At 37.3% G+C, this 288,358-nt stretch overlaps 4 protein-coding genes and 1 non-coding gene across 10 annotated transcripts; 2 read left to right on the plus strand and 3 right to left on the minus strand.

Moving 5' to 3' along the window:
- Positions 1-57,371: 57,371 nt before the first annotated feature.
- LOC115935644 (U6 spliceosomal RNA) lies at positions 57,372-57,475 on the minus strand. The gene has a single exon (XR_004071270.1). It is a non-coding gene; the product is annotated as a U6 spliceosomal RNA (small nuclear RNA).
- A 1,083-nt stretch (positions 57,476-58,558) lies between these two features.
- OSGIN2 (oxidative stress induced growth inhibitor family member 2) lies at positions 58,559-83,650 on the plus strand. Of its 4 annotated transcripts, XM_019032904.3 has the most exons (7): positions 59,781-59,934; positions 61,252-61,316; positions 66,256-66,410; positions 70,795-70,931; positions 71,273-71,464; positions 77,797-77,888; positions 81,304-83,650. In XM_019032904.3, exons 1-7 carry the CDS (start codon positions 59,920-59,922, stop codon positions 82,334-82,336), a joined length of 1,689 nt encoding a protein of 562 aa, XP_018888449.3. In that variant the 5' UTR covers positions 59,781-59,919; the 3' UTR covers positions 82,337-83,650. The 4 variants fall into 4 exon arrangements, with proteins under 4 accessions (XP_018888450.2, XP_018888448.2, XP_018888449.3 ...); XM_019032905.3 differs by lacking the exons at positions 59,781-59,934; positions 61,252-61,316 and adding an exon at positions 58,559-58,821; XM_019032903.4 differs by lacking the exons at positions 59,781-59,934; positions 61,252-61,316 and adding an exon at positions 58,844-59,533.
- Positions 83,651-90,292: 6,642 nt separating this feature from the next.
- NBN (nibrin) lies at positions 90,293-159,227 on the minus strand. 2 transcript variants are annotated; one of them, XM_031013729.3, is made up of 17 exons: positions 159,011-159,227; positions 141,397-141,605; positions 139,587-139,720; positions 138,241-138,389; positions 137,600-137,759; positions 135,093-135,196; positions 128,049-128,166; positions 127,233-127,426; positions 121,270-121,367; positions 115,580-115,709; positions 112,114-112,386; positions 110,059-110,506; positions 104,632-104,700; positions 102,956-103,111; positions 100,069-100,182; positions 93,835-93,884; positions 90,293-92,428 (listed from the first exon to the last, which is right to left on the minus strand). In XM_031013729.3, the coding sequence occupies exons 2-17, from the start codon at positions 141,431-141,433 to the stop codon at positions 92,398-92,400; spliced, it is 2,265 nt and encodes a 754-aa protein (XP_030869589.2). In that variant the 5' UTR covers positions 141,434-141,605; positions 159,011-159,227; the 3' UTR covers positions 90,293-92,397. The 2 variants fall into 2 exon arrangements, with proteins under 2 accessions (XP_030869589.2, XP_055204666.2); XM_055348691.2 differs by lacking the exons at positions 141,397-141,605; positions 159,011-159,227 and adding an exon at positions 138,819-138,868.
- DECR1 (2,4-dienoyl-CoA reductase 1) lies at positions 157,971-208,760 on the plus strand. Of its 2 annotated transcripts, XM_019032380.3 has the most exons (11): positions 158,299-158,410; positions 171,104-171,223; positions 173,852-174,054; positions 175,635-175,692; positions 175,812-175,898; positions 177,632-177,779; positions 193,584-193,683; positions 199,469-199,541; positions 201,591-201,737; positions 208,433-208,495; positions 208,594-208,760. In XM_019032380.3, exons 2-11 carry the CDS (start codon positions 171,161-171,163, stop codon positions 208,651-208,653), a joined length of 1,002 nt encoding a protein of 333 aa, XP_018887925.2. In that variant the 5' UTR covers positions 158,299-158,410; positions 171,104-171,160; the 3' UTR covers positions 208,654-208,760. The 2 variants fall into 2 exon arrangements, with proteins under 2 accessions (XP_004047307.2, XP_018887925.2); XM_004047259.5 differs by lacking the exon at positions 171,104-171,223 and having other exon boundaries at positions 157,971-158,410.
- A 6,318-nt stretch (positions 208,761-215,078) lies between these two features.
- On the minus strand, positions 215,079-239,365 carry CALB1 (calbindin 1). The gene is made up of 11 exons (XM_004047261.3): positions 239,104-239,365; positions 238,511-238,587; positions 234,846-234,920; positions 225,638-225,721; positions 225,482-225,538; positions 222,378-222,455; positions 219,881-219,936; positions 219,756-219,795; positions 219,575-219,628; positions 217,100-217,171; positions 215,079-216,757 (listed from the first exon to the last, which is right to left on the minus strand). Exons 1-11 carry the CDS (start codon positions 239,180-239,182, stop codon positions 216,644-216,646), a joined length of 786 nt encoding a protein of 261 aa, XP_004047309.1. The 5' UTR covers positions 239,183-239,365; the 3' UTR covers positions 215,079-216,643.
- Positions 239,366-288,358: the final 48,993 nt, after the last annotated feature.

Here is a 288,358-nt window from a genome sequence, read left to right on the forward strand (position 1 = left end):
GTGGGTTTGTAACTATGCAGAAGTATGACCATTTGACTTGCTAGGCCAGATCATAAAAGGCCATACAACTTCTTCCCAGTTCTCTTGGGATACTCACTCTTGAAATCCATGATGTTACATCAACAGCTCCAATTGAGGTCTCAACTGACAGCCAGCATGAACCAGATATGTAGGCAAACAAGCTTTCAGATGATTTCAGCATTACCCATTAAGTCATCCCAGCCTTAAAATGTCCCCAGCTGAGGTCCCAGAGAGAATAGGCAAGCCATTCTTCTGTGGTCCTTTCAAATTCCCGACCCACAGGATCTATTTGCAGAAAAAAATAGTTTTTGTTTTATGCCACTAAAATTTGGGGCAATTTGTTACGGCAGCCATTGATAACTGGAACAATAAGGAAATAGATATGTAAATTGTGCTGTATTTACTCAATGAAATATTATGCTGCCACAATTAGAAGAGTTCATATTGAAATAGAATGTTTTTTATTATTATTATTCATTTATTCATTAAAGAAACATTTTTGAGCCTACTATGTGCTAGGGGATGTCTGAGGATACAACACTGACCCAAACAAAGTCCCTACTCAAAGTCCTCTCCCTGGCCTGTACATTTTGATGTCTCTCATTATTAAGTCCTCAGTTTTTGTGGTTTTAACCACTGACGATGTTCAAAATTATATCTTCAGCTCTGACCTCTATCTTGAGCTTCACATCTGCATATTAAATGCTTACCTGCTGTCACAAGTTGGCTATCCCACAGGCACCCTAAACTTTAGTCAGCATCACTAACACCTACACATGGTCCTGCACCAGCAACCTGGGAGTTATTGAAGATTTCTCTCTTTCCTCTCATCTCCCACCGCGTGACAACCTTGGCTGTACAGCCACAGAAGCCACTGAGCTTACGTCCACATTATCTGAACCCATCCCCCTTTTCCATCCCACTGCCACTGCCTGGGTCTATGTCATCATTTCTTTCTTGGGTCCCCAAAACAGTCTCCTAATTAGTCTTTCCACCACCAGGAGCCTCAAATTCCTACCATACAATGCTGTTATAATATTTTTTCATAACATACAAATATAATTGTTACTATCATGTTTAAAATTTTTCACTTATCCTTCTTCAGAATAAAGTCCAAGATTCTTATCACTAACATATAAATAGAAGGAAGTTACAGAACAGCATGCAGAGTATGATCCCACTTTCTAAACATATATAAACATACTCCCACATATATGGGTATATGTATGTTTATATATGTACAAAGTTACTGGATGTTCAATAAAATGTCAACAGGTGTAATCTCAGAGTGAAAGATTTCAGATGATTATTTTTTCTTTGTGCTTGTATGTATTATTTTAATACATACAATATCAAAACCCTTATCAAAAAATGAACGTTTCATTTTTACAGAAACAAGAAAACATTAAAAATATTAAAGAAAGAAACTCTTTGATATCCAGTGTTGGCCTGTGCAGCTTTGCAGTTTCCCTTTCTTCTCCCAGTCCCTGACATCATGTTGATCACTTTCATTATCTCAGCAAATTTGCTCTCCAAGAGCCTCCAGTCCCTCAGACATCCAGCTTCTGATCCCTACACACTTACCAGAGTTCAAGTCAGTTATCACTTACAAGAAGCTTTTTCTACCCAGTCTCTTCTCTAAGCTCCTATGTTGACTTCTACCACCACCTATTACACTGCTCCATAACCATCTATTGGCCTCCATCATTATAGTCAGTCCTACACACCAAGGTATCCACAGAACCCACCACAAGGCTGGCATACTGACAGCATTCAATAAAATGTTTCTTAAGGAACTCAGTGAAATACTATTTGGGGGAAACAAGAGAGGTCAGTGGCAAAGGTTTTGGCATTCTACTGCTTGGGTTCAAACTTCTAGTTCTGTCACTTTCCAGCTGTGTAACCTTAGAAAAGTTACTTAACCTCTTTGTACCTTAGTTGTGACATCTATAATATGAAAATAGTAACTATGTCATAGGGTTGTTGTGAAGATTAAGTGATATAAAGTGTAAACAAGTTCCACTGATGGCTTCACTACTGAATTCTATCAAACATTTAAAGAAGAACTAATACCAGCACCACTCTAACTTTTCCAAAAAATTGAAGAGAAGGGAAACTTCCAAATTTGTTTTACAAGGCCAGCGTCTTCCTGATACCAAAGACCAGTAAAGAAAATTACAGGCCAGTATTCCTGATGAACATGGATGCAAAAATCCTCAACAAAATATTTGCAAACAAAATTGAACAGCACATTAAAAGGAGCATTCACCTTGATCAAGTGAGATTTATCCCTGGGATGCAAGGATGGTTCACCATATGCAAATCAAAAACTGTGATATATCACATCAGAATAAAGGACAATAACTATATGATAATCTCAACAGATGCAGAAAAGTTATTCAACAAAATTCAACATCCTTTAATGATTAGGAAAAAAAACTCTCAAAAAATTAGGTATAGAAGGAATGTACCTCAACACAATAAAGGCCCAACAGGACAATCTCATAGCTAAAGTCATACTCAATGACCTATAATCTTCTATGAATTATAAGGAAAATTTCCACACAATGGAAATCCTATCATCACGTCATTTGTGAAAACATGGATGAACTTGGAAGACATTATGTTTAGCGAAATAAACCAGACACAGAAAGACAAATACCTCACTTATGATCTCACTTATATATGGAGTATAAAAAAGACAAACACATAGAAACAGAGAGTAAAATGAAGGTTACCAGAGGCTGGGGTGGAGTGGCGAGACTGAGGAGATGGCAGTCAAGAACGCAAACTAATAGAGCTTGAATATTGTCTTTTTCACACTCTGCTGTACTCACACGAAATATTTTCAGTTATTGTAATTTCTGTTTTTAGTGATCCTTTAGAATTATAGTTTTACTAAATGTTTCCTTAGAAAAATTTCTGACTTGATAAATACCTGTTATATAAAATGAAAGGGAAATGAAAGCAACTGAATTTAACAGAATTAAACAAAATTGAATTGAATTGCAAAATATGCAAAGGTATTAAAGTACTTAAATGTACGTATATTATTGTCACTAGGGGGAGCTCAGCACTTAATTTGTATTCTAAAAGCGTCCACCCTGCTGGCAAACAAAACAGCAGTTTGTATCCCATTGTGCTGTGTGAGGGGCTTCTAAATAAACTAACAGCATTATTTTCCTAGAAAATGAAAGCAACTGAATGCATTAGCTCTCATGCTTTTCACGGTATTTGGAGCAAGTATAAATGGTTCGTCTCTGTGGCGCCACTGTCAAAATAACACATACACTTCTTTGAATGTAGCTCCAAAATGGCTCATGCTTTTTGCAATGGTCCAAGATGGAACAGAGGAATAAAGATTAGAACACGATGCATGAAATGTGCTTCAGCACATAGTTCTCAGTGGGAGAGTCTATGCAGGTCAGACAGCAGAGTAACCACAGGAACAAGATCTGAACCTCAGGAGATTCTCCACTTTAAATCTGTATCATTATTACATGTGAACTTCTTATAAGTATACTTCTTACAATAGGTGCCTTTTTTATAAGCAAGGGAGACCTCTATTTTGTCGCCGCTCCTTATGGCCAAAAGCCATGAACTTTGGACTCAAGCTGTTCTTTAAAAAGATTAGATGAGATGTTTAAAAGACAGTAAACCTTTGCCATGTCCTGGGGCTGACAGATTTTGAACAAAAATAAAAGACAGAACTAGTTTTCACGGGAATAATTGAATCAAATGAGCCTGTAAATAAAATTAAAATAATAACATCACATATTTTTTCACAAGCCTGATTTCTAGTGAAGAAGTTAAAACATAATAAAAATAAGAGATCCAGGCATTCCTTTCTACTTTCCCAGACAAGAGCCAGTGAATACGAGCCTCAAGACACCCCAAACATGGCTATGTGCAAGGCCTGAGAGGAGGTGTTGAAATTCATGAAATCACAGACGTAAAATCTGGAAGGAACTCCAGAGTAACTGTCTAACGCTCACCTACACAGAAGTCCCTCATGCCACCTCTGATCCCTGTGCCTTCTTGGGCAGTTGTGCTGTTCACATAGTGGGAAGGGGATCCCACCCTGTGTTCAGGCAGCCTCATCCCATTGGATGTCTCTACTTCTGCCAGAGAAACTCTTCTGTCTTCAGAACTGGAATTTCCTGCTGTACAACATCATACTTTTATTCTGATTCTGCCTTTTAGCAGAAGGTTAAAAAGTCTCTTTTGTTCTCGGGGAAAGTGTTGAATATAAACATGGACACAAGTCCTCCCCAGCTACTACTTTCTTTTCCCCAGTCCCATGCCCCCTCTCACCAAGACTTTTTATATCCAGCCAAAATATTACAGGCTTAATGACTTTTTAAAATTAAAATGTACTTTTATCATTTTTCCCTTGGTACAAACTTTGGAGAAAAATTAGAAAATTCAGACGTGCCAAATGAAGAAAATGACCTTACTGCTCAGAAGTAATCTTAGTTATCTGATTTCCTATGTCAACATATATCTCTTTATTAAATTTTTTTCATAAAATAGGATATTATTGTTTTCAGCTCTTTTTCATATAATCAATTAATAAATTACCTACAACCACATTTTTAAAGCTGAATAGTTCTCTACTGGGTTTTGTACCATATTTATTTAAATAATTCACTACTGTGGGATATTTAGGTAGTTTTGAATTTAGGCTATTAGAACAATCACTAAAAAATTATTGTAGATGCATTTTTTGCAAGACACTTGTATTATTTTCTTCCATATTCATTTGCTAAACTAAAATTTCTAGTTTTTAGCAGTTAAACGTCTTAATTCAAAAGTAAAAATATGTTCTTTATTTCCACAACAACTTCTTATGAAACGTAGTCCAACTCCATCACTGTCCTCATTGACTTCAAAATTGTAAAAAGTGTACCTCTCTTTGGACACTTTTTCTGAAAAGCTGCCTCTCTCCTTCAATATCATTTTGTCAAAGAGGTTACCTGAGCTCCTGGATTAGGTCTCTGTTATAAAGCCTCATCACACTTTTTGCTTGTCCTTCATGGTATTTTTCATTATTGTAACTAAGTAGGTGATACTATGATGATTTATTTAATTCCTGGCCTGTTAGAGTCACAAAAGTAGAAACTATGTCTGCTATTTCAGTGACTAGCAAAAAAAATGTACTAAATAAAACACTTATTGAATAAATGGAAATATTTCTGTATTTTAGAGCAGAGTGTATGTAGACCAATGAAGTCTACCACCTCTGGTGAATAAGAAATATGATTTAATGTTCTATATTCACAGTCCTTATTCTGCAGGGCTGGCAGAAAGTTATATTGAGGGTTTCTACATCTTGTCACCTCACCTCCAGATGAGTCATAGTTTAGGGATTTTTCTACACAGGGCATTGAAGAAGTCCTTCTGGTCATTGACCATCTGTCCACAGACATTACCTGGCCACTTTTCCTCTCTACATGGCCTCTTTAGGTCTGTGGCTTTTCACAGCTTCTGTGATATGTCTGGGACATGCTGGTGGGGATGCAGGTATTTTATTTAAGGTAAATAAAAGCTGGCTGAAAATTTTTTGTTATCACTCCCTAGCTGTTCTAGCCCAGGTGCTTAATATATGAGTGAAAGGTCTTCAGATGACTCTTCCCTCAGCAACCATCCAAATGCAGGTATATAGGAAACGTTAAGCAGAAACCACCCAGCTGAACCCATCAACCCCCACAACAGTGAGAGATAATAATAAGTCACTAAGTATGCAGTAGTATGATATATAGCAAGAGACAACCAGAATACACCACTTGGGAATATAATTTGACAATGTTAAAATTTTTAATTAATACCCACTTTAACTCCAGAATTTCATATATTTACTCTATAGATATACTGAAACACATACAAAGTAACATGTCACAAGATATACACTGTAGCTTTGTTTACATTAGCAAAAGACCAGAAATAATCTATATGTCTCCACAGAGAACAGGTGAAATACGGTCTGGTAAAGAGAAACAATGGAATATGCTATTTAAAAGAATGATGAATCACAGTATACACTAATATGAAATCATATGGAATAATCCCCAAGTTATTTGTCATTTTCACAGCAAAGTGCAGGACCATATCTTTAAGGTGCAATCATTTGTACAATAAAAATAATATGCATACGTCTACCTTTGTAAATGCATGGAAAATCTCTAGAATACATAAGAAAATGGGTAACTATTGTCTCTGGGAGGGGGACTTGGACATCTGAAGGACAAGGAGTGAGAGAACAACTTTTCATGTAAACTTTTTCAACTCTGTACTATCAGCACATATATATTACCTGTTCAAATAACTTTCACAGAAATGACCTAGTTACACCAGTACACTATCTTCTTCTTTTTCTTTTTTTTTTTTTTTGAGACAGAGTCTTGCTCTGTCACCCAGGCTGGAGTGCAGTGGCTTCTGTCTCAGCTCACTGCAACCTCCGCCTCCCAGGTTCAAGAGATTCTCCTGCCTCAGCCTCCCAAGTAGCTGGGATTACAGGCATCCGCCACCACGCCCAGATAATTTTGCATTTTTAGTAGAGATGGGGATTCACCACGTTGGCCAGGCTGGTCTCAAACTCCTGACCTCGGTGATCCGCCTGCCCCGGCCTCCCAAAGTGCTGGGATTACAGGCATCAGCCACCGTGCCCAGCCACTATCCTCATTTTAAAGATGAGAAAACTACGCTTTGAGAGCTGAGGTGATTTGTTCCGCGTGTGAGAGCTAGCCAGTAACAGAGCAAGGTCTGGAAATGACTCCTCAAGTGGAGCTCTTTTGCTTGGCTAGAATCCCTTAAGTTTATCGCTTTTTAGTAAGTCATTTCTTTTAGCATTTCCAAAAAGTACATTTTTCAGCCTGTTCTACTTCCAGACTAAAGTCCCTTAGAACTAAATATACTTGTGTTGTATTAGTTTCCTATTGCTGCTGTCACAAATGACCACAAACCTAGTGGCTTGAAACAACTCAAATTAATTTTCTTACAGTTCTGGAGGCCTTAAGTCCAAAATGAGTCTTACTAGGATAAAACCACAGCATTGCTAGAGCTGCATTCCTTCTAGAGGCTCCAGGGAAGGACCTATTTTCTTGTTTTGCCCAGCTTCTAGAGATGGCGTGCATTCCTGGTTCACGGCCCTGTTACTCCACATTCAAAGTGCATCACTCTGACTTCCACTGGCCCATTTCCTTCTTTGATCATCTTTGATCTTCCTGCCTCCCTGTTTTAAGAATGCTTGTGATTATATTGGGTTTACGTGGATAGTACATACAGGATAATCTTTCCATGTCAAGATCCTTAATTTAATCACACCTGCAAAGTCCCTTTTAAGATGTAAGGTAACATTCATAGGTTCTGAGGATTAGGATATGAACATGTTTGAGAAACCATTATTCAGCCTACCACATTAGACCTAAGTTTAGGGAAGTCTCATAAATGCTGTCTCAGTTTCTCCATCTATAAAGAAAGAATAAGAATGCTACCTATTTTGTATGGTTATTTTTCAGATTACATAAGTTAATATATTTAAAGAGCATGGAACACTGCCTGACACATTGGAAGCACTGGATATATGTTATCTGTAATAGTAGTTATTGTTTACTGACCCTCTAGTTGATAGCATGTTAGAGCCTTTCATCAAGAGGATTAATAATCTCTTATTTGTTCCTTTAGATCTAACATGTTAAGCATATTAAAAAGAGGCTTTTACTTAATTTTAGCAAAACACAGTGTAACAAAGTCAGTTTTGAGGGAAATAACACACTCAACAGATGAATAGAATTAATTTAGAATAATAGCTAACATTTTAGATCGTATCTTCCATCCGTGCATTTTCAAGTCTATAACATACACAGGGAGCCCTTGTAATCAATCTGAAGTGTTTGTTGAGATTTACTACTTTCAAGGCTCTGTGCAACAGGGATACAAAAGGCAGAGACATTTCAGGTTGTCCTGGATTTTAACAGCTGAGATAAGTGAATCTCAAGGAGACCAACTTGCAGAGTGTCACACAGCCAGAACAGCAGCTGAGAATGTGACTCAGAAGATGAACTATAAACAGAAAAAAAAATGGGAAAGACACTGCACTATATATTATATGTGCTAAATGACTATAAGTGTGAAGAGATTTCAGATTAGGAAGAATCCATTAAGATGGATGGATCAGAAAAAGCATCATTAAAGAAATGCATAACTTTTGGATACAGAGAGTAAAGAGAGAGAAGGGAAAAGATAAATTTTGAGTGTGAGCCAAGACACAGAAGAAAATATCCCAGAAATGTGCTGGAGAAAGTGTGCATTGAGTATTTATTTGTAACGGAGAGCAGAGATGGAAAGCAAATGACTTCTCCATAACTTACACTGTGGGGCGAGGATGGAAGAGAACTACATGTGGGAAGGGAGGCTTTTGGCCAACTCTTTCACAGTGCAGGGTAAGGTCCACAGGATGTCCCATCTCCCAAGCCATTCCTGATGCAGCAGGAAGCCAAGCAACAAGTGGCCAAAATAGTTCATTTTAGAAGACCGTAGAGACAAAGTTGTCTTTCTTGAAGCTTGAGACATTATGTAAGCTCTGCCTCTTGATATTACAAATACATGTACCTGGTCAGGCGCAGTGGCTCACGCCTGTAATCCCAGCACTTTGAGAAGCTGAGGCAGGCGGATCACAGGAGGCCAGGAGTTCAAGACCAGTCTGGACCACATGGTGAAACCCTGTCTCTGCTAAAAATACAAAAATAATTAGCCAGGTTTGGTGGTGCATGTCCGGAATCCCAGTTACTCAGGAGGCTGAGGCACGAGAATCACTGGAACTCACCAAGTAGAGGTTGCAGTGAGCTGAGATCACGCCACTGCACCCCAGCCTGGGCGACAGAGCAAAACTATGTCAAAAAAAAAAAAAAAAAAAAAAAAAAAAACAAGAAAGAAAAACAAAAACAAACAAACAAAAAATCACCCCCCAAAACAAAAACAAATACACTTACTTACAAGGTAAGGTTCAACATGAAAGCTAAGGCCAAGGAAAGTTTGATAACTAATCTTCAAAAGACATGTAATTACTATGATTATTGGACATTTAAAAAACGCTGAGAACTGTGCTATCACTTGCTTTACATATATTAAGCCCTTTTAAAACCCCCCTGAGGTAGGCATTATTATCTCCATTTCACAAAATGAGAAGCCAGAAAGACAGCCAAGAAGTTAGCGTTCATCCTCTACACAACTGCACTGAGCACCTCATATTTCCCACCCATGGCAGCCTCTCTCCATTCAGTGGTGGATTCTGGACAAATGAAATAAATTCTTCCCTGGCTTGTTTTTGGTTCTTGAAAAATATTGCAAGACATTTCTGTAAACTGACTGACAAAGTCCCAGAAAGAGAAATGTAATAAATGCTAGATAATCTCTATGTTGAGTAACCTCAAGACCATGAAACTTGATTCCTCTACATCTGTACTGAGAAGATGGCAAGGAGAGGGGAGAATGGCGGCAGCATTTCCTTTTCTTTTTGCTTCCTCCAATCAGTTATGGCTGAAGCAAGCAATCTTTCTCTGAGGTGCATACCAAGAAGTTGGGAAAGGTTTGGGACAGATCACAGATGAGTCAGGAACAATTCTATCTCTTATTGCCAGGAAGAAATAGCTGAGCACAGGTGGGCAACCTAAGCCCCATGTAATTCTGTTACAGCTAAGAGGACCCAGAATGTCTGGGCCATCAGCTTATTGATTGCTACCTCTAATTCTAGAAGAAATGAGTGTTTTCTCTTTGAAAAAAATTGTTGAAATGCATTTAAAATTTTAAAGAAATTCTTCCCCACACTACCCCTACCCAACTCCTTCCCTTCCAAAGCAAAAGTTCCCAAAATACATGGCTTTGTGATACACTTAGTGTCTCAGTATTTTTATCATATGCCTCAGGCCAAAAGAAATACCTAATACGCCAGGTGTGGTAGCTCACACCTGTAATCCCAGCCCTTTGGGAGGCCGAAGTGGGCAGATCACCTGAGGTTGGGAGTTTGAGACCAGCCTGCCAACACAGTGAAACCCGTTGCTACCAAAAATACAAAAATTAGCCGGGCATGGGGGTGCATGCCTGTAATCCCAGCAACTTCACAGGCTGAGGCACAACCATGGCTTGAACCCAGGAGGTGGGGGTTGCAGTGAGCCAAGATCACGCCACTGCACTCCAACCTGGATGACAGAGTGAGACTCTGTCTCAAAAGAGAGAGAGAGAGAAAAGAAATACCTAATAGTTAGGTTTATTAGGAAGTTAGGGCCAATTTAATTTGACAAATAAATACATATGTCTTATCAAAGTAATGGCCATTTGAAAAAAAATCAGATACATAAATAAAAGAAAAAATTATACTGTCATTTTGCTCCTAAAGGGCCTCAATTACTTACTGAGGGGATATGTGTGCTGGCTGGGGATTGGACAACTTCTCAAACCTCAGACACCACCACCCTCAATTTCTGCGTACACATGGATTTTTCTAAGGGTAACTACTTTTTATCAGCAATTGCTTTTGTTTCAGCAACAGCTGAAAACCCAACCTCACGAAAATATTACAGGAGGATTAGCATGAACTAATTTTAAAACTGAACTATTTTGAGCTTGGAATTTACAAATAACACTGTGATCCCCCGTGAGTTCATTGAGGGTGCTAAGGCACACAGTTTGGGATCTGTGATGGAAAGTTAAGCTACTGAGGTTGAAGTCTTAGAAGAGTACATGAAGTGGAACTTCCCCATTTTCTCAGTATTTGCTCGTTTGCCCCGGGGAACACATGTTCTAGAGGAGAACACAAAAAGGAAGTAGCAGCCAGGGGCTGAGATCCACCACGTGCTGTTCTTTTAGTCTGATCCTTAGAGAACCATCCCTGCCAAGCTCTCAGAACCACCACTGCTTGCCCCTGTCTAGCATGGAAGTGGTGATTTTTTAATCAGGCTGTCTCTTTTCATTCATATAATCCTTTCTCAAAAAAACAACTTGATGTTGTAGAAGGAGAGCTAGATTTACAGATGACTGGATTGGGGCCCTTTTTCTACCACCTCATAAGTAACCTTGGGCAGGTCACTTACTGTTTCCAAACTTTAGTTCTGAAGGTAATCCCTTTCCGCATGCAAACCAATATTTTAGTCATAACTATATAACACATTTGAATGAGGTAAAATTTCTCTAACTCACTGTGTATAAGAATCATTTGAGAGCCATGTTTAAAACGCAGAAACCTAGGCTCAATTCTCAAATATTCTCATATAGCAGGTCTAGGATGGGACCCAGGGATCTGCTCTTTTAACAAGCAGCTCCCCTCCACCCCCCAGTGACATAGACTCAGGTAGGTTAGAAGTTGAGAAACATTAGTAAAAGGCATCGTTTATTTAAATAGTTGCATGTATATAATTTCATCCTCTCAACTAACCTTTTAAAGTAGCTGGACTGGCATTATTTTCATTTTATAGAAGAAGAAACTAAGGTTGTAAAAGTAGGATGATGGTGGCAGCCCCAGATCTTCTGTGCAGGTAGGGCGTTGGCATGGCAACCTGGCCACAAAGCTGGAGAACTGGTTTTGTAGACACCATTGCATAGCAGGTACACTATTTCACTCAGATTGGATGGAGCTTGAGGCTGCTGATGGCCTCTCCCAAGGCCCCACAACTCCCAAGGTCCTTGGCCCTATTCCATTAAGAGGCTTACCTAACTTTCTGTCAGTCACTGTGAGGCAGAGTTCGAACCAGAGCCAGAACTCCTAGTCTAGTTCTCTAACCCTTACTGCCTCACATTGACACTACATTTGTTTTTGGAAATACAATATCTGTCTGAATTTATGCTATCTTTTTAGTTAACACTCTACACTTAGTAAATATAGAAAAGTAATGTATTCTTCAAAAGTAAAGTATTTAATCAAGGCTTAGAGAACTTTTTTCCTAGACATTTACTTTGCCTACCCTAGGAGGACTCACTAATCAATATTATTGTTATTAAAGTAATAGGATTAATACAAGACCCACTTAACTGATCTTTCACTCTGGGCCAGGGAGTATGCTAAACCCTTTACAAATAATATGTCTAATCCTTACATCAGCACAATCAGAAAAATGTCATAGCTTCATTTTAAAGATGAGGGACTGAGACTCAGAGACCAAATAACTTAAATTCACATGGCTTGCTAACATCCACAGAGTCATCATTTAAAACCAGGTCTCTGGGATTCTAAATTCCTGATATTTCCTCTGTATCACTCCGCCTCCTTGTGTTAGTAGACATTATTCTAATGATCAGAGAGACTGAACTTGTCTTATATATAACATACCGAATACATAAATGTCTGTCCACTAAACTGCATATTCCTTGAGGACAGCATGTCCTACTCATTTTTGGATTTTGCATACCTAACAAAGTGCCTGGCACACAGCAAATGCTCAATAAGTGTTTAATAAATTAAAAAAAAATTTTGAGTATATAGATATATCTAATATTTCAAACAAAGCGTACTTTAAAACATTTTTAGTTTTTCTCAGTCAATAAAACTCTTGACCAAATAAAATCTCTGTCAAGCTACGGTTTTCACAAAATATAAAACTTTCTTTGTTTCCTAATAGCTGAGCTACAAGTAACTTTCTCACAGTTGGGGAAGGATCATGAGGTCACTCAGTCCACCCTGGAATGGAATGCCCACTTGTTGCTTGTTCAGGGAACTGATGATGCCAACAATTCTTTGTCTTTGGTATAATCAGACTCTGAAGTGGGTCCAGCCCTCTCGGTACAGGCTGCCAATGCAGGCAGCATCGCTTCCAGATAATTTCCCTCGGTTCTGCTGACTTGGAAAATCAACTCCCAGTCAGACAGGGTGCCCCTATTCAGATGGGACCAATGTTTCTTAACCTTTCTTTTTAGGGGTTGGGGGGTGCTGGAGGAGATGCATGAAACATTTTGAAATAAAAAAGGATTCATGTGAATCCTGAAGCCAAGGTCAATCAACACTTAAAATAAGATTTAAAAGTAAACTATTTTGCAAAACCAAGCATCTTCTTTTCCCACTTCTAAAATATTTTCTAATGGCAATGATTTGAGTTGGGTAAAGTATAGCTTTCAGTGGCTTATCTAATAGATGGAGAGACATCAGAGTGATTTCTGACACTCCTTACGACCCAAAACATTATTCAGCAGCAGCTTATCCTGGCTATTTTTTCATTCTATTGTTGGCATTGGCACATCTGGGGAAAGTTCATATTTCCATCAAAGAAAAACACAGGTTAAAAGAAAACTACATAGTATAATTTTATTTCCACTGAGTGAGCTTGGCAAGCTATTACAACTTTCACTCGTAAGCTCTATGTATAAGATGTTAGTTATCTAGGGGTTATACTCACTTCTCACACATTTAAAGGCAGCAATACATGCTGAGTTATGGCTATGAAGAATCTCCCTACAGCTATTCTCAGAGTCAAGACAGGGCCCTGACCACTATGTTTACAAGTGTTTTTGACTTTGCAGTATCTGCAACTACAGATGGCACACACAAAGTATCCCCAAACACTTTCTTGGCAAAACCAGTTTGGAAACCTTTATCTTACTCATGAGGCATGTTTCTGTTATGTAATACAGCACACTGTGAAGAATCACAAGGCCTGGAAGGACTGTACCCTCTCCAGCATTTCTAGATCAGAGGTGAAATAACAAAAGAATATGAATTGATAAGACTATAAAGAGAAAATGTTTTATCAAGCTGTAGTTGAGGGAAATTGCAGTGATCCACCCAAAGGCCTGTTATTTGCTCTGGTAAACATTATCATTTTACTATTTTACAACTGAGGAAGCCAAGTTTGGGAGAATACAACTAACTTTCCCGGTAGCACTGCTAGATAATATGACAAAGGTAAGATGACAAAGTCAAATGATCCCATATTCCAATACCACATGGATTCTGACATCCTTTCCTTAACTGAATACATGTGAAAAATACTATTGTTTAGTTATTTCAGATACTATGGGAGGCAACATTAATGTGAATAATAGAGTGTAAATAAAAGAAACATTTTCTTAAACTTTGATATGTGTTTCCATATCTTTGTTTGAATATGGATGTTGCTAAAACCCTTAAAATTCATAAAACTGCCTCATTCCCCAAAGCCAGGGTAGAAATTTAGCTATCTTGATTTCAAAGCAAACCTCATATTTCTTTCCCTTTCAATGACTTTTGGATTTGGAATTTCCAAGGCACAAAATGAGATTAATGTACTTACAGGGATAAAATAACTGATTTGAAATCAGAATTGTTTGAAACACATGGTTACTGTTTTTGCAAAATATAATCTAGGGTTATACACAAGAAAGGTGATAATGTTAACAGAGAAGTTACTAGAACTGAGCTAATGAAAATGTCATCGGAAAGTTAAAGACAAAATTTATTTTAGATAAATCTGTATTGTTTACGCATTCACAGGACTAAGCAGGTGATACTTTAGTAACATGCCTTGCTATTTCTAAATCATGGAGAGACAGAAGAATGCTTGGAATTAAACAGGCAGTTGAACTAATTAATCTGCAATGATGTTTTCAGACTGAAATGTTATATTCTAAGTTTCTGAAAGAATTACACTTTGTAGCCAGCTAAAGATCTTGGAAAGGAATACACATATTAAACATCCTGACAAATATTTTCCTATCTACAAGGTTTTTAAATTCCTGCAGCATATGATAACAATGGAAAATCTAGATAACTAAAACTGTATTATATGATATGGGGTTGTGGTTTTCATTAATAATAATAATACAACATCAAAAATATTAAATCAACAATAAAAGTAGTATATACTTTTAGAAGTTAAAAAAATGGAAAAGAAAATTTTAAAATATACTGAAAGGTAAAGAGCAAAAACAAATACTAAACCATGCCAAACACAAATAAAGATAACATGTTGATGTGTTTTCTTCATATCTTTTTTTCAAACATAAGGCTTGGGCATTTTTAATACATACAATTGAAACCATACAAATCTGTACACTTGTTTTGCATTCTGTGTGATTCTACCCCATCTTATTTAACCATTCTTCTATAGTCAGACATACAGAATATATTCTTTTCAAATATAAGTAACATTGTTACTACAATTACATTGAAAAAAAGATTGTTTCTAACAATCTTTTGTTCTAGCAAAGATGGTTGCTGGCAAGACGATCAAAATATATAAATCATTTAAAATTTTATTCAACATTAGTTCTATGATGCACATTTTTAAAAATTTTTAAATCTCTGAATTTGTAATGCAACATACAACAAATGAAGTCAAATTTCACTTTTGGCTAGGCAGTAGTTTTCATTGCCTTCGTGTGTGTCAACTCAGTGGGTACACCTGGTAGCAACAACTGGATCACGGTACCCCCCACATTTTGGTTCACAAGCTCTAAAAGGGATCTTTTGAAGAAAAAATAACAGTCTTGGCTATTCCCTGAGAAATTTATATTGACATCCTTCTGGCAAGATCAAGAACACACATGTTTCAAAACTTACTTACTGGGATTTAGCCACTCCCACTGAAAGAAGAACACACATGTTTCAAAACTTACTTACTGGGATTTAGCCACTCCCACTGAAAGAAGGACATAACGTTTTATCCTTGATAGCACAGGAGACAAAATTATGTAGAGAAATGTGGACATAAACAACTCCAAGTAAAAGAGTAACATGGAGATTTGGATTCTGAATATAAAGTGGTTTGCTTGTATTTTTCTTTTTATACAGGCATTAGAAATATAAATAATAAAAATTCATGTCTAAAGAATTCTAAAATAACTAAGTATAAAACAAATATTATAAATGATAAGAAATCATTGTGTTAAAGTATAGGCAGCTTTATTTCTTCCTTAGCGATAAATAAAGTTGCATCTTAAAATTAAAGGAGTTAAAAAAAATTTGACATTCTGACTATTGACTATTTAGATGAAAGGCATTTGAAAAACAGCAGGTGCAAAAAGATCACTCCGAACTCTGTGCTGTTTCTTAAACGCAGAAGATGAAATTCCCATGTGAAGGATGCAACATCCTTATCCTCAAGGACAAGAAGTCAAGACCAAGAGAACTATATACAGACGCATTAAAATAATTATTATCTTTTAAGCTCCCCACATAATTTAGTTGCATCTTCACAATTATTCTTTGTCCAATTCAGTATGTAAGCAACTGACATTTAACTGATTCTTTAGGTCTTCATGTCTTTATGAAGATGCCAGTGCAATATAAAACTTGTATTAAATAATTTGTGTGCTTTTCTTCTATGATGTATCTTATGTCAATTTAATTTTCAGACTCAGCCAGGATCCTAAGAGGATGGAGATAGAGTTTTTCCATCTCTACAGTTTCTTGGAATAAAGATGGGAATCTAAAAGATGGGAATGCCTACTTAGGAGGCTGAGGTGGGAGGATCATTTAAGCCTGGGAGATCAAAATCAGTCTGGGCAACAAGGCAAGACCCCATCTCAAACAAACAAACAAACAAAGACTGGCTTGCTCCACTTGCTCTGGAGCCTGAGGAGGTGATCCTGGGAGAACTGACAAAAGCTGGCAGAAGGCAGGAATTCTTAACAAAGCCAGTTATCCTGGGTCTCTGTCTATAGTGTCTGGTTGAGAGAGGAAGACAAAAAACTTTTCCTTATTCCTTCCTTTCCGAATTCAGATTGGCAGAAGAAAAATGTAACAATTGGTTCTTTGAATTATGACCCTTTTGAATTTGGATCTGGCTACTCCTTGGTCACTGATCCACACATTCAGGAATGGTTCTTGTTTTCCTTGTTTCTCTTTTGTATTATTTGTTATAAGGAGCAAATTCACAGTAAGATTCTCCTTTTATTTTCTTTTATGTCTTGAGAGCTCAGCTTTGTGACTAGTGAAAATATTGTCTCTGGTCTCTGCCAGCCACTGGGGGTGCAAGTTGTTAGGCTTGCATCAGGCAGCTCAGCTAGCCCGCTGGCTAGGAGTCAAAAACACAAAGTGTCTCTTACTGTGACTGACAATGCCATCTCTCAGGGGAATTTGTCTTAACTGTCTCTACCTTCCATGCCTTGTTAACAATGGAGGTCCTGGCTTTCTTAGGCTATTTTTGGGAGTAACTTTGGATCTTGAGGTGGACTGCATCTTCTGCACCCTCTTTGGAACATGCTCTTGCATCTAGGATGAAAAGACTTACTGATTTTAAGCCATAAAAAAAGCTTATTGGTTTTTAGTCAAAATTAAAGTAGGTATAATTAGATTATGTAGTAGATTTGCTTTTTCCTAACTAAAAGTATTTTTATGGATAGCTCTCATTCCAGAAACAAACAAAAAACCACCAAAACTGTCCTATTGGTACCTATGGGAAGATATGGTTTAAAGCAAGAAAATAAGTGCTTACATAAATAAAATATTATCTCAGGACAAATAAAAACTAACTTAAATGTTCTTTAAGGTCATGTGATCTGAGATAATCCTTCAGTTAAAAAAAAGCTAGTTTAAGGTTAGTGGTTTAATTAAAGCAGGCATACCTTCAGAATTGTCAACATTAAATATAATGCATACAACTTATTCTACCTGGATTTACTAATCAAAAATCTTACATATGTTTAAGATTGTAAAATTATAAATTCAATCTAAGAATAAAATGTACAATAAAAGTAAATTACCTAATGTATGTCAAGCATGACAGTAAAAGAGAAAAAGAAAGGCTGAATGTTTAACTTTGTAGGTGCTTTATTTCGATAGTGTTTAATACTTGCCTAATATATATAGATAAGGATAAAAATGGTCAGCAAAACAATAAGTTAATGATGAGATGCAATGTCTCACGAAGTTTTCATGAACAATTCAAGTATAATTGTTAAAACATAATAAATGTTAATGTAAATAGAATAAGTTTATAAATAAACTTTTCAACACTGATACGTTTTATAAGCTATGTCTATCTAAACATAGTTTCCAGAATCTTTTTGGTGACTTAAAACCTTAAGTTATATTAACTGAAATGATGGATATTCATGGAATGCCTAGATCATTTCCAAATAAAATATAATACTCAAACATTAATTGCTGAAAATAAGTTTAAGCTTGTTTATGTTTGACTTATTGTTACAGAGGAACAAAAAATATTTGGGTCTATTAATAAACACGTCCTGTGCCACACTGACAAATTGTGCTATAAGATAGCATATATTTCCAGAAATTAAGAAATAACGTATTCACTGATTTATGAAAGACAGTGCTTGCTTCCGAGTTCTCACCAGAAACCGAAGTCATTAGGAGTTAAGAATCTAATTAATGTATATACTCAAAATTACTAGAAATAATAGGGGAAACAACTTTGTATACAAAGTACACAAGGAAAATAAGATATTTTTGGTAAGAAAAGTTATAAGATATGAAAGATGTATTTTTGTTATGGAAAGAGTAATTTTGTTTTAGTTTACAGCTATTTCAAAGGTTGTTTCAGAAAGAATCAATGAATAAAGGATAAAAACTGAAAGGATACAGAAAGTCAAAAAGAGAACAAAAGAAGAAATCTTATATAATCAAGCTGAGTAAATTGAATGAATTTACTACAAGATTTTTTAGAATAAGCCTTAATATAAGGAGTAAACTGATGCAAAACTAGAATTTGGTCTTCTCTATTAAAAGAACAAAGTTTTCTTGGAGATTAGTCTGATGTTGATAAGAAAACTACAAAACCATTTTACTTTATCTTTTAAATAATTTGCCTAGAAAACAAAGATTCTGTGTTTTACCAAAATAATTTCTTGTGCTTCATGTTGTCTTTTATCAGGTCTCAATAATTTTTAAAAACTGAGCCCTGTTAAAGAAGCTAAGCTTTTCCCTACAACCTTTTTTAAGTTTCCATATTTGCCTTTAAAATCTTTTGTTACTCTGGCATGGTTTCACAGTTAATTGTGATCCTCTTTAATCAAGTGTTTAAACATTTTGACATTTTTGACAACTTTCTGAAATCAAATTTTTCTTTTCTTTTTCTTTTGAGAGGGAGTCTCGCTCTATCGCCCAGGCTGAAGTGCAGTGGCACAATCTCAGCTCACTGCAACCTCTGCCTCTGGGTTTAAGGATTCTCCTGCCTCAGCCTCCCAAGTAGCAGAGATTACAGGTGTCCACCACCACACCCAGCTAATTTTTGTATTTTAGTATAGACGGGGTTTCACCATGTTGTTCAGGGTGGTCTCGAACTCCTGACCTGAAGTGATCCACCTGCCTCAGCCTCCCAAAGTGCTGGGATTACAGGCGTGAGCCACTGCACCCAGCCAGAAATGTTCAAAATGGGATCCTGAAATGTCTGAAAAGCATTTATCCTCTCTCCTTATAAAAAGAGAGATCCTAAACTAATTAGACTTATTTGGGATGCTAAATGTACATGGGACGCACTGTTAAATAAGAGATTATATTTAACCCTTCTTTGAGCTATATTTGTTATGTTATTAATATGACTATTTCCAAAATACTCATATTACTAGATCATGAGTTCTTCCGGTTTCCTCTAATATTTGACTACAACTCTCCAAATTAATATTTCCAAATTTCTCCCATCCTTCTGACTTGAAATCTCTAAAAAATTAAAATTGCCCTTTTCCTAAGACCCTGAAAGCTGAAACTGGACAACCTAATATAAACTTCAGAGAAATCATTCTATGAGATCATGTGTGAACAACTTTCATGCCTGCTGCTATATAGATCACTTAGAAAGTTCATCAGCACACCCAGTGGCATTACCAGAGATATTCAGACTACAAACCAGGAAATTCATCACAATTGCCACTACTTGTACTCACTCCTCTATCTAAAGATGCTTAAGAGCCCAACATCTAAACATCTTCTCAACTGACTGCCCACTGGACTAAAAAATTGGGTTTACAACTTGCTCCAACTATTATACTTTTTCCTTTTTTTTTCCCCCAAAGAAATGCCTCTTATATAGCACTGTTTGCTTACATCATCTAGAGGTCTAACTTAGATGGGAGCCCACCTACAACATTGCCTCCTAATATGAGATACAACTGCTTAACCGGACTGAACTATTCTCGTAACTAAGACTGATCCATTAAGATTTGGGACGATATACTTAGAATTGTTATCTTCTGCTTGTTCCAATTAATGTTCTTCTCTCCCTTTGCAGATATTTTGCTACTCATTTGATTTCTCTCTTCACAGCTAGCGACTCAGCTTTTAATATGTGAAACTTCTAGGGAAGTTCCCGACGGAGGAAAATGGAGTTAAAATACTGACTATTTAAGTTAAAGGCATTGGAAAAACAGTAGCTGTACTCTGACCTTTGTGCTGTTTCTTAAAAGCAGCAGATGAGATTCCCATGTGAAAGATGCAACATCTTTATCCTCAAGGACGAGAAGTCAAGACCAAGAAAAGTTTACACATAACTTGATAAACTAACTTTCCTATCTCCCCAAATAATTTATGGCTTCTTCATAACTTACTATTCTTTATCCATTAGTAAGTGACTGTGTTTCTTCTGGTCTTTGTTTCTTTATGATACCTCCAGTGCCACCTAAAACTTGTATTAAATAATTTTGTATGCTTTTCTCCTATTGATCTGTCTTATGTCAATTTAATTCTTGGACTCAGCTGGGACCCTAAGAAGATGGAGGTGGAATTTTGCTGCCCCTACAACATCAATGACGTTTTAGATCCAACAAAGCACACTGTATTGCCGAATTGCTCTTCAAAGGCGTTACATAAATTTACAAACCAGCAAAGTGTGGTGGTGGCCAAACAGTTAAACATTTTTAAATTATATTAAAATATTTTAAAATTCTATATTACATACAGAATATATTAGGAAATAAAATAAAATAGAAAAACTTATTAAAGCATTTATATTTATGAAAGACTACTTAAATATAAATTTCCACACACCTTTCATCTTGTGCAAATTAGGTGCATAAGAAATATTTGTTGATGATAATGTGCTTCTTAATGCTGTAGTAGCAGTATCAAAATATAATATTATTGAGGTAATAGTTAAACATGAAATATTTTGACATTACAATAGTTTGCCGTTTGGCCAGGTGCAGTGGCTTACGCCTATAACCCCAGCACTTTGGGAGGCCAAGCTGGGCAGATCATTTGAGGTCAGGTGTTTGAGACCAGCCTGACCAACATGGTGAAACCCTGTCTCTACTAAAAATACAAAAAAGTTAGCTGGGTGTGGTGGTGCACGCCTGTAAGTCCCAGCTATTTGGGAGGCTGAGGCAGGAGAAACGCTTGAACTAGGGAGGCAAAGGTCGCAGTGGGCCAAGATCGCGCCACTGCACTCCATCTTGGGCAACAGAGTGAGACTCTGTCTCAAAAAAAAAAAAAAAAAACCACACACACACAAAAAAACCGTCTGCCTTTTAAAAGATATTTATAGTAAAGGAAAACTTATAACAGATTCACCCTCATCCCCTTCACAACTAATACATCACAGTTTTTCTAAAACTGTGTTTCTTTAATTGTCAGAACAACAGCTGGATTTAAATTAAGATGAAACAAGATCTGGAGGATCTAGAGAATAATAAAAACATAGAATAAAATAACTTAAGCTTTCGTTTATTAAGTATCTATAGAACCAGGCCAAATACACACATCCTATCAAATAAAAATTTCATGCGGTAGGTATTATTATCCCTAGTTAACAGAAGATGAAACTAAATCTCAGGCCAAGTATTTAGAGTGAAATCACAGTGGCAATGGCAGAGAGGATTCAAATTTAGGTCTCTCTGACTTTGAAGCATTTTACAGTTTATTTTAATCATTACATTCCCAATTTGTAACTAAATACTAACTCTCCTCTGTACCCAAGCAAAATTCTGATCTCCAAATTACAGACACAAGACCTAAAGAAAATACTTCCAACATATAAGACAAATGATTCACATCCCTTATAAACAAATCGCTCCCACAGACAAGGCTAATGATAGTCATAGATATGACCAGGCAAGTCTAGGAACATAAATACAAATTGCTAATAAATATTTAAGTAAATATTTAAAAACACTTTATCTTACTAGTGAATGGGGAACTGCAAATTGAAGTAAGATACCATTTTTAGCCGGGCGCGGTGGCTCACGCCTGTAATCCCAGCACTTTGAGAGGCCGAGGTGGGCGGATCACGAGGTCAGGAGATCGAGACCATCCTGGCTAACACGGTGAAACCCCGTCTCTACCAAACATACAAAAAAAAAAGCCGGGCGTGGTGGCGGGTGCCTGTAGTCCCAGCTGCTCCGGAGCCTGAGGCAGGAGAATGGCGGGAACCCGGGAGGCGGAGCTTGCAGTGAGCCAAGATCGCGCCACGGCACTCCAGCCTGGGCGAAGAGAGAGACTCCAACTCAAAAAAAAAAAAAAAAAAAAAAGATACCATTTTTATTTATGAGATAGATAAAAATTCAAAACACCACAATGGAGGACAGGATTTGTGAATTAGTACCTATAAAAATATTTATTACTATTTTTGGGACTATAAAATAGCACCTATTTTAAAAAGTCAAGACACACATACCTTTAGGCCTATCGGGACTATTTCTTAGTATGTCTCCCATACAAATATTCACCCAAGCGGGCCAGGATATATGTTTGATTTTTTTTTTTTTTTTTTTTGAGACAAAGTCTCGTTCTGTCGCCCAGGCTGGAGTACAGTGGCACGATCTTGGCTAACTCAACCTCCACCTCCTGGGTTCAAGCAATTCTCGTGTCTCTCGAGTAACTGGGATTACAGGCATACGCCAAAACACCCGGCTAATTTTTGTATTTTTAGTAGAGTAGGGGTTTCGCCATGTTCGCCAGGCTGGTCTGGAACTCCTGGCCTCAGGTGATCCACCCCCCGTCGGCCTCCCAAAGTGCTGGGATTACAGGCATGAGCCACTGCGCCCAGTCGTATGTTCGAGAATATTCTTAACAGCAGTGTTGAAATTATAAAGAATTAGAACAAATTTAATCAGTTGGGGACTGATTAAATTGTGGCACATTCATTAGAATATAATTCACACTTTTAAAATAATGAAGTAGATGTACAAGTAGTGGAAGGATATCTGTGATATGTTACTGAATAAAAAAGCAAGTTGCAGCATAATGTATTAGTTATGATACAATATGGTTAACAAAAATAACGTATGTCTGTATTTTACAATGAAAGGTATAGCAGGCTAGAAACTGAATTGTTAAAAATGGTCACATCTTGCTGGGTGTGGTGGCTCACTCTTGTAATCCTAGCACTTTGGGAGGCTGAAGCGGGATGATCACTTGAGCTCAGGAGTTCAGGACCAGCCTGGGCAACATAGTGAGATCCTGTCTCTATTTTTAAAATAAAACAAACAAAAAAAAATTAAAGAAAAAGAAAAAAAAGGTTACATCTAAGGAGGGAAAGTTGCAGGGAAAAGTAAAGAAACATCATAATTTTGGTAAAATTTAATAATTTTCAACTATTTTCATCATCATAAAAATATTTTAAGTAAAAAAGATAAACACTTTTATTATTTTATTTTTTATTATATATTTTTTGAGACAGGGTTTTGCTCTGTTACCCAGGTTGGAATGCAGTGGCACGATCTCAGCTAACTGCAGCCTTGACCACCTGGGCTCAAGTGATACTCTTGCATCACCCTCCTGAGTATCTAGGACTATAGGCAGGTGCCACCGCGCCTTGCTAATTTTTGCATTTTTTTTTTCGTAGAGACTGTGTTTCGCCATGTTCTCAGGCTGGTCGTGAACTCCTGGGCTCAAGCGACCGGCCTATCTCACTCTCCCAAAGTGCTGGGATTACAGGCGTAAGTCACCATGCCCGGCCTGACAGAAACATTTTTAGAAGTGAGAAAAGTACATTCTTAAATGTGTTGCATGGATAGAAATTGATTTGAGAAAAATCTCAAGAAGATCAAGTTAAGGAGACAGAGTTGCAAACCATGTAGTCCAATTGTCTCACAGTTAAAATTCTTCCCATCTGAAGATGCTATCTTTTGTTTACCTGATTTTCTCATTGAAATTATTGAACTGTAATTTATATATAATAAATTTCAATCAGTTTTAAGTATACAATAAGTTTTTACAAATGATAGAAACACCACTATACATTCAGTTTTAAGGCTTCTGTGTCACTCTTGCTAATAATCAGATAACTCATTATTTCAGGCACATTTACACTTTAACAGAATTCTGTTCACATCCTTTAAACCAAAGGGATAAAACTCTTGTTAGGATTCTTCTACCAAAGCACTTAATGTCAGGACAAACTATCCATGTGCCATAGCCCAGGCCACTCATGAAAGCAAGATACAAATAAGTATCTGTGAGATCTCTAGAGTCTAGACAAGTACTCAGATTCTAGAAGATAAATTACCCACTGGAATTCCCATTCATTTCCTATTTGTTCCCAATTCACTTGCGCCTGTCAATTCTCTATGCCCCAGCTTCTCGGTTCAGTCGCCTCAGTTTGATAATTCACTTTTGGCTCCCTTTGATTTTGCGTAAGCTGTGAACCCTCCACCTATTTGCTGTTTTCACCTTGGCCTTGGCTCGCTTCTACAGTATTTGCTCACTTCATTCACAGTTGCATCTTCTACTCCCACCTAGCCACTTGGAATAAACTGTCTAACCCCCAACATGGACACTTAGAACTTAGCTCAATTTTTTAAGGATAAAAAATATTTGGGGACTTTTCCCTGTCAACTCACATTATACTTTGAAGAACTTTCTCCTGTGTTCATGGTTAAAGCTGGTCCTCTGTTCTTCCTTTTACATCTTTGAATTTTATATTTGGTTTGCCTCTTAATTTTATATTTGGTTTGCCTCTTAATTTTGACTAGGCTCTTTGACCCAATCTCTGAGCAATCTTTAAACTTAAATTCATATTTGGGGGTAGAGATATAATATTATTATCATTTCTTAGACAGGGTCTCACTCTGCTGCCTGGGCTGCAGTGCAGTCATGAGATCCTGGCTCACTGTAGCCTTGACCTCCTGGGCTCAAGCAATCCCTCCAGCCACAGCCTCTCAAGTAGCCAGGTGTGGTGTTTCACGCCTGTAGTTACCCAGTTAAATTTTGTATTTTTTGTAGACAGGGTTTTGCCATATTGGCTAGGCTGGTCTCGAACTTCTGGGCTCAAGTGTTCTGCCCATCTCGGCCTCCCAAAGTGTGGGGATTACAGATGTAAGCCATGGCACCTGGCCTAGGAAATGACATTATAAACATCTATTTCAGTTGACCTTTTTTCCCCAAGCAGCCTGTATTACTTTTGCAACTTTCTGTATTAAAAAAATCACTTTAAGACAAAAAGAGTAAGATGGAAAGTCACAGCTATTTCAAGGGAATCATTTGCCAGATCTTGACTTTATCTTCATGTGAACTCTTTCCCAAGAGATCTTTACCATGGCTCATCTCCCTCATTACAAAAGAAAGGCAAATTTCTCAATCATCCTGAACTTTACTATAATGCTTCAAGTATAAACACCTCCAGCGTACAAAACGAAGGGAAAAACTGAAGTAGTAAAAGTTGGCGTTGAGAAAGTGAATTATTCTAATGACAGGGTAACAATAATTTTTGCAAGTGAGGGGATTTCCAATTCCCTTTTTTTTTTTTTTTTTAACAGAGTCTCGCTCTGTCACCCAGGCTGAAGTGCAGTGGCACAATCTCAGCTCAGGGCAACCTCCACCTCCTGGGTTGAAGTGAGCACACCTAATTCTTGTATTTTTAGTAGAGACGGGGTTTCACCATGTTGGCCAGGCTGGTTTCAAACACCTGACCTCAAGTGATCCACCCACCTCAGCCTCCCAAGGTTCTGGGATTACAGGCATGAGCCACCATGCCTGGCTGGGTTTTCCAATTCTTTGCTTTCAGCAGAACTGGAGGAGGACATAATCCATTACATCAGCCGACATATATTAAAAATAACTCTTTTTCCTTTTTTTAAAACTACATGTTAGAGTTGTGAGAAAAAAATTACTTAATAATAAGTCATCATGTGGGTTTTCTTTTTGATGCATAACCTGGAAAGACTTCAAAATGACGTGGCTACAGCAAAACTTTTTACATTTGTATCTACTTATTTATGTAAGCACAGTTTCTCAGGATGTAAAATATGCATATTAAAAAGAAAGAATGGAATTTATGCTGAACCTCGTCTCATTCTAGCAGCTAGTAATATTCATCAAGGTAAAATTATCCTAATTTGAAATTAAAAAAAATAGATCCACCCATCTCCTTAAGGGTGCAATTCCAATAAAAATTTAGCTTTTGTTTCTAATAATTGCATACATTTTATGTACTATACTTCTTTTATGTACCATACTTCTTTTATGTACCAATGTATTGTTTCATTGAAAACTGGAGAAAGAAACTTTAACACTCAGAGCTTTAGGATCACAAAATGTCGTTTTATAATTCAATTAATATGGATATTATTGTTACAGAAAAGTATGATAGGGTGATCAAAATAACATTTTCAAGCTTAAAAACTACATTAAGATAAAAGTATAAAAGGAGAGTAGAATGAAAATCTGAGTTCAAAGAGAAGGAATTATGTGGTAATTAGCACTGTTAAAGGGGAAATTGTTCATCCATATATAAAAACACTTTTATTATGGAAAATTTCAAACATACACAAAAACAGAGAATGATATAGTAAACCCCTACCACCTGGCTTTAACAATTACTAGTGTTTTGCCAATATTATTTCATCTATTCCTCCTTTGTTTTTTTGGCTGAAGTTTTAAAGGCAAATTTTAGATATCTGTTTATAATAAATCATGTATTTGCAAAGCAAATGATGATAGGTATCAATTTAATATTGTACTTTGAGTTAATCAGAAACATTACAAAAGAGTAACATTTTTTAATGTCAATTTTTTTTTTTTTTTTTTTTTTGAGATAGGGTCTCATTCTGTTATCCAGGCTGGAGTGCAGTGGTGCCATCTTAGCTCATTGAAATCTCTGCCTCCTGGGTTCAAGCAATTCTCCCACCTTAGCCTCCTGAGTAGCTGGGACTACAGTGCGCCTGGCTAATTTTCTGTAGTTCTTATCAAGACGGGGTTTCACCATGTTGGCCAGGCTGGTGTCAAACTCCTGACCTCAGGTGATCCACCAGCCTTGGCCTCCCAAAGTGCTGGGATTACAGGCATGAGCCACCACACTCAGTCTAATGTCAAGATTTTAAAATGTCGATATTTAAAATATATAATATACAAAATTTATAATACACAATAATTATAATAGACTACTTTGTTGATTCTAAGAAGGACATTAATAAAAAAGGATAAGTATGACACATTGCTTTTCTTATTTTGTTTTAAAAAATGCTACATTTAAAAATACATATTTTGTTTTGGACATAAGTATATATTATAACAAGAGAAGAATATAATATTTTGCAGCTTGGCTGGGCGCGGTGGCTCACGCCTGTAATCCTAGCACTTTGGGAGGCCGAGGCGGGCGGATCACGAGGTCAGGAGATCGAGACCATCCTGGCTAACACAGTGAAACCCCGTCTCTACTAAAAAATACAAAAAATTAGCCGGGTGTGGTGGCGGGCGCCTGTAGTCCCAGCTACGCGGGAGGCTGAGGCAGGAGAATGGCGTGAACCCGGGAGGCGGAGCTTGCAGTGAGCCGAGATCGCGCCACTGCACTCCAGCCTGGGCGACAGAGCGAGACTCCGTCTCAAAAAAAAAAAAAAAAAAAAAAAAAATATTTTGCAGCTTTAGATGCCTTGTGACATCATTACAGTCTGTCCCTTCTTTACAATTCCAAAATACAAGAATTCTGAACACTAAATTTTTCATAAATTTAGTGTATGCTTATTGGGCAGCAGAATCTACCAGAAATGATGTGAAGTTAATTTGCTTAATGTGAATATATTTTTTACTGCAAATATATTCACTATGTTTGATTAGAGAGTGCTGCCTCAGACCCTGATGGAATATTACATGCATGATGAAAGGCAGCATGTTTTTAAAAAAAATGTCTGAAACATTTTTAACATATGACCTCAAGGGTTTCAGGTAAGATGTTCTCACTTGTAAGTGGGAGCTAAGCTATGAGGACGAAAAGTCATAAGAATGATATAATGGACTTTGAGAACTTTGGGGTACGGTGGAAGGGAAATGAGGGACGAAATACTATCCACTGAGTACAGTGTACAATGCCTGGGTGAAGGTGCACCAAAATCTCAGAAATCACCATGAAAGAACTTATCCAGGTAACCAAAAACCACCTGTTCCCCCCAAACTACTGAATTTCAAAAAATTTTTGGCTGGTCACAGTGGCTCATGCCTGTAATCCCAGCACTTTGGGTGGCCAAGGTGGGCAGATCACGAAGTCAGGAGTTCGAGACCAGCCTGGTCAACATGGTGAAACCCCGTCTCTACTAAAAATACAAAAATTAGCCGGGCGTGGTGGCGTGTGCCTGTAATCCCAGCTACTCGGAAGGCTGAGGCAGGAGAATTGTTTGAACCTGGAAGGCAGAGGTTGCAGTGAGCTGAGATCGTGCCACTGTACTCCAGCCTGGGCAACAGGGCAAGACTCCATCTCAAAAACAAAAAGCAAGCAGACAAAAATTTTTTGTTAAAGTTTCAGGTAAGAGTTTGTGAACCTGTAGTCATACATTTTATTTAATTTAGCTGTACAAAATTGACATGGTGTATTTTTAACCCATTTATTGCATTACTTACTTTGCAGTTGGCAGTCTGGTCTCTGTTGAGTTAACAAAATGGAATATAGTATAAAGCAAATAAGCACCACATTCATATAGCTGAGGCCCACAAAAGCAGAAAGAACTATGCTAATAAGTAAAAATACCAGGATCTTTAAATGGAACTCAGCTAACACATGACAACATTTTTTTTTGGTATTAAACTTGTTTTGTCTAAAATATAATCAAAAGCTAAAAGCTTGCATTATTATTAGACCCATTTCCATCTAGAAATAGCGACTGATTGATGAAATCACTAAACAAACTCCATGCTGGAAATCTTAATCATTTGAGTTATTTCTTAAACCCCTCTTTGCTTCAAATACCTTATATCCCCCAAGCCCTACAGTCCCTCCTTCGAATAATATAAATGGGACCTTTATGGCTTAAGTAAACAATGAAACATGCTTTGTCTTTTAGAAAAACATTCTGCAGAAATTTTCCAAAACAGAAATAGTATGTTTTCTTCACATTTTAACTGTGGCAAATGTTCTATTTGTACAATCTAAAAAAAAAAGTCCCAATTGTTCAGTGTAATATCTGACAATCCACAAGAACCAAAACTATAGTGAGTGTCAAAAATAGGCTGGGCGCAGTGGCTCACGCCTGTAATCCCAGCACTTTGGGAGGCCGAGGCAGGGGGATCACCTGAGGTCAAGAATTCAAGACCAGCCTGGCCAACATGGCAAAATCCTGTGTCTACTAAAAATACACAAATTAGCCAGGTGTGGTGGCAGGCACCTGTAGTTCCAGCTACTCGGGAAGCTGAGGCAGAAGAATCGCTGGAACCCAGGAGGCAGAGGTTGTTGCAGCGAACCAAGATCGTGCCACTGCACTCCAGCCTGGGCAACAGGGCAAGACGTCATCTCAACCAAAAAAATAAGTAATAAAATAAAATAAATAAAGCCACAGCAGTAAGCAGGTGAATAACAAAAGAATCTTAAAATTTGTTAGGCCAGGCGTGGTGGCTCATGTCTGCAATCCCAGAACTTTGGAAGGCTGAGGCAGGTGGATTGCTTGAGTTCAGGAGTTCGAGACCAGCCTGGGCAACGTAGCGAAACCTCATCTCTACTAAAAAAAGCTGGTTGTGGTGATGCATGCCTGTTGTCTCAGCTACTCTGGAGGCTGAGGTTGGAGAACTGCTTAAGTTAGGGTAGGTCAAGCCTGCAGTGAGCAGTGATTGTGTCACTGCACTCCAGCCTAGGGGACAGAGTGAGCCCCTGTCTCCAAAATAAATAAATAAATAAGAATAAAATAAAATTTGCTTAGCAAAGAGCATAACACTACAAATAGCAAAAATTAAAGTATTATTTAAGCCAGCTTATTGGATTTATGCTTTTTCTTAGGTGTTTAAAAATCAATTCTAGTTCTTAATAAGAATTACTTAAGTTACAGAGTTGTATTTACTAAGATATCTAAAATTAAAATAACACCATCAGGATGCTGATCAAAAGTTGTAAATTTTAAGATCAGTGAAAACTGTGAACTACAAGGTTTTATATTTTCTTCTAGTCTGGCAGGAGGTTTGGTTATTATTTTATTTCAATTCATTTCTAGTCACAGAACTGTTGTGTTAACTGAATAGTCACAGGACTAGGAAGAAAGGAAGATACTTTTTTCCCTCCTCTTTCTCTAGCCTAATATTCTGGCTAATTTTTAAGTGATTTTTATATTAATCACATGCCTACCACTGTGATTTTACTTTTCACTCAACTATATTGCCTCTAGCCCTACTTCAGAGCGATCACTCTATCCCCTTATCCTTACCATTTAATAATCTCTCCCCAACATTTGGTCCTAATCTGTGGCAGTGCAAGAACCGTAGCAGTGCAAGAACCATGGCAGTCAGAGGTACCAGGGTAGTTGGCAGTAGCAGCCACTGATTTAAAATAAAAAGCAATGGAGAAGCCGACGACAAACCAGCACCAAGTCAACCAACAGGCATAACCAAACTCCTCTTGACTGCTGTCCAATGCTCACTGTCCCCTGAACCCCATCTTGTCCTAAAACATACACTCTGAAAAAGGCATGTAAAGAGTCAGCTCTGGGAGTTCCAACAGTAGTGAAAAGAAGTAGTAACATAACATCATCATTAAGGGAGATCTCACAACTGCTAGATATTTATGCTTAAAACAGTATCTTGTAGCATTATACACGTTCATATATATATGATCATTTCCCAGGCTCAACAATTTTCTAAGGCAGGTAAATCAGGGGAAGAAAAGTAGAGAAACTGAGATATGCAGTGATTTCTCCAAGTATACATGACTAGGTGCATATGGCACTGATGTTTTCAGAGTATAGTGGTTTAGAGTATACTGGGGGTCCAGACTTTGAAGGTTGGAATCTTGATTTCACCATTTCTGAGCTATGTGATCTTGAGTAAGTGATTTAATCTCCTTATACTGTACATGGGGATTTTTACTGGGTTGTGTCAGGACTAAATATATTAATATATGTAAAGCACTCTGGGACAGTGGTCAAGCTAAGTGTGTGCTTCTATTCACTTCCCAGGAAATAGCATTTTCTAATCTCTTGATTTAAGTAAAAAGAAAGCAAAAATTTTTGCTTCTGGATTACACTGCTTGTCCAATCTTTAGATAAATAGCCAGGTAAGATTCTAAAAGAAGCAACTAGCCTGGGAGAAGCAACTGTCCTAGGAAGGCACTAAATATAGAAGGTAAAAAGGTAATCACTCACCAGTAATAAGCTCAGATGGCAAAAATCCACCTGCTCTCAGAATGTAAATGAGAAGCCTAGTTGCTCTCTGAGCTGGTCAGGCTGCACCCTCTCATTCCGCGTTAAGTAGTAATCTACCCATCCTTTAAAAACTATTGTTAACACTCTATTATCTGAAGGGAACTCAAGAATTAGATCCTCCTTGGCTTCGTTTATGTCCAATGAGTGATATACAAACATGATTTGTTATTATTAGGAATAAAATACATTTTATAATAAAAATATTTACTTGGTGGTGTGAGGTATACATGGATTAATATGTACAATCCTCTTAGAAGTGCTTGATGTTAATTATTAGTATGTGCCCTCTTCCTTATTTTCACCCACCGACCCCTGACAATCATGCTAGTCACACACTCAACCCTGCTTTCAGCTGCTTGCACTAAATTACCATAATACCTCTGGGACAACAATCTCAAGATGTAGTTCACTGTTCTAACTTCCACATTATCCAAGGTCTCATTAAGGGTTCATCTAGGGAAGAAGCCTGTGGGACATTTGAGATATCTGGAAGTGGCTAGGTGTCCTTGCTGTAAACCCATCTGTGTCCTAGGGTAGAGCCCTCCCCCATTTCAGTGAGGAGTGAAGAGTCTTTGCAGAGCGCTTTAGGAATGGACTGTTGTGAGTTTTCCTTCTCACTCCCTGTTCCCATCCAGCCCCTTGTGCTCTCATTACCAACCACATTTCTAAATTTTCATTTGGATTGCTTTATTTCTGACCTAGCTTAGCTAGCCATTAAGCTCTGTCTTATTTATATAATTATGAGGTTGATTTTTAAAAAGTATATAAAGGGAAATATGAGTCTTAAATTTTTCTTAAAAAAATTTTTTTCTAGCTGTTTGTCCACGTTTCCATGTTTCAATTTTCAGAACAAATTAGTTTTTCTTAAGACATTCTCTGCAGAAAGACAACACTGCATACTCAAATTCTTTAATTCATTTAAAGATTGTGTGATTCCAGATAAAGAACTTGTTTTTCTGGTAAGAAATAACTTACCTTAAATGAATTCCTTATGTCTCTTAAAGCAGGGAGGAGCCTGATCTCTAATATAATCTGTGAATGTAACATCCATTAGAACACAACATGGTTTGCTTTCCACTCTTTCATTTAAAGAGTTTTATATTCGACCTTGGCCGTATATTTGGAGTGGAGGAAGAGAACTGTGATGGAGATACGGCCATGACCATCTAGCTTTCTCAATGGACAACCGGATTTGATACAAAAAGCCCTCAACTCTGAGCCAACCCAAACCTGTAGTACACTGCGAGATAAAAACACAGAAAAGAGCCAGGCGCGGTGGCTCACGCCTGTAATCTCAGCACTTTGGGAGGTCGAGGTGGGCGGATCACAAGGTCAAGAGATCGAGACCATCCTGGCCAACATGGTAAAACCCCGTCTCTACTAAAAATACAGAAACACAAAAATTAGCTGGGCGTGGTGATGCGTGCCTGTAGTCCCACCTACTCAGGAGGCTGAGGCAAGAGAACTGCTTGAACCCAGGAGGTGGAGGTTGCAGTGAGCCAAGATCGGGTCACTGCACTCCAGCCCGGACAGAGCAAGACTCCGTCTCAAAAAGGAGAAAACAAGCAAACGAACAAACAAAAAAACCCAAAGAAAAGACTTCAGAACGGGACTTACCTGGTTTTGATGTTTAAGTTAGTAAATCCCATGTTTTATGCCTAAATGCTCAACAGGAAGGAATATAATTAGATGTTATGATATAAAACAATAGTGTACACTATTAGGAAATTATTAAAATAAGATTTTAAAAGAATATTTAATAAAATCAGAATTTTAAAAGTATGTGTATATATATCTAGTATATGTTTATATCAGTACATATATGTATATTATAGAAGGAAACATACAAAAATATCAACAGTTGTTACATTTAGTGGTATGATTCTGATATCTCTAATTCTCTTTTATTCTGTCTTTCTTTATTTTTTTTTTTAAAGAGTCTTGCTCTGTCACCCAGGCTGGAGTGCAGTTGCACCATCTCAGCTCACTGCAACCTTTGCCTCTTGTATTCAAGCAATTCTTGTGCCTCAGCCTCCTAAGTAACTGGGACTACAGGGTTGCACCACCACGCCTGGCTAATTTTGTATTTTTTGTAGAGACGGAATTTCACCATGTTGGCCAGGCTGCTCTCGAACTCCTGACCTCCAGTGATCCATCCACCCTGGCCTCCCAAAGTGCTGGAATTACAGGTATGAGCCACCACATCTGGACTCATTTACAGAAATATATACCCTTTTTCTTAATTTTCTGTAATGACCGTATATTACTTCTAAAGTAGAAATTTAAATATATTTTAATGGAAGAGGGTTATTAGCTTAAACATGTTTGAAAATTATAGAGAATAAATGTTTTTAAAAACATTCCAGGCTGGGCACGGTAGCTCACGCCTGTAGTCCCAGCACTTTGGGAGGCTGAGGTGGGTGGATCACAAGGTCAAGAGATTGAGACCATCATGGCCAACATGGTGAAACCCTGTCTCTACTAAAAGTACAAAAATTAGCTGGGCGTGGTGGTTCACGCCTATAATCCCAGCTACCTGGGAGGCTGAGGCAGGGGAATTGCTTGAACCTGGGAGGCAGAGGTTGCAGTGAGCAGAGATCGTGCCATAGCACTCCAGCCTGGCAACAGAGTGAGACTCTGTCTAAAAAAAAAAAAAAAAAAAAAAAAAAAAACTACTCCAGATGTTTGATAAACCCACAATGTCTCTTGCTAATAAAATTCATTTTTCAAGAATTGCTAAACTGGCCAGGTCAGTGGCTCACACCTGTAATCCCAATGCTTTGGGAGGCCAAGGCAGGAAGATCATTTGAGGCCAAGTGTTCTAGACCAGCCTGGGTAATGCAGTGAGACTCTGTCTCTACAAACATTTTTTTAAAAAAATTGGCCAGGCATGTTGGTGTGTGCCTATAGTCCTAGCTACTCAAGAGGCTGAGGCAGGAGGATCACTTGAGCCTAGGAGTTTGAGGCTACTGTGTAGCCTGGGCAACAGAGTAAGATCCTGTCTCAAAAAAACAAACAAACAAAAAAACAAGACAATAAAAAACAAACAACCCAATAATGGGCAAAAGATTTGAATACCCACTTCACTAAAGAAGATATATGAATTGCAAATAAACACATAAAAAGATGCTCGGCCAGGCGTGGTGGCTTATGCCTGTAATCCCAGCACTCTGGGAGGCCAAGGCGGGTGAATCACCAGCTCAGGAGTTCGAGACCAGCCTGACCAACATGGTGAAATGCCGTCTCTACTAAAAATTGAAAAAATTAGCTGGGCGTAGTGGTAGGCACCTGTAATCCCAGCTACTCTGGAGGCTGAGGCAGGAGAATCACCTGAACCCTGGAGGTGGAGTTTGCAGTGAGCCAAGATCGCGCCACTGCACTCCAGCCCAGGTGACAGAGTGAGACCCATCTCAAAAACAAAACAAAACAAAACAAAACAAAACAAAAAGATGCTCAACAATATTAATAATTCATGAAAAGCAAATTAAAACCACAATGAGATGTCACTACATATCACCAGAATGTCTAAAATCAAAAGACTGACTAGCATTAAGTGTTGGTGAGGATACTGAGTGACTGAAACTATCATGTATTGCGTGTGAGGATGGAAAATGATACTGACACTTTGGAAAAGAGTTTGGAAGTTTCTTATATGGTAAACATACTCTCGGGTGATAACTCAGCATTCCCACCCTTAGGAATTTCCTCAAATAAAACAACATATATGTTTACCCAAAGACCTGTATACAAATGTTTAGTTTTTAAAATTTGTATTTATGAGAGCCCCAAACTGGAAACAACTCCAATGTCCTTTAACTGGTAAATGGGTTGTGGCAGTTCATATAATGGAATTCTATCTCATAATAAAAAGAAGGGCATTCCTGGGAAAGAGGATGCCTGGCACCAAGGCTCAAGACAAGAAATAGCTTGGTGTATTGATGTAACTAGTAGGATTTCAGGGTTGCTGGAAGGTTGTGTAAGGGGGTAAGCCATTGTTAAAACAGACTACATACCTTGTAGAGTATGCTAAGACATAGGGCTTGTATTTTTGGTGAAGGGTATAACTTCTACAACTGGATTTGGGCAGAATAAGATAAGCAGGCAGACACTGAGATAAACAGAAAAGAAAATATTTGTTCAACGAGCACGAGTTGGCATATTGTCAAAGAATCCTAACCTGTACAGGTAGGCTAGGACGTCAAAGACAGGGAAGGGAACAGTGACATCCTTTCGAATTTTCCAGAGACTGTGATTTACATACATAGGACAGGTAAGATCTACATGTGATTCTGTGTAATTTCTGCATGTTTGCATTAGATTTACAGTTTCTCTTTCAATGTTCAGGTTAACACACTATTAAAGTCAGAGTAGTGACTGTATAGACACTCAGAAATTCGATACTTTCCAAGTAATCAAAAGACTATTGAGGGAAAAAGAACATAATATTTTCTTCTGTCAATAGAGTTAATAGGCCAAGTGCAGTGGCTCACGCCTATAATCCTAGCACTTTGGGAGGCCAAAGTGGGCAGATCACTTGAGGTCAGGAGTTCGAGACCAGCCTAGCCAACATGGTGAAACCCCATCTCCACCAAAAATACAAAAATTAGCTGGGCGTGATGGCATGCACCTGTAATCCCAGTTACTTGGGAGGCTGAGGCAGGAGAATTGCTTGACCCCAAGAGGCGGAGGTTGCAGTGAGCCGAGATTGCACCACTGCATTCCAGCCTGGGCGACAGAGCGAGACTCTGTCTCAAGACAAAAATAAAAAATAGAGTTAATAAAGTTTTAACGCTATTTTACTCCAGGTTTTGGCACTAAAATATATCTTCATAAGATGAAGCTAAGAAGCATAACACATTTCTATGTAAATGAATTACATAGAGTTTATAGGCCACCCTTCAATTTAAGAAAGTTGTCGAACAAATAAAGCCCATTAGGATGGGTTGGCCATAGCTATAGGAGTGTCCCAGACAGAAATCTAAAATAGGAAGAAGCTGGATCATGGTCACCAGGGAAAAGTTGGAACTAAAGAAGCTGAGGAGCTAGGGGAAGCAGTCATCAGAACTGTTCCCAGAAAGACAAGTTATAGTAATGGAGACTTCTTGCTACGTGCTGCCTTTACACCAAGTTTCCTTGGCATTCCTGAGTGCTCTGCCTTGGTCTATAGCATCTGAATGGAATAACCAGAGGGCCATACTGGAAGGAAAGAATGCATATCTAAAGGAATGAATAAGTAGGGGACTGACGAGAGAGTGTAAGACAATGAATCAGTTCCAATGGGCTATACCACTTCTCTAAGAATATTTAACTAACTGGACTCATGTAACTTGTGGCCGTGACATGTATGTCTAAACTTAGCTCAAGCGTCGCTTTGTCCACCTTGTGTCCCAATTCTGGTAACTAGGCTTCTATTGCAAGCCAAAACTCTACTGTCCACTTTTACTTAATTCAGATTTAAAAACAGGCCTGCTTTGTTCCATGTGTCAGTGTCAAATGTATTGGTTTTCCTAATAGTTCAGCCTATCTAGAACTTTCTTGGCTTTTGCTAGTCCTACTCTTATGGAATGGAATTCTGACTCTGAGTAATGAATAATTAAATGTAAATGCTTCTGCTAAAGTGGTTTCATTGGCTGTTAACTAGATGCCAAATAATAATAAAGGTATTAAGTATTATGCATACCAGCAGTGAATTCAAGTTCAAAGTTCTGGCTTGAACCTTTTGGAAAAAAAAAAATTTTACTGTGCCCGAGGAATGATGGTCATTTAGAAACCACATAATATTATTAGACTGAACTGAGCCAACTATTTCAAGGGGGGTGGGGAAAACGAAAAATTCTTTACTTATCATCACCTTTGTATCCATGATACAAGTAAATGTTATTATAATGATAAGGAAATGATTAATAAATCCAATCAGAACTCCTAAGAAACAATAATATAATGAAAGATTAGAAAGACTTACAAATATTAAATAAATCAATGAATTGTAGGTTAACATGTCAACACAAGCTGATATTAGAAAGACCCCTTCCTCCCAATACAAACACATGGATCAAATATAATAATGGAAGATTTGGTTGTAATGTCAAGCTTGAAATTGACAGGAAAATCTCCAAACTAAATTCCCTGCATACAACCAGGAGTCGTAAGGGGCTGACCATCCCATGAAATGAAAGAAGCTCAGCCACTGACCCTGCCTAGGAAACTGTAAGGAAGCTTTGCCCTCTGTCTAAAATATTAGGTGGAAAAGAAGTCACCCACTGGAAGCCAGCACCTCTGCCTGCAGGTAACTGTGGAATGATCCTAAACTGAGATGTTTGCATTGTAACTGGTCCAGGTATGGCGAAATCCATCAGCCTAGGCAGAGGCAAATGTGAAACTACCCTGTGGTTCTGATTCCATATCCTGAGTACATAACAAGAATGCCCAAATCAACCCCCTGCTGGAGAAGAATTTACAGTTGGAGATTATAATCTGCTTCAGGAAATGAGTGAATCACTGTAAGAAAGTATTAGCCAGACACAACAAATAAGAGAATTTGTAAGCCAAGGAAGAGAAAAAAGGATATAGTTTAGTTGTAAAGATACTTTGAAATAAGTATTTGTAAGGAAGGAAGGAATACAATGACAATGAAAGAACAAGGCTGTATTGTAAGTCAGAGCAGGCAGATTTGTACAGGAGCCAAACAGAATCCTCCTGCAAATAAAATATATACTCATGAGAAAAAAAAATACTTCAATGGATAGAGTTCAAATCTCTTTTCTTTCATTAGTTTATCTACAACTCTGGTGGTCTTTTGTTACTTAACTCTGGAGATTAACTCTTACATACATGTTTTCTTAAACAGGAAAGACTAATTTCCCCTGCCACCCTGGAATTGCATATGGAAGACCAGATATGCTTTACATCCTTTTTTGGAAATTGATTGCAAACTCTAGTTTTGAGCTCTGGATGCCACACTAAATTTCTAGCATACTTAGCATAAGTTTTCATTGATTTCTATTAAATTAACATAAAAATACACACAAGCACATTTCTTGGCACTCTCCCAAAAGGACACCCTTTTCAAATATCCTAGTTATAGTAAAGTAACAGGTAATTAGTTAATCAAATCATTATTTTAACTGCGTCATGACTGGTACATATTCTAAAACAAAGTTTTAAAAATAACAATTTACATTTATAATTAAAGCTATGATTTCTGGTACTTATAAAATCTGTTTTTAGTTGCAGAACAAGGAAAAAATATGGATATTCTAGTAATACTATGTAACTGATAATATCACTATTACATAAATGAAAATTATCTTATTTTAAAAATAGTTTTGCAATTTAAATACCTTAAAATGCCAAGTTAATAATTATTCTCCTACCATAGAAGCATATCAAGAATAAATTATATAATGGTGGAAATTCATGTTTTCTTTCCAAATAACCTTGTATTTGGCATATTTGGCATTACAGTTCTTTTTCAATTCTATACAGAATAAATGCAAAATTGTAGTGGATGTTCAACAGGAATCAGAGTCTTCCAATAAGTCACTGTTACTTGTTAAGTACCTCTTGTGACTGATATCCAAATCAAGAAGCCATGTAACAATGAATATACATACTATACATATGCAAGAACTGCTAGGTCATACAAACTTTTATTGACTGGGGAGACTAGTCTTTTAAAATTAAAAGAGAATAAAGGGCAAAACAACAAAAATACACATAAATGGAAAAAAATAATATTAGTGTCTTTATAAAAAGCCTCCTACTCAGTGGCATAAATTTAAATTCTGAATGCTCTGGGGGGAAATGTAGGAAATGGGTCCCCTTCCAAATATAATTTTGCATCTTAAAATTCAAAGGACAAATCAGCACTGAAGAAGATTAGGTAAAAAGAACATCAAAAATACAAAGAACAGTTGTATTTATTCTTTTTTTTTTTTTTTTTTTTTTTTGAGACAGAGTCTCACTCTGTCTCCCAGGCTGGAGTGCAGTGGCACGATCTCAGCTCACTGCAACCTCCACCTCCCAGGTTCAAGTGATTCTCCTGCCTCAGCCTCCTGAGTAGCTGGGATTACAGGCACATCCCACCATGCCCGGCTAATTTTTTTATTTTTAGTAGAGACAGGGTTTCACCATGTTGGCCAGGCTGGTCTCGAACTCCTGGCCTCAAGTGATCCACCCAACTTGGCCTCCCAAAGTGGTCAAAGTGCTGGGATTACAGGCATGAGCCACTGCGCCCGACCAAGTTGTATTTACTCTAACGCCTTTTTTAAAAAGATAAAACGGATTAAGGGAAGGTAATGTATTTGCAAAATACTGATTGGATAGGTTTATACAGCACCAACCATACAGCAATATTTAAATCAAACTCTGATAAAAAAATGAAAATAATTAATTTTCCAATGGTGAATATTCTTAATAACTTTGCTAATAAAGGCTGAGAGACTGAATATGCAAATGGACAATGGCCAGAACATATATAAAAATCAAACTTTGACCAACAACCTTTAGCAACCTGTCCAGGGAAGCAACCCTCTTATCTACAATAAACAGTCAAGAAAGCCAGTCTGATGTAAGTCAGAATTGCAGGAAGCCAGGTTGCTATCTCTAGTGAAAATCCAGGAAGCTAAACAAAACAATCAGTCCCAAATCGTTAGGACTTGATTAATAACTGACAGCTTCCCTAATTGTTGTCCCCACTTCCAACTTAGAACCAACTAGATAAAGCCAAATATGTACCCTAATCAATCACATAGATGCTCTGCTTCTGGTTTGCCTGTATCCAGTACCCCCATGCCAACTGCCTCTGATCAGAGCATCCCAGAAGCTTTTCCACTGTTTTGCCTGCTTTTGAGTGTCTGCCAAAATGCCAGTGAAAACGGCCGACTCCCTTGCTATAGCAAGCTCAGAATAAATAGCCTTTGCTTTTCTCGTTTTATTGGTCATCATTTATTTTCACAAATGCATGTAAACAGAAGGTATTACTAAAGTTAGTATTTCATAAAAAGTTAATCATTTAGCTCTTATCATGAATCACACACTGTATTAAATGTTTTTGCATGAGTTATCTAATTTAATTTCATAATAAATATAAAAATTGTTACTGAAATTGATATTGCTATATTCATTTTACAGATGAGGGTACTGAGGCAGAGAAATATTGAATAATTTGTTTAATACTGAGATAAGGGCCAGTGCAGTGGCTCACATCTGTTGTAATCCCAGGCCTTTGGGAGGCCGAGGCAGGAGGACTGCTTGAGTCTAGGAATTTGAGACCAGCCTGGACAACATAGCAAGACCCTATCTCTACAGAAAAATAAATTAAATAAATAAAATTATAGAAAAAATACTGAGGTTATAAGCAGTAAATCAAGGGTTAAAATCAAGACAATCTGATTCCAAAGGGGATAGCTCTTAACTACTATAGTAAATTGGACTTGAAATATGGAGATAGCTGCATGTTTTAATTGCTATCAGAAGAAAATAAAAAACAAAATTAACATTTTATTGTATTTCAACCTCATATGTGGTCACAAAGTACTATATAATAGAAGAGAAAAAAATTGAATTCATTTATATCAACCTCTTTCTTTTATAAATAACCTAAGTGACACTGAGAGGAATGAAGTACTTTGATCAATATTACATATTTATTTAACAGACAACATGAGATTATAGCCCAGATCTTCTGACTGACAGCCCAGATATCCAGCAGGCTTCATAGGGGTACAGAATATTTGCCTGGTGAGGTATATAATTCTTCAAAAAACTTTATGCAAGCGTGTAATGCTAGCACATTCCAAACATATTACATAACATGGGTTAACACTTATCTTTTATGGAGATAATGAGTTAAATGCTATTTCAGAGGCCACTGAAATTCAACGAGTATTTATTGAGTGCTCAGTCATGTTCGGTATTGTTCTAGATACTTAAGTTTCATCAGTGAATGAAATGAAAAATACCTGATCATATTTGTTTACATTCTAGTGGGTGGAAACAAACATTACACAATAGGTACAAGAAGTGGGCAAATTCTATGTTAGACACGGATAAGTGCTATGATAAAAAGAAAGTAGAGCAGAGTGAGCTTGGGAGTGCCATTTTGGCGCCTGGAGGGCAGGTCAGTCTCATTGAGGAGGTGAGGTAGTAAGCTATGCATATAGGAAGGGAAAGTGTCCCAGGCAGAAGGAACAGCCAATGCAAAATTCTAAGGAGCAAGTTCTCTTCCTTAGAATATCAGGTTGAAAATCGTCGACAAAGTGGTTTAATGCTCTAATCTGTTTTGCCCAATTCAATCAATTGTGCAGAAATTGCAGGTGACTTTTATATTAATGATTTGAATCATGGGACTGAGGTCCCTTCACTAGATTTTCAATTTATTTGGTAGTGGTGGGAGTTGGAAGGAAGAGCATCAAAAGGGGAAGAGGTGGTGCCTGGGCATCGATGTTTTTAAAAGCTCCTTGGGTGATTCTAATATGCAGCCTTGGTTCAGAGCCACTATTCTGGTACAGGTGAGAAAGAGAAGGGTGTTTTTTTGTTGTTGTTGTTGTTTGTTTGTTTGTTTTTCATTCCTGTTCTTAGTAGTCTGCTCAATATGCTCATCAGGCTTGCTGCTCGAGTTGTCACCATCTGGAACTCCAAAACTACAAATCCCCTTCACAGAAATCCTGGGACCTCCCGTCAACCCCACTGGAGGTGAAACACAGGAGAGGTCATATTTCTTCTTTATGGCTCCATTTGTGAGTTCCCCATAACACCAACAAACAAGACTGTGTATAGGTGTGAGACGACTGAAAAAGTTGTTAGAGAATGAGAATGTAAGAGGAACGGAGAGAAGAGGGTAGCAACATGGTTGGCATAAAGCGCCTAGCAAAAAGTTTTAAGAACAAGTTTCTCTAATATTCAATTTTAAATCTGGCACTGTGGTGATAGAAAATATCTCATGTCCTCAAATCTTCAGTAAAGTCGTTTCATTTACATGTGTTTGGCAAACAGTAAGTGTCTGTTAGATGAAAGAACAAATGAACTCAAGGGGGCGAATGCAAAAAACAACAGGCCCCCAACCCAACCCTTTCCAATGCCTCCAGTATTTTTCCCAGAGGCAACCACATTTACCTCATTGTTTTTAGTTACCCCATCTGTAAACAATCTCCTCATGCTGTGAATTTTTGATGTCTCAATCTTAGATGTTGCATACTCACTTCCTGCCAAGATAGATAAAGATTTAACTACATTAAACCACCACAAATTTTCCCTACTCATAACAGCTAATAAATTATATCACTAGTCAGCATTGCACTTATTACATTTGCAACTTTAAATAATGTAACTCACAGTTCTTGCTTCAATATAAACAATCCCTCTTCACTTTGCCAGATAAGAATTTTGTATCCCTTACCCTTGTCTTCATCTTTGGTTCCTTTATTACACTATCATGCTTCACATTTACAACCTGTTCTGTAACTATAGTTAAGCAATTCTTGCTTTGCCTACAAGTGGACTGTATTTTTGAAAATCAGTAAAGGATATTTATGCTACATCTGTGTAAACAGTATTCACTGACCATGAAAGTTACCTTCTATGTCTCTACTTGTTTTTTTGTACAGCTTTTTGTCATATACCCTACTCAATTAAATTATAAATTGCCTTTTTACTTTGTCTTGAATTGTCTTCCTTTATGGCATCATTAGACTAGATTCTTCCAACATTTCCAGAATACTAGCAAATCCAGGAACTCCTTTTTTTCTACAGGCAGTTCTTACAGTCCTGAAGTCTTTCAATCAGGATAGACAGGCTTCCTGTTGCATAACTATCCTGGAACTTGCGTTCACTGCATTTCTGAATTTGTTCCACTGTTTCACAGACCCAATCCACTCCATTTCCTTCAACAAGTCCCTTGTTTTCTTGGCCTGTATTCTCAAGAAACATCCTAAAAAAGAATATTAGTGAGGCAAAGCTTTCTCAAAAGTTTGGGTTTCATTTTCTTTTTCATTCTGCCCACATATTTTATCAATAGTTTGGCATGGTATAGAATTCCAAGTTCAGGAGGCGTGGTGGCTCACACCTGTAATCTCAATATTTTGGGAGGCTGACGAGGGAGGATGGCTTGAACCCAAGAGCTCAAGACCAGCCTGCGCAACACAGCGAGACCCTGTCTCTAACCATTTTTTTTTTTTTTAGGGGGAGTTTTGTTCGTGTCTCCCAGGCTAGAGTGAAATGGCGTGATCATGGCTCACTGCAACCTCCGTCTCCTGGGTTCAAGCGATTCTCCTGCCTCAGCCTCCCAAGTAGCTGGGATTACAGGTGCCCGCCACCATGCTCAGCTAATTTTTGTATTTTTAATAGAGACGGGGTTTCACCACGTTGGCCAGGCTGGTCTCGAACTCCTGACCTCAGGTGATCCACCTGCCTTGGTCTTTCAAAGTGCTGGGATTACAGGTGTGAGCCACCGCGCCCGGCCCTGTCTCTATAAAAAATAAAAAAAAATTAGCTGGCATGGTGGCTTACGCCTGTAGTCCCAGCTACTCAGAAGGCAGAGAGGGAGGATCACTTAAGCCTACGAGGTCAAGGCTTTAGTGAGCCATGACTGGGCCATTGTACAGCAGCCTGGGCAACAAAGTGAGACCCTGTGTGGACCAAATAAAAAAAAGGAATTCTAAGTTTAAAGTCATTTCTCCTAGGAACTTTTAGGGTTTCTTGTATCTTAACACTCACTCAAAAGTTTGTTGCCAGCCTGATTCTCATTCCTTTATGGAGTACTTGAACTTTCTTCCTAGAAGATTTTAGAATCCTCTTCATTCTTGCTATCCTTAAATTTCCTGATATATCTATGTATATACATATTTTTCTTTTTTCTGTTCAGTACTCAGTAGGTCTTCTACATTTGCAGAATCATGTTTCCCTTTAGTTCTGAAATTTTTTTCTTATTAAGCAAGTTTCATACAACCACTTTCTCTTTTCTAACTTTCAGGAACTTCTACTATTCTGATGTTGAAAATGTAAATTCTTAGGATTTATCTTTTCTTTCTCTGTTGTTCTCTACTTTTCCTCTTTTCTTTAATCTTGTAGTAATGCAAATTGAGCCTACCAACTGACCTTACAGACTATGAGACAGAGAAATAAATCTCTCATGACTCATGTTTATTCTTTCCACTTAGTTAAAAGGTTTACCCAACATCAGCCCAGCTGGGTTTAGTGGGTGAGTGCTACCTATGACTGTGAGTATTCATTCCTACTACAAGTCAAGATTCATTCTCAGTGCTGTGTATATAACAGTGAACAAAGAAAAAAAATTCCTGACTTCTTGAACTGACTTTGTAGTAGAGGGACACAGACAATAAAAAATTAAAATGTTGCATGTCCAGTATAATTCTGGAGTCAGCAGCTGTAGCTGCAGCTTTCTGATTTTGTAGGCAGCTTTTTGTTCAGAGACAGGCAGCAGCTTCTTTGGTGGCTTGCTCTTATAGTGTGACTCTAGGAATTTTTCTCAGAGTTCTATGTTTCTTCAGCCCTCCTATGATTCAGTAGAATATGTAATACTTGTTGAGAAATTCTTTTTATCTTTAAATTATAGAGCACATAGAACGATTTCTATGAATTCTATTCTCTGTAACTGAACCTGACTGCTACAATAGTCACAAAAATAAATTGTACTTTTCAGCAAGAAGCCTCCTTGGTATTTTTCTTTCTGTCCTCTGAGACCAAACTGTAGGGGCAAAGCTCATTTAAGTTCCCAGCACAGCCCCGATCTCAATTTTGTATGTACTCAGGGAAGCATTCCTACTATTTGCCATCTAGACAGATAATTTAACTGATGAGAATTCCAAGCTGACAGCTAAACGGAATACTGTACCAAAAAGTATCAGTGAGCACTTTGGGAGGCCGAGGTGGGCAGATCACGAGGTCAGGAGATTGAGACTATCCTGGCTAACACGGTGAAACCCCGTCTCTACTAAAAATACAAAAAATTAGCCGGGCGTGGTGGCCGGTGCCTGTAGTCCCAGCTACTCGGGAGGCTGAGGCAGGAGAATGGCGTGAACCCGTGAGGCAGAGCTAGCAGTGAGCCAAGATCGCGCCACTGCACTCCAGCCTGGGGGACACAGCAAGTCTCCATCTAAAAAAAAAAAAAAAAAAAAAAAGTATCAATGGGCTTGAGGATTATAAATCTGAAAGGCATATGAGCTTCCCAGAGCTTCAGGTTAACAAAGGAGAAATATATGAATGTAACCAGGTTAAGCCTAAAATTTGATATACCCACTTTACCATTTGATCTGCAAATACTGCAAGAACACTCAAAATGAAAATGAAGACCTCAAGCAAAAATTTATGTATGCTACTTATAAACATTCTGAAAGTGTCAGATATTATGTTTACAAGACCCCCTGAGTCTTACATTGTCAAAGTATGGCCTTTTACGACATGGCCCACTGGCAGATTTGCCTAGAATTTATGAAATACAACAGTTTATCCTGAATAGTTTACATTAGAATTATTTATTTGCTTTTGAAAAATGCATAAACATACTATTTTAGTCACCTCAGGCTGCCATAACAAAATACCCTAAACCGTGTGGCTTAAACAACAGGAATTTATTTTCTCAGTTCTTGAGGCTGGGAAATCCAAGATCAAGGATTGGTTGATTGCCCCCCAGTTTGGCTCCTGGTGAGTACTCTGTTCCCATTTTGTCGATTTCTTGGAGAGTGAGAGAGAGTGAGCTCTGGTGTTTCTTCATCTTCCTGTATGGTACCAACCCTATCAGATTAGGACCCCACTCTTATAGCCTCATTTAACCTTAATTATTGCCTTATAGGTCCCATCTGCAATACAGTCAACACTGGGGACTACGGCGTCAACATCAGAATTTTGAGGTAGACACAGTTTAGTGCACAGCACATACTTTCCAGAATTTTGCTTTTAGAAAATGTAAAAATATTTTACAATATTGATAATTGTAAAAACCTTTATTTAGTGATTAACATGAGCCAGGCACTATGATGTTTTATAAATGTTTTCTTATTTAATCTTTACAACCAATGAGATAAATTCAATTATCCTCATTTTACAGATGAGGAATTGATGCTCAGAGGTGCTAAGTAACTTAACCAAGATCACATGGCTAGTACAGTAAAGATTCCAACACAGACAATTCTCTTAGCTACTATGTTATAATTTAATGTATAAAATGCTGGTACATTATATATCAGTAAGAAGTGTTGTTCAGTAAGGATTTTACAACAGGTGACACTGGAGACTGAGAAGGTACCATGAACTGGCAGGGTTACGTGTGTGAGATAAGCCCTACTGTAAATATACTACTGTGGGCACTGAAAGGAGGACTGAGTTCCTATCATGTAGGTATTGGGAGTTTTAGCTTATATACCAATTTGCACTCTCACCAACAGGATCTGAGTTGTTTCTCTACAATCTCACCAACTCTGGGTTTTATATTTAAATAAGACCTCACCTACAACTTCAAAATAAAAATATGAAAATACCGATATAACCCATTTGCTGTAAGAATAATCCTCTATGTAGTCATTGTGGCCTGCTTTAATCACAAGTCATCATGAAGTGCAAACCACGACAACAAGTTCACAAGGTTAAATGCAAAGCTAAGATTAAGGCTAAAATTTGATATGCCTGCTTTATTATTTAACCTGAAAATACTGCAACAACACTCAAAATGAAAACAAAGACATAAAAGAACAATTTATACAAAGATCTTGTAAACATTCTGTAAGTGTCAGATATTATTTAAATTATCTGGATTGGGGAGGAGGCAGAGCAAGATGGCCAAATAGAAGCCTCCACCAATCCTTCTTCCTGCAGGAACACCAAATTGAACAATTTGCCTTACAAAAAAGTACTTTCATGAGAAACAAAAATCATGTGAGTGATCACAGTATGTGTTTTGAACTTCATATCACTGAAAGAGGCCCTGAAAAGGGTAGGAAAAATAGTCTTGCATTGCCAACACAACCCCTTCCCCATTCCCTGGCAGTGGCCCAATGGTGCCGAGACAGAACCCGTGCACTTGGAGGAGGAAGAGTGCAGTGATTGTGGAAACTGGCATGGGAACTCAGTGCTGCCCTGTAACAGTGGAAACCACCACCAGGCAGAACTCAGGCAGCACCCATGAAGGGATCATCTGGACCTGCCCTAGCCAGAGGGGACTCGCCCACCCCAGTGCTCAGAATGCATTCTGGCAGACCTCATACCACGGGCTAAAGTGCTCTGCGGTCCTAAATAAAGCTGAAAGGTGGTCTAGGCCATAAGGACTGCCATTCCTGGGCAAGTCCTGGTGCTGTGCTGGGTTTGGAGTCAGTGGACATGGGGGGGCATGTGACCTAGTGAGACACCAGCCAGGGTAGCCAATTAGAGTGCTTGCACCACCCCTTCCTGTAACCCCAGGCAGCAGAGCTCCAAAGAGACACCTTCCTTCTGCTTGAGGAAAGGAGAGGGAATAATAAAGAGGACATTGTCTTACATCTCGGATACAAGCTCAGCCACAATAGGACAGGCATCAGGCAGAGTCCTGAGGTCCCCATTCCAAGCTCTAGCTCCAGGATGACATTTCTAGACATACCGTAGGCCAGAAGGGAACCTGCTGCCTTGAGGAGAAAGACCCAGTCTTGGCAGGATTCATCACCTGCTGACTAAAGAACCCTTGGGCCCTGAAAAATCTGCAGTGGTAACCAGGCAGTACTTGCTGTCGGCCTTGGGTGAGACCCAGTGCTGTACTAGCTTCAAGTGTGACCAAGCATATTTCCAGGTGTGGTGGCTACAAGGATAGACTATTGCTTGAGAAAAGCAGAAAGAAGAATAAAGGGACTCTGTCTTGCAGCTTAGGTACCAGCTCAGCCACAGTGGGGTAGAGCATCATGTGGGCTCTCAGGGGTCCCAGATTCCAGGCCTTGTCTCTTAGATGGCATTTCTGGACCTACCTTGCGCCAGAGAAAAGTCCAGTGCCCTGATGAAAAAGTCCCAGGCATGGCAGCATTTACCAAATTGACTGAAGAGCCCTTGGGCCTTGAATGAATAACAGCAGGTAGCCAGACAGTACTTGCTGCATGCCTGGGGTGGTGGTGGCCATGGGGAGAGACTCCTATGCTTGTGGAAAGGGAAGGGGAGAATGGGAAGAACTTTGTCTTGTGGCTTGGGTGCCAGCTCAGCCACAGTAGAATAGAGTACCAGGTAGACTCCTAAGGTTTCCAGCTCCAGGCTCTGGCTCCTACATGGCATCTCTGAATGCCCCCAGGACAAGGGGGATCTTTCTACCCTGAAGGGAAGGATACAGCCTAGCTGGCTTTGCCACCTGCTGATTGTAGAGGCCTAGGACCTTGAGTGAACCCAAGTGGTAGCCAGGCAGTGGTTACTGTGGGCCATGGACGAGACCCAGTGCTGTGCTGGCTTTAGGTCTCACCCAGTGCAGTAACAGTGGTAGTAGCCACAGAGGAGCTTGTGCAACACCTCCTGCAGCTCCAGGCAGCTCAGTGGAGAGAGAAAGACTCCATTTGTTTAGGAGAAAGTGAGGGAAGAGAACAAGAGGCTCTGCCTGGCAATCCAGATAATTCTACCGGATCTTACCCAAGATCACCAAGGCAGTATCTCTTTGAGTCTGCAAGAGCCATAGTGTTACTGGGCTTGGAATGCCCCCTAATCCAGATACAGCTGCGGTGGGAAAAAAAATTAGATCACAATACTCAAGTGCTTCTGAATAACTGAAAAGTCTTCCCAAGAAGCGTGAGTACAAACAAGCCCAGACTGCAAAGACTACAATACCTAACTCTTCAATGTCCAGACACTGACAAACATCCACAAGCATCAAGACCATCCAGGAAAACATGACCTCATCAAATGAACTAAATGAGGCACCAGTGAAAAATCCCTGTTCCACAAAGACAGACATATTGCGACCTTTCAAAAAGAATTCAAAATAGGTGTTTTGAGAAATCTCAAAGAAATTCAAGATAACACAGAGAAGACATAGAGAAGGAATTCAAAATCCTATCAGATAAATATAACAGAGACTAAAATAAGTAAAAGAAATGAAGCAGAAATTCTGGAGCTCAAAAATGCAACTGACATGCTGAAGACAGCAGAGCCACTTAACATCAGAACTGATCAAGCAGAATTACTGAGCTTGAAGACAGGCTATTTGAAAATACACAATCAGAGGAGACAAAGGAAAAAAGAATAAAAAACAATGAAGCACACCTACAAGATCTAGAAAACAGCCTCAAAAGAGCAAATCTGAGAGTTATTAGCCTTAGGGAGTAGGTAGAGAGAGAAATAGGCACAGAAAGTTTATTCAAAGGTTGTGCAGGATCTGCATTTTATGCCTAAGAAAAAAAAAGTTTATTCAAAGGGATAATAACATAGAACTTCCCAAACCCAAACTTAGAGAAAGATGTCAATATCCAAGTACAAGAAGGCTACAGAACACCCAGCAGAATTAACCCAAAGAAGAACTACCTCAAAGCATTTAATAATCAAACTCCTGAAGGTCAAGGATAAGGAAAGGATCCCAAAAGTAGCAAGAGAAAACAAACGAATAACATACAATGGAGCTCCCATATGTCTGGCAGCAAACTTTTCAGTGGTAACCTTCCAGGCCAGGAGAGAGTGGCATGACACATTTAAAGTGCTGAAGGAAAAAAAATTTCTACCCTGGAATAGTATATCTAGCATAAATATCCTTCAAAGATGAAGAAGAAATAAAGACCTTCACAGGCAAACAAAGCTGAGGGATTTTATCAACACCAGACCTGTCTTATAAGAAATGCTAAATGGAGTTCTTCAATCTGAAAGAAAAGGATGCTAATGAGCAATAAGAAATCATTTGAAGGTACAAAACTAACTGGTAATAGTAAGCACACAGAAAACACAGACTATCATAGCACTGTAATTATGGTGTATAAACTACTAATATCTTATGTAGAAAGAATAAAAGATGATCCAGTCAAAAATAATAATTACAATAATTTTTCAAGACATAGATAATACAACAAGATAGAAATGAAAAAGTTAAAAAGCAGGGAGACTGAATTAAAGGGTAGAGTTTTTATTAGTTTTCTTTTTGCTTGCTTGTTTGTTTATGCAATCAGTGTTAAGTTGTCGTAAGTTCAAAATAATGGGTAATAAGATGTTATTTGCAAGCCTCATGGTAATCTCAAATCAAAAAACATACAATGGACACACAAAAAAACAAAAAGCAAGAAATTAAAACATACCACTAGAGAAAATCACCTTCACTAAAAGGAAGACAGGAAGGAACGAAAGAAGGAAGCGAAGACCACAAAGGAACCAGAAAACAATAAAATGGCAGGAGTGAGACCTTACTTGACAATAACATTGAATGTAAAAGGACTAAAATCTCCAATCCAAAGACATACAGGGCTGAATGGATAAAAACAAGACACAACAATCTGTTGCCTACTAGAAACATACTTCACTTATAAAGAAATACATAGACTGAAAATAAAAGGATTCAAAAAGATATTCCGTGAAAATGGAAACCAGAAAAGAGCAGGAATAGATATATCAGCCAAAATAGATTTGAAGACAAAAACTATAAAAAGAGACAAAGAAGCTCATTATATAATGATAAAGAGGTCAATTCAGCAAGAGGATATAATAATTTTAAATACATATCACCCAACACTGGAGCAAACAGATATCTAAAGCAAACATTAGCACTAAAGAGAGATGAACTCCAATAGGATAATAGCTGGGGACATCTCAACACTCCACTTTCAGCACTGAATGAATCATCCAAACAGAAATTCCACAAAGAAACGTTGGACTTAATCTGCATGATACAACAAATGGACCTAATAGATATTTACATAACATTTCCTTAAAACATTCAAAAATGTAAAGTATAATAATATAAAGTATCTTCTCAGACCACAGTGGAATACAACTAGAAATTAATAACAGGAGGAATTTTTGAAACTATACAAACACATGGAAATTAACAATATGCTCCTGAATGACCACTGAGTCAATGAAGAAATTAAGATGAAAACTGGAGCTGCCTCTCCCTCTCCCTCTCCCTCTCCCCACGGTCTCCCTCTCCCTCTCTTTCCACGGTCTCCCTCTGATGCCGAGCCGAAGCTGGACTGTACTGCTGCCATCTCGGCTCACTGCAACCTCCCTGCCTGATTCTCCTGCCTCAGCCTGCCAAGTGCCTGCGATTGCAGCCGCGCGCCGCCACGCCTCACTGGTTTTCGTATTTTTTTGGTGGAGACGGGGTTTCGCTGTGTTGGCCGGGCTGGTCTCCAGCTCCTAACCGCGAGTGATCCGCCAGCCTCGGCCTCCCGAGGTGCCGGGATTGCAGACGGAGTCTGGTTCACTCAGTGCTCAATGGTGCCCAGGCTGGAGTGCAATGGCGTGATCTCGGCTCGCTACAACCTCCACCTCCCAGCCGCCTGCCTTGGCCTCCCAAAGTGCCGAGAGTGCAGCCTCTGCCCGGCCGCCACCCCGTCTGGGAAGTGAGGAGCGTCTCTGCCTGGCCACCCATCGTCTGGGACGTGAGGAGCCCCTCTGCTTGGCTGCCCAGTCTGGAAACTGAGGAGTGTCTCTGCCCGGCCGCCATCCCATCTAGGAAGTGAGGAGTGCCCCTTCCCCGCCGCCATCCCATCTAGGAAGTGAGGAGCGTCTCTGCCTGGCCGCCCATCGTCTGAGATGTGGGGAGCGCCTCTGCCCCAACGCCCCATCTGGGATGTGAGGAGCACCTCTGCCCGGCTGTGACCCTGTCTGGGAGGTGAGGAGCGTCTCTGCCCGGCCGCCCCATCTGAGAAGTGAGGAGATCCTCCGCCCAGCAACCGCCCTGTCTGAGAAGTGAGGAGCCCCTCCGCCCAGCAGCCACCCCGTCTGGGAAGTGAGGAGCGTCTCCGCCCCGCAGCCACCCCGTCCGGGAGGGAGGTGGGGGGGTCAGCCCCCTGCCCGGCCAGCCGCCTGTCCGGGAGGTGAGGGGCGCCTCTGCCCGGCTGCCCCTACTGGGAAGTGAAGAGCCCCTCTGCCCGTCCAGCCGCCCCGTCCAGCCGCCCCGTCCGGGAGGGAGGTCAGGGGATCAGCCCCCCCGCCTGGCCAGCCGCCCCCTCTGGGAGGAGAGGGGCGCCTCTGCCCGGCCGCCCCTACTGGGAAGTGAGGAGCCCCTCTGCCCGGCCACCACCCCATCTGGGAGGTGTACCCAACAGCTCATTGAGAACGGGCCATGATGACAATGGCGGTTTTGTAGAATAGAAGCGGGGGAAAGGTGGGGAAAAGATTGAGAAATCGGATGGTTGCCGTGTCTGTGTAGAAAGAAGTAGACATGGGAGACTTTTCATTTTGTTCTGTACTAAGAAAAATTCTTCTGCCTTGGGATCCTGTTGATCTGTGACCTTACCCCCAAGCCTGTGCTCTCTGAAACATGTGCTGTGTCCACTCAGGGTTAAATGGATTAAGGGCGGTGCAAGATGTGCTTTGTTAAACAGATGCACTCCCTAATCTCAAGTACCCAGGGACACAAACACTGCGGAAGGCCGCAGGGTCCTCTGCCTAGGAAAACCAGAGACCTTTGTTCACTTGTTTATCTGCTGACCTTCCCTCCACTATTGTCCTATGACCCTGCCAAATCCCCCCCTGCGAGAAACACCCAAGAATGATCAATAAAAAAAAAAAAAAAAAAAAAGGAACTTTTTTTGAAACACATGATAATGGAAGCTCAATATACCAAAACCTATGGAATACAGCAAAAGCAGTACTAAGAGGAAAGTTTATAGCTATATACTATTATCAAAAAAGTAGAAAAACTTCAAATAAACTAATGATTCATTTTAAAGAACTAGAAAAGCAAAGGCAAACCAACTGCAAATTAGTAGAAGAAAAGAAATAATAAAGATCAGAGCAGAGATCAATGGAATTGAAACGAGGAAAACAATAAACAAGATCAATGAAACAAAACGTTGGGTTTTGAAAAGATAAAATTGACAAACCTTGAGCCAGACTGAGGAAAAAAGAGAGAAGACCCACATAAATAAAATCAAAGACAAAAAAGGAGACATTATAACTAATACTGCAGAAATTCAAAGCATCATTAGTGGCTACTATGAGCAACTATATGCTAATAAATTGAAAAATCTAGAAGAAATGAATAAATTCCTAGACACATACAACCTACCAGAATTTAACCATGAAGAAATCCAAAAACTGAGCAGATCAATAACAAGTAATGAGATCAAAGCCATAATAAAAAAATCTTCCAGCAAAGAAAAGCCTGGGACCCAATGACTTCACTGCTGAGTTCTGCCAAACATTTAGAGAAGAACTAATACCAATCCTACTCAAACTATTCTGAAAAACAGAAGAGGAGGGAATATTTGCAAACTCTCTCTATGAGGCCAGTATTACACGGTTACCAAAGCCAGGCAGACACATCAAAATAAATAAATAAATAAAAATAAAAAATTAACTGCAGGCCAATATCACTGATGAATACTGATGCAAAAATCCTCAACAGAATACTAGCAAAGTGCATTCAAAAACACATTAAAAAGATCATTCATCATGACTAAGAGGGATTTATCTCAGATGCAAGAATGATTCATCATATGCAAAACAATGTGATACATCATATCAACAGAATGAAGGGCAAACGCCATATGATCATTTTAATTGATGCTGAAAAAGCATTTGATGAAATTCAACATCCCTTCATGATAAAAACCCTAAAAAAACTGGGTATAAAACTCAACATAATAAAATCTATATACAATAGATCCACAGCTAGTATCATACTGAATGAGGAAAAATTTAAAGCCTTTCCTCTCATACCTGGGACATGACAAAGATGCCCACTTTCACCACTGTTATTCACCATAGTACCAGAAGTTCTAGCTAGAGCAATCAGACAAGAGAAAGAAATAAAGGGCATCCAAATCGGAAACGAAGAAGTCAAATTATCCTTTTCAGATGATGTGATCTTATCTTTGGAAAAACCTAAAGACTCCACCAAAAAACTATTAGATCTGATAAACAAATTCAGTAAAGTTGCAGATACAAAATCAACACATAAAAATCAGTAGCAGTTCTATTGCCGACAGTGAACAATCTGAAAAAGAAATCAAGGAAGTAATTCCATTTACAATACCTAGAAATAAAATTAATTACCCAGAAATTAACCAAAGAAGTGAAAGATCTCTACAGTGAAAACTATAAGAAATTAATGAGGACACAAAAAAATGGAAAGGTATTCCATGTTCACAGATTGGAAGTATCCATATTGTTAAACCGTCCATATTTCCCAAAGCAATCTACAGATTAAATGCAATCTCTATCAAAATACCTATGACATTCTTCACATAAATAGAAAAAAAAATCCTAAAATTTATATAGAACCACAAAAGACTCAGAATAGCCAAAGCTATCCTGGGTAAAAAGAACAAAACTGTATGAATCACATTACCAGGCTTCAAATTATACTACAGAGCTATAGTGACCAAAATGACATGGTATTGGCATAAAAACAGACATAAAGACCAGTGGAAGAGGGCCCAGGCACAGTGGCTCATGCCTGTAATCCAAGCATTTTAGGAGGCCGAGGCGTGTGGATCCCTTGATGTCACTTTGAGATCAGCTTGGCCAACATGGTGAAACCCTGTCTCTACTAAAAGTACAAAAATTAGCTGGGCATGGTGGCTCACACCAGTATTCCCCGCACTTTGAGCACTTTTGGAAGGCCGAGGCGGCACTTGAGGCCGGGAGTTCAAGACAAGTCTGGCCAACATGGTGAAACCATGTCTCTACTAAAAATACTAAACTTAGCCAGGCATGGTGGCACGCACTTGTAATCTCAGCTACTTGACAGGCTGAGGAAGAAGAATCGCTTGAACCCAAGAGGTGGAGGTAAAAGTGGGCCGAGATCTTGCCACTGCACTCCAGCCTGGGTGACAGAGGCTGACTCCATTTCAAAAAAAAAAAAAAAACAATGGAACAGAATAGAGAACCCAGAAACAACTCCATATATCTGCAGTCATTTTCAACAAAGGTGCCAAGAATACACATTGGAGAAAGGACGGTCTGTTTAATGAATGGTGCTGGGAAAACTGGATAGCCATATGCAGAATGAAAGTAGACCTCTATCTCTCACCATACACACAAATCAAATCAAAACGGATTAAAGACTTAAATCTAAGATCTGAAACTATGAAACTACTAAAAGAAAACATTGAGGAAGCTCTCCAGGACATTGGGCTGGGCAAAAGAGTTGCTGAGTAACACCCTAAAAGCACAGGCATCCAAAGCAAATATGGATAAATGTGACCACATCAAGATAAAAAGCTTCTGCACCGCAAAGGAAACAATCAACAAAGAGACAATCCACAGAACGGGAAAAAAATATATGCAAACTATCCATCTGACAAGGGATTAATAACCAGTATATATAAGGAGCATGAACAACTTAATAGGAAAAATTATAATAATCTGAGTTTAAAAAGGACAAAAGGGCCAGGCACCATGGTTCCCACCTGTAATCCCAGCACTTTGGGAGGCCAAGGCAGGAGGATCACTTGAGGCCAGGAGTTCAAGACCAGCCTGGGCAACACGGGCAGGCTGTTTTTTTGTAGAAACCCCATCTCTACAAAAAAAAAGAAAAAAGAAAAAAAAATTAAAAGAAAATTTAGCTAGGTGTGGTGGTGCACACCTCTAGTCCCAGCTACTCAGGAGGCTGAAGTGGGGGGATTACTTGAGCCCAGGAGTTCGAAGCTTCAGTGAGCTAGATCAAACCACTGCATTCCAGCCTGGGTGACAGAGCAAGAACCTATCTCTCAAAAAAAAAAAAAAAAAAAATTTAAAACGGGCAAAAGATGTGAATAGACATTTACCAAAAGAAGGCATACAAATGACAAATAAGTATATGAAAAGGTGCTCAACATCACTCATCATCAGAGAAATGCAAATCAAAACTACAATGAGATATCATTTCATCATAATTAAAATGGCCTATATCCAAAAGACAGGCAATAACAAATGCTGATGAGGATGTGGAGAAAAGAGAACCCTTGTACACTGTTGGTGGGAATGTAAATTAGTACAGCCACTAAGGAGAATAGTTTGGATATTCCTCAAAAAGCTAAAAATAGAGCTACCACATGATCCAGCAATGCCACTAATAGGTATATACCCCAAAGAAAGGAAATCAGTATATCCTAAGATATACTTGCACTCCCATGTTTATTGCAGCACTGTTCACAACAGCCAAGATTTGGAAACAACCTAAGTGTCCATCAATAGACAAGTAAAGAAAACGTGGTTTATGTACACAACGTAGTAGCATTCAGCCATAAAAATGAATGAGATCCTGTTATTTTCAACAAAATGGATGCAACTGATGTCATTACTTTAAGTGAAATAGGCCAGGTACAGAATGACAAACTCTGCACGTTCTCACTTATTTGTGGGAGCTAAAAATTAAAACAACGGAACTAACAGAGAATAGAATGATGGTTACAAGGCTGGGCAGGGTAGTGGGGAATTAAGGGGCAGAGTGGGGATGGTTAATAGGTACAAAAGTATAGACAGAATTAGATCTAGTATTTGACAGCACGAGAGTGACTAGTCAACGATAATTCATTGAACATTTTAAAATAACTAATTAGATTGTTTGTAGCACAAAGAAAGGATAAATATTTGAGGTGATGGATACTCCATGTACCCTGATGTGATTATTACTTATTGTATGCCTGTATCAAAATCTCATGTACCCCATAAATATATACATGTATTCACAAAAAATAAAAATTAAAAATTAAAAGAATTATCTGGATTGGATTGGCATAGCTTTCAGGAATTTATGTTTATTTTTAATGTTTTTGGTTACATAGTAGGTGTATATATTTAAAAATACGGAACGCTTCACGAATTTGCGTGTTATCCTTGGGAAGGGGCCATGCTAATCTTCATATTATTCTAATTTTAGTATATGTGCTGCAGAATTAAGCACTGCTTTTAGGAATTTAGGTACTTTATTTATTTATTTATTTAGCTTTTAGGAATTTAGGTACTTTATTTATTTATTTATTTATTTTTGAGACGGAGTCTCGCTCTGTCGCCCAGGCTGGAGTGCAGTGGCGCGATCTTAGCTCACTGCAAGCTCCGCCTCCCGGGTTCACGCCATTCACCGTGGTCTCGATCTCCTGACCTCGTGATCTGCCCGTCTCGGCCTCCCAAAGTGCTGGGTATAACAAGCGTGAGCCACCGCGCCCGGCCAGGTACTTCATTATTATTTTTTGATACAGAGTCTCACTCTTTGGCCCAGGCTGAGTGCAGTGGCGCGATCTCAGCTCACTGCAACCTCCGCCTCCCGGTTTCAAGCGATTCTCCTGCATCAGGCTCCTGAGTAGCTGGGATTACAGGCGCCTGCCACCACGCCCGGGGCTAGGTTTTGTATTTTTAGTAGAGACGGGTTTCACCATGTTGGTCAGGCTGGTCTGGAACTTCTGACCTCAGGTGATCCGTCCGCCTCGGCCTTCCAAAAGGAATTTAGGTACTTTAAAATGCTGTTATGTATGTTAACGGAAAAGTAACTACATGCTTCATTTTCAGAACCAACATTCAAATGAAATGAACGTGTCAAATCGACAAAAGCTCAAAAAAGAGAAAAACATATAATTCTTAAAAGTGGTTAATATACTCTTAGATTGCATAAACCCTGGTGGCAGTCTGGGTCCTATGATTTTCTTTTAAGCTCCCAAGACTCTAAAATGCCTGCTCATCACAAGTTTGTTCAGTGACAACATTCAGTAAAACTTAACATTTGTTTTACAAAATTATGTTGAAAGATCTACGTATATTTGAAGCACAAAAATAATTACGACTTTTTTTGGAAGCGGAGTTAGACATTTCCGTAGAAAAGTAGATGCAATCAATCTCTCCTGATTTTTGTCCTCCCCACCTTTAATTTTTGACAAACCGAATAACGACACTCACTATTGAGTACTTTTCTAACTCCCTATTGCATCACAAACGCCCGCAGGGGCTTAAAAAGCAGCAGGGGTTCCTGCCCTTCCCCACACTGGCCGGTGTGTGGTCTGGGGCGGGCCTGATGAGCACCTGGATTTTCACCCGGCGTGCTGGTAATTCCTACACTTGTGGGTGTTTGAGAGACATGAAGAGGGGAGGATGACCTCTTCCCGGAAGCGGGACTTCCATAAAAGAAGCGTGGTGGGCGGGTCCCGGGCACCTGTGGTTTGGTGAGTCCCCCAGGTGACTGTGATGCGGGGGTCAGCGGGAGAGGCACCCGGAAGCTCCCGGCGTCTGCACCCCGGCAGCGCGAGGAAATGCCCAAAGGTGGGTTCTCAGGCATGGGAAGCTCGACCCTTCCCGGGGTCCTCGGCGAGGTGGCCGAGGCCGCGCCTTACGCAGGGACCTCCGCCGGGCCATCTGGGTGGCCCGAGTTCGCAGCAGCTTCTCTTCCGCTCGTCCCTCGGCCCTCTCGACGCGCACCCACCGGCCTCACCAAGTCGCACGCAGAGGGGCGGCGGGGCGCTGACCGAGGTCTAGGTCCCGATTGCCGCCGCTCGAGCCGCGCAGTTTGCCTGCAGATCTCGGTCCCCTGCCCGCGCAGCCTCGGCTCCATCAGGCCCGGCCCCTCGCCCGGGCCGCGGCTCCACCAATCGCAGACTTCGCCCGCCGCAGCCGCACCTGCGAGGAGGGGCCCGCGCGCCGCTGCAGCCGCCGTCGCAGCGTCCCCGCCCCGCTCCGCCCCTATCGCGGCGCCCCGAGATCACCCGCCTCCGGCGCCTGGCTCCCTGCAGGCGAGGAGCGGAAGCCGCTATCTGGAGGCAGACTCCGGCGCCACAGAGCCGGGGCAGCCGCGGCAACGGCGAGGCGCGAGGCAGGGGCGCCCGGCAGACCCCGCGACCCCGAGCCAGCGGGCGCCCCAAGCGGGCAGCCTCGCCGGGGGAGGCGGAGGCGGCCACGGCGGCCGCGCTCGGGCGCCCCTCGCGCAGCGCTCCATGCCCGTGTGGTGCTGCCGCTGCTCCCTGGCTGGTCATTTCAGGTGACTTCCTCGCCGGGGATGGGAGGGGAGCAGGCGGGGATGCCGCGCTCTCGAGCTTTTTGGCCTGGGACCGGGACCGGGACCGGGACCGGGGTGGAGGGCGAGCGCCTGGACCGCAGCGTCGTCCCGCCTCGGCCGTCCTGCCTGGCGTGGGGGTGGGGTGGGGTGCGGTGTGGTGGGGTCCTTGCTCCGGGGAGCCCTGCGCTGTTCCCTTTTCTCGCGCTGGACCGCGCGGGTCACGGGACTGCGGGACCGGCTAGGCCCGGACTGAGTCGGTTACGGCGAGCTGAGACTTCCCAGTAGTGCAAAGTTTTAGTGAAGGGTTCTACGAAGTGCCTGCCTCCCTAAAAAAAAATTATTTCTGAAAAAGTCTTCTAAATAATGTAATGAGTGGAAGGAAGGTAGGGAACTACATTTCAGTGTCATCTAGTCACAAATAGATTCTGCCTTGTTAAGATGTTAGCCGTGGTAAGACGTGTGTGTTGTAGAAATTTAAAGAATGAGGCGGTTTTACAATCACCTTATGGGGAAAGGTTTTAGGGGTGATAAAATATAATACATTTCTAAAATAAAAGTATGTTTTCTAGATCTAGCACATTTGGTCAACACCTCAGTCATTGGTGGAAAGACCAGACACTAGAAACTGATTTTAACCCTGGGGTGAAGAATGGTTAAGCATAGGGAATACTTTAGTACCTTGCTTTATACTGATGTTCCAGAATAATTCTATGTAAGACTTCTTCCCTGGTAAAATATGAAATTTTGATCAAGCGTTCCTAAATAATGGGTTTCATACAATTTAGGTAACCCATGAACTTGGATGGAAAGAAAGGTATATCATTTCACTAAATTTTAAAAACTAATATTCAGTTACAAATATAAGCAACAAATCACAGTAGTATCTGTGACTGTCATCAGTAGAGATCATAAAATATGTTTATATCACATTGCAGTTAATATAGAAATACAGTTTATACTTATTTCTTCAAAATTATAGTAACACATCACTGAATTTATTGAATGCAACAGAGAAGCACATACACATATATATCACGTTTACTTTTTATGACTGTTTTAATAGAATTAGTTTTCTTGTAAATCCTGTGTATATTTAAGAACAGTATTCAGAGAAGAGGTTAAGAAGCGTCATCCTATAGTAAAAGAGATGTAAGGCATAGAGAAAGTTTGGAACTTCTTTTGTAACAGCGATAATCCAAGCTTGTCTAACCTCTTAGTGAGTTTAGAATGAGTCTCTAAGTTGTGGATATTAAGGAAAAATTGTTTCATATAATAAACTGCTTGATTTTAACTTTTAGGCAAATTTGTTGACTACTGAGACAGCGGTTTGAAAGTATCAGATTGACTATGGAAAGTTTTAGGAAATAGGTTCCCCTAGTGAAACTTGTTAAACTAAATAAAGCCCATGAGAATCTAAGATGCCTTTCAGAAAATATTGTGTGAAAGCTATTTGACACCTTTTGATGCACAGTGTAGGATTCATATTCTTTTGACTAATACTGGGTGTTGAATACCATTTGCTTCGTGTCGTGCACAGAAATTTGGAGTAGGGAGTGAAAACAAAGTATTTGCTATGTTTTAGTCTTGAGGGACAGAAAGAAAAACAAGCTAGCTGCCAAAGATAAACATTATGATTAATAAACCACACTTTTTATTGCAAAAACAGTTCTGTTGTGTCTAAAGTATTTTTTTTTTTTTAGTTGTTTACCAGCTCCTTCAGGAATATGTTTCTGATTTACCAGTGCTATTTCTCGAGCAGTTTCAGGTCAGTTCAGGTCATCCTGGCCAACATGGTGAAACCCCGTCTCTACTAAAAACTCAAAAATTAGCCGGGCAGGGTGGTGTGCGCCTGTAATCCCAGCTACTCGGGAGGTTGAGGCAGGAGAATAGCTTGAACCCAGGAGACACGTTGCAGTGACCTGAGATCGCACCACTGCATTCCAACTGGGCGACAGAGTGAGACAGTCTCAAAACAACAAAAAACACACAAAAAAACACAGATTATAAAACAGGTTGTGACATCTGTATTGTCTAACATCTGAATGGATAAGTAGTGAGAGAACTGTCCACTAACTTTCCAAAGGAAAAAACCTCTTCCTTCGTGTTCTGGAAGATGAAGAGTGTGACTGACTTCATTTGTGGCTTTAGAACCTTCTTTCCATGTGGTAGTATAAATTTGGTAAATTTTAGGTTCATGGTTCCAAAGACTATAAAAATTCAGTTAGTAAAGCATTTCATTTTAGTTTGATCATTTAAACAAGTACTGCTATGGTATGGAAAAAGTCTTTTTGTTATCCTGATACTTTGTCCACACTATCCTTTGAAATGTTCTCTGAAACTTTGTGCTGTAATGTTTCAAAAACAAAAAATGGAAGGCCTCTAAAAGCATCTTAAATGTCAAATAGGCTTTTAACTTGCTTCCTAACAATAGAGTAACTAATTTTGCATGTAAAGTGCTGTTCTTTACTAGTTGCTAAATGTAATTGTACGTATTTTCCAATTTTAATTTGTGCCTCGAAGAAAAAGTAGATTTTTATTACTCAAAATAAGCTCTTGTTTTAAATAGAACAAATATCAAATTGGAAATCTAGAGATTAGCACTGTTCATAGACCTGTGATATACTGTGCATGTACTATAAAACATGTACAGCAATACTAAATTTATAACTTAAGCTCTGAATTTTTTAGAATAATTACTAAAAGTCTTGTTTCATTAATGTTTTATGTAAAACCAGTGAATCACACTTTCCGTTTTTTGTTTCCTTGTTTTTCTTTGTGTTAAACCACTATCAAATAGTAGGCAGGTTTACTACAAATAGTTTATCACAGAGTTTATACCAGTGGCTCCTGAAAAATCAGAGCAGATTACCTATACTATGTAAATTTAGATAAGCTAATGTGTAGAGAATTTGGATAAGCTAAACTTTGGTTCTTCATTGCTTGAGGGCTGCACATGCAAAAAACTACTAGACCTAATAAATAAATTCAACGGTATTGCAGGATGCAAAATCAACATACAAAAGTGAATTGTATTTCTGTACATTAACACTGAATAACTTAAAATGAAATTAACAAAGGTATTTCATTTATATAATAGCATCAAAAAATGAAATACATAAGAATAAATTTAATAAAAAATGCAATACTTGTGCACTGAAAACTACAAAATGTTGAGAGAAATTAAAGGTCTAAATAAATGGAAAGGAAATCTATATTCATGGATTGAAAAACTTAATATTCTGTTTTTTCTTTTAAGTACAGGGATGCAAGTTCAGGTTTCTTACGTAGGTAAACGTGTCATGGGAGTTTGTTTCATCACGCAGGTATTAAGCCTAGTACCCATTAGTTCAGGGGTGTCCAGTCTTTTTGCTTCCCTGGACCACATTGGAAGAATTGTCTTGGGCCACACATAAAATACACTCACATTGATGATAGCTGATGAGCTTAAAAAAAATGGCAAGAAAATCTCATAATGTTTTAAGAAAGTCTACGAATTTGTGTTGAGCCACATCCAAAGCCATCCTGGGCCGCATGTGGGTTGAACAAACTTGCATTAGTTGTTTTTCTTGATCCTCTCCCTCCTCCCACCCTTCATCCTCAGGTGCGCCCCAGTGTGTGTTGTTCCCCTCTGTGTGTGCATGTGTTCTCATTTAGCTCCCCCTTATATAAGTGACAACATGTGGTCTTTGGTTTTCTGTTCCTGTGTTAGTTTGCTAAGGATAAGGGCCTCCAGCTCCATCTATGTCCCTGCAAAGGACCTGATCTCATTCTTTTTTGTGGCTGTATAGTATTCTATGGTGCATATGTACCATGTTTTCTTTATCCAGTCTATCATTGATGGGCGTTTAGGTTGATTCCATGCCTTTGCCATGGTGAATAGTGCTGCAGTGAATGTACATGTGCATTTGTCTGTATAATAGAATGATTTTTATTCCTTTGGGTATATACTCAGTAATGGGATTGATGGGTCGAATGGTATTTCTATCTTTAGGTCTTTGAGGAATCACCACACTATTCCACAATGGCTGAACTAATACACTCCCCCCAACATATAAGCATTCCCTTTTCTCCATAACCTTGTCAGCATTTGTTATTTTTTGACTTTTTAATAGCCATTTTGACTGGTGTTAGATGGTACCTAATTGTGGTTTTGATTTGCGTTTCTCTAATGAGTGATGTTGAACTTTTTTTCATATGATTGTTGGCTGCCTGTATGTCTTCTTTTGAGAAGTGTCTGTTCATGTCCTTTGCCCACTTTTCTGTAGGGTTGTTTTTTCTTGTAAATTTAAGTTCCTCATAGATGCTGGATATTAGACCTTTGTTGGATGCATAGTTTGCAAAAATTTTCTCCCATTCTGTTGGTTGTCTGTTTACTCTGTTGATAGTTTCTTTTGCTGTGCAGAAGCTCGTTAGTTTAATTAGATACCATTTGTCAATTTTTTTTTGCTTTTGTTGCAGTTGCCTTTGGCGTCTTCCTCATGAAACTTTGCTTGTGCCTGTGTCCTGAATGGTATTGCCTAGGTTGTCTTCCAGGGTTTATACAGTTTGGGGTTTTATATTTGAGTCTTTAATCCATCTAGAGTTACTTTTTGTATGTGGTATAAGGAAGTTATCCAGTTTAGATCTTCTGCATATGGCTAACTAGTTATCCCAGCACTATTTATTGAATAGGGAATCCTTTCCCCATTGCTTATTTTTGTCAGGTTTGTCAAAGATCAGATAGTTGCAGGTGTGTGGTCTTATTTCTGGGTTTTCTCTTCCATTGGTCTATGTGTCTGTTTTTGTACCAGTACCATGCTGTTTTGGTTACTGTAGCCCTGTAGAATAGTCTGAAGTCAGGTGAGGTGATGCTTCCCGCTTTGTTCTTTTCACTTAGGATTGCCTTGGCTATTTAGGCTCTTTTTTGGTTTCATATGAATTTTAAAATAGTTTTTTCTAGTTCTTTGAAGAATGTCATTGGGAGTTTAATGGGAATAGCTTTGTATCTATAAATTGCTTTGGGCAGTTTGTATGAATTTGTATAGCCATTTTAATGATACTGATTCTTCCTACACATGAATATGGAATGTTTTCCCATTCCCGTCGCCTCTGATTTCATTGAGCAGTGGTTTGTGTGTGTCATCTCTGATTTCTTTGAGCAGTGGTTTGGAGGTTTCTGATCAAAATGACTTTGATCAGAAGCCTCCAAAGGTACAGGAGAACCTAACCTTTGCACATACTTTGGAGAAATACCAGGGACAGAGCAGAATATAAAACATGTTAAATGCAGTTGCCAAGAGGTAGAAGCAGGCACGGGCAAGACAGCTGATGCATCTGGATCTGATCAGAGGCAGTAGTTGGAATGAGTCAGAAATAGATGGATTGAGCATATAAAACTTCCTCCAAAGGGTAGGCTTGCACTGTGAGGAGGGGTTTCCCTTAGTAGCCATGTCTGATTGGTGTCTGTTTTGGTCAGAAGAGGCTATGTAAGAGGAAACCAAATATTTGGGGTACAGGTTACTTTCTTTGCTTCAAGAAAGCTCTCGGTATGTCCTGAGGAAGTCTCCCCTATCCTAGGGTAGATTGGGAACTCTGAAGGTTATACGGAAGTAGAAATGCCTGTCTCTGCCTGATTCTTTTCTGTTTATCAGCCTCCTCTGGGATCAGTGAGTTCAATCTTGTGAAATAACTGATCTATCCCATGCTTATTTATCATCTGAGAGTAGTAATAAACACACTTACCCACTAGTAGGTACTTAATTTAATACTTCCAGACATTGTGGCTGTTACTGACTGTATGAAGATAAAATTAATTAAGGGATTCTATTCTAAAGTAATCTGTTGTATAATGCAGAACATTACCTGTGTGCAGGAGATACTCCATGTATTGCATGAAAATGTGAGAATGCTAAAACTAATTTCTAGAGAGCCAATTGAGAAAGAAAAATTGGAAAATAACATTAAGATTTTTTTAAACATATTTTTGAAGTCTGGGTAACATAGCGAGATCCTATCTCTACCAAAAAATATTTTTTAAATTAGCCAAGTGTGGTGGCACACCTGTAGCCCCGGCTACTCTGGAGGCTGAAGCAAGAGGATGACATGAGCCCAGGAGGTGGAGGCTGCAGTGAGCCATGTTTGCGCCATTGTACTCCAGCCTGGGTGACAGAGCAAGACCTTGTTTCCAAAAAAAAAAAAAAAAAAAAATATATATATATATATAAAATATATATGTAGTATATTTTTTGAATAAAAATGTATAAACCTAATTTCTTATATGAAAATGCACAATTTATAATATATAAATACCGTAACTTTTTCTTAAAATGTATATGACTATATATTGTCTTTTAATGCACTCACCTTTTAAAAAGAAAGGTGTAGAGGAGAAACTAGCCATTTCTAGGCCAATTTCAGAGAATTATAAACTCCTCAACACCATGCTGTCTTTGATCATGAGAGAACTGCTTATTAGAGACTTGCCTAGAAGATACTTGTGAGAGAAAAGCAACTATTAATATTGGGGATATTTGGCCTTCAAGTTGGTATAGGTTGACATGTAGCGAAGCTACTAATTTGAAAGCATTAATTAGAAGGATTTTCTTTGCTTCTTTTATGGAACGATTAAAATATTTTATGTCTAAATAAACTCAAGAGTAGAGATTGATTTTTATAAAGGCTACATTGACTATATCTCTTTTTATTCCCCCTTTTTTTTTTTAAAGAAACTATAGTGACACTGAAACTGAAGGAGAGATTTTTAATTCCTTAGTGCAATACTTTGGTGACAACTTGGGGCGAAAAGTTAAAGCGATGCCATTAGTTGAAGAAACTTCTTTACTGGAAGATTCGTCAGTGACTTTTCCTGTGGTAATAGTAGGTAAGTTATTGTATTTTATCTTTTAAAATATAGTTAATGACCCTTAATACTTTTATAAATCTACAGTTAGTACAAGTTCTTAAGATTTTATTGAAAAGTATTCTTAGGTGGTTTGATATGCTAAAAAACTAATAACCAAATCTTTGGAGAGTAATTGGTTTATCTGATTTTAGCATCTGTGTTAAAATGCAGTATCTTTTTAGTGAAGAACTGATATTTATACATTATTTTAAGATACCTCCTACATTTGTGTTAATTATAAGACAGTGTCATGGTAATGTGATAATATTATTAGAGCTCTGAAGAGTATTCTATGTATATTATTGGATAATACCTTACAACTCTGCAGACTTCTGATGTTGGTAGGGCGGATACAGACAGAGAAACTGACACAGATGTGGAGTAACATGCAAGTTAGTAACCGGTGCTCTATTAGCAATGACATTATAGTACTCTAAGGTAATGTTTACAGTTACCTTAACCACAACACTACTATTTTATATCCTTTGTATCACCTCAACAGATAGGCATTTAAGATATTAACAATTAAACTATTAATAAAACATTCAGATTTATAAGCTTTTATAATTTAGTTTTATTGCATGCATTTAATTACCTGTTATGTATATTTTTCATCTAATATACAAAGTCGAGGAATTCAGACAAGGAATATAGTGTGAAGCTAACTAAGCCAGAGGAGAGAGTTAAGGAATATAGGTGCCTTGGTAGCATATGACTTCCTGTGTTTCTTTGACAGCTTGTTTCAAAGTTAGTAGGAAAGGGAGAAAATTCATGTCCTCTGGCTTGTGGGAGGAAAAGAGGAGAGCAAGATTGTTCTGTATTAGGTTCTATACTAGATTCTCCTCTACAGGATATGATAGAGGTGACAGTTTTTGTAATAGTTCTCAACCAAGAGATATCAGGGACCATACGTCATGTTTCATTTTCCCCCTTACCTCTAACCTTGGTTTTCTATCCTGAATGAATGGAGGAATCCTGTCTTCTTGTGTGGCTAGGCTGTGGGAAGTTCAGAAAAGAAAAACTTAACCTTCATTTGCACCTGCCCACTCCACTTCCCACAAAACAGCCTATCCCTGTTTTGCCTCAGCTAGCTGTGAGTAGCTTAGCCTCATGTATATTTATATAGTGTCATTACTGTTGACAATGGCACCACCAGCCTGAGCATAAAGAGCTAATTTCTTAAATATATGTTTTCTGTTGCCGCTGTAACAAATTACCACAAAACTAGTGGCTTTAAACAATGTGAATGTATTATTCTGTTCTGTGGGTCAGAAATTCAACATGCGTCTTCCTGGGCCAAAATCAAGGTGTCGGCAGGGCTGTGTTGCTTTCTGGAGGCTCTAGGGAAGAATGTTTCCTTCTCGTGGCTCCCTTCTGTAGCTTCAAAATCAGCAATGTTGTTTCTTAACCTTCTTTCATTGTCATGTCTCCCTTTCACCACAACTGGGAAAAGTTCTCTATTTTTAAGGACTCTTGTGATTAGATTGGGTCTACCTGGGTAATCTAGACTACTCTCCATCTCAGGATCCTTAATCATATCTACAAAGTCCTTTTGGTCTGTAGTAACATTTGCAGGTTCTAGGGGATAGGACTGGGACATCTCTGGGCACGGTGGATCATGCCTGTTATCCCAGAACTTTGGGAGGCTGAGGTGGGCTGGATCATCTGAGCACAGGAGTTCTAGACCAACCTGGCCAACATGGTGAAACCCCGTCTCTACTAAAAATACAAAAATTAGCCGGGCATGGTGGCGGGCGACTGTAATCCTAGCTACTTGGGAGGCTGAGGCAGGAGGATCTCCTGAACCCAGGAGGTGGAGGTGCAGTGAGCCGCGATTGCGCCATTGTACTCCAGCTTGGGCGACAAGTGAAACTCTGTCTCAAAAAAAAAAAAAAAAAAGGAAAAGAGGGCCAGGCCTGGTAGCTCACACCTGTAATCCCAGCACTTGGGAGGCTGAGGCGGGCAGATAACAAGGTCAGGAGATCGAGACCATCCTGGCTAACAGGGTGAAACCTTGTCTCTACTAAAAATACAAAAAATTAGCCAGGCATGGTGGCGAGCGCCTGTAGTCAGTCCCAGCTTCTCGGGAGGCTGAGGCAGGAGAATGGTGTGAACCCGTGAGGCAGAGGTTGCAATGAGCCAAGATCGCACCACTGTACTCCAGCTTGGGCGACAGAGCGAGACTCCGTCTCAAAAAAAAAAAAAAAAAAAAAAGATATAAGATTAGTTCTAAATATATATATTTTTTTATTTTTCTTTCAGTCTTTAAGGCTTCCTATTCTAGAATTATAAGTTGAAATTTTTCTCTGCTTTCTCTGTTTCTAGTATTCTTATGGTTTTACTTTTCTTATATCTTTGAGTATATTTTATTTGGGGTAACATATTAGATAAGGAACAGGATTTTTTCTTTGCAGCTAGCAATTCTCTAGGTTGGATTAAATTTTTGAAAGGCAGAGATAATAAGTGGTAATCCAGAATAAAGGAATTATTAATTCATAAATGGAAGTAGTTCAGGAAATCCAGTTTGGTTTTAGTTAAAGCATATAAACATATAGGAAAGCAATATCAGGATTTAGGACTGGAAAGATGGTTGAGATGTATAATCACCTGGCAGTTTCTTGCCTGCTGCACAGACAAAACCATTTCACTGAGACCATGGCATTGCAGTAAAGAAGTTGACACAAGGCCAGCCCATGTGAGAGAACTGCAGTTGTTCAAATTAGTCTCCTCATAAAACTCCTGATTGGTTGGGCGTGATGGCTCACACTTGTAATCCCAGCACTTGGGGAGGCTGTGGTGGGTGGATCATGAGGTCAAGAGATCAAGACTGTCCTGGCCAACATGCTGAAACCCCGTCTCTACTAAAAATACAAAAATTAGCTGGGTGTGGTGTCGCACACCTCTAGTCCTAGCTACTTGGGAGGCTGAGGCAGGAGGATCGCTTGAACCCAGGAGGCAGAGGTTGCAGTGAGCCGAGATCATGCTACTGCACTCCAGCCTGGTGACACAGCGAGACTCTGTCTCAAAAAAAAAAAAAAAAAACAACGAGAAAAACAAAACTCCTGATCCCTCCTGATGGCTTGGAGGTTAGGGTTTTTCAAGGATAGTTGGGTGAACAGGGGACTAGGGAATAGGGTGCTGCTGATTGGTTGGGGATGCCATGCTGGGGGTGTCAAAAATGGTTCTCTAGCACTGAGTCCAACTCTGGGTGGGGGGCCACAGGACTGGTTCAGTTGAGTCTTGGGTCTGAGTCTTGAATCTTGGGACCAATAGAGTCAGACAGTCATCAGAAATGCAAAAGTCTGAAAAGACATTTCAAAAGGCCAACCTCAGGATCTACAGTAGCGATGTTATCTGTAAGAGCAATTAGGGAAGTCACATATCATGTGACCTCTGGCTGCATGACTCTTCAGCAGTAAAGGATTATAGAAACTCTGCCTACATCTTAGCAGAATTCCGGCACCTCTCATAATCCCAACCTTGTGGCCTTTCATTAGTTTTAGAAAGGCGGTTTAATTTTGGGAAGGACTGTTACCATCCTTGCTTTTAAGATTAAACTATAAATTCCTTCCATGATTAGCTTTGCCTATACCCAGGAGTGAGGGAAGACAGCCGGCCTTTGAAGCTAGAAGCAAGATGGAGTCAGCCATGTTAGATTTCTCTCACTGTCATAATCTTTGCAAAAGTTGTTTCAAATGGAGAACACTGGATAGTCAGAAACAAACAATGAAGACCTTTAGAACAGAAGGCTAACATGATGAGGATTATGTTACCAAAACTTATGTGAATGTAGTATGTGAAATGATTGGGAGTGGGTGAATCTCAGGGCAGAGAAACAGTAGGAGACTTGTCTTTTAGGTGAAGTACAGGAATGAGAATAGCAAAGACAACTGACAAGATATAGGGGGCAAACTAGGTTTAGAACCAGAAACTGATTAACTTAGAAGTTTGCTAGTACCATACTTTGAGATAGGATAGGGTTTGAAGGAGAGGGCACCTCAGTGAAGGGACTCATGATCTTGCTTTTGAGCACATTACATTTAAGTTATTAGTGGGCCATTCTATCAGGTAGAATCAAGAAGTGGAATGGAAATGTGGGATATATCCTTGGGAAATAGGTCAATTTAGAGAACTAATTTTGGATGTCAGTAGCCTAGAGAGTTGAAGCCTTGAGTAGATGAGATTCCCAAAAGAAAATAGGAGAGAAGGCAGAGGTTAAAATCTCATGAAACATCTGGTTTTAAGAGATTAGAAAAGGAAGAACTGGTCAGAGAAAAGAGCTATCTTCAAAGTAGGAAAAAAGCCAAGGAACAAGAGTATTAAGATGCATGACCTACCCCTTTCCACCTTTTATTTTTAATAGGAAATGGACCCTCAGGAATATGCCTTTCTTATATGTTATCAGGCTACAGACCGTATTTATCATCAGAAGCAATACACCCAAATACAATCTTAAATAGTAAATTAGAAGAAGCAAGACATCTTTCCATTGTTGATCAGGTATTATTTCTTACATGTCAATTTAAAAAAATTTTTTATGCTGAAACAAGATTAGTTTTTATTTATATGAACTTTCTTAGTTGAAACCCCTTATTCTAAATAACACCTTATATCATTTTTATTTTAGATTCGTAAATGTATTCTGAGTTACTTCGGTTTATTTTCTTGAATTTATTAGAGCAGAGTTTTCTGAATTATTTTCTAATGGAGACTTGGTAGGTGCTCTGTGGTCAAGTTGGGGGTACTGCTTTTTATCATTGGAGCATCATGGTAAGCATTAGAATATACTATCTGGGAAATGCTGGCTTTTTTCAAACTCTGTCTCCCTTTTGTTCATTCAGGACTTAGAATACTTGTCTGAGGGCCTTGAGGGCCGATCATCCAATCCAGTTGCAGTACTTTTCGATACACTTCTTCATCCAGATGCTGACTTTGGGTATGATTATCCATCCGTTTTGCACTGGAAATTAGAGCAACATCATTATATCCCTCACGTAGTTCTTGGTAAAGGTCCACCTGGTGGGGCTTGGCATGTGAGTATATTTTTCTTAGTATTTTAGTGTATGTGAATTATTTGTCTTGATAAGACCAACTTTATTCTTAAGCATTATGATAATGTTATATGTGATGTTTATCACATTTTTATTTGAGAAGAACTTTAATGCTGTTCAGTTAGTTAAATATGGGTTTATTACTAGTAGCAGTAAATCAAGCCAAATTTTATTACTGGTACAGTCTTAGAATAAGCATGTCTCTATACTATCTTACAAGAATTATGTAGAAAACATTTCAAGAATGTCTTGTATAATAAAAATTTGAAACTCACTTATTCATTTTAGACTTTACAGAATCTCACATAGTATTTCAAAGCAGTATCCATTATTTTCTTATATTTTCAGAATCTTAAATGAAAAATGTAGAAGAGGTTGTGTTAGTCTGCTTGTCCGTGATAACAAAATGCCATAGAATTGATGGCTTAAACAACATATTTATTTCTCACAGTTCTGGAGGCTGGAAGTCCCAAGATGAAGGTTCTAGCCAGTTCAGTTCCTGGTAAAGGCCCTCTTCCTAGCTTTCAGATAGCTGCCTTCTCAATGTGTCCTCACATAGCAGAGAGAGAGAAATATTCTCTTCTTATGAAGCCAGTAATCCCATTCTGAGGGACCTACCCTCATGACCTCATCTAGCCCTACTTACCTCCCAAAGGCCCCATCTCCAAAAGCATCACATTGGGGGTCAGGACCTCAACATAAGAATTTTGGGTAGATACAATTCGGTTCATAGCAGAGGTTAAACCAGAGAACCAGTGAATTAAGGATTCACTCAGTGCATTTTATTAGGGGGCCAGTACGTAATAATTGTTCATCCTTCCTGTGTTTTTAGCAGTTAACACTGTGTCTAGTGTGTAGTGAGTGTTCATTTGTTATACAAGTTGATGTTAAGTAATTTAGTTTGCTGTGTTATGAATTATAGACTTCATGGGAACTTTAATATATTACATACCAAATTTTTAGTACAAACTTCGGTTGGCTATTCATGTATTAGTGCAGTTTTGCACATCTGAAAAGTTGTTTACGTTTATAAAATGACTGTTTTAGGGTATCGGGACATTCCTAGATTAAATATGTCATGGGTTTCTTTTAAAATCTTTATTCTCTTTTTAATAATGAGTAGCAACTACCAAATTATTTGTTGCTTTTAGCTTAAGTTTTATGATTTTTACTTTTTCATATCAACTTTAAGCTTTATTTATAATAAGCTGCATCCATTTAGAGTGTATAATTTGACAAATGCCTGTAACTGTGAAACCACCAATACAAGATAAGAAAGAATTCTGTCATGCCCAAAACTTAAGTGTTTATATTTTCTGTTAATTAGTAGCATTCTTAATTAAAAAAAAAAAAGCCATAATGTATTTGGAGGTGGGGAGGGCATTTAGACTGCCTTCTCTGAATTCCTGAGGTTTTATTTTACTTACGTTTTTTCCACTTAGAAGAATGTGCAGGCGATAATTGATCTGTTTCATTTCTTTCACTTATGTATAAAAAAGTTAAAGTATGGATAAACCCTGATTACTAAAAACACATTTTGAGCCAGTGATAAAGGTTAAAATATACCTAAAAGTTGCTGATTTTTTTCAGGCATGTATTCACTAAAATAGGGCTGTAAGTAATATTTCAGCTGTGTACCAGTTGCCAGTCATCACCTCTGTGAAGGTTCCTAATGTTCCCAGACATAATTACTTGATCCTACCTGCATTCCATGTCTTAATCTTACTGTGCTTGCCTGTAGTACTATTTATCTGTTTATGCGACCATCTCCCCTGCTATGGTTTATGTACATCCTAATTAACCTGAGTCGTGACTTAAGATGTAAACTCCTTGAGTCATCACCCCTCTCTCCTACTTATCTTCATATAGTTCTCTGTTTCTCTTGTGATCTAGTTTCTCATCACTCTTCTCTCTTCCAAACTTTCTGTGGCCCCTTGAACCAATTTAGTGATAAACAACTTGTTTGCTTTCCCACATCTTTAACCATTCAGTCAGATGCTGCTTCTGCTCCCTTTCTTGAAAGCTTACTCTTTCCTAAAGATACCATTCCCACTGTAGCCCTCTGAAGTGGAGCCTATTCATTGTCCCATAGCCCTATGTCCCATCAGGTTGGCTAGTAAGGTTGGTCTTCTCTTCACACCCCTATGCACTTGTGTAAAAAGTCCTGTTCCATTGAACAGATGATGCCATTTTCTAGCTTTTCTACTATTCCAGATTGTCTCCAGACTGTCTCCATTTCTGGCTTTTTTACCATTCCAGACTGTCTCCAGTTACTGAATCTGTGGCACCTAATTCATGGGTCTTCCATTATATCCCAAGTTTTGTTATCACCTTGAATAATTTTACCTCTACAAACATGACACAGAACCAAGATCTTAACCTTTTTGTTCTTTGGTCACCTCATTCTTGATGATGTTATATTCTTCATTAGCTACTCACTCCAGTGGCCCCACTGTAGATCTTATCTGTCATAACTACTCAACTTGTAAAAACCTAAATTCTCAAGTGTCTTCCTTTCTGATCACAGTTTCCTGTTCTTCAAGCTTATCACCCAGTTATGCACACTATACATAATCTTTGAACACAGAGCGTGCTCCAGGCTGTGATCTTCATATCTTTACTTATCCAGCCCAGCTTCTATAGTCCATGGAGTTAACTATTCTCTTTAGTTCCCTTAACCCATTGTCCTTCTGTCACATAGGTTTGTCATACAGGAAATTCATCTAACTATCCACTTTATCTTTTCTTACACTTGAGCAGTCAGACCCCCAGAAAAAAAATTATACAACTGTGAAAATATTCTCCACTCTCAGTTGGGGCCAAAACACTACTATAACCTTTGATATTTCCTTATTAACTTCTTTTCAAACCTTTATCTCTTTTTTCTGTTTCATGCTTAGAAGTGGTCTTGGTTCTTATTTTACAGATAAAATGTAATCCATTAGGATTGAACTTCCACAATTTCACACTCAAACCGAAAACTTACACATTGATGCAAATTCTTTTTTTTAAAATCCCCTGTTATAATGGAAGAGATATTACTACTAAGGCTCACCTTCCAGCCACATTCTGGATCCCTGTCTTCCCAAGAACATTATTTATTTGATTTTCCCCATTTCTTTTATATCTTCAATTTCTCTGCCAGCTTCTATTGGTCAGTATGTAAACATGCTGAAATTATTTCCATCTTTAAAAAAATTTTAGGTGCCAGCTGATCTTTATCCTTTGGTGTATAGCTAACTTCCTGAAAGAGTTACCTATACATACTTCTCCCTGCCTTTGCTTTCTGCTCCTTAGCTTACTCACTCTACCTTCTGCCACCGGTTTTCCATTGGAACTGTTTTTTCTGAAAGTCAGTAACTTTCTTTTTTGCTTAATTTGATGACGAGTCTCAGAATTTATCTTTTCTGATCTCTGCAGCTTTTGACAGTGTTAATATCTTTCTTAGGTTCTCTGAATCTTCAGTCTCCTTGTTTTTCTTCCTGTTTGATCACTCCTTTTCTGATACCTTTGTGGATTCTTGTCTTTTTTGTTGTTGTTGTTTTTGAGAGAGGGTCTCACTCTGTCATGCAGGGTTGGAGTGCAGTGGTACAGTCATAGCTCACTGCAGCCTCGGACCCCTGAGCTCAAATGATCCTCCTGGCTTAGCCTCCCAGTGCTGGGATTGCAGGTGTGTGCCACCACACCCAGCTGACTCTTGTTCCTTAAAAATGTGCTTCTGTAGACCTTATCCCAAGCCCAGGTCTTTTCTTCATACTCTTCATTCTCCCTGGGTTATCTTACCTACTTCAATGGCTTGCATATTGATATTGATTCCCAAATCAGAATTCCCAAAATCAAAACCAGCCCAGATTGCTGTTTCTCATATACCCAAGTAAATACATTCCCTTGATTATTCTGCAGGTGTCCTCAGACTCAGCATACCTAAAACTAACTAACTTTATCATCAAGTCCCTTCAATTTCCTTGTCATTAAATGACATTCTCATGTAGTTACTCAAGCCAGGAACCTGAGTCTTCCTTGATTTCTCTTCCTTCAACTCCCATTTCAAATTAATCACCAAATCTTTTTCATTTATGATATTTTGGGTCCATCTACTCTATTTTGTTGCTAATATTGGTCACCGCTATCTTTCACCAGAATTACTGCAAACCCTTTCTAAATGGTTTTCTTACTCATTGTGTCTTCTCCAATCCATTATCCATACCAAAGCCAGACTCATCTTTCTAAATTACATGTCTGAGATGTTACACCAATGCATAAAAGTCTTCAGTTGCTCTCCATTCATCTAACATATAGTATGTAGACTTTGTAATGTATCTCACCATACTCCGATCTAGCCCTTATTAGGTTTCTTGTCATATTCCTCTTTTTATCTCTGACATTCTGTGCTCTAGCATGCTTTTGTTGGGGAGTCCAAGTTCATTCTCAGTCTCGAAGATTCAATAGGATTCACAGGACTCAGTAAAGATGGTGTACTTGTGGTTAAATTTTACTACAGTGAAAGGATACAGATTAGAATCAGCAATGGGAAAAGGCTCACGGGGCAAAGTCCAGGAGAAACCAAGTGTAAGCTTCTAGATATCCACTCCTAGTAAAGTCACAGGTGCGTGGTGTCAAGGGATGTTTTCTGTGGGGTCAGTCATATAGGCCAGCAGCTCCCATGTGACTCACCTCTACCTCCCAGAGCAAAAACTGGTATTCACATAAATCACATTGTTAGGATAAACTCTCATGGTTACACTGGTATAGCATTGCCAAGGCCTTAGGCCTGCAAAACCCATGCTTATCAGGTAGAGTATTCAGGGGCTCAGAAGTTATTTCTAAGAGGGTGGCAGCCAAGCCCCGTCCTGAAGACAGGCTTTTCTTGGTAATGTGAAAGGTTGGAACAACGGAGGCCTGCTGAGTTAATCCTTTCAGGCACAAGGCTGAATTTCTTTTGACTCCTTGAAGGACACTCATATTTGCTCTCTTTATTAAGCTGCCACATGGATTTTTATTTGGCTTGGAATATTTTCCCTTTCTAATGGTACACTCCTCAGCCCATTTGTGTCCTTGAAGAACCAGATACTTTCTATATGCTCCTACATACTTCTATTTAGTCTGCATCCTTTAATACTACAGTCTCCATGGCAGCTTGTATTCATGGCATATAGGTTACATGGGGAAAAAAGAAAGGTAGGAGAAAAATGAAGAGATCAAGGCATTAGGGCTCTCAACCAACTGGAAGAACTGGTGCAGTGGGAATAATGTTAAAAAAATTGTTGTCAGAAAGTGAAATAGTAGTGCCTTAAGGTTTTAGAGTTACAGGTGAAACTCTCAGGTTCCAAATAATCTCTGATAGACAATACATTCTTAACAGCTCGTTTTATGATGATTCCAGGTTCTGAACCTGGTATCAGGGCTAGCCTCCCTCAAAGCAGGTGGCAGCTTGCTACATTCTCTTTCTTGGGTGATTTGTATATAGTCACAAATGAGGTTTCACAGGGCCTAGCACATAGTAAGTACTCTGTGAAAGTCAGTTATAATAATAATAATATGCCCCATTTTCAAACTGGGTGTTATAGAAGCAGGGCAAGAAGTTATGAGAAAAGGAGCCACTGCCTAAAAGAGTTGATTGAAAGAGATCATAGAGGTCATAGGTTTAATAGATACTTGGCCTTTGGGCTTTTCTTGCTTTGTATTGAACAAAGCAGAAATAAGTAGGTCAAGAGAGCTTGATGGCAAGCAGTAGCCTCAGCAGTGGGTTTGTTTCTCAGGCATCCACTGCCTATTTCTGTATCCTTAAGAAGAGATGCTGCTGTATCCACATCAGCCTAGATTTTAGAATTATAATGGATGGAGGGGGGGAAAGCTTCTTTGTTGCTAATTAAAAAAAAGTTAATAATATTAAAATGGAAAACCATCTAAAATTTTGGAACTTAATGAACATTTTTCCTTTTGTTCAAAAAGTGAATATACTGAATTTTTGTTTCCCTGACATAATATTGTACATCTGAATTATGTTGATCATAGACCAAAGTTATCAACATTGTATAGGCATTGGATAATATTGTAAATTTGTTTTATAAATGTATAACTAATGAAAGAAGGTTGTCGGGATAATATCAAATGATGAAGGTATATGAAAGTTTATTGGAGTAATGTTTTTGAGGTAAGTTATCCAACCATTTAGGACTGCAGGAGCGCACCTTGTCCAGAGTCATAATTATTGTAAATGAGATGGATTTGGTTAAAAAATAGACAAAAAAAAAAAAAAACCCATGTTACTTCTTGTTTTTTGACTGTACTTTTTTTTTTCTAAACTCTAATAGAATATGGAAGGCTCCATGCTGACAATCAGCTTTGGAAGTTGGATGGAACTACCTGGACTTAAATTTAAGGACTGGGTATCAAGTAAACGAAGGTAAAGATTGAACTGTATTAAAATTCTTTGGTGTACGTTGAAAAAGAGAATGTGGAAAAATTTCAAAATATTTGTGATTTTGTCATGGCTGAAGAATATAAATGTACATGTCTTTCAAATAAAAATGTGTCCTTGAAGCAGTGATTATAATATGCTAGTTTTCATTTAGAGATGTTATAAAACTAAGCACAGAGCTAAGGGATTATTGCAGATTGGTTTCCTGTGACTTTTGGTTAATCATGGGTTTATCTACTGTCTTGTTACATCACTCTTTGTTTAGTTACTTTCTCATCCATCCATATATTTTTCATACTTTATTTTTATGCGTTGATATATAACTTTATCTATGCATATCTCTTATATGAACACCTAAACTCTGCATACCTAAAGTGTTTGACTTTCAGTATAAAGATTGTATATTTTATGATTGATAATTTAAAATGATGGATAAGCTAGACTCTGGCTTATGGTTGGCTAATTGGGTATGAAGGAACATATTTAATAAAAAAAAAAATAAGAGTAGAACTGAGGGCCTGGTGTAGTGGCTCATGCCTGTAATCCCAGCGTTTTGGGAGGCTGAGGTGGGAGGATCACCTGAGGTCAGGAGTTTGAGGCCAGCTTGACCAACGTGGTGAAACCCTGTTTACTAAAAACACAAAATTAGCCAGGCGTGGTGGCGCATGCCTGTAATCCCAGCTACTCGGGAGGCTAAGGCAGGAGAATTGCTTGAACCCGGGAGGCAGAGGTTGCAGTGAGCTGAAATCGCGCCACTGGACTCCAGCCTGGGCAACAGAGCAAGACTCTGTCTCAGAAAAAAAAGAAAAAAAAGAACGGAAGAAATCTCATCTTGGAAAACTATAAATTTATTTATTTTAAGGGGAAATCCCAAAATTTAAAAAGAGAAATATGAAAATTCTATCAATCATTTTCAAGGATAGTAAATATTAGATAAGAATTACTAATACAGAGAATCTACTCTAATTTGACTACTCACAAAAATAATAAGCAAGAAGTTACGTAACCTTTGTTAGAACAGGGATGTAACATTTGAGTACTTCACTTCCTGCTACATAACAACCATGTTAATTCATAGAAATTTTCCTTAATATGAGGAAATTCAGGGAGAGCAAATTTACATCATCATGGATAATTGAGATTAAACCTTTCAAAAAATTAATTTTAGATTTTTAAAAAGAAATATATATGGGTTTGAAACTTGAAGTAAAATTAGGCAAGTTGTACAGTTCTTGATCTTCGTAACTTGGCAAGTGAAATTGCTTAACACATTCTTCACTTTGTAAAAGGGTAAGAAAGAGAAAGCTTTATGATTTATGTACCAGAAGCATTTGCTTTTCTAAATTATGCATAGTGTTGAAGTAATATGTGCAAATGAATTTTGTGATAAATTTAGGTTTAGTTGCTGCCTTTGTGTAGTGTTAAGAGAAGACTCTCAGGTCTCTGGAGATTGGTGGAGTTTGAGTTCTGACTCTTCCGACTTCTAGTGTTCCTGAACAAATAAACTAGTTGTCAATTTTCTATTCTGTAAAATGGAGATGATAATACAGCCATGTATTGCTTAATGATGGTGATATGTTCTGAGAATTGTGTCGTTAGGTGATTTCATTGGGAAAACATCCTAAAGTGTACTTACACAAACCTCCGTGGTATAGCCTACTATACCCTTAGGCTATAGGGTATGGCCTACTATACCCTTAGGCTATAGGGCATGGCCTACTATACCCTTAGGCTATAGGGTATAGCCTGTTGCTCCTAGGCTACAACCCAGTACAGCATGTTGCTGTACTGAATACTATAGGCAGTTGTAACACAATTGTAAGTATTTTTGTATCTAAATATACAAAAAGTACAGTAAAAATACGATATAAAAGATTAAAAATGGTATACCTGTATGAGGTACCATACCAAAAATGGTATACCTGTATAAGGGCACTTACCATGAATGGAGCTTGGAGGGCTGGAAGCTGCTTTGGATGAGTCGGTGAGTGGTGAGTGAATGTGAAGGCCTAGCACATTACTGTACACTACGGTACACTTTATAAACACTGAACACTTAGGGTACACTAAATTTATTTTTAAAAAAGTAATTTTACCACAACTTTAAGATGGCTATGATGTCACTAAGCTGTAGGAATTTTTCAGCTCCTTTATAATCCTTTATGGGACCATTGTTGTATATGCTGCCCTTTGTTGATTGAATTATGTGACACATGACTGAAGAAGTAAAAATCTAAATTCTAAATCTTAATTATAATTATTAAGCTTTAAAAGAAAAATTTTTGTGAACTTCCCATTACAAGTTACAAACAGTCCCTGATTAATGATGGTTTGACTTAAGGTTTTTAGGTTTTAAGGTGGTACCAAAGTGATGTGCATTTTATACAAACTGTACTTTGGGTACCAATGCAACTGTTCTGTTTTTCACTTTCAGTATAGAATTCAATAAGTCACATGAGATACTCAATACTTTATTATAAAATAGGCTTTTTGTTAGATGATTTTGCCCAACTGTAGGCTAGTGTAAGTGCTCTGAGCACATTTAAGGCAAGCTAGGCTAAGCTTTGATATTCAGTAAGCTAGTTGTTATTAAATGCATTTTTGACTTAAAATATTTTCAACTTACAATTGGTCTATCAGGACAAACCCCATTGTAAATTGAAGAGCATCCACATCATGAATTATGTCAAATAATTTGCTGCTTATCTGATTGGGGCAGGGGATTTTGCTTGTTGCTTTGAACTTTGGAAAATGACATATAGACTAATGCAAGTTTTTCGTAAAGAACAGTTATGTTTTAGCTCTGCTTATGAGTAGGAAAACACAGAGTAAAATGTCATCTGTTACTTACCTAGATGTAAGATGACTTTGTTTAGCAAAAGACAGATCTGAATTATTTTCAGTTATTAGGAAAATAGCAGTGTACTAAAATTCATGTCAAGATGGTATGTATAATTTTAAGAAGCGTAGATATTAGTTAGGCCTGTAATATCTCAATGATTGCCATGAAAATAATTCAGTTGATAGTTATAGATTATAATTGTGAGATAAAGTAGTCCAATTTTCAAATATCCACATTTTAATACCTTCATTTAATGAAAGTTTATCAAGCAGTGTATTTGAGCAGACACTATGCATGGCACTGGGGAAACAGAAGTGCATTAAATATAGTCTCTGCTCTCATGGAACTTCTTCCAATTTTTTGCTAAAAGTAATTCATGAAGATTTTTAACTAAAAATAGAAGTTTTTTTTTGTTTTTTTTTTAAGTATTAGGATAATGTATAGCTAAGACAGTCCAGCAGAATTAAAAAGCTATAAAAGCTTACTAGGTAGATAAGTAATAATCATGGAAACTGAAAGTAGTATCCTTATAGGATATTTTTCCTTTTCCTTTTTTAGGAACCTAAAAGGGGATCGAGTTATGCCAGAGGAAATAGCTCGCTACTATAAACATTATGTGAAAGTCATGGGTCTTCAGAAGAATTTCAGAGAGAATACTTACATAACTTCCGTATCAAGACTCTACAGAGATCAAGATGATGATGATAGTCAAGACAGAGATATTTCAACAAAGCATTTACAGATAGAGAAGTCAAACTTTATCAAGAGAAACTGGGAAATTAGGGGTTATCAGCGAATAGCTGATGGTTCTCATGTTCCCTTCTGCCTCTTTGCTGAGAATGTAGCACTGGCAACTGGAACGTTGGATTCTCCTGCCCATCTGGAAATTGAAGGGGAAGATTTTCCTTTTGTGTTTCATTCAATGCCTGAATTTGGAGCTGCTATAAACAAAGGAAAGTTGCGTGGCAAAGTGGATCCAGTGTTAATTGTAGGTTCTGGGCTTACTGCCGCTGATGCAGTACTGTGTGCTTACAACAGTAATATCCCTGTGATTCATGTGTTTCGCAGACGAGTAACTGATCCAAGCTTAATTTTCAAACAGCTTCCCAAAAAGCTGTATCCTGAATATCATAAAGTCTATCATATGATGTGTACTCAGTCATATTCTGTAGACTCAAATCTTTTATCTGATTATACCAGCTTTCCTGAGCACCATGTGCTTTCCTTTAAGTCGGACATGAAATGTGTTCTCCAAAGCGTTTCTGGATTGAAGAAAATATTTAAGCTGTCTGCAGCAGTAGTATTGATAGGTTCTCATCCTAATCTGTCTTTTCTGAAGGATCAAGGGTGTTACCTAGGCCATAAGTCAAGCCAGCCAATCACATGTAAGGGTAATCCTGTGGAAATAGATACATATACCTATGAGTGTATTAAAGAAGCCAACCTTTTTGCATTGGGTCCTTTGGTTGGAGACAATTTTGTTCGATTTTTAAAGGGAGGGGCGCTGGGTGTTACACGCTGTTTAGCTACAAGACAGAAGAAAAAGCAGCATTTGTTTGTTGAAAGAGGGGGAGGAGATGGGATAGCTTAAAGCAAGTTTACAAGTAATTAAAATGGACAGTTTGCCGTTAAAGATTTTTAATAGTTGTTTTGCAGTGTGCTGGCTTGAATTTTCTGGACTTGAGTTAACTGAAGGAGAGCCTCAAACTATAGTAACTTCATTTTTAAAAGTTACTAGAATTTGGTATCCTGATTTATATTGTAATGTTTCAAAGGTGTCACTGTCAGACAAATAGAAACACTGCCAACTTGGTGTATCTTAAGCTTTCATTTAACTAAAACATTCTTTTCTTGCAAAACTTACTTTTCGTGATCATTTTTGGTTATTTATTATACTTGATTCCAAAATAGTACAGCCTTGAATCTATAAAACTGTGCAGTCATTATGCCAGAAATTATTTTAAATATATAATGGGTCACCTTGCTGTTCAAAGGGTGGTGCAGGGTCCTGCAGCATCTTCTTCATCTGTAGCTTGTTAGAAATGTAAACTCTCAGGCCCCACAACTTACTTCCTGCATTTTAACAAGATCCCCAAGGGATATGTATGCTCATAAAAATTTGAGACACTGGTTTAAATTAAAATGGATATAAGGTATGTATAACTGGGGGTGGGGTGAGGGTAGGAGGCATTTACAACTCAGATTTTATTTATTTTGAAATTATCAATTGTATAAATCTAATTTATTACCAAATAGGGTCTTTTAAAAAATATTTTTATTGTTGAAACCTTGACAGGTACTTCATATTCTTCTAATAATTTAAACAGTCCAATAATGAGGTATACACTTTGACATCCAAGAACTCACCAAGATGTTTTTCAGAGATTTATTCTCGATTTAACTATCATAGCATTTAATGAATCTGATTTGTAGTTCAATAAATTGTGGGTTGAACTACTTATCCCTGTGTGAACGCTGAATTACTTTCTGTCACTGAAACTAAGATATTTGGGTGTGGTAAGTACTTCGAAAATTGTAATACTGTTTGGGCATTGTCTAAATTATTAAAGGTTAAAATAGAAAATAAAGTCAAAATTTTTCTTTTCCATTCCAAAGGTGTACTTAGAGATCTCTAATAGTATTCATTGGAGATGACATAGCAGCTCATATCATGGTTGTTTATTGGATTTATCTGTTCTAATTATCTTTATGTAAGTGTGTTTACTGTCTGTGTTTTCACACAAACTGCTAGACTTTTTAATGTTAAGACGAAAACATCTGAAGTTCTCCATGGCAAATTGAATTTTTCAGTCATTTTCTTTTTTTGGTACAATTAACTTCATCTGGAATGTCTTCATTGAACTCATTATTCTATTTTTCTTAGAATTAAAAGTGGATTAACGTGTGTTTTTCTGTTCATTTTATTGCAGTATTAAATGCTTAAGCTTATTAGGACCATAATTCACCTTAAATATAATTGTATAGAATATATTTGCATCGATCAACTAATTGCTTCAGATGAATTCTTAGACTCTTGATAATATCACACCTAATTTAACTTGATTTTACAAGCTGTACAATCCAGTTTTAGTTTTCTATTGTGATAATAACTTTTCAAACCAGTTTCACATCTTAATGAAATAACATTCTCTGACTGCACCTTGCTTCAGTACTCTCTTGCTTGCCTGTTGTTGACCTCTGCATGAGTTGGATTAGATGTTTTTCTTACTGTCACTTCTAAATAGAAAATGACAGTTATAAAAAAGGGAAGGATAAAACCTTTGACATCCCCTTGTGTCTCAAAAGTCCACAGTTATTCAAACAATGGCTTTTTTGTGATGAGAGTATTTGTTAAAAAAAAAAAAAACACTTCAAGAAAAATAAAAGTTCAGTGGAGCTGCAAATAAACCTGGTGAATAATTTCATCTTTGGTAATCTCCCATTTCCTGAGTTCTTCCTCAATCCAAGCTGTCCTGTGTGGTATATAACATTTGGGCATTTTCTCTGATGATATACTATACTCTTCATGTTCTATAAATTTCTGTCCTGTAATTCTAACACTTTACATTTTTTCTTTGCTATCAGCTATAGCTATTCATGGAAGGGAAGAATCACTAAATACTTGTCTAGTTATAGCATGATGCCTCCTTATCCCTCGATGCCTGGCTTGGTATCTGGCAAACAGTCCATAATTAGCAGATGTTGAAAGACTGTTTACAAAGCAGAATTTGGGGATTTAAAGTGCAATGATACAACAAAAAGATTTAATTACAGCTTCCAGTGTTTTGACTATGTGAACCATATCCAACTACTTTTTTGAAAATCTAGTTTTATGTAATATATTTCTGTGGCATCAAATTTTAGTTGATTGTATTAGTCAATAGGAAGTGGTGGAAAATTTCTAAATAAATTCAACTACTAAATAAATGCAAGTTCCACTAAATCTTAGTGTTTGGAACACTGAAGAACCCAGAATGAAACAAAATTAGACTGAATGTAAATGTCATTTAAAAATCTAACTTGGGGCTGGGCACAGTGGCTCACGCCTGTAATCCCAAAACTTCGGGAGGCCGAGGCAGGTGGATCACCTGAGGTCAGGAGTTCGGGACCAGCCCCGCCAACATGGTGAAACCCCATCTCTACTAAAAATACAAAAGTTAGCCGGGCATGGTGGTGTGTGCCTGTAGTCCCAGCTAGTTGGGAAGTGAGGCACAAGAATCGCTTGAACCTGGGAAGCAGAGGTTGCAGTGAGCTGAGACTGCACCACTGCACTCCAGCCTAGGCTTCAGAGCAGAACTATCTATCTGAAAAAAAAAAAAAAAAAAAAAAAAAAAATCTAACTCGGTTACAGAGGCTGCTTGTTGCATAGAGCCATTTTGATCTGATCAGATCATACAGTTTTTAAGTTGTATACTTTCCTTGTGGGGGGAGGGGGATAAAGGGCCTGAGTCCCCTAAGGCTAGTCTGAAGAGTATGTGAAATAAGGATTAAAGAGATACCCTGATTATTTTGAACTACCCACCCCCCCCAACCACCCATGCAGGTTATTCAAGAGAAATGGTGTCTGGGGAAGGAACAGGGTAAAAAAGGTAAAGATCATGACTGATAAAGCATAAAAAGAATGAAAACCTTCAAATTAAAAATAAAAGGATGGCGTCCTGGTTTTGATCATGATGGAGTAATAAGAATAGGGCTTACCTTTTACTGTAATAATCAACTATAAAACTCTTGAAAATATATAAAGCAGTGTTTTCATACAGTTGTAGACAGCAGTCCAGGACTGATTTTTAAGAGAAGAAACAAGCGGTGAGCTCCATAATCACCCTGACTTTCTGCTTGAAGGTACTTTGCAAACTAACACAAAGTGGAGTATGTCTGGTTGGGAGAAAATAACACAGTATAGGGTTCCTGCTGGAATTTGCTGAGCAGAGTACTGGGGAGGAGGAAGCTGTAGAGATGCAGCTGCAGAAATCTGCATAATTTTCTTACATCTGGCACAATACTAAACAGTACAGGGAGAAACCATGGGGCTTTAGGGATCAGCAGCTATAAGTTAGGGGCCGAGTGGAGACTTTGAAGGTATTCAGCTCTGGAAGACATTGGAATTCTGGCCACATAGCAGAGCCAGACCTTGCTGAACACCTCAAGCATTCAGCTGAAACCCCAAAAAGGCCATGCCTTGCGAATAGGGGTACCTTAATTTGCCCCAAACTAAGCCTCAACAGGATCAGGCAGATCTGTGAGTAAATTAACTGCCTGCCAGCACAAGACTTGACACTCCTCAAGGTAGACAAAATCCAGACTGTCACAACAGCATCAATAATGTCCAGCACACAATAAAAGATTACTGGGTGTCCAGACAAGAAAATGTGACACAACCAGACAAAACAAGCAATCAAAACAGATCTAAGAATTGATACAAATGTTGGAAGTCGCAGACAAGTACTTTAAAAGTTAATATGTTCAAAATATTAAAATGACACTGAACAAGTAGGGAATCTCAAGAAAAACTAAAAAGTGAACATTCTATAGCTGAAAAGTACATTCTGAAATGAAAAATTCACTGGATGAGCTTAACATACCGGACACTGGAGAAGAAAAGATAATGAACTTGAGAACAGGTTAATATAAACTATCCAAAAAAAGCATAGAGAAAACTAAAAAAACAATTGCCAGACTTGATGTGATAATATCAAGTGTCTAACATGTACAGTTGGAATTCAAAAGGAGAGGAAGACTGGGCCAGAAAAATACATATTTGGAGAATTAAAAGCTGAAAAATTTACAAATTTCATTTAAAAAATCTACAACCCATAGATCCAACAAACTCAAACTGCAAACAGGATAAATATTAAGGAAATCACACCTACGCACCTAATAGATTGCTGAGAAAAACAGGAAAGTTTAAAAGCTGTCGGAGAAAAAAGGGAACAATGATGAGAAGAAATACATGACTAGAAAAAAATGCAATCAAGACAGTCTTAAATATCTTTGAATTGCTAAAGTAATACTGCCAAACTAAAATTCTATATCCAGTGAAAACATTCTTCAAAACGAGTGAAATAGTCATTTTTGGATATGTGAAAGTTGAGAAAATATGCTGTCAGAAGACCTGCACTGCAAAAAGTGGAAATTCTTCACATTGAAGGTACATGATACCTGCATATATCTACATGAAAGAAAGAAAAATGCCAGAAATGGTAAATAAAAATTATGTATTTTCTCATTTCTTAAATTATTCAAAATCCAATTGACTGTTGAGAATGTGTTTAACCAAAAACAATTTAAAACAAAAAGCAAAAAATTGTATGATTTAGGACATGTAGAGTAAAATATACGATAATTACAGCACTGTATAGAAAGACAAATAGAAGTATACTTTTTTCCCCAGAGAGGGTATCACTCTGTCTCCTAGGCTGGATTGCAGTGGTGTAATCTTGGCTCACTGCAGCCTCATCCCAGTCTCAAGCGATCCTCCTGCCTCAGCCTCCCAAGTAGCTGGGACCACAGGGAAGTGCCACCACACACAGCTGATTTTTTGTAGAGATGGAGTTTTGCCATATTGCCCAGGGTGATCTTAAGCTGAGCTCAAGTGATCTGCCTGCCTTAGCCTCCCAAAGTGCTGGGATTACAGGCATGAGCCACTGTGCGTGGCAGAAGTATACTTTTATCAGGTGTACACATTATACAATTAGTGGTGTGTTATTAACTTTAGATAAGAATGCATATCCTTATAGTAACTACTAAAAACAAGTAAAAGGTACAGCTGTAAAGCCAACAGAAGAGATGAAATGGAATACTAAAAAATAATTCAAAGAAGGCAGAAAAAGAGAAACAGATGGGACAAAATAAGTGAGAAAATAACCATGATCATATACTCCAACCCAACCGTAGCAATAATTATATTTACATACAAGTGGATTAAGCACTACCAACTTAAAAGCAAAGATCATCAGATTCAATAAAAAGCTTCAACAAGGTTTACAAGAGCTTTATCCAAATATAAAGATACCAACAGGTTATAAGTAAAAATGGAAAAAGACATACCATGAAAACATTAATAAAATACTTCAAGACAAGTATTAGAGATAGATATTTTATAACAATGTTTAGTTAATGGAGAACCTATCAATTCTAAATGTATATGCACCTAATTACTGAGTTTTAAGATACATAAAAGACAATGGAGAACTAAGGTGAGACAAAGTTACAATCACAGTTGGAGACTGAGTAGACAAAATCAGAAAGGATGTAAGGGATATTCAATGGCATTACCAACCACTGATCTGACATTCATAGAACAACTACACCCCTAAACTGCAGAATACTCATTCTTTTTATGTGCAACCAGAATATTCACCAAAATGGGCCAACAATATGCTTGCCCATAAAACAAGTCTCAAAAAATTTAAAAAGATTAAAATATTACTGAATATGATCTCTGACAACAGTCGAATTTTAGAAATAGTAACATATAGAAGTAAATAGCAATTAACTATTGTATCTTTTGGTAGATGGAAAAATTATATTTGGAAATTAGTCCATATGTCAGTGAAAAAAAATCACAGGGAAATTAGGACATTTTTTGAGCCAAAAGATCACTCAAGTAACCAAATTTGTCACATGCAGCTAAAGAGGTGTGTTGAGTGAAATTCTAAATACTCATTTTTGAAGCTGGGTTTAAAATCAATGATCTACAAAGGACTAGGGAAAAAGAGCAAATTAAACCCTAAGTAAGCAGAAGCAAGGAAAGTGAAAATCAGTGAAATAGAAAAAGGAGAGGCCAGGTTCATGCCTGTAATCCCAGCTACTCAGGAGCCTGAGGCAGGAGTATCGCTTGAACCTGGGAGGCAGAGGTTGCAGTGAGCCAAGATCGCACCATTTCACTCCAGCCTGGGAGGCAGCGAGACAGAGTCCCAATAAATAAATAAATAAATAAATAAATAAATAAATAAATAAATAAATAAATAAATGAAAAAGGACATACATTAGAGAAAAATCAATGAAATTAAATGTTCTTCAAACAAATTTAATTTATAAACCTCTAGTTAGATAAGAACTAAAGAACACAAGGTTCAGGTAACAAGAAAGGAAAGGGAGACTCCATGACATATTACAGACATTTTAACGCAAATACTATAAACTTTTATACCAATACATTTCACAACTTACTGGAACATATGAAGTCCTTAAAAGATGCAAACTACTGAAACTACTAGAGGTAGAAAATCTATAGTTCCTTGAGATAAAAAATAAAGACATTTAACATTGTATTGATAGCCACTGTAATAGGTAAGAAAAAGAAAAGACAAAAACAATTGGAAGGAAGAAGTAAAACTGCCTGTATTCACCAATGACATGATTGTGTACTTAAAATCCTAAGGAATCTGCAAAAAAAAAAAAAAAAATTTTGCCAGAATAGGTGAGTTTAGCAAGTTCACAGTATCCAAATTCTATACACCAAAAGTAACTGTATTTTCATATAGAATAAATCATTGCAAGATGAACTTTTTGAAAGTATCATTTACAGTACCAAAAAAAGGCTTAGGGACAGATTTAAAACAGATGTCCAAGCCTCTACAGTGAAACTACAAAACAATGTGGAAAGAGTAGATCGAAGTAAATGAATAGACATTTTACACGCATGGATTGGAAGACTGAATATTTTTAAGATGTCAGTTCTTCACAAATTGATTTTTAGATTCAGCACAATAATTCTAGCCGATTTTTGGGATAGAAATTGACATGCTCAGAGGACTGATGTATCTGACTTCTAGACTTCCTGCATAGTCCTGACTTACCATTTTTTGACTAGATGGTAGTACAAGAGTGACAGACATTCAGCAGAAAGCCTACTTTGAATTTTGTTCTTTTCCCTGGCTAGTAATGTGCCCACACAATACTCAATCTTGCAATGCTGGGCAGCAGCAGCAAGCCGTAGCTTCCCGTCAGCCACAGCATCAAGAGGGTAAAAACTGATTCTTGCTCTTTGTGAAGAACACTATTCCTGCTAAACCAGCAAGTATTGATGCCCTTAGTGCCTTCAACCAATGCTTCTACTCAAGCCTAATCAATAGGGAAATTGATAATCCTGTTGCTGTAGTATTCCCCATCATGCCGCAATTTTAGTTCAATGCTTCAAACATTCTTCAGGCCCAGTGCGCTTTCAGCTGTGTATGTTTATAGTGAGTAGCTACACAATCATTCTGTTTTTTGCTTTCAGTTTACTATTCAATAAATTAGATGAAATATTCAGTACTTTACAATAAAATAGCCTTTGTGTTAGATGATTTTGCCCAACTATAGGCTAATGTGTCATGAGTACATTTAAGGTAGGCTAGGCTAAGCTATGATGTAGGTTAAGGTGTATTAAATGCACTTTTGACTTAAATACAGTATTTTCAACTTACGTTGCGTTTATTACGATGTAATCCCAACTTAAGGAGCATCTATGCAGCTACAGTAATTCAAGGCAGTGTGGTATGAGTGCAAGGATGGACAAACATTTCAATGTAACAAAACAGAAAGTCCAGAAACAGATCCACCATTATGGTTAATTGATTTTTTACTAATTGGCAAGGTAATTTAATGAGGAAAGGATAATTCTTTCAATAAACAGTGTTACAATGACTGGATACTTGTATGGGGGAAAAAAAGAACCCTGATCCATAATTCACAACATACATATCAATTCAAGGTAGATCACAAATATAAAAATATAAAGTTTATATAATAAAGCAGAATATCTGAAATCTTGGGGTTAAATTGGAGAGAAAAAATATCAAACATAAAAGAAAAAAATAAATTTGACCTTGTCAAAATTTAAAACTTCTATTCATCAAAAGACATAAAGAAAATAGTCAAGCCACAGACTGGGTGTAATATCTCAATACGTATATCTGACAAGAGACTTGCATCTAGAATGTATAAAGAATTTCTATGACCCAATTATAGCTATCAGGGATATACAAATTAAAACCAAAATGAAACATCACTACACACCCATTGGTATGGTTAAAAAGGAAAAATACTGACAACACCAATATTTGTAAAGATAGGAGGTACCAGAACTCTCATTCATTATATTCATAAATTGACAAATATAAAAACTGCTATAGTAGGGCAGTCTTCCTTAGAAAGGGATTGTGGGCATGACAGAGACCAATATTAATCTGTCCATTATATTCCTTAACTGTAAAATGGAGACCATATGTTCCACCAGCTTCACTTGGTAATTATGATACATGGCTATTAAGAGACTCAAATGACTCCATTTCATCAACTAATATGCCCTGTCAATTCTACTTCTAAAGTATCCCATGTTCTATCCAATGTCATACCACTATCATAATTTAAGTGTTCATAACTCTCTATAATATTTCAATAATCTAACTGGTCTCAATGCCTGTAGTAGAAATTGCAGATTGGCTCACCCAATTTCTGTTCCCTAGGAAGGCTGAGAAGCTTTTAAAAAAAGACCTTCATTTCCCTAACTCCCTTGCAGCTGGAGTTCCACCTGCAAGCAGCCAGAACTTGGAAGTAAGTTAATTTGGTTCTGGCAAGTAGATGCACTTCCACAAGATTTGGAAGGTGAGAGTGATGTAGAGGCCAGCCTCTTGTCCCTTCTGTTGCTTCTGTTTACAAGGGAAGTCATGGAAATATGGCCTCCATTCCTCACTGTTCCATTTCTCATTCTCTAAACAACTAATCAGTTGTAGTGATTCTTGATTGGAGCTCCCTTCTTGCTGGATCACAGGTACATGAATATATTTTTGAACACAGACTTGAAAATCACTTGTTAATAAAGTTTGAAAAAAGACATTCATTGTTTCTTACCATCTCCCTTTAAGGTAGAAAAAGAAAACGATCTCACCATTTCTACTTTATAAGTAGGAAAACTAGGACTCTAAATAAGCTCAAAACAGACACAGACCCAGCTCAGTAAGACCACCCAAAAGGGGTACAGGTCTTTCCATTCTGGTGAAAACCAAACCCACGTTTGATGAAGTCTCCACATGGTCTTCAGTTTCTAGTACTAGAATAACATGTAGGTGACATCTGCACCACTGAAGCCATTTTGTTTGGATCAACAGAGTTTAGGTAAGACTACAGCATAATGGAAAAGAAAAAATATTAAAAGAAAAAAATTATATTGATATTCCTATAATTTTTAATCTATTAAGTAAAAAAGCAAGGTGTAGAACACTGCATATGTTATGCTATCATTTGTGTAGGAAATTATTTAAAAATAGGAATTTGAATAGGACTCAAAAATCCCTGGAAAGATTCATAAGAAATGAGTATCATGACTTTTTTTCTGAGGGGAACCAAGTAGCTAGGACAATGGTGGAAGGGTGACTTTAGTCTTTACCTTACGTACATTTAGAATTTTGAACTGTGACTACATTAACTATTTAATAAACAAAACACATTTAAAAATGAAAAAAAGATGCAATGACAAAGCCTGAAAACAGAACAAACAATTGTTACATACAAAAGAATCAAAGTTTTGTGCATTTTATTTAATAAATTTAGGCCATAAAACATTGTAACTTAAATCTCTTTTATACACTATATATTCATATAACCTTATTGGCCTGAAGTAGATGCTTACTAGGAAGTTTTTCCATGGCTTCTTTTTAAAATCCTCAGTTATCTTCTCCTTTTTAAATAAGGATTGTATCTGCAAAGAAAGAAATGGGGTTAAATGATATTTAGATAAGGGATGGTATTTCTTTTAAAGGTAAAGAACTTTCAAACTGTAGTCACACTTTGGCAAATAGGATGGGAATGACAATTTTGTCCTTAGGATCAGATACTAAGCACCGACATTTTTATTTTCATGTATCCCTTTGATGTTGCTTTGATGAAAATATGGTAAAAACAAAAAAAATCAACAATAACAACAATCCTTTAAAGCTTTAAAATAATTAATGAAAACAGTTTAAAAATGAAGGTATGTTTACACTTCTTTCTGTATGGTTTCAAAGATCCCCATTCCTCCCCATAATAAAAGCATATCATTTGCACAAAAGAGCATAATCTACTTAAATGTAATTAGCACTTTACATTTTCTCCTACAGCAGTTAAACAAATATGGCTGAACAACCCATCTCATTTGACTAATAAAAAACCAGTATTGTCTGTCAACACTTTTTTTTTTTTTTTTTTGAGATGGAGTCTCTCTCTGGAGTGCAGTGGCGCGATCTTGGCTCACTGCAGCCTCCGCCTCCCGGGTTCAAGCGATTCTCCTGCCTCAGCCTCCTGAGTAGCTGGGATTACAGGTGCATGCCACCACGCCTGGCTAATTTTTGTATTTTTAGTAGAGACGGGGTTTCTCCATGCTGGCCAGGCTAGTGTTGAACTCCTGACCTCGTAATCCGCCCACCTCAGCCTCCCAAAGTGCTAGGATTACCCAGCCTGTTTGTCAACATTTTTACCAGCAATTTATACTGTCAGTTATGAAATTAGAGAATCAATCTAACTGGCTGCAAAACAGACTCAAAAATAATTTCTTCATTCTGTCTTCTCCCCGATATATACCTCTAATATAGTATTTTATTAGTATTTCAGAGGCAATTATTATAATAGGTTTGTTAGGCCTGCAGGAATGCTGAAAATGTATTAAATCAGAATTAAATTATAATCACAAAGTACAACTCTAAAACCTCCCACAAAAACCTGCTTTGAAACTTTAATCCAGCCTTTTGTTTTTATGCATGTGCCAATTAAAACTAAACAAATGGTCTGGCATTTTACTTTTCTTAATTCAAAACTCAATCGTAATTCTACTCAGAGCTGAAAAATCTCACAAATCTATACAACAATTTCACACGATTCAGGAACCGTCTTTTTGCCTGAATGCCCCCATACAAATTTTAAGTATCTTATAACTTAACCCCAAACCTCGATGGTATAGCCAATAAACCCAATTGAGAGGTGCTTAAGTAATACAAATAAACACTTGTGTTAGGTGAAGGGACTAGGTGTCTATGAGGACAGAAGAAACAAATTCTTAATTTCTATGAACAGAACTAAATTTTATATACATCTCTCAAAGGTACATGAGAAAGGTGAATCAAACTTTACCTAAAAAGATCATCAGCAAGAGACTCTTCTTTTGCATGTTGATTTTGTACCTGTCAAAATTAACATAATTTCAAACATTTGCTCAGTGGTGAATATATAGTTAATGAATTGCTATAGTGATAGGTCGCTGTCATCTTAGAGATTTCCACATCTTGGAGGTCACCAAGTCTGAGTTCTTGCCTCTACAATATTTCATTCAACTGATCCTCTATATTTTCAATCCATGCTAAGATTATTACAAAAGAGCTCTAACTAAACAGCTTTCTCCCACCCATCTCCACTCAAAGACAACCAATAGTATATTGCTAGCTTGCTGAGTTTTTAAACACTCTTTCCAGCAAAACCCTTTCACTAAATGAGATTTCAGTGCTTGGGGGTCAGACCACTGATGAGACTAAGAGGGCAACATTTACCCCACCTTCAACTAGAGCAGCTCCACAGTTAAAGAGGCTCCTGTGTTCTTGGTCCCAAATCAGGGCTTAGAAGCTGCTGCTAAATTACCTCTCCTCTGAAGTCCTTTTAAATACAAACTCACTAAACTTCTACAGCACCTTACAGAGTCAGAATCAAAAACTCCCTGTGCTGAGTGCATCTTCCTAAAGTCCAGCTATGCCCCTATCATATGCCATTTGAAACCCTTCGTGACTTCTCCCACCTACCAAGGAAAACACAAGCCCTTGCATTTGACCCGCTGAAATGTGCAAGGCTCTTCATAACCTGGTTCCATTTTACTTTCCTAATCACTTCTCAGCCTCCTCTTCGTGGACTCAGTATGCCGGTTAAAACTGAATCACACAAAAAAGAAAAAAGCAAAACCAAAACAAAACCCCAGAATCATCTCCTAATAAATATCCTGTGACCCTCTATCTGCTTTTATTCATGTTTCTCCCTCTGCCAAGGAAGTTAATTCCTTTTTTTCCCTCTTCCCACATGTAACCATCTTTAAAGGTACATTCATTCAATACTTATTTAGTGCCTACTATGTTTCAAGGAACATGTTCTTCCCCTCTTTAGCAAAGGCTTCCTGATCCTTCTAAAAATAATGCCTGCTGTGAAGAACTCTCCCAAAACTTCAGCTACAGAATTCCCAGGATGCTTATCAATTTCTACCTTCTGTTATAATTATTTATATTTGTACCCTATCCTCTCTAAACGACCAGAAGTTCCTTAAATACAGATAAAGTCCTGACTTAATGTTTTTGATAGTTTCTTGGAAACTGCAACTGTAAGTGAGATGACATACAGCAGTTCCTTGAATCATGTTGTTTTGTTGTAATAATGAGAAAAAATATTGGTTATGTAATTTTGCTTAAAGTTGCAGTTTCCAAAAACCTATTGACAATGTTAAGGACTTACTGTGTTTATTTTTACTGTTATAATTTACATTTGAATGCTTCCAGATACTATCTTAAACTCTCTCTCTCTCTCTGTGTGTGTGTGTGTGTGTGTGTGTGTGTATATATATATATATATATATATATATATATATAATCTCACTTAATCTTCATGTAACTTCATTACTATTATACTATTATCTCAGTTTTAACCAATGAGGTAACAGAGACTTAGGTTAGGTAAACCTGCAGAAGATAGGGGAACTCAGATGGAATAGCTGGGATTTGACCAGGTCTACCTTATTAAGAGCACCAGCTCTTAACGAGGCTGGCTCAGGGCTTCTGAATCTCTAGAGCAAGCCTACAAGAGTGACTTGCAGGGATTCGATCTTACAGACTGATTTTTCTATCATACAGTGAAACAAAATTACATCTTTTCATATTTTCTAATAGGGATAGCAAAACATAAATGGGAAGACATCATTTTAATAAAACAGCTGTCAAAATAACTACTGGCAACATTTTTCTAAATATTCTTAGAGGTTGCCTGGGGAATAAAGTTGTAGCATAGTAAAGAAAAACCACTGAGGAGAAAGCAGTTTTATTTCATATATTTTAGTAAAAACATATAAAATAGTATTAAGAAACAGAAATGCCTCATATTACTGGCATTTTTCAGAGGTCTGGGACAACTACGACTCACAGTCTTTCAAATTCAAATCAGGTTGGATACAGTTCAAATAATTTTTATGTTTGATGTACACAATGAAAATAGCCTAAATTCAAGGGAACTTCAGGAACTGACGTAGTGATTATGAAAATCAAGACTGGTGGGTCTGCAGCAGAGGTAGAGAAAGAAGGGATGAAAAAGAAAAACAGGAAAGGAATATAGAAAAAGAATAGCTGCAGCAAACAGAGAAATGAGATGGCAGTACAGAACATTTACGTAAATAAGCAGTAGCCACGCAGCAAAAGAAAGTCAAGTCTGTTATAGAGTAAGTCCTACCAATAGCAACTAAAATGATTCTAGCAAAAAGAAGTGATTTGGTGAAATCATCTAGAACACAGTCCATCTAATTCCTAATGAAATAAGCAAAAAAAATAGAAAAAAGTCAGCAGCTGTATGATGTATCATCATTCTCTCAACTTCTCCCATCTAAAATTAATCAAACAAAACTTGACAGTGTTAATTAATCAAGAGAAGAGTTTAAGCCATGCCATACACTTAAAAAGTGCAGCTGTAAAAAGAACCAAATGATTCTGATGCAGCTGATTCCTAATACTGTCTCAATCCATTAAAAGTGCTACACAACTGGTCAAACCTGAGGATTCTTACTAATGCCCCAAATTTGGGGAAAAGGTAGCCTGAACAGGGAAAACAACTGCCAGTGGGCTGCTGGGAAGGGACTAATGGTGTAGAAGGTAAAGAAGCAGGGCTGACACTGACCAAACACATAGGCTCCAAGGATCCCTAACAAATTAGGTAAACAACCTAATAATGCTAGGTTATTCTCTTTTATATAGGGCACACTCCCTGGTATAGGACATTTAATTAAAATCCCAGGAGACAGCTAGCCCAAGCTGCACACAGCTCTAGCTGAGCCTTTCCTCTCCCGGATTCAATGTCTTCAGACAACAGAAACTAGATGGGATATGCCATGTGCCACTGACTGTTTCAGCATGATGCCATACTGACAGTGAGGCACGAGGGAATTCTGTTCTTTAATTTTTATTTTATTTATTATTATTATTTTTGAGATGTGGCCTTGCTCTGTCACCAAGGCTGAAGTGCAGGGGCTCAATCACGGCTCACTGCAACCTTGACCTCCCAGGCTCAAGCCATCTTCCCACCTCAGCCTCCTGAGTAGCTGGGACTATGGGCACATACACTACCATGACCCGCTAATTTGTTGTGTTTTTTTGTTTGTTTGTTTAATTTTCATTTATTTATTTTTTTGTAGAGACAGGGTCTCAAGATGTTGTGCAGGCTAGTCTCAACTCCCGGGTTCAAGTGTCCTCCTGCTCCCAAAGTGCTGGGGTTATAGTCATGAGCCACACCATTGTGCCTGGCTGAATTCTGTTCTTATGGGCAAGATAAGAATGCTAGAAGTAATTTTGATTATACTGAATTTCTGTCTCACAAACTGGCTTCTGAATGTAATCCCTGCATAAGATGGCATATGATCCTTTATGTAGCAAACAGAATATCTGGAAAAGACATTTCCCTTTACTCAAGTGAAGGGAAAAAACAGAAAAGCTACTCCATCTACTAGAGGAAAAAAAAAAAAAGGGATATTGGAACAGAACATGCAAAAAACAGATAAAGAACCTAATCTGCAGGAAATAATAATCCACGAATAAAAAGTAAAATAGAAACATGAAAGCAATGAAATAATGACAAAAAATCAGATAATAGAACAATGAAATGAAAAAAGAACAAATGCTAAGTAAAAGAACCATAATAACAGTCTTTCAGAATTAAATTAGAAATAGCTAACACTTTCCACTGTTATAAATGATTTATATGTAGTATCTGATTTAATCCTCATATGTCTGTGAAATAAAGGTACTATTATTATTCTCATTCTGCACAGATGGAAACAGAGACATTAAGTAATTTGCCTAAGGTCACATACTTGGTGAGAAACATTACAGACACACCTGAAATGTAAAATTTTGATACAGCGAAAGAGCCTAAGAAAACCACAGTGAATGCAGAAAAAATAGATGTGGATGACAAAGGTAATCCAATAAAAGGATACTTATGTCTTAAATGTCTTATAGAGAGCCCAGCAAATATAAAATATTTAAAATATATAATAGAAAAAAGTTCCTTGAGAAAGAGAATTACACCTGCAAATCAAAACAGCATACTATATGTCAGGAAAAACTAATGGAGAATGATCAACACTGAGATGTATTCTGAGTGTTACTGGCTTTCGAGCTTAAGAAAGATGACTGGTCATGCATGCAAGTCACCTAAAAAGGGAAAAATAGGACTGGCATAAGGTAAGGGAGGCTAGGTGGGAGGAAGTATTAATAATGTCCTCACTTTTCACTGTAGCGAGCCAACAAATAATTGTATGTGAAGTTAATATGAAGTTTAAAACCACCCATTCTGACTTACAGTGATTTTTATAGTTTTCCTCCTTAATATTAGACAGATCTCACAAAATAAAATATCTTGGAGGGAAGAAACATTTATAGAAATTCAGCAATGCCTTCAGTTTAACTTCCTCCTATCAATGTCTCTCTCTTCCTTCCCAGTCTGTCCCTGCCTCTCACTACTCCTCAATGAAGAGATGTCTGGAATATTGTTCACTTAACTGTTTAAATAGGTAATTTCTGGGCTTTAGGTTTTCACATCTTCATTCTTTGTGTACTGCCATAATTCTGTGGAATGCACATGTTACAAAATAAGCCAATTATTCTTTCAAAAAAGAAAAGGAGAAAGGATGTGATTTCCATTCTTTCATTTTTTAAAAATAAGTATCCTGAGTGACCTTAACAACTCTACTTTCATAAGTGACATTCCTAAATAACCCTTATTTTAAAATAACTGAGAAAAAGGCATTTTTAAAAGTGAATTACACTATACCCACTATAAAGCAAAATCAGGAACCCTGAGAGGTTAGCAAGGACCACAGTCAGCTTTTGCCTTGCCCTGAGTATCTGCAAGTCATGAAAAACCTGAACTCTGCTTTAATGTCTATACGGGTATGAGTGATACGAAAGAAAACCCAAGATGTTGACTTTAATAAAAGACCCAGCACTAAAATAAGAAAGAGAAATAAACCTTACAACACAGAAGGAGCTAGCAAAGAAACTTGCCCATCTTCATTCTGGCACTTAGTGAAGGAAAGAAATAAAAATCTCATTTGAAGTTTCTAATGATAAGCCGGCCTTCATTCACTCCGGCTTCTGGTCCAAATATTAATACATACTAACTGTCTGGGTGATTCAAAGAATCACAGGAAGAGATTTTAATTTAAAGTGGTCTCATATTGGTAGAAGACTCGAAGATAGAAAACATACCTTTTCTAGAGGAAATACATCTGAACTTAAGACTCAAGAAAACCCTACAGATCGAGTTACAAAGAAAACAATCAGTTCATATTCAAAAATCACAAAGCACAAACTTGAAAACAAGGTACCATAAGAGCAGAAAACAGATCAAACATTTTAGGTAATGGTATCATTAGGCAAACAATATAAAAGGGGAAGCTTGAAAAACAGCAAGGAACAAGAAGATTTAGAAAGAAATGAAACAGACTTCCAGTAATGAAAAAATAAATCAACGGATGCAATGCCAACTAGAGTTGAAGACAGAAGTAGTAAATTGGAAGATGATCTGCAGCAGTTGCCAAAAATATAACCCAGAGAAACAAAGAAATGAAATACACAGGAAAGACAAATGGAAAAGAAAATTTAACTTACGTTAAATTGGAATTCCAGAAGGAGATAATGGGGAAAACAGTAAAAAGGTAACTAATATTCAAGAAAATGAATGAGAAATTTTCAGAATTGTTAAAACACAATCCCCAGATTTAAAAAGGCCAGTCCTTTGACATACATTTAAGTGATATATTTGTAATATCCTCCACATTCTTTTAGTTTCCCTTAAATTTTTGTGGCTTTTATGTCCCCCTTTTCATTAGGATGTAAACTGAATTTCTTAGGTCTCATCTTTTTTTTTTTTTTAACAAAAATAAATTTAGTATTCTTTTAAAGAAGTGTTATGGAAGGGTATAGATTAATGCTCTGTAACTCAGGAATGTTCCTGAATGAATGACTTTATGTCACTTATTTTAATTTGGTTTCAAGAAGAATTTGCTTGAAGGCCACCATAATGGACCAAAGTGCAATTTAAGCAAGTTTCTGGGCCTCACTTCCTACTAACCTCCATTTCCTGCCTTAGCCACTCTTCTAGTTCTGTATTCTTTCGAGCATGATGAGCTATTAGATCTGATCCTCCAATGATGTGTGGAAGTTTTCCTGCTCCAGGATATGTGACCTATTGAATAATAAAAGTAGCACAGTAAAACATATTAACAAATAAAAATGACGATTTTTTTAAAAAGATTAAAAAGCAAAGATGGTAAATCATGCATAAGTGCCAAAGATGTTTATATTCTACAAATAAAAGTGAGAGCAGTAACTCTGTTCTAAACCCATCTGTTTTTGCCCTTCTTTTATAGCTATCACTATATACAGATCTGGACATGTCATGGGATTTATGTATTAAAAACAATTTAACACTTTTCATTTGGAGTTTTTATTGTAAAATGGCCTTACCTTATCATTTAACAATTAAAGCAACTCAAGATGAACACAAACACTACAATTCAAAGCACTGTATTTTGTTCTAATGACTTCAAAGCTTAAGCCCTTTCTAATATTGATGAAAATTTAAATCTTTTTCAAAACTTTCCAGTTCACAGAGTCCAAGCAGGAGATGTTGGGGATGCCAACAATTTATACTTCTAATTGATATTTTAATTGTTTACAAGTAAAGAGGTGCTTTAAGAAAAGAAAATTCCATGTGAAAATGCCCATCAAGATCATTGTTAATACTTGTTATTAGTTAATAACATTGTTAATAGTAACAGTTACTTAATATTTGTAACATGCTTTTAAAATTCCAATATATGAAGTAGAAAGAGAATTTTAAATTTATTTTCACCCCTAAGCAGTATTTTAAAAGTTTAAAAAACGCTATGTCATTGATTTGGAGGGTTTTTTGTTTGTTTTGAGACAGGGTCTCACTCTGTCACCTAGGCTGGAGAGTGCAGTGTGAGGAGAGATAAAATCACCTGGTGACCATGGAACAGGCCCCAGAGACAAAAATTCTTCTCTGAGCAATTTAGAAGGTGGCAAAGACCAACTGGTGACCATCAAACAGGCTAACTGGAGGCAAAACTCCTTATCTGGGTAATTTAGAAGTAATCAAACTTCCCTAGTATCTAAAGTCGGCTTCTGATTCCAGGCCTCTTTCAACTTTTATAAGTAACTAAAATTTTTATACATCTCTGGAATGCCATGGTGAAACTCATTTTACAATCCCAAGCTCCCACCTTAAGGTCCATAAATGCTCCTAAGGACAATCCGCCACGGTGTGCTCAGTCCTCTCGCTGAGGCACCCCTCTGCATTCTTCTGCAGTGTTCTTCCTTTCTAATAAACTTTCCTTTTCCAAATCTATACTGTTGTCGGTAAATTCTTTTCACCAACCCGCAAGTTGACCACTTCCTGGTGCTGGGGCTCTGATACCTGGCCCGGCACAGTGGTGTAATCTTGGCTCACTGCAACCTCCGCCTCCTGGGCTCAAATGATCCTTCAACTTCAGCCTCCTGAGTACCTGGGACTACAGGCAGACATCACCATGCCTAGCTAATTTTTATATATTTTTTTGTAGAGATAGGGTTTCACCATATTGCCCAGGCTGGTCTCGAACTCCTAGGTTCAAGCCATCCACCTGCCTTGGCCTCCCAAAGTGCTGACATTACAGGTGTGAGCGTCCAGGCCCAGCACGATTTGGAGATGTAAAGAACTCAGACAAATTCCTGCATTAATATCAATCCAGTTAAACATCTTCCTATAGAAATTTTGGATTGGATTTCTTCTATAGTTTCAGAACAGATTACTTGGTTAAGAATAGCAGTATTTTTAAACATTTTAAGTATTTCCAAACCACTTTCCAGAGATTCATATTACTTCATACTTCTTCAGTTGTTAATAAACCACTCTGTGCCAGTAGTAAACATTACTGCTGTTTCTTTGTAAAACTATAAAAAAAGTCTTTTGAATTTTGATTTAATGAGATCTTATAACACAATATTAAACATGAAGTAACCATGCAGTAAGAATGCCTTTGTGCTATTCATGAGCCTCAGATATAGGGTGAGAAAAAGTGGTGTTAAACAAAAAGGTATAGTGGTGCCATTTAAGTGGAAGATATTTCCATCTTCTGCTCTAAGTAGAAGAGATTCTTCCCATCAAATGGAGTTCAGAACCCTTTAGGTACTATTATAGAAGGCAAAAAACTAATTTAACTGTGAAATGTTAACAGTAAATGCTCACAGTAGAGAGAAAAATCTCTACTACCTCACAGTCATGGCAAGATCATGTTATAGAGGAAAGCAGTTTTCCACAAAAATTACTTTTGAGTAATTACTATACTCTGATCAAAGGGATAAGTAAAGGCTAGCAGTCAGAAGTAGGTCTGGAGCAAGAAGCAAATGTAAGACAACAAAAGAATACCTACTGGATAGAAGTCTTTTTTTAACCATTACTGATAAAATAAGTATCAGTTCCTTAATGAGCAGAAACTCAGGTCTGATGACCATACTCAGCATATATATTTATATTGTGTTTTATATGTAAATATAGACTATAGTTTGAATTACTGAATATGCTTAGTTATTTTAAATACATTTTAATCTTCATAAAGTCCTGAGCTAAAGAACCTCCTCAAGTAGTTGTAGACCAATATTAGACTAACAGAGAAGATCCTGTGATTATCAACAAAAACTTCCTGCTTAAGGTAGAGAAAACCAGGTAAACAGCAACCTCTAAAGAATTCAATCTTGATGAAATCTATTTCATTCTAGGTGTTCAATATATTCATTAACTGTAAGTTCATGTCCTTCCTAGAGGAATTTTTTAAAGCATTTTAAGCAGAACAAACATCAGTTTTCAACATAAACTGCTTTTATCTTTGTTTAGCATCACTGGTATCTCTAAAAACATTTCAAACACTGACCTCTTGTGATACAGTTGAAATACCTACCTTTTTGAATTTCTTGAAATTTTTTAGTTGACCATAATCATCATTTATGCCAGATGGATTTCTGGAAGTAGAGTTTTTAATCACCAGTGATCTAAATTCAGTCAATAACAGCTTTTTTGGAAGCATCTCACTATCATCCTGAAGTTTGTCATTGTTCTTAAACGGGGTTAAGATGGATAGGTAAGAAAGAGAAGAAATAACAAAGAAAAGTCACTTGTCATTTGGGAATCTATAGAAAAAAGTTCAAATACCTGAAAAAATAGTAAAAATGTTTTATTTCTTGTACCTGAACTTTGTATTTGGAATCAAATTGTATCTAATTCAAGACAAGAAAATTACTTACTCAAATGCTCTATAACTTTGGAAACATTTATAACATACTCATCTGTGACAGAAGGCTAAAAACTGTGAAGTATGTTTAACCTAGTAGTTATTCTAATAAATATCATCTCAGTAAACAATTTACCTCCAGATATATATCTTATTGACACAAAATCTCAGCACTGTTTGCTTTTCATTAAAATTGTACACTGAGATTATAATATATCCTGTTCTACAGGTCCTCATCTACTTTTCTTAAACTTTTGGGATTCTCAATAGTTTGTATCTTTTATTATTCTTAACACCTCAAAAAAGTCAATCATCAATTCTGGACATACTATCTCATTAATTGACAAGCCATTTTTAATTCAAGATTAATAGCTGTTAAATTTGCCTCAAGAGTCCTTCCTGTTATCTTTCAATTGCTGGATGAGATTCTTGGCTTCATGTCATTTACTATTAACTAGTCAGTTACACATCAACATTATTACAGCTGCTTAAGGTTGACATCTTAGTTCTTTTAACTGCTTATAACTACGTAATTAATATGCAAGTTGCTAATACGTCTAAGATAAAAGCAGTCAAAAAGAAAAAAAAGGGGAAAGTCAGAAAAAAAGGTTCATCTGATAGTGACAGAATGTAATCAGCACATTATTAAGAACAGCCTGAACTTTTAGAGTTTACAAATATTTCCCATCCATTACTCTATCTGATATAAATCCTGCTAGAAAAGCATCAACCTCATTTTATAGAGTATTTGAGGTTCTTAAATGTGAAAATGACTTGTTCAAGGCCACATACCTAAGGAGCAGAAGGCAGGGAATTACACCCTCTTTTCACTCCATACTCTTTTCACTGCATCATGGTTATAATACGATCTATCCAGGCCGTGCATGGTGGCTCACGCCTGTAATCCCAGCACTTTGTGAGGCCAAGGCGGGCAGATCACCTGAGGTCGGGAGTTCCAGACCAGCCTGACCAACATGGAGAAACCCCGTCTCTATTAAAAATACAAAATTAGTCGGGCGTGGTGGCACATGCCTGTAGTCCTAGCTACTCGGGAGGCTGAGGGAGGAGAATAGCTTAAACCCAGGAGGCTGAGGTTGCGGTGAGCCGAGATCACACCATTGCACTCCAGCCTGGGCAACAAGAGCGAGATTCCGTCTCAAAATAAATAAATAAACAAATAAATAAAATAATAATAATACCATGATCAATCCATTTCAAGGCACAATCATGAAGTAAGCCATAATTAGGAAAGAGAAATAATCCTAAGAATGTAAAATCACAAAAATTGATGAGATGACAGTCCCCGTAAGCCAAATCTGTATAAAAATTAATAAAACGTTTCTCACAGATATTTCTTTAGCTGACCATAGTGAGTCTTCCTTGAGTTCACGTTTCTTCCCAATTTCATTTTCTTGCTAAAGAAATAAAATAAAAAATACTGTTCATAGGAGTTATAAAATGGTATGTTTCTATCACTTCTTGGCCTTTTGAATAAGATGAAGTGTAAAATGGTTCCTTTCTAAAAACTTAAGAGATATTCATGTTATGTATGACCAGGCATTTGGCTTTCAACTGTCTTTCCAAAAGAAATTATGAGATGAAAATATATATTTAAAGAGATACTACAGTATCAGGACAAAGAATTGGAAGCAATCTAAATCCATATAAATCACATGCTTAGAGAATATTTAACAATATGGGAAAATGATTATAAGTAAATTTTAAAAATGACTACAAAATTGCACTAACAGTCTGCAAAATAAAATGGAAAGAGAAAATACCAAAATATTAACCATGGTTGTCTGTAGATGGTAGGATTATCAACAAACTGTCTGTTTTATTTTCTACATGTCTGTACGATCGTGTATTACTTTTAAAATCAAAAAAGAAACATTTTAAAAGAATTCAAGTTTACAATAGTATCTTAAATCATACTTAAAGAAGAAACAGTTACTTCAACTGTTCAAGATATTTGTCTGCAATAAAAGTGAAGACTGCCTTGTATATTAGTCACAGCATCTTTCACATTAACATGTCTGGATCATGTCCTAGACGGAACAATATTACATAAATGGGTAATGATTTCAGTAAAAACTACAATTCTCTTGGATGCAAAGTGGGGCACATAACATTTTACATCACATTTTCAGTAATACAGCAGTAAGTCTTAAAAGTTTTAAAAATGAAGTTGGAAAGGGCAGAAAAACAAATGTACTTTGTGCTTCCCCACAGAGTAAAGAGGATATTTTAATCAATAGAATTAAATGTATGTTTCAAGCCTATCAAGTGCCATTTTACTTAGGCTGAGTACTTTCACATATCATTTACAGAAAGTTGTTATCACAATCAGAACACTTTACTCCCTTTATACATAATCAGAATACAAACTCCCTTTATGTACCTTCTCCCCATCCTGCCCTACTCTCTCAAAGTTGCTCTTCCTCTTGAGCAAGTTTTGATTTTCCAACTCAGAGAATCATACGACCTACCTAGATACTCAGAATATAAGCTTGGAAATTATCTGATATTCTTTCCTATCTATTTATTTCCATATAAGTAAACCACCAAGTCTTGGGGATTCTACCTCAATGCCTATCAAACTTCTCTTCTCAAACTGCCTTTCATGGCAGATGCCCAATGCCTACAGTAATGGAATAACTGAGTGAATTACACAGTGAAAGCTAACAAAAGAAACAGTCAGAAGAGCATGGTAGACCTGTGTTTAAGTCCGAGTTGTCAAACCTAGCTATGTGACCTTGGCAAGTTACTTAAAAACTCCCACTGTCAGTTTCCACACATGTTCAATAGGATATTAACTGCTGCATTGTAGGGTTGCTGTAAATATAATAAAGGTATCCAATAAGTGGTAGCTATTACTACAGGGTACTGGAAAATGCTGTAGTTTTCAGAATTTACTACTGGGTATTGAAAAAATGCTATATAAAAATGCTTGACTTGAGAAAGGAGAGTACAATGAAGTGAAGAGGAAATATACTATAGACACAGTGGGTGCTGTTAAGGAGAAGAATGTTAAGGATCTTGAGTCAGTTTTGCATTTTATAGAGACTGGGAAACTGAAAGTAAGGCCAAGACTCAGGCACAGCTATCATTCATATAAGGATAAAGTCCTAGGAGGAATATTAAGTTTTCCATTTCAGCTGACAGGAAATCTTACAGACATGCTGTAATCTAAATTTAGATCCAAAAATAGAGAAATGACAGTTCTACCATCAACATCTATTGGAAAGTGCCTTTCTGAAATATAGCTAGGGATTCCAACACCAAAGAGAAGTATCACATTTTTTGCCTTCAAAAAATCGCCAAAAAAATTTTTAAATAAAAGGATTAAGAAGTATTTTTCTCTGACAGTCACTTCTGTAGCTAAAAAAATTAAGCACCAATTCCTTTAATCCATGAGATTAACATGGACTTTCAGACAAATTCTTAAAATAACAAAAATAAAATAATTTAAAACAACCCCACATTGAGTAAGGTTGATGGATTTTATCAATGTCAATTTCCTGGTTGTGATACTGTACTGTAGTTATGCAAGCTGTAACAATCAGGGGAAATTAGATAAAGGGTTCGCTGCATGTGAACAAACAATTGTCTCAAACAGTTTTTAAAAATAACCTTACATTGAAAACAGAAATACTTTTATACCTATTACAGATTCTTACTAAAAATATTATAGTGCTGGAATACAGTGATTTAACTTGTAGTAGTCATTCCCGTGGTATCCCTGAGGAACTGGTTCCATGACTTCCCATGGACACCAAAATCCATGGATGCTCAAGTCCCTGATAAAAAAAAGCATAAATTTTGCATATAACCTAGGCACATCCTCTCATATACTTTAAATCATCTCTAGAATACTTACAATACCTAATACAATGTAAGTGCTATGTAAGTAGTTGTTATATTGCATTGTTTAGGAAATAATAATTTTTAAAAAGTTTGTACATGTACAGACGCATTTTTTTTTCCCAAATACTTTCAATCACAGGTTGGTAAAATCAGAGGATGTGGGACCCATGGATACAGAGGGCCAACTGTATCTCAATGAGAGATACCGCAATTAAATTGCTATTCTTTCTCCAAAAGCCTATAACAACATATTTTGTACTGTAATTTTCATTTAGAATGTCATGAATTCTCAAACAGTAAAATAAAGGAAAAATGGAATTATGCTATAGAATCATAGGGCAAAATAAAATAATTATATTTCCTGATATCGTTATACCTCATATAAACCTTACATATTAAATGAAAGTTTCGGTCTATGAAAGACTGTTTGATGGCTCCCATGTCAAGGGTGTATATAGTGCTCAGTTCTTGTCTTTCCCTGTCTGTGCTCTAATGCCCAGTGCCCTGAGTGACATAAGCCCTGGGAGAATGTGCAGTGAAAGTAGGTCTTCAGGAAGATTAATTAGCAGTCATCCAGGATGAGCCAAGGAGAGCTGTTACAAACTAAAACCACAACCATTTCCAGACAGATTTGTGGCCACCATAGCAGTAGACTAATCTGGGATGGAATTTAAGGGAAAAAAAGTGGGGTGGGGGTAGCTACTTAAAAAAAGATTAAAGTCACTTTGGGAGGCCGAAGTGGGTGGATCACGAGGTCAGGAGATTGAGACCATCCTGGCTAACACAGTGAAACCCCATCTCTACTATAAGTACAAAAAATTAGCCAGGCGTGGTGGCGGGCGCCTGTAGTCCCAGCTACTAGGGAGGCTGAGGCAGGAGAATGGCGTGAACCCGAGAGGCAGAGCTTGCAGTGAGTGGAGATTGCGCCACTGAACTCCAGCCTGGGCGACAGAGCAAGACTCCGTCTCAAAAAAAAAAAAAAAAAAAAAAAAAAGATTAAAGCATGTACTAGGACAAGAAGACTAAAGAAAATAACATGTCAGAGAAAATCAGAGGAGAAGAGAGCACAGCAAGGGAAATGTATTTCCAAAGGTGTGGCCAAAGTAATGTAAAAAGCACCTAACTTTCTAAACACTTACATGTAATATTAAGTAACCTGAATACAGATTCTGAAAAGTCTGGAACTAAAGTAACAATGTAAATCCATAATGCCAACAGAATAAAGATAGCTTTATAAACATATGTAAATGTATTAAACTTAGCAAATGATGTCTTGGATTTCAACAAATGTCACATTAAACTAATTTACCTAGCTCTCCACCATAGTAGGAATTGCGACAGAAGTGACTTATAGAACATACAAATCTCGTTTCACTTAGTGCATCTGTGAAATGAGAGTAGTCTTAAATCCTTCACAATAAAAAAAAAACCCTCTGTCTCTGAAGTTCTCACTCTGGCTGCAAAATGGAATCCAATAATTCAACATTCATTCTCTCTTTCTTCCTTAAATGCAACTCTTTATCAGGGACAGCAATGTGCCAAGTTTAAAACATTTCCAGACTCTTCTAGATTGAGGACAGACAGTGGCTAAATTATTTCCAATTCTGGCCAATAACAAAAGCTATTAAGTTGGGTTTCTGAGAAAGCTCCTTAGAAAACAGGGAGGAATTCAGCTGGAAAGGCCTTTACCTGTCCCCTCATCATCACATTCTTCCTCCCTGGAAAGTAGACTTGATGGCTGGAGGTATCCTCTCAAAGAGCAGAAAGACAGACACCTAGTAAATTAATACCATGGGAAGCAGCTCCAATTATCTACTTCCAGGATACTTTTATAGGGGAAAAAAGATCCTATCTTACGGAAGCCACTGATTTTAGAATTTTTAAAAATATCAAAGGAATTCTTAGCTAACACAATGAGGGAACTTATCCTGGGAAGGAAAATCAGATATACTGAATGAAAATCTCTGGGGCTCTGGCCTGGGAATCTATATTTTCGAAAAGCTTACCAGCTGACTCCAATGCAGCTGGTCCACAGAAGGGCAATTAGGATCACTCAGAAGAAGTAACAAATAATGGGGATTCCCTTGCCTATATGAAGACAACAATACACAGGCCAAATAGGACATAGGTTCTGTTTTTCGAATAGTAGTTATAGATTTATAAGGTCCTTGATACACACTAGGTTCTCAACTGCTTAGCTAATAAACTATAACTTCCGTTCACTTAATCCTATCCTTTCGCCTATTCCTGTCCTTATTCTGCAGGTGTTACTGGAGAGGATGACCACAGCCATGAATGAGTGGAGCTAATGAATCCACGCTGGAGATCAGAATATTAAAGTTTTACTTCATCAGGTCTGTGCTCTCATCTAAAGACCTAACAAATCTACAGATAGGTCAACTTACTGATGTATACAAAAAAGAAAATAATCTGAGGTGTTTTCCATAGATCAAAGTGGGTAAGACAAATTATCAACAGTCATGAAAATAGACAAGGACATTACAAAACCTAAATGAAAATGAAAATTCCTAGTGATGTTATATCCTAAAAATTTATTGAGTAGATACTTTGTTTTACTAACTTCATCTTTCTGTGCCTGTTTCTTATACTGAAGCATCTCCTACACTTATCATCATAGCCAAATGTCTTTTATAATAGTACAGCCTAATTTGGAAATCTAGTAAAACAATCTCATATGAAAGTTTAATTAGTGGTCATTTATTTTACACTACTGAAGAATCACTGTACTTTTAACATTTACCATTTACCTTATCAACCAACAAATTCCTATAGTACTGAGTGTTAAAGACATTAATGGATGCTCATACTGTCAATACAAAATCTAAAGTACCTGTTAGCATTCTAAGCTTCTATGTACTATACCTCTCATTTAAAATGTTACTTACAGATATTTTGCTACTTTCTGGTACTGCTTCATCACTGAAAGTATCATTTGTTTCTATATCCATCCTTGGCCTTTTTCTAACATTGACATCTTCCTCCTGTTTTTGAACTTTCACATCAATTTCTAACTCTGGTTTTGTGTCCTTGAATAACTGTTCCAATACTTCATCTTCTATGGCCACATCATCCATTTCTCTTTTTTTATTTGATCTTAGCTTTTCTGCAGCATGAGATTTACTGGCAGAATTTTTCACAATAGATTTTAAATCTGTATCTGTAAATAAGTTATTGTCTGAGTTTGTGTCCACAGGCTCATTCTCAGATAGATGCTGCTCCTTATTTTTCCACAATGAGGGTGTAGCAGGTTGTGTTTGTTCTAAAAGAGAACAAGATGTTTCTATTCTTGCTGATTTGCATGAAGACATTTCTTGATTTTCTTCATCCCTTTCCCTTAGATTTAAAAAAAAAAGAAGAAAAACAAGAAAATGAACACAGCTAAGTAACCTTTTAGTTTGGCAATATTCATCACTCCCTCCATTTAGTTCACAATGTACTCTTGATTTTATTAACAATTTTACTGGAAATCAACAAATAGACCTTTGAAAACAGTGCAGAACTCACATACATTCTGCTGTTTTGACAGAACTGACGGACCCTGTGGCTAAAGTAGTACAGTGATCTCTATCTTCTCTGCTTAAGTTGCATTAGTTGATAAATTACAGGAAAAGGTAGAAAAATATAAAAATACAAAGAAACTGTTGCCAAGAGACAGCAGCTTACTTTATAACGTAGTAAGGTTGTGGGCAGGGAAAATTACCCTGGGAATACAATCTGATGGGTTAATGAGAGATGGATTCAAGACAGTAAGTCAGAGTGACTAAATCTACAATACGGTACTGACTGTATACTGCAAATGCTATGTGAATATATCACTAAAAGTTTCCTATACAATACTGTATCATTCATTCAATAAATACCGAACACTTTATGCAAACTGTACTAAGCCCATAGAAGACACAAAGACCTGGGACTCTGTTCTCCAGGAGTTTATTGGATTCATGTTGAACAAGAACAGTCAACCCAATGTTCTATTAACACTAATTTAATGCCAAAGTACTGGACAAACCAACCAATCGAGATGTTTTTGTAATAATTTAGGTGGTCAGGGTTTGAACCTGGCAATAGATGGAAATGGAGGGATTGACAGACACTGAAAATAACAATCAATAACACTGATTTCAGGAGCCAGAGGACAAGAGTCAAAAATTGTAACAACGTAAGCTACTTTACTAAAAAAAAAAAAAAACAAAACAAAACAAAAAAAAAACCACATTTGGTGAGAGGACAGAAAAAGTTTTTAGGTCTGTTACTGGGGAAACAGCATGAAACCCCTGTGGAAAAGATGCAAAGTTTAAAGGAAAAGTTAGGGCCACATATGTTGATTGTCAGTAATAAAGTCTCAAAACCTGAAGGTAGAGTATAAAGAGCAGTAGGGGGAAGAAAAAAGTCCTCCAAAGTTCATACAGAAATGGGAGAAATAACATCATCTTTTCTGAGAAGCTTAACAGGGACGGCACAAGAAAAAAGGCAGCAGTAGCTAGAGGAAGAAACCAGGTCAAGAGAAGGTTTTCAAAAATAAAGGTGAGATTGAACTTTTGAAAACAGAAGAAAAAAATCTGGGATGATCAATATATTCAAAATATGGAAATTGAGAAAATAATTGATGGAATATGGTCCTAGAGGGAGTGAGAGCGGTTCTCAAGGAAAACCAGCAAAAATGTGATTTTAGAACTGAGACGGGGGGTTAGTTCTTATTGAAGAGAATTGCGGCAAGTAAAATAACACGTAAGTACATACATAGAAGGAGATGAAGGAGAAACTGTCTAGTGGCTCTAGTGAAGGAGATCAGGGACATTTCTGAGAGGGAAAGCGGTCAAAAAGCCGCAGCAGCAGAAGCATACTTAATCAGAACAGACTAAAGACAATACCATTCTACAACAGTATAAAAAACTTTCATTTTTTTTTCAGAGACATGAGAGAAGTTATCAAAAACAGACCTTTTTTTGGTAGACGGCTGAAAGTAGTTTCTGATGGAGTTGGTCTGCTGCTGCTGAGAAGCCCTATCTTTACTTTTATTTATACTTGGCAATTTAGTTGGTGAAAGCTGATAGTTTGGGATTCTCATCTTAGCCAAAGTATCTGATACCATACTATTATTATTAGAGCTTGTTTTGCAGGACTCCTTTACAGTGGGTGCGTCTTGTGAAAACATTCTGAATTTTTGTTCCATTTTGGAGACTTTGATTTCTTTTGGCCTTTCACTCAAATCCCTGTAGAAAAAGAAAAGAATGCAAGGTAAATAATCAAGTTTACAGCAACTTTAATACAGAAACAAAGATCGTTAAATAGCTCTAATGTAATATAACCTTAGAAGATAATTTTTAGACAAAAATACACTGAATATATTTTACCATCCCAAGAAAGCAACTCCTTTATTACCTAAGCATCCTGTGGAAGGATGATACCTTACTCTTCTTCACCCCCTACAGCACATATTGTTGCTCCACTACAGACGACTGACAAACACACACAGAATACCAACTTAGCATAGCCTATTATAAGTTAAACTAGGTGATAATCCTAGGCAATTTCTGTTTTGTTTAAAAATTTTAAATTATTCCCACGTAAAATCACTATTATTATGGTACTTTCATTATTATTTATTATTATATTATCATAGTACCTTTTTATTAAAAATGGAAAATCAGAATAAAATCACATATAAGATATTCAGGTCAGTGTAAATGAACTGATATCATTATTTCAGCCAGATGGCAGACTCGAGAATAGAACAGAACTCTAGATTACCAGAAAAATATTTTCAACATACATGCACAGAGTATACTTTTACATACTTTTTACAAAGTAAAAAGTATTTTTACTTTTTACTTTTACAAATATGGTTAAATTAGACACTGCCTTTGCTATTCTTATTTTACAGAAAAACAAAACAAAAACAAAAACAAGAGGTCAGGCTGTCATTCAAGCAACTTCCAAAACCTTAACAATTTCTCTTGAAAAAGTTAAATCTGGCCTCAATATGAGTGTAGCAAAAATTAAAATAAATATGGTTTAATATAGTGATATCTTAAGTATCTTAATATGAACACTTCATTATGTCATATTTAAAATAAAAAACATACAGTTGTAAATAGAAAATAACAAATAATATAAAAGTGCTAACCCCTTCCATTCAAAAAAAACCAAAATCCCTCTTCAGATAAAGAACCATAGAAAAACTATCTTTATGGACAACTATTAACTATTTAAATAGCTAGGTAGACACATATAAAGTATCTTCAAAATTACAAATAACATTCAAATATAGGCAACATCACACAATACAAATATATGTATTTCAAACTTATCTCACCAGTTACAAATAAGTTGAACAATTCTTTCCAGTCATCCATGTACATTTGCAAGGAATAAAAAAACTATCCTAAGACAGGAGTTGCCAAACTACAGCCTGTAGGCCAAATCTGATCTGCCACTTATTTTTATAAACACAGTTATTAGAACACAACACTTTCAATTACAGTCACAGACACTATATAATGATATTTCTGTCAACAATGGACTGCAACATATGATGCTGGTCCCATAAGATTATAAAGGAGCTGAAAAATTGCTATCACCTATTGACAGCACAGTGCAACCCATTAAGTGTCTATGGTGATGTTGATGTAAACAAACCTATGCTGCCAATTGTATAAAAGTATAGCACAATAGCACATACAATTCAGTACAATACATAATATTTGATAATGATAATAAATGACTATGTTACTGGTTAATGTATTTACTATATTATACTTTTTATCATTAGAATGTACTCCTTCTTATAAAAAAAATTACTTTAAAACAGTCTCAGGCAGTCCCTTCAGGAGGGATTCCAGAAGATGACATTATTATCATAGGAGATGACAGCTCCATGTGTGTTAGTGCCCCTGAAGACTTTCCAGTGGGACAGGATGTGGCAATGACAGTGATGATCCTAACTCTGTGCAGGCCTAGGCTAACATGTATGTTTATGTCTTTGTTTTTAACAAAAGTTTAAAAAGTAAAACAAAATTTAAAAATTTGAAAACAGAAAAGCTTATCGAATAATATGAAGAAAATATTTTTGCACAACTATACAATATTTTAAATGTTTTAAGCTAAGTATTATTAAAGTTTACAGAGTACAAAAGTTACAGTAAGCTAAGGTTAATTTATTATTGAAGATTTTTTTGCATATAAATTTAGTGTAGTCTAAATGTAGTGCTAATAAGGCAACAATCATGTACAGTAATGTCCTAGGCTTTCACATTCACTTACCACTCACTCACTGACTTACCCAGAACAGCTTCGTCCTACAAGCTCCATTCACGGTAAGTGTCTTATACAGGTATACCATTTTTTATCTTTTATACAATATTTTTTCTGTACCTTTTCTATGTTTAGATACACAAATACTTCCCATTGTGTTACAACTGCCTACAGTATCAGTACAGTAACATGCCATATAAGCGTGTAGCCTAGGAGAAATAGGCTATACCAGCAGTTCCCATCCTTTTTGGCAACCGGGACCAGCTTCGTGGTGAGGTTCCATGTTTGCGGGCAGAGGGGGAATGGTTTTGGATAATTCAAGCATATTTATTGTGTACTTTATTTCTATTATTATTACATTGTAATATATAATGAAAAAATTATACAACTCACCATAATGTAGAATCAGTGAGAGCCTTAAGCTTGTTTTCCTGCAACTAGTCAGTCCCATCTGAGGGTGATGGGAGACAGTGACAGATCATCGGGCATTAGATTATCATAAGAACCTAGATCCCTCACATGCACAGCTCACAATAGGGTTTGTGCTCCTATGAGAATCTAATGCTACCGCTGATCTGACAGGAGGTGGAGCTCAGGCGGTAATGCAAGCAATGGGAGCAGCTGTAAATAAAGATGAAGCTTTGCTAGCTTGCCCGCTGATCACCTACTGCTGCGTGGCCTGGTTCCTAACAGGTCATGGACTGATACCGTGGCTGAGAGATAAGGAACCCCTGGGCTATCTATACTATACAGTATGCTATACCATGTAGGTTTATGTCAACACACTGTTCGATGTTCACACAATGCCAAAATTGTGTAAGGAAGCATTTCTTGGGAAGTATCCTTGTCTTTAAGAGACTACGTATTGTCTCTTGACAATGACTAAATATCGTCTATGGCCGCTTTCATGCTACAGTGGCAGAGTGGAGGAGCTGGGACAGAGATCAACAGTCTTCAAAGCCGAAAATAACTACTCGCCGCTCCTTTACAGAAAACCTGCTGACCCTTGTCCTAAGATATCATTTTCCCTGGTATCCCATTCTTCCATGCTTTCTCTCCCAAGAGACAACCTGATAAAGGCATTACTTCCTGAATATACTACTAATTTATTGATAGAATAATAACAATAGTACGGTAATGAAGAAGCTTTACCATGTATCTGCTTGCTCTGATTCTGTGTCAGCTACGTATGTTGTAGTGTTCACTGGGGCGCTTGGCATTAGTTTTTCATCAACTGACAAGCCTTGTGAAAGGCTTGGTCCTGGAGTTGTTGTCTTTAACCCTGTAAATCACACAAGTAGAAAGAAAGAATCACAACTGCTAGATAGAAGATGAACATCTGGTCACTTAAAATTGTTAGACTATACCATGCTGAGGGGATTAACTAGGGAATACTGCACATGGTTTTCTCCAATGAGTGGTACAAACAAACACAAAACAGTCTATAAGCAGCCTGTGGGCATCTATGACGGGCTCATCTAAACCAAATCATTTTAAAGCCACATCAGATACTTTGTGCTGAAGTCTTATCAACTGAAAGAAAAATAAAATAAGCAAATTCTAATTCAAATTATGTTTTAAGTCAGTGGGCCAAAAAATTACATTTATTCCCCCACAGAAAGTGTATACACCCTACCATCTATAGAAATCAGAATTAGTGAGTTTTATTTTCATAAGGAATACATTATTTGAAACAAATCATGTAAAACCATCTTAGACATAAACTTCTGGCTACTCCAGAAAACCATAATGATTACCTCATCTTTTTATTTACCAGAAGAGCAACTTAGTTCAAGTGCTGCTCTTCTGGAATACTTTTTTTGAATCTCCCACACTGAATTAAGTGCTCTCCAATTCTCCTTCCATACCACCACGCACATCATTCTACTAACAATTCAAGCCAGGTGCAGTGGTTCACGCCTGTTATCCCAGCACTTTCGGAGGCTGAGGCAGGAGGATCACTTGAGCCCAGGAGTTTGAGCCCAGCCTGGGCAACACTGGGAGACCCCATCTCTACAAAAATTAAAAAAAACTTGCCAGGCATGGTGGCACAAACCTGCAGTCCAAGCTACTCAGGAGGCTAAAGTGGGAGGATCACTTGAGCCCAGGAGGTCAAGGCTGCAGTGAGCAGTGATCGTGCCATGGCACTCCAGCCTAAGACCCTATCTCAAAAAACAACAACAAAAAAGCAATAAACAAAATTCACTTATGACTAGCTGAGTGACCTGTGTCAAGTTATTTAACTTCTCTATGCTTCCCTTTCCTCATCCATAAAATGAGAATAATTATAACATCTGCCTCACAAAGTTGTTTGGAGGGTAAAATAGCCCCTAGAAAAATCCTTGGAACATAGTAAGCACTGTGCCAGCATTAGCTGTTATCATTATCATCACTTGTTTACTTGCTACTTTCCCTTGTTAGACTGGTGTATCCTTGAGAATAAGGACTAAGTCTTGTGTATTTCTGTATCACCAGTACCTAGAGCAATATTTGGTATAGAGTAGACGTAAAAAAAGTTTAAACTATTAACTGAAAACAATTTTAAGTTGATATTTACTAAATACCTAAGCTAAATTATCATTCTGCTAGGTCCTTGTGACACAGGATGTGCTTAATATTTACTACTAATTCTAAATTCAGATATTTAAATGACTTCTGCCACTTTCTCTACGTGACCTCTAGAAGCTCACTGGCATTTCCTTTAAGACACATATCTCTAGAATTCATTTTCAGTTGCACATAAGTTTGGAAAGAGTAAAAATTATAAATGTTCATATCATCACTGAATAATTTAATGTAGGCTCGGTGAGGTGGCTCGCTGCTGCTCGGTACTTTGGGAGGATGAGGCAAGAGGACTGCTTGAGGCCAGGAGTTAAGAGACCAACCTGGTCAACATAGTGAGACTTCATCTCAACAAAAAAATTTAAAAATTAGCTGGGCATGGTGGTGCGCACCTATAGTTCCAGCTACTCAGGAGGCTGAGGCAGGAGGATTGCTTGGGCCGAGGAGTTCAAGGCTGCAGTGAGTTATGATCATGCCACTGTACTCCAGCCTGGGTGACAGAGCAAGACTTTATGAAATAATAATAATAATAATAAGCTAATGACCCAAAATAACTGGTGTTTGTTAACAGATTACTTACAATTTTCTCCTTGTTAAAAATACCATAAGGGCAGGAACTTGGTCCCATCTATTCACCTCTTTATTTCAAGTGCTTGCCATAATACAGGTATATAACAAATGTTCAATAAATATTTGTTGAATAACAAAAGAGTGAATATAAAAACAAAGGAAGGAGGAGAGAAAAGGGAGACTCATTCACTCTGTTCCCCCAAAGTTGGTTGTGCTATAAAATTATTTTATTATCAGAGGACTATGACTTGGAACCCACCTAAACCTACCTACGAAAATATGCAAGAAGTAATACTATATACAGTATATTTTTTAATTCACTCTCATGACTTTGTTTCTACAGGAAATAATACATCAGAAAAAAGCACCAGGCTGGTAGTCAGAAAACCAAATTTTAGAATTGGCTTGGCCATGAAGTAGTTATGTACCTTAACTTTTCTCAGCCTTGGTATACCTTATCTTTTAATAGAACGATTGGATGATCTCTAAGGCCCTTTCAGCTATAAACACAATTTCAACAGTGGGTGACCAAATTTTGTTGCTCCACACTGGAAAACATAATCTTGTGTACCAATAGCTTAGTTCAATTACGCAAAATATTTATACCTATTACAAACAAGTACCATGCTTGCTGCTGTTAGGGGATCCCAAATTAGTAAGAGCCTACAATCTATTCAGTGGCTGAAAGAGGCGTGGAAACAACTGGTTATATCCAAAGTAGGAAGAAACTCCGGCTGGAATGCAAAAAAGCTACTGAGCACAGAAACAGAATAATTAAATCTGACTTGGAGGAGTTGGGAGTGAAAACAATTTAGAAGAGCCTCACGAAGGAGGTAATCATTTGTAGAATGAGTCAGATTTTGACGAGCAGTACTGAACATTCTAGGAATGGAACATGATGTTCAAGGTGAGGAAGTGTGGGAACTATAAAAAATATGGCACACATATTCTGTAGAGAGACTATGTAAAAAAGGCGAGGTCGGGAGGAGGAAGGCTGCAGCTAAACTACTGAGGACTCAGAAGTCTAGACAAAGGGCTTGGAGATTTATTCTGTGGATAATAAGAGCTAGTTAAAATTTTTGAGAAAAGAGAAGGTAATTGAATAGTGGCATAGTGAAATATTAACTGTAGAGATGAGTCTGGAGTAAGGACCATTACTAGGGCAATTACTAATACAACCAGCACTCCAGACAGAAGGATGTAGAGGGTTCAAACAGGGTACTGGCTGTGAGAAGCGGACAGTCACAGACCTCTTGAGCAGAAGCTGTAGAGTGAGAATTTCAGGTCTTGGTGATAAAATGGAAAAGGAAGAATAAAAAATGTCCAAAGTTTCCAGTCTGAGTGCTTCTTCTTTTTATATAAGAGAAGACTCCTCTCTAGTTCATTTCTTCTCAAGACTATTCTAATTTAGTGGTTTCTAGAGTTTGTATAGGAAACAGGAGCTTAAAAATCAAACAAAACAAACCAAAAAACTCAGATGTCTAGGATGCATCTCAGAATGTTCTGAATCATGGAGAATGTACGTTTGTATTCAGAATTGTTTCTGAAGCATATATCTAGTTGAGAATTGATTTTCTAAAGAGAGAAACACAGGACAGTGACCCCAAATGGGTGCTGAGACAAGGGGAGCTACTGACTTAGACCTAATCACTGTTTTTATATGTTTGTTGTAATTAAAGTCTAAAATTACTGATACTGATCTTTTTTCTGTAAGAGAACAGAAATCTATCAACAAAATAATATCTACAGCACCTGCTAGTTCTAAAAGTTGGGCATATTTCTAGTAGACAAGGAAGCAGTAGTTTTTCCAAGAATATGGCTCTCTTTGGTGTCCACATTTAAAAAGTTCCCTTGCCAAGAGCCTGAAGAGTTGGTCTTTAGCTTTTTACCTTATGGATGAATTCTGGGAATTTGGTGAAAATATTAATCATATCACGATTCCACCAAAATAAGTGATTTGGTTATATTTAAAACTTCACAAGCACTTACGACTATGTGTATTTGAAGGTTACCTATGTACAGACACAAACATATGTAGTATACTCAACGGGATAGGGTAGAGCTGACGTTGAACAAACATTCTTATCCAAATAATAAAATACTAGCCTGTCAAATTTTATCAGATGTCTATGCTTTTGCATCAGCTCCCAATCATCCCTATACCACCATTTCTCAAAACGTCACACATTAAAATATAAGCCATTTGTACTGCAATGTAATGTCGTAACAGCTTTAAGACTCAGCTTGAACCAATTACTTGCTATGTGACCTCCAGCTAATTTCCTAACCTCTCTGTCCGTCAGTTCCCTCATCTACGAAAAGTAGATGATGCTCTTCCCTCTATCTTATAAGGACTGTTTTGCAGATTAAAGTTTGATGATGGTAAAGTGCTTACTCTAGTTTCTGCACACTCCAGAGACAGCAGTTATTATTACTACGCATGGTTACTAACGATCTACATACCTAATAGCTTCCTGGTCATTAGGCCGTAATGGCTAACTCCTTCCAAAATTTAGCTTAGCACATTCCTTACTTGTTTAAACCAAGGTTGCAGAGCACTCAGGAGATACACGGACTGACTCCATAGTTGCCATTCAATGGACTACAGTGAATGATGTTCCCCGGAGTGTGCAATATGGTAGTGCTGTTCTCTAACTTGTCTCTTTTAGCCCAAGTTCAATAGCTGCTGATGAAATAACTACAGAACAAATCCAGGAAGCAAATAAATATATAAGGAATACAGAATGGATGCTCTGAGAGCTAGGCAAATTAGATAAAAGTTAGTAGAGAGAATAAACGTAAAAATCTCCAAGGTAAAAAAGCAAGAAGAAAAGAAATAAACCATTTTTACAACAACTTACTAAAAGATTTTTTTAAAAACTATGGAAATGTGTTTTAAATAATAAAGGGGAAACAGTGACTGTCTCTGAATACATTGGCTTTCATGATTAACACTGAGATTATTATAATGCACATTCTTCATCTCAGTAAATGGCACCACCATCCACCCAGTTACTTATGCCAGGAAACTAGGAGTTGTTTCTAACTGCTCCACCGGAAAGTCCCACCAGGTCTAGTTCTAAAATATATCCTGAACCTGTTCATTTTTCTGCATCTCTACTACTACCATGCTGGTCCAAGGCATCAGGCTCTTTCACATCCAGATTTCCACAACAGCATTCTATTCATATCTCCTCTTACATTGTCGACCCTTAGAATTCTCCACACAAACCTAAGAGTGATCTGTTCCTTCTACCTGGAATTATCCACCACCCAGATCCTCACACAGCTGCCTTTTCTCATCATTCAGGACACATGGCTCAAACGTCACCTCCTGAGACTTTCCTTGAATACCTATCTAAATAGCCTACTACCATCACTATTACATACATCACCTTGTTTTACCTGTCTTTATACTTGGCTTGATCTGAACTTACCATGTGTGTTTGTTTGGTTACCAAATCTTGATCTTCAGAACATAAAGTTTATAATAACAAGGATCTTTCTTATTTTATTTACCACTTCATAACAGTTTCTGCTACACGGCAGCCACAAATATTTATGGAATGAATAAATGAAAGTATAAATGGATGAATTTTAAAACATGGTGAATATGGTCACCCCTAGCAAGTATATGAGTAACGTATATTTAGCTTATCGATTTACATAATAAAGTTGCTAACGAATCAATAAAATTATGCTTCAATTACCTGTACTGGGATGGCCCTGAGGATCACAGTAATTCTTTGTAGTCATGAAAATCACTGCCAATCCAATTTCTGCTTCAGGAATAGGTCTAAGACCTTGCCTATTAGAATAAAATAGTTTAAGTATGATAATATATTAAAACTAGCAACTTTTATTCAGATCATGTCAAGATAAAGCAACCTCTTTTTTTTCCTCCCAAATAATTTTATGGTATAGACAGAATTTCAAATGCAGAGTACTATAATAGCTTACTCGCTGGGGCACTGTTACGTTGACAAGTCAACCATCTTTTAGTAACTCCATTAACTTCATCTGTAAAATAAGGGGCTAAAGAATATAGATCTTCCCAGTTCTAAAATTCTACAATTTTTGGAATAAAAAGAATACAGTACTACCCAAATTAAACAACAGAACAGGCTTTTATGGCCAGGCATGGTGGTTCATGCCTGTAATCCCAGCACTTTGGGAGGCTGAGGCGGGTGGATCACTTGAGGTCAGGAGTTTGAGACCAGCCTGGCCAACATGGTAAAACCTCATCTCTACTAAAAATACAAAAATTAGCTGGGTGTAGTGGTGCACGCTTGTAATCCTAGCTACTCAAAAGGCTGAGGCAAGAGAATCGCCTGAACTTATGAGGTGGAGGTTGCAGTGAGCTGAGATCGCGCCACTGCACTCCAGCCTGGATGACAGAGCGAGACTCCGTCTCAAAAAAACAAATTAAAAAAAATCACCACAGGCTTTTACAAACAAATCTATGGATACTATGATCCTAAGATGAAACTTCAAAGAGAAGAAGAAAAGAAGAGAGAGAGGAAGGACGGAGAGAAGTAGACAGAACTATACCTAAGGTATAGCTATACATGTGTTACAACTTTTAGTAAATCAAATCATTTTGCCAAATTTACAAGTATTAAGGTATCTTCACATTAAAGGAATCTTATGGTGAACCTATTTTTTGTTGTTCTCTAAGGTCAATGACTGATTTTATAAAAACAAAAATACACCATTTAATATCATATAAAAATTATACCTCAAATTTTAACAAACAACTACAAAATGTCTTTCAATACTCATTGTAAAGATTTTTTTTTTTTTTTCTGAGACAGAGACTTGCTCTTTCACCCAGGCTGGAGAGCAGTGGTGCAACCATGGCTCACTGCAACCTCTGCCTCCCAGGTTCAGGCAATTCTTGTGCCCTGAGCTTCCCAAGTAGCTGGAACCACAGGCGCGCACCAACACACCCAGCTAATTTTTGTATTTTTAGTAGAGATGGGGTTTCACTATGCTGGCCAGGCTGGTCTCGAACTCCTGGCCTCAAGTGATCCACCCTCCTCGGCCTCCCAAAGTGCTGGGATTACAGGCGTGAACCACCTTGCTTGGTCAAGATATTTTAAATGGTTAGTTCGTAAGGTCTTTTTGAAATGCTTAGTGTGTCTTTTTGTGTCTACTGAGCTTACTTAAATAGGATTCAGTTATATGTGCAATTAAAGTATCAAACTAAAAAAATAAAATTTAAAAAACCTTTATAATCAAGTGATCACATATACCTACCTATAATTTAGGTAATTCAAAACTGGTATTTTATTTACTAACTTTTGCAACTATAAATTATACTATGTGAATTAGTTATAAAGAATGGTTACATAAAATAGAAACATTTTTAATACATATTTAATAATGCTCTACAGAAATTACATCACCCTTAATGAAGAAACACTGGAAGCATTTATTTTAAAGTCAACAGTGAGATAAATGTGGCCATTTTCACCACTTCTGTTCAACACTGCTCTGGAGGTCCCAGTTGGTATGGAACAAAGAGACAGAAAAAAGAGGTATCAGAGAAATAACGATTAGAAAGGAGAATGGAAACATTCCTTATAGATGATAATGATTTATAGAAAAGACTATAGACAAATTATTAGGAAAAAAGAGGAGTCTGGCAAGATGGCTGGATATAAGATGATTATCTGAATGTCAGCTGAATTTCTTTACAGCAGTAGTGAACTAGAAAAGGTAATTAAAGTGACAATATCATTCATTTATAATAATATCAGAGAATATGTACTAGCTAGGAATAAATACAGTAAGATATTCAAGATCTCTCTACAGAAAATATAAAATTCTATTAAGAGATTTCAAGCAAACCTAAATAAATGGGGATACCACATTCAAGGATAAAAACAATTAAAATTTACATAAATTGTTAATTCTCAAGTTGCCTTGTAGATTCAATGCACTTCCTAATCAAAATCCAAACAAACTTTAACAAAAGATGATTCTAAATGTAAATGAAAAAATAAAGGGCCAAGAATAGCCAGGATGCTTCCGAAGAAGAGCAAAAAAAGACTTGTTCTACCAGCTAGGAGGACTTCATGGAAGTTATACTAATTAAGACAATGTGGTATTGGTACAAAGAAAGGCAGACTGATGAATGAAAAAGAATAAAGTCAAAAACACAAAAGTGCATGTAACTTTGGTATAAAACAGAATTCCAGATAAGTTAAAAACAAATGTCAAAAACAAAAGATGGTATCAAAATACTAGTAAAAAACATAGGTGAGCATCTTTAAAGCACTGACTAAAACAGAAAAGATTTTTACTATATAGCAGGTCCTCGAATAACATCATTTCATTCAGTGTCATTTCATTATAACATCGGAAAGAAAAAAACTGATTCCTAACCAGGGCCGCTGTCTGTGTGGAATTTGCACTCTCCCACAGTGTCCGTGTGGGTTTTCTGTGTGTACTCTGCTTTACTACCACATTCCAAAGACGTGCACATTAGGTGAACTGGTGTGTCCAAATTGTACCAGTCTGAGTGAGTGTGGGTGGGTGTGTCAGTGTGCCCTGCAATGGAATAGTGTCCTATCCAAGGTTGGTTCCCACCTTGCACCCTGAGCTGCTCAATAGGCTCTGGCCACCCACAACTGTAAACTGGATTCTGGATGATAGTTATTTCACACAGGAGAAAACTGGGCTAGGGGTAACCATGTAAGTTATTTTCAAAGATCTGGCTGGTATTTTAGATGACAGATTTTTTCAAACACTTGCTGTCTGAAAAATAACTAAATAATTGGTGAACAAAATAAATGTGTATTACGCATAAATCAATGATGAGCATGTGTCATGGACCAAGGATTATGATTCATCCAATTCTGTGCAAGGCTGGGGAACAGGTCAGGAAAGAAGGAAAAGCAGGAGGAAATAAAGAGAAAATAATTAAATTAATAACAGGAAGAGTTACCAAATTTGAGCTGAGATACCGGAAAAAGGTCTCAGCAAGAACAAAAATCAGGGCTGTATTGTTCCCCTAGACTTCTAATCTTCTCCAAAAGACACTTAATCTTTACCACAGATTTCCTATACTCACTTCTGACATCTAATCAATACAGCCATGGCAATCACCAATCACAATGTTGCCCTGTTGAAGTTCGGTCAATAGCTGGCTTTACTGGCCACTCTGCTTCATATAATTGCTCCTTCATTGGCTTGAACTAAGTTAACAGGTATCATTTTAAGTGACAGTCTTTCTCAAAATATAATACTGCATTCCTTCCAAAAAACATATTGTGGCCAGGTGTGGTGGCTCACACCTATGATGCCAGCACTTTGGGAGGCTGAGGCAGGCAGATCACTTCAGCTCAGGAGTTCAAGACCAGCCTGGGCAACATGGCAAAACCCAGTCTCTACAAGAAATAAAGAAATTAGCAGCAACGTGGTGGTGTACGCCTGTAGTCCCAGCTACTTGGGAGGCTGAGGCAGAACTGCTTGAGCCTGGGAAGCGGAGGCTGCAGTTAGCCAAGATCACACCATTGCACTCCAGCCTGGAGTGAAACCATGTCTCAACATCCCCCCACCAAAAACCCAAAAAACCATATTGTAACAGGGGCCAAGTGTCACCTCATGATCAAGGCACCAGCGTCTGAGCTACCTGGTACTCCAGCTACTTTTTTTTAACCTCAGGGTGTCAATATATGCTGAAAGTAAAGAGCCTGGACTCCAGAATCCAACTGCCTGGGCTCACATCCTGGCCACCCTGCTCACTGCCTCTGCTATATGCAAACCCCCTTCTGCCTCAGTTCCCTCATCTGCACAGTGAGGACCACAACAGTAAATAATATATAGGTTGAGGATTAAATGTTTATACATACATAAATTCTTAGACCAGGACCTGCTATGTAGGATAATTTTTTTTTTTAATGTATTACTGCTGTTGCTCTGCCTGGCACATTCTTTGTCTGGCTCTTTGAAAAACTGGTCATAGGTAAGACATTGCCTAAAAGAGGCCTTCTCTGTTTAGAATAAGCTTCTTCCCCACTGCCGGGTTACTGCTTCCTTTATATACATGTGTAATGATTTGTTTACTTGTCTTTCTCTGTCTCTGCCTCTAGACAGTAAGCTCCAGTGATGGCAGGGACCGTGACTATCTTGTTTTTCATTATATTTCCAGTGCCTAAAACACAATGGAACCACAGTAAATTTGTGTTGTAGTAGTAAGACAGTATTTTTGTTATATAGTATATCTTCTTTTTTACAGTAGTTAATATATCTCAATTAAGTAAAATATTTATAGGATAGATGACTAAAATTTTACTTTTTATTTCAGCAAGCCCGTAAGAGAAAAAAAGAAAATGCCCCCATGGTCAGAAGGACTCCTGGGACAGGAAAAATGAATCTTTTGTAGGAAGCTGGCTGTGGACTTTTCAGGCATATAAACACTTTAGTCCTCACCTACTTTTTGCCACATGAAGAGCAATTTAGTCAGAAGACTGCCAAGCCTTATATTTCTACAATACTTACTGGTTTCAACAATGCTAAGATTATTAATGCAAATTAAAGTCTAAGAAAAATCCTTCAGTTAGCTCTTTTACAGTCTCCCTCCACACTACAAACATCATTTCAATCTATCTGACTTTTTGTCTGCTTTCCCATAATAGCCTATGTAAGGACAGAAATGTTTATATGTCTTTCTAATGGGTAATAACCATCAAAGGGCAAATACATTTCAACGCTAGGCAATTGCAGAAAACCTTTCACCTTTGAGTTTTAAGTTTCTCAAATGCAACATATTCTGTAAAAAACTTAACACTACTTTGTTAATTTACAGAGGTAAATTCTACAAATTCTATTAAAGTAACAAAAAAGCATAAAATATTTTTGAGTAAAACTGTCATGAATAAAGATATTCTATATCTAATATACCAAGTCACAATTAATTTTCAAGTATACTACACTATAAAACCTTTTATTAATTCTTGTATCGGCCGGGCGCAGCAGCTCACGCCTGTAATCCCAGCACTTTGGGAGGCCGAGGTGGGTGGATCATCTCAGGACGGGAGTTTGAGACCAGGCTGGCCAACATGTTGAAACCCCATCTCTACTAAAAATACAAAAATGAGCTGGGTGTGGTGGTGCACACCTGTAGTCCCAGCTACTAGGGTGGCTGAGGCAGAGGATCCTTTGAACCCAGAAGGCAGAGGTTGCAGTGAGCTAAGATTGTGCCACTGCACTCCAGCCTGGACAACAGAGCAAGACCCTGTCTCAAAAAAATAAAAAATAGGCCAGGCGCGGTGGCTCATACCTGTAATCCCAGCACTTTGGGAGGCTGAGGCAGGAGGATCACCTGAGGTCAGGAGTTCAAGACCAGCCTGGCCAACATGGCAAAACCCTGTCTCTACTAAAAGTACAAAAATTAGCTGGGTGTGGTGGTGGGTGCCTATAATCCCAGCTATTCAGGAGACTAAGGCAGGAGAATTGCTTGAACCCAGAAGGCAGAAGTTGCAGTGAGCCAAGATCGTGCCACTGCACTCCAGCCTGGGCGACAAGAGCAAGACTCCGTCTCAAAAAAAAAAAAAAAAAAAAATTCTTGTATCTACTTTTACATTGTTAGATGAAAAGCAACAAAAAAGGTTAAACATAAAATCTCCTACTTGCAGTTTTTTACTAATAAAGAATAATTCTATACCTTTGGAGCATATCCATTACTGACTGAATCCATTTCTTCTGACAGTCAGGAATTAAGGTCTGTGAGTTTGTTATTCCTGTATCAACAACACATGATCCCGGAGCCAAAAAGAAATTATGTTCTTCTTCATTCTCTTCTGTTATCAACCTAGCTTCCCCACCTCCAAAGACAACTGCGGAACTCAATTTCTTATGCTAAAAATGGAAGGAAACATTTTTAAAAGTAAAATGTAATAATTTTTTGAACACATTCTTATAAGAATTTGATTTGGGAAACACAGAAGTACAATTCAAGAAGACTTGGTGCTACTTCTTGAGTAGGTCATTTCAGCTCCCACTTTGAGAAAGTCCCTAGTTCAACAAGTCTCTGCAGCCCTGGAACTGTTATACACTCTGTGGTTCCTCATCACACTTCCTAACAGCACTCTAACTGTGGGCTTATCTGCATTTCTCCACTACAACATAAACTCTTGGAAACCCCATTTTGGCACACAACATATTCAACAGATTTAACTTCTTTAGTTAGCTTACTAAATAAAGAGGTTTAGCTTACTAACTAAAGAAGTTAAAACTAAGTTTCCTGTCCTCCTCACTTGCATATTTATGAATAGGCCAATTATCACAGATTTTAAGAAACCCTGTAATCTTACAGCCATGATCACCGGGCAGGTCTGGTGCCTGGGGTGTTTTTTATTCTACTTCACACTTTTACACAAAATCCCAAAATGAAATACGTTAACAACTACTGATAAGAGTTAATAATGTATCCTAGTTTGTAATGTATTCTTTAGGAAAATTTAGCTTACAACATAATTACCTGTTTGGCATTCAAAAATATAAATGTTTTCCCTTTGAAGATTTGTTTTCTTTCCTGTCGTCCTGACAGATCAACATTTTTACTTCCAATAGACGGTTCATCAAGAGGTGGGTAAAAACTGTAAAAAGAATTAAAGTATATTCTAATTATATACTACTATGTTTGCTATTAAATTTGTAAATGGAGTGACTATCTGACACTCAAAAGGAGTAATTTCCATAATACCTCTATAGTATTTTTTTTTAAGTAAGAATTTTATCTGGGACAAAATGACAAAAAGCATCTAATCGCGTTTTCTAGAAATATGGTGGCAGGTGACACAAAGAAGAGCTAGAATTGATCATTAATATCTCAAAATAAATAATCCAAGGTAGACAATCATAACAAGATGAACATTAAACACACATGACTCAAACAAGGTGTCTGAATTACAAAAGTTTGAGAGAAACATCATCCATAAAGATCAAATTCTATTAGCATCTTGTGTTTACTTAGGAGCCAATATCTATTAAAACGCTCATGTTTCAATTCTACTAGCACAATCTATTATGAGTGTTTTGTTAGAGATCTCTTTGGAGAAGTTCAGGAAATTTTTAAACTTACATTATTTACTCAGTTTAAATAAAATTTCCAAAACAAGATTAAAGAATATAATGTTTTAACTCTTTAATTTAATGCTGTGAGAACATCTTAACCATCCATGAAAATGAAGGAAAATAAGAAATGGAGAAGTATCAACAGACAATTCTTAAGCCTCTCATCAGCCTAGAGTTTCAACTTCCTGTATAATCAGATCTTTTGCTACAGCTGTTCATAACTGACTGGCATTTCAACTTGTCTCTCTTCCTTTCAGTAAAAATTACTAACCCATGATGATGATGATAAGGGGACAATGTAGGGAGGAAGAAATTCACAACCTGGACGATCAGTCACAAATCAAGAGTTAACTATCTGCAGAGATCAACATCCAACATAGTAAAAACACTGCAGTCATTAAGAGTCACTATCCAGCACTTTAGAACTAATAACCTTACATATTTCCCCTGGACTTCTCCTTGGAAACATATATATTTCATAAAGCAAAGCTAAGTTATGATTGAAGAGTTACAATACTTTAAAATTTTTTTTTTGATAACTGATGCATGTATTTTAATTTCACTACAATAGATGCTGTAAGTCTATTTTAAAGCAATGATTTCTGGAAGCTGCAATCTCAAATGAGTTATCTGCAGGCAAGAGCAGACTCACTTGGCAGGACAGAATGCAGGCCACTGCGTTAGTTATGGTTCTTCTAAACAACCAACTTTGAAATTCTATTTATTTTACTTTTAAAATATACAGAGAACAGTGGAAACTATTTTAACTGTTAACAAAAACTAAATCTACAATAAGAGCACTGGAAAGTTAGTAGACATTCGGACACATAAAAAGGATCAATTTTAATATCTCTTCGAATCCTTTTTATCCTTTATCTCTTAATAAATATTCCCCCATAACTTATACTTCTTTTTTAGTGTAAAAGCCAACTAACACTTTACTTACATACAAATAACTAGTTTACCAATTAGTTCACACAATAATGTAACAACACTAGGACAGATTACAGAGCCAGTTACAGACAAAAACAGTAAGGAAATGTTTAACACATATGACTGTGTGTTATAGTCATACATGACTATAAAACTATGACTGAGTAGATGTGAGATTCTTCCTGCTTTCCCAAAACACTAAAGTTGAATGATTTTTAAATTATCTACAGCTTTATATTATTCACACTGTCATTCTTAATTATGCCATAGATAACAGTTTACAGTAGCCAGGGAGCAGCTAACTGTAGCTTAGTTCAATGAAGTTTGAGCCAGGTTCCTAAACATATGCGTATGGTAGCCTGTTAGGCCTCTCTAATGGCTCTACCAGAGTTCTAACTTGACTAGTATGATTCTTTAACAGCTGGCTCCTCCACTAAGTGCCATGAGGGCAGAAACTGTAACTTTTTTTGGCTCATCATTATATCCACAAGTCTATCTTGCCTGCTTCACTGTAGGCATTCAATACATATTTACAAATAAACTGACATTACAAAATATAAATAAAAATTCAACTTAATAATTTAAAAGTGAATAAAAAGTATAAACATCCTTCAATTCCCTCAAGTATAGATTAAGTATTAAAATTCTAGAACTTGAACAATGTATTTTGGTTTTGTTTTGAGAACACTGATAAATTTGAGCCCCAATACTTGGTAAGATCAATCTTGAACAAAAAAATACAAAACTGTATTATCTAGAAGCTAACCAAATGCTGGCTATGACTCCAACATGGGTTATTTTTAGTAATACATACATTTGATATATGATAGACACAGTCATACACAGATAATTGATAACACAGTGATTAAAAAACGCTATGTTCTAGAATTTCAAATACCTACATAAGCCTTTTTCTCTTTACCAGTGTAATGACGAGAAAAGACTAGTGATGAATGTGAAGAGATCACTGAAAATCATTACGTCTCAAGCATTACATTCTAGAAGTTTTAAAGCATTTCTGCCACTCTAGTAATTTAATAAACTAGTACAAAAACTGGAAAATAGGAAAGTAACCTGTCAGAGACCTAGGCTAGAGGCATATTGACTGAATATAACAATACTACAAATATAAAGTGATCTCCAATTTCTATCATTAAAAAATTAAAATGTTTTGGGTTCGTTTATACAGAAACTTCAAGAGCTACAAATAATTATGTTTTATTACACAGTAACTGGTACATATTATGAATCATACATTCTATAAAATGATATTAATCTAGAAATTTTGCTTTTTCCCATTCACATTTTCTATTTAAATTCTTTACATGATCTTCAATAAATTTCATCTAACCTACAGTATATCATTTTCACTTCTGTAAGATTTTGCAAATACAGAATTTTTCTGAATCCATGTATAATTCTGGCTCTAGAAACTGTATCCCAAGCCACACATACTTATTTGTTCAATATCTGGACAGCTGTTTATTTCATTAGTCCTGCAGGCATATGTTCATAATTTCTAGAACCATTTACTATATGGTTTTTTTTTTGTTGTTGTTGTTGATCTTGAAAAGGCTAGACTACAGTGACATCCACAATTTGCAAATGTGAGGTTCTATATCCTGAAAAAAATTACTAATACTAGTCATATTTCTTACCTTCGATTTAAATTAACTATGTAAGGTGACTTCTATAAGCTTCCTAAACTGTCAAACTTTCATTTACTGAGATTATTTCAGGCCAATGTGTCTGTTGGGTCTCAGATTTGATTATCAGCTGGTAAGTTAACCTGTTCCTGTTTCATGGATGCTGGCAGAAGACAAACACTCCTGAGTCACAGCAAAGCAAGCAGCATGAGCCCCAGTATGTTTGCTGCAGGTCTCCTCTCTGACCAAGTCCCATAGGCAAGACGTAGAGGGTACATACAGTGAAAGGTACATACAGTGGTGTGTGTTACAGGAGAGAGGAACACTGAACTTGGGAAACCACCGGTATTATAACAAGCTTTAAGCAAGCCTACATTTTGTCACAGGAAGGAAACATTACTTCATCCCTCGAGGTTTCTCACTGCAAACATACCCTTGAGAAATGGTCTGTGTAAAGGAGGGTCAAGGCTTTGCATTCTTGGCCTATTCAGCAAATTGTTTATGAATGCAAGGGACCCATGGAGGACTCCATCTCTCAAGAGTGTCTCACTAAAACAATACTTGTTGTTTGAAATAATTAATACACCATCCTACAACATGAGAGACTTTGTAAAACTCAAATAAAAGCCAACTCCCCCTCCTTTCTAGGGGATAATCTCCTTACATTTAGACATACAAATCTCCTCTATTAGAGCACAGATTATTGAAATTAAACACTCCTTTAAAATGTATTCTTCTAAAAATGACTTCCTCTACTTTACTACTTTGATGACAGTCAAGGAAAATGAGATATTGCAAATCATTTCATGTACATGAAGTTATAACTGTCATATCCTGTTTCTTGGTAACAGTGTAAAGATGTAGACATAGCTGTACTAAATAGGACTGTATATTTTATTGGAAAAAATATTATAGTATGCCTCCTAATTCAAATCCAGGACTAGCAGTCATGCTTTTTTGGAACATTAGAGGTACTTATGTAATCAAAGGCGTCACCACAATTTATTTCATATCCTTTTCGTAACCCATTCCTTCTACTAATGTTTATAAATTGAATCTTTTTTCTGTTAATTGAGTATTCAGACAAATAAGCCTTCAACAAGCACATCAAAATGGATCCAGATAGGTATAGGACTCTATTAAGGCAAATAACTAAATATATTTAAAAATTGTATTATCAATTGCCATCATCAAATATGGGTTAATAGGATAAATAACCTGTCCTAGTTAACACCGAATTAGGAGGTATTCAACAATCTTACGGTAGGGATGTTGTATAGTCGTCATGTACATTGATACAATCAAAAATTGAATCTAGAAAAAAATTATGTTGAACTTGGTCAAAAACAACCTTAGGTTAAACACAACTGACAATGTGAACAAAAAGAGGAATCAACGACTAATTCTAAAAACTCCAAGACCATGAAATATATCTACTAGTAGTGAAAACTTATCAGACTCCTCTACCCTCAAGTATAATCTAGAATTAAGAATAGTTCACTATTTGCAGCTAGAGTCATTATTTACAAGATTTATGTACTTCCTCAGGGAGGTTCCTCAAGAGGCTTCAGGTAAAAATGTGATTCTGTTAAAATACTATGCAAGTTTGTAGTTATGTCGGTGAAGTTTCTTGAGGTGAGACCAGTGCTTTCATCTTCTTTTTTTTTTTGAGTTGCCCAGGCTGGAGTGCAGAGGTGGGATCTCGGCTCACTGCACCCTCCACTTTCCTGGATTCAAGGGATTCTTACGCCTCAGTCTTCCAAGTAGCTGGGATTACAGGCACCTGCCACCACACCCAGCTCATTTTGTATTTTTAGTATGTTGGTCCCACTGGTCTCGAACTCCTAACCCCAAGTGATCTGCCTACCTTGGCATCCCGAAGTGCTGGGATTACAGGTGTGAGCCACCAGGGCTGGCCTGCTTTCATATTTGCAGGAGTTCAGTCAGGGTGGTGGGAAAAAATGTAGAAAGATGCAAACCTTGGAAGGCCAGAACGTTTTACATCAGTTTCGGAACAGGATTTGGCTGAAAGCAGCCAGATTCTTTTATACGGTGCCTGAAAGCTTAGGTTAGATAACGGGATGTTAAGAAACTGATCTAGATAAGTTACTTAGCTCGGAACCTGGCCTTTAATCATTCGTAGGACTGCTCTCTCCGGGGAGGGGAACCATGTTAATTATCCACAAGTGTGTTGACTCAAAGCCTTTGCCATTATATCTATACTGAATAAATGACCACAGCAACAGCTAGTCGGGACCGCGGCTGCTAACTCTTTACAGCACCCTCCTCGGTGTCTGTGGGTGGCCCAGCCCCCTAGCTCACTCTTTCACTGGATACCTGTGTTTGAGTGCATTTGTTCATCTGTCGCTGGGTCAGGGTCTGCGGGTCAGACCTGGCACATACTGAGGGGTCTTGGACTCAAAAAATGTTAAGAATCTTCTATTTTAAAATCTGAGTATATTTTTCCAGAGTCCAAATATATCACATTACCTGCCAACTGGAGTATAAATACAAAAAAACTTCCCGGATAAAAATTATGAACAAAGAGAAAAACCTGATTTTTGATTACTTTTAAAAGCAGACAGCTGTTATCCAGTATAAGCAGTCCCTAAAAAACTAACATTAAGCCAAACAGCTTATAGCAGCTCAAAATAGATTAAAATTAGTAATAAAATTCCTAACTGGCGTAACATTTAAATTTTTTTTTTTAATGTTACTTTAAGTTCTGGGATACATGTGCAGAACATGCAGATTTGTTACATAGGTATACACGTGCCATGGTGGTCTGCTGCACCTATCAACCTGTCATCTAGGTTTTAAGACCCACACGCATTAGGTATTTGTCCTAATGCTCTCCCTCCCCTTGTCCCCCACCCCCAAACAGGCCCCGGTATGTGATGCTCCCCTCCCTGTGGCCATGTGTTCTCATTGTTCAACTCCCACTTATGAGTGAGAACATACGGTGTTTGGTTTTCTGTTCCTGTGTTAGTTTGCTGAGAATGATGGTTTCCAGCTTCATCCATGTCCCTGCAAATGACATGAACTCATTCTCTTTTATGGCTGCATAGTATTCCATGGTGTATATGTGCATGGGTATGGACATATACCCAGTCTATCATTGATGGGCATTTGGGTTGGTTCCAAGTCTTTGCTGTTGTTAATAGTGCTGCAATAAACATATGTGTGCATGTGTCTTTACAGTGGAATGATTTTTAATCCTTTGGGTATATACCCAGTAATGGGATTGCTGGGTCAACTGGTATTTCTGGTTCTAGATCCTTAAGGAATCACCACACTATCTTCCACAACGGTTGAACTAATTTACACCCCCACCAACAGTATAAAAGCCTTATTTCTCCACAGCCTCGCCAGCATCTGTTGTTTCCTGACTTTTTAACTCGGCTAGGTAGGTATTACTCTCAATTTTGCAATGAGTAACTGGAGCTCAGAAAAACTAAGCTCCATTCCCAAAGCTATGGTGCTGTTAATATTCTGGACTATGTGGCTCGCAAAGAGGGCTGCTGCACAACACAATTCCAGAGCTAACTGTGGCGTGATGCCTGGAACTGACATATGTGCTCTTCTGACCATGAGGTTACCTCAGTGCCATTTACTGTCTTTACATTTTTTTCTTTAAATATTACCACATATTTAACATTTGTTTCAGAGACACAGAATAACCAATAAAGAAATTTGGGGAACTCTTTCTTTACATACTAACAAAAAACCTTCCATTAACAATACCGAACTATAACACAGCAACTATTACATCCTGAAACAAGCATTAAAGAGGGAATTAACCTAAATAAAAATCAATGCTATCATATATTATAAGTGACATCTTGTTATATTTAAAATACATAATATACCTTTCAATTTGTGGAGGCTGCTTCTTGGACTGAACTGCTTTCAGGAATTCAATAAAATATTCTGGCTTTACAATTGGACGTCCACAAATGAGTGCACATATTGTCTAAAATGAAGAAAACATGTGAATATATATATTCACATGCTAGCATTTTTTAAAGAAAAGTTTTAAGTTATAAACTACAAAGAGGCTGTTTACATCCATAAAAAATAATGTTTTCCCTTTCATCTCTAAATTTATAAAGAAGCCACAATCTATAAAATAGAAGTCGGTCTTTGGTCACTGCATTATTTTAGAACATAAATCACAATATAATCACTCAATTATAAGAAGTCACCAATTATAATACTAATTTTTAAAACTGCTTTTTTGGAAGGGGTGGAACAACATAAAATAAAAGTCAATTTTAAAATGCATTCTACTTTCAAAGACATTAAAATGTTAAAAATATATTTCAGAATTGAGGAAATGTAACATATCTGCTTCAGGGAAGACAATATTAGGAGATGAACATGAGCTATTTTTAGACTAATTGTCTTTCAAAAAGATTGTAACTATGCAATAAAGCCTTTTTGAGAAAGTAAAGAAATAATTTTTGGTAAAAGCACAAAATAAGTACATATAAAGTGGAAAAAAAGAAACTTAAACTCACATGTGAATTAAGCTATAAGCCTCAAATATGATACATCCAAAAAATATGACAAACATTAGAAAATGCTACAGTGGGCAATGAAAATAAATTCAGAATAATATAAATATGCTTTTTTATTTTTGAGACAGGGTCTCGCTCTGTTGTCCAGGCTGGACTGCAGTGGCGCGATCCTGGTTCACTGCAGCCTCAACCTCCTGGGCTCAAGCAATCCTCCTGTCTCAGCCTCCTGAGTAGCTGGGACTACAGGCACATGCCACCATACCCAGCTAATTTTTAAAATTTTTTGTAGAGATGGAGTCTCACTATGTTGCCCAGGCTGGTCTCAAATTCCTGGGCTCAAGCAATCCTCCTGCCTCAGCATCCCAAAGTGCTGGGATTACAGACGCAAGCCACTGCACCCAGGCATGAATATGCTTTCAATAACAGGGTATTTTATTGTCTAAATAGGGGCAAGCAGATTTGGATTGTCTCTGAAGAATGGAATCTGAAAGATACCACCTTCCAAAGTGAAAGAAATAAACTAGCATGAACAAGTAATGTGCAAATCAACACTGTATTGGGTAAACTCTAATACATGTGACTTGGGAAATTAATTGGTCCAGCCTCAGTTTACATTTCAGAAAATAAAAGTTGAACTGAAGGCTTTTTTTGTTGTTGTTGTTCTTATTTTTTTTTAAGTAGCTAATAGTAAGAATAAATGGTCTTTAAATTCCTTTTTGGCTCTAACATTCAATGATTTAAAAAATATAAGCTAACTGTACTTTCAGAAAATTTACCAAAAAAATAATATAACAACAAGGTTTTCTATTTTGGCATGTGAATGACCAGGAATTTTTTTTAACAAATTACTCTGTAAACCATGTTGGTGTGTGTAATGGAGCAATTCACAAGGTGGTCATCAGCATCCCACTCGCTGGAAGTATCCATGTCTGTCACAGATGTAGTAAAATATCTCTCAAGACAATTTAACTACCTTTGATCGTATTTCACACCAACCAAGCTAGTGTATGATTACCTACTCTATTTCTTAAGTAATATCTTAAAGAGGACTGTGCTAGGGCCCACACTTAAATATTCTGGTAAAGGTGCATCCCTACTGAAAACCATAAATGGACACTTTGATTTGTAAATCTACTATTTGTGAGTTTACATGCATATATTAGTACTCTGGAGGCTAATCACACTGCTGAATTTATAAAATCAATTTCATAAACTTGCAAAAATAAAAAAACCCTTGATTACAGACAACCCCACCAAAGTACAAGTTGAGTTCCAGCTGAGCGGCAAGCCTTTCTCCACGATAACTCTTTAGCTATAAAACATAATTCTAGTTTAATTATATTAAATACTAAAGGATTTTTAATAAAGGAATCTAAGTATTTGTGGCTTTTTACTATAGATATTAACCTAAAAGGATACCACAAATCTATAGGTCTACCTGTTTAAAAGGAGATGAATCACCTGGAGATTGGAGAAAGACAACTTGATAGAAGAGACATGAGATGCAAACTTTGAAGACTGGCAGTTAATCTCTAGTTGCGTTGCTTTAAGACTGAAAACACAAACTATGCACTATCATAACCTTCTCAGTGGAAGGACAACAGAATCGCTTTTTAAAATGCTAAACAAAATCTGAAATATAATTTTAGTTGCTTTTGGCTTGTCTCAGATAATAAACAGGTTATATGAAAAGCCACTCAAGCCTAAATGGTATACAAAGGGATGGAGTGGGTATATATAAATCTACAACTAACAGTTCTGATAGTTTTAAAGTAATTAAAAAAAAATCTGTGTATAGTGGGTAAGCTTAAATTCAAATAACTTATTTTCACATAAGAACAAGACATTCAACCTACTTTAATGGTAACTTTCACTGATACCATGACAAGGTGAGTGCATTCTTCTGTCCAATTGTTTACAGTAAATCCTCCAAGTTGCAATATAGCTTGATTTAAAGCAGTTTTCCCAGAGACATCTAAACAAGAAGAGCATGCAACCAAAGGCTCATACTCTATTCTGTAAATGAGAATAAGTTAAATAAAGTTATAGTATCAGAGTTGCAGAGATGGCAATTTTTAGTACTTTAAAACTTTAAGCTCACATCATATACTGTTATTGTAACTTTTATTTATTGTTACCCTTTGTAACCTATGAAATTATCAGTTCCTCATCATTAAGCTTTGTAACCTAGAAAATTATCAAATCCTAAGTCTTGAGTCCAAATGAAGAAAAAACAATGACCAAAAGTTAACATTATACCTTCACCAATGAGGAATCGAAGAAATGTAATTTCCCATGAAGTCCCTCAGGGCCCACTCAAACTCTCATCACCGTGATGTACAAAATGCACTCACCACCCATGGCACAGAGTCCAATACTGTGCTAAGCAGGAACTAAATTATACTGTTTTAAATTCATTAATCAGAAATATCATTTTCCTTTAGGATTTGGCTGAAACAAAGCTGTCCATTTTAAAATCAATTTAAAAATGTCTTACCTGAATTTACTTCCAAACACTCCAAAAGTAATACCATCCCCCGACTTCAAAGTTCGGGAAAAGCCATTCTGCATTTTTTCCTCATTAACAAAGGTACCATATTTAGAATTATCTTTTAATGTCAATACAGGGATTTCATCTGTTTGACTCTGAAAAGTTAGCAAATAATTTAAAGTCTTTTACCACTCAGTACATTCACTTCTCAGAGAAAAAGGTTTCAAAAGAAAAGACAATAGGCAGGTGGCTAACCTCCCAACACGGCAGACAACAATTACTGCTTTGGTTGCCTTGAGAGGAAGATCACTCAACTAACAATTCATATTTCCCCTTAGGGAAGTTTCTTAACCCAGGAATACCCCTCCTAGAACACACATGTTCTTTATTTGTGTAAGTCAGTGGGGATTCTCCTGACCCCTCACACACATTTGAGAATTTTTTGCTTTGGTGCAGTCTGTTTCATTTAAAACATGACAATTTCATTCCTAGATCTTTTTTTGTTTGTTTTACAGTATCAAAACCACATTGTAAAAATTAGTCCCATGAGAATAAGAGGTTATAGGCTAGTGTTTCTGACTTACAGTAACAATTTTACTTTTTCTGTAGAAATTTCCAAAATGTTTTTCTATACCTAAAAGAACAGAAACAAAACCTAAATAAAACTGAACAAATTCAGATCGCATATATGCAATCTTTGATTAAAATAATGGCTTATCTTTCTTATTACCACCAGCGTTATCATGAGTACAGATATTCCTATGTATTTTTTTTAGCACTTTTATCACCCAAGGTTATGATCAAAACAAACTGAAAGCCATTTAAAGGAGCTGTGGGGCATAAGTAAGCATTTCCCTAATAAAACAAATCAATTCCCATTGCAAAAACTTGTATTACATGAGAAATGCCCGTTTCCACACAGCTACATAACCTCTTTAAGAGCCAGAGTCATGAAGGTCTGTTCATTGTTCTATTCGCAGGGTTGGCACAGTTACTGACACATAAAAACACATTACTGCTAGTGTCAAAAACAGCAATTACTTTTGCACCAAACTAATAGTAAACAATAAATGTTTAGTAAGCAAATAAAAATAACTATGTCCTACTTCCTCTGAGTTTCTAACTAAAACAAAGAGTAAATTACTGAAATAGAAACTTCAATCTCAAAATGAACAAATACCACTGGTACCACTGCCACAATATAAGTATTTAATTTTGTTAACATTAAAAAAGTCTACACAGCTCTATAAAATGACAAATCCTGTGAACTCTCTCTCACATATACACCAAGAGAATATTTTGTGATTTCAACCCCCTTACTGGAAACTAGTGAAATAAAATTAGTAACATACCAGGTTGGTTACAGAAAAGTTAGCAGTTAACACAGCATGATTTCGGCTGATCGACTGATCATTTTCAATTAGAATGGCACAATTTTTCCTTCCAACAACGTACTCAACGCCAGTCAAAAGTCTGTATGGTTCTCCTGAGATAAATTTTTTTTTAAAAAAAGATAAGTTGATAGACACATACACATGTACACGAACACACACATACATGTAAGTGTATATGATATAGGTATGACAAATGTTAAATAAAACACCTTTATTTTGTTATTCAAATGTTAGTCAACTTTACATATGTCAAACTTGTGTTTTCAGTAAAGCCTCACTGAAGGCTATCAAAGGTTATCTAACTATGGTGTTTCAGGAGTAACAACAACAAAATTTAAAATACAATAAAAAAGAGAAAAAGAAAAAAAGGTTACCTAAATAGATAGAAGGCTACATCATTTTTCTAAAGGGAAAGCAATGCTGAAAGGAGTCAATGTTCCCTCAAATTAACTTAAAAACTTAATGTATTACCTAGCAACAATCACAATATTATGTTTGGAACTTGATAAAAATATCAGGAAACTATAAAAAAAGATACTCAAGCCTGTAATCCTAGCTACTTGGGAGGCTGAAGCAAGAGAACTGCTTGAACCCAGGGGATGGAGGTTGCAGTGAGCCGACACAGTGCCACTGCACTCCAGCCTCGGTGACAGAGTGAGACTCTGCCTCAAAAAAAAAAAAAAAAAAATCAAGAAAAATGTGAATAATATAATAGGAGCTTGCCCTACCAGATGGCAAAATATGCCATAAAACTAAAAGTATGGTACTGGACCAGGAGTAAACAACACAGACCAATGCAACAAAGTCCAGACTAAGATGCACGTGTACATTTTTTGAAATTTTGTTTTTATCTTAAAGATAGCATCTCCAATCAGTGGGAAAGGGTTATCAGTTTCTTTTAAAATTGCTGTAAATCATAAGTTGTTGGAGTAACAGTATATATATTGGAGACATGCGGAGTTGAGTCTGGGAGCATAATTTCGTTACCCGAGTGGCAGGGAGATTAGGGCAGATAAAGAGTAGGGAGTCCAGGAGAGCCAGGTCTCCAGGGACGCCTTGACCTGTGAGTCTTCACAGTATAAAATTTATTTAGTTTGGCGCTCTCCATACTCTCTTACCCTGCCAGTCCATTTAGTCTCTACATAGATCTTTGCCAATTATCATGTAAACTTCCCGAGGACAAGACCCTTCACACCCACCACGGGCAACCAATTAACATGTGATCACATTTCACACCGCTGGAAATGAATGGGAAAAAATCGACTTTTCCCGTTGTTCTGATGACATTGTGGAAAAGGAGTCTGAAACAAAACTGAAAGTAAGCCTTTTCGCGGTAGTCATTTCCCCAAACTGTCCAGTAGTTCTTCACAAGTCATGTGTGGCCCCCGTGTGGTCCGCCCATGCTAACTTCCTGCCGGGGGTTCCCACTAGGCGCCGGCTGCCGCTTACCCGCAGGCTATCCAGCCCGAGCGCTGCAACGGCGCGGGAGTGAGGCTGGGAGGAGGGGGAGTCAGGGGAGGGGCGTGGAGGACTGCCGCCAGGGGGCGCAGCAATCACCCCACCGGCCGCGCTGAATTCCAGCTCACAGCCGCCGTACAGCCCGGGAAGAATACGCGCTTGCCATACAGCGTACTCGCCGCTTCTGCGACCGCTTCCGCAGCGTCCCCGGGCAGGAACGGACGCGACGCAGGAATCATCACCCGCAGGCCCTCCCCCGAGGCAGTCGCTACCGGGAAAATAGGCCCCGAGGCTTCCCTTCTGCCCTTACCTCCTGCCGGGCCCGCGGCGGGCAGCAGTTTCCACATTGGTGCGGCTCCTCAGGGCTGGGGCCGACGTGCAACCGCGTAACCGGGGCTGCTAGACGAGCGCGGATACGGCGCCTGCGGTCGGCATGGGCTCCGGGACGTGCGCGCTCCCGGGAGCCACGCAGGCTCCCTTGGATGAGGCGGGAGTGCGACTTGGGCGCTTGCCCGCCACCTGGTGGTTGGAAGAGGAACAGCACAATCTGTATTGAAATGTGCTGCGTTAAAAGGGTATGTTTCTAAGGTGTCGCTGAATGTAAGGTTACAACCATTCCTGATTATGAACGAAAAGAATTTTAAAAACTAACTCCAAAGCAACATAAGGAAAATTTTTAATTAAATGCATTAAAATACTAGCCAGTTATGTAGTTTCGTGCGTTTGCAATTTCTTAAATTGCAGGTATTCCTTTGGATTCTAGTAATGGTGATAATAATGATGAAGATAAGGATTTCACCTCGAAGTAAACTCATTATTTTTACTCTTTTCTAAGTTCAAATCAACTTGTCTTAACGTCTTTATTTCATAATGCCACACTTTCAGCTAATCACATGCTAAATACTGGGCAGTCTCCTGTATTTAATACCCTTCCTTTCCACTTCCAGCTGTCTCAAGCTGGTTCAAGCTCTCCTCCTAATTCCAGTAGCTTCCCAACCCATCACCACCCACGTCCCACATAATGTAGTCTACATCCTGCGCACTACCAAATAAACATCTGAGAGCACACTCCTGATCACATACATTTTGGCTTTCAAAAGCATTCTGTAATAGGGGGGAAAAGTCACTTTAAAAAGGCTTGTTTAGGCCCAGCACCATGGCTCACTCCTTTAATCCCAGCAGTCTGGGAGGCCAAGATGGGAGGATCACTTGAGGTCAGGAGTTCAAGATCAGCATGGGCAATATGGCAAGACCCTGTCTTTATAAAAAATTTTAAAATTAGCAGGGCTTGGTGCAATACTCCTGTATTCCCAGCTACTCAGGAGGCTGAGGCAGAAGGATCACTTGAGCCCAGGAGTTCGATGCTGCAGTGAACCATGATCATGGCACTGCACTCTAGCCTGGGCGATAGAGCAAGACCGTGTCTCAACAACAACAACAACAAAAAAAAAAAAAAAAAAAAAAAGCTGGTTTACCAATCTCTGTTATCATCATAGATGCAAACTCCTAAACACAATATTAGCAAATTGAATCAAGTAGTAGTATAAAAAGAATAATCATAACTAAGTGGGATTTATCCAGAAACAAAAGGGTGGGTTAACATTGGGGGAAAAATAAATGTAATTCATCAGAATAATTTTAAATAGGAGAAAAATCATGATTATCTTGATAGTAGCAAATAAATTGATAAAATTAAGCACCCATTTATGATAAAAACCTCTCTGCAAAGTAGGAATAGAGAAAACATCCATGATCTGATAAAGGACATTTACAAAAAAAACTATAGTTTACATTATACTTAAGGTAAATTATTGAACATTTCCCCATGACATCAGTAATGAAACAAGGATGTACATGCTCTTACCACTTATTTTCAGCATGGCTTTAGATGCTCTAGCCAATGCAATAAAGGAGAAAAAGTAACAAAAGACACTCAGATTGGAAAGGAAGAAATAACAGTCATTATTCACAAATTACACGATTGCCTATATTGAAAATCAAAAAGACTGTTGGCAAACTATTTTAATTAATAAATGAATTTAATAAGGTTATAGATACAATATCTAGATACAAAATTTAATTGTATATCTTTATTCCAGAAAATAAATAGAAAATTACATGTATAATTATAATGGCACCAAAATAATCGAGTGCTTGGTAATACATCGATCAAACTATGTAATACAAAACATGATTTACTACATAACATTATTGACAGAAAGTTTTAAAAGTCCTAAATAAATGCAAGGATAATGGATCATGTTCACAGATTGTTAAGATGTCATTTCCCCCAAAGTTGATTTATAGATTCAATGTAACTTCAGCAATCTCAAATGCTTTTTTTGAGTAGAAATGGATGAGCAGATTCCAACATTTATATGGAAATGCAAATGCCTAGAATAGCCAAGGCAATTTTGAAGAACAAAGCTGGAATATTTAAATTATGAAATACCAAGATCTATTATAAAGTTACAGTTATTAAGTCAGTGTTTGCTTGGTACAAGGATAGAAAACAGGCAAATGAGTCAGAATAGAGGGACCTAAAAAAAGTGGACACATAAGGTAATTTGATTTTTCGAAGGTGATTACAGGGCAACAAAGGAAAGTCTCATGTGACCCCACCCCACCGCACAAATAAATGATCCCGCTTATTAACGTGACACAAGAAATGTGTTAACATAACACAGGAAATGAAGACTGATCCCCCTAATTCATTTAGATGAATTAGAATTCATCTAAATTCCAGATGAATCATTATTTATATAGGAAAGTAAAATAATAAATATTAGTGGAAGAAAACATGATTTCAAAGTAGGCAGATCTTTCTTAAGTAGGACACACAAAAGTATGCCCTGCATCATAGAATCCCTAAATTTCACTGATTTAGTGAAGCATCAACATTTTGCAGGAATTTTCTTCCACATTCTGAAGTATACATATCTCACCAAGGCCTCCAACCTGTTTGCCAAATCCTTGCTCATTCAGTCTGGTGAGGATAATACCATCACTGTAGTAGAACAGTGGATGTTCTGCAGCATGTCCAGACACTTCAGGTCTCTTGGGAATACATTATGATAGAGGTTAAGGAGATACAGCTTAGCTCTGGGTCAACATTGCAAGTATTTTCTATTATTTGTTCTAATTAAATATGAGCACTTTTGGATTCCACTTTCTGGTAAGGTTGGGGAAGCACATGTCATCATATCAATCACCCCAAACCTGTTGCCTGAGGTCATGTTGCTCTGCTCTTGTAAAGATTTCACATCTGGTACAGCAGCTCTAATTGGGGTTATTACTTTGTTGATTGCAGTAGTCAGCTGATTACTCTCCAGGAACTGTCAGACTTTTGTAGGTCAAGTATGATGAATTAAATGGAGATATAAAGGGAGCCAAAAAGAAAGCACTAATATCTATCATTCCCCTATGTTGTTCTTGCTCACTGTCATGGCTGTACAATTTGAGGCTGCTCCCTGTTGGCCTTGCCCGTGTTGATAGCTCTTACCCTACAGGCCAAGGAGCTGAGGTGGGTATTGTAAGAACTACCAAGGATGTTCATTTCAATTATATATTTGGGAACTAGGAAAATGACCACCACCTAAGTCTATGTGTTCAGTGGACCCACTGTATGCCAGACCTGGACAAGAACTCCCTTAACTCTCTGGCTTCTGAATACCTCTGCTTTAACCATGAGTCATAATATTTTGGGTTCATGGGTATCAATAATGATCATGTCCCACAGCCCTCCAAGTATTTGGGCATTCTGTTTTCCTCAGTGTATTATTTTCCAAGCCAATGGATATAGTTCCCTGAAGGGAAAGACTGAGAGTAGGGTGGGGTGCGGGGAGGTCATTACCATATATTCTTGCTATGGGATTGCAGGGTCCTTCTTACTGGCAGTCCTGCCTCTCCACCAGTCAATGGGTTCTGGATTGGTAAAGTGGCTCAAGTCAGGAAATTCGGAAACAGACTGTGACTTTTTGTTGAGGCTGCTGCTCTGAGCCTTGTGTCTTCCATTCTTGATACCTGTTCACTGAACAGATTGAGTTTACTCTTGGTTAACTGTCTTTCCCCACAGGGGTGCCTTATTCTATTAAGCATCTTTTAAGCTCGCTCTGGGTCGAGAGCTCTGCTGCCACTTCAATCTTGCCACTCAAGATAATTATACCATTCGGATGGTTAAGTACCACCAGCTGGCCTCTATCATTTCAGGATTCTATTATCCCCAGTCCTATCTGGGAACTCAATTCCATAACAGCATCTTTTATCATCAACCATGACCTACAGAGGAGACCTACCACTGAGCTTCTCAGTGATGCTGGTGCCCTTCTCACCAGAGAATTCCATGTCTCTTTAATAAATGGCACATATGAACTGGAATTTTGACATCTGGGGGGTTTCCAGCCTTACATAATATGGCCACTCTAGCATACCCATTTCCCTGAGCAGTTTGATCCCTACTTCTACCATCTGCCATGGCAGCTGTGGCATTTTTACTTCTCTTAGTGTGGGCCACCACTTTTCCACAAACTTCTAAAAGCCGTCATAGAAGCATGATAGCAATGTTTCCCAGAGTCCTTGCTGGAATGTTCGATCCTCTCTCCCTGGAGACTGCTCTCAAATAAACTCTCTCTCATACAAATTTACTTTCCACTCTCCTTTTGTTCAGCATCCTCAGAAGGCAGTCCCATCAGTACTGTCTTGTTCCAGCTGTTTCATGTTGGCAGGGTTCCACAGCTCCTTCTGGGTAAAGCCACCTCCTTCCTTTATCAGGCCCAGTTCTTCCCTGCTGGGAAATACTATAACTTAGCCCAACTTATTGTCTGATTGCCAGGATGAAAGATAGTAGTGGCAGAGTGATGAAGGAAAACTGAGATCCCACAATTTCTATCTGTTGCTTGGTAACAACACAGGTCTAATAATCAGAGCCCAGAAAAAAACTGAAGAGGAGCATGATGCAAATAGGGTTTGCTTTTGGTAGGAAATTGGTCTGCTTATTGCTCCATGCTCCCTGCTTCTTGTACTTTGCTGGCATCTCCTCTCACCTCTGTCATGGTATAAACAAACTCTTCTAAATCTTTAGGGTCTTGACAGAGTCTTCCCTTTACATCTTGCCTTAAATGAAACTTTGCTGTCACCCTAGACCACAGCTTCCCATGACAGGTTCTAGGCTAGTTTGCTCCAATGCCTCTCCCACTCATATCCAGTACAGCTGTGGGCCACTAGGGTTACTACTTCCCCCTAAACTTTACTTTCCATTTTAGTGTGTTACTCTTCCCTACTTTGCAAAACCTCTCCTTGATCAGGATCATTTCGTGTAACTATCCACCCTCTAGACCTTCTTTTTCTATTACCTACTGCAGGTATGACCATGTCACTTGCCCATATTCACTAAGGACACTGTCACATATGTGAGAGATTTTGCTCCATCCCAACTCTTGCCATCACTCTCAACTACACTGAAAACTCATTCTACATGCTAGGCTCACTGTTCTTCAACTGTCTCAGCTTCTGTGACTTTCATCTCTACTCCACACATATCACCCTCTCAGTTGGCTACACTTTCGATCTTCACATCATCAGAACCTTCTTCACCCTTATTTTCCTGCTTTATAACTGGAGCTGCCTGGCCTTCCCACTTCCTTGTATGTTCACTTCCATTGCCTCACTTTTTAGCCTCACCCAGGACTCCAGCCACATGATCCTTCCACTTTACCCAGGTGTCAGTCTCCTTCCATCCTCCTTCATATCCGGGCTGGACACCAGGATGGATAGCTCAATAACTTTGCTGTCAGTCAGCTCTCACTACTGAGCTGTAGCTCTCAGAAGTACTTTTACTCTGAGATCTCTTAGATCCATAGCTCACTTGTCTAAGAGCCCTAACAAACTCAGAACTATGAGTCAGTCAATCCCACAGCAAATTTCTGTACTGAGACACCTGGGTAAAATCTGTCCATCTTCAAAAATACGGAACCAATGCCAATCTATAAACTCTAATATCTGTTGATCTACAGAATACAATTGATCAGTATCTTTTCCTGCTTTTAAGAAAATCTATTCTCAATAACTCTGAAGAGCTATTTGACACATTTGCTGAACTCCTCAGATCTGATCATCTCCTGCTTTCCTTCCAAGAAAATGGTATTGTATCTTACTAGAAATTGATGCAAGAACTTCCTTACACTTTCTGACCTTACACTGCTGCTGTTCTTATCACAAAACAAACCTCTTTTCTTTTAAAATCTGTACCCATGCCTTATCCTTGCCTTCTTATCTCTGGTTTCATGATATGATTTTACCATTCAGTTCAGGATCAATTTCTCCATGTGCTTACACCCATCTCCTCTCATTTCCCCAGGGTTTTGCTTTATCAGTTATCCCTTTCTCCTACTTGTTTTCAGTTTCTCCCTTTGGTTCCTTTACCTTACCCTAAAAATATTTACCTTGTCCTCTCCCCCAAAATTCCATTAACCCTGCCATTAATTTCCGGCGAATGTTCAGCTAACATATAAGTTTAATAGTGCTAGACTTAATTGTTTCAAGATCACACAATGGGTAACTAACAAAGGTAACTCAGTCTCCTCTTATCTATAAGTGGTCTTAAATAATAACTACCTTGAAGTGTTATTGTTAGGAATAAGTGAGATTGTAAATCAAAAAGTCTCTGAGACAAGTCTCAATCAATTTAGAGGTTTATTTTGCCAAGGTTGAGGACAGGCTTGGTAAAAAGACACAAGCCACAGTAGGATCTGTGGCCTGTACTTTTTCCAAGGATTTTAAGAGCTTCAGTATTTAAAGGGGGAAAGTGGTCAGGAAGGGAAAGGGGGGAAAAAAAGAGGGAGGGTATGGTCACACTCTTGTGAATCCACACATTGCACAAGAAAAGGAGGAGAGAGAGGGAACAGTTGATGTATTCATATCGTGCTCAATAAATCTGCACTTTACATAAGGTAAAGTAAACATAGAGGAAGCAGCAAATATGCATTTGTCTTGGGGTGGGTGGGGTGGGGGGAACGGGATGATTTCTAGTCTCCTCTTGTCCCATACCTGTGAAGATAACGTGTTAATTTACATCATCAGATGAGGGAGGTCCCCTTTGGAGATACGTGGCCATCTGTCAGTTTAAGACAAAAGGAAAGGTAGTTTTGGTTTTTAAAAATATTTTTTCATGACTCAGTTTCTGAGCTTAACTTTTCCCTTTTGGCATAGTGATTTTATTTTCCTTCCACAAGACACTATATTATATATGGTAGTTGTTAAGCAAATGTGACTTTCCTTTTCTTCCTTTATAGTTCCATGAGGGAGGGGCTGGTGTCTAAGACATGTCTGTGTTCCTACTGTCTAAATCACTTTTGTTTCTCATATTTACCATAGTGACGAACACATGGAAGATGCATAACTCTTTGTTAAACTTAACTACTCATTGAACCTCTTTCCAACTTTTACTTAGATTGCAACTGTGAAGGTCGGTGGGGTGTGGAGTGTGGGTGAATGAGAAGCATGTGGAGATCAAGTGTTGATTCAAGGTGTATCTTTATTATTCTGAATATGTCTGATAGTAAGGAGCAATGAGTTCTGTTTTTGTGTCTCAATGCTCATTCTACTTTACTATAATGATTTTGCTATAATAATTATATATTTTACTAGAATAAATAATTTAACTTCTATGTGTCTTGTTTCTTCTTTATATGGGGATATAACAATATATGTATGATTAATCTGTGCATAAGTAGTAGAATTAATTGAAACATCAATGGATTACTTGAATCAAATTGGCTGTTTAATCATAGTTTTTTTTTTAAATTGAAAGATAAAAGAATATAAGACTCCAAATTGCAGAGTATAAGATTTGGCTTTACTGAATGAGAACAAATAAGTCTATGTAATGGGATCATGGGCAAGCCTCCCTTGCAGAAGTCATTCAAGAAGCGAATTAACAATTACAAAGCACTTTGAAACTCTGAAGCTTAATATTTACCTAAAATGTGTAAATTAGATGAAATATTCAAACACCAGAGATACATAAGAGCTAATATTATATATAATATATATATTTAAGTTATTTTATTTTAACAGCATTTCACAATGAACTCCTTAGTACCACACCAGGTTACCTATAGCAATTCTGCCAAATCTAGTTTATTTGCAAAATCACAGATTTTTAGACCTACAAGTGATATTATAGTTCTATACTGATCTCATTTATGCAAACACCCTAGTTTTATGGAGGAGGAAAATAAAGCTGATAAAAGTTAATTTGTCCAGTAACAGAAAGCCAATTTGTCACAGAGTTGTGACAAGAACAGTATCATCAGGTGGTTTGCTTCTCAGTGCAGCTCTCTTTCAATCCCTTCAGCTCCCAAATGGAATGGACTTAGTTCCTGGAGCACAGCACAGCTCTTGAGCAATTCCTGTGATGTGCAATCTGGGGAGTGAAGGCAGGATAAAAAACCAGAGAGGCCTAGCACAGTGGCTGACATTTGTAATCCCAGCTACTCTGGAGGCTGAGGCAGGAGGATTGCTTGAGCCCAGGAGTTTAAGGCCAGCCTGAGCATCATAGTGAGAGCCCGTCTCTAGAAAAAAAAAAAAAAAAAAAAAGCAAAAATCCAGAGGGAGGAACATTATTAACTGTAGCTCCCTTTTCCCCGACTCAGACTTGCCCTTTAAGGACGTCAGCAATCACATGTCTGGCACTTTCCACCAGAAGTAAGCATGACTCTCCCTTTCAGATGGGCCTTACTGATATTCTTCAGTAGTGAGTCAGATATCAGTCAAAGAGTGTCTCAGTCTATTTATTCTATTTCCAAAATAATGTGGAGCAACCCTCTGTCCATTTCTGAAAGGTGTGGGTCTTCCTCACCACAGCAGCACAGGCTGGTGTAACAACATGGCTTTGGGGCTGGGTGCCAAGGGGTTTGCTTGCAGCTTACTGCTGTTGGGGATGTCCAGTTAAAAACAAAATCTCCTGCCACCCCAGTAGACCCACAAGCAATTGACTAGAGATTGTGAAGACAAAAATAAATCTCACACTTTATATAGGCAAGCAGATACAACCATTTCATACGTGTTCTTAAGAGGAACAATAATTAGTCCTCAAGTAAGAGGACTTAACAGCACCCTTTGTCACACCTTGTTCATACCAAATTCACTTGGTAATTAGGGTGATCACCCTTATTAACTAATTGGGTTGATTTAAAGGAAAACTTAACTTATTTTATCTTTATGGCTGGGGGTAGGTTTCAACTTGAAGCCAGGTAAACAGCTTAAGTTAGGCTCCTACTCTCCCACAGAAATAGGAGATAGGATAGGGCCACTATCTTCTTTGATTATTACTTTGCAAAGGAGTGGCTGTAGGGTCCTTAGACACTGCTGCATTGTAAGGCTGGCAAGAGGCTTACTTAGCCTTAAAAAAGAAAAAAAAAAAGATTTGCATACATTTCAAAGAGACAACGAAAGAATTTGCAATGACAAGATTTATAAAGCAAATGCTTTAAGCAAAGGGAGGAAGGGAAACCTCTTCCTTTATTTTCAACAGGAAGAATTAAGCCTCTTATTCCTAATTTGTGTTTGCCCTTACATTCCCAAGCTGGCTAAGCCTGATCACCCTCTTCAACCTGTTTTCCTGGGGCAGAAGCTGTGAACCTTAATTTCATTCAAACACAACTCTATATTTTGGATACTGTGTGTCTTTTTTTTTTTTTTTTAGACTCTAACAAAAATATTAAACTGCACTGGCCAGGCGAGGTGGCTCATGCCTGTAATCCCAGCATTTTGGGAGGCCGAGGCGGGTGGATCACCTGGATCGCCTGGATCACCTGAAGTCAGGAGTTCAAGACTAGCCTGGCCAACATGGTGAAACCTCGTCTCTACTAAAAATACAAAAATTAGCTGGGCTTGGTGGTAGGTACCTGTAAGCCCAGCTACTTGGGAGGCTGAGGCAGGAGAATCGCTTGAACTCGGGAGGCGCAGTTTGCAGTGAGCCAAGATCATGCCACTGCACTTCAGCCAGGGCAACAAGAGCAAAACTCCGTCTAATATATATATATATAACATATTTATATATAATAATAATTTATAATAATATAATATATAATAACATAATATATATTAATTTATATATAATAATATATGTAATATATATTATTATATAATATATTAATATATATAATACTTAAAATAAAATATACTACCTTAAGGAAGAAAAAGAAAAACTTACAAAAGGCCTTGCCGAAAGCATTGGTGTCTAGAAATTATGCTTAGTGCAATTATATATATATAACATATATATTATATTATATATGATATCATATATGATACATTATATATGTTATATATGATATCATATATGATACATTATATATGTTATATATGATATCATATATGATACATTATATATGTTATATATGATATCATATATGATACATTATATATGTTATATATGATATATTATATATAATACGTATTATTAATATATAATATACCATATATTATATTATAATTATAATATATATTTATATTATTTATTTTTATATTATATATACACCATATATTATATTATATTATAATTATAATATATATTTATATTATAATTATTATATATAAATATAATATATAATATATATATTATATAATTATAATATATATTATAATATAATATATATAAAATATATATATTACATGTTATATATAATATAATATAAATAATATATATTATATATAACATGTTATATATATAGTATATAATATATAATACGTTATATATATAATTGCACTAAGCATAATTTCTAGACACCAATGCTTTTGGCAAGGCCTTTTGTAGGTTTTTCTTTTTCTCCCTTAAGGTAGTTTATTTCATGCGTAATAATCCTGTTGAATTTGCTTAGTAGTTATAGCTTGTGATTCTGTGAGAAAAGAAAAATCATTACATAGTAGTATCAGGGATTCTATGCTAATTCTGGGCTAATTACTGGCCATTCTCCATGTGCATGATGATAGTGAGTGTTTGCTGGCTGTTTTGTATGTGTCATGTTCTGTTCTAAGCGCTTTAAATATATTATCTCATTTAAATCTGAGTAGAAGGTTGTGAAGTTGGCACCCTTACTATTGTATCTGCATCTCACAGATAAGGGAATCAAATGAGAAAGTTTGTAACTGGCTAAACATTATACATCTAGTGAGACATGTAGCTTGGCTTAAACCCCAGCAGTCTGACTCCTGAGGTTCTACCCCACTAGCACAGAGTAAAATACAGTGGCTGAAAACAGGGGCCCTATAGCGCGACAAGGCTGGGTTCAGATTCCATCACCGTTGTTTACTAGCTGGACAGTTTGCCTACCTGTGTTGTGCCTCAGTTTCCCAAATGCTGATAATATAAGCCTTATAAGTGCTTGTGACGATTAGTGAAATGTGTACACAGACTGTGTGCAGAATCTGACACACAGAGAAAGTGGGGAAACACTAGCTTTCATGAAAAATAGATCCTCAGACACTGAAGTCAGGCTCCATGGCTCCCCCTCATGGAAATACTGTAACTTCCTGCATTTCGAACGGCCTCTTGGTTTTATGCCCCTCATCTGTTCCTTAGTAGCGCCTATGACTGCTGCACATTCTCCTCTAAATTACTTTTGTAATAACCTCATTAGAAAATGGTAACAGTCTCAGTACCTCATTCAACAAAGTGTTTGATGGCTCATCATGCACCAAACATTGTGCTAGATATGAGGGATAGAAGGATGGTAAATTTAAAAAGGTAGGCACCCCGCCCCACAGCCTCTAATATATAAGAGAAAGACGCAATTTGCAATTGTAACAAGAGCCCCCAAAAGGGAAATTCAGTGCCCTATGAAAACATATAGCTAAGGCAAGGGCTGATTTACCTGAAGCTAGTAAATTTCAGGGCCTCTTGCTTGCACAGCTCTTCCAAGGCCCCAGGGCCATTTTTTTTTCCAGTAAAATTCACAAAAGTAAGTTATTTTAACAAAAGGAGTTAAAATAATTCTCTTTCCATTCCTATTTCTGTCAAAATTCCTCTCATGTTGGATGATGTTGGAGTGGTCACCAGCAGTTGGGGTGTCTGCTAAACTGAATTGGGGAATTAATTTATTTCTTAGATCAATTCAGAAATACTTCTGTGGTTTGTTGTCACTTCACTATAGAGTTAATGCTCTATACTGTCCTTTGGTGGGGCTGTCTTCCAGCAGACTGGACTATACTTTCTGCCCGCCTTGTGACATTTATGTGCAGGGCCAGAGGTGGTATTGAAATGTAGAAGTGTCCAGTGGTACTCAGCTTTGGAAGTAAATGGGAATTGGAGGAGAAGCAAAGTTTGAATTGTTTAAAGTGTATGAAGCCATAAGCTAGTATCAAATTATGTAAAAGTGTTAGCAGAGGATATGGTTTCATGGATGCATAGTCAAAACAGAAGTTTGTCCCCATCATGAATATTCACAATTTAGTGTTTACTATTATGAATGCACCATGCTTTTTAAAAATATGATAATAATTGCATACAATAGAAATTTTTAGAAATTCTGTCTTGGCCAGATACAAATCTGTAGTGGTCCTATGAGTGGCAAATCTAAGTGTGTGTGAGGTATGATTTAGCACTTGAACTGCTTATTCTCTCTATTAAAAATATGCTTATAAAATCTTCAATAAAGGAAGAGGTGATCAAAGAGAATGCAGCTCCGAAATGTAGACGGAAATTACAATTAGAGGTGTGTTAGACATTTAAGTAGTTTGAAACATTATATTTGTGTGAAATTTAGGATACTGTAAATTTTTTGGAATTTGTAATTTGTTGTAATTTCTTCTTATATTGTAAGTTAATATTCATTTTTGCATGTAATTTTGTAATCTTTTTCTTAAATGGCTTCCCAAAGTTTATAAGCTTCAGGTACCACCAAACTTGGATGCTTCCCTAGTAGGAAGACCTGAATTAGTGTAGAAGTCAAGGTAACTTTTCCTGAGAAAACAAAATCAAAGCTGACCCCTGATTATGGGGTCAGAGGCAGCCATACTAGGGTGATGATGTGAAAGTGGGGAGAGGAGGCATGTGTGTGAGGGGAGCAGCCATTGCTGGAGTGTAGGAGTCTGCCAGGCACTAAGGCTGAACCATCAGATAAGAAATCAGAAGAATAGCACCAAAGGGAAAAATCTGTCCTCATGATCCAATCACCTCCCACCAGGCCCCAGTTCCAACATTGGGGATTACAATTCGACATGAGATTTGGGTAGGGACGCAAATCCAAACCATATCACCAATGTTGCAACTTCTTCTTAGAAACAAGATGAACCCCACTTTTAGGCCTTTTGATTTCAGGAAATATTAAAAATTAAAAATAATATAACCATTTTTTCTGTTCATATTCAAGACAAGCTAGTGGTATAAATATTCAACCATATATTCAAGGATGAAGGTAATATCATTTTATTTTATTTTATTTAAATTCCATTCCTAGCCCTATCCATTCCTCCATGATTGTGGGAATTGTGGGAAATTCAACCTTAGTCATCTTTAGTGCCCTGTCTCCTTTCTTCCCTCTCGGTATCATAAGAAGGACACCAAGTCCTATACAGGCCTTTAGGGGAGGCCTCTCTGATTTTCAGTTCCTAGTGGTTATATTTTTCCTAACTGGTTTATTCCTTTGAGGTTCCAACCCTCTGCTTCTGTACCAAGCTTGGGGAACGACAGTAAAACAGAACCCAGAGTCTAGGCTGCCTAAGTGTTTTATGTAGCTATTTCCCTCCGACTAGATTGTAGAGTGTGGGTGATGTAGTTTGGATGTGTGTCCCCACCCAAATCTCATATATTGAAATGTAATGCCTGGTGTTGGAGGTGGAGCCTGGTAGAAGGTGATTAGATCATGGGGGCAGGTTTCTCCTGAATGGTTTAGCACTATTCCACTTGGTACTATCTTCACCATAGTGAGGGAATTCTCCTGAGATCTAGTCATTTGAAAGTGTGCCCCTTTGCCTTCCATGAGTCGAAGCTTCCTGAGGCCTCCCCAGAAGCAGATGCCACCATGCTTCCTGTACCGCCTGCAGAACCATGAGCAAATTAAACCTCTTTTCTTATAAATTACTCAGTCTTAGATATTTCTTTATAGGAATGCAAGAATGGACTAATACAGGGGGTCTACCTAAAACTTTTGCAAACTTCTTTTTCATGTCTAGTGTATGGTTGTGGTAGACAGAATTCTAAGATGGTCCCATGAGTCCCAGTCCCTGGAATTCATGCTCTGTATAATTCCCTTCCCTTAAGTATGGACAGGAACTGTGACTCACTTCTAGTTAACAGTATATGGCAAAGGTGAAAGAATTGTGCAGATGCAACTAAGATCCTGTGAAAGAAAAACAGAATATAGGGACTGTGAACTCACTATGCCATAAGGAAAGTTAAGCTTGGAAACCCAGTCACCAATACTGTCTTTTTTGTTGTCGTTGTTCCCAAACTGATAGCTGTAATTTCATAATCCCAAGACATAGCATCATTTCCTCTACTCCCTCTTTTCACATGTTTATCTTATGTAAAATGTAGATTTACTGAGGCTAATCAGAGCCTCAAAAGAATGGAACCATCTGCCTCAGTGTCTACCCTCTCTTCCTTTTTTTTTTTTTTCTCCTGCTTGCTCTTTCTTTTTTAAATAAAGAATTTCCCAAAACTCCCTCTGGAAAAAGCATAGGTTACAGATGCTCTTGTGAGTTGCATTTTTTTCCCAGACATGTTCTCAACCTTGGCTAAATGATCGCTAACCCACAGAGATCTGCCTTAGTCACTTTTTGGTTTGCAGTCCCAAGTCAGTTGATTTTAGTTAATCAAAAAGGGGTTAAGACTATTTTCAGTAGGCCTCACTTAATCTGGTGATTGTCCTTAAAAGATGGGCTGGGGCCTCCCTGAGGTACAGAATTATCCTTGCTGGCTTGATGTAGTAAGCAGTCTGCTGAGGAAGCCCACATGAGAAGGGATGGAGGTGACTTCTAGAAGCTGAAGGCAACTCCAGCCAACATCCAGCAAAAAATCTGGGGCTGTCAGTTATATGGTTATGAGGAAAATAATTCTGCAAACAATCTGGATGAGCTTGGGATCAGATCTTCTCCAGCTGAGCCTCCAGATAAAAACAGCCTAGTTGACACCTTGATTGCAGTCTTCTGAGACCCAGAGCCAAGGATCCAGCTAAGCTGTGCCTAGACTCCTAACTCCTGGGAACTGTGAGATAATAAATGATTAATTGTTTTAAGTTACTTATTGTGTTACTCCATTCTCACAATGCTATAAAGAAATACCTCATACTGAGTAATTTGTAAAGAAATGAAGTTTAATTGACTCACAGTTCTGCAGGCTATATAGGAAGCATGACTTGAGAGGCCTCAGGAAACTTACAGTCATGGTGGAAGATGAAGGGGAAGCAGGCTGTCTTACACAGCTGGAGCAGGAGGAAGAGAGAGGGTGGGAGGTGCCACACACTTTTAAACAACCAGATCTCCTGAGAACTCTAACAGGAGAATAGCACCAAAGGAAGAAATCTGTCCCCATGATCCAATCACCTCCTACCAGGCCCCAATTCCAACACTGGAGATTACAATTCAACATGAGATTTGGGTAGGGACACAAATCCAAACCCTATCACTAATGTTGCAACTTCTTTTTAGAAACAAGATGAATCCCACTTACAATTTGGTTTGGAAGTCAAGAATGACAGCACCATACATATATCAAGAGCTTAGGAAAAGTTTTATTATTGATATATTCTCAAGGTTTTTTTGGGAGGACAGAAAATGCCTCCTAAGCTGGTCTAAAAGTTATTTAAGAGGGCAAGTGTTCTGGGCTGAATTGTGTTACTTCCCTCTTCTCCCAGCCAAATATATACATTGAACTCTTAACCCCCAGTATGTCAGAATGTGGCTATATTTGGAGATAGAGTCTTTAGGGAGGTAATTCCAGTTAAATTAGGTCATTGAGGGTGGGCCTTAATCCAACATGACTGGTGTCCTCATAAGAAGAGGCAATTTAGATATGGAAAGGTACACAGGAGGATCATGTAAAGACACAGGGAGAAGATGGTCCCACAGTGGTTCCACAAGAAACCAACTCTGCTGACTTGTGGCCTCCGGAATTGTGAGAAAGCAAATTTCCATTTAAGCCACCCAATCTGTGGTAGTTTTGTTCCCAGAGCAAACTGAGGGTCAGGCTGCTATTTCTTGCTGCCAATAATGAGATGTCGATTAACTGGGGATGAAGAAAGTTTTTATTTCTGTAACCAGTTACAGGCAGAAGGCCTGGAAATTATCACCAGACCAACTCAAAATTACAAAGTTTTTCAGAGTTTATATACCTTCTAAGCTATATGTCTACATGTAAGTGTACATTCATCTGAAGATATAAATGTTTCTTTATCAGCATTTGGAAAATGGCCAGGCAAATAGTAAACACTCAATATCATCTACCATCAGCCTCAGCCTGGGGCCTCACACCCATCTTCTTTTATCTAAAATTCTGAATTAGCCATGAATATTCACATTTTACGAATGAGGAAAGAAATGTGATCTGAGCTAATGCCTTGTGTCAACAGGTATATTACACTAAGATGGAGAATGATATACTGAATCCGCGTTTGCCTTTAACGTGTGTATAACTTCGAGAAAAAAGCCAAGGCTGGGCGGTCGGAGTCACGCTGCCTCCGGCGACAGGGGGCGGTGTGTCCTGCGAAAAGTCAAAACGCCGGAAGCTGCCCTTAGTGTTTTTCAGCCTCTTGGTCTTAGGGAAAGTGAGGCCGTGTTTTACATCCAACATATTATTATTCTGATAATATGTGACTTGGCGCCACGCGCACTCTGCACTTAAACACGCACTTAAGGGATAAACATATACGACTGAAAAAGAGTTTCGCCCTTGGTAGGCAGTGTATGGGGCGCGCAGCTGCAATCTGCAAACCCTTGCAGGGCGCGGGGGTTCGTCCACCCGCTCAAGGACGCAAAGAACCTCCATTTTCTGCCATACAAAGCACTCCTGGCCCAGAGAGCAGGAAAGAGCATTAGCTAGGCCCAGCTAGGCCCAGCTAGGCCCAGCTAGGCGGCGCCCTCGGCCGGACCCTGAAGGTCAGGGCCGCTGGGCGTCCACGCCGCCTGAGTCCCAGTCCCCGTCCCATCCCCCGGCGGCCTAGGCAGCGTTTCCAGCCCCGAGAACTTTGTTCTTTTTGTCCCGCCCCCTGCGCCCAACCGCCTGCGCCGCCTTCCGGCCCGAGTTCTGGAGACTCAACATGAAGCTACCGGCCAGGGTTTTCTTTACTCTGGGGTCCCGGCTGCCCTGTGGCCTCGCTCCTCGGCGGGTAAGGCGGCCGGGGGCGCGGGGAGCGAGGACAGGGCGTCCCGACGCGCAAAGAGAGAGGACAGGGCGTCCCGGGGGTTCGGGGAGCGAGGACAGGGCATCCCGAGGCGCAGAGAGAGAGAGGACAGGGCGTCCCGGGGGCTCGGGGAGCGAGGACAGGGTGTCCCGGGGCTCAAAGAGAGAGGACAGGGCGTTCTGGAGCGCTAAGAGAGCACAGAGCAACCCGGGGAGCGAGAGAGAGGACAGGACGTCTCGGGGCGCAAGAGAAAGGGCAGGAAGTCTTGGGGCACAAAGAGAGGACCCGGCGTCCCTGGGGCTCAGTGAGCTAGGACAGGGCGTTTTGGGGCGCAGAGAGAGAGGACCACCAGGTCCCGGAGCGAAGGGCAACGCCGGGAGTGAGCACCGGGGCCCGGGTCGTATTCCACTGTCAGATGAAGCCCTGATGTGTGTAGGGGAATAGGGAAGAGACGTGATTTTCGAAGTTTTCACAGTTCTGCAAGTTTCCAACTTGTGTGTAAATAGGTAGAAAGAGGTAGGGAAGGATACGGCGCCCGTCCACCCCTTAAGGAGTGAGAGGGGATCAGGCCGAGCGAGCACTGACCTTTGACGTCCTTTGTTGTGAGGAAAGTCCATCTATGTGTTAGTTATGGAATTAAACACTAATACAAACAAATTATCATAAAAATGAAACAAAAACAAAACCCCAGCTGTTTATAGACTCCCCTTCCCAGATGTATAGCTGGGAGAGGTCCGTCTCACACTGGCTTCCCCCTGTCTCTGGCCCACACTCCTGTCATCATCTCCATTGCACCCATAGTGGAAATAGCTAGGAAGTGAAAACAGCTAGGAAGAAGAAAGAGAAACAAAAACAGAAAGAAGCAATAATATCCAAGACAAGCCCTCCCCACATCTAAATTACAAAATTGTAATGAGTAAACTAAAAAGCACATTTTCTTTAGCCAGGTAGAAAAATTAATATGTCAACTGTGAAAAAACTTCTTTTGATTTGATAGAATAGACAACCATGGTGTTGTTTTTCAAAAAATATGGGCAGCAGTAGTTCCAAATAGGAATACAAAGAATTAGTATGGTAGTTCCCTCAAGTAAGGTATCTTTCTTTTAAAAAGTGAGATTTGTTCAGGGTTAGGGTTTTGCTGATTTTTTTTCTCTCCCTGTGAAAACTGGGTTATAGATCATTATAAAGGAAGCCCATATTTTCTGATACTTTTCAGAGACATTTCTCATTTGAAATCTACAACAGCTCTGTGATGTCTTCAGAGATTTCATTTTTTAACACACATCATTAGGATTGTAGTAATAAGGTCATACAGACCTTATCCGAGCTCTTCTGACACCATTAGACAATACAGTTTGAGAAGGAGAAAATGAACTCATTTAAAAATTAATTGTAATCTGACAATTTTGAAATTCCTTTGCTGAAGAAAAATATGAAAGTTTTGAGGTTCGGGGTTGGGAGGCAAGAGAGGTACCTGTTAGTGTGGTTTGTCCCCTTCCTAGCACATGTAGCTGCAAGTTTGAATTCCTGGGAGAAGGAAAGTCTTTACATCTGTGATGTGGGAGGTTGTTCCAGGGAACATCATGTTTTTGTGGGCAAATACAAGTTGTTATAATTAAAACCCCTAATTTGAATATTTTTGTTACCAAGAACCAAGGCAAATGTTTAATTTGTTATAAAACCTGTTTGTGAAGTGCTGTGTTAAATTGTGCTGCTGGCTAATAGGCCTCATTTCAATTTAATAAATATTTATTGAGGACTGGCTTTATGTCTGGCCCTGTGCTATGCCCTGGGACTCAAAATTTAAAAAATACGAGCCCTGCTCTCAACTGCTCTCAAGTTGCTCTCAGTTCTATTGAGGAAAACATTCAGTCATTCAGTTGTTTATGAGGAAACACTAATTAATTAAGTACTTATTAAGTATTGGGCATTCTTTGGCAATTTCTGGTTGAAAGACATTCCTACCTTCAATGTACTATAGTCTCATATATGTTTTTTAAGCCACAAGTAATAACCAATGAGTAGGCCTTGAAATCAATTTAGTGGAGCAAAACAGCACTTTGGGAGGCTGAAGCGGGTGGATCATTAGATCAAGAGATCAAGACTATCCTGGCCAACATGGTGAAACCCTGTCTCTAGTAAACATACGAAAATTACTGGGTGCGGTTTCACACGCCTGTAGTCCCAGCTACTTGGGAGGCTGAGGCAGGAGAATTGCTTTAACCTGGGAGGCGGAGGTTGCAGTGAGCCGAGGTCGCACCACTGTAGTCCAACCTGGCGACAGAGTGAGACTCCATCTCAAAAAAAAAAAAAAAAAAATGGAATGGAATAGGATATATCTAAATTCATCTCATGTAGTAAGGTTGTTCATTTTCTGAAGCTTTAAAAAAAAATTTACCATTCTTCCTTTTTTGATTCATTCTTTGATTACTATCATGCACACTGCCATGTTTCTTTTCCTTTTGTTTTTATCAAGAGTAATAACTATCCAACCTGATCAACATGGTGAAACCCCGTCTCTACTGAAAATATAAAAATTAGCCGGGCATGGTGGCGCGCGCCTGTAATCCGAGCTACTCAGGAGGCTGAGGCAGGAGCTACTCAGGAGGCTGAGGCAGGAGAATCACTTGAACCTGGGAGGCGGAGGTTGCAGTGAGCCAAGATCGCGCCATTGCACTCCAGCCTGGGCAACAAAGTGAGACTCCATCTCAAAAAGAAAAAAAAAAAAAGAATAGTAACTATCAAGAGTAAAATCACTATTTTTAGAAAAATGATTCCTGGCCAATATTCAGCAATACAGTTAAAAAAGTAAGATATGACCTCAAACTGGCCACCTAGAATTAACTTGGGTTAGCATTTGGTGTACATCATTCCAGGCATCTGTTCTGGTAAAAGGATGGATAGGCATAATTTTACTCGGATGTCACATTTTCCCTTAGTCAACATTGTTTCATTGTTTTCTCACGATGAATATTGTCTTAGAGCAGTATAAAACCAACTAGATGTGTTTTCTTTATTTTTTTTTAAATCTGGAAGCCTAAGTATTTCTTTATTCAGTGTAAAATTCTGGAATATAAGCTCTATGCAGGCAAAGATTTTCATCTGTTTTGTCCACTGTTTATACCTAGAACAGTGCTTAGCATAAACATGTAACATATCTGTTACATGAATGAACGTGTGTACTGTGTTGCTATGAACATGTGTATGTTGCCATATAAATCAGATTTCTCGCTATGGTTCACAGTCAGAAAAATCTGAAAAATGATAGTCTAGTGAGTCACCAGCAGACATCAATAGACTGTGAAGATGCAGATGTCTATTATAATGCATATATGACCCAAACTGTGCATACCTAGAGGAGGCAAGGAAAGCTTCATGGAGGAGGTGGCCCCAGGAGCCTACTGTTAAACCAGGAGTTGGAATTTGTGTGGTCCCAATGGCAATATAGACCTAAGGAATAGCATGTATCAAGAAGTGAAAGAGTGGCTTATTTATAAAAATTCAAGTGGTTTGTGTGGTATTGTGGAGTTGGTGAAGTATGGGAACAGAGAGAAGCGTGTGGAGATGAGATCAGTCAGGTTGCTGGGGGACAGGGCATGGTGGGCTTTTCTTATTTATGTAGAAAACTGAGCATTTACTATTTGCTAGGCACCTTACTAGGGATATGAGGGTGAGAAGAAGAGCTGATTCCTGCTGTCAAGAAGCATAGAGTCCAGTGGCATTATGGTATGATGTGCCGCATGTTAGGTTGGGTGTTCTTGCTTTTGGATGGGATCCCAAATAAATAGCATCCGTTTTTTCCAGTCTGAAAAATGAGTAAAGATGGAAGCCAAAGTATCACTTTTATTGTGGTTTGTGAGAGGAAGCTGGGCCCATCAGCTGGATCTCCCGAAGTAGGCAGACTTACATAACTCTGGAGGAGGGCAGAACATTGCCCTCTGAAGGCAGCTGGCTCCCAAGAGGAAGAAGACCAAGGAAAACTGTTCATACCCAACGATCCTGTCAAAATTTACCAGTCATATCAACTGTCTCTGCACGGACAGATTGTACCTCAGTCTGTGTTGCTATAAAGGAATACCTGAGGCTGGGTAATTTATAAAGAAAAGGGTTTGTTTGGCTCATGATTCTGATCCCTGGACAAGTTCAAGACTGGGCATCTGCATCTGGTGACGGCCTAAGGCTGCTTGCATTTGTGGCAGAAGGTGAAGGGGAGCTGGAGTTTGCAGAGATGGAAGTGAGGGGGTGTTGGGAGGTGCCGGCAAGAGAGGAAATGAGAGGGTGTTGGGAGGTGCCAGGTTCTTTCACAACCTGCTTTAGTGGGAACTAATAGAGTGCAAACTCACTTGCCACTGCCAGGATGAGGATGGTACTACAACATTCATGATGGATCTGCCCCCATAACCCAGGCACCTCCCATTAGACCCCACCTCCAACATTGGGGATCACATTTCAACATGAGGTTTCAAGGGAGAAACATCCAAACATCCTTAGCAGGTTGACTAAGGGGACAGAAAGAAGCCTGGAGTTGTACTACCTGAACTTCTCACAGTAGGGAGATGTCAGGACTGGGGAAGAAGCATCTCCTGCTCATGGGGGAGGTATGTCCAGTTTTATGAGAGTGTTGTTGTTTGGTATATATCAAAGCTGAGACCTGAAAGATGAGTAGGAGTTAGCCAAAGGGAGAGATGTAAGAATGTTTTAAACAGGAGAGTAGTCTATGTGAAGGCCCAGCATAGAGGTTATCAATAGAGAGTGGGGAGGCAGGAGGTGAGAGACAGCTTAGTGAGCAGCCTGTTGGCTGCGTTAAAGAGTTAGAACTTTGTCCTGAGGGGTGGGAGTGGAGACAAATGGCTAAACCCTGAGTAATCCTCTCATCTGTTGAGAGGTGATGGTGGCCTCAACGAGGGCATGCATTGGGTTTGGAGACACTCAAAGTCGAGTGATATTTAGGAGATAAAATCAGAGGCCTTGGTGACTGGTTGGTGGTGAGGATGAGAGATGGGGCTATGCTCAGTGGTGACATGTTGCCATCAAAATTGTGAGCAGAAATACGATATCATCAGGTAAGACTGGAAGTAGGGAGACCAAACATCCAAACACCAGTGATGAGGGTCTGAATTGAGGATAGCATTAGAGCTATTGGGGACTAAAATGAACTGGGCTTGGTTTGAGTGTATGGGGTGAGATGAAGCCCAGATTTCTGTCTTTGGCCCCTGAGCTAAGGACAGTGCCACTCTCTTGAGTGAGGACATTAAGTGGGGGCTGGAGGGAGAAGAGGAGTAAGTGACATCAGTCCTGAAATGTCAGTAGGCTCTGGGACTCCTCAAGTGGTATATAGATAAATAAGCTACAGAAGTACAGGAGAGAATGTTAATTCTCCCTGGGAGTGTTAGGGAAAGCACCAGAGCTCTCACAGCTGGGTTTCAATGATGAATGTTGGGTGACGATAGGGAGCAATTTGTGTAAAGACAGGAAAGTAGGAAAGAGTTCATGTTTGGGGAATCCTGAGTACTTTGTTTCCTGAGTGTAAATTTCAGGGGAGATGAGGCAGAAGAGAGGGACAGGAGCTAGGTTGTGAAGACATATGCTATGGGGAGCGAAGGAATCTGGATATTCTGCAGCTACCAGGAGCCCTTAGAAGATCTTAAGAAGAGAAGTGACATGATCCCATTAGCAGTCTTCTGAAGATCAGTTAAAAGATGACACAGAATAGGCCCCCAATGTTTGTGAATGTTGTGAGATAGGGGTTTGAAATCAGGTGGTGGATATAGAGGGACACTGGGGAGGTAAAAGGCATGGGGCTTATAGACGGATGGGATGTATCAGGTGAAGAGGAGAGGGAGTCACCAAGGTGGGGCAGGGCAGGTGGTGGGGGTGGGGTTAATGGATGAATCTTGGCCTTGTGGCTTAAGTATGCATTTGAAGAAATTTCAAACAAACTTCCTGCCCAAACTACAAAGCAAACTTTATATTATTACAAAAAATAATCTAGATCTCAGATATCTCCCAAAGGTCATGATAATGGCATCAAAAGAGGGGGGAATTTTAAAGTTATCCAGAGTTTCTTACAGCCCATGGTAGAAAGCATGCAATAGATGTTTAGCAACTTTTAGTTTTTGCAGAAAATTCTAGGTAGAAAATGATCAGCATTCTCAGCTGTCCTGCGCTCTTCTCTTCCTAAGTTGATGAATCATTCTGAGATTGAAGTGCCAGGGTAATGATAAGTAAGTCTAGAATACAAGGTCAACTGCACTTTTATCCCTTCCAGTCTGGGAAACCCTCACACTGCATTGTAACATAAAAGCAGTGATAGAACTGTAGGCTTTCATAATTGCTGGAATGATGAAATGATGTTGCCATTTACCTTTAGCCCTAATGTATTCTTCATGCTTGAAAACCATATTTCCTACTGCAGCTTAGATATCTCTACCTGACTATTCCAGAAGCATCCCAAGTGCAGCATTTCTAATGCAGAACTCATTATCCTCAATGCTCCAACTTGGTCTTCTCATGTCAACCCAGTCATTTCAGTCAGAGCACCACTCTGCATGCAGCCACTTAAAACTAGAACTCAGTTACCTTCCACAGCTCTCACCTTACTTGCCAGGTCTGGCTGGTTGGGTTCTGGGTTCAGGCTAATTTACATGTTAAATGTGTGTGGAATGTGTTGTCTTCTCTTAATTTCTACTGCCCTCGGTATCTCTCACGTACACTTAATGACTTCTGTCTGATGAGTCTCCATTTCCTTTTTTCTGGCTCACATTTAAATCTTAATTTTTCTAGAACACAAAGGCAGTGCAGATGTAACAGGGATGTTGAGGTAAAGATGAGAGAGGTAGAAAAATCTCTCTCAGTTCTTTTCAGTAAACAGGAGACCTGTTTATATGCTGTTAATGAAACAGGCAAAAATGTGATGAAATAGATCAAGAACAAAAGTCCAAGCTCATGTTGTTGGGCAAGAGGCAAGAAGAAATCATGGATCTAGTGGATATCTTAAATATCCTGACTTGATCATTACACATTCTATGCATGGAATAAAATATCACATGTACCTCATAAATAGGTAAAAATGTTATGTATTAATAAAACATTAAGAAAAAGAAGAAATAATTGGACCAGGCAATATTAGGTACAGTGGTGACTCATTATGTCCTCATTTTTTGGGACCTTTGCTCTTGCAAGTAGGTTTATTTGCTAACTTCCTACCAGTTCACATGATAGCATCCTGGGCTAAGCATCACCATCTCTTGCCTGGCTTGTTATACAAGTGTCCTAATAGTTTCCCTGCTTCCAACCTTGCCCTCTACACTCCATGGCAGCCAGAACAATCCCCTTAAAACTTAAGGCAGATCATGTCCATTCTCTCCTCAAAACTTAGAAGATGTTTCCCACTTGCCTCAGAGTAAAAGCCTAAGTCTCCGTAGTGGCTGACTCAGCCTGCATGGTCCAGTCCCCTTTACCTCACTGACCTCTTCTCCTGCCCCTGTCTCCCTCCTTCCTTCTTCTCCAGCCACACTGGCTTCCTGACTGTTACCCCATCCATAAGCATGCCCCCCGCTTAGGGCCTTTGCTCCCAATCCCTTTTGCCTAAAACCCTGTGATTCATTCTTCTCCTTCACGTCTTTGCTCCAATGTCACCTTCTCAATGAGGCCTTTGCTGATGACTCTATTTAAAGTAGCAATACTCTACCCCTATTCTCTGCCTTATTTTTTCCCCACACTACATATCAACTTTTAATATACTACATATTTAACTTAATTTCTTTATCCCTCATTCCCCCAAGGATAATCTTGCTGAGAATAGAATATTGTGTCTGTTTTTTTTTTTTTTTACTGCCGTACTGCCATGCCTAGAACAGTGCCTGGGGCTTAATATGTGCTCAGTAAACACTTGCTTAAAATGAATAAATGAATAAACTCTATATCCATCATAATGTCATGTTTATCCCTAATACTTTTTCATGTAAGCAAATTCTCAAATCAAAACAAACTCTTTGCAAGAGCAGAGATTCTAATTTTTGGTTTAAAAAAGATTGTCATTATAGTTTTGGTTAACATGATAGGGGATCAATAAGAGATGACTCAAAATCAGAGGCAGGCAGGAGTGAAGACCCTAGCTGAAAATTTCAAACTGCCTCTTAGGTCTGTGATTTCATCTCTTTTTATTTTGTTGTATTGGGGAAGCATCTGTTCAGTCTGCATCTAACTGCAGACAGATAACCACTGTAATAAAATGAGATGTACACCCTATGGCATAGAGCACCGACATTTTCAAGGACTCATGTTCACTGATACAAAATGTATCATTCCTCAAAAGTGTAATTTCTGTCTTGCTCCTGGCAACTGCATAATTCAGCTTAGCCATTGGAGCTTGGAGTCCAGCTGGGCAGTTTCTTTTATATTTGTTCAGCCTTACCTTCAGGTTGCTGTGGCAACAAGATCTGTGCTCTGCAGAAGCTGAGAATATCAGTGGCCTCTGTTCAGTGCCCTGCTGTAAGTTAAGGAGCAGGCAGATGTGCTTAAGCAATCTACACAGTCATGGAGCATGAGTTAACAAGGCCTGTGGCAAGCTTTTGGTGTGGTACTCAGTTATTTTAATGTCTGCAGGGCAACTGTTGGCATTTGGGGTGAGACAGTTCTTCATTCTGCAAGGCTGTCATTTTCTGCACTGGAACATCCAGTAGAACATCCCACCTAACTATCCCTTGTATTTCCAGATGCCTCCAGCTAAGGACCACATACACTGTGCTGAAGTGGCAGTGGTGTGGCTATTGGAAAGAATGCACGCATGGCCTTCTAGCAATCGGACAAAATAAATTGGGAAGTAGTTATGGAAGGCTTCCTGTATTCAGGGAGTACATAAGGTGTTTTGGGAATGCAAAGATGTACATTTTTGAAACTCATCCTTTGAAAAATATGGTTGTCCAGTGTTTACCACGCTGATATTTTAATATGGCAGTTAAGGCCCAGTCTGCAAAACTCTTATGTGAATTCCGGTTGGAGTAAATTTGATCTAAAAAATATTGATTCAGCCTGAACCAACAGATACTTAGAAGCTCCAAGAAAATAGATATGGAAATATTTCATTATTTTTATAAATATAGCTCACACTTTAGTGTTTAATATAGAGTAGTTATGCTTTAAGTAAGGTATATGTCCTTATCATGAAATTAATTCTAGGCCATTTTTTTCTTGCTCTGTTTTCCTCTACGCACTTCTTGTATTGTGTGCTTGCCTATATGATTCAATTTTCTGTTAGCTATTGTTAAAGAAAAAAAATTTATGAACATGTTGAACATTCAAGCAATATAAAAGGATATGCAGTGACAGTGTAATAAAGTTATTATTACTATGGTTATTACTATGAATAGTTTCTTGTGGATACTTCTGACAGTTTTTGTGCATATGTCAACATATGTATGAAGATATCCTCATTTTAAAAAACCACATGAAGGGGAGCATGTTACATGTATTTCTCTACCTTGAGTTTTACACTTAACACATAATGTCTCACATTGTTGGTATCCAACAAATACTTATTGAATAATTAAAAAATAATACAGCTATAGCAATGTTTACAGTCAGCATATACATTCTAGCTCCTTCTTTTGGTAGATAATAGATCCATATAACCGTATTTTATAATATAGATGTGCTGTAATTCATTGCCTATGTCCCCTAAGGAAACACACATAGATTGTTTTGTAGTCTTTCTGTTACAAACAATTCTTTAATGAATCTCTTTGGCTATTTTGAGTTTCTTGCATTTTCAAAACAATTTTAGGATAAGCTTGTCGACGTTCACAAAAAGCTGATTAGGATTTTGATAGGGATTTTGTTGAATCTGTATATCAGTTTAGGAAGTGTTGTCCTCTTAACAAAATTAAGCTTTCCAGTCCATGAACATAGAATGTCTTTTTATTTACTTAGGTATTTAATTTCTTAATGATGTTTCGTAGTTTTCAATTTATAAGTCTTGTACTTCTTTTATTAAATGTATTAGTATTCTTTTCAATATGATTATAAACAATTGTTTTCTTAATTTCATTTTCATCTTAATGTATATCTTTGATCATAGCTCCTTCTCCCCCTGCTTCTTTCCCAAGTGAATGAGTATTTCTTTTAGATAAATTCCTGCATGTGGATTTGCTGGGTCAAAGAGTATTTGTATCTAACATTTAAAAAAATGTTGCTAGATTGGCCTCCTAAGAAGTTGCCAGAATTCTTATCAACAGATTGTAAGGGTGGCTTTAATCAGCTGTTTCTTGTATTATAGATGATAAAATTTTGAACCTTACTGGTCTGGTAAGAGAAAAATTATGTCTCCTTTTGTTTAAATATGCTTATTTAGTTATAAATATGGTCGTATATTTGTTTTTTGTTTGTGTGGAGTACCTTTCTAAGCCCTTTGCTTAGTTTTTCTATTTGCAAGTAACTCAATACTTGTATAGATTGATTTAGATTTTCTTTTCTTTTTTTTTAAGAGGGAGTCTTGTTCTGTTGCCCAGGCTGGAGTGCGGTGGCATGATCTTGGCTCACTGCACCCTCCGCCATCTGGGTTCAAGAAATTCTCCTGCCTCAGCCTCTCGAATAGCTGGGACTACAGGCGCATGCCACCACGCCCGGCTAATTTTTTAATTTTTAGTAGAGATGGGGTTTCACCATGTTGGCCAGGTTGGTCTCGAACTCCTGATCTCAGGTGGTCCACCCGCCTCGGCCTCCCAAAGTGCTGGGATTACAGGTGTTAGCTACCGCGCCCGGCCTGATGATTTAGATTTTCTATTCTTGGGCTTATTCTAATGTTTAAGATGTCATAATTTAGGGTCATTGGAAATGACTAATTTTTTAAAACAAGTGGCAAAAAGCTGGATTTCAATCATATATTCACATAAGACTACATGTCTGTATCCATGTGCTTTCTAATGCAATTGGAGTCTGGCCAACCAAATGTTACATTCAGTAAGACAAGCATTTACCGAATGCCTAATTGGTGCCAGAAACTGTACTGTAGTGATGAATATAAGGTAGTGTCCCTGGCTTCCTAAGCATCCTTATATGTTGAAATGAATTGTGGCAACTCCTTAGCAGGCCAGTTTGGAAGCCTTCCATTTGCCTGTTTTTAATAGGGTACAATTTAAAAAGTGTTGACAGAGATATTGACGATGTTGTCTGGTTTTGAAGGCCAGTTCTGCTGGGTTGAGAAAGACAGTGGGTGGTTCAGGCCAATGAGAAAGCAGGAGCAAAGGCCAGAAGGTGAAAGTAGTTGGCAAGTTTTTGGAATGCTGAGGGCTTGGTAAGTGTAGAGTTTACTTCTACATGGCAGATCAGTCACGAGGTGGGGCTAGGAAAGTATTAATACGTTGGCACCATATTGTCCAGTGGTTTGAATGCCATGCTCAAGAGTTTGATTTTTGTCTTTTTGACTTTGGAAGGCATCCATGTTTTTGAGGAATGGAATTTTAATGTGGAGGACCCATCCATAGTGATGATGATGACGACGACGATGATAAATAGCTAAACTAAGTGCTCAGAAGATAACTCATTTAGCCTTACAACTTCCATATGAGAAACTATTATTGTATGAATTTTATATATTTGAAACTGGATCTTCTTAATAATGTACCTAGCACACACATTAAACAATTATTTTTGTAGAAATTTGTTTTACATGAAATTTAGTTATGGTTCCAAAATAAAAGCCTTGCCTCTTCTTTCGTTTTTTTTTTTTTTTTTTTTTTTTGTATTGGTTTCTTGTGTGTTACTTACAATAGGCATCTAGGAGTCACATACTCAGAGGCCTGAAGTCCTTGAAGGCCTTGTTTATGAAAGGCCACCCAGTGAAAAGGGCTCACTTCTCCTGTGTGAGTCGGGGCTGGACAGAGCTCAGGCCTTGTCTCAAGGGGGCAGTCATAGTTGTACTTAATCATGTGGTAAGGTGTACCCAAGTGTTGGTAGAGCTTCTGACTTTTATGTGAATTCTTCCATTATCTAAATGTTGGCTCAAGTTTTAAAAACATATTTGGCCTAGAATCACTAATCTACTTTTATTTGAGATATTTACCCTAGACATTTTAGACTAGCCAAAATATACTTAAGTAATTTAGGTATATATATCATTGATATACAGTCCTTATCCTTGAGGGGAAGGTGCAGTGTCAAGACTCTCAGAACTGCCATTTTGAAGATTAAAAGTATGATCATGTCTCATTAGTTTAGATGCTGTAATTTTGGAATACATGAAGGAGGAAGCTATTGTTTATATGATGTGGGAGAGGGATAAGTATGGTGAGGAAGGTAGGTGATAGCTAATTTTTTGAGGGGGAGATATTTAGAGCTTGTAACTAAAAAATAATTCTGTATTGCCAAAGTTGGAAGACTCTAGAAAGTTTTAAGAATTTTAGGTCACTAAAGATCTCAAGAGAAATCAATCTTGATACGAAATGTGTTATTTATATTTTTGAAAAAAACTTATTTCTCTAAAAACCATAAAGCAAGACTTGAAAATCTTTAAAAGCCTGTTTTGTATCTACTTTTTATAATTCAAAAAAGCCCAACCAAAATACTGTTTAAGGTTATTAAGGATGCTTCCTTGTAGAAACGGGATTGAATATGATGTGATCCTGTGCGATCTGATCATCTCAATGGGTCTTAAGGTTGAAATGAACATCTTCCTTTTAGGCAGAGAAGATGGCTTGAATTTATATTAACACATATGCTGCATATTGTCAGAGGGTAATGAGAATTAAAATAGCTTATCAATTTCTTCACTTTGGTTTGGTGAGGAAGTGGAATCATAAGGTTAGTATTGATCAGATCATATAAGATAAATAAAAATGTGCTATGTAATAACCTGTTACGTTATAGACACTAGGAATTATTTTTATCACATGTGACATTTTTACCTTCATATCCTTTTCTCTACCAGTGAGGAGGTTGAGGAAATGTTTTAAAATAAATTTAAAAAGAAAGTTTGTATGCAAATATCTTGTTTAATTATTTTCATGAAGTCCCACATCAAATCCCCTATACACATTAACATTAAAAAGTTAAAAATTATGGGAAAGCCTTCAGAAAATTAGAATACATTTTTTTCATTATTATTACTTAATGACAAATTTACCATTCTACTTGAGTGAACTTCTTGATTCATCATCTTAATGTAATAGTTCTGAAGGCAGGTGGCAGCCTTAAGGAAAACTGCCACTTATGTAGAAAAAGATTATTGTAGAGTTGCTTGGATTACTGTGCTTTGGCAAAAGGATATGAAAAGAAAATGCTTTGTCAACATGAAGCTAAAATAAATATGATGACTGGCATGGAGCATAACAAGATTTGCAAATGTATCTTCAATTATTTTATACATGATCTCAAATTTTGTCTTTCAGTAACTATTTTTCTGCTTGTAAAGATCTAATCATACTTATTGGATAGATTTGGAAAGTACTAAAAACCAATCAAACAAACAAACAAAAAAACAAATAATTATCTATAATCTCATCACTTAACCATAACTGTAAAGTAATGGGTGGACTCTGAAGTCAGACAGATACTGGATTTAAGTCTTTATTCCCTATTATTATTTATCTTTAAAAGCTAGCTACTTGACCTTTCTGTGCTTCAGTTTTTTTCATCTATAAAATAGAAGTAACAATTGAATTTACCTTATAGAGCTGTTTTGAGGACTGTATGGTAAATATTGAATCTACTACTTACTGTTGTTATTTCCTTCTAGTCTTTTTTTCTAAGCATATATTTTTATTTGTAGTTAAAAACATACTGTATATTTGTTTCTTTTTTTTCATTTAACAACACATTATAAACATTTTCTTGTGCAATTTCCAGTTGATGAACAGCCTCCTTCTAAATCATTGACCACATTTCTTATTCTTTCCTGAGGATAAATTTCAAGATATCCTGAACCAAGTGATGACAGCCTATTTAGCTTACAGGAATACTCTGGAAGAAAATGGTAGCTTCTGGAGTTTTAACTGGAGTTTTAATCTTGCCACCATGACCTAATGGAATATCACATAACCTCCCTGGTGTGACCATTAAGCTTAGCAGGATCTCAGAGAATAGACAGAGGAATATGCAAGCTGGTTATCAGAGAAGGCTCTGGAGCCTGTCAGTCAGTTTGAACCTTGGTTCTGCAACTTTGGCAATATATATATTTTTTATCACTCTGAGCCCTTTCTGTACAATAGGATAAAACTAATACCTATTTCATGTGGTTGTTTGGAAGATTAAATAGTTTGATATGTAATCCTGGCAGGTGGTAACTACTTAATGAATGTTAGCTCCTATTGTTCATTATATTAGATACCTAAAGTTTGTTTTATGATTAAATGCGAGAGAATGGCAGTGATGTTCGCATGTAATGTGAGTACAAGCTGTTAACATATAAAATAGGGCAATACAAATATTTTTTACTCCAAAATGGATTGATTTTCCTCCCATTTAAAATAAATAACAGAAATATTCTGTTTTATGTTTTGTGGCCAGAAGCTAGCATGGGAAGAGGCATTTGATTTAATAATCCTTATAGAGAATTTTTAACAATTTTCTTCAGTGATTCAAAGATGGAAAGTGATTTTTGTCCAGATTATTCTTGTTGAAAGACAAAAATGCTTTATGTTAGTTTTTTAAAAATTAAATTTGGTCAGGTGTGGTGGGTCATGCCTGTAATCCCAGCTCTTTGGGAGGCCGAGGTGGGCAGATCATGAGGTCAGGAGATCGAGACCATCCTAGCCAACATGGTGAAACCCCGTCTCTACTAAAAATACAAACATTTAACTGGGCGTGGTGGTGTGTGCCTGTAATCCCAGCTACTCTACTCGGGAGGCTGAGGCAGGAGAATCGCTTGAACCCGGGAGGCGGAGATTGCAGTCAGCCAAGATCATGCCACTGCACTCCAGCCTGGCTACAGAGCAAGACTCCATCTCAAAAAAACAAACAAACAAAACAAAACAAAAAAACCAAAAACCAAAACAAAACACAACAATTTAATTTAAGCAAAACACCTGCAGCTAATAATGGTAGCATTTGTAGTGCTTACTATATGCTACACACTGCTCTAGGTGCTTTACCTGTAATAACTCATATAATCCTCACAATGCCATATGAAGAAATTAATTTTATTGTCCCCATTTTGTAGATGAAGGAACTGAGGCACAGAGAGGTCAAATAACCTGCTGAAAGTTACATAGCTTGGGAGAAAATTCTGTGCTATGTAGTCCAGCTCCAGAGCCTGTGCTTTTTAAATCAGAAAGCAAAGAATAATAATTAAGTACAATACCAATATGTTTGCAGTGAGTTTGTGTTAATACAAGAATTTGATTACTGTTAAATTCAAGAGCATGTTTTAAAAAATTCATCTGTTTTTTGGAAATATATGTATGCAAATTTAAATTCATTTTCCCCTTTTAGTTTTTCAGTTATGGGACAAAAATATTATATCAAAACACTGAAGCTTTGCAATCTAAATTCTTTTCGCCTCTTCAAAAAGCGATGCTACCACCTAATAGTTTTCAAGGAAAAGTGGCATTCATTACTGGGGGAGGTACTGGCCTTGGTAAAGGAATGACGACTCTTCTGTCCAGCCTAGGTGCTCAGTGCGTGATAGCCAGCCGGTAAGTCCCTTACATCAAGCCTATTGGCGACGCTTTTGAAGAAACTGTTCTGTGCCATAGTATTGAAAACACTGTTCGCCAGAGTTGTTTGATTAGCATCTTAATCTTATATGAAATATTAGAAATATTCTTTAGATTATTTAAATACATCTTTTTGGAAAAAGTTAGGTACTATTTGAGATGAAAGAAACAATGAAAATTGTGGAACTGATGTTTGGGTAAACATCCGCAATTTTCATTATTTTAATTTCCCCAATTCAGTACTAGAATATTTCTTTTTCTGTACACGAAGATGAAGTTAAAAAGTACGACATGGAGCCAGATGGGATGATGTGTGCCTGTAATCCCAGCTACTGGGAAGCTGAGGCAGGAAGATCACTTGAAGCCCAGAATTTGAGACCAGCTGGGCAACATAGTGAGACCTTGTCTCAAAAGAAACATTTTTTTTTTAAGCACTATATGGAGGTTGCTTTGTCTTCAGTGGGAGTGATTATGGTTACTGCTTTAATTAATAATTAACCTTATACCAGGATAATTGATGCAGTACTTTCATTTTATTTTTTATTTTTTGTGAGGTGGAGTTTTGTCCAGCTCTTGTCACCCAGGCTGGAGTGCAGTGGCATGATCTCGGCTCACTGCAACCTCCGCCTCCCGGGTTCAAGCAGTTCTCCTGCCTCAGCCTCCCGAGTAGCTGGGATTACAGGTGCCTGCCACCACACCTGGCTAATTTTTTTGTATTTTTAGTAGAGACTGGGTTTTGCCATATTGGCCAGGCTGGTCTTGAACTCCTGACCTCAGGTGATCCACCCGCCTTGGCCTCCCAAAGTGCTGGGATTACAGGCGTGAGCCACCGCGCCCAGCCAGTACTTTCATTTTCTATAAAATAAACAGGTATTTCAAAATATCTGTTATTGTGATGAATATAGGAAGGGTAAGACCATGTGGAAGGAATTTCTTCTTATTAGGCATATTCTGGTACCCTATAAACTCTGTTAAGTCTGAGGCTTTAGAGACTGGTTTAAAAATCCACCCCTTCACCATTTTGAATGGTGTAAAATTTTAGGTAAGCCAAGTAGTCATCCAAACAACAGTTACTATGTCATTTGCAATTGCAGATTGGCCGGAATATTTTTTGTTTTTACATTGTAATGTTTTTAAGAGTTTAAATATATTATTTTCATTTTAATAATAATTTCTATTCATAGTTTTTTTTGTAGAATGTGAGACTGCATGAATAAATGTAGTCTCTTTGAACCCATAAATTTAGTACAAAACCTACTAACATTATACCATGAATATATTTTCTTTGTAAACCTGGCTTATCAAGGAAATAATTTAAATCTGTGAGTAGATAATGTTAAAGTAAACTGGTTTAAAAGTGACTAATTCAATAAATTAGTATCAAATGTATAAAAATGATCTAAATTTGACTTTTAGAAAAAATTCACATTGATTTTTGTATATAAATAACATCTATACTTTCTCAGAAATGCTTTTCTTTAAGCTATGGATTCTTTGTATTCTTCAATTTATGAAATTGAAAAATATAATATGAAGTCATACAAGGTGTTTATTTCTAGGAAGATGGATGTTTTGAAAGCTACCGCAGAACAAATTTCTTCTCAAACTGGAAATAAGGTACATTAAAAATCAGTTATTTAATTGAGATTTAGGAATTATAACATGTTCAAATAATTTGTTCATGCATTTGGTTTAAGAAACCTGGAAAATGTCATATTCTTTTTGTTATTTTGCAGGTTCATGCAATTCAGTGTGATGTGAGGGATCCTGATATGGTTCAAAACACTGTGTCAGAACTGATCAAAGTTGCAGGACATCCTAATGTAAGTGTAGCGATGAAGCCAAAGTGCAAGACACTTGATGTTGATAACACCCACCAACGTGTACAAAGGAAATAAAATATTGATACTGATGTAGGACAGGCAAGCCCCAATCTGGGGCTTAGGCTGGGAAGGTTCTTGGCTTCACCCAGGAAAGAATTCAAGGATGAGCCGGTGGTAGAAGAGAACAGCTTTATTGAAGCAGCAGCAGTGGAATGGATCTGTGACTGTTCCTTCAGAGCAGGGCAACACCATAGTCAATGTGCTGGGCATAGCAGTTGAGAGGCAGTTTTATAGTCGTATTTATACCCACTTTTAATTGCCTGCAAATTAATTAGGTTTATGCAGAAATTTCTAGAAAAGGGTTGGTAACTTCTGAGTTATCAGTTCGTTGCCATGGAAAGGGCAATAACTTGCTGACATTGCCATGGCAATGGTAAACAAACATGGTGCATTGGTGGGTATGTCTAAAGAGGGGGTGCTTTCATCCAGGACCTGGTTTAACTAGTCCTCAATCTGGTCCTGTGATGGAGCTCTGCCTCCAGAGTTAGGCCTGCCTCCTACCTCAATATGAGCAAGTGCTGTGTTGAGAAGCACCTATTTTCCGTCCCTAGGAAAATGCCAGTTCTGCTAAAGCAAAGAACAGAGTAGGAAGACTGCTACACAACTTCCTTTCAGGAATGCTTAAAGAATCCATTTATGATTGATCAGAAAACAAACTTGATTTCACTTTATTTAATAAGATTATGAAATAACAAGAGCAGTTATCCAAGAGTACAGCATGGAGTTTAAATGATTGATGCTTTTTGCTTCTCCTAGTAACTTTTGATTGTCTTCCTCAGTGGAGGAGAACGATATAAACATGAAAAACTATAAGAAATTCAAAATTTCTCCTTTTAAGACCTGAAATATGCATGAATATTTTGCTGTTGCCTGGTACATTTATCGGAGAGAAGCCGTTTCTTCCAGTAGTCTCAAAGATAGCACTTTTTCTATGTTAAAGGTATTTTCAGAACCAGTAACACTGAATCTCCTGTAGAACTAGCCAGAATCTTTACTGATGGTAAATAGATCATCAACCACAAGCTGCATTGGTTAAGTTAAACTAAAATGACACCAGAAACAAAAAGCCATTTCTTGAGATTCTTTGAAATAAAATGCAGTCACATGGTAAATACGTTTAATCTGTATTAATTTTCTTTTTTTTTTAACTTTTAAAATTCATTTATTTTGAGACAGAGTCTTGCTCTGTCACTCAGGTTGGAGTGCAAGTGGCACAGTCACGGCTCAGTGGAGCCTTGACCTCCTGGGCTCAAGTGATACTCCCACCTCAGCCTCCCAAGCAGCTGGAAATACAGGCACATGCCACCATACCCAGCTAATTTTTAAAACAAAATTTTTGTAGAGATGACGTCTCGCTTTGTTGCCCAGACTGGTCTTGAACTCATCCCAAAGTGCTGGGATTACAGGCATGAGCCACTGCACCCAGCCTTAGTTTTCTTAATAAGAGAATCTACCCTAATTTAAAGACGGCTTAGGATTCTGAAATTTGGTAACTAACATAGGAGGTTTTCACAGACTCAGACTACCAAATCTCATGGTATTGTTTCGTAGGTAGCTGTGAACTTCAACTTTATTGTATTATTTCTATTAATACATTTCAGAAACAAAAACCCTGCAGGGAAAATGTTTTTCCTCATCTAAAGTTTCTGTAACTTGCCTTGTTCATTTATTAGATTGTGATAAACAATGCAGCAGGGAATTTTATTTCTCCTACTGAAAGACTTTCTCCTAATGCTTGGAAAACCATAACTGACATAGTTCTAAATGGCACAGCCTTCGTGACGCTAGAAGTTGGAAAACAACTAATTAAAGCACAGAAAGGTATGTTTATTTGCTTTTCTCATATTCATTTGGCTTCTGTGCGTGCAAGGTTCTGTGGTAAGCTCTGTGATACTTTAAAAGGCAATGAGACAGTCTACACTTGTACAACTCACAGTGTAATGGAGAAAAATGATATTTAAATAATTATCATGTGTTACAATTTGAGCAGTAATAAATATATGTTTCAAGTGCATTGGCAATCCAGAGACAGGAATGACTAACTCTCCCTAGGGTCAGTGATCAGGCTGAGGAACAAGATGCAACTTAAGCTGAAAGTTCAAAGATCTAGATGTGGAGAAAGAGGAGGGAAAGGACATGTGAATGTCAATGGATAGAGGCCTGGTGGAGAGGAGGAGCATAAGTACATAGGGAATGATGAAAACCTTGATGTCATTAGAGATGGGTAAAGGAATAGGAAATGATTTTGGGAAGGTGGGTTGGAGTGTAATTGGGAGAGTTCTCAATACCAAAATAAGGAGTTTAATGTTAATTCTGAAAGAAATAGGAAGTATTTTTGTATAGATTTCCATTGAAGGTGGAACAAAGAATGCGACTTGATTGGAAAGGTTAGTGACAACAAGACGGGTGATAAAAGGAGTGCCATTCAGGAGGATTTGATTTTTCTTTTAGCAGGTGGCTAGATTGCATGGGAGATAAAGTAGAAGACATTTAGAAGACAATAAGATCAACAGGCCTTATTGATTTGACAAGAGTATTTTTAGATGGGATGAAGAGTCTGGATGATAATACCAATGAGATTAAGGACACTGGAGGGAAAATAGATTTAGAAAGAACATACTAGGAGAACATTTTTGTTAGTATTATGAATGAATTACTTTATAAAAGTTCATATGTACATGGATAGCAAACATGTCTAATGTATATATGTGTGTATATTCATATATATCTAGAACCAGCGTACATTTATTCACCTGACAGACACTTACTAATGACTTTTGGGTAGCAGGCCCTATACTCACGCTCAAAGCACAGAGGTGGACAAGACCCTGTCCCTGAATAATTTGGGGAACTTGAAGGGTGCGGGTATTTTCTCAGAGAAGGTGGAGAGTATTCTAAACAAGGAAAATGAGGAAGCGTTCTCATGCTCCTCAGAGGATGTCCTTTGAGGGTTGAGGGGAGGAAAGAGGGCATGGAGCTGGCTAGGTTCCTCCCTCTGTTCAGAAACCTTTGCCTTATAAGGTTCAATTTCTTCTTTTGTGCAGCACAGGTGATCCTAGAACCAGCTTGAGATAACGCTGTAGGAGCAGAGAGATGCTACAGCGGCACTAGCTCTGTGTGTGTGTGTGTGTGTGTGTGTGTGTGTCTGCTCACACACAAACTAATAGCTTCCATCCTTTCTATGCACTCATTGAAATTGAAATTCCTGGTTACTCATTTCCATGATGGCAGAATGGATGTGATTTATAATTGGATTTTGGATAAGTGTTTTATTTGATTTTTTTTTTTTTCGGTGAGGGGCGGGAAGATGGATAAGAGTGGGAAGGGGGGACAGGGAAGAGTGTGACTCCTCTCTCTTCCCTTCTCTGTCCGAGGAACCTTGATCTCTGTATCTCTCCTGTGTCTCTGCCTCTGTCTGATTTTCTCTCGCCCTACCCCTTGCTGATATCTCAATTTCATTCTCTACTGCTCTGCCTCTGTCAGCTCCTCATTTTTGGTTCTCTGTTTCTCTCTTCATCTGTCTCTTTGGTTTCTTTGTTCTTCTTTGCCTCATTGTCTCTTATTTCTTCCCTCGCTCATCTCTGTGACCCTCGATTTCTGTCTGACTCTCCCTTCTTTCCTCATTATTGTCTTTCATTTTAACATAGACCCTGATCTATTTTTGTTCATCACATTGGATTAAAATTCTATGGGCTTCATTAAAAATATATTAGATAAAATATCTTTTTAAAAGATGGAAGCCAGTTTTTATTCTTCCAAGATTCCTGTCAGTTATTGATGCTATAAGCTGACAGAGTTTGGAGAACTTGGACCACTCGGCTGAGGGGAGTACGCCGTAAAGGATTTGTTCTGGTACTGGATCGACAGTCAAGGAACTGAAGCGTGATATTTTTAACAATATCATGTCTTCCAGTCTCTCAATGTAGTATCTCTCACCATTTATTTAGGTCTTCTTTAATTCCTATCAGCAGTGTTTTGCATAGGCATTGTACATGTTTTGTTAACTTTCTCCCAAAGTATTTAAATTTTTGGTGCTATTGCAAATGGCACTGTTTTCTAAATGTTATTTTCTAGGTGTTTTCTTGTAGTATTTAGAAATACAATGGATTAGTTTTGTGTATTGATGTTTTCCCTAGGAGCTTGCTAAACTCACTTAATGGTTATTACAGTTTTTTTTTTTGTTTAGATTCCTTTGGATTTTCTGCATTGATAATACTGTTGGTGAAAAAAAGACAGTTTTTATATTTTCCTTCCCAACTGATAAGACTTTTATTTTCTTTCTTGCCTTATTTTATTGGATGGGACCTTCACTAAAATATTGAATAGGTAAAAACTTAGATTCTGCTGGTTCCTAGTATTAAGAACAAATCAAATACATTTCCTCCTGATGCCAGGAGGAAAGCAATTAGATTTTCATTATTAATTATGATTTACCTGTAAATTTTCATGAATATCCTTTATCAGCTTTAGGAAGTTATCTTCTATATCTAGTTTGCTGATAGCTTTTTTTTATTATTATACTTTAAGCTCTAGGGTACATGTGCACAACATGCAGGTTTGTTACATATGTATACATGTGCCATGTTGGTGTGCTGCACTCATTAACTCATCATTTACATTAGGTGTATCTCCTAATGCTATCCCTCCTCTCTCCCCCAACCCCATGACAGGCCCCAGTATGTGGTGTTCTCCACCCTGTGTCCAAGTGTTCTTATTGTTCACTTCCCACCTGTGAGTGAGAACATGCGGTGTTTGGTTTTCTGTCTTTGCAATAGTTTGCTCAGAATGATGGTTTCCAGCTCCATCCATATCCCTACAAAGGACATGAACTCGTCCTTTTTTATGGCTGCATAGTATTCCATGGTGTATATGTGCCACATTTTCTTAATCCAGTCTATCATTGATGGACATTTGGGTTGGTTCCAAATCTTTGCTATTGTGAATAGTGCCACAATAAGCATACATGTGCATATGTCTTTATAGCAGCATGATTTATAATCCTTTGGGTATATACCCAGTAACGGGATGGCTGGGTCACATGGTAATTCTAGTTCTAGATCCTTGAGGAATAGCCACACTGTCTTCCACAATGGTTGAACTAGTTTACAGTCCCACCAACAGTGTAAAAGTGTTCCTATTTTTCCACATCCTCTCCAGCACCTGTTGTTTCCTGACTTTTTAATGATTGCCATTCTAACTGGTGTGAGATGGTATCTCATCGTGGTTTTGATTTGCATTTCTCTGATGGCCAGTGATGATGAGCATTTTTTCCTGTGTCTGTTGGCTGCATAAATGTCTTCTTTTGAGAAGTGTCTGTTCAAATCCGTCGCCTACTTTTTGTTGGGGTTGTTTGATTTTTTTGTTGTAAATTTGTTTAAGTTCTTTGTAGATTCTGGATATTAGTCCTTTGTCAGGTGGGTAGATTGCAGAAATTTTCTCCCATTCTGTAGGTTGCCTGTTCACTCTGATGGTAGTTTCTTTTGCTGTGCAGAAGCTCTTTAGTTTAATTAGATCCCATTTGTCTATTTTGGCTTTTGTTGCTGTTGCTTTTGGTGTTTTAGACATGAAGCCCTTGCCCATGCCTATGTCCTGAATGGTAATGCCTAGGTTTTCTTCTAGGGTTTTTATGGTTTTAGGTCTGACATTTAAGTCTTTAATCCATCATGAATAAATTTTTGTATAAGGAGTAAAAGGAAGGGATCCAGTTTCAGCTTTCTACATATGGCTAGCCAGTTTTCCCAGCACCATTTATTAAATAGGGAATCCTTTCCCCATTTCTTGTTTTTGTCAGGTTTGTCAAAGATCAGATGGTTATAGATGTGTGGTATTATTTCTGAGGGCTCTGTTCTGTTCCATTGATCTATATCTCTGTTTTGGTACCAGTACCATGCTGTTTTGGTTACTGTAGCCTTGCAGTATAGTTTGAAGTGAGGTAGTATGATGCGTCCAGCTTTGTTCTTTTGGCTTAGGATTGTCTTGGCAATGCGGGCTCTTTTTTGGTTCCATATGAACTTTAAAGTAGTTTTTTCCAATTCTGTGAAGAAAGTCATTGGTAGCTTGATGGGGATGGCATTGAATCTATAAATTACCTTGGGCAGTATGGCCATTTTCATGATATTGATTCTTCCTATCCAGGAGCATGGAATGTTCTTCCATTTGTTTGTGTCCTCTTTTATTTCATTGAGCAGTGGTTTGTAGTTCTCCTTGAAGAGGTCCTTCACATCCCTTGTAAGTTGGATTCCTAGGTATTTTATTTTCTTTGAAGCAATTGTGAATGGGAGTTCACTCATGATTTGGCTTTCTGTTCGTCTGTTATTGCTGTATAGGAATGCTTGTGATTTTTGCACATTGATTTTGTATCCTGAGACTTTGCTGAATTTGCTTATCAGCTTAAGGAGATTTTGGGCTAAGATGATGGGGTTTTCTAAATATACAATCATGTCATCTGCAAACGGGGACAATTTGACTTCTTCTTATCCTAATTGAATATCCTTTATTTCTTTCTCCTGCCTGATTGCCCTGGCCAGAACTTCCAACACTATGTTGAATAGGAGTGGTGAGAGAGGGCATCCCTGTCTTGTGCCAATTTTCACAGAGAATCCTTCCAGTTTTTGCCTATTCAGTATGATATTGGCTGTGGGTTTGTCATAAATAGCTCTTATTATTTTGAGATACATCCCATCAATACCTAATTTATTGAGAGTTTTTAGCATGAAGGGCGGTTGAATTTTGTCAAAGGCCTTTTCTGTATCTATTGAGATAATAATGTAGTTTTTGTCTTTTGTTCTGTTTGTATGATGGATTATGTTTATTGATTTGCATAATGTTGAACCAGCCTTGCATCCCAGGGATGAAGCCCACTTGATCATGGTGGATAAGCTTTTTGATGTGCTGCTGGATTTGGTTTGCCAGTATTTTACTGAAGATTTTTGCATGGATGTTCATCAGGGATATTGGTCTAAAATTCTCTTTTTTTGTTGTGTCTCTGTCAGGCTTTGGTATCAGGATGATGCTGGCCCCATAAAATGAGTCAGGGAGGACTCCCTCTTTTTCTATTGATTGGAATAGTTTCAGAAGGAATGGTACCAGCTCCTCTTTGTACCTCTGGTAGAATTTGGCTGTGAATCTGTCTTTTCCTGGACTTTTTTTGGTTGGTGGGCTTTTAATTATTGCCTCAATTTCAGAGTGTGTTATTGGTGTATTCAGGGATTCAACTTCCTCGTGGTTTAGTCTTGGGTGGGTGTATGTGTCCAGGAATGTATCCATTTCTTCCAGATTTTCTAGTTTATTTGCATAGAGGTGTTTATAGTATTCTCTGATGGGAGTTTGTATCTCTGTGGGATCGGTGGTGATATCCCCTTTATCATTTTTTATTGCATCTATTTGATTCTTCGCTCTTTTCTTCATTACTCTTGCTGGCGGTCTGTCAATTTTGTTGACCTTTCCAAAAACGAGCTCCTGGATTTGTTGTTTTTTTGAAGGGTTTTTTGTGTCTCTATCTCCTTTAGTTCTGCTCTGATCTTAGTAATTTCTTGCCTTCTGCTAGCTTTTGAATGTGTTTGCTCTTGCTTCTCTAGTTCTTTTAATTGTGATGTTAGGGTGCCCATTTTAGATCTTCCCTGCTTTCTCTTGTGGGCATTTAATGCTATAAATTTCCCTCTACACACTGCTTTAAATGTGTCCCAGAGATTCTGGTATGTTGTGTCTTTGTTCTCATTGGCTTCAAAGAACATCTTTATTTCTGCTTTCATTTCGTTATGTACCCAGTAGTCATTCAGGAGCAGGTTGTTCAGTTTCCATGTAGTTGAGCGGTTTTGAGTGAGTTTCTTAAACCTGAGTTCTAGTTTGATTGCACTGTGGTCTGAGAGACAGTTTGTTATAATTTCTGTTATTTTACATTTGCTGAGGAGTGCTTTACTTCCAACTATGTGGTCAAGTTTGGAATAAGTGAGATGTGGTACTGAGAAGAATATATAGTCTGTTGATTTGGGGTGGAGAGTTCTGTTGATGTCTGTTAGGTCTGCTTGGTGCAGAGCTGAGTTCAATTCCTGGATATCCTTGTTAACTTTCCATCTCGTTGATCTGTCTAATGTTGACAGTGGGTTGTTAAAGTCTCCCATTATTATTGTGTGGGAGTCTACATCTCTTTGTAGGTCTCTAAGGACTTGCTTTATGAATCTGGGTGATTCTGTATTGGGTGCATATATGTTTAGGATAGTTAGCTCTTCCTGTTGACTTGATCCCTTTACCATTATATAATGGCCTTCTTTCTCTCTTCTGATCTTTGTTGGTTTAAAGTCTGTTTTATCAGAGACTAGGATTGCAACCCCTGCTTTTTTTGTTTTCCATTTGCTTGGTAGATCTTCCTCCATCCCTTTATTTTGAGCCTATGTGTGTCTCTGCAGGTGAGATGGGTCTCCTGAATACAGCACACTGATGGGTCTTGACTCTATCCAATTTGCCAGTCTGTGTCTTTTAATTGGAGAATTTAGCCCATTTACATTTAAGATTTATATTGTTATGTGTGAGTTTGATCCTGTGATTATAGCTTTTTTTTTTTTAAAAAAAATCGTGAATAAGTATTGAATTTGTTAATATAAGCCTACTTTCTATATTTATTGAGATGGGTATATTTTTAAGCCTGTTAATATGGTGAATTACATTAATTAATTTTTGAATATTGAACACCATTGCATTCCTAGGCTGAATCTTCCTTCGTTTTGGTAAATTATCCTAGTTATATATTGCTAGATTTGTTTTGCTGAAATTTTCTTAATGCTTACTTTGTCATTTTCCAAGTATTACTTTTCATTGAGCTTCTTAGCTTCTGTGCTTGCTTAGTTTAGTGATTAGGATTTGAGGGGAGTTTATATGCAGATGTTACCTCATCCTTTGCACCTGCTCTGGCAGCTTTGTCCAGCAGGTGATATGTTGGCTACAGCCTTGCTTTGCGAAATTGTTACTTTAACCTGAATCCAACAAAAGCGTCTTGTGCCGCCATCAGAGGCATATTATATAAGTGTTCAACATAGTGTGATACTCTTCATATTTGGATTTTTTTTTAGAATCTTAAGTTACTTAACATTCAAGTTAAAACGTTGGCCTCATGTCTATTATTGTCTTAAAATTACATTTTGATTGTATCTAGATAAAACAATTTTTTCTTAAAAAATTTTTTTGCTTTTCTCGCATGTGTTTATTGAAAAAATATATGACAGCCTACTCAGATATTGTACTTGATTTTGGACTAGCTTTGGTGTTGAATCACATGGATTACTTTATACCAGAAAGCTAGAATTCCTTATACCTAAGAACATATGAGAATTCTATAGTGATTGCCACAAGTTCTATATTAGATAAAGGTATATGATGTAACAGGTGTTGGAATACAGAACAAGCAAAATGTGAAATATTCTTTTTAAAGACATTACCTAATTTTAACCAAATTTTCACTTATTTTTACTTCCTTCTTTCCTTCCTCCCTCCTTCCCTTCCTTCCTCCCTTCCTTTCTTTTTTTCCCTTATAAAACTCTTTCCTTCCTTCTTTTTTTCTTTATTTCTTTCACATCTAATGTTTATTGAGTGCTTATTTTGTATCAGGCTTTGTTCTAAGTGCTAAATACTTATTAACTCATTTAACACTTGCAATGACCTTGCAAGTAAGTGCTCTTTTATTCCCATTTATAGACATGGGTGGAAACTGAGGTACAATCTTTTTTTAATGTAGGAAGTGAATTTTTAACACTCACATTTACAGATGAGAAACTATGGCTTATTAATTACCTAAGTGTTAACTATTACTATTAAAATCGACAATTGACATAATTTAAAAAATTAGTTGTTGTAAGTGGTCTAGTAGAGAAAAAGAAGGAACTGTGACTTTTTGTTGTAGTCATAGTCACTTAGTTTACACCTGATACTTGGACAGTTAGTGAGTGACGATATTTTACTGTTATTCAGCTTTTTCATCTATAAAATAGACTTGATAATAAATTACTACTCCAATATTTAGTAACAGAACAAGGTGTTAGGTGTAGAAGCCTCATGAAAAATATAAATTGTTTTACAGATGTACATGTGCTTTTTCTTACATGTGAATGGACATCCGATAGCCTAGCTAACATAAAGACTTTGGTGGAAATAACTTTTAAGAACCTCAGAGAATTTAAAACTAAGAAGTAGAAGCAACCCAAGGAAGCTTGAACCATATGGAGCTTGTGGTGGGGAAAGGGAAAGAGTGAACTGAATAATCTTACCAGCAGCCTTGTGATAGAGGAAGAGAATAAATGTAAATCACCAACTGAAGAAATAATAAAAACAAAGGACTGTTTTAGTTAATAGAGAAGAAGAAACAGTTTTCAAGGCCAGAGGCCTTGGAAGCATTGAACTAAGTAAAGTACATTATACTGTTTTTGCAGTTCAATTAAATTATCAGAAAACACAAGATTTTTTAACCATCTTACTGTTCTTCTGGAGTCCCTGATGTGTGAATTGTAAACACAAGAATAAATTTCAAAATATTCCTTTTTCCAACCCATAGATATTGTACTTGGCCAGTTACTCTTCCTTGTCCTCCATAATGCAGCACCCTCAGCCTGTCCAGTCTCTATACTAGCCCGTTTGACTGATCCAGTACACATGCCCTGATTAGAATCATTCTTTACCTGAGCCATAGAGTCTCCATTCCCAGCTCTAGTCCACTCCTCAGTGAAGGATTACCAGTTCAGGGGCTAGCATGCATACTTTAGCACAGTGGTCCCCAGCCCTTTTGGCACCCGGGACCATTTTCATGAAAGAAAATTTTTTCACAGACCAGGGGAAGGGGCAGGGGGTGGTTTTGGGATGAAACTGTTTCACCTCAGATCATCAGGCATTAGAGTATCATAAAGAATGTGCAAGCTGGATTCCTTGCATGCATAGTTTGCAATAGGGTTTGCGCTCCTATGATAACCTAATGTCACCGCTGATCTGACAGGAGGTGGAGCTCAGGCAGTAATGCTGGCTCACCTACTGCTCACTTCTTGCTGTGTGGCCCGGTTTCTAACTGGCCATAGACCGGTATGGGGCTGGGGTGTTGGGGTCCCCTGCTTTAGCACTTAAAAACATGCTACATCTAGTTATTGTTTCATGTTATAAGTCTCCTTTTCCATCAACTCTCCATCCATTACAAATTCTTTTATCAGGGTGCATTACTTCTGCCCTACCTGCAAAGCCTTTCCATTCCTTCCCCACCATTTCCTAACTCAACACTGAACACAAAGGTGGTGCTTTGTTTATGCAGTGAAACATTTTGGAGACCTGCAAAAGGAAGGTGAGTTGAGTACATACTGAACACTTCTTTCAGTTATGTCCTTCAACTTTACTATTAGAGGGAAAAGATGACCAGTCATTGACATGATCAGTTGGAATGGAAGCAAATGCACCTTGTTTCAGAAGTGGGAAGAGTAGAGCATAGCGGAAGGCTTTTCTTATTTGTCAGTAGTGTGAGTGCAAGGTGTATGTTGCTTAGAGTATATAAGAACCACATGAGTACGTTTCTTTATATTGTGTCCAGAGATTTTGTTTTTTCTAGAACAGTGGGTGCATCTAAAGAATATTTGAAAACACATTTTTAGTTATCAGTTGAAATTTATTAAGGTGGTATTAGTATCCTTTTAAAATCACTTTTTTCTAGAGTCATCTCGTTTGATGGGAGAGTTCAACCTCATCTGTTAAAATTTCTTAGAGCAACTGTGTACCTTATTTTGATGTTTTTTGAAAATAAGGTAAAGGTAAAGTGATTTGAGAATTTTGAAAATAAATTAGTTTTTCTTTCTAAGTAGTAATTAGAAATTTCTTGGCAAGGCAGTAGTAGTTACATAGTAGTTAAGAGTGCAGGCTCTAGAGCTTAACTGCCAAGTTCCAATCCTGGTTAATACTTATTAGTCCTATCAACTTGGACAGATTAGCTTGCTGTGCCTGTCTTTTCTGTAAAATAATGTTAATGATAAAGCCTTCCTCCTAGGATTGCTGTAATGATTATAAGAGCTAGTGTCTATAAAGTGTTAAGAATAGTTCCTGGGGCAGACTAGTACTCAATAAATGTTAGTTATGAAAGAAAATGTTAAGTTTCCTCCAAGATAAATGTATTTTTACCACGTCTTTTACAAGGGGACTATCAACTATCTGAAACTTAGGTTTTGACTCATAATTAAAATTGGTTAGAAAAACCAGAGCCCTGATATCCCTTCTTACTATAATTAAACTTAAAAATAGCAGCCTACATGAGGGACGTATTTATATTAAATGTTTAAATGAGAAAAGTGTTTCCTTAGTAGATAATATTATTTATATAGGGTTATTCTAGTTTTTAAATGTTATAGTCCTATTTTGAGTAGCTTTTAGAGAATTAAGGGTTTTTAGATTTTCATATGGGCTCTCACTGAAAAATGGCTCGGAGACAGGTATCCTCTGTGCCCTCATCAAAAAGACAGAGAAGTTTGTCTTCTTACCATGATTGTCAGTAAGATTAATTGCTAGCAATAATACTAGAAGAGTTAGAACTGCAACCAACAGCTCAGTTGTGTATTTAGGCATACAAGGAGTTCAGTGTTGCTTATATGTGACATATAATGCCTGGAGGGGTAGGAGATGAGGCCAAGCAATGTGGTCTTTATCCTTCGGTGATAGGTAAAGTTAAACAAGGATTAAAAAAAAAATTAAGATACTTTATTTCTGTTTGTTGGAAAGTTGACATAATACACTATACTAGTCCCCCATTGTGGGGACCACAAATGACCACAAACTTAACAGCTTAATATATCATATGCTTATAATTTTATAATTCTGTTTTTTTCAAGTAAATGTACAGAGTTGCTTGGCTGGTTTCTCTGCTTCAGATCTTATAGGCTAATATCAGGGAGTCACCCAGCAGAGCTAATGTCTTGGAGGCTCTAGAAAGAGTCTATATCCAGGCTCATTTAGGTCGTTGGAAGAATCAAGTTTCTTGTGGTTGTAGGACTGAAGTGTATATGTTCATGGTTGCTGTCAGCTTGGGGCCACCCTATTTCCTAGGGACCTCTCTCTGGTCCTTACATAGGGACTGGTACATCTCAGAGCCAGCAATACCACAATATGTCTTTCTCATGCTTAGGGACTGACTTTCCCTTCTACCACATCTCTCTTGCCTGCTCCTTAAAATTCATCTTTCTGACTACAGCCAGAGAAAGTTGTCTGTTTTTAAGAGTTCACGTGCTTAGACTGTGTTACTTGGATAATCTCAGAAAGGCCCCTCTCTTAAATCCTGTAATCTTTCTTAATGTCTTCAAAGTTATTTTGCCAAGTAAAATAAGAAATTCAGTTCTTAGGAATTAGGGCATGGGATCTCTAAGTGGGGCCATTCTGCCCACATATATTTCTTATCTTGTTAGAAAGGAAACCCTCAGAACAACAAGAAAATTTTGAAATAAGTAAATAATCATGTAATATCTGTAATGTGAAACATGCTTCCTTAGATATGGCACCCTTATGCACTGCTCAACCATGTGTAGCAGCCCTGACCTACCGGCGGTTCAACAAATTCTTGGATGTGTCTGTGAAACTAGGGGGCTGGGTTGCCTGTTGGAGTTACCTTCCATTCTGGTGATGTTTCCTAACGCAACTTGCCAAATTATTAATACACAGCTAGTAAATGGCAGTCTTTTTGCATGAGAGCGGCAGAGTAATAGGTGGAATCAACAACAGCAGTAAATTAACAAGTAATCCTTAGGATCTAATGACATTTGCTGGATACTCCCTATGTTCCTGTTTTACAGGTGATAAATCTAGGGTCCAGAGCAGGGATGCGACTTCCCCAGTCTCATAGCTACACAGCTAGTAAATAGTGGAATCAGTTTCTGAGCCCAGGTGTCTATACTATTCCCCTTCTGTTGGTCATTGGAACTAAATTTGTTTAGTGATTCTTTCAATTCATAGTTTGTATTGAAACCAGATTTTAGAACTTTTGAATCTTCTTTTGAAATTAGATCATAATCTTGCACATATCATAGCTTTTTTGATAGATAATATGATTTTTGATGTTCTTTTATTACTATTTTTTTCTATTTCAAAATAACAAAGGATGGGCTAACATAATATTTATTTCATTTATTGCTTCCCTTCTCTATTTTCTTAACCTCATTAATAATGTAGATTCATTTCTGTTGTCTGCTCTGAGCTGTTAGAAACTTGCCTTTTATAAAGCTTTTCCATGAGCAGTTATTCTAATTGAAATAATGGGCCTCTGTACAAGAAGGAAAATATATGTGACTAACCCTGGGGATCTAGGAATTCTTTACTTTGCACTTTAGCACCACTGTTCATTTTTTTGAAGCCGATAATTGTTTCACCTTGCAGCATTAATGCTACTGGAACAGTGCAGTTTCAAACGTTTATCTCCCTTTTACACTCATGAGAATTAAAAGCTGCAGTATCTCATTCTAAGAGGTGGGCTACCCAAATTTTCTAGGCTGAGAAAATAAAACCTTAAAGGGATAAAATGAATAGTAAAATAACTTTCATTTCAGCATCTAAATTGTATTAGGATGGCTTAACTCCTTTCCCACACTTGGAGAAATGTATTTGTTCAGTCTTAGTTGAAAGATAGTGCACTTTCCATTGGAGCATTTGCTTTGTATTTGCCACTTTTAAAGCAGTTTTTTTTCTTTTGTAATTTTGCTATAAGAATGATACAGTTAGCATCTGTTGTCAGTGTACTGTAATGGAGCCCACTAATGTTCTACATCCCTCCTCTTTCACGGAGTACGATTTTGGAAGCAAAGTAATTTTCAGCAATCTGAAAGGCTGTTTGATATATAGAAGGAGTTACCAGAATGACTAACATAACCATTCTTATTTTTTCCTATCCTCAAAATGGTACTCCTGCCCCCTCTTCCACCCCCGTGTTTCCCAGGATGTGCTGAGTTTTCTTTCTACTCTGGAAAATGCTGAGAGAAAGAGAAACTAAATATATGGAGCAGAGAAAAAACTTATCTGAATATTCTTCAAAATACTTTCCTTGTAGTCCTTCAAATTTCAATTTCTAAAAGTATTTGCTGTTATGTAAAAGATGTAAACTTATTTTGATCCTTTTGCAAATATTAAGTATTGTCTTATCCCGTGTTATGAATAAATAAGAAGTAGAGAAATCACTGATTTCTCAGGACCTAAAGATTACCCTTTTAAGCCTTTATTTATTTATTTATTTGTTTGTTTGTTTATTTATTTATTTATTTTTTGAGATGGAGTCTCGCTCTTGTCACCCAGCCTGGAGTGCACTGGCATCATCTCGGCTCACTGCATCCTCTGCCTCCTGGGTTCAAGTGATTCTCCTGCCTCAGCCTCCTGAGTAGCTGGAATTACAGGCATGCCCTACCACACCCGGCTAATTTTTGTATTTTTAGTAGAGGCAGGATTTCACCATGTTGGCCAGGCTGGTCTCGAACTCCTGACCCCAGGTGATTTGCTCCCCTTGGTCTCCCAAAGTGCTGGGATTACAGGCATGAGCCACTGTGCCTGGCCTTATTCAGTTAATTTATTGAGAACCTGCTGTGTCCTAGACACTATTGACCGCTGAATGTGCAGTATCACTTTTTAATATAGCTTTTATACAATCATTTTAAAAAGAAATTTAGAAAACAAGAAAAATATTTTATATTTACCTACATATTTACTATTTCTTTCCTTTTGACAATCTCAGTTTCTCTATAATATCATTTTCATATCACCTTGATTTTTGAAGGGTATTTTTGATGGATATGGAATTCAGAGTTAACAAGTTTTATCTTTCAACACCTTAAAAATATAACTCCATTGTCTTCTAGCTTACATTATTTTTAGAAATGAGAAGACAATGAAAATTTTTGTCTGTGTTTGTGTATTTTTATTGCTTATTTTTACCTTTGGCTGCAATTAGGATTCTATATATCATTGGTTTTCAGTTATTGATTATGATAATATCTTGATTTTTTTCCCTGTTTATCCTGCTTGGGATTCATTTAGCTTTCTGCATTGTAAGTTATAGTTTTCACCAAATTCGGAATTTTTTTAGTCCTTATTCAAGTGCTTTTTCTTCCTCTGTGACAAACTATATGTTTGTTAGAATGCTAGATACTGTTCCATAGGTCAGTGAGGTTCTGGGTTTTTCCTCAGTTTTTTTTTCCCGTTTGTCTTTCATTTTGGATAGTTTATATTGCTGTGTCTTCAGATTCATGGATCTTTTCTTCTACAGCTAAGCTTATTTGTTCAGTTTTTCCTTTCAGATGCTGTATTTTTCTGCTTTAGAAGCCATATTGGTTTCTATTTTGTATTTTCCATTTTTCTCATCATATAAATATTTTCAGTGAAATCTTTTAAAATATTTGTAATAGCATTTAAAAGGCTGTTTGTGTGCTACATCTGTCTCCTCTGTCATTTCTGAGACTCTTTGTCTATTAATCATTTTTCTCCTTGTTAGGTTTCTGTGTCTTTTTATGTGCAGTAATTTTTTATTGCATGCTGTGAATGTTATGTTGTTGTTGTGTGTTTGTGTCTGTGTGTATTTTAATTTTCTTTTGAGGTGTATGGTTTTTTTATTTTGGAAAGCTTCTAAATTACTTGTGCATCAGCCTAATCATTTTTAAGGGTCATTTTAAAGCTTTATTTCAGCAAGTATATAGTAGTCTTTACTTTGGGGCTAATTTAACCCTCCTACTAAGGCATTTTTTTTTTCTGAGCTCTCTATTGAAAGCTCTGGATGTTCAATGAAGCTGCTTAGAACTCCCATGTCTCCCAGCCCTATGCAAGCTCTGGGAATTGCATCACTTACAGCTTCCTAGTAGTTGTTCTTTGCCTGGCCTCAATGGAATCTCACACTAAACATGTACAGCTTATTTGTCTAAAGACTCATTGAGACTCCATGCAGCTTTATGGAGTTCTATTAATATCTCTGCCTACTTTCCTCCTTGGAGGAACTCTTAGAAACCTTAGTTTCCTCAGGCTCCCCAAACCGATCTCTATCTTCTTAACTCAGTGTGAATGCCATTTTCTGCTTAGATTCCTCCTCCTCATCCTTCCATCTATATAGTATCTTTAGGCAAAAAGCTAGGGTATCTCAGGGCTTAGTCATTTTCCTTCTATCAGAGTCATAGTCCTTCCCTGCCTGCTGTGCAGTATCTGTATATAATTGTAGCATATGTCTTACTCAGTTTTCTTGATGTTTACAGCAGAAGGGTAAGTTCATTATGGCTGGAGGCAGAAGTCCCTGCTAGTTTAAGTTTAATTCTGATTTATTCTTATTCAAGTAGTACTTAGTTAATGGGAATCCTGACCAGCTGATTATACAAGGTGCAATAGGGGCATGCCTCTGAGATTTGGGCTTTCGTATTGACTCGCCAGGCATACATTCCGAGTAAGTGCAGACTGGGCCATCCTAAATCATAAGATTAGTAGCAAGACATATCAATTTTCTTAGATTATTCTCTCATTAATTTAGAGTGAGTGAAGTTTTAAAAAATACTTTAGTTTTTCTTATACCCTCTTTAATCAGATCCCATTTTTATAAATAATGTTTTCCTTATGTGAAGTGATACAGCTATATAGCTAATCAACTGTATCCTTTTAAAATTTCAGGAGCAGCATTTCTTTCTATTACTACTATCTATGCTGAGACTGGTTCAGGTTTTGTAGTACCAAGTGCTTCTGCCAAAGCAGGTGTGGAAGCCATGAGCAAGTAAGTACTTCCTTGTCAATCCTGTTGCTGAACATAACTAATACAGTTGGTGGCTCAGGGAACTAAATTCCTGCTTTCTGGTGTCCATCCAGAGAAAATTAAACAAAGACTTGGATTCACCATGAGACATACATTTTATCTCCCAGATAAGTCTTATTTGTCTATAGCAGCGCTGTCCTGTGGAACTTTCTGCAGTGATGTAAATGTTCTGTAAATATGCACTATCCAGTAGCCACATGTAGATATTGAACCCTTGGAATATCCCACTGTGACTGAGAAACTAAATTTTAAAAATTAGTAGCTGTATATGGCTAGTGGCTACGTATTAGACACCACAGGACTATAGCTTTTTTGCTGTCCCATAGATCTTTATCAGTGCCATCCCTAACCCCTCTCATAAGCACATCTTTACTCTTTTATTGTAGATACTGTATAAGATTAATGGGACTAACACAGACTATTAGCACTTGCCAAGTCCAGTGGCCTTTTCTCAGCAGAGTATAACTGCTTTTTTTTTTTTTTTGAGACAGGACTTCAGTCTGTTGCCCAAGCTGCATTGCAGTGGCAAAATCACAGCTTATTGCAGCCTTAATCTCCCAGACTCAAGCGATCCTCCCACCTTAGCCTCCCAAGTAGCTGGGACTACAGGCAGGTGCCACAGCGCCTGGCTAATTTTTAAAATTTTTTTGTAGAGATGAGGTCTTGCTATGTTGCCCAGGCTGGTCTGGAACTCCTGACCTCAAGAAATCCTCCTGCCTCAGCCTCCCAAAGTGCTGGGATTACAGGCATGAGCCACTACACCCAGCCATGATTGCTTTTTGAATTTGTCCTCCATTGGCCTTTTCCATTGTCTTTGTTATAATGGGGCTTCTCATCATTTCATTGCTTGTCTGGCTTGCTATAATCATGGTATATTTCTTTACTACCAGTCTCTTCCCCCTGTATTTTGCATTCACATTTTCACCAGAATTATCTTTCTAAGAACATATATGTCTGCTCACGACACTCCCCAGCTAAAAATCTTAGATCATTTCCTGTCACTCTTTGGAATAAAAGCCAGAACTCACTATGGCATTCTAAACAGACTTGTCTCTGGCCATTGTTAATTAATTTATATATTCAATAAATATTTATTGTATACCTTATATATGCTTCGTCCTAGGGATATGATAGTGATGGAAATAGAACAGTCCTCGTTGTTAGCTGAGCTTAAATTTTTTTACTATTCCATTTATTATTTCCATGCTTTAATTTCCATTGAACTGTTCCATGTTTCCCTAAACTTACCATACAGCTTTCATATGTCTATGCCTGAGTTATATTGTTGTTGGAATTTTGCTGTGATGTTTTGCTTACTTCCTTTGGGATGTTTTCTCTGTAATCATTTCCTCCTCTCTGTGCCTTAAAACTTTGTTTAATCCAATCTAGTGAGAGGACAAACACTAATGAATAGATTCTAAAATGAAGGTAATATACCAATGTAGCAGAGAGAGAGAGCAGGGCATGGCGGGCTTTTTTTTTTTTTTTTTTTTTTTGAGATGGAGTTTTGCTCTTGTTGCCCAGGCTGGAGTGCAATGGTGCCATCTTGGCTCACTGCAACCTGTGCCTCCTGGGTTCAAGTGATTCTCCTGCCTCAGCCTTCCAAGGAGCTGGGATTACAGGCATATGCCACCACACCTGGCTAATTTTGTACTTTTAGTAGAGATGGGGTTTCCTCCATTAACGTAACATTAAACAATCTGACTTCCCCACTTGGACCAGAAGAGTCTGGTCCGTAGCTGGTGCTCCATGCTTGTTGAGCTGAATTATGGTACTCTTCTTTTAGTAGTCCCAGAGCATTTTTAATATTTAAGTCCGTAAATACACATTAGTTTGAGATAGAAAGAAATATTTATTCACAAGCTGAATCTTAGTCTGAATAGAGATAATTACCATTTTTTAAGGTCAGGTAGTGTTGGAAATAAAGGATGAGAACTTGACTATTTTGGCAGCATTTCTTCAATGTCAATATTTGTTTTGTGAGGACTCTTCAGTCTTGTTAGAGCTTTTTATCTCATGTCCTTTAAGAACTGATTTGGTGCTGCTTTTATTGTGTTCCTGCATATAATAGATGCTCATTAAACATGTGCCTTCCTTTACAGCTTGAGTTCCCATCAACCTTCTTCTCATACTTTATAGTACACAGTCTTACTAAATAAGGCATTATAGGTTCCCAAATTCTACATGTTGTTTGGGCCCTTGTCCTTTACTCATACTGACCCATATGCCTTGGCTGTCTTCCTTCTCCATCTGTATTAGTCCGTTCTCACGCTGCTATGAAGAAATACATGAGACTGGGTAATTTATAAAGAAAAGAGGTTTGATTGACTCACAGTTTCCACATGGCTAGGGAGGCCTCAGGAAACTTAGAATCATGGTGGAAGGCACCTCTTCACAGGGCAGCAGGAAAGAGAATGTGTGCCAAGTGAAGGGGTAAGCCCCTTATAAAACTATCAGATCTTGTGAGAACTCACTCACTATCATGAGAACAGCATGGGGAAAACTGTCTTCAGGATTCAGTTATGTCTACCTGGTCTCACCCTTGACATGTGGGGATTATTACAATTCAGAGTGAGATTTGGGTGGGGACACAGAGCCAAACCATGTCACCATCCTGCCTTCTTAATCTCTCAGCTCCTCCTTTCCCCTGCCTCTTGCAGCAAACTCCTAATCCTTCTTCACCCATCAGCTCAGAATGTTACCTCTTCAGAGAAGCCTTCCTTGTCACTCCTACTTAGGTTCTTCTTCTTTTAAGCAGGTATAGCTTACATCACACAATTCCCAGCCTAGTAACTAATTCATTATATAACCAGGCTCACCTCTCTTGAGAGGGAGGGACTGCTCATTTGAGAGCAGGGACTGACTTTATTTGAGGCTAAGCAATATTTATAGTATTGACACATGGTAAGTATATAATAAACATTGGTTGAATGAGCAATAATAATGGCTAACATATTGCATGTATTGTTCTTAGCATCTTAACATGCAGAGATAACTGTATGAGGTGGATTCATTATCAGATTACAGTAGTTCTTCAGTATATCAGCTAGCTTAATGACAGTTGAAAGATCATGCTAGCAACTGAACAAATGTATCTGGCACACCTCTGAGCACAGAGAGGATGGCTTTTCCTCTAGGCAGATTTTCTTAACAGGTTGCTCAGTTTTTCATAGGATAATATAGACTCTGCTCAGTACAGTAATTCTATTAAGACATGAAGCAATTTAGAGTAGATACACTATAAATAAATGCCCAGGATAGCTATGGCAATGAACTTTGTCAAAAACATCACTCAGAGAAGCAATTTTTATGTATGTTCTGTCTGAAAGACATACAGCCCACCCATTTCTCTAAAATACGTTCATGGATTAAGTCAGATTAACAGGCTATCTTGAGATTACGTGTACCCTATTCTGTAGAACTGGTTTTACTGAATTGGCCTTTGAAATGATGCTGTAAGACTATTAATGGATGTCTGATAGTTTCATAGAACTTAGCGCATTTTTAAAATTATACTTTAAGTTCTGGGATACATGTGCAGAATGTGCAGGTTTGTTACATAGGTATACATGCGCCATGGTGGTTTGCAGCACCCACCAACCCGTCATTTACATTACGAATTTTTCCTAATGCTATCCCTCCCCTAGCTCTCCACCCCTTGATAGACCCAGTGTGTGATGTTCCCCTTCCTGTGTCCATGTGTTCTCATTGTTCAGCTCCCACTTATGAGTAAGAACATGCAGTATTTGATTTTCTGTTGCTGTGTTAGTTTGCTGAGAATGACGGTTTCCAGCTTCATCCACGTTCCTGCAAAGTACATGAACTCATCCTTTATTATGGCTGCACAGTATTCCATGGTGTATATGTGCCACATTTTCTTTATCCAGTCTATCATTGATGGGCATTTGGGTTGGTTCTAAGTCTTTGCTATTAAGAACAGTGCTGCAATAAACATATGTGTGCATGTGTCTTTATAGTAGAATGATTTATAATCCTTTGAGTATATACCCAGTAATGGGATGGCTGGGTCAAATGGTATTTCTAGTTCTAGATCCTTGAGGAATCACCACACTCTCTCCCACAATGGCTGAACTAATTTACAGTCCCACTAACAGTGTAAAAGTGTTCCTATTGCTCCACATCCTCTCCAGCATCTGTTGTTTCCTGACTTTTTAATGATTGCCATTCTAACTGGCATGAGATGGTATCTCGTGGTTTTGATTTGCATTTCTCTAATGATCAGTGATGAATAGCTTTTTTTTCATAGTTTGCTGGCTGCGTAAATGTCTTCTTTTGAGAAGTGTCTGTTCATATCCTTCCCCCACTTTTTGATGGGGTTGTTTGTGTTTAAGTTTAATTTGTTTAAGTTCTTTAAGTTCTTTGTAGATTCTGGATATTAGCCATTTATCAGATGGATAGATTGCAAAGCTTTTCTCCCATTCTGTAGGTTGCCTGTGCACTCTGATGATAGTTTCTTTTGCTGTGCAGAAGTTCTTTAGTTTAATTAGATCCCATTTGTCAAGTTTGAACTTAGCCCATTTTATCTATTGCAAGGATACAGTGTCTTAAGGAGATTGTTATACTGTACAATTTTCCTGTTGTAAGTCTAGAAAGACTTAAGCCATTTTTCGTATTAGAGACAAATGTGCTTTTCCTGAGCAATTAGCTTGCTTTTTCTTTATGGGTACTGTGGATTGTGTAACTGATTAGGCTTACCTTTTTTGTATAGAGTCATGGGAAGAATAGATACAAATTTGTGATGTGACTATTGCAGTTATATGGAACATCACACACTTCAATACATTTAGATATTAGCCTCATTCTTGGCTCCGTTATATTTCGTTATCCTGGCTTTTCTCTCTCTTTATCTTGCTTTTTTTCTTTCCTTCTTTCTTTCAAATTATCCTGTCTTCCTCATTTGCATTATATGAATTCTTTTAAGCTATTGTCATTATTTGAAATTATGTTAAGTATATATACACACAAATATACATATGAATGTAAATTCCTAAAATGAATTTAGATTTTAAAAGAGCTACCTGTAAAGTAAGCTTTTAAAACAAGTTCCTTTGAAGTTCTTTGTTTGCTATTAGTGTTATATTTTTCTTCAGGACATTAAGCAAGATTTTGTTAGATTCCTATTTCCTTTCAAGTTTGGTTCAACAATTATATTAAAGCCTAGTTAGACATGGATGTGGTTTATATTTTGAATCGATGTACTCTTTTACTCAAATAAAGCACTTGTGATATTACAGACATTGTAATCCAATGTACAGGGCTATGAGTAAAGTTATAATGAACTTTGTAACTACAAGACTGAACTCCAGAAAATGTGAGGGAAGGGCATGAAGCACTCACGTTTTTATGTGAATAATGAATACCTACTCTAAAAATGTATATTGACATTGGACAAAAGTATATATTCTAAACTACAAATGGTAGGTGGTATAGCGTAGTGGTTAAGGACACTAAAATATAAAGGTTAGGTTGTACAGTAGAGTGACTAAGGGTACAGACTGAAGCTAGACCTCTTGAGATTGACAAATTGGCCATATGACATAGAGAAAATGATTTAACCTCTCTGTGCCTTAGTTACAGTATCTGTAATATAGGGAACAATAATACTACCTACCTGTTGGGGTTGTAATCTCTGGCATGTAGTAAGCATCTAGTGAGTCCCAGTTATTACTGTCTTTAACATATAGTATAATATTTCAGAATGTATGTTGTTGATTTTAATTTTTAGGTCTCTTGCAGCTGAATGGGGCAAATATGGAATGCGATTCAATGTGATTCAACCAGGGCCTATAAAAACCAAAGTAAGTTGTATTTTGCTTGTTATCACATTGTGAATGATTAAATAATGAAACGCTGATAGGTATATTCTGGTTGTTGTGTAAAGGACTTTCCAGAGATGCCTAGGTTTAGAGCCCTGGTTCTAGGGAAGAGGCCTTTGCCTTTATTCATTATCGAATATAAGAAATAAGGAGGCGGGCAGGAATATAGCAGCTATGCAATTTCTTCATAATGTCAATTTCAGTGTCTTAATCTTTTGGGATCTTTTATACCATCAATGTTGGCACTTTGTCTGATTTGTTTCAGTGGTCTGTTACTGTCCTGTATTTGTTAACTTTCATGACATTTTAAAGGCTCTTACATTGTCTGACATCCTTTTTTTAAAAAAAATCAAGGAAATGTAACTATATTTTTAGTTTGAGAGATGCTTTGGTAACTTATTATATAGGCTTTGTCTTGCTATAGGTAGGTAGCATTTTCCTTGACTCATGCTTGTGCCCTTTCACTCTCAGTCAATTATGCATGTCATCTAACGCCCACATCTCTCTGATTATAAGTCCTTCTGACAGCATAGATTTCACCTATAAGTAATAATCCTTGTGGATACTCATTGCAACTTGTAATTATCTCTAATGTTGTTACAGATGTTGCTCAGAATATGCACAGCTTCTCTGCTCTCTCATTATCCCAAAATAACTTCACTCACACTTCTCTTGGTTTTCACCTAAAGCAAGTATTTATAATGCCAACCAGATGTAATGTTGAAAGACCAGGCAAAATTTGGTAACTTGTTTCAGTTGTGTAAACATATTAGAAAATAATACTAAGGGACGTTTGGGTTATAGGTAGCTCTGGGTATTAAAAAATAACTTGGAAATGGCCATATTAGTTTATTTAGCAGTTTAAAGGATGGGAAATAGAAATAAAAACTTCCTGAGTGATTGAAACTTGTTGACTATCTTATTCGTCTGACAATTCAATACTAAACAGTCTAATACAATTAGTGGAAAGAAACTTAAAAACATACATTAAAACACATGATTCAGGGTGGCCCTGTCCTAAGCATATCTGAAAATAGGTTTATAGACACAAACGCTTCTCTCCAAGACCCCAATATCTAGGGAAAAATCACCTGCATTTTATTTATTTAACCTATATTTATTGACTGTTCACTGTATCTACGGGTACTGAGAAAGATACAGAAGTATCTCTGAGAAAGTGCTTGCCACTAAGGAGTTTACAGTCTAGCCACTGAGATAGGAGTTGTACCCAAATAATAACTATTTACTGTTAAAGAGATTAAAAGAAAACTGAAGTGTAGAAACTCCCTAGCATGCACTTTTTAGAACCAGGACTGGGACCAGTTGCAACCCCTTGTCTCTGGGATTTATAACCTCCTGGGAAGAACTGGAGGTCTCTCATGGAGTCCTCTGAGTGTTTGTTCTGTCTTATGGCTGCGTTATTGAGGAAAACTGCCACCTAAACTTCAAGGCACTAGTACAGAAAAATCCAGTTGTTTTTATTAATCAGTGCACATCCATAATTCATCTTGGTCTGTTCCTTCACATCATTGACAGAAAGCAAATTGTTTGGCCAATTTAGTTGTAGTTTTTCTCTCTCTAGAATCTAATTGAATTTCTACATACTTGTTTTCTTCCTTTTCCAATACTTTGGGATGAAAGAAAAGGAATTTCCTCTTAAATATTTCCTATGAGCCACTTTTCTGTGTTTATTAAATGAAAAGCCAGTAATACCACTGCCTTTACCACCTAAGCTTGTACATATTTCGGGATACCTTTATATACATTTTTTCATTTGATGCTTATAACAATTTTGTGAGGTAACTAAGATAGACATCCTCATTTTACATAGAAGAAACTAAGATTAAAAGGGTTATATTTTCCAGTGATCTATTTTTTTTTAAGAATAATTTGGTGAAATTCTTTTTTACTTACAAAGCCTAAGGTTTTAAGCTGCATGGCAGCATGCCATTTTATACACATTTTTTCTTGAGTAGGAAAGGAGTTGATTGAAAAACCCGACACAGCCTAATTGTTTTCTTAATTTCTAAGGGTGCCTTTAGCCGTCTGGACCCAACTGGAACATTTGAGAAAGAAATGATTGGCAGAATTCCCTGTGGTCGCCTGGGGACTGTAGAAGAACTCGCAAATCTTGCTGCTTTCCTTTGTAGTGATTATGCTTCTTGGATTAATGGAGCAGTAAGCATTGTTTATTTCTCTTCACTTTTTTTTTCAGGAGTGTGTTTGGGGCAGGGAGGTCTGTTGTGGAACCAATCCTGACAATGCTGAATGTAAATATGATTTAAAATATGTATTTAGTTATAAATAATATAAAATATTATATATATTATGTAGCCTATGACATTTATTCAGTGATGTATTAGTCCGTTCTCACACTGCTAAAGACATACCTGAGACTATGTAATTTATAAAGAAAAGAGGTTTAAGGGAAGTGCAGGGGGTTGGGGAATTCCCTTTCCTAGCCAAGGGAAGCTCTGACAGACGGTACTTGGAAAATCAGGACACTCCCACCCTAATACTGCGCTTTTCCAATGGTCTTAGCAAACGGCACACCAGGAGATTATATCCCGCGCATGGCTCAGAGGGTCCCACGCCCACAGAGCCTCACTCACTGCTAGCATAGCAGTCTGAAATAGAACTGCAGGGTGGCAGTGAGACTGGGGGAGGGGTGTCTGCCAATGCTGGGGCTTGAGTAGGTAAACAAAGTAGCCTGGAAGCTCAAACTGGGTGGAGCCCACCACAGCTCAAGGAGGCCTGCCTTCCTGCCTCTATAGACTCCACCTCTGGGGGCAGGACATAGCTGAACAAAAGGCAGCAGAAACTTCTGCAGACTTAAATGTCCCTGTCTGACAGCTTTGAAGAGAGTAGTGGTTCTCCCAGCATGGAGTTGGAGATCTGAGAACGGACAGACTGGCCCCTCAAATGGGCCCTTGACCCCCGAGTAGCCTAACTGGGAGACACCTCCCAGTAGGGGCCAACTGACACCTCATACAGCCAGGTGCCCCTCTGAGACGAAGCTTCCTGAGGAAGGATCAGGCAGCAACATTTGCCATTCTGCAATATTTGCTGTTCTGCAGCCTCCGCTGGTGATACCCAGGCAAACAGTGTCTGCAGTGGACGTCCAGCAAACTCCAACAGACCTGCAGCTCAGGGTCCTGACTGTTAGAAGGAAAACTAACAAACAGAAAGGACATCCACACCAAAACCCCATTTGTATGTCACCATCACAAAAGACCAAAGGCAGATAAAACCACAAAGATGGGGAGAAACCAGAGCAGAAAAGCTGAAAATTCTGAAAATCAGAGCGCCTCTTCTCTTCCAAAGGAATGCAGCTCCTCGCCAGCAACGGAACAAAGCTGGATGGAGAATGACTTTGACGAGTTGAGAGAAGAAGGCTTCAGATGATTGGTAATAACAGACTTCACTGAGCTAAAGGAAGGTGTTCGAACCCATCGCCAGAAAGCTAAAAACCTTGATAAAAGATTAGACGATGGCTAACTAGAATAAACAGCGTAGAGAAGACCCTAAATGACCTGATGGAGCTGAAAACCATGACATGAGAAATACGTGATGCATGAACAAGCTTCAGTAGCCGATTCGATCAAGTGGAGGAAAGGGTATCAGTGATTGAAGATCAAATGAATGAAATGAAGTGAGAAGAGAAGTTTAGAGAAAAAAGAGTAAAAACAAATGAACAAAGCCTCCAAGAAATATGGGACTATGTGAAAAGACCAAATCTACGTCTGATTGTACCTGAAAGTGACAGGGAGAATGGAACCAAGTTGGAAAACACTCTGCAGGATATTATCCTGGAGAATTTCCCCAACCTACCAACGCAGGCCAACATTCAAATTCAGGAAATACAGAGAAGGCTACAAAGATACTCCCTGAGAAGAGCAACTCCAAGACACATAATTGTCAGATTGACTAAAGTTGAAATGAGGAAAAAATGCTAAGGGCAGCCAGAGAGAAAGGTCAGGTTACCCACAAAGGGAAGCCCATCAGACTAACAGTGGATCTCTCAGCAGAAACTACAAGCCAGAAGAAAGTGGGGGCCAATATTCAACATTCTTAAAGAAAATAATTTTCAACCTAGAATTTCATATCCAGCCAAACTAAGCTTCATAAGTGAAGGAGAAATAAAATACTTTACAGACAAGCAAATGCTGAGATTTTGTCACTACCAGGCCTGCCTTACAAGAGCTCCTGAAGGAAGCACTAAACATGGATAGGAACAACCGGTACCAGTCACTGCAAAAACAGGCCAAATTGTAGAGACCATCAATGCTACAAAAAAACTGCATCAACTAACGAGCAAAATAACCAGCTAACATCATAATGACAGGATCAAATTCACACATAACAATATTAACCTTAAATGTAAATGGGCTTAAATGCTCCAATTAAAAGACACAGACTGGCAAATTGGATAAAGAGTCAAGACCCATCAGTGTGCTGTATTCAGGAGACCCATCTCACATGCAGAGACACACATAGGCTCAAAATAAAGGCATGGAGGAAACCCTACCAAGCAAATGGAAAACAAAAAAAAGAGCAGGGGTTGCAATCCTAGTCTCTGATAAAACAGACTTTAAACCAACAAAGATCAGAAGAGAGAAAGAAGGCCATTACATAATGGTAAAGGGATCAATTCAACAAGAAGAGCTAACTATCCTAAATATACTTTCACCCAATACAGGAGCACCCAGATTTATAAAGCAAGTCCTTAGAGACCTACAAAGAGACTTAGACTCCCACACAATAATAATGGGAGACTTTAACGCCCCACTGTCAATATTAGACAGAACAACAAGACAGAAAGTTAACAAGGATATCCACGAATTGAACTCAGCTCCGCACCAAGCGGACCTAATAGACATCTACAGAACTCTCCACCTCAAATCAACAGAATATATATTTTTCTTAGCACCACATCGCACTTATTCCAAAATTGACCACATAGGTGGAAGTAAAGCACTCCTCAGCAAATGTAAAAGAACAGAAATTATAACAAACTGTCTCTCAGACCACAGTGCAATCAAACTAGAACTCAGGTTTAAGAAACTCACTCAAAACCGCTCAACTACATGGAAACTGAACAACCTGCTCCTGAATGACTACTGGGTACATAACGAAATGAAAGCAGAAATAAAGATGTTCTTTGAAGCCAATGAGAACAAAGACACAACATACCAGAATCTCTGGGACACATTTAAAGCAGTGTGTAGAGGGAAATTTATAGCACTAAATGCCCACAAGAGAAAGCAGGGAAGATCTAAAATGGGCACCCTAACATCACAATTAAAAGAACTAGAGAAGCAAGAGCAAACACATTCAAAAGCTAGCAGAAGGCAAGAAAGTACTAAGATCAGAGCAGAACTGAAGGAGATAGAGACACAAAATACCCTTCAAAAAATCAATGAATCCAGGAGCTGTTTTTTTTGAAAAGACCAAAAAATTGATAGACCACTAGCAAGACTAATAAAGAAGGAAAGAGTGAAGAATCAAATAGATGCAATAAAAAATGATAAAGGGGATATCACCACCTATCCCACAGAGATACAAACTCCCATCAGAGAATACTATAAACACCACTATGCAGATAAACTAGAAAATCTAGAAGAAATGGATACATTCCTGTACGCATACACCCTCCCAAGACTAAACCTGGAAGAAGTTGAATCCCTGAATACACCAATAACACATTCTGAAATTGAGGCAATAATTAAAAGCCTACCAACCAAAAAAAGTCCAGGACCAGATGGATTCACAGCCAAATTCTACCAGAGGTACAAAGAGGAGCTGGTACCATTCCTTCTGAAACTATTCCAATCGATAGAAAAAGAGGTAATCCTCCCTGACTCATTTTATGAGGCCAGCATCATCCTGATACCAAAGCCTGGCAGAGACACAACAACAAAAAAAGAGAATTTTAGACCAATATTCCTGATGAACATTGATGCAAAAATCTTCAGTAAAATACTGGCAAACCAAATCCAGCAGCACATCAAAAAGCTTATCCACCACGATCAAGTGGGCTTCATCCCTGGGATGCAAGGCTGGTTCAACATATGCAAATCAATAAACATAATCCATCATATAAACAGAACCAAAGACAAAAACCACATGATTATCTCAATAGATGCAGAAAAGGCCTTCGACAAAATTCAACCTCCCTTCATGCTAAAAACTCTCAGTAAACTAGGTATTGATGGGACATGTCTCAAAATAATAAGAGCTATTTATGACAAACCCACAGCCAGGGGGCAAAAACTGGAAGCATTCCCTTTGAAAACTGGCACAAGACAGGGATGCCCTCTCTCACCACTCCTATTCAACATAGTATTGGAAGTTCTGGTCAGGGCAGTCAGGCAGGAGAAATAAATAAAGGGTATTCAATTAGGAAAAGAGGAAGTCAAATTGTACCTGTTTGCAGATGACATGATTGTATATTTAGAAAACCCCATCGTCTCAGCCCAAAACCTCCTTAAGCTGATAAGCAGCTTCAGCAAAGTCTCAGGATACAAAATCAATCTGCAAAAATCACAAGCATTTTTTACACCAATAACAGACAAGCAGAGAGCCAAATCATGAGTGAACTCCCATTCACAATTGCTTCAAAGAGAATAAAATACCTAGGAATCCAACTTACAAGGGATGTGAAGGACCTCTTCAAGGAGAACTACAAACCACTGCTCAGTAAAATAAAAGAGGACACGAACAAATGGAAGAACATTCCATGCTCATGGATAGGAAGAATCAATGTGTGAAAATGGCCACACTGCCCAAGGTAATTTATAGATTTAGTGCCATCCCCATCAAGCTACCAATGACGAAAGTCAATTCACAGAATTGGAAAAAACTACTTTTAAAGTTCATATGGAACCAAAAAAGAGCCCGCATTGCCAAGACAATCCTAAGCCAAAAGAACAAAGCTGGACGCATCACATTACCTGACTTCAAACTGTACTACAAGGCTACAGTAACCAAAACAGCATGGTACTGGTACCACAACAGAGATATAGACCAATGGAACAGAACAGAGCCCTCAGAAATAATACCACACATCTACAACCATCTGATCTTTGAGAAGCCTGACAAAAACAAGAAATGGGGAAAGGATTCCTTGTTTAGTAAATGGTGCTGGGAAAACTGGCTAGCCATATGTAGAAAGCTGAAACTGGATGCCTTCCTTACTCCTTATACAAAAATTAATTCAAGATGGGTTAAAGACTTAAATGTTAGACCTGAAACTATAAACACCCTAGAAGAAAACCTAGGCAATGCCATTCAGGACATAGGCATGGACAAGGACTTCATGACTAAAACACCAAAAGCAATGGCCACAAAAGCCAAAATAGACAAATGGGATCTAATTAAACTAAAGAGCTTCTGCACAGCCAAAGAAACTACCATCAGAGTGAACAGGCAACCTACAGAATGGGAGAAAATGTTTACAATCTACTCATCTGACAAAGGACTAATATCCAGAATCTACAAAGAACTTAAATTTACAAGAAAAAATCAAACAACCCCATCACAAAGTGGGCAAAGTGTATGAACAGACACCTCTCAAAAGAAGATATTTATGCAGCCAACAGACACATGAAAAAATGCTCATTATCACTGGCCATCAGAGAAATGCAAATCAAAACCGCAGTGAGATACCATCTCACACCAGTTAGAATGGTGTTCATTAAAGATTCAGGAAACAACAGGTGCTGGAGAGGATGTGGAGAAATAGGAACACTTTTACACTGTTGGTGGGACTGTAAACTAGTTAAACCATTGTGGAAGACAGTGTGGTGATTCCTCAAGGGTCTAGAACTAGAAATACCATTTGACCCAGCCATCCCATTACTGGGTATATACCGAAAGAATTATAAATCATGCTGCTATAAAGACACATGCACACGTATGTTTATTGCAGTACTATTCACAATAGCAAAGACTTGGAACCAACCCAGATGTCTATCAATGATAGACTGGATTAAGAAAATGTGGCACATATACATCATGGAATACTATGCAGACATAAAAAAGGATGAGTTCATGTCCTTTGTAGGGACATGGATGAAGCTGGAAACCATGATTCTGAGCAAACTCTCACAAGGACAGAAAACCAAACACTGCATGTTCTCACTCATAAGTGGGAATTGAACAATGAAAACACTTGGACACAGGGTGGTGAACATCACACATGGGGGCCTGTTGTGGGGTGGGAGGAGGGGGGAGGCATAGTATTAGCAGATATACCTAATGTATATGACGAGTTAATGCGTGCAGCACACCAACATGGCACATGTATACATATGTAACAAACCTGCACATTGTGCACATTCACCCTAGAACTTCAAGTATAATTCAAAAAAAAAAAAGAAAAGAGGTTTAATTGATTCACTCTTCTGCATGTCTGAGGAGGGCTCAGGAAACTTACAATTATGGCTGAAGGGGAAGAGTCATAACTTAACATGGTGGCAGGCAATAGAGATAAAGAGAGGGAGAGAGAGAAAAAAGGGAGACGAGAGAGAGAGAGAGAGAGATTGAGGATTACAATTCAAGATGAGATTTTTTTGGGGACACTGCCAAACCATATCAAGTGATAAATTAATAGATGCAGGTTACCTTGGTAGATATACCTTTAAGATGATCTTCAATATTGGGTAGATATTTGTAATTGTGGAGATGTTAGAAATAGAATTATAAACTGAGTAAATCAATTTAGGTTTAATCATGAGTTTTATCTTTAAAATTTGGGCTTGATTTAAAGTGCCAAAGAGATATTCCATGCAATTAGTATGGGAAAATGGCTAGTGGTTCAGAAACTTTTTAAAAGGAGTTAGTTTCAGAGTTTAAAAATTTGTTTTTTCCAGGTCATTAAATTTGACGGTGGAGAGGAAGTACTTATTTCAGGGGAATTCAACGACCTGAGAAAGGTAATACTTTTGTGTGTATAGTGTAATATCAGCAGCTAGGATACTAAGCTTTAAAAACATGTAAAAAGCACATTAAATTGACATCTTTTTTGTGTTAGGTCACCAAGGAGCAGTGGGACACCATAGAAGAACTCATCAGGAAGACAAAAGGTTCCTAAGACCACTTTGGCCTTCATCTTGGTTACAGAAAAGGGAATAGAAATGAAACAAATTATCTCTCATCTTTTGACTATTTCAAGTCTAATAAATTATTAATTAACAAACATTCATTGAATATGTATTATGTGCCAGGCCAGTGATAGCCATTGTATATTCAAAGATAAATAAAATGAAATATAGTCCTTCAAAACATTAAAAAAAAAAGGAGGCATGGGGAGAGTAGGTAAAGGCTCCTCTTTACGTACTGATAGAGGTAAAAAGTGCTTAGAAGTGCAGAGAGAACAGATCTTTGTGACTTGGAAAATCAGGAGAAACTCAATGGTGGGGGTAGCATTTGAGTTACGTAATATACTATACCTATATTGATAGGGCCTAAAAGAAAGAAATTAGAGGATACACACTAAATATAATAGACTTTGCCTTTCCAGTATACTTCCTTTTCACTGGACTTGTGAATTATCTTCTTTGGGTAACTCAGTATTAACTCAAACCTTTAATTTTTACTAGGACCTATTTGTAGCCAGGCATTTTATTTAGTACTGAATAAGCTATAGCCCTTGCCATTTTGAAATTCATTATCTAGCAAGGTAGTCAAACTTATAAATAATTATTTATGGTACATTGTGATAAGTATTATTCCAGCAGTATTTGAGTGTAGAGGAGGAAGTAATTCATTCTGTCTCCAGAGTTTAGAGAATGTGATGCCTAAGAGATAGCATGCCATCCCAGCTGTAAAAGAAAAATAGATTTCTCTGGGTAAAAGAGGTAAAGAAAGCCTATAAAATATTTTTGTATATCATTTGATTAAATTTCATCTTTGGTTTGACTAATTTGTCATCCTGAAAATCAAATAATAATGAATCCAAAGTCTCAAGTCTACAGAGCTATACTTTTGAGCCTATATTTTTAAAATGTCCATTTTGCTTTCCCAGGAGTCAGTTATAACATGTTCACTAGACTGACTATCCCCATTGCCCAAGTTGACACAAGAGGAAACCAGCTTCCATCTTACCTCATCTGAATAAATCTTCAAAGGAATTCAGTTTTCCTGGTTGAATTTATATGCCACAAGCCCCATGGAAACCCCAATTACATTGACAGTTAATTGTGTACATAAATTACATTTATTACATTTAATTGTGTATATATAGGGGAATGTTATAGGTTTGGAATAAGTGGCCCGACATTTCCAATTATACTGACTTTCACTGGGCTTTTTTTTAGGCTGTTGCACTTTTTCTCCACATGCTTGCAATACAATACTCTCAAAATAAAACGCAGACAGGTACCTAGTCTCCATTTTACCTTTAGTACTAATCCTGTGTATTAGTCTGTTCTCATGCTGCTAATAAAGACATAACCCAAACTGGGTAATTTATAAAAGAAAGAGGTTTCATTGACTCATAGTTCAGCATGGCTAGGGAGGCCTCACAATCATGGCAGAAGGTGAGTGAGGAGCAAAGTCATGTCTTACATGGTGGCCCCAAGAGAGCTTGTGCAGGGGAACTCCCATTTATAAAACCATCAGATCTCGTGAGACTTATTCACTATCACACTATTGTGTTGATATTGTGTTCACACGCCAATAATGATGGTTTATCACTCACTCCATTTCCAAACCCACCTTCCCACCCACCTCTCACCAAACACACAAAGACACACTCTTTCCCTCCACTGATTCCACCAGTATAGCCATATTTCTCTTTCTGGTTAAATTTATACTAAATGTTTATGGTTATATAACTTAATAAATATTATTTTTTTCCAGTGTTGTCTCAACCTTTTTTTAAAAAAAAAAATTCAGATTACATGATAAATCAGGTCCTTTTTAAGATAAATATTATTTTTAGTGTTCTATTGTTTTGATGTATCATAATTTATTGGAAATAGGGTTATTTATATTTATTGTTTTTATCTTTTTAAATTTTTATAGAGACAATGTCTTGCTATCTTTATCAGTCTGGTCTTGAACTCCTGATCTCAAGTGATCCTCCTGCGTTGGCCTCCCAAAGTGCTGGGGTTACAGGCATGAGCCACTGAGCCTGGCTGTTGTTTAAAATTTTTTGTTTTTTAATGTTTTTCAAGAATGCTAATGCCTCCCTTGCCAATGCATTTTAAAATTATTATTAATATTACTTTTGATTGGCAAATCATAATTGAATTCATTTATGGGGTGCCCTGTACATTTAAGGGGTACAGTGTGATGTTTTGATATATGTATACAATGTGGAATGATTAAATCAAGCTAATTAACATATCTATCACCTCTCTTACCTATTGGCCTTTATGGAGAGACATTTGAAATTTACTTTTATTAGTTACTTTTAAATATACAGTACATTATTATTGACTATAGTCACCCTGCAGTAGATCTTAAAACCTGTTCTTTCTATCTGAAATTTTGTACGCTTTGATAAGAAACCCCCTTCTTCCCACTCCCTCAACCTCTAGTAAACCATCAGTCTACTTTCTTTTCTTTTCTTTTCTTTTTTTTTTTTTTTGATATGGTATCTCACTCTTGTTGCCCATACTGGAGTGCAGTGGCATGATCTTGGCTCACCGCAGCCTCCACCTCCCGGGTTCAAGCGATTCTCCTGCCTCAGCCTCCTGAGTAGTTGGGATTATAGGTGCACGTCACCATGCCCGGCTAATTTTTTGTAGTTTTAGTAGAAACAAGGTTCACCATGTTAGCCAGGCTGGTCTCGAACTCCTGACCTCAGGTGATCCGCCTGCCTAGGCCTCCCAAAGTGCTGGGATTACAGGCGTGAACCACCATGCCCGGCCAATCATCATTCTACTTTCTACTTCCATGAGTTCAACTTTATTTGATGCCATACATAAGTGAGATCACAGGTTACTTTTATTTTTCAGTATTATAAATAAAACTATGAACGTTTTTATGTATAACACATTTTTAGAATTTGGAATTTTTTCCTCATTTCTAGAAGTGGTATTATTAATCAAAGTTATGAAGCTTTTAAAGTTTTTTTGATATACATATCCAATTGTTATTCCAAAGATTTGTGTGAGTTTAAACCCCCCTGAGTAATGTGTGACTCTGCCCGTTTCAACAAATACCTGCCAACAATTAAAACTATTCACCAATTTTACACGTAACAAATGATAGTACCATTAAAAACTTATTTTATTATTAGTGAGATTGAATACTTTTCTACACTTTTGAATTTCCTGTTTGTCTTTTTTACCTGTTGGTATCTTAATGGGGTATTGTAAAATTTTTGGTTTGTATGAGTTTGTATGCAATTTTTTCCTCTGTTAAAGACAAAAATAGTTCTTTTAATAGTTTCTTAGTCATCTATTACATCATTATTATGTGTTATTACAAATGGTTGATGAGAAAGCAAAGCTTGCAGCATGGCAGAGAGGATCAGAGAAGAGAGATCATGGAGATATTGACTACCAGATATTTTTTTCTGAGTCTGAAAGAGAAACAAACGTTGTTTATGGGTAATCACTGTATTCTATGACAGACCACATGTGGGCTGTAACCACATCAATGTTCACCTTAAGAATTATTACTTTGTCACTCAATACCTTCTGTAAGAGTCCTGCTTCTATTGTACTAGTGGAAGAGTTAATACTCAGTAAATTAAAGATTATTGGTAACAATATCACTCATCTTGCCATTAACATGTGAAACCACCTCCAGGAAATGTTTCAGGTATAGAGTGACAGCCATTGTTTCCTTATTGTTCTTGTGGAAACTAAAACAATGAGAATTTAATGACTTTGAATAATAGAATTTTAGAGCTGGAAAAGCCTTAGAAAATGCAAATTCTCAATGTTTTTATTTTACAGTTGAGGAAACTGCAGACCTAGAAAGTTATGTGACTTGCCCTAGGTCACACAGTAAGTCAAGCTCATGTCTCTCACCCAGTTAGATATTTCTTGGGATCATAACTCAAATCAAGAGACAATAACAGAGTTTTTAGGAGGTAACAGTTGCATTACAAAAGCCTAGAAGATGAGAAAGCCTATCAATTTTTTTAGCTTGTTAGTTGAAGTATGACTTCTAAAAATGCACAAATCATGAATTATTACAATACGAATGCACTCAGGTAACCATTCTCCAGGTCAAGAAACAGAACATTACCAGGAACCCAGAAGCCTCCCTTCTGCCCACCATCTCGATTCCTTTCCTCCTTCTCACAACTAACCACTGTCTTGACTTCTAACCCCATCGTTAAGCTGTTTTGAGATTTATATAAATAGAATCACACAATGTGTATTCTTCTGTTTTTTGGCTTTCTTTCTGTGTAATAATTGCTTATGCATTCTCATTGTTATATTCCATAGAATATAAGGTATATATGAATGTACCACAATTTATTTGTTAGCTCTGCTCTTAGTGGACATTTGGATTGTTTCTAGTTTGAGGCTATGCCAAACATAAAGCTGCCGTGAACCTTCTATTCTTTTGGAAAAAATATATACACCTTTCTCTGTTAGATTGGTAATACCTAGAAGTGAAATTGCTGGGTTTTAGGGTATGCTTGTGTTCAAATTTAGTAGATACTGTCAAATGGCTTCCAAGACTATTCACAATTTAACATCCCACCAAGCTGTTTGGGAACTTCCACTGTGCTGCATCCTCACCAGTAGTGAGCATTGAAATTCTCTTTACTTTGAGTCATTCTGTGAGTGTGTGGTGGCATCTCATTTGTTTTAATTTGCTTTTTTTTTTTTTTTTTTTTTTTGAGAGAGGGTCTCACTCCTGTTGCTTAGGCTGGAGTGCAGTGACACGATCTCTGTTCGCTACAGCTTTGACTTCCTGGGCTTGGGTGATTCTCCCACCTGAGCCTCCCTAGTAGCTGGGACTACAGGTGCATGCTACCATGCCTAGCTAACTTTTTGTAGAGACAGAGTTTCGCCATGTTGCCAGGCTGGTCTCAAACTCCTGGGCTCAAGTGATCCTCCTGCCTCAGCCTCCCAAAATGCTGGGATTACAGGCGTGAGCCACTGCATCTGGCCATTTGCATTTCTCCTGATTACTAATAAAGTTGATTAATTTGCATATGTTATTGGACATCATTTGGGTATCCTCTAGTGAAATATTTGTTCAACTTTCTTACACATTTTTCTATTGGGTTATATTTTTAAATGTTGGTTTCTAGGAGTAATCTTAATATATTTTGGATATGTACCTTTGTCAAGTGTATGTGTTGCAAATATCTTCTCCCACTCTGAAATTTGATTTTTCACTCTCTTAATAGTTTTTTTTTAAGTTTGTAGTCATTTTCTGAACAGAAATTCTTAATTTTAATAGAGTCCAATTTTTCAATTTGTTTCTTCATAATTGGATGTGAAGAAGTATTTTCATGCATGAGGTATTGAAGTTATTCTCCTGTGTTGTTTACATATGTTTCACATTTATGTTGATAATAAACTTGGAATGAATTTTGTTTGTGGTATGAGATAGGCATTGTGCCTGTAATTTTATATTTGCCTATCTAGATTCATTTTTTTTCATGCTTCACCCTCTTCTCTGCTCAAGGAAGCAGACCTGTCATTTATAGGTAAGTGTGACTGATGTAGCTGAGGTGTAGGAATTTCTTTGTCTGATAGTGCTCAGGAATTAAAGTCTACTATGATAGTCCTGGTGCTAGATTCGTGACAGTTATTCCTGACAGCCCTCTAGGAAGTCTCTTCAGAAATTTCCCTATCATAATTTGTTGTTTTTGTTGTTGTTGTTTTTCTTTCTTTGCTCATGCTGTTACTGTAAGAATGCCAAACCTGGTAGAGTTTTGGCGCATACTTGGTAGTGAACAGTTATTTTTCTATGAATTAAATATAGGAAAATTCTGTATGTTCCTGTTATTCCTTTGGATATCTTTCATGAAGAAATATTTGACTATGGGCCAGGCGCAGTGGCTTACGCCTGTAATCCCAGCACTTTGGGAGGGGAAGGCAGGTAGATCATGAGGTCAGGAGTTCGAGACCAGCCTGGCCAAGATGGTTAAACCGTGTCTCTACTAAAAATAAAAAATTAGCCGGGCCTGGTGGCGGGCACCTGTAGTCCCAGCTACTCAGAAGGCTGAGGCAGAAGAATCGCTTGAACCTGGGAGGCAGAAGTTGCAGTGAGCCGAGATCATGCCATTGCACTCCAGCCTGGGCAACAAAGTGAAATTCCGTCTTGAAAAAAAAAAAAAAAGAAAATTAAAAGAAATATTTGACTATGTCAGTTGGGCAGAAAACTTCAAATATTTGGATACTTTGAGATTTCTTTGTAAATTTTAATGTTAGAGACACCCCTCAATTCAACAAAGTATCCAGTAGTTCACTGAGTCACATTTACGTTTATTTAGATTCCTTAGGCCATAATAATTTCATCCTACATTTCCACCTGGATCCATCATGGATTGCATGTCAGCTGACATTTTGAAGAAAAAACAAATACAAGAGATTAAGGTTATTTTCTTCTTTATTTATTCTTAGTAGTTAAATTCAGTCTAATGGCAGTGCTTCCATTTACACGCTAAAGGCAAAGCCAATCTCCCACTCAACATCATTTGTTGAATTTTAGTTTTTGGCAAATCTCGTTTCTGTTTGTTCTTGAGGGAAACATTATAGCTCACATTTTTTGGTTATTTTTATGAATTCAGAAAATAAGTGTTGAATTTATAGAATGGGGACATTCAAGCTGACCCAGAACGATCATTAACTCCTAGGCAGTAACTGTAAATTTCACATGGACACATCTCTTATAGCTCCCTGTTTCACAATCAAAGAAATCTAAAATCACCAACTCTTACATATCAACTATAACCAGTATAGGATATTCTAGCTACAAATATGTGAAACTGACTTAGATGTATGTTAAAGAATGTTTGAGAATCTTCTTGCTAGATAAGATAAATGATTACATTAGCATTTCTTTTCAGATGTTATTTTTTTAAACTCATTTGAAACTATTTGCAGATAGAAATAGAACTATTTTGAATGCTGATCTCAATATGAAATATAGAATCCACAGAATACACAAAAGTATTGATGATATAACATTCAATAATCAGGATGCTATGAATTTTACATTAAAATTTAATTATGTAGTAAAAAATAGAGTTGTTATAGCTAGAAAAAAATATTTTCAGAGGCAGCAGATACCCTTGGTGGAAATGAACAGTTCTACATAGAAAGAAAATCCAGGAAGTATGCAAACTAGACACCAGGATACGCAGTATATTAAATTTAATCAGAGATTACACAGAGTATGACATAAAACAGCAGTTGACTAGAATAATTTGCAACACATGAAAACAGTTTAGAAAATGGATTTAGGTCATATTCTCTCACAGTAAGTTTGTTGGAAATACAGGCATAGAATCAGACAGATTTATGTGTCATCTGGTGCTCCCTTCCCTTGTCACATCAACTTGAACCGATAGTTTTGTATGGATCCAAGCAGTAGACATGCTGTTGATTGGTAAACTAAATCTGTAATGAGACTGTTAACTTCATAAAGCCACAATTAACTACATTTTGGTGAGTATTTTAGATGGAAAAGCACATTCCTCCTAATAGTTAGAAATAAGCTTAGAAATATTTTGTGGGACAGTTCTATGATTGTCTAAAATAAGAATGTTTGGCTTGTTATACATAATTCCATTATTCAGTGACAAATTTGCATTTGCAAATCAGACACTAGAATTTTAGAGATTAATCCTGGTGGAATTTTTAGGGAAATCTTGTTCAACTATATTTGTGAAAGCAAGAATATGTTATTTTTTAAAATTGGGTGTACTGACTGGCGTAAGCATAGACTTTCTTCTTTTCAATCATATGGTTACAAAAACTGTACATTACAAACAGTATAGAAACAAGCTGAAAAGAATGAGCCACACATCCTGGATAATTATCTATATGCAGTTAAATTTACAGATATAAAAGAAAATACAGCCTACTCCCTTATAGTGCACAGTTATTTTTTAGATACAGTGTATCACTAGCAAGTGTTTGCAGCCACCAACTCTAGTTATCCCCAGCACAGAGAATAAGAGCAAGATCCGTTCGGTACAGCTTCCCTCCATCCGACAAAGCCATTATGTTCTTCTTGTATGTTGTAATATTATTAATATCCAGATCCTGTATAGAATATAAATGGCATTGTAATCCAGTTAAATATGGAAGTTAATTAACCACTGTCAAGTGATAAAATGTGAGATGAAACTACTTGTTACATCAATCCATTAACAAAAGAGCTGGATTAAATTCTTATACAAATGTGAATAATCACAAGGTTGTTTTTAAAATCTATTTATCACAGTTACCCTGATTTAGGCCAGAACCAAATTGAGTTAAGAATTGAATTCTATTTATGCTCCTCTATAAATTGTTAAAGTCGATTTCCAAAATGGATGTGTGGTTGGTTTTGGATGGATCCACAGAGTCTGCTTAAAGAAGTAAGTGCCATGGTAACTAAGTTACCTGTTTATTCTTCTCGCACAGATCCTTCAGTAAAGCATCCAGTTCATTTTCATCTATGTATCCATTGCCGTCCTGGGGGAGGAGAAATAAAATAGTATACAACCAACTCCATCTACAGTAGTGGGAAATGAAGTAAAATGGAAATAATTGGAATCCTTAGAAAGTCTCCCAACTGCATACTTGGCAGATAATCTGTTATGTCAGGCCACCCAAGTTTTTAGCTGCTCCAAAGCTGTAAAATATGCAAGGTATTAGTTACTTCTCATTCAACACCTTACATTTGTAAAAGATCTTGAACTTTTCAAAGTACTTACACATGTAATTCACTTAATGTTAATAATATCTTCTAGGACAAGTGAGGAAACTGAGGGCTCAGGAAGGTATGTGGCTCTATGTCACACCAGGGTGTGGCAGAGTTCTGCTAGAGCCCACAGGTCCAGGAGTAAACAAATTAGAAGCAAAGGATGTGACCTAGTGACATCACAAATAACCTTTATTTTGCTGGATATTTTCACCTAGCTTAATCCTCATTCAATCCTGCAAAGTGGTGTTATTATTATCTCTTGTTTACAAATGAAGAAATTGAGGCTCACATGAGTTTGGTATCTTGTTCAAAGTCTCAAAGCAGGTAAATGATAGTGTGGGATTCGAATCAGGGGTTTGTGTAATTTGGGCATACCGTATTACCTTTCCTATGAAAAGAAGGAGTTGTTTGTGTAATTTTCATAATCGTTTTTTCCAAATTCTTCTGAAGAATCAAATTATAGATAAGAACAAAATTTTAAGCCATCCAAATTGGAAAGAGAGAAGTTAAATTATCCCTGTTTGCAGATATTATTTTTATAGAGAGAAAACCCTAAAGACCTCACAAAAACTGTTGGAATTAATAAACAAATTCCATAAAGTTGTAGGATGCAAAATTAACAATCAGAAATTAGTTATGATGATAAACTATCTGAAATAGAAACTAGAAAATCCCATTTACAAGAGCACCAAAAGAATAAAATACTTAGGAATAAAGTTAACTGAGATGAAAAACTTATACACTAAAAATCATAAAATACTGATGAAAGAAGTTAACAGAGACACAAACAAATGGAAAGACGTCCTGTGTTTATGAATTGGAAGGCTTAATATTGTTAAAATGTCTATGTTACTCAAACACATCTACAGGTTCAGTGCAATCACTTCCAAAATCCCAATGGCAATTTTTATAGAAATAAAAAAACCCTAAAATTCATATGGAACCACAAAAGATCCCAAATAGCCAAAAACCATCTTGAGAAAGAAGAATAAACCTGGAGACATCACACTTCTTGATTTCAAAATATATTACAAAGCTACAATGATTAAAACAGTATAGCACTGAAACAAAAATTGAAACATAGACTAATGAGCTCTCAGTTTCACATGTTATGGTCAACTGATCTTTGATAAGGGTGCCAAAAACACAAAATGGGACAAGGATAGCTTTTTTCAACAAATGGTGTTAGGTAAACTATACAGACACATGCAAAATAATGAAATTGGACCCTTAGCTTACACCATATAAAAAATAAATTCAAGATAGATTAAAAACTTAAATATAAGATCTAAAACTGTAAAACTCCTAGAAGCAAACAAACATAAGGGAAACCTTTATGACATTGTTCTTAGCAATGATATTGTGCATATGAAACCATAAGCAAGGACAGCACAAGCAAAAATAGACAAGTGAGACTACATCAAACTAAAAAGCTGCACAGCAAAGGAAACAATCAACAGAGTGCAAAAGCAGCCTACAGAATGGGAGAAAATATTTGTAAACCACATCCCAAAAAGGGTTAATTTCCAAAATTTATAAAGAACTCCTGTAACTCAATAGCAAAAAATGAATAATTCAATTTAAAAAATGGGTTAATGACTTGAGTAGACACTTATCCAAAGAAGGTATATAAATGGCCAACAGGTAATGAAAAAATGCTTAACATCACTAATCAGAGAAATAAAAATTAACAATAAGATATCTCCTCACACCTGTTAGAATGGCTATTATCAAAAAGATAAAAGACAAGTGTTAGTGAGAATGAAGAAAAATTGGAACTCTTGTATACATTGGTGGGAATGCAAAAATGGTGCATCCACTATGAAAAACAGTATGGAGAGTCCTCAAAAAATTAAAAATAGAACTGCATATGATCAATCAATCTCAGCACAAGACAAATTCTGCATGATGCCACTTGTATGAGGTATCTAAAATAGTCACACTCATAAAGTAGAATGTTATTGCCAGGGCTGGGGGAAGGAGAAATGACGAGTTACTCATCAATGGGCATAAAGTCTCAATTATATAAGATGAATAAATTCTAAAGATCTGCTGTCAAGATTGTCTCTATAGTTTGCAGTACTGTATTTTACACTTAAATTTTGTTAAGAGGATCTTATGTTGTGTTCTTACTTCAATAAAAAAGAAAGGAAAAAGTAACAAACTTTTACCTGATCATACAGCTCAAAAGCCTTATTGAACTCTTTCCCACACATTTTGATTCCCTAAAGATAGAGAAGAGAGTAAATGTTAAAATATTATTACTATGTTTCAGTATGTTTCCTTTGACAAGTCTCCCACATTCTAGCTTTTCAAGGAAAATATTATTTAAGGTAGTAAAAAGTTAAGTACCTGGAATTTAAGAAGAAAATTCTCCTGCACTGGTAGTAACCTTTTGAGAGGAAAACATTATATTAATATATTACATTTTTTGAAAAGGATCCACTTACAACATTTTTCATGGTTCCTAAACTCACCTGGCCATCTCAGTTAATTCCAGCTTCCCATCATTATTTGAATCAAATAGTTTCAGCTGAAAGACAGAATGCCATTATTCTAGCTATTTGAGGAATAATTTATTGCATGAAGGAGATGAACTTCAAAATAAAGCTGTTTGAGTTATCAACTACTTGTATATATACAGTAAAATTTTAAAAACTAGCATTTTTAAAACTTTCAATGCAAATTTTCAATTCTGTAATGTGTCCATTGCTAGAGTTTATCAGAATAATATAGAATAGTCAAACAGAGAAATAGTGGTTTTAGCTATGTTTCTAGAATACTGTCACTTTTTTATTGCAAATACGTTCATATGCGCATCAAGATGTGGGAGGGATGGTGTCTGACAGTTTTTGCACATCTGGAGTCTCTCCAATAAGAAAATAAATATTTATTTCACCCTTTTAGAGCATAGAATACCACAAACAGAAGCAGAAAACAGATGACAAATAAATCCTTACAGAACAGAATTTTTGAATAATTTTGAATTGTTTTATTTTCTATTGGGTATTAGAAACTCCATAAAGCTCTCCAACTCTCCACTGCACTTATATATACATCATTCACAAAGACACATCCAGATGTAAACACACTCATACCCATATTTGGGAAGCATTCACCTTTTTAGATAGTAGCAACTATTGCTATAATATGTTATACCAAAGTAGCATATATGAATTACATTAAATATATAAAATGTGTATACTAAATGAACACTAAATATGTGAAAAATTAACATTATTTTTGTTTTTAAAGAACAGAATGTGTCCAGTGTTATAATGGATATAGATTTAGTGACACCTTTTTAAGAAGGAAAGGAAGGGCATTCTGTGGTTTGAGGTATTCTAAGAATCTTTTGTAGGTGGCAGATTTTTTTCAGGGTCCCATGCTGACAAAACATTTTATAATCCATTGACCATAAATTCTGATATTGTCACACTACCTACCAAGATACTGGACAGCTCGATCACTTAGTTTTGTGCCCATGGGGAAATATTTCCCAACATATATATTTAAATTTTAATTAGCCCTTGATTAATTTGCTTCCTGGATTTGAACTGGTTTATGACATTTAATCAGATATGTCAGGCCAATCCAACAGAGGGAAACTCCCATCTGAGTGGGTTTTGAAAGGCTGCTTCAATATTCTACCTGGAAAGGAGCCTTTCTTTAAATAGGCATCCCTTAAGATTGGAACAAAATAGAAAATTGATAAATGTAGGTTATTGTCCATTACCCAAAAGTTATTCAGAGCTTAGACCTGTTGATTGTGACACATAGCAAGAAACTCTCCCCCATTTGTTTGCTAGTGCTATTGTAAGTGGAGATGTAATGAGGAATTAAAGATGACCATGAAAACCTTTTTGGTTGTTTTGAAATTAAAGCTTAGCCCCACTTTATAATAAATAACACTAGTTAGTGAATAAGGCAATAGTAAAGTTCTAGTAGTTCCCCCTCCCCCAACCCAGATAAAAGTAAGCTGAGATGCTGAAAGCAAACCTCAGTTACATCAAATATAATCAAACCCTTTATTAGATTGTTTCTCAGAGTAATTAAAAAGTCTAACTCCTTCTTCAATCTAATATAACAGTAGCTTTTATAGTATAGAGCCATGTTTATGGTTTATTGATGTAAATCCATGGAGTAAGAATTCACAGTACCTTCACAGTACTGAAAGCTGTATAAATATATGTATCTCCTGGTAATCCTAATTCTGTGATGAGTCAAAATGAGCAAACTTCGTCCAATAGAAACAAACTAACTTCATAGACATTGGTTTATTTTATCTGGAACCTTATTTATCTGCTCTTTTTTTTTCCCTGAAACAGTAAGTGCCTATGTGTAAAGCAGTTTTCTTGGCTCTATTATCAACATTCTATAATTGATCTTAGTTGTCACTATTTACCATAGCATCAACCTTAGGGCATATTTAGATTTCCTCATTCAAAGCACCAATACAAAACCCCAAAACAACAAAAATCAAAAGAAAGAAGGAGACCCATTTTAACTTGCTTAATTAATAAAGTAGCTAGATGGTCTCTTTAAACTCAACAAAGTGTGATTTCCCAAACTATGATAAAAATGGATTTAGGAACTCTATAATAAGTGAGTTTTTGGTGATATAATTTATATATATATAGTGTACCTTATATATGTGTAAGTTATATAATTTAGTGATATAATTACACTGGCTTTGGAAGAAAAACAAGTCATCTTTTGATAGATAAAAATTACACAGCTCTACAAGGAAGAAAATGCTCATATGTTGAGTCTTAAAGCTAATGCCTGCAGAAATCAAAATGACAAGATGTAAGCATCCCTAAGTATTTCACTTTTCAAATGAAATGATACCTATGTGCATATGATGCCCACACCACCGTTTATTTATTTCATCCGGTGTAGCCTTGGGAGTTAGCAAGAACATCATACTACTTCATGAGCTCTTGGGTACAATCTTTTCAAGATCAGTCTTACCATTAGGTCTGTATACTCGGCTAATTTTGTGTCATCAACAGTCTTGTTTGCTTTTTCTAGCAGGTCCTTTAGAAAGTTCTGTTAAAACAAAGAACACTTAGATTAATTTAATTAATAATATATCGTCTACTTTCATTTCAGAATGGCTTGGAACAGGACATACCAGGAATGCAAAGAAAGTCTCCTTTTGAGGGGTAGAAGCAGGTGAGTAGAGGAACTTATAATAGAAGAAAGACTAAACCAGGTTGTCCTCCTGGCATTCCAGCAACGAAACTACCTTTGACAGGAATAATACCTGCTTTTTACTGAGACTTGATTGATCATTGTCTGTGCATTACCATGACTTTATGATTTCAATTAACCTGAATAAAACCTTTTAAAACCAGCCAGCCCAATGGATGCATTTCTTCTTACTGATATCTTCACAAGTACTCATTGGATTGTCCTGCAAGAAACACAAGGGCCTTTATACCTTTGGAATATGTGTGAAAAAATATCAGTAAACCAAATAGAGATCTATCCCTAATTTCAAATCCATTTTCTGCTCCCCAGGCTGTATTTACACATTAGTTTATAGCCAGCATGATGCTTATTTCTCCAGAGGGCCAGTTGGGTAGTTTTTAGCCTAATGCAGTCCAAAGCACTTTGGTTAAAATGCTTCCGCTGACTATTTAAATTAACAAAATTGGCCACAGTTGATGTCATTGAATCTTTGAAAGATATATGAATCATATTAAAATAGAGATTAATGTGGGAAGGATGAAAAAAAGATGATTATTAACTTGACAGCTGGAGCTTAGGAATGAATTTAAGTTTTTTTAACAGCAACATAAATAAAAGCTTTACAAAGATTTGCCATATAAGTGACAGTGTAAGCACTTAAGCATATAATAGTCATTCATTTTGTTTAGTGCTATTCATTCGTAACTCCTTTATTTTCTCAGAAAATGAATTAATGCAATTAGGAAAAACTAGGCAGATACTGTGCCCAGATATTATTGAAGGATTAGATTTCTTTGATTCAGCAATGACTTATCTCTCTCCTAAATGTTCCAGTTCTGGGCTGATTTGATGCCACTTTTTTAAAGGAAAGAGACTCTTTTCTTAGTTTGATAAAATTTTTTTACTTCAAATATTCCACTTCAAATCCAAAGTGAAGCATGGAAAATTCGAAGTTATCTGTTGGGGTTGAATTTTATTTTTGAGCCTTCTGGGGCTTTTGTCAGAGATTAATTGGGTTAAAAAGCCTCATCAGAGACTAAAATGGTGGTCACAAAAATAGCCTCGGAGAAACCTTGGGACGCAGAGATTCAAAGTCGTGTCTGAGAGCAAGTGATGTTTTACTCTATTATGGATCTTAAAATTAGCTTTCTTGAAAGATCCATTAAAAAAGAATGCCAACTTATCTTCAAAATTCCCCAGGGAAGAGGACTTCTATTTAGAATCTCTTTCTGAGAATAAAATTTAGAACAAAGGAGACTTTTAGAATATTTAGAGGTCAGTATTGGAAATGAGCTAAGGTTTTCATTATGAACTAAAAAGGATCTTTAAAAGAATATTTTTGGTCTAACTAATAAAATAAAAACACAGTGGCTTAACTGTCACCTTGTGGGTTGCTGAGCCGCAAGTTTGTAAAATACATTGTTTTCAGTGACTTCACATTAAAAACGCTTACATTTTCAAGAGCATAAAATTGAGTATATTTTAGCCATTTTGTCATGGCCCAAATGTCCCCGTTCCATCTTTAAAATTGTATGCTACTCAAACTATGTTGAATTATGACTAGAACTGTTGATATTCATATTTCCCCACATAGCGAAAGAGCAGCTCTTAATAAATGAAGTCTGAAAGCACATAGTGCTGTGGGGGTGGGGTGGGGAATCATTCTTAGCATTATCAGATATTCTAGGTACAAATCCAGGTTCTCTTCCTAGGCAGCTGTGTAACCTTGAAAAATCATCAAATCTCTCTGCATTCCAATCTCACTGTTTTTATATTAGGAGTGATAATACCTGCCTTGCATATTTTCTGTGAGGATTAAATTTTAAAATACATTTCAAGCACCTTGCACTCTGCCTGACAGATAGTCAGTAAATATTAACTCACTTATATTTTAGTCACTCTATGTTCTAAAAATAGAAAAAGTAGGGTCTTTCAGATGGCGATGTTTTGGGGTCAGCTTGAGGAAATGAGAAGAATACTTCCATATTCCTGAAAGGCTAGTAAATTGAGTTCATGAATAATATAATTTATTTTATGTTGCATGTCACAAAAGCTTTCATGTGCAGAATCTTACTGGAGCTTCACAATATGCCTGAGAGGAAGGATTTATTACCCTCATTTTAAAGATTAAAGAAAATTGGAAAGATATAGTAATTAATGAGGTAAGACTTGATTTCAGATCTCTGCCTTTTCCTTTATATCCTCCTCTGTGATATCCGAAGTGATAAATTCATTCTCTAAGTTGCAGTTTTTCAAAAGTTTAATTATAGAAGATTTTTTATTTTTTATCATCATTGCTGAGAGTCAGTAGGTTGTATAGAATGTCTACAGGCCTTGGAGGCAGACAAGCCTGGATTTGCACATCAAGGCTCTGTCCGATTTCTGTGTGGCCTTCAGTATATCATTTAACTTCTCTCAACTCTTCCTCACTGGGGTAATACAATGTCATACAACTTACGCAAAGATTAAATAAGGCATTATATGTAAAGTAGTTGGCATACAGTAGCTATTCAGTAACTTTTTCTTCTTTCTTTTGTAAGAAAATTTATATATATATGTGTTTATTTTGAGAACTAAAATTACAAATTTCAATAAAAAGAATGGCTTATTCGGCTTAGCTATAATTCTATCTGTCTGTCTGTCTTATATTTGTGTACACCACAAAAAATGTTAATTTCTTGCATTACTGTACAGAATTTCCGGAAGCAATTGAAGCTGCTTTTTTGATCTGGTACTTCATTAACAATGTCGAAGAGTAGGTGAAAATGTGACACTGTTCAACATTAGTTTCTTTTGTGGGAGGTTTTTTAAAAAGCTAGGAAACTCTTAGTTCATAATTGCATCTGAAAGGAAAAACTTACTACAAGTTTTTATTTGCTTACCTTAAGCTCCTCAGTTTCTATGAAGCCACTGTGGTCAGTATCATATTTTCTCCATGTCTGTAAGTAATTTTGGATAAGGAAAACAAACACATTTTTAATAAAAGGAACAATTTTCCTACTTTAAGCAGCTTTCTTAAAGGGGCAGCTTTCTTATACCTTCATGAATTCCTCACAGGACTTCAGCTGCTGGCATCGGAAGAGCAGCAGGAAATTCTCTTCTGTGGGTAATACGTGAGCCAACTGGAAAAGATTTAAGAAGAGAAAAGCGTGTTGTAAGTTGCTCAAAAACAAGTCTCTGCCATTACCTGCTGCTTAGTTTTTCTTCAACGTGTTCCCTCACAGGCTAGAAAAGTAGGAGAGGAAAAACATTAGAGTTGGCTTTCCCTTTCTGGTACTTTCCTATGGAGTGCTGTCGATTCTCCAACGCTTGTGTGCCCTTGTGTGCTTGGTTCTTTGGCCAGTGAGGTGGCCGCAGCAGACCTGTGCTCAGGTAGAACTAGCGTGGCCACTTCTTGTCTGCTGGACATTCAGGCAGATTCATCCTGATGGCTTGAACCCTTCAAGTGTTCTATGCCACAGATTAGTGTTCTATGCCTCTCTCCTCTCTCCTCACAGGGTCACAGAAAGGCACATGTGGGGGCCATAAATTTCATGTGAAGTGAAAGAAACCATGAGGAACATAAATGTTGAGGAGGGGAGTGAAGGGGGAAAATGTATTCCCAAGCCCGAGGAGAAAGCCTACCATGAGATACAAGAGAAGATAAACCAAAGACAATCGTAAGGCAATGGAAAAGAAATTCACCATGAATGGTGGGGCGTTAAACAGGAATAGGAAAAGCCAGTTCTCAAATTGTTGCTTTCTGCTGAAAGGACATCCACTGCTTGAATCCAGGGCTGGGGTTTATTTTCTGATCTCCACGGCATGCCTCTATGACATTTTCCCTTAGATCTCATTTCATAACTTCAATCCTCCTCCCTTTTTTTTTTTTTTGGAAGAAAAAAGGATTCCATATCCCATTTTATGACTAATCTATTGCGTACAGAGAAGTAAGGAGCTGGATTGATGGCTCCACTACAGATGTGAGATCTATTTCTGGCACAGTAGCTAATTAGCTGTGTTCCCCAGCAACCCCGAGCCATTTCTGGACTTCAGTACCCTCATCACTAAAACAAGGACTTGAAATAGAAGCCAGTGTTTCTTGAATATATTGGGTTCAAAACGCCTTCTGTTGGAAGCACTGCATTTTCACCATTAAAGAATGAATCTACACACACTATATTTCATCTAATTTCCAGGATTTGATGAATTCCCTAGATCACGGGCATGGACCCTCATCCGTGGATTTTAGGCCAAGAGCCTGTAGTCTAGATCAGCCTTAAAGTCAGAGTCAGTTCTAAAAGTTCTACCAAGTTATAGAAAATACTATCATAACTTTTTTTAAAACATTCATCCTTTTAGGTTCATTTAAAAATTTAATATGTAATATAAAATGCACTATTCTACTTTATATGCAAGGAATCTAATTTTTCTTATGCCTGTGTATGCCCTTTAGTTTATCTTATGTTTAGATTTTTGAAATAATATTTCAAATTAAAACCACTCAATTTATATGCACTACACATGTGGGTGAGACTAAGGGAAAGGGCCAAACCTTGTATCAACATGTTTAATATGACCTAGTTATAAAACATTTTCTTATTTATTTTTAAAGAAAGGTCACTAGTGTGGGTAGATGATAATATATCTAAAAAGTAAAAATGGGGGTTTATAATGTGCCAGTACTTTTAAAAAAATGTAATTAGCTTTTGGTACATAAACACATTTGCATCATTGCAGTGTGTGTGTGTGTGTGTGTGTGTGTGTGTGTGTGTGTGTTATCCAGGTCCCTTATTAAACTCAGGACATACTTCTGTGACCTTTGCATTCTTTCAATTCCTTTGAATACTTGAATCATAAAATTCTATACCTCAGAAATAATGTAATTTAATTTAATTCAAAGACCAAATTTTTCAATTGAGGATGCTAAGGCCCAAAGAGGTTGAATGATGACCTGATGATTGGCAGACTGAAAATCACTTTAGTTTGGTGATTATTAGTAGATTAAGTCAACAACATGCTTGTTGAAGACAGTAATAGAGTGGTTTGGTTGCTTCTTTGCTCTTGGACTGCAAATAATGAATTTGTTGGTGATTTTTACACGTGACAATGAGATAGTTTAAATATGATAGGCTGTTTCTACTCATTGAAATCTAGAACACCATTTTCCTTATAAAAATCCCTTTTTTTTCCTCATCTGTAAGTGGGCTCCTAGTGGAAAGTAGCTATAAATGATTTTCATTATAAAGTATCCAGATATCTGGTAAGTTAGGCCTAGAATGTAGGTCTCCCCCCAGAGCTAAGGGGGAAGAGGAGAAGGGAGGGAGAATGGCAGTGGGTGGGCTTGGCATGGAGAGGGGCTCTGGAGGACAGAGAGCCACACCCCTCCAGTCTTGTTGAGCCTGGCCTCTTCTATAATAATACTTTCCTGGAGGGATTCTGAAGAATGTCTCCTTGAGGATTTTAAAGAAGATGGGAAGAGAAAAAAAAGTAACACAAGAAAGAAGAGGGAACAAAGATGGAAGACAATAAAACACATCAAAGAGAAGAAAATATATCAGAGGCAGACATTTTGAGGGAAAGATTGAACAATGGAAATGGATGTTATGTATACATTTTGGAGGGTTCTGCATGATATAGAAGGTCTAGCCACATTTTATTATGTTTTTTTCATGAATGTAAGTGTTCATTTAGGAAACAGGAGATAGCTAACACCAACTCATCCTTTATTTATTAGTATGCAACTTGTTAGATACTTCTTACAATTTTTGCGTGACCTTCTTCTAGACCATTAATTACAAGAGGGCAGGGAAGAATACTTTTCTGCATCCCCTGAATGCCCAGCATGGTATCTAGCATGTTATATGCCTGAAATAAATGCTTGTGGATTGGTTGGTAATTTTACTTTATTAAAAACATCTACTTAAAAGAATTGAGTTATTTTTTGCTTATCTTCATCATAATTCTCTATTTTGTTTGGATTTTTATAATTAGTGTGTGTTGCTTTGAACAAAAAAGAATAATTTTTCTTTAAATATTTTACATCTCCAAATTCACTGAATACATAAAAACACAAAAAAAAAACAAATGAATGAACTAGTAAGCAATCACTAAATGTAAAATTAGGGAAATTGCCATCTTTGTTTCAACATAAAAGTTCATATAACTCACATAAAGTTGAGAGGTCTCCTGAATGTCAGATACAGAGATAGTAAAAATGCTCTTCATGTCTACTATAAATGTGTGTTTCTTGCCCATACTGCTTTGGTTTTATACTTAAATTATTAAAAAATACAGATTACATCAATGTGCAACATATTCAATCTGTTTTAATTTCACTGAACCATTAATGTTACACTCAACATGATACCATCCTATTTTATAAATGTTAGAAAGGAGTCTTAAGCATATAAAAGATTATTATGTGTATATAGGATGTGGCTATAGTGAATGTAAAGAAATCTTTCTTAAGATATGTTTCACAATGTGGTGGTCGTGTGTTGTCTCTCGGTTCTTCTCTCAATGTGTATGAATCAATATTCAAGTTTCAGAGCTGGGCACAGTAATTCTCCAGCTGTAGCCTTTATGACTATGTCTATAATGTGCCAAAGGTCTTTCATATAGGAGGTGTTAAGTAGAGTTGCTTTATTCTCAGATATGCTAAGTCACTGCTGTTTATAGAAGTATCCAATACTTCTTATTCCAATATTACTGGTGATTCTGTAATCTTTGGGCTGCCTGCCTGCTCTTTTATGAACTCCCAAAACTTTTTTATGAGTTGGAGAAGAGAGTGAAGAATATCAAGGGGATGAGTGGAAGGCAGGTAGCTAAGGAAATAAGTAGAATCCCTCAGAGCTTCATTTCTGAGAACTGATTGCTTGTCATCAAGAGTAGGAAAAAAAACCCAACAACTTTCTACTTGCTTGTCTCCCCTACTAGTCTATGTGCTCCTTGAGGACGGGGTCTATGTCTTATTTACTGTTTTGTGGCCCAGAAACTGCACAAATTTTAGTAAATATTTTATTGAAGCAATACATAAAGGTAATTAACTATTTGTCTAACATCAGGATAGGCTGTAAATAAATGGAGGTAAAGTTCCTTTGGAGATAATTCCAATAACTTATTACTGAGCTGTGAATAGGGGTTGGGGTGGACATTGTGATATGCTACCCAGAACTCCCTTCAAGTGCTGGGAGTGTTGCTGCAGCCTCACCTGTGAGGCCCCGTTGAAGGAATACCTGGGCTGAAGACAGCTGTGTCCCCAAGGAGGTGGCATCCTATGACTGATCAACATGGGGATATAAAGGCCCAACGGTCTCACTCAAAACTAGAGACATTCCTGAAGGGTCATCCCAGCTTCAGAACTCACTGTAGGGTCAGCTGATGTCCCCGTTGAGACTGTGACACAGCCCAGCTTCTCCCTCTGCCCAGATCTATTCTCTTCACTTCTGTCCCGGGGTATTGATCCCAAGAGCACTTCCTAATAAACCTGCTCATTGCTACTCTTCCACTCAGATCTGCTTCCCAGGGAACTCTACCCATAACAGGGGTCTTTACATCTCTCTTTTATTTCTAGCGTAATACAGAGACTTTGCCTGATGTTTTGGAGTAAGTTGAAATCCCTTGCTGTGGCTCATTTGGCTACTAAATACTAGGCACTGTGCTGGTGACCACAGTCACCACTAGTGAGAACCATATAGGGAGGCAGATACTTTCAAACAACTTTTCCCCTGACAATTTCAAAGCAGGAGATAAAAACAACAATAAAGCTAAGTACTAGTTGTGAGGAGAGTATACATGAAAGGCAACTTCATTAGTGATGCAAATTATATCACAGTGCACGTGAGGCAGAATTCCTAACTTTTAAAGACAATCATGGTATGTTAACATTCTTGAACATGTATTAGCCAAGCATTCATTTTTTTCACTTGAGAACCAGAAAAACGTTTTCCCTAGCCAGTGAGAAGTGAGTCCAGGAAATTTGAAAGCTAAATAACTTTATCAAAAATGTAAAGCTCTTTCAGTTTAATAATTTGAATTTGACAAATTATATAATAAGTGGGGGAAAAGGCTTGGCATTCAGAAGATGGGGTCGATTTTGTAGTAAGTTATTTTTATATGTAACAATAACTGCAAATACATTTGTTGAGTTTTTACAGTGTGCCAGGGTCGATCTACTTGTTCAATATGTATTATTTGATACTGATGATCATAACAACCTTATGAAGTTAATACATTGTCATCCTTGCTCACTACCAAGGAAACAGAGGCTCAAAGAGGGTAAATGGCCTGCTCTCACATAGATTGTAGTTGGAGCCAGATTTGAAGGCAGAGTCTGACTTTCTTGGCTTAGAGACTCTGTCCCTTACCTTCATCACCCTCCATTAAAATCCTCAATCAAAAAAGTATTCCTAATAAATCACTTAGAAAAATCTATGCAGAGGGAATTTTAAAATCAGATTTCATTGTCAGTCATTTCCCAAAATTCTGTGGTGGAAAAGTAGTCTTCCATAAAAAATTATATTCACTATGGCTAAACTCACAGGCTCAAATCCCACTGCAGATGAAAAGAGGGAAAGGCTGGAGAAGAGCTTGCTTCCCTGGGAGGGTTGTTACAGTTTTAGGATTAAAATAGCTTTTAGGTCTGTTTTTCAATGGATGCACTGACCTGGACAGATAGAAACAGTAAGAATGGAGAGGATGGTAGGTTCTCACACATTGCCAAAAGGATCAGGTGAAAAATTTATAGATTTGACACCCATTTAAGAGAAATACCTATATTTCATGTGAACACCAGAGAAGAAAGCTCTATTATCTGCTAAATCATTAAGTCTTCCTTTTTAATTATTTTAATCAGCCTTCTTTGCAGTAGAGCTATTAGTCTGAATAAATTTGGAACATTTTTTTGACCATCACGTTATTTGTTAAATTATCTCAAAATTTCGATGCTCCTGTCTTGAGTTTGTGTTAACAATCTCGTTATTTCTAAACTGTATGTGTGTGAATTTTTAAATCTATTTAAAGGCAAGAAATTAGAAAGTTCAGAAAGAAACATATTTGTTTCTAGGTAGCAAATGCATGTTGTTAGAAAGTGTCAGTTAACTTCGTCACGTTAGAACTTTGAAAGTTAACCATTACATTTTCTAATCTTTTTGAATGACATCTTTCAGAGACAAACCAATTTGGCCTGTTCCATCAGGGACGCAGACCACTGCATGAGTATCATTTGGTTTACTTTGATTAGATTTTGATGAGTTTGTGAGTATAACTATTAAGTGAGCATAACATATAAGTAAATCCATCTTCCTTTCCCTTTGAACACCAAAGTTAATGTGTGCTTGATGTCAGTAGGTAGATTATTATAAATTGTAGAAAACATAGGATTTTGCATTCCTTTATAGCTGGCTAGAATTTGTGTATTTGTGTTCTATATTATTTATAGGATTTCTAAGCAAGTGATATATGTCAAATTGGAAAAAGAAAGGATGAACTTCATTTAATACAGCTTTCTGGTTACAGTAGAGAGCAAAATATAAGTTCGGACATTTCCTACTCTCCCTTTCCACATTTTCTACATGTAATCTGTAACTTTTAATTTCTATTTCCCAATTATTTTCAGAATTTCTCTTTTCTTCACTCTTAACCATCACACAGTGAACCAACATGCATATGAACTATTGAAGCAATCTCCTATTTTTCCTCCTATTCTCCATTTCTCTTCCAGAAATGGAGCCCTCTTCCAGACCCCTTACTCCTATGTCTTGGCTGATAACTAAGGTTAATGAAAAGAGTTCTAAAATCAGAATGAGATCTAAGTCTGTATATAGAATTTGTCACTCCCTGCAAGTGGGACCTTGGATACATCATTCGACCTTTTCGGGCTTCAGTTTCTTCATCCTTAAAATAAGGAATGTTGGCTAGGTCTTCCCAAGAGTCCCATCTAGCAAAAAGTTCCATGTCCTGGAACACTAAAACCTTCCAATCAGTTTATATGTATCTCATTTGTCTCCCTTTAAATTATCTCTGCTTCAGCTGATCAAAAGTTCTGCTGAAATTATGTTTCGAGTGCTTTGCCCAAATAACTTCTCTGCAGAACACTTTGTGCATCCCTATTCAACCCAGCTAAACTTAGAAACTTGCCATAAGTAATCAACCAACTGAAGCTTGAAAACTTTTCCTTTTAATGCAGAAAATGTACAGATTATTTATTATTTTAAAAAAGGCAGAATAGTTTGGGGGAACATGGCTGGGTTCTGACTGCTCTACCGTTTATTTCTTACTTTTTCTGTGACCTTAGGCAAATCCTATTGAAGCTTCACATGCTATAACTATAAAATAGATCTTCATTTTATGTTTAAATTTACTTAATTTTCTAGTTATGATGATCAAATGAGATAACATATTTGAAAACACTTTGTCAATTTTATTTTATACAAATGTGAATTATTTTATTATTTTTATAGCTATAAAAGCTTCTCACTTCTTTATTTCAGACTTCATTGCCTTCTCTGTCCTCTTCTGTTACCTATATTTCTATATCTTTCCTTCCACAGAAAGCCTTTTCTTTCCTGTAACAGTTTCTTATCTAAAACTTCTGAGGAAATTTCCTTCATTAAACCTCCAGGACAATGCATCTGCTAAATGGCCTCTAACCTCTCATTCAAAATAGTGCTCAAATAATAAGTCATAAATGATTAGACTGTATCACATAAAGTAAAACCGGGATTCAGAACATGCTCATCCATTTTATCCTTATAAAAATGTAAAATCCATGTGAATCAGATCAATGCCTTTTACTGCACAATCTAGTATCACTGAAGAAATGAAATTGAATAAATAGCTGAGTCCACTGGAGTCCTTCAAGGTGAAGTATGTTAAATGTAAGGTGACAGGTTTTCCTTAACTAGGATTATAAAGTATGTCAAACTCTAAAAGAGCCAATCCGTAATTTCACTGATGTCATATTTCCAAACTAGTTTTGAATAATTAGATTTACCTCATCTCATTTATGTTTAATTTAAAAGTTATTTTCTTATCCTTGATGGTTTCATACCTTGATTAGTTGGCCTATATGTCTATCTGTAAGTCCCATTACTATTATCTATTTATATAGTAATGAGTTACACACGGGTAAAGGGGAAAGTATGTACTCCAGGGAAAATTTTTAATTACAAAGATAATAATAGTATGTCCTCTCTTAACTCTATTTGTATCAGCTGTTTAAAAATAAGTGTATTTCACACTGGCATCACAAGCGTCCTATAAGATCAATTATTTGAAAGCCAGGTTATTTTTCTGAATCAAAGGTAAATTATTACTAAATGTTGTTGAGATCAAGAATACTTCACAATCTAATACACTGAGAAACACTATATAAATAACATAATTATGTTATGATTTGGCATATTTTAAATTATGACCTAATTAATTTTTCTGGACAAAGGCTTCCACCCAATTTCTCTAATAGGCTGCTGAGATGAAGAAAGAGGCTAAGACACCACAGGCTGGAAACGTAGACATAAGGGAAGCAACAGCTCTTTCAGAAATCTGAGAATGCAGAAGAATTGATGCATAATCGGTTTTGCTTCCTTGATTCACAGACAAAAATAAGTTGCCCTTAATAGGAAAAGTCATTGTGAAAGGATAAGATTTGACACCCACAGTTTTAACTTTCAGAGATTCACATGAAATCTGTACCTATAACAGATCATAAAATATTCACTCACTCTAGTTAAATTCTTCTGTTTTTACGAAGGCCAACTGTCAAACCAGGATGCAGCTTTTTGCCATGAAAAATAAGGACTGTAAATATTTCACAGGGACTGCAAACATTTTATTTTATATTTTAAAAGTCAAGTCTACACTGTTAAGTGATAAGAAATACTGATGGACCATGTGCTTAGACACTGTATGGAAGTGGGGCTGGGTAATGGAATGTGATTGATACTCATGTAGAAGTCAGGGACTTGTTCCTCTAACTGCACCTGTGCCAGCAAATAGCTGTATGACCAGAGGCAAACAATTTTATTTTTCCATGGTCTCAATTTTGTAATATATGAAATTTAGGCCCTGGGTTAGGAATACTCTTAGATGTTTTTCATTTGTGAACATTTTTTAACTTTATACTTCTGAACAGAAGATAATGTATTACTTAGGTAAAATAAACCGCACTGAATGAGTCTTGCTATATCTTACTTGACTTGAAAACAACTTCAAAATTGAAACTATTTATTAAAATTAAATCAGAAAAATGCATAAATTCCTTACCTCTACAATTCCTATTTTTCCATCATCTCTTTGCCCATACTGATCCACAAAAGTTTTCATTTCAGGTGATAACTCCTAAAATTATATAAAAGCAGGTAGGAGGTTTGTTAAAAAAATACCCAGTTATGCTTGTGATGGTGTTAATAACTTACTGCAAAGAAAAACCAAAATTAGAACCATTTAGAAATATGCATAATGATGAACTATTCTCAAAAAAATTAAAGGCATAACTGATACACAGTATTTATTAGTTCCAAATGAAAGAGTTGTAATCATGATTATTTCTCAATTAATATGATTTATCTTCTATTATTAATTTTGAGACTATGCTATCCTTTGAAAGTGTAGTCAGAATCATTCCATTCATAACTTTTAGTGAATTTTAACATAATCATCACCATCAATATATTTTAAACAATGCTTGCTTCATTAAAGATGATTACCTTATATTGCTATACTATCTTGTCTTACAACATTTTTCTCATTCTAACATAATGTTTTATCTATGGAGAGTAATATATGTTTTCATTTTGAACAAGCAAAAAATGTGAATGTTAAAGATTAACTCACTTTGTAAGCAAAGATTGTTTTAAGCATAAAAGAGGCATTCATCAATTAAATAAATTTAAAAATTAAATAGATTAGAGAGCTATGAACTATAAACTAGTGATCTGAACATAGAACTGGTATTCAGGAGGTTTAATTTTTACCCTTGGGTCTCCAACATAGCCCATTTAAAATAGCCCTGTTGCATTAGCTGAAGCCTATTTAAAATAGGTCAGCCCTTACTAATGTTCTATTCTACGTCCTTGGGAAAGCAAATTAAGGTCTCAGTTTTCATCATAGCTAACAAGATGGTGGTATTATCTACCACACAAGTTTGCTTTGGGGATAGATAGGTTAATATAATTAAAGGGCTATATTGAGACTAAATATTGTTATTACTAGTATTTATAAAATCCGTTTGGAACCAATGTAGACATCTTTAGTAGAACTAAGATAATAAATAATAACAAAGCAATATAATTATATTTTAGTCTTTATAAAACTTACTATGGATAAATTACAATTTGTATTTATTTAATTTTGTTATAGAAACAATTGTAAGAAAATGAAAGTGTCCAACCATGGCAATAGTGGGAATATCGGGTCCTACAGTTTTTTTTATTTTTACATACACCTTAACGTAAACAAAAACCAAAGCATCTGTCCTTAAATTTTAAAATGGTGTAATACCACTACTTTCACGAGCAGACTTGACATTTACTTTGTGAAGTTTCTGACAAGTATGTCAAAATCTATTTTTTAAACAGTGCAAAACATATAATCACCACCAATTAAAAATGTATAAAAATGAGTGCAACTACAAAGACCAAACACTATGTTTAGTGTAAAAGGATAGTTTCTGAAAATATATTGCATTGTTATATTTCATTAATGTTATATTCACCTAGTGAAAATTTTGAAATTTCATGTTATTAATACGAAACGCCAAACAATGTTTCCATTAATGCAATGAAATCTGTTATCCTATGGCTAGAAATGCAAAAAGCCTGGTTTATAAGGGCAATTTTTATGTTCCAAAGAAAGAGAAGAAATATATACAAGTAGGTTTAATGCAATGAAGTTGGTAGTATAGTGAAACATGTATCTACTATATGAAACTCTGAATCCAGATCTTGATTTAGATTTTAACTACCCAAATCAAGAAAAATACTAAATTCAGAAAAATCCAGATTGTATTTACATTCCAGAAAAATGCTCAAGAATCAAGGTATTAAGCAACTTGATATAATCCTATAACTATGCTTGTTTAGTATCATTACATTATAGTCTAATAATTGGAGCTTTGAATATTCCAAAACAGAGAAAAATAATTAAATTCTAAATCTCCAACCTGAAGATATTGCTTACAAAAAGGTACAAATATTAAAATCAGAGGAAGAAAAATATTTTTTTAAAGTTCATGAATATTTAAATTTCTAAGCTGAAAATAGATTTCAATATTAAAATTACTTCTGCACAAAATAAAATATAATCATTACCTGCTGGAAGCATCTTCCAAGGTTTTAATTCTAAATTTTATGGAAAGTAAGACTTTTCCAACCGGATTTTAAAATATGTATTTTTAAATGAGGAAGATAATTGCTTTTATTAGATTAGCCAAAGATATATAAAGCTATAATGACAGTATTGCATAAATTTATTTACATGGCAATATATAAGATATGGGGAGGGTGGAGAGTATATAAAACATTTTTATGTTATTTTATTCCGTTCTATTATACTTTTAGATTATATAATATTAAATCTGGGTAAAACAATCCCTAGAGCACAATCTGGTTTAAAATCAATTTGGTCAATGATTTTTGTAACTGATAGTTCTGTAGTGCATTATAATACATTTAGAGCCCTCTGGGATTCTTTTGAATATGCTGTACAGAAATGTATATTACACAATTTTCAATTTAGATAGGACAAAAAGTTCTATTATTAAATTTTATATATATCATGCAATATTAGAGGTGGTGATCTGCTATATAATATATACATCATTGGTAGTGTAAAATCTCTTTCTAAACGTAGTCAAAAAGGCCAAAGACCATTAACGTGTAACTCATCCCAATTCAACTTCTGAAAGTGCCTTCTGAAAGGCAGTGTTACATAAACCTCAATAGAGTAGTACAATTTTTAACCCATTTTCCTCTGGACAACCATCTCATCTATGTTTAAAAGCTGATTGTATTTTATATTTATGCTGACAACATATTTTCTTAACAGGTTAATTTATGCCCAAAGGGAGTCATTTATAATTAATAAGAATGGTTATTTGTTTGATTAACTAATGGCTTAAATAACGAACATAGCCATTTTCAAAACACCATCAATTGCTGCCCATCAGAGTATCACTTTGCTTTTTTTACAATACATGAAATTCTTAAAATTGTTTTACTTTTTACTTCTCTACCTTTTGGGTTTCTTGCTTTCAACAGAAATGAAGATCTTTTCTTGCTAAATTCTTTCTCACTGTTAGGTTGCAAGTTGGGCAACTTTCCCTTAGTGAGGACAAGATGTTTTCTCATCTCCCCAACTACATCAACATCACAACAATAATAATTGGTGATGGAGTAAGAGATCCATAATCTGCAGATCTGTTTCTTGACCACCAAGGGGCAGAAATGCATTTCCACCCCCTTATTTCTCACACAGTAAAAGAGAATTTAAAAATTACCTAATCAAACTCAGTGGTAGAGGTGGTGATCCGCTAAAAAATCTCATGCACCCACAGTTCCCTTTTAAGACCTATTAATGCAAGTACTAGTATAGAATATATATATATTTAAAGCTCCAATTTCAGATGGCAAGGTTTTTCCCTTTAGAAAATCTGTCTCTCTCTGTCTGTCTCCCTTTCTCCCTTCTTCCCTCCCTTCTCTGTCCCTCCCTTCTCTCTCTCTCTCTCTCCCCCTCTCTCTTTCTCAGTCTCTTTCTCCTTTCCCCTTTCTCTGTATTCGAGTTGGAAAAGTGTTTTTTCTTGCCTTTCGCAGTCAATAAACGTTTACATTACCCAGAAAGCGCTTTACGCTGCTGGCTTTTTGTGAAAACACAAGAATGTTTTAATTTGGGGGTTAAAAGTCTTTTTTTCTTTTTCGCAAACTTGAACCTACCAATCCAGCCTTCTTTCGCGCCTGCTGGAGCTCCTGAATCAAGTTCTGCAGCTCCTTTCCTTCCAGGTAACCACTTCCTGCAAAGACAAAGAGGCACCCAGGTGTCAGATATCTCATTCCAAGTGTCTTTCCCGTTCACTTTCCAAGACAGTTATCTTTCTGGCGACCCGAGAGGCTCTCTCTTGCCTGGACGTTGATTAACCAGCAAAGAGTACAGACGGTGAAGCGCTCCCCTCCTGGGGTATCAAACTTTAGATCCACTGAGGACAAAGGAGGATGGTTGGGGTGCTAAGCGCAGCCACAGAAACTCTGGGGGGGCAGCATTCCCCAATCCCTGCTCTCTCTCTCCTACCATTACCGTTCCTGGAAAGACAAAAGTTTAAGGTTTTGGGATTACGGTGGAAACAATATAAACTTTCAGGTTGACAGTTTGGCGGCCAGTCGGGGAGATAAGAAGATAAGATTAGGCAGAAGGGGGAAGAAGTAAAGAATAGAAAGGAGGGATAATGGGATCAGGAGGCTCAGAAAAGGGCAAAGAATGGGAAGGGGCATGGAAACGGGTCTTGAAACAGTTAAAAAGAGAAGATAATCACCGTCAGCGTCGAAATGGAGCCAGATCTCGAAAAACTGTGAGGCTGTGATGAGGGATGACTGCAGGTGGGATTCTGCCATTGTACAGCGGGGTGTGTGTCTGGGTGTGTGAATATGCGTGTGTCTGTGTCCGCGCGAGGGGGAGTGAGCAAAAGCTCAGCGTGTGCGCGAGTCAGGGCTGCGGAGGGAGACCTGGGCGCGAGCGCTGCCGGGCGCTGTCCTCGGTGCTGCTCAGCTCAGCGTTCCTCCAGAGTTCTCTCCCTACACCCCGCACCCAGTTCTCAGTATTTATCCCGACGGCCCCACGCCGGGCCACGCCTCCTCCAGCCTCCCATTCCTCACTCCCCGCCTCTTGCTCTCACCAACCTTCTTCCCCTCCCTTCCAGTTTTCTGCTCTGTTCCCAGGAAAGCTAGCTGGAGCGAGAGTTTGGGCTTGTTGGAAGCAGCAGGTGGTGGGAGATCCTTTGCTCAGAGATTGGATGCTGAAAACAGAGGCTCATTTCCCCCTACATCCTCCTAGTCCAGGAAGAATCTTATTCCTGAATATTATAGTAAAACTCTTGTTATCTAGAGAGGTTTTAATGTTCAGATAGAAGGGGAAAGCTGATGACGGGTAAAATCATATAAATGATTATTATATTCTTGTGTGATTTCTCCAAGACTTTTCAGTATTTGTTTGAAAAAAAAAAAGCAAGTGAAACCTTGGCACGCATTAGAATAATTTGATTAATGTATACAATGAGTTGATTGCTATCAATAATCACTCTATTTTGTGCCATCATGTCAATGTTTCTTAAGATGGTTTCTATGAACTAACCTTGCCAACATGAAAAAAGCTAGATTATGGATTTCTTTGCAGCATGAAGTAGAATTATAATTGGGAGGTAATACAGTTAAATTATAAAACCTTAAAATCTTAGATAAGGAAATCATCTTACAGATACTAGAGTTTACTGCCTTTCAGTTTAGAAGGAGTGAGTAAACTAAAACAAAGAGAAAGGAAGGATCTGACCCAGGTTCATATGTAGGTACGTTAGTGCTACCACCACAGCCCCGTTCAGTCGCCTTAACACACATGTCTCCTTCTTTCTGTTTCAAGCAACCCCTACTGGAGAATTTTTCAGAAATTGGAAGTCACCATCAGAGTTGGAAAAGCTATCTAACTAAATGTATGCTATGTTATGTATATATATATATGTAATATATATCTATGTATACACACATATGTATATATGTTCTGTATTATATATATATGTATATGTGTTATGTATTTTAATATAATTAATTATATACTTGGATTATTTCTTATTTACATAAGTACTTCTGGAGTATTTGGCTTTGAGTCTTTTGGACCCTGAAGTCCACTAAAAATATATCCCAAATGTCTAATTACAATTGTACTAAAACAAAACGAAGGAACAAGAGAAAATCTACACATAGCCAATATAAGCTTAAAGTGAATTAAAATGAATTTACCGGCCGGGCGCGGTGGCTCACGCCTGTAATCCCAGCACTTTGGGAGGCCAAGGCAGGTAGATCACGAGGTCAGGAGATCGAGACCATCCTGGCCAATATGATGAAATCCCGTCTCTACTAAAAATACAAAAATTAGCTGGGCATGGGGGTAGGCACCTGTAATTTGAACTACTTGGGAGGCTGAGGCAGGAGAATGGCTTGAACCTGGGAGGCGGAGGTTGCAGTGAGCCAAGATCACGCCACTGCACTCCAGCCTGGTGACAGAGCAAGACTCTGTCTCCAAAAAAAAAAAAAAAAAAAAAAAAAAAAAAGAGAGAGAGAGAGAGAATTTACCAAGCTCTATATTCTTAACCTTGTGTAATTGAGTTTGGGACCCCTCAAATTTATGTTTTTGAGATTAGGGCTCTATCCAGTATTATATTTGTGGAGTTTTTTTGTAAGTATCCTTTTCAGAGACCCATCAATTTGAAGCTAGCCTATTTCAATAATCTTCTCAATGGAATCCTCACTTCCATAGTACTTTCCAGTTCATACATTATTTTTACTTATGATACCTCATCTGATTCTCACAGATGGTCCTATTGGTCACTATATTAGTGGCCAGGGTCGCTGTGTGAAAAATATAGTGTGTGAACTTGGAGACCAGTGCTAGAGAATAAACTTTGAAGAGAGAGTGAGAATGCAGTGACTAAGGAATGACTTGAAGAATCACTCTGACCCTTGCTAGTCTTGACAGAGCTAACAATGTCTAGACTTTGGATACAGTTCTGAGACAAAGAAAAATGCTAGAAAATGTAGGAATATGGACTGAACAAACTGATGAAAAAAGAGCAACATTTCTACTATTTTAAAAAGTAATTAAAATTAATTTTCTTCCTAAAAAGAGACCACACACTGTGGTAAAAATTCCTAAACATTTTCACCATTATCTGTTTGTTGGTTTCTTAGAATTTTATCTTAACTTCCAAAAGTATTACAAGACAATTTGTAAAAGTTAAAAATATTTATATGAAAGTAATCTTTTTTCTTATTCACTTTCCTGAAGCTATGGCAACTTCCAAATTTCCATTTAGGAATGTATAGGTGCTGTGACTTGAGAGAGAGTGAGAAATAAATGGGAGACTTCCTTGGAACTATGTCCAAACAGCAAGCACACTTTTTTGTGTGTGTTCTTTTTATGTTTATATGAAGTGACTTTTGAGGGAACTAATGTAGATTATGGAGCTCTAAAGCAGTTTAGTGCTGCCCCTACCATGAGGTAATCAACACTAAAAGATCCATGCTTATGGAAATATACAAATCCATATCTAAAGGTGTTTTTTTTTGTTGTTGTTATTTGGTTTTACAGAAAAGGGACTATGTTTTGTATATTATCCTTCAACTTTTTATTATTAATTCAAGGGCATCCCTCCAGTATTAACATCAACATCTAATGTATACTTTTTACAGTTTAATATTTTATTAATTAACTATAATTACAGATATACAGATCTATTTCTAGTAGTACACTGTGACACACAATGCTGCAATAAACACCTTTATACATTTATATTAGCTATACATGTTTCTGAATACAACAGGGCAGAGTCCCAAAAGCAGTATTTTTAGTTAATAGAATGCATATTTTAGATTTTAATACACATTTCCAAATTATTTGCTTCAATTTGTAGCAATTTATACTCAAATGTCCAAAGTCTGAGGATGATTTATCCTCATTAACTATGAATGTTATTGCTCTTTAAACTTTATACTAATGTAATAAGTAAAAAGTAGATTGTTATTCTTCCTTTAATTTTCATTCAATATTAATTTTTTAAAATTTACCTTTTGGTTTTCTAAGGTGAACTTGTTATTCTTCAGATATTTTTTCTAATGGCAGAAATGTAATTTCATAAAAAGTGTTTTCCCTTAAAATTGTTATTGGTCCTGGACTGTCACTTCAAATCAATATCTCTTTTCAGATGTATATTTGGGCCATTTCTAAATTAAAGTATACTTTATGGTACTAGTAAAGAACTGTATGATCCAGATCTACAGATTTGAGGTAACTTGAGGAATATTTCTTCCCTCATTCGTTAACTAGGTAGGAAGGACCTTGCGCTCAGGAATCTTTTAATTTCTAGGATTCTGGGGGAACTACAAATGCTTTCAATAATGAGAAGATTTTTCCATAAGATTGGAGTTTCTAAAAACAGCATTGCAAACAAAGCATTTTTATGACTTGCTTTATAGGCTTCCTTACACAACATTAAGGTGAATGGGTTCATAATCCAATATTGTTACAAAAGTAGAAGCAATTTATGTTCCAAAAAAAAATCTCTGGGGTAATTAAACTGCATTTCCCATTTCAAGTTACTGAATTACCACATCTCCATTCATATTCAGGCTACCACAGTTCCAATTCACTATGCAAATTGGAAGACTTAGAACTTCCCAGGTTTAATGAATGCTTTCTTAGCCTCCACTCAGGAAAGAAAACCCCCCAAAATATTTTACTATGGGTTTAATTGGATGAGGAGTATAATGCATCACTCTCTCTTGGCATCCTAGTCCCTCACGGAGGTGTCCTTAATAGATGAATGAAGCCTGCTGGGGGAGTTCACAGTTTTACCTATTAGTGTTCCCTGAAAGATCCCTCGTCAGCATGATACTGCCATTTGAAGAACTTTTCCCCCAAAGCGAGGGATTTGCATACATTTGGTCAGAGAAGTCTGTCGCCTGGGCTGGCTAGGTAAATAATTATTTCATTCTGGGCACCAGAAGTTTTTTTTTTTTTTTTTTTTTTTTTTTAACTGACCAAATGTAGCTCATATAGGGCACAGTAGAAAGTCTTGGAAACAATGATATGTGGCAAACTGTGGACTGAAATAGGAAAGTGTGGCTTGGAGTTGCTGCCTGCAAGTATTTGCAAGGCTTACATAAGAAGAGGTGGCAGATTTTCTCAGAGACACCAGAGGTGACTTTTACTGCCCTTTAAAAATACTTCTCAAATTTGAGCTCTTCTACAGCAATGGGTACTACTGCATGAATGGTACAATTCCCCCATAAGAACACTCATTCACTTACTCAGAAATATTTATTGACTACAGTATATTATTCAGGATGCTACCATAGTAAGCAAGACAGAGTCTTGGACCTCACAGGATTACAGTTTGCAGGGAAGAATGTAGAAGTAGAAGCTGAATGGCCAGCTTCTACTGGGAGTGTCTTGGAGGGGATATACACACTGAGGGTGTTTTGACTTTATAAATTCTGTGATCTCTTCCACCTCTTTAATTCTATAATTTTGTGACTGTGCCTACCCTGGTAGTTTTGTGATAAGTAGTATGCATTTGCAAAATTGATTTCTAGAAAGGATTATAGACTGTGGCCTTGAGCAAAAATGATTTTCCTGGTTATTAACTGGCACACTTGGGATAATTTTGAAGTCCTTGGCCTCATTAAATTCATCTAACCACCTGAATTACAAAAGCTAGAAAATACTGTTACAAATATTTTAATTTACATTAATTATATTTTCACTCTTCAAAGATAGAGAATCCCCTGATATATAAAGAAAAAAATGATATAAAAATGAGAGTCAGATTTTATAAAGTTTTTATATAGTTACCTAAAGTCATCAGGCTTCTGCCATTGATACCAATTTTTTCATCAATTTTAAACTCCACTTTTCATATTTTATCTCTGATATGTGATGCATCGTATAGCCAATGCTCTATAATTGGCAAATTGATATATGATAATCATGCATCTTAAATCGATTGTATTTTAAACTTGAGCAAATTTGTTAATCTTCAAAAATTTCAGTGGGTACCATTTGCATGAAGAATAGATTTTAAGTCCATAAGCCTAGACTCCAAAGAACTTTGTAATATATTTTCTGCCTTATTTGCAACACTGTACTATAATATTCAACTCTCTAGCCACAAAAAAATAAAATTTAAAAAATCATATATTTTGAGAATGTCTTTGCTCATGTTATTCTCTTTTTTGGGAAATTTCCTTTCCTTCCTTCTTCAGCATTTTTCTTTTGGAGTATTATCCATCAGCAGCCTTGCCCAGGTATAGACTGTGCCAGCTTGTTCTCTCTTGGCCTCTCGCCAAGGGTAATACTTCTGTCTGTAGAGTATCTTTGAGTAGTTTGCTATTCTCTGTCTTCCCTGCCTGGACTCTCAACTATTGGACAGTTATTTATAAAGTGGTTTCAAAGGCCCAACTTTAAATCCCTCCTTAGACAACTGGTTGGTCCCCTGCTCTGGGAGGTAACCATATTGATACTGAATTTAGTGCAGACACCCAATTTGCATAGCACACTGTAGCCCAGAACCCTTGAGCTGAAATGATCCTCTGTCTCAGCCTCCCAAGTAGCTGGGACTACCAGCACATGCCAACACTCCTGGTGAGTGTGCTCTTTCTAAAATACATACATGACCATGTCCTTTCATCCAGTGGTTTCCCATGGTATGGCATATGAAATACCCTCTAATTTCACTTTGTCCTCTGATATCAGTTTTCTCAATATTCTCCCCCCACCTCATTTTTTTTAAGGCTGTACTGAATTACTTGCTTTTCTCCAAATATTCAATTCTTTGAATATTTTTGTCTGCCATTTCCTCTCCCTCTAATCTTCCAGGATGAAGAATCACTACATCTTAAGCTTTTCTTGACCTTTTCTTTTGTTGCTCAAAACTGATCATTCCTTTATTCGTACTTCCACTAACCTTGTACTTACTTTTATTATAAAATTTATTACATTGATATACCTTTAGGATTGTACTTCTCCCTTGTCCATGAGTCCATAAAGACAGAAATGAAGTGTTCCTAATTTTTTGTCTCCTTTGTGTCAAATATTGTGCCTAGTACATAGTGACTGTTTAACAAGATGTTAAATAAATTAACTGAGAGTTAGAATAGTAAGATTAGCATACCATATATTAATGACCTCAAGGAAGGACAATACTTTATTGCAGTGGTTCTCCAATATGGCTGTGTATTAGAATCACTCAGCTTAAAAAAAACTCAATGCCCGATTGTAAGAATATTAAATCAAAATATCAAAGAATGGGACACAGACATACATTTTAAAATTATCCACATGGTCCAAATGTGCCAGCATTGTTGAGGAGCACTGCTTAAATATTTAGTTTTAATAGATTTATTGAAAGTTCACCCATTTTAAGTGTATAATTCATTGATTTTTTAATAAGTTTATAGGGTGGGAAACCACCATCAAAATACAGTTTTAGAACTTTTCCTTCACCTCCTGCATTTATATTAGGCCTGCTGCTTGTAAATCTCTACTTACACTCCTCCAGCCCCAGGCATCCACTGATTCACTTCTGTTTCTATAAATTTTACTTTTCTGGACCTTCTATATAAATGGAATCATCCATTGTGCAGTCTTTTGCATTTAGCTTCTAATGTTGTTAAGGTTTATCCACATTGTAACATGTATCAACATTTCCTTACTTTAAAAAAATTTCCATAAGTTATTGGGGTACAGGTGCTATTTGGTTACATGAGTAAGTTCTTTAGTGGTGATTCGTGAATTTTTGGTGCATCCATCACCTGAGCAGTACACACTGCACCATATTTGTAGTTTTCTATCCCTCACCACCCCACCTCACTCTTCCCCCTAAGTCCCCAAAGTCCATTGTATCATTCTTACGTCTTTACGTCCTCATAGCTTAGCTCCCACATATCAGTGAGAACATATGATGTTTGGTTTTCCATTCTGAGTTACTTCACTTAGAATAATAGTCTCCAATCTCATCCAAGTCACTGCAAATGCTGTTAATACATTCCTTTTTATGCCCGTGCACTATTCTATTGTATATCCCTTACATTTTTATTACTATTTATGTGCTGTATCTATACAATAGTATTTCATTTATAGATACAGAATATTTTGTCTATCCATTTACCAGTTAGTAGACATTTGGATTGTTTCCTGTTATGCATTATTATAAATAATGCAGCTATGAACATTCACATACAAAACTGTGGGCAAATGTTCTAATTTATCCCGGGTAGGTTATCAGAAATAGAATTGTTAAACCACAAGATACATTTAGATTTAACTTTCAAAAAATTTTTCAAACTTTTTGCCAAAGTGGCTTTATGATTTATAATCCTTTCATGCGCGTCCGTGTGAAGAGACCACCAAACAGGCTTTGTGTGAGCAACATGGCTGTTTATTTCACCTGGGTGCAGGTGGGTTGAGTCCAAAAAGAGAGTCAGCGAAGGGAGATAGGGGTGGGGCCGTTTTATAGGATTTGGAAAGGTAATGGAAAATTACAGTCAAAGGGGGTTGTTCTCTGGTGGGCAGGGGCGGGGGTCACAAGGTGCTCAGTGGGGGAGTCTCTGAGCCAGGAGAAGGAAATTCACAGGGTTAATCACTCAGTTAAGGTGGGGCAGGAACAAATCACAATGGTGGAATGTCATCAGTTAAGGCGGGGCAGGGCCTTTTCACTTCTTTTGTGATTCTTCAGTTACTTCAGGCCATCTGGGCATATACGTGCAAGTCACAGGGGATGTGATGGCTTGGCTTGGGCTCAGAGGCCTGACATTCCTGCCTTCTTATATTAATAAGAAAAATTAAACAAAATAGTGTTGAAGTGTTGGGGCAGCAAAAATTTTTGGGGGTGGTATGGAGAGAGAATGGGCGATGTTTCTCAGGGCTGCTTCAAGCGGGATTAGGGGTGGTGTGGGAACCTAGAGTGGGAGAGATTAAGCTGAAGGGAGATCTTGTGGTAAGGGGTGATATTGTGGGGATGTTAGAAGAAACATTTGTCGTATAGAATGATTGGTGATGGCCTGGATACGGTTTTGTATAAATTGAAAAACTAAATGGAATAAGAGAAGGAGAAAAACAGGTATAAAAGGTCTAAGAATTGGGAGGACCTAGGACATCTGATTAGAGAGTGCCTAAGGAGATTCAGCATAGTCCTGCCAGCCAAGATTATTTATTTACTTGAAGAGTTAAGTGTGGCAGTTTGGGGATAGCACCAGGAGATATCAGCTGTGATGGCTTGAAGAAACAGTGTAAACCGGCAGTGTAAACAAGAGCAGGGCATGTATGAGTAGTTGAGAATGGTGAATAGGAGTATGACTAGACAGAAGATAGTAGGGATGACAAGTTTTTTTGGGGCATAGTCTAAGTTGGTCTGGTGTCAAATGAGACTGGGGCCTAATAAAAAGGAGTGTCTATACAGGAGCTTAAATGGGCTGTACCTTGTAGCATTCTGAGGACAGGCCTGAATTCTGGGAAGCGAAAGTGGTAAAAGTATTGTCCAGTCCTTTTTAAGTTGGTGGCTGAGTTTGGTGAGGTGTGTTTTTAAAAGACCTTTAGTCCGTTCTACTTTTCTTGAAGACGGAGGACCATAAAGGATATAAAGGTTTCACTGAATACTAAGAGCTTGAAAAACTGCTTGGCTGATTTGACTAATAAAGGCTGGTCTGTTATCAGACTGTATAGAGGTGGGAAGGCTAAACTGAGGAATTATGTCTCACAGAAGGGAAGAAATGACTGTGGTGGCCTTCTCAGACCCTGTAGGAAAGGCCTTTACTTATTCAGTGAAAGTGTCTGTTTAGACTAAGAGGTATTTTAGTTTCCTGACTCAGGACATGTTGAGTAAAGCTAATTTGCCAGTCCTGGGTGGGGGCAAATCCTCGAGCTTGATGAGTAGGGAAGGGAGGGGGCCTGAATAATGCCTGAGGAGTAGTAGAATAGCAGATGGGACACTGAGAAGTTACTTTCTTGAGGATAGATTTCCACGATGGAAAGGAAATGAGAGGTTCTGAGAGGTGGGCTAGTGGCTTGTACTATAGCATAACCTGCCTTTGCTGGTGTGTGGTGATTAGGCCTGGTGGAACTGCCATCAATAAATCAAGCATGATCAGGGTGAGGAACAGGAAAGAAGGAAATATGGGGAAATGGGGTGAATATCAGGTGGATCAGAGAGATACAGTCATGGGGGTCAGGTGTGGCATCAGGAATAATGTGGGAGGCCAGATTGAAGTCCAGGGCAGGAACAATGGTAACTGTGGGACTTAAAGAGTGAGTACAGCTGAAGGAGCCGGGGAGCAGAAAGCATATGCATCAGGTATGAGGAAGAAAATAGATTTTGGAAGTTATGAGAAAAGTAGAGAGTCAGTTGAACATAGTTTGTGATTTTTAGGGCCTCTAACAGTATTAAAGCAGCGGCAGCACGCTGCACGCAGACATGAGGGCTAGGCTAAAACAGTAAGGTCAAGTTGTTTGGACAGAAAGGCTACACGGTGTGGTCCTGGCTCTTGTGTAAGAATTCTGACTGCACTAACCATGCCTAGGAAGGAAAGGAGTTGTTCTTTAGTAAGGGACTGAGGTTTGGGAGATTAATCGGACACGATCAGCAGGGAGAGCATGTGTGTTTTTATGATAATTATGCCGAGATAGGTAACAGATGAGGATGAAATTTGGGCTTGACTGAAGTAATGGGGGCTGTCTGTGAAGACTTGCGGCAGTACAGCCCGGGTAATTTGCTGAGCCTAATGGGTGTCAGGGTCAGTCTAAGTGAAGACAAAGAGAGGCTGGGATGAAGGGTGCAAAGGAATAGTAAAGAAAGCATGTTTGAGATCCAGAACAGAATAATGGGTAGTAGAGGGAGGTATTGAGGATAGGAGAGTATATGGGTTTGGCACCATGGGGTGGATAGGCAAAACAATTTGTTTGATAAGGCGCAGATTCTGAACCAACTTGTAAGGCTTGTCTGGTTTTAGGACAGGTAAAATGGGGGAATGGTAAGGAGAGTTTATAGGTTTTAGAAGCCCATGCTGTAGCAGGCAAGTGATAACAGGTTTTAATCCTTTTAAAGCTTGCTGTGGGATGGGATATTGGCGTTGAGCGGGGTAAGGGTGATTAGGTTTTAATGAGATGGTAAGGGGTGCGTGATCGGTCGCCAAGGAGGGAGTAGAGGTATCTTATACTTGTGGGTTAAGGTGGGGGAATACAACAGGAGGAAGCAAAGGAGACTTTTGGATTGAGAAGAAGGGCAGCAATGAGACGTGGCTATAGTCCAGGAATAGTCAGGGAAGCAGATAATTTGGTTAAAATATCTCGGCCTAATAAGGGAACTGGGCAGGTGGGGATAACTGAAAAAGAGTGCATAAAAGAGTGTTGTCCAAGTTGGCACCAGAGTTGGGGAGTTTTAAGAGGTTTAGAAGCCTGGCGTCAATACCCACAACAGTTATGGAGGCAAGGGAAACAGGCCCTTGAAAAGAAGGTAATGTGGAGTGGGTAGCCTCCGTATTGATTAAGAAGGGGACGGACTTACCCTCCACTGTGAGAGTTACCGGAAGCTCGGCGTCCGTGATGGTCTATGGGGCTTCTGAGGCAATCAGGCAGCATCAATCTTCAGCCGCTAAGCCGAGAAGGAGTCAGTCAGAGAGCCTTGGGCCAGAGTTCCAGGGGCTCTGGGAGTGGCTGCCAGGTGAGTTGAACAGTCCGATTTCCAGTGTGGTCCCACACAGATGGGACACGGCTTAGGAGGAATCCTGGGCTGCAGGCATTCCTTGGCCTGGTGGTCAGATTTCTGGCACTTGTAGCAAGCTCCTGGGGGAGGAGGTTCTGGAGGAAGGTCTGGCCGCTGCAGTTCAGGCGTTTGGAAGTTCTTGTGTGCTGGAGATGTGGCTGGGGTTTGTCTCACAGTGGAGGCAAGGAATTGCAACTTTTTTTTTTTTATTATTGTACACCTTGAAGGTGAGGTTAATTAAGTCCTGTTGTGGGGTTTGAGGGCCAGATTCTAATTTTTGGAGTTTTATTTAATGTCAGGAGCAGATTGGGTAATAAAATGTATATTGAGAATAAGATGGCCTTTTGACCTTTTAGGGTCTAGGGCTGTAAAGCGTCTCAGGGTTGCTGCCGAACGAGCCATGAACTGGGCTGGGTTTTTATATTTGATAAAAAAGAGCCTAAACGCTTCTGATTTGGGATAAAGAAAAAGGAGCATTAACCTTGACTATGCCTTTGGCTCCAGCCACCTTTTTAAGAGTAAATTGCTGGGCAGGTGGGGGAGGGCTAGTCACAGAACGAAACTGTAAGCCGGACCAGGTGTGAGGAGGGGAGGCGATAAAAAGATTACAGGATGGAGGAGTGGAGGCTGAGGAAGAATTGGGACCTAGCTTGGCCTGGCGAGGAGGGGAGAGGTCAGATGGGTCTGTAGAAAAGGAAGATTAGAAAGACTCAGCGACGCTTGGGGTTGGGACTGAGGGGACAGGCGGGAGGGAAAGAAGAAAGATTTGGGACGAGTTGCACTGGGCACAGAGACTAGGAAAGGACTGATGTGTAAAAGAATGCCTGGATGTCAGGCACCTCAGACCATTTGCCCATTTTATGACAAGGATTATTTAGATCTTGTAGGATGGAAAAATTGAAAGTGCCATTTTCCGGCTATTTGGAACTACTGTCGAGTTTGTATTGGCGTCAAGTGGCATTGCAGAAGAAAATAAGATGCTTAGATTTTAGGTCAGGTGAGAGTTGAAGAGGTTTTAAGTTCTTAAGAATATAGGCTAAGGGAGAAGGAGGAGGAATGGAAGGTGGAAGCTTACCCATAGTGAAGGAGGCAAGCCCAGAGAAAAGAGTAGAGACATGGAGAAGGGGTGGCGGGTTCTTGCCCTCCAGAAAAGCAGAGAAAGGGTTGGGGCATGGAAATAAGGAATTGGGGCACAGAGATAAGAGGTTGGGGTGCAGAAATAAGGGATTGGGAGTTCTTGCCCCCTAGAAAAGCGGGACTTGCCGCTAAGGGTGAAGGAGAAGGGGTTGAGGGGTACTTGCCCCTCCCCCAGAAAAGCGGGACTTGCCCCTAAGGGTGAAGGAGAAGCAGTTGAGGAGTACTTGTCCCTCCCCCAGAAAAGCAGAGAAGGGGTAGAGACAAGGAGAGAAGGGGTTGGGGTACTTGCCCCTTCCCCAGAAAAGCGGGACTTGCCGCTAAGGGTGAAGGAACAAGGCAGGCGTCCCTGCGTGGTCTGACACCTTTGAAACGTGGGTGAATAATCAGGCATCTCTGCAATGATTAAACACCAAGGGAAGGCTGCCTTCCCAGTCCGTGACCAGCACCGGAGTTTTGGGTCCATGGATAAAACGTGTCTCCTTTGTCTCTCTCTACCAGAAAATGAATTGAAATTAAGAGAAGGGAGAGATTGAAGTGTGGCGCCAAGATTGAAAGGAGAAAGAGGTTGAGGGATAGTGAGGGAAGCTGGAGAAGAGAGTAAAAAGAGGCCGCTTACCAGATTTGAAATTGGTGAGATGTTTCTTGGGCTGGTCGGTCTGAGGACCTGAGGTCGTAGGTGGATCTTTCTCACGGAGCAAAGAGCAGGAGGACAGGGGATTTATCTCCCAAGGGAGGTCCCCTGATCTGAGTCACGGCACCAAATTTCATGTGCGTCCGTGTGAAGAGACCACCAAACAGGCTTTGTGTGAGCAACATGGCTGTTTATTTCACCTGGGTGCAGGTGGGTTGAGTCCAAAAAGAGAGTCAGCGAAGGGAGATAGGGGTGGGGCCGTTTTATAGGATTTGGAAAGGTAATGGAAAATTACAGTCAAAGGGGGTTGTTCTCTGGTGGGCAGGGGCGGGGGTCACAAGGTGCTCAGTGGGGGAGCTTCTGAGCCAGGAGAAGGAAATTCACAGGGTTAATCACTCAGTTAAGATGGGGCAGGAACAAATCACAATGGTGGAATGTCATCAGTTAAGGCGGGGCAGGGCCTTTTCACTTCTTTTGTGATTCTTCAGTTACTTCAGGCCATCTGGGCATATACGTGCAAGTCACAGGGGATGTGATGGCTTGGCTTGGGCTCAGAGGCCTGACAAATTCCATTAACAATTCTTGAAAATTTTAGTTTCTCCACATTCTCACCAGCAGTTGTTATTGTCTGTGTTTTTGAGTATAGCCATTGTAGTCAATGTGTAGTGGTATCTCGTTATGGCTCTAATGAACATTTCTCTTATGATTAATGATTTTGAGCACTTTTCATGTTCTTATTAGTCAATCAGATGCCTACTTTGGTGAAATGTCTATTCAAGCCTTGGTTCTTTTGTAAATTGGGTTGTTTTTCTTCCTGTGACTATTAAGTGCTCTTTATTTATAATGTATGTAAGTATTCCATCAAATATATGATGTGCAAAATTTCACCCCAGTCTGTTACTAGTCTTTTTATTTTGTTAACAGTGGTGTCTTTTAAAGTGCAAAAGTTTTGTTTTAATAAAATTTATCTTTTTTTTTCTTTTTATGGCTTATGTTTTAGTGTAGCATCTAAGAGATTTTAATCCCATGCCACAAATTTTTTTTCTAAATTATCATTTAGTTTTTACATTCTAGTTCTTACATTTACGTCTACAATCAATTTGGAGTTAATTTTTGTGTATGATGTGAGGTAAGGGTCTAAGATTACTCATTTGCATATGGATCTCAAAATTTCCTACCATCATTTGTTGAAAAGATTGTTCTCTTTATATTTATTCGTCTTGATATATTTGTTGAAAATTAACTGATTATAAATAAAAGGATTTATTTCTGGACACTCATTCCTGTCCTATTGATGTTAATGCCTATCCTTATAATGATACTACACTGTCCTGATTAACTTTATTGTATGCTTTGACCTTGAGTAGTGTACATTTTCCATTATTTTTCTTCTTTTTCAAAAATTGCTTTGACATTGTTAGGTCCTTTGCATTTCCTTAAAATTTTGGGTCACGTTGGCAATTCTACACAAAAGCCTGCTATAATTTGACAGGGACTGTGTTGAATCTGTAGATCAATTTGTTAGATAATTTCCATGTTAACAATATTTAATGTATATGTCATTATGAATTATCTTTTCATTTACTTAGATCTTTAATTTCTCTCAGAAATATTTTGCAGTTTTTAGTCTATAAATCTTGCATTCTTTCGTTAAATTTATTTCTGAATATTGAATTCATTTGAAACTATTTTAAATAAAATCATTTTTAAATTTCATACTCAGATTGTTCACTGGTAGTATGGTAGAAGTACAACTGATTTTTTATGTTGATCTTATGTTCTGTGACATTGTAAAACTCATTCAAGTTCTTAGTAATTTTGTGTGTGTGTGTGGCTTCCTTAGGATTTTCTACATATTGGATCATTTTACCTGCAATAGACATTTTGACTTCTTCATTTTAAACCAGAATTTCTTTTCTTCTTTTCCTCCTCTTCCTCTTCTTCCTCTTCCTCCTCCCACCCTTTACTGCCTCCTCCTCCTTCTTCTTATTCCCCTTCCTCTTCTTTTCCTTATCCTCCATTTCCTGCCCCTAGTTTTCCTCAGACTCCTCCAGAACAATTTGAATAGAAGACGTGGGTGGGGACATCTCTGCCTTGTTCTTGTTCTTAGGAAGAAAATGTTCCGGGATCTCTGGGGTGTCGATTTTTCTGGCCAGAAACCTCTGTGGCCACTGCGCCTTTGCCCAAGTTCTTGTCCTGCACCCAGGAAGAATGAGGTGTGCAGACAAGTGAAGAGTGAAGAAGAAGAGTTTTACTTAGTGTTAGAACAACTCTGAGGAGTGGGTAGCTCCTCTCTGTGGACAGGTCGTCCCGTCGAGTGTTCAGCTCTCAGCAGAGAGGAGGTTCTGGAGAGGGTGGCTCCTCTCCGCAGGCATCTCTGCAGGTCTCTGAAGCTCTCAGCCGAGAGGGTAGCTCCTCTCTGCCAGCAAGTCGTCCCTGCAGCTCTTGGCAGAGAGGGCACCCCTCTCTCAGCTGAGGAGGCCCTGGAGAGGTTGTCTCTGCAGCTCTCAGCAGAGAGGAGGCCCTGGAGAGGATGGCTCCTCTCCACAGGTGTCTCTAGAGGTCTCTGAAGCTCTCAGTAGAGTGGGTAGATCCTCTCTGCCGGCAGGTAATTTCTGCAGCTCTTGTCCCAGAGGGTACTCCTCTCTCAGCAGAAAGTAGGTCCTGGAGAGGTGGCTCCTCTCCGCGGGCGTCTCTCCGGGTCTGTGAAGCTCTCAGCGCAGAGGGTAGCTCCTCTCTTCCTGCAGGTCGTCTCTGCAGCTCTCGGCGGAGAGGGTGCTCTTCTCTGCAGTTAGTCGTCCCATTGTCTCCAGCTATCAGCAGAGAGGGTACGTCTCATTGAAGCTGGTCACCCAGTCCCATGAACTCTCTCTACTCTCTGGGTCCTCTGGCCATACTCTGCACTGCTCTGGCTGAGCCCAGGGCTCTTATAGACCTCAGAGGGGAGGAAGTGCATGGGGATTGGCCCATGGGTGACCATGGGCGGGCCCAGAGAGGCACCATGAGTTCCCACTCTGGTGACGGACTGGCCACCTGGCCCTCAGCCTTCAGGCCCTCCCTGTCCTGAAGGTGGAGACTTACTGGGGACCTACCCTCTTCCACCCAGGACTCTTTCTGCCTCCCACTGCCATTCAAGGCCCCGGGTCGCTGCCCCAACCCCACTTCAAGATCTGAACCAGCATCAGAAGCAGAGAGAGGCCAGGCAGTGGGAGCAGACACCCCCGAACCTGCGGAAATGGCGATGGGGGAGGGTCCTTCCTGCAGCCCCCTAGGGTGCAGGCTGCAGAGACGCCCAGGTCCTGCGCCTAGGAGGGTGGCCGCAGCCGCACCTGTGAAGGCAGATCCGGCCTGCTCCAGGCCTTCCCCAAGAGCACAAGGAGGCTCCCATCCAGGGCTGCAGTTTGGGCAGCTGTAGTCCCATCCAGGAGGAAGGGGCTTCTGCTTGCTCCATAGAGCAGGAGGCCTGGGTCTGCAGCTGGATTTGGGCAGCTGCAGTGGCACGGGAAGAGCTGCAGCTCCAACTCAGAAGGAGCGGGGCTGCCACCGGCTCCATGGTGCGTGCAGCCTGAGCCATGCCTCCTTACTGCAGCCAGCGTGATGGCCACTGCCATCACATTTGGTGTTCTCGTTAAGTGTGATATTAGCTGTAGTTTTTTTTCATAGCTGTCCTTTATCAGTTTAGGTAGGTTCTTTTCCCAGTTTAAGAGTTTTGAAATTATCAATTGGTGTCAAATTTTGTTAAACACTTTCTGTGTATCACTTGAAGTGACACACAGATACACAGATCATATATGTGGTTTGTTGTCCTTTATTCTGTTAATACAGTGTATTACATTACTTGGTTTTTGAATGTTAAACCATCTTGCGTTCCTGGGATCAAATTTACTTGGTCATATGGTTTAATCTTTTAATATATTGTTGAATTCAGATTGTCAATATTTTATTAAATTTTAACATTTAATATTTATTTGATTTTTTGTTAATTTTTTTCATCTGTATTCATAAGGGATATTGGTGTCTAGTTTTTTCTTATTACTTCTTTGACTGATGGAAGTATCAGGATAATACTAACTTTATAAGATAAATTGGAACGTGTTATCTCCTCTGTTTCCTGAAAGAGTATGTGAATTATTATTTCTTATTGAAATATTTGATAGAATTCACTGGTAAAGCTACTTAGGACTGGGCATTCCTTTTTGGGAAGATTTTAAATTATTTATTGAATTTTGTTACTTATTACAGGCCAATTCAGATTTTTTATTTCTTCTTGAATACATTTCTTGTAATTTGCATCTTTCTGGGAATTTGTGCACTTTATCTAAGTTGTCTAATTTGCTGGCATAAAATTGCTCATAATAGTCTATTACAGTGCTTTCAATTTAGGTAGGGATGTAAGTAATGTTCTCTTTTTATCTCTGATTTTGGTAATTTGGAACTTTCCTATTTTTTTCCAGGTTAGTCTAGCTAAGGGTTTGTCAATTTTGTTGATATTCTCAAAGGACTAACCTTGCAATTTATTGTTTTTTCTCTTTTGGTTTTTCAATTTCTAGTTTATTCATTTCTAATTTAATCTTTATTATTTTCCACCTGCTGCTTGCTTTCAGTTTAGTTTGACCTTTTTCTGGTTCTTATGGCATAAGTTTAGGTTTTTGATTTGAGATTTTTCCTCTTTTCTGATATATGTGTTTAAAGCTATAAATTTCCCTCTAAGCATTGCTTTAGCTGCATCACATACATTTTTATATATTATGCTTTTGTTTTCATTAAGTTCAAAATATTTTAAAAATTTTCTTTGAGATGCCTTTCTAGCCCATGCATTACTTAGAAGTGTATTGTTTTATTTAAAATTATTGTCCGTGTAACCTGATTTATTTCTTTTGTGATATTTAATTTAATTTTCTTGAGGACACAGTATATATATTCTATGATTTCAGACATTTTACATTTATTGAGACTAATTTAATGGCCCATTCTATAGTTGGTTGTGGATAATGTTTCATCTGTGCGTGAAACAAAAAAGTATATTCTGCAGTCTTTGGGTGGTCTGTTTTAGGATTGTAAATTTGGTCAAGTAGGTAGATACAGTTGTTCATATCTTCAATATACTTGGCTGAATTTCTGTCAAGATGATCTCTCAATTATTGAGAGTGAGTTATTAAAATATTCAATTATTGTTGTTCAATTATTTATTCCTCCTTTCAATTTTGTCAGTTTTTGCTTCATGTATTCAATCTGTTTTTAACTGTTTATACATTTATAATGGTTTTATACATTCCTGATGCATTTGATGCACTTATCATTAGAAATGATCCCTCTTTGTCTCTTGTAATATTTCTTGTTTTAATATCTATTTGTTCGATGTTTATATACCCACTCTAGCTCTCCTATGGTTACTCTTTACATTGCATGTGTTTTCCATTCTTTTTCTTTGAACCTATTTGTAGTTTTTGAATCTAAGGAGTATATCTTCTGGACAGCATGCTGTTGGGGTTTTTCCTTCTTGTTTAACAACATCTGCTTTTTTGAATGAGACATTTAGTTCATTCATGTTTAATGTAATTATTGATATGGTTGTATTTACATCTGTCATTTTGTTCTTTATTTTTTATTTGTCCCATGTCTTTTTAGTTTATGTCTCCCTCTCTTTCTGCTTACTTTTGTCCAGTAAGACAAAATAAATATTTTTAGCAAACTAGTAACTCTTTTAATTTTTTGCTACTTTTGAGTCACCTTTCTAGTCATTGTTGTAGGTGTTAAATATACATTTAAACCCCTCAATCTACTCTAAGATAATTCTCCTGAATTTTGCTTTCACTGTCTTTTCTTTCTCTTCACTTTTATATGTGTGTATATGTGTGTGTATTATATAAGTATATAATTATACATTATATTATTTAATTATATAGTATATAATGTATATATTTTATAAACTCAAGAAGTGTCAAAATTACTATATTATACAATCTTATTCTTTTAAAGAAGCTAAAATGAGAAAATATATTTATAGTTTTTGTATTTATATATATATTTACCATCTATCTCTCTTTATATTTCCGTATTTTGATTCAAATTTTCATCTGGTTTCACTTCCTTTTAGTCTGATGAACATCCTTTAATTTTTTTTGTAAGACAGGTTTGCTAGCAATGAATTCTGCCAGGCTTTGTTTGTGTGGTAATGTCTTAATTTCATGTTAATTTTCAGAATAGTTTTGCTGCGTATGGAATTCCTGATTGACTACATTTTTATTTTAACCCTTTGAATATGTCATTCCATTGCCTTCTGGCCTCTATTGTTTTTGGTCAGAAGTTAGCAATTGATTGTTTTGCCTTTTTTTTCTTTTCTTTTCTTCTTTCTAACTGCATATGATGAGCAATTTTACTCTTACTACTTTCAAGATTTTTTCTTTGTCTTTATCTTTCATCAGTTTAACTATGACACATCTGGGTGTAGAAACTTTATCCTGCTTAAAGTTCATTGAGCTTCTTGAATATGTAGATTAATATTTTTCATTAAACTTTGGAATTTTTGGTCATTATTAATTTTTTTTTCTATTTTTTTCTCTTTTTGCTCTCCACCTTAGACTCTAATTACACATGCTTAGTATGGTTGATGTTGTTCCAAAGGCCTTTGAAGTTCTGTCGACTTTTCTTCAATCTTTTTTCTCTGCTATTCAGACTGAATTATAACTACAGTTCTATTGTCGAGTCATTGATTCTCCCTTCTGTCATCTCAAATTTGCTGTTGAGCCTCTTGAGTGAATTTTTCATTTTAATTATTGTAATTTTCAACCCCAAATATAAAATTATATTTCCAATATACTGTAGTCTCTTGTATGCAATAGCACTATGTCAAAAAAAAAAACAGTGTGCATGCCTTAATTTAAAAATATTTAATAGCTAAAAATGCCAATGATCACCTGAGCCTTCAGTGAGTCATCACCTTTTTGCCAGTGGAGGGGTTTTGCCTTGACGTTGATGGCTGCTGACTGATCAGGGTGGTGGTTGCTGAAGTTTAGGATGGCTGTGGCAATTTCTTAAAATAAGACAACAGTTAAGTTTGCCATATTTATTGACCGTTTCTTTCATAAAAGATTTCTCTATAGCACGAGATGCTATCTGATAGCATCTTAGGCACAGTAGAACTTCTATCAAAATTTGAGGCAATCCTCTGAAACCCTGCCACTGCTTTATCAACTAAGTTGATGTAATCTTCTAAATTCTTTGTTGTCATTTCAACAGTGTTCACAGCATCGTTACCAGGAGTAGACTGATCTCAAGAAACTACTTTCTTTGCTCACCCATAAAAAGCAACTCCACATCTATTACAGTTTAATCATGAGATTGTAGCAATTCAGTCACATCTTCAGGCTCTACTTCTTTTTTTTTTTTTTTTTTTTGAGACAGGATCTTACTGTGTCACCCAGACTGGAGTGCAGTTACATGAACACAGCTCACTGCAGCCTCAGCCTCCTGGGCTCAAACAATCCTTCTGCCTCAGCCTCCTGAGCAGCTGGTACCATAGGCATATGCCATTATGCATGCCTCATTTTTTGATTTTTGTAGAGATAGGGTCTCACTATGTTGCTCAAGATGGTCTTGAACTCTTGCCCTCAAACAGTCCTCCTGCCTAGGCCTCCCAAAGTGCTGGGATTACAGGTGTGAGCCACTGCATCTGGCCAGGCTCCATTTCTAATTCTAGTTCTCTCGTTATTGTCATTATGTCTGCAGTTAATTCCTGCACTAGTCTTGAATCAAAGTCATCCACAGAGGTTGGAATCAACTTCTTTCAAATCCCTGTTAATGTGGATATTTTGACCTTCTACCATGAATCACAAATGTTTTTAATGGCATTTAGAATGGTGAATTCTTTCCAGAAAGTTTCAGTTTAATTTGTCCAGATTCATCAGAGGAATTATTATCTTTGGTAGCTATAGCATCATGAAATGTATTTCTTAAATAATAAGACTTGAAATTAGAAATTACTCCTTCATCCATGGGCTACAGAATTGTTGTGTTAGCAGACATGAAAACAAAATTAATCTCCATGTACATCTCCATTAGAGCTCTTGAGAGACCAGATGCATTGCCAATGAGCAGGAATTTTGAAAGGAATCATTTTTTTTTTTTCAGAGCAGTAGGTCTCAATGGTGGGCTTAAAATATCCAGTAAACCATGCTGTAAACAGATGTGCTGTCATCCAGCTTTGTTCTCCATTTATTGAGCATAGGCAGAGTAGATTTAGGGCAATTCTTAAGGGCTCTAGAGTTTTTGAAATCATAAAAGATGTAGACTTCAATTTAGAGCCACCAGATGCATTAGCCCTAAACAAGAGATTCAGACTGTTCTTTAAAGATTTGAAGCCAGTCATTGACTTCTCTCTAGCTATGAAAGTCCTAGATGGAATTTTCTCCCAATACTAGGCCGTTTGGTCTACATTAAAAAAATCTGTTGTTGGCTGGGTACGGTGGCTCACGCCTATAATCCCAGCACTTTGGGAGGCTGAGGTGGGCGGATTGCCTGAGGTCAGGAGTTTGTGACCAGTCTGGCCAACATGGTGAACCCCACCTCTACTAAAAATACAAAAAAATTAGCCAGGTTTGGTGGTGTGCACCTATAATCCCAGCTACTTGGGAGGCTGAGGCAGGGGAATTGCTTGAACCAGGGAGGTGGAGGTTGCAGTGAGCTGAGATCATGCCACTGCACTGCAGCCTGGGTGACAGAGCAAGACTCTGTCTCAAAAAAAAAAAAAAAATTCTGTATTTAGTGTATGCTTAGTGTAGCCACCTTTATCAATTATCTTAGTCAGATCTTCTGGATAACATTCTACAGCTTCTATATCAGCACTTCCTTCTTCACCTTATACTTTTATGTTATGATGATAGCTTCTTTCCTTAAGCCTTATGAACCAACCTCGGTCATTTCTTCTGCAGCTTCCTCACCTCTATCAGACTTCGTAGAAATGAAGAGAGTGAAGGCTTTGCTCTGGATTAGGCCTTGGCTTGAGGAAATGTTGTGGCTAGTTTGATCTTTTTATCCTGACCACCAAAATTTTTCCCATACCAGAAACAAGGCTATTTAGGTTTCTCATCGTTTGTGTTTTTCATGGGAGTACCACTTTCAGTTTTCTTCAAAGGCTTTTCCTTTGCATTCACTACTTGACTACCTGGCACAAGAGGCCTGGCTTTCGTCCTGTCTTAGCTTTTGAAGTGCCTTCCTCACTAGGCTTACCCATTTTTAGCTTATGTTTTAAAGTAAGAGATGTGCAACTTTTTCTTTCACTTGAACACTTAGAGGCCATTTTAGGGGCATTTTAATTGGCCTGATCTCGGTATTCTTGTGTCTCAGTGAATATGAAAGTATGAGGAGAGGTAGAGAGTTGGAGAAATAGCTGGTTGGTAGAGCAGTCAGAAGTCACACATTTATTGATTAAGTTTTTCATCTCAATCGCTTCTCGGCCTTTTGGCTAAGATCAAGTGTGAAGTTTACCATCTCATGTTGTGTGGTTTATGGTGCCCCCAAACAATTATGATAGTAACAGTAAAGATCATGGATCACCATAACAGGTATAGTAATAATAAAGTTTGAAACATAGCAAGAGTTATCAAAATGTGACACAGAGACACAAAGCTAGCACATGCTATTAGAAAAATGGTGCCAATAGACTTGCTCGGAGCAAAGTTGTCACAAACGTTTAATTAGTAAAAAGTGCAGGATCTGAGGCATGCAATAAATACAATAAAACAAGATATGCCTATACATACTAAAATGATTACTACAGTGAAACAAATTACATCATTTTTCTCACATAATTACCTTGTTGTGTGTATATGTGTGGTAAGAACACCTGAAATTTACTCTTTTGGTAAATTTTATTACCCAATACGGTATTTATTAATTACAGTAATCATAGTTTACATTAGATTTCTAGACTTATTTATCCAACATAACTGTAACTTTGGACCCTTTGACCAACATCTCCCTATCCCCTTCCACCTATAACCACCATTATACTCTATTCTATGTATTCAGCATTTTTAGTTTCCACATATAAGTGACATCATGCAGTAGTTTTCTTTCTGTGTCTGGCTTATGTCACTTAACATAATGTCTTTCAGTTTCACTCATGTTGTTGCAAATGGCAGGATCTTTTTTTTTTTAATCTGAATAATATTCCATTGTGTGTGTATACATTATATTATATTTTATTACATTCAACAATTTATCCATTCACCCATCAATGGACATTTAGGTTGTTTCCATATCCTGGCTATTGTGAATAATACTCCAATAAACATGCAAGTGCAAATATCTCTACAGAATAACAATTTCATTTCTTTTGGTTATATATTTACACCCTTTCTAACACTTATCTCTTGCCTGTTTGATAATATTCATTCTAACAGGTGTGAGTTGGTATCTCAGTGTGGTTTTGATTTGCATTTTCTTCATGATTAGTGGTGATGGGAATCTTCTCATACACCTCTGGGCCATTTGTATTTCTTCTCTCTATTCAGGTTCTTTGTCTATTTTTTAATTGGATTATTTATTTTTATTTTTTGTTGAGTTGTATGAGGTCCTTATATTATCCTGGATATTATTCTTTTACTGGATATATGGTTTGTAAATATTTTCTTCAAATATGTAGGTTGCCTTTTCATTTTGTCGATTTTTTTCTTTGATGAGCAGAAGATTTTTAGTTTGACATAGCCCCACTTATTTATTTTTGCTTTTGTGGCCTGAGGGTTTTTTGTGATATCTAAAAAGTCATCGCTGGACCAATGTCTGGAAGCTTTATTCCTATGCTTTCTTCTGGAAATTTTACAGTTTTCGGTCTTATGTTTAAGTTTTTAATTCATTTTGAGTTAATTTTTTGTGTATGGTGTAAAATAAAGGTTCAAATTCATTCTTTTGCATGTGGCTATCCAATGTAGCCAACATCATTCTTTGAAAGATTATCCTTTCCCCATCGTGTATGTGTGGTGCCCTTGTTGAAAATTAGCTAACTATATATGTTTTTTTTTTTTTTGTCTCTCTGTGCCTGATTTATTTCACTTAGCATAATGTCTTCCAGTTTCATCCATGTTGCTGCACATGATGGGATTTCATTCTTTTTTATGTCTGAAAAATAGTCACTTTTTCTTTATTCATTCATCCATTGAAGGACATTTAGGTTGTTTCCATACCTTGGCTACTGTGAATAATGCTGCAATGAACATGGGAGTGCAGATGTCTCTTTGAGATCCCAGTTTCAATTTTTTTGGATATATACCCAGAACAGGGATTGCTGGATCATGGGAGTAGTTCTATTTTTAGTTTTTTGAAAAAATTCCATACTGTTTTCCATAATGTCTGTGCCAATTCACATTCCCACCATCCAGTTTACTAAGGTGCGCCTTTGTTCACATCCTTACCAATGCTTATCATTTGACTTTTTGATAATCGCCATTCTTTTTTTTTTTTTTTTGATAATTGCCATTCTAACAGGTAAGAGATGATATCTCATTGTGGTTTTGATTTGCATTTCCCTGATGATTAGTGATGTTGATGACTTTTTTATATACCCTTTGGCCTTCTTTAGATAAATGTCCATTCAGATTTTTGCCCATTAAAAAAAATATCCTTGAACTTTTAAGTTCTGGGGTAGATGTGCAGGATGTGCAGGTTTGTGTTACCTTGGTAAACATGTGCCTTGGTGATTTGCTGCATACATCAACCCATACGGTTGGGTTTTTTTTAGCTCTCTTTTCTGTTTCATTGATCTAAGTGTCTGTTTCTATATTGTTTTGCTTACTTAAAGCTTTGTTATATAATTTGAAATGAGAAAGTGTAATGGTTCTAACTTAGTTCTTTCTCAAGATTATTTTGACTAAAAAAGGTATTTTATAGTTCATATGAATTTTAGAATTTTTTTCTATTTTTGTGAAAAAATACCATTGGAATTTTGATAGAGATTATGTTTTATTTGTATATTGCTTTGGGTTATATGGACATTTTAACAAGATTCAGTCTTCTAATCCATAAACCTGGGATATATTTCCATTTACTTGTGCCTTCCTTAATTTCTTTTATCAAGGTTTTATAGTTTTCAGTGTACAGATATTTCACTTCTTTGATTTAATTTATCTTGAAACATTTTATTTTTGATGTATTTTAAGTGGGATTGTTTTCTGGATTTCTTTTTTGATTAGATCATTATTAGTGTAAAGAAAAGCAACTAATTTTTGTATATTGATTTTGCATTTTGCCACTTTACTGTATTTGTTTATTAGTTTCTATAGATTTTTATTTTTTTGTAGAGTCTTTAGCATTTTCTACGTATAAGATCATTTGCAAATGGGTAATTTTACTTCTTCCTTTCTGATTTGGATTATCTTTCTACACTGATTGCTCTTGCAATCCATTACTATGTTGACTAGAAGTGGTAATAGTAGGCATCCTTGCCTTTTACCAGATCTTGGAGGAAAAGCTTTTAAGTTTTTCCTCATTGATTATGACATCTCTGGCCTTTTCATAAATAGCCTTTATTGTGTTGCAGAAGTTTCCTTCCATATATATTTTGTTTAGAGTTTTTGTTACATATGGGTGTTCAACTTTGTCAAATGCTTTCTATACCTATAAAGATAATCAAGCGGTTTTTTATGTTTCATTACGTTAATGCAGTGTATCACTTTGATTAATTTGTGTATGTTCAACCCAACTTGCACCTTAGGGATGAATCCCACTTGGTTGTGGAGTATAATCTTTTTGATGTGTTCTTAAATTCAGCTTGTTAGTATTTTATTGAGGATTTTTGCATCCATATTCACCAGATATATTGGCCTGTGGTTTTCTCTTATAATGTTGTTGTCTGGTTTTGGTGTTAGGGTAATGCTGGTCTCATAGAACGAGTTAAGAAATATTATTTTTGCTTCAATCCTCTGGAAGAGATTGTAGAGAATTCATACAATTTTTTTTCCTTAATATTCCACAGAATTCACCAGTGAACTAATCAGGGCTTGGTCTTTTTGCTTTGGAAGGTTATTAATTATTGGTTCAATTTCTTTAATAAATAAAAGTCTATTCAGATCGTCTTTTTCTTGAGTGAGTTTTGTCAAATTGTGTCTTTTAAGGAATTGGTTCATTGGCTCAACTAGATTACAAATTTATGAGCATACAGTTGTTCGTAGAATTCCCTTATTATTGCCAGGCGCGTTGGCTCACGCCTGTAATCCCAGCACTTTGGGAAGCTGAGGTGAGCGGATCACGAGGTCAGGAGATTGAGACCATCCTGGCCAACATGGTGAAACCCTGTCTCCACTAAAAATACAAAAAATTAGCCAGGCATGGTGGCGGGCGCCTGTAGTCCCAGCTACTCAGGAGGCTGAGGCAGGAGAATGGCGTGAACTCGAGAGGCGGAGGTTACAGTGAGCCAAGATCACGCCACTGCACTCCAGCCTGGGTGACAGAGTGAGACTCAGAAAAAAAAAAAAAAAAAGAATTCCCTTATTATCCTTTTAATGTCCAGAGGATCTGTTGTCATGTCCACTCTTTTATTTCTGATATTAATAATTTGTGTTCTCTCTTGTCCCCTCTTTTATTTCTGATATTAGTAATTTGTGTTCTTTTTGTTTCTTAGTTAACCTGGCAAGAGTCATATTGATCTTATTGATCTTTTCAAAGAACTAGCTTTTGGTTTTGTTGAGCTTCTTTATGGATTTCCTCTTTTCAGTTCGTTGATTTCTGCTCTCATTCTTATTGTTTATTTTCTCCCACTTTAGATCTAATTTGCTCTTCTTTTCCTAATTTCATAGGGTGAAAACTTAGATTATTTGTTTTCTATTTTTCTTGCTTTTTACTATATGCATTGAATGCTATAAACTTCCCTCTATGCACTACTTTCATTGCATCTTAAAAATTTTGTTGTGTTTTCATTTTTATTTAGTTCCAAATGTTTTTAGATTTTTCTTGAGATTTCATCTGTGACCTATGTGTTATTAAAAACTATGGTAGCTCAGGCATAGTTGCACACACCTGTAATCCCAGCAATTTGGTAGGCCAAGGCAGAAGGATTGCTTGAACTCAGGAGTTCAGGACCAGCCTAGGCAACATGGTAAAACCCTGTCTGTACATAAAACACAAAAAAATTGGCTGGGCATGGTGGTGTGCACCAGTAGTTCCAACTACTTGGGAGGCTGAGGTGAGAGAATTGCCTGAGCCCAGAAGGTCAAGGCTGCAATGAGCCATGATTGCACCACTGCACTCCAGCCTGGGCCACTGAGTGAGATCCTGTCTCAAAAATAAATAAATAAATAAATAAATAAATAAATAAATAAATAAATAAATAAAAGACGAGTATGTTAATTTCCACACATTTTTTATTTTCCTGTTATCTTTCTGTTATTGATTTCTAATTTAATTTTACTGTGGTCTGAGAGCAGACATTTCATGATTTCTGTTCCTTTACATTTGTTAAGATATGTTTCCTGGTGCAGAATGTGCTTTATATTTGTGTATGTTTCATGTGAGCTTCAAAGGAATGTGTATTTTGCTATTGTTAAATGAAGTCGTCTATAAATGTTGATTACCTCAGTTAATTGATGATGGTGTTGAGTTCTACTATGTCCTTAATAATTTTTTTGTCTGCTGGATCTGTCCACTTCAAATAGAGGAATGTTGAAGTTTCCAACTATAATAGTGGATTCATTTATTTTTCCTTTCCTTGCATTTTCATCATTTTTTGCCTCATGTGGTTTGATGCTGTGTTGTTAGGCACATACATATTAAAGATTGTTATATTTGCTTGCAGAATGACCCCTTGATCATTGTGTACTGCTCTTTATCCATGATAATTGTCCTTGCTTTGAAGTTTGCTCTGTCTTAAATTAATACAGCCACTCCCGATTTCTTTTGATTAGTGTTACATGTATATTTTTCTTCATCCTCTTACTTTTAATCTATATGTGTCTTTATATTCAAAGTGGGTTTCTTCCAGACAACATAGAGTTGGGCCTTTTTTTTTTTATCCACTCTGACAACATCTGTCTCTTAAACCATTGATGTTAAAGTGATTATTGATATAGTTGGATTAATGTCTACATATCTGTTATTGTTTTCTATTTGTTGCCCTTGTTATTTGTTCCTTCTTTGCCTTCCATTCTTTTTCTGCCTTCTATAGTTTTAATTGAGAATTTCATATGACTTCATTTTCTCTCCTTCCTTAGCATATTAGCTATACTTCTTTTTAAACTTTGTTTTTAGTGGTTGCCCTAGAGTTTTCCATATACATTGACAACAAATCCACATCCAGTTTCAATATACATCGACAACTAATCCACAACCACTTTCAAATAACACCATAGTGCTTTATAGATAGTGTGAGTACTTTATAGTAACAAAATAATCCTAATTCCTCCATTTGATCCCCAGATTCATCGTAGTCATTCAGTTCACATATATTAGCATGCATAAGTATATATATAAAAAGTGTACGTAATTAGACACATTGTTGCTATTGTTATTTTGAACAAACATTTGTTAGACTAAGAAAATAACATGTTTATTTTACATTACTTATTCCTTCCTCAATGCTCTTCTATTCTATATGTAGATCTGAGTTTCTGACATATCATTTTCCTTCCCTCTGAAGAACTTAACATTTTTTGCAAGGCAGATGTACTGGCAACAAATTTCCTCATTTTTGGTTGTCTGAGAAAGTCTTCTTTTATCCTTCACTTTTAAAGGATAATTTCAAAGGATACAAAATTCTAGGTTGGTGTTTTTTCTCTCAACACTTCAAATATTTCACTCAGATTTTTCCATGCTTGCACAGTGTCTGAGGAAAAGCTGAATACAAGTTTTATTTTTGTTCCTTTTACAGGTAAGGTGCTTTTTTCCTGTGGCTTCTTTCAGGGTTTTTTTTCTTTATCTTTGATTTTCTGTAATTTGAAAATGATTTACCTAGGTGTAGTTTGTTTTTTGGTTTGTTTGCTTGTTTTTTGGCATTTAGCCTGCCTAGTGTTCTCTGATCTTCCTGAATCTGTGGTTTTATGTCTGACATTAATTTGGAGGAAATTCTCAAACATTATTGTTTCAAATATTTCTTATGTTCTTTTCTCTGTTTCTTCTTCTGTATTCCCATTATGAGTACGTTACATCTTTTATTATCGTCCCATAGTCCTGGGATAGTCTGTTATTTTTTCACTTTTTTTCTCTTTGCTTTTCAATTTTAAAAGTTTCTGTTAATATATCCTCAAACTCAGAGATTCTTTCCTTAGTTGTATCTATTTGATAAGCCTGCCAAAGGCATACTTTAATTCTGTCACAGTGTTTTTGATCTATAGCATTTCTTTTTGTTTCTTCTTAGGAGTTCTGTTTCTCTACTTACATTGTCCATCAGTTTTTGCAAGCCGTCTATCCGTTAGAACTTTTACATATTCATTGATGTTGTTTTAGATTACTGGTCTGATAATTCCAATATCCCAGTCATGTCTGGCTTTGCTACTTGCTCTGTCTCTTTGAATTGTGTTTTTTACCTTTTGGTGTGCCCTATAATTTTTTTATTTTTGATAGTTGGACATCATGTACTGGGTAGAAAAAACTGCTATAAATAGGCCTGTAATAATGTGGTGGCAAGGTGTGTGGGGAAGGGAAGCATTCTGCAATTCCATGAATATGTCTCAGTCTTTTAGTGAGCCTGTGCTTCTGGCCTGTGAACTTCACAAATGTTTCTCAGGTTTTTTCCTCCTCCCTTAGGTTGGATAGGATGGTTAGAGTGGGCTGGAGGAGTTGGGTGTTTCTCTTCCTTCACATAGAAGGCTAGAGTGTGTTGGAGTTAGAGATTTGTTTTTCCCCAGGTCAGCTAGGCTCTGATAATACCCCAGCAAGTTAGTGTCCGGTTAACTAGTTTCCCCTGAGGGCAGGCTTTGTTGAGAAGAACAGAGTGCTCTGGCTTATTTCAGAATGGTTCAATTTCCCCCACCCCGGCGAGGAGCAAGAGGGGATTTTTCTCCGATATTTACTTAGAAATCTGGGAGCTCTTAGAGGTGAATCTGACAATATTGTGTATGTGTGTGTGTGTGTGTGTTGTAGGGGGTGCCCATTGATGGTGTCTCTCTGGAGTTTTTAACCCTCAGACTTGTTTGCACTGAGTCTCCAGCAACTTGTCAATTACAGTTCAGGTTTTCCTGCCTTTCCACAGTTTCCACTTGTCATTCTCTGCTCCAGAAACTTGTGACTCCCTCTTTTAGCCTGTCTGTTTCTCCAGTTTTGGGATCAGCAGTTTAATCTAGTGACTTTACTGCTCTTACATACACAAAAAGAGTTGTTTTTTCAATCTATTTAACTTTTTACTTGTTGTTTGGATGGAGTGGTCGTTTCCAAGCTCCTTACACGCAAAACCAGAAAACCTATCATTAGAATTTTGGAAGAGAGGAAACTTTGTTTTTACTTTGAAATTTCTTCAGTAGCTATAATCAAGTTCCTGGGGCTTTAACAACCCCCAGTATGTAATTCTCAGTCTACTTGCTATTCAGTCAAGTTTTAAATCAAGTTTCCCAGTTGCTCCATCCAATCAGACTCTCCTGTATAAAAAAATTTAAGGAGCCAGTTTATGCTGTTGTATTTTATGAATGTACTTTTGGTTTACACGTTAGTGGGCATTTAACTCTGGCTTCTTTTTACTTTTTCCAATGAACCCTCTAAGAAAAAAGAGTTTATAGCTGTGTCAATAAAAGAAAAAAATTGCTGACGTCTTACTGTCACTTATGCTAACAGACAATTCGTCTGTTTTCATGATTAAAAATTTTTTTACCAGGGATGACAGTCTGTAAATGTGGGCATGAAGCAGGCTGGTATGCCAACTAACTGTTCTTGTACATGAGAAAGCTAGGATATCAGAATATAAAAAATATTTTGTATATTTTTTTAGTTTCAGTTTTCTTTAAAATAAATTTTTTAGTCATCCAGCCCAAAATGTCATCTTTTTTTTTGTTTTGTTTAGGGAAAGAAAAATAGTAGATTCCAAATGCATTTATTTCTGGTTTACCTAGTGTTAGGGAGGATGTGGGTTGAAGTTGAATATGTAGAAAGGGAGATAGAACAGCATACATGGGTAAAATTCATAACAATATCAATAGTGGACTTACATCTCTTTTTGAGAGTTTGGGGAGTTTAAACAATTCAGCATTTTTAAATGTTATCCTATTATACATTAAAAGATAACTTTTATCCCAGATTAAGCACTGCAGGGTAATCGAAAAAGCACAGGCTTTGCAGTTAGGAAAACCTACTTAAAATCTTGATTTTGCTACTTGCTAATTGTGTGACCTTGGTCAAGAGTAGTTCTAAAATCTGAAAAATGGTGGTTTCTACCTCATTTTGTTGTAAGAATTAAAAAAGAACCATATGTAAAGTGCTTGGTGGGATGCTAGCCAGTTCAAGTAGCTGGTGTTTAATGCAGTTATAATAAGCATCTATTAAGGTTAAGATATTAAAGTGCTCAATTTAGACTCAAGATTCTTATCTTAAGATGCATCTAATCCTGATACATTATAATTGACTAGGACAACCATTCCCATGCCCTTTATGTTAGAAAAATTCCATGGTGATTTTACTGGTGCATGATTATTGGATGGTTATTGTTAATTTCCATTCATGGGTCATAATTCATTAACCACAGGTGCCATTTTGAATGACCTTTTGACTTCCACATTGCAAACAATGCCAGCATGAAGCAAAGTGAGGTCTGTTGATCATAAGCGATAAGTACATTTTTGAGGTACTTTGTGATTGCCAAAGCTGAGTGCAGTCTCAGTGACTCTTAGGTTATCAAAACCCCTTTCAATTAGCTATGGCACAAAATCAATAAATCTCCTGGGAAAAATGTCTTCAAGGGAGATGAAAAAGGAGTATTTTAAGGTCTCAACAAAAATGAGAGTAAAATATGCTAATCAGTAACAAATAAAAAAAAAGAGAGAAAGAAACACTGAAAATCCATCTGACACAAAACAAATTTTATTCTAAGATCTTTGTGTTTGCATTTTCAGGAAACAAAACATTAAGAATGTTCCCTGGCTATTAGGGAGCATTGGAAAGTTGGATTCTTCTCTATTTTGTTTCTGGGAATAATGAAGTTTTGGTATACGCAGAGCTGAATCAGATTGAAAGATTTAATTCCTCTAGGAAAGTGTTGTTTTTCATTGTTTTTTCTTTTCTTCCTTTTTAACATCATGTATGTGCCCAGGGAGAGTCTTGATGAGCACTAAACAAATATCTTGTTAGTTAGATGGAAAGCAATTAGAATGTTCTTATATGCACAGCACTCAGCACCGTGGTGTTTGGTGTCATGGAAATGCAAATTAACTAAAGCATCAATAATTATAATGTTAATGATGATAAGCATTGTTTAAAAATTATTTGAAGATAAGCAGAGTGTTATCTATAAGTAGATAAACATGCACTAAGTATATATGTAGATATGTGAGCATATATAGAGCCATTTTTCACTTTATGAAATATATTTATGTTAATGAAGTTGAATTTCAACTGACTTTCCAAAAGCAAATCATATTTTCTAACCCATTCCACTTACATAATTGGAAATGTTTTTCATGGGTGATAATGAAACTGAACAGCAAATACTGGTCTGGAATTTGTTAATAAAGTTTTTATTCAGCAACAATTTTTCAACAATCACTATGTGCCCTCCACTGTATATAAGTTGGGGATGCAATACTAAATCAGGCGCTCCCTGTTTTCAAGGGGTTTTTTCTTTAGCTAGAAACACAGAGAAGTAAACAAGGAATTTCAACACCATGTGATATGTGTTATAGAAAGATACTATAGAGCCCTATGGGAGAACACAGAGGGTACCTAATCCAGTCAACCGTGGCAGGAAAAGTTTCCTGGATGTGATGGTATCTAAGCACAAGAAGGAATTATGTATGCAAAAGTAGAGTCGAAGGTAGATTTGGGGGTTAGTGCTGATGGTGGATGTAGTGATGGTGGATGTAGTGATGGTGGTGGTGGTAAAGGGAACAACATGTACAAAAGCACAGAGCTTAGAGGGAGCATAAGGTGTTTCTGGGCCTGCATCTTTTAAGTATTGCTGAGAGAATTTAATGTGGGGGAATGGACGGAGGTTGATGGTGAGATATGAGGTTGGAGAGGTAGGCAGGGGCCAAAATAAGAATAAATCTATAGCCTGTGGAAGAAGAATTGCCATTCAGTGGTATGCTAGTAAATTGCTCTTGGAATAAAATGCTCTATTTTGTAGTACTTGCCCATTTCTGTGGTGTAAATACTCCCACCATGGCTGTATGCTACCGATAATTGAACAGTAACAAATTTAACAAACTCGTTAAATTGGATATTTAACAAACTCGTTAAATTGGATATTTAACAAACTCGTTAAATTGGATATTTAACAAACTCGTTAAATTGGATATTTAACAAACTCGTTAAATTGGATATTTAACAAACTCGTTAAATTGGATATTTAACAAGTGGCTCTTGAGAGCCAGTTCAAGCTGGTTCCATTCATCCCAGAACTCACTGCTAGAGACTAGATCAGCATAGATCTGATATTGGGATGGAGACTACAGATAAAAAGACAAGCAGATGTACTGGTTATTGTAACCCAGCAATACTTTTTATAACCTTTCCTTTTGTAGGTTGCAACTGAACCTTACCTCCTCAACTCCAATGCATGCTTTTATACTCACAAAATCTGCAGCTCATTTTACTATGGGATACTTTCAGTCTTGTGTGAGCAGAACTTAGAATCTTAGTATTATTATAGAAGAGATCTTTGAAATTTTCTAGCACAACTCTTTAAGAGTTTAGGAAACGAAGCTCATGTTACAACTAATACTTGCAGAACCAGTTATATATCCTCTATATCCTCTATGACTTTTCCAGCCTTCCCCACCTCAGCCATTAGCCATCCTCAGAATCTCCCTAACCCTACAATTTCTTTACACTATCAGTCACTTAATTTTAGTTCTTTGCTCCCCATCTAAATATTTATGATTCAACTGAGCTGCAAGATCATACTTTGCTGGTTTCAGACTTGGAGTTCCCTTATTTTAACATTGTAGATGTTCTTAACTGTTTTGTCTTTTGGTTGTTAAAGGCTTAAGTATGATATGTGTTGGCGTAAATTACTTTGGGTTTATCTCGTTTGTGATTTTGTTTAGCTTTTTAAATACGTGGGTTTATATCTTTTGCCAAATTTGAGAAGTTTTCAACTATAATATTGTTTCGTTCATTATTTTTGCAGGCCTACCTTTTTTCTCCTCTGCTTCTGGGACTTCAATGGCACAACTGTTAAATCTTTTGTTATAGTACCATTTGAAACCCTGTTTAACTTTTTTTCGGTCTATTTTCTCTCCATTCCTTAATTTGGATAATTTTAATTATTCTGTTTTCAAGTTCACCAATACTTTCTTCTGTCCTCTCCATTCTGATATTATGGCTGTTGCTGAGATTTTTTGATTTTTTTTTGTCTTATGAGATTTCACTTGGTTCTATTTTATACATTATATTTTATACTTCCTATTTCTTTGCTAAGAACTATTTCTTTGCATTTTTGTGATGGCTGCTTTAAAAATCTTTGTTAGATAACTTTACCCTTTGTGTCACCTCTCTGTTGGTGTTGTTGATAGTTTTTTCTCATTCAAGTTGTGATTTTCCTGATTCTTGGTATGATGGGAGATTTTTTATTGTATCCTGCATATTTTTGGCATGATGTAGTGACACTGTGGATTTGATTTAAATCTTATGATGTAGTAGGTCTTTTCTGACACTGCAGCTGTGGGCAAACATGGCTGCAGCCTCATTACTATCTCTGGAAGGTAGAAGTGCACGTCTCCCCTCAGCCTCCACTGAAACCCTAGAGTAGGGGTAGAGTGTCTGTCTGTTGGTGGATATAGGTGGGAATCAAACCTCCTCGCTGGCTGCATTGACACCACTCTGGTTGGGAGGGAAGAGGAGGCTGTTTACTGCCCACATGTGTCTTCCACTGACATCATGGGGGTGGGAGTTACTGTCAGGTGGGATGAAAGTCCTGCTCCCCAACTCCAACTTCTCTGATTAACCTCCCACCCCCCAGCGGGAGGGGTGCCTTGTTATAGCTGGATAAGAGTGGAAGTCTATGTTCCTTTCTTGGCTTTTGCTGGCAGGTCTGAGGTGTGCCATAGTTTTCTCTCTTTGTTTGGTCGTAGTAAGTCTTCTGTTTTGTTAGGCTGCCATTGTTTTTGATCCTTTGGCTACAAAAAGTTGGCTGTTCTTGTTTTTTTTTTTTAACCTGTTAACTGGCTTTCTGAGTTGTTGGCTTCTTTAGCATTTAAAATGTTCTAAAAAATCTGTATGCCTTTTTACCTTTTATTAAAAAGTTATCTTTAAGGCCAATGGATAAAACATTTAGAGATTTTAATTTCAAAATTTGAGAAAAAGAGTGAAAGTCAGAACTGTCCAGAAATGGAATCTGGACAGTGGGGTTAGTAGTAAGCGGAATATTCTGTGTCATTAGCTGTTGTAGATGAAATTAAAAAATCAGAAAAGGGATTGCACTAACATTTAAAAGGTCTCTTTCAACTCTAAATATCTGATATTTGGAAACCAGCAGCTTCAGAAAGTCTTCCCTAGTGAAGAGAGTTGTGGCATTGATGCATCACAGGTTGAAGATGTATTCCATGATCCTTCCATTATGCAGTGTTTTCTTATTTACACAGTAAAGATTAAGAATAGCAGAGGGAGGATGTGGGGTTGTAAAGGAGTGTGAAGTAGCTTATAAGAGCCCAGGAGGCTGGGCTGTGTTTTCACGATGTTTATATTGTGTTTGGCCTGCTAAAAACTTCATGATCAGTTATAAAAATGTTTCTAATATTTAGCCCACATAATTTTTCTGTATCCTAGACAGGAAAAAAGAAAGCATTGGCCTTTATATAAAATAAATGTGTGTGTGAATTTATAACAAAGTATTTGGAATGATTTACGAACATTTGGATCTCAATGAAATATAAATTTTTGCCTACATGTATGTAATACAATATTCCATTATGCACTTGTCTGTATCTGAGAAGTCATATTTATCCTTTGAGAATATATTCATTTTAGCCACATGTTGGAACTAGGGAGATCCATAGGTAGTAGCATTCTTAAATGCTGGCGATTCTGGATTGTGTAATTCCAAATGCTCTTTATTATGGAAATAATATAATGTGATTCAAAAGCAAATACATTATATCATAGGCATCTCAATAAAGTGTTATATGGAAAAAACCCCAAAAACTAAGGTACACACCCTTAAAAGGTTAACTAGTTCATCTGTTGATTCCTGTGAACTTGAAAAAGGTCTGTATTGCCATAGGGGATGATAAGGAATTAGTCAGTGTAATTACAATTTGCTAATGCAAATTTGTTGTTTTTCAGCTGTGGAATTACCCCCAATGAGACTTATTTGCCATGTCATCAGCTATGCATATTTTCAGCTAGCCACATTGGGGGCTTCAGCAACACTAAAGACCAATTTGGCATTTGTTCTCAAGTGTCATTTTCATTAACATTGGTGGGTGTAAAGTATAAACAGTGAAGGGAAAATTATTTCCCTTTGCAGTTATCATGAATTGCAAAATGAGAGAAGTGGCAAAGCAGTGGTATTTTTTTTGTTTTGTTTTGTTTTTTTACTTTTAAGGATTTACTGAGCAATATCGCTGCAGGGCTTTTTGTTTGTTAATGGCCAGAAGATTAGATTTTTCAATATTCTTTTATGTTCAAATTGCGATCCTTATATAATTTTTATAAATAATGTTTTATGCAGGCGAAGATTAAGTAACTAAAAGTCATATAGGGTGGTTAGGAACTTTGTTGGCTAATAGAGTCTTAAAAATGTAAAATTTAGGATTTAGTGAGAAAGGATTGACATGTGATGAGAATTAGAATGAAGAGGATTTATTTAACTATTTAGTCTGTATGCATACATACACATAAACCATGTGTATCTATGTATATGTATGTATACATATATAGTCTACATATATATGTATACCCATATATCTACATGCATACATATGTGTGTATACATATATGAATTGATGTATATATAAACCTTTTAGCCAATTTACTTCCTGTTAATGTCTTTCTTTTTAAGTGAAGGCACTATTTTCTTACCTTGCTATTATTATTATTATTACTGTGATTATTATTGTTCTTTTCCACCTTAAAATACCTTTAAGTTTCTCTGTCTAGAGTTTGCCATAAAATAAGTGCATGTTTTTAGATTTTATTTCTCCATTATATATTTTCCCATTTTTATTGCCGTGAATTTTACTTATGTTAAAAGAAAAACTTAAGACAAATTAAGTTTAACAGAGTTAAAATGAGCAAAGAATGATTCCTGAATCGGGCAGCCTGATGAACTAGATGGGTTCAGAGCAACTCTAGTACTGTTGCATAGTTGAGAAGGACTTAGGGACAGGAAAAGGAGAGTGATGACCAGAAAACAGAAGTGAGGCACAGAAACAGCTGGATTGGTTACAGCTTCGCATTTGCCTTATTTAAATAGAATTTGAACAGTTGGCCGCCTGTCAGTTGTTGAAGTATGACTGCTGTGATTGGTTGGGACTCAGCTACTTGTTACCAGAATAGATTACAGACGGTTTACACATCCAATTAGGTTACAGTTCACTGTGTGAAACCTTCAGGCTGGACTTAACATAGGAAAAGAGGCAGCTATACGCTAAACTTACTGTAACACTTACTTAAAAAGTCCTGGCCGGGCGCGGTGGCTCAAGCCTGTAATCCCAGCACTTTGGGAGGCCGAGGTGGATGGATCACAAGGTCAGGAGATCAAGACCATCCTGGCTAAAACGGTGAAATCCCGTCTCTACTAAAAATACAAAAAATCAGCCAGGTGTGGCGGCGTGCGCCTGTAGTCCCAGCTACTCGGGAGGCCGAGGCTGAGGCAGGAGAATGGCGTGAACCCGGGAGGTGGAGCTTGCAGTGAGCCGAGAATGCGCCACTGCACTCCAGCCTAGGCGACAGAGCGAGACTCTGCCTCAAAAAAAAAAAAAGTCCTTTTTGGGTGAATCCTTTGATAACAGCTTCAATTATCTTTATTCCAAATAATAGCGGGAATTCAAATTTATATTAGGTGAATGTGATTGCTAATTCTTTGAGAAACCTGTTTATCAAATTGGAGACCAAATTAACTCCTTGGTCTTAGTTTTAAAAGTCATTAATAATTTCAATACTTGATGTTGTACAAATTGGAAACTTGTGCGTCTTTCATATGTCTTTACGTTTGGAGCTCAAAGTCCTTTTTCTTTAGTACAACTTACAAATCCAAGCAAGCTGTGCCAGTGGCTGTATAATCAGGTCTCTGAAGAGTAAAGAGTCTTAGAGCGATATAAGATTTACGTAAAGAGAAAAGAGTGAAAACAAAAACATAGCTCCAATATTTTTTGGAGTGGTACAGCAGTGTGATTTGAGTTTTTATCCGCTCTGCTACCCATGTTCCCCAAACCACAAGCGCCATTTATTTACTTAGTTAGTTAGACAACGATGATAGTGAAAAGTATGTTTTCCAAGGTGGAAAAATATAGGTCTGACTCCTGAAATTCTAATTTTGGTGATTCCCAAATTCATGGTATGGTGTTGAGCAGCCATTTCATCCTGCTGTGTCTTTTTCCTTGCCTATAAATTGAAGAGATAGGTAAGGCCCATCTTTTAATGTGTTAATGTAGACTAAGGCTTTTTAGATTTGTAGGAATTGATGTCTTTGAATGGTAACTGAATCCTTCTAGGAAACAGAAAGTCTATTCTCTACTTAAAACCTATCTTTGATCTTTTTTTTTTTTTTTACCTTTATCCTTATTCCAGCATTTAACAACCATTTAGAATGAGTTTTTCCTTGTTAATAGAATTTAAGCCTCTTTCCTCTTGTTTTTGCTCTGCTGGAGAAAAGAAATGTGGGGACTGTTTTTTTTTTCTCAGAAAAATTGGAGTGTCTCACCCCATTGCTTAGAAAAGATTAAATGGTTGAAAGTGTTACATGCTAACACTTGGTGATATTTGACTATCTTGGTACAGTTTAGATCAAAGGATGTTTATGTAAATAATTCCAACCAAGCAATTGTTGAGAAAATGTATATTTAGTTGGGCAATATCTTTAATTTTTATCATGTTCATTTACCTTCTAATCCACAAAATGTGATAATTTTCAGTAGTCCTCATCATCATTAGTGTAAATCAGCAAGTAAGTTTCTCCAGTCTGTGATTTCTTATTGATAGAAAAAAGTCGAGATTGTATTGCTTAATAAAAACTAGGCAGGGTAGCACAACCAATAGGAAGCTAGAATACTATAGAATACCATGCTTCATTCAAAGAGTTCAAAACAAAGCAATGTACTAGGAGTAATCAGGTTGATGGAAAAATTGTTCCCTGTAAGAAGATGTGGTAACTCTTGTATGCCACTAGGGTATTAATATTAGGGGGAAAGAAGCAACTGATTAGAATCCCAGAAGAGCTGTTAAATCCCAGGAGAGAATCAGGTAGGTTAAGCCAGTCATTGTACCTTCTTTCCTTTTCTTCTATCAAGTTATGGTAACTTTGGAGCAACATAATAGCTATTTTTATTTATTTTTTAACTCTTGAGAGGAAGAGATTTTATTTAAAATGTCATAATTTCTCCTGAATGTCTAAATTAATTCAATTTTCCTTTTATTATCTCCTTAGCAAAAACAGAGATAGCAATAAAATATTCACTATCTAGCATCCTTTCCTGTTTAGGAAACTGAGTCTGAGATAGGCAAAGCAATTCTCTCCAGGGTACTCTGAATTTGAATAAACTACCTGACCCTGGAAAGAGGGTTTCATTCTCTTAATATTTTGTTATTTTTCCATCACTGTACAGAATTTAAAAGATTATTAGCCAAGTGCATGGAAGAAGTAGGCTAATATTTTCATATTTTCAACTCCAGTCTGAGCCCTGTTGCTTGTTAACCAAGGAAACTTGGGCTCCACCTACTTGTACTAGTTTGTAAATATAATTATTCATATGTAACAGTCAAATAAATATAAAGGTAAAATAAATTCATATTGTCAAAAACATCTACATTACCTACTGCTTTGAGCTTTGTGGAGGCAGCATGAAGAGGTTTGGGGTCGTGGTTTTAAAATTGAATCTAACATTTATCACGTTTGTGGCTTTGGAAAGATTATTGCATTTTTCATATGCTGGTTTCCTCCTTCGAAGTACAGAATAGTAAGACTTATCTACATTGTTGAAAGACTTAAATGAAACGGTGCATGTGCTCTCTTGGTGTTCTCTTGCTTCTTCGGCTATATGCTTTGTCGTAATTGACTAACCTCACATTTATTGTGTGCATCTACTCTTCCACAATACCTTTAAATACACCCAACCTAAGTAACAACTTTATCTTGAAACGATTAGACAGAGTTAACCAACGTCAGAGAAGTTGACAGTGGAAATGTACTCAATCACCCTCTTGCTTTTGCTTTTAAAATCAAATACATGTTTAACCTATTTTATAAAAATCAAATTGGCTGCTTTTTTCATTATTTAATCAGAATAATAGATGGACACTTTGACTATTTGGTAGACATAGTTGCTGAAAATATTGCTTATGAAAATTATATTGTGACTGGGTTACATCCACAAATTAATTTACTAAATAGAGGAAAACCATCAACAAAGAATTTGTTTATACAACTAAATTGTTTATAATTCAAAATGAATTCAAACATAGAGTCCTGTATCTTCCAGAAAAAAACATTCCACTCAGTATTTCTGATCTTGGAGAACTTGTTATAAATAAACGGGTTTAAATGAACATTTCTTATATTTTTCATACAAACTCCTTTGTTAGCCTACCATGACAAAACCTGAGATTGCTTTAAAGGATAATTATATAACTATGAACTTTCAAAGACTATACACATTATTTACACAGCAGACAGTGCTGTTTTTACAAACTATTGCATTTGAGGGGGTAAATAAATGTTTGGAACATAAAAAGCTTTCACACTTCTGGACTTAAGAGTATTTATGTTAAAAGTTCACTTGGTTGGCTGGCTGATTCGATTTCATAGGATTACATTGTATCTAGGCTAATACACACTGTGTTAGAAGTACTCCTTTGTGTGTGAAAAAAATATTCCGCATGTCTTTTTGTGGTGTCAGTAAAATTTTAGTATAAGTAAAAATATTGTAGTACTTTCATGTTAGTTCTATCAGACTAACAAAGAAAATATATTTATTTGGCATAAGCATGTTATTTTCATTCACGCTAATGGCTGTCTGTGAAAGAACGTACATATACGGCATCTTTTGATCAATCTAATGAAACTCAGATCCTTTGATCTTGTAAATGACCTCCTTGGGTAGCTAGGAAATGTAAGTGGGCAAATGAGTTGCTGTGTCCAAACTGGTTGAAATGCCTAATATTAAAATCAGTCATTCTCTTATCTACAAAATATTGTCATTTATTGTATCATCTGCTGACTTTTACTCAACATTAACCTTTAAAAATGAAAAAAAAACCCTTGATTTTTTTTTCTATTGTATGCATAGTCTCTTTGCTAAGAATTTCAAATATCTTGGAACTATAGATGTTTTGTTGGTAGATATTGTTTCTCAAAACTGTTAAAACTCAACTATAGACTGGATCAGTATCAAATATGTGCTTTCTTTTAAGTCACAACTGTATTCACAAGCTCTAAAAAAAATCCCCTATTTTACACTGCTTATGGATAATGTAAACATTTATGCAGAGCAGCAATTTCATTGGAAGAGCAGTTAGGAATAAAGATGCCAGTCAGATGGTTTTTTAAGAAATATTACAACTTTAGGCCTAGTGTGGTGGCTTAAGCCTGTAACCCCAGCACTTTGGGAGGCTGAGGGGGCAGATCACTTGAGGCCAGGAATTCGAGACCAGCCTGGCCAATATGGCAAAACCCCAACTCTACTAAGAAAACACAAAAATTAGATGGGTGTGGTGGTGGTCACCTGTAGTCTCAGCTACTCAGGAGGCTAAGGCACGAGAATTGCTTGTACTTGGGAGGTGGAGGCTGCAGTGAGCCCAGATTGCACCACTGCACTCCAGCTTGGGTGACAGAGTGAGCCTCTGTCTCAAAAAAAAAAAAAAAAGAAAAGAAAAAAATACATGAAATTTGGAATTTCTTATTCATTTTTGTTTCAAAATGGAATATTTTTGTAATACAAATTATGGTAAATATTAAAAACAGAAAAATTTAAAATCCCCCCTGTAATTCCACTTCATAATGTTATTTACTGTTAATTTTTTAGGGTACTTCCATCCTTTAAAATTATTTGTATTTTTTATGTGTATATAATCACAATGACACAAAATGAATGTAAGATGCTTCTTCGACTTAAAGGCATTTTGTAGACTGCTTACCGTGTTAAAACAAAAGGGTGCTTGATCTTTTTGAGAACTTATTTCATGTTTTTCCACAAGCAACATCCCAGTTAATGTTCTTTGCTGTTATGTCTCAATAATCATCTTTGTCCATATACCTTTGTCCTATTATTTTTGTAATATATTTTCAGAAATAAACTGCTAAATTAAATAGTATGTAATTTGCAAAGATATTGAGATGGCTGTCCTGAAAGTTATTTTCAAACTACATTTCCATAAAAAATATATGTGTCTGTTTTCTTGCATCCTTGCTGGCACTTTACCTTAAAATATTTTAAAACATTTTAAAACTTTTTAAAACTGCGAATTTGTCAGGTTGAAAGACAACAGAATTTTGATATTTTTATAATAAGTAACGAACAATTTTTCCTGCAGTCATTTGTTTTTCTTATTCGGTAAATTGCTTGTTTTTAATCTCTGCCTAATTTCCTAATGGGTATTATATATTATGATCATATTACTAAATAATATAATATTAGGGTTTTGTTATAGGACATTATTCATTCATTATATACTGTGAATGTTGTTTGTCTATTGTATATATTGTGATATTTTTCTGTTTACTTGTTTTTAAATTTTATTCATAGTGTTTTTGTCTTATGAAAGGTTAAATACATAGTTACATTACTTTATGGTTTCTGTATTTTTTATTACCTAAGAAATAACTTTTTGCTTTTCTTCTTCAATATTAAAATACAATTCCCCTTTGTTTTATTATAATAATTTTATTTTTAAAATTATTTAAATTTTCATATACCTGGATTTTATCTGAGACACACAAAACTTTAATTCCAAGTGTTCAGCCAGCTGTTTCAAAATTGTTATATGTATCTATCCTTTTTCCCCACTGATTTGAAGTGCCACATTTATAATACAAAAGTTTTCATACATTTATGGATCTCTATTTTATCTTTTACATCTATTTGTCTTTTTCTGTGCCAATGACATATTGTTTTAATCACTATAGCTTTCTATAAATCTTGCTTTTCAGTAGAAGAAATTCTCACTTATTTTTCTTTGTCTACAGTGTCTTGGTCATTCTCACAAATATATTCTTCCTTAGGAAATTAATAATCAGTTTGGTAAGTTCCATTCTCCCCATTATTTCTATAGGGAACTACAGTGCATTAAATTTATAAATTATGTTGGAAAAAACTGACATCTTTACAAAATTGAGTCTTCCCATCTAAGAATCCGTATGTCATGAACTTTATTTAGAAAGTCTTTTTATGCCCTTCAGTAAACTTTTATAGTGTTCTTCACAGAGATTTTATAATGGTATAGTTTTTTTTTAGGTTCATGTTTAGGAATAATATAGTTTTTATTTTTTATAGGACTATGAATAGGGCTGTTCCATTCAAACATCTGATTATTGCTAATGGAATTTACTAATTTTGTGTACTAATATTGTAATTTAGTCATCTACTATGCTTTGTTATTGCTAAGTTCTCCATTTGGTGCTCTCAATTTTCTTGGATAGATAATTATATCATTTGCAAATCCTGATAATTTGCTTGCTTGCTTTCCTATATTTACCTCTCTTCTTTTTCTTGACTCATTGTGTTGACTGGAAGCTTCAGAGCAATGTCAGGTAATGGAAGTGACAGCAAATATTCTCGTTTTCTCTTTGACTTGAATAGAAGTGCCTCATTTTCACCATTAGAGATGATGATGCTTTCTTTTTTCTGTTAGTCTGAATCACATTAAGGAAGCTCTATTCATAATACAGGGATACATATATTTTATGATTTTCTATCATCTATAGAAACAAATGTATGGTTTTAATCTATTGACATATCAATATAACAAACTACAGTATTAGATTTCCTAAATTGTGTAATCCTTCTTTTCTTGGAATAAAGTCAGCTTGGTCATGTGGTAATAGGTTTTTGATGTAATTTTGGATTTGATTTTCTAGCATTTTCATTAGAATGTTTTTCATTGCACTCTCAAATGATATCACTTTATAGTTAGTGTGTGAGTGCATGCTTACAGGTAGACATGCAAATTTGACTAGTTTTTAGAATTAAGGTTATAGTAGCTTCATAAAATTAATAGTGAAAACTTCCTTCTTCTCTGTAATGGTTTAAATAAGGTAGAAATGATCTGTTCTTTGAATTTTTCTGCAAGTCTTCTTGGTTTGCTGCTGTATGGGAAAGGCAGATCTTTGATAATATTCTCCTTTATTCAAGTCATTATATCAAACTTGCCATTTGTTACTCACGTCTCCTTTTTCTATCAAATTCTCAGGGAGGTCTGCCAAAATTTCCAGTTGTGCTTGTGGTTTTCTTTCTTGCATTGATTATAGTTTTTTCTTATAAATTTTGACTAGTTGTTTGTAGCAGAAGTGTAATCTCAGCTTGGCTTGCAGGATTTCAAAGGCAAGTCATTTCTAGGCAGTGTAGGTAGCAGCATGGGGAATTGGTAAAGAGAAGGTAGGAAAGCCAGTAAAGGATGCGTTAGCAAGCATTTGTCATTTTGAGCAACTGCAGCTTAATCTCTCTGGGACAGTTGTGGGAGCCAGTGTAGAAAACACATTTCAGAGTTATACTGTCCAAAGAATGAGAGCTGGTGGATTTATGGACCTTCTCTTATTATTTAACTTGTTGAAGGCTACCAGGGGTAGGGCCTGCTTCATCTGTAGTCTGAATGGGCTCTGGCAGAGAAAGATAGCATTAATTTTTTTTTTTTAATTTCAGTTGAAGTCAGGCCCACATAGGGGAGAAACAACATCTGCTACCAGCTTTCACAATTTTAATAGGTTTGTAATGCTTTGTACCTATAATTCATTCATTCGTTTCTTGAGTAAATGTTCACTTTCACTCAAGAGTGATAGTTTGACATATCATACGTAATTCTAGGATCATAATCCTTTTCTTGAAGAATTTCTCAAGTTTCGATTCATAGACTTGGTTTTCAGAGCAATACTCTTTCTGCTAATCATTGCTTCTATTGATTTATCTAATCTGTCAATCAATTTTCTAATTATTAAAAAGTGTTCTCCTTTTGCGCTCTTTTGTAGCAGTTTACTCTCAAAAAAGCAATATTATTTTTTTCAAATCTCATTGAGAATTCTGATTAGAACTTTTTTAAAGTTCTGTCCTGTTTCCACAATTAGCATATTCACTAGTAGTTATTTCTTCTGATCACCCAGTGTGGTCAATTTCTTTTTTGCCTTCTGTTTTTTTCCCCCACATTTTTGGGAAACTTCTGTTGTCTGGTCATATTAATAATGATTAAAATGATGAATTTAGATTAATTGATAATAAATGTTGGCAGGCATGCTCTCCCTTAGTAGCTAGGTGGATTAGTAGTTATAGACTGTGTGTTTTCAAAGAGAATAAGATTTTTTAAAATTGTGCAGACATAATATTGTCAATTTTTAAATTTGCAGTACAAGTTAATTGAGAAGCTTCTATCTACTATTATAGATTTATGAAAGAAAGAACATCTTAATTTCTCTGAAGTAGGAAAATATAAAGTACAGTCTTAAATAGAAATCTGATGGTATACATATGTAAGGGCAATGATCTTTATTTTCTCACTTCCATACAGATTAATGGCAGCTTTTTCTCTTGTGGGCATTGGGAGCCAATGTAGTCTAGTTTTTGCCCTCGGCCTCATCTTACACTTGCCCACTTCAAGAGTAGTTGTGGATATTTTCAGGTGGCAAAACTCCACTTTATTTTGTGTGCTGTCCATACCAAGGGACCCCTGAGTGCAAACACTGTGGCCACACCCTTTATCTAAGGGACCCTGGTGGGTGTCCTGAAATCCTTCAATTTACTCTCTCCAGTTGCATCCCAAAGCCAGTTTTGGTCAGGAAAAGTACTCTCTTGACTTCATAATTTTTTTCTGCAGTCTCTTCCACCAGCTAGGGAATATTACCCTTGAAAATGTTTTCCATTTCCCTTTTGTGACTCAGCCTTAGGCTTATAAGTGACAGTTTACTCTCTAGGTTCGGTCAAATATTTATTGCTCTTTGTTAATAGTTTTTAGAGTTGTCACATGAACGGGGCCTTTCTTGGCTTTAGCATTGTTGAAAGAATATTAGGTTCCCTTTGTTTATTTTGGTGGATATTGTTGAGGTGTTTTTACATCCTGTAGCCACTTTTACAAGTTACCTAGATTTGGCCTTCACAGTTACCACGAATGAATGTAGTAGATATTTTAGGTAATCAGTAGGAAAGAAAGGAGAAAGGAAACTTACTGTTATTGAATTACTACTAGGCACAGGAACTGTTAGAATTTTTAATTCCTCTGAAACTCTGTAAGGTAGTCATTGTTGAGGTAGGAATTATTACCTTTGACAGAGGGAGAAATAGTGGCTCAGAATGTTTAAGTACCTTGTTTGTCATGTAGTTAATTAGAGGCAGAACTTGGATAGAACATAGGTCTGTCTGGCTCCTCAATCCATATATTTTTTCAATACTTCACTACTTTTTCTAATGAATTTATTGAACAGCCCTAATTCTTTACTGCATATTTAATGAGGACCCAGCCAAATAATTATTAATGACTTACTTGAAAGCTATTTTTTAAATAAGGTTTGGCTATCTTAGGTTCTTAATCAGAAATACTGATCAAATTTTTTCTTTCATTACAGCTCCTAGCACAATAATGATTTAAAACCAATGGGATGTTTTCAGTTATTTAAAAAAAAAATTCACGAAAACTGTAAGCTCTGTTCTTAGAAAAATTTACATACACACAAAATTTTATCCATACTTTCAGGGACTTCAGGAATTCAGGATGTCTGTCAATGTATCCCAGGATAAAATCTTGTCTTAGAAGGAAGGGATGGTCACATTTGGTCAGTTTTTTTTGTATGACATAATGTCGACCTTGAGACTAAATGTTTAATGATATATAGGGCTCTTTCTGAATTTAAGAGAAGATATTCTTGGATCCTGGTAGCTAACAGAAAATGTAACTTTCAAGACCTTTTTTTTTCAAATACAGTACATAATATGTTCTGTCTTTTGGAGACAAACTGTGTGTGTGTGTGTGTGTGTGTATGTGTGTAAAACATTTTTCATATGTTATATATTTATAATATTTTATCAAATTTATTTTTTTACTCTTTTTTACTCTTACTTGGGTTCTCCAAGCTGAATACCTGGCCTTTCCTTAAGGCTTTATCTCCTGGGCCTTATTGGTCCTGAATGTTTACATGTTAAATGATAGTTGAATTTGAAGACCATGCAGATAGTTCATTATGATTCAATAATTTATTTGCTAGTTTGTCTCCCTATTTGGAGAAGAATGTCAGAAAGCCAATCCTTGCATATTGTTTCTCATGGAATGAAATAGTCTGATGTTTTTTGTGCATGTATCTGGATTTGTAAAAACTATTGTGTAGGATTTGTAAAACAAGCTCTCTTCAGACTGTTTTTGGCTATGTGATGAAAAAAATTATTATTTGTTTTAATGGATAAGAAAAATGTTTTGATCTTTATTCTATTAATTTGTGAGTCAGGTTATATAGGCCATGATTGACATATTGTTCTTGATTAAAATTCCTTTAATACATTGAAATATTTCAATGTATGCTGATGATAGTATGTTAATGTAACATTGATAAGTTATTGGATAAATTCATTTTTTCACTATTTCTTTGAATGTCAAGCAGTACTTTCAATGGATAGTGGCCACACATAACTGATGTACTTCAGAATTTATGAAATCAGGCTCTGCAGCCCAATCTGAGGTGAGATGTAGGGAAGTTGGACAAGGGGCTGAATTTATGTGATGTAAAAACATGACCCACCATAAGCCAGAATGTTGTTCTGACTTTTGTTTAGACTGAACAATATTTTAAACATTATAGGAATTTGTTCTGAACCTGTAAAAGTTGGTTGGTTTTATAGAAAATTCAGGTTTTGCCTTTCATTGGAGAATCAGAAGATCTGACGTCACTAGGCTCAAATTCAGTAGCAGAGTGAATGTAGTTTCCTTTTTGCCCTCTTAATAAAGAGACTGAATTTCAGTTGCCATATATTATTGCATTTGTATTGTCATGTTCTTTTGCAGAAAGAAAGATGATTTCTTTTACAAATACCTTATCAAAGAGAGAAAACAAATAATAATCTAAGAGGAGAGCATATGGCAGAGAGCATATTTCTTTCCAAAAGTGAAGATTATTCTTATCTGTTTAATATGCAAAATGTGGTTTTTTAAAAAAAATACAGCTTTTAATACTATTATGTAAGCAATCACAATAAGAAATATGATTGATGAATGGAAACCTTGTTTGATGAGAAACATAATGATTTGAGAAAAGGTTCTGAAATTTTTTTTACTTGGTTTGCTTCTGAATTTTAAAATATCTGAGTCGTATTGCTATCAATTTTTCTAGTATTACCTACAAAAATTACCTTGGCATCAGAAACTCCTTTTATAGATGGGGAGTTTATCAAAGAGTATAAAGACACAGAAAATTATGCGTTTTAAACATAAATAATTGTTTAAATTGGCAAGTTCACTCCAACTTGAAATATGAGCTCAAGGTCTTGAAGAAACAGCTAAGAAGTTAATGGATAAGTTGAGGGAAGAAGTTAAAATATTTGTGTCATGCTTTATTGCAGCTGATGAAAACCGAGATAAAACACATATCACCTGGTTAGATACATTTATATGTGTTATAAATGAAACTTAATAACTTTTGGAAATAAAGCCCATGAGAGGCACAACATCAGAAAACAGAAGACTTGTTGAAACAAGTCTTGCAATGCTTAATGAAGATGGGGCAAGAAATACCAGGGAGTGACTCTAGCTGGAACCTCTGTGGAAGTCTGTGTTAACATCAAACTCCTGGGATAAAAATCTCAGGGGGTAAACTTTGGAGGAATACATTGCAATTTGCCAGGAATTACTTTGTACTAAATGGTGGGGGGGAAAAAAAAGACTCTGACTTGGTTGGGGTAAGTGACACTCAAGCTGGAAATGCTTCTGTGGCTTGAAATGTAGATAACTCAATGTTTTACTTTATGTGCTAGAAGCACTGTTCACTAAGTCTTCTGTTGTATTATGCAGAGACTAGTGACTCAGTTGTACCACTTT

The sequence above is a fragment of the Gorilla gorilla genome, chromosome 7 (genome assembly GCF_029281585.2).
Source record: "Gorilla gorilla gorilla isolate KB3781 chromosome 7, NHGRI_mGorGor1-v2.1_pri, whole genome shotgun sequence".
Taxonomy (NCBI): domain Eukaryota; kingdom Metazoa; phylum Chordata; class Mammalia; order Primates; family Hominidae; genus Gorilla; species Gorilla gorilla.

Excerpts from the sequence above, each read along its gene's own strand:
- OSGIN2 (XM_019032904.3), top strand. Across the intron at positions 70,932-71,272 it reads ATCTTTCCATTGTTGATCAG|GACTTAGAATACTTGTCTGA; the intron begins GTATTATTTCTT and ends TTGTTCATTCAG. Across the intron at positions 71,465-77,796 it reads CACCTGGTGGGGCTTGGCAT|AATATGGAAGGCTCCATGCT; the intron begins GTGAGTATATTT and ends AAACTCTAATAG.
- NBN (XM_031013729.3), bottom strand. The coding sequence starts at position 141,433 with ATGTGGAAACTGCTGCCCGCCGCGGGCCCGGCAGGAG. Across the intron at positions 139,721-141,396 it reads CGCCGCGGGCCCGGCAGGAG|GAGAACCATACAGACTTTTG; the intron begins GTAAGGGCAGAA and ends AATTTATCTCAG. Across the intron at positions 128,167-135,092 it reads CAGCCTCCACAAATTGAAAG|TTTTTACCCACCTCTTGATG; the intron begins GTATATTATGTA and ends TTCTTTTTACAG.
- DECR1 (XM_004047259.5), top strand. The coding sequence starts at position 158,342 with ATGAAGCTACCGGCCAGGGTTTTCTTTACTCTGGGGTCCCGGCTGCCC. Across the intron at positions 174,055-175,634 it reads CAGTGCGTGATAGCCAGCCG|GAAGATGGATGTTTTGAAAG; the intron begins GTAAGTCCCTTA and ends GTTTATTTCTAG. Across the intron at positions 175,899-177,631 it reads AAGTTGCAGGACATCCTAAT|ATTGTGATAAACAATGCAGC; the intron begins GTAAGTGTAGCG and ends TTCATTTATTAG.
- CALB1 (XM_004047261.3), bottom strand. The coding sequence starts at position 239,182 with ATGGCAGAATCCCACCTGCAGTCATCCCTCATCACAGCCTCACAGTTT. Across the intron at positions 234,921-238,510 it reads CGCGAAAGAAGGCTGGATTG|GAGTTATCACCTGAAATGAA; the intron begins GTAGGTTCAAGT and ends ATATAATTTTAG. Across the intron at positions 219,937-222,377 it reads CCGAGTATACAGACCTAATG|CTGAAACTATTTGATTCAAA; the intron begins GTAAGACTGATC and ends TCTGTCTTTCAG.